At 39.9% G+C, this 265,026-nt stretch overlaps 2 protein-coding genes across 6 annotated transcripts; one reads left to right on the top strand and one right to left on the bottom strand.

Moving 5' to 3' along the window:
• The first annotated feature begins 33,427 nt into the window (after nt 1-33,427).
• PRKAA2 (protein kinase AMP-activated catalytic subunit alpha 2) lies at nt 33,428-107,140 on the top strand. Of its 2 annotated transcripts, XM_080800488.1 has the most exons (10): nt 33,463-33,642; nt 52,243-52,403; nt 65,248-65,389; nt 89,307-89,400; nt 90,469-90,613; nt 92,256-92,343; nt 93,734-93,958; nt 102,147-102,651; nt 104,266-104,392; nt 105,606-107,140. In XM_080800488.1, the coding sequence occupies exons 2-10, from the start codon at nt 52,394-52,396 to the stop codon at nt 105,842-105,844; spliced, it is 1,575 nt and encodes a 524-aa protein (XP_080656614.1). In that variant the 5' UTR covers nt 33,463-33,642; nt 52,243-52,393; the 3' UTR covers nt 105,845-107,140. The 2 variants fall into 2 exon arrangements, with proteins under 2 accessions (XP_080656613.1, XP_080656614.1); XM_080800487.1 differs by lacking the exon at nt 52,243-52,403 and having other exon boundaries at nt 33,428-33,642.
• A 9,337-nt stretch (nt 107,141-116,477) lies between these two features.
• FYB2 (FYN binding protein 2) lies at nt 116,478-243,220 on the bottom strand (the record flags this gene model as incomplete). Of its 4 annotated transcripts, XM_080800485.1 has the most annotated exons (21): nt 116,478-116,582; nt 123,941-123,995; nt 124,240-124,273; nt 124,394-124,550; nt 127,419-127,500; nt 130,159-130,245; nt 140,828-140,888; nt 143,014-143,042; nt 147,714-147,812; nt 148,859-148,922; nt 150,645-150,685; nt 150,774-150,888; nt 158,617-158,776; nt 161,425-161,533; nt 165,308-165,339; nt 167,888-167,922; nt 177,996-178,096; nt 206,297-206,330; nt 210,557-210,724; nt 214,031-214,772; nt 242,984-243,220. In XM_080800485.1, the coding sequence occupies 20 exons, from the start codon at nt 243,218-243,220 to the stop codon at nt 123,974-123,976; spliced, it is 2,409 nt and encodes an 802-aa protein (XP_080656611.1). In that variant the 3' UTR covers nt 116,478-116,582; nt 123,941-123,973. The 4 variants fall into 4 exon arrangements, 3 of the variants coding, with proteins under 3 accessions (XP_080656611.1, XP_080656610.1, XP_080656612.1); XM_080800484.1 differs by lacking the exon at nt 116,478-116,582 and having other exon boundaries at nt 123,328-123,995; XM_080800486.1 differs by lacking the exon at nt 116,478-116,582 and having other exon boundaries at nt 123,328-123,995; nt 206,297-206,327.
• Nucleotides 243,221-265,026: the final 21,806 nt, after the last annotated feature.

Genomic DNA, 265,026 nt, shown 5'->3' with positions numbered 1-265,026 from the left:
GGAAGGGAGAAGGGAGAAGGGAGAAATGGAAGAATTTCTTCAATTTTTCAGATTGTTATCACTGATTAAATTTATCTATTTGATGTTTGGCCAACAGACAATAACTGTTTTGAAAATTTAATTTACCTAGTCGTCCAAACAGATGCCAGCCCCACCTTGCCCTTGGATCTCATTAATGGCTGTGACCATACGGTCATCTCTCCTTCCTCTCATTCTTAGTCATCTCCCTCACTAAGTACTGCATAGGCCTTACCTTTCCAAAACACACACCTACAGGACAACATTTCAACCTGAAGAAAAAAAGATGGGGAATGTGAAGGAGTCCATAACGAGGGCAAAGTAGAACTAAGACTACTTTCCTGAGTAGAGTGGACCGAATGGTCCCCTCTCAAAAGATATGTTTATGTCCTAATTGTCAGAACCAGTGAATATGACCTTATTTGGAAGAAGGGTCTTGGCAGATGTAGTTAAGGATCTTCAAAATGTGCCTGGGTGCCTCAGTTGGTCTGCCTTGGGGTCAGGTCATGATCCCAGGATCCTGGGATGAGTTCCGTGTTGAGCTCCCTGCTCAGTGGTGAGCCTCCTTTCCCGGTCCCTCCGCCTGCTGCTCCCCCTGCTTGTGCTCTCTCTGACAAATAAATAAATAAAATCTTCAAAAAAAAAAAAAAAGGATCTTGAGATCATCTTGAATTATGCAGGTGGGACCCGAATCCAATGACAAGTGTCCTTATAAGACACCGAACAGGAGACGGGGCACACACACGAGAAGACCCCGTGACGGTGGAGGCAGAGACAGCAAGCAGAGTTGGCAAACACCATGGCATCCACCAGAAGCTGGGAGAAGCAATGAAGGGATTCCCTAGAGAAGCCCTCACAGGGAGCGCAGTCCTGCTGGGTCTTGGATTTCTGGCACCCAGAACTGTGAGGGAACACATTTTTGTCATTTCAAGCCACCTAGTTTGTAGTAATTTGTTGAAGTAACCCTTACAAATTCATATGGCGTTGGTCATGTACCATCGGGTGACATCTAGGTTGCTTCCGCTTCTGAGTTATTAGGTATAATGCTGCTTTAAATGTTTGAAGGGATTTTAGCCTTGACAAGAAGGAGAACGAAAGTCGATTTTAGAGCTGGGGTCACAGGAGTGGTGATCTGACCTAAGTTTAAAAGAATAATTCTGTCTGTTTTGAGAACAGCCTGGGCGTGGACACAGGGAGAAGCAGAGTTCGGGTTTGGAGGCCACTGCAGTATCTGGGAGAGGGACAGGGGTGGACTGATTTAAGGTGGTGTTGCTAGAGAACGTAGTGACAGACAGCAGATTCTGGAGATATTTTGAAAGTAGAACCAATCGGATTTGTTGACAAAATGAATATGTAGTGGGAGAAAGACATCAATAATGACTCTAAGTCATTAGCCTGAGTAACTGGACAGATAAAGGTGCTATCAATAGAAAGGGGAAGGGTGCCTGGTTGGCTCTGTGGGTTAAGCGCCTGCCTCCGGGTCAGGTCATGATCCCAGGGTCCTGGGATCAAGTCCAGCATAGGGCTCCTTACTCAGTGGGGAGCCTGCTACTCCCCCTGTTTGTGTGCTCTCTCTCTCCCTGACAAATAAATACATAAGATCTTAAAAGAAATTTTTTTTTTAAATTTTAAATAGAAAGGAGAAAGAGTGAAGCGTACCTGTGGAGGGAAGATCAGGTGCTCAGTTTTAACCACGTAAAATTCAAAATATCTATTAGTTATTGAGGATGCTAAGCAGCATAAACACATAACATAAACACATCTTCTAATTTTATTACATCAAATAGCATATTACTAATTTACTTTCTGTATTTATTCAATAAATAATTAGTGAATGTCTATTATATGTAAGGCACTGATAGCCTATGAAGATCATCTACCACCGTTTCTATTGCCAGTCATCAATCAAAGCAGTGTGGAGTCTGGAGACATGAATATTGCTTCTGTCTCTGTTCCAACTGGTTACCTGATCTTGGGCAAGTATCCTCACTTATCTGTGCCTCCGTTCCTTTGACTTTAAAACCGGGGGTTGTGCAAGAGGATGGTCAAGATGCCCCCACCCAGTCCTAAAAAATTGTTCAGTTTGCTCATCTGAACCGAAGCCTATTTTTCCTCAGGTGATATCATTTCCTTGGAACTTTGCTGGGGAAGGCAGCTCTTTTTCCTTCTTCCGGTAATTCACTGGACAAAGAAAAAGTTGGTTTAGACGCAGGCAGTCCCAACTTACAATGGTTCAACTTAACAATTTTCCATCTTCATCCTGGGGTGAGGGTGATATGCCTTCAGTGGAAGCCATAGTTCCAGTTCTGAATCTTGATCTTTTTCTGGGCTAGCTGTACAGGGTAGAGTGCACTCTCGTGATGCTGGGTAGGGGCGGCCAGCCACAGCTCCCAGCCAGCCCCAGGGTTCACAAGGATGAGTACCCAGTACTCTTACAACCATGCTCTTTTTCCTCTCTGTATGGTATTCAATAAATTACATGAGATATTCAACACTTTATTATGGACACTTTATTTATAAAATAGGATTTATGGTAAACGATTATGTCCAGATGTAGACTGGTGTAAGAGTCTGAACATGTTGAAGATAGGCAAAGCTAAGCTATGATGTTTGGTAGGTTAGGTGTATTAAAGGCCTTTTCTTAAAGAGATTTTATTTATTTATTTAAGAGAGAGAGAGCATGAGTGGGGTGAGGGGCAGAGGGAGAAGCAGTCTCCCCAATGAGCAGGGAGCCCAATATGGGACTCGATCCCAGGACTCTGGGATCATGACCCTAGGCTAAGGCAGACGTTTAACTGACTGAGCCACCCAAGTGCTCCTTAAATGCATTTTCAACTTGCAATTTTTCATTTTACCACAAGTGACCAAGATGTAATCCCATCGTAAATTGTGGAAGACCTGTATTTCTGACTTACCATGGCCACTTCCATACCTTTGTTATTTTTCCATAAATATAATTCTCTCTCTTCTTTAAATATTAAATGAAGCTTTTAAAATTATTATTGTAAGAGTAATACGTGTTTAGTGTAGATAAAAATGAAAATCATGTTGCCTCTGCTGATTTCTCATAACCCTGTACTCACGTGTCAGCTATGGCTTTTGAACATTCTGCCCATTGCAGTTATTTGTGTGCTTAGAGATGATATATTTTAGGTCAGTAATTGTATCATTTTTACCGTTCTCATAGTGTTCAGTTCAGTGTCTCATCAATAACAGATACCCCAGAAATCTAACCCGAATCAATGAGCAAGTCAATAAACCATCTATAATAAAATTTTAAAAACCTAATACACAAAAGAATAAAATGAAACGTCCTTTCTGGTGTCTGTGGGTGGTTTTTCTGCTCTTTTGAGCTTTTAATGTAATATTGTTTATGCATTGTTTATATAATACCCCCTTTTATTTTATACATACCTGTAAGGTCATTGAATTCTCTCTGGCACAGGTAAGATATTTCTGATTTTTTTAGAAAGTAGATAGTGGAAATATTGTAGCATTTAGAATCAGAGTTTTGAATCCCAAGCCTGTCACTAAGTGGCTGTGACTTTTGGTCAAGTTGCTTGGTCTCTCTAAACCTCAGTTCCAAATTTGGTACAGTAAGAATCATAGACTTTATAACCTGTGTTGGTTTGGGAATACAATAGGATAATGAATATGGAAATTCTTGGTAGACGTTAATGACTCTATTTTATTTTATTTTTTAAAAAGATTTTATTTATTTGAAAGACAGAGAGGAGAGCGCCCATGAGAGAAGGGGAAGGGTCAGAGGGAGAAGCAAACTCCCCACTGAGCAGGGAGCCTGATGCAGGGCTTGACCCTGAGCCTCCAGGATCATGACCTGAGCAGAAGGCAGACACTTAACCAACTGAGCCACTCAGACACCCCGAAATTATTTATTTATTTATTTATTTATTTGAGAGAGAAAGAGAGAACAGGGGAGGAGCAGAGGGAAAGGGAGAGAATCAAGTGGGCTCAGTGCTGAGCACGGAGCCAACATAGGGGTTGGGGCTCAGTCTCAGGACCCTGAGATCCTGACCTGAGATGAAATCAAGAGTTGGAGGCTCAACCAGCTGAGCCACCCAGGTGCCCCTGAAATGTCTCTATTAAAAAATTATCTTAAAAAAAATTTTGGGAGTTATGGGGTGCCTGACTAACTCAGTTGGTTATGCATCTGCCTTTGGCTCAGGTCATGATCTCTGGGTCCTGTGATCGACCCCCTTGTTGGGAGCCCATTTCTCCCTCCCTCTGCTGCTCTCCTGCTTGTGCTCTCTCCCTTTCTCTCAAATAAATAAATAAAATCTTTTTAAATATTTTTTTAAGATTTTATTTATTTATTTGAGATAGAGAGTGAGAGAGCATGAGAGGGGAGAAAGTCAGAGGGAGAAGCAGACTCCCCATGGAGCTGGGAGCCCAATGCAGGACTCAGATCCCAGGACTCGGGGATCATGACCTGAGCCGAAGGCAGTCGCCCAACCAACTGAGCTACCCAGGCACGCCAATAAATAAAATCTTTTTGAAAAATTGAGAATATATACTATTATTACATCATTTTTACTGTTAAAGTGATCAAAATTCTTCAGTGGAAGAGTTTGATAGGAATTTGACTTGAGAGGCAAGCTTTGTTGTTTCTGGAGACAGAGAAATATGCCATTGAAACTTTGGGAAATGCATGTAATCTCAGAACCACTATGTATGGCTACACAATTCCAGGATCCTCATTCATGTGGGTGACCCAGCCCCGTGGAGCATGGTCATGGTCCGCCATGCAGTTACAAAATGAATGGAAAGCCTAAATATGGAACACCTAATAAGTTCTGTGAGTGTTTTAGGAGATATATTTATAATGAATTCTTAAACTGTATATGTCACTCTTCATCATTACTAACAGTAAAAACATGAAGAAAGAGTGTTGAGACAAATATAAGACATTATGTTGAAAGGGTACAGCCAACTAGCGATAAAGAGTTATGGGTGTAGATACAGAAGCATCCTTCCTTGGCCTAAATGCTTCCCATCATTTTATTAATGTAAGTCTGGGTCTGATTCTTCAATAAGAAGTGTTTTAAAACAAAGCTACAGTTGTACTTTGTTAAAAATTATATTTTCTAGTGCTGTACTTTTCATCTCCAGGACTTACTTATTTTGTAACTGAAGGTTTGTATCTCTTAATCCCCTCTGTATCTATTTTAACCATCCCCCCATTCACCTCCGCTCTGGTAACCGCCAGTTTGTTCTCTGTATTTAAGTTCTCTCTCTTTTTTTTTTCTTTGTTTGTTCATTTGTTTTGTTTCTTAAATTCCATATATGAGTGAAATCATACTGTATTTGTCTTTTTCTATCTGACTTACTTCATTAGCATAATACCCTCTAGGTCCATCCATGTTGTTGCAAATGGCCAGATTTCACTAAGTTTGCAATAATGTTGTTTGGTGTCAGACGGTGACTACACTTACTATGGTGAGCACTGAGTAATGCATAGATTTGTTGAACCATTATGTTTATATATGAAACTAACCTAATGTTGTATATTAATTATACTTCAATAAAAATTACATGTCCCAATAAACAAATCATAATGTCTAAAAAATACATGTAAAGAGATTACATATGTATTTTTAAGTACAGAAATACTGCAGTACACTTCCCTGATGTAACTTAACTGTTATGCTTACCTAATAACTTTGTCTCACCAATGTGGCCATTTATGCAAATAAATATCAATTGAATGTTGATCCTTGTTAAGTTCTAAGAACAAAAAGTGTCCTCAAGATGCTCACCGATACTCACTGTGGGTCCCAAGAAAGCAAGAAGTAAACTCTAAATGTAATTATGTGGAATCTAGCCTGTGGGTGTTTAAGCCTCAAAAATGAAAGAGGGAAGGAAAAAAGGAAGGAAGGAAGGAAAGAGAAAGAGAAAGAAAGAAAGAAAGAAAAGGGAAGGAAAAGAGAAAGAGAGAAAGAAAGAAAGAAAAGAAAAGAAAAGAAGGAAGGGAGGAAGGGAAGGAAGGGAAGAAGAGAGAAGAAAGAAAGATCATCCCTAATTTCATGGCATAAAATCATCTTCAGGTAGGAAAGAATTAAGACACAGGAGACAATTTGGGGCTTAAGTCAATCTTTCCACAAGGGGAATTGTTTCAAGTAGGACTTTGACTCACTATCAAATGTGTTTCATTCCAGCCAACAGGGAAATTCATAAAACTCTTTGTGAGCCAAATACAAAGCTATGTATGATGTTGGAAGGAGACACCCTTTTCCATTCCCCGGCATGGCCAGTGATATCGGGAAGGGATGAAGCCCCAGTTTGGGAATGAGCCCAGCAAGTGCCAAAGCAGTGGGGTACACCTGGAGCCACAGTACCCCTGGGGAAAAAATTCATCCAGGAGCCAATGGAAACAGGTGTACGCTTGGGGGCTGAGATCCTAGTGACTTTACTAGGAAAGGATAATAATACTGAAAGTACTCCCATAGTAACAAGAAGTACGGATTACACAAAGGGACGTTGTTGTCCCTCAAGCTCTTATAAGAATGATAGATCTTTTTGCCTTAATAAAATAAAAGATCCTCTTTTTTAATATTATTTAAACTCAATTTTTCCATTTTTTAAAACCCAATTGGTATGACAATAATAAAGAAGGCATTATTTTGTAGTTGAATCTGGGCAAAGTATTTTGTCTGATGCCCTAAACTTCGGGTTGGAGTGGAGATGACTATCCCGAGGTAGTCACACATAAAAGCTTATGTATGCCCTTGAGCATTCTTTCCTGGTCATTCTCCTAGGATAATTAGTAGTTACGCAGATTCCAGGATTTGATGTAGAAACTCTGTCTTAAAATAGGAAAGGAAACACAGGACAAAGTATTCGGGCTAATATCTGAAGAAGTTTCTTAACCCTTAATAGGCATGTCTCTGAATTTTTCATTTTGGAGGAAAGGGGAAGTCTTCCTTGAATTACCTAAATGATTCCATTGGTTACATTTGATATTGTGAGTGTGGAGTCAGATAGGCTGTACTACTTGCTAGAATGTGTAATCATCGTCAGGTTACCTCAGCTCCCTGTCTTTGAGTGTCCTGTTCTGTAAAATAAGGAGAGCTGAGTCTGTTTTGTAGTGTTATGGCACAGAATAATAAAAGAATGTACGTTGAAATAAAATGCTCCATTCACGGTGACTGTTTCACAGTTCAGTAATAGAATGAGACTACTATAAACTACATTCTGTTAGGGAGGATTCATGTTCCATGTTTGGCAACTAACTGAAATGCTCAAATTTCTAAAATGTGTAGACAAATGAGGAAAGGAAGTGTATTATTCCGTATCAGGCGAACAGATTCTTCCAAACAAAAAGAGTGGAAGACAAAAACATGAGCCTGAGAACTCATGTAAGCCAATAAAAACCTTCCTCTGAGAAAGCTAGGGAGGCTGTCTAAATTCTTCTAGGCTTCGTCATCCCGCCTCTAGATCATTTGATTACATCTATAGGGGAGGAAGGGTGATAGAATCTAAACTCCTCCCCTTTGTAATGTACAAGTTGCAAAACTGGTCTGAGGCCTGGGATTGCAAAGCCATACACACAGGACAATGGAATTAGCCCTTTGCTATGAAGTTGAATCTTACAGTTCGTCTGTCTTACACAGGGATAAAGAAAAGCTGAGGGCGATTAACAATGGAAAATTAACTATGAAAGCCAGAGAGCTTCTTTGGCATCCTAGAGGCCCCTTTTCTCTTATAGTGAGAAAAAGAAAAGATTAAAACCAAACTCAGGATTGAATAGAGTCCCTAGCTTCAAAGAAAATTGAACACATAACCCAAGAAGAACTATTACGCCAATGTGAAGGCCCTGCGTGGGAAACCCAGGAATCCCAACACATGAGATAAGGATATCTGCATATTTCTTGAAGTTTTTGTTTCCAGACTTACTGAAAATCTTCAGAGCCTCCTCACTAAGATTAATACTGTCTTCATAGAGGAAGATACTTTAGAGACCTCTCCTCTACAGTGCAAATGGGACCTAACCACCAAGTTAATAGGCATGTGGAATGACAGCCAGGTTCATGTTGAGCCTGATAAGGGAGGACAGGGCTTGTACTCCACAGGAGCTGTGAGAGTTAGCTAGCATTTTCCATGAGGAACCGGGGGGTACCTGAGGGACTAGATCTTGAGAACATTTTATCAAAGGGGCTAAAACTGAAGACTAAGTAAGGTAGAATTTATTGACTTGGAGGAAGTCTCTCTCTCTCTTTTTAAGATTTGATCTATTTGACAGAGAGAGAGAGAGAGAGCACAAGCAGGCAGAGCAGCAGGCAGAGGGAGAGGGAGAAGCAGGCTCCCCGCTGAGCTGGGAGCCCGAGGTGCAGTTCTCTCCCAGGACCCTGGGATCATGACCTGAGCTAAAGGTAGACACTTAACTAATTGAGCCACCCACGTATCCTTTGGGGGAATTCTCTTGAGATACTGGGTATAGCACCCTTTCAAGAAACTCAGGGGACGATACAAACTCAATGCAAGCATGGCTGAAGAAAGAAATGGCTTATGTTGAGCTAAGTTTAAATGCTCAAATTTTTGTAGCATACAATGAACAGAAAGAATAAAAAGCTCAGACAATGAGCACACTTGAGTGGACATATCATGTGAGGCTGAAAAGCCTATCAGAGAATTGTGTTTCATAGACGTCCCATAGATCATGCAATTTACCAAGGCCATCAGGTGTATGACAGTGAGAAGCATCAGCATCACCAAGAAGTCTAGTGGTAGCTCTGGTCTTACAGTAGCAGAGTAGAACTTGACTCATTGATAGCAGAGCATGAAAACAAGTGGTAGTGCTTAACCACTGGAAGCCAGTGGTTCACAATGATCGCCATGATGGGCAAAGTTGATGTGGCATTCCAGAGGACTTGACCTATAGGGTTATAGAAATGGTTAGTAGAACACACAGTCCATAGGGGCAAGATATATGTGGGAAAAAAGAAAAAAAAAAGAGCTGGTTTATGTCTCTAATCAAAAGAAAGCACGAATGGATATGGGGTGCCTGGGTGGCTCAGTCAGTTAAGTGTCAAACTCTTGATTTCAATTCAAGTCAGATCTCAGGGTCCTGAGATCAAGCCCCGTGTCAGGCTCTTCACTCAGCACAGAATCTGCTTGAGATTCTCTCTCTCCCTCTCCCACTGCCCCTCCTCTTGCTTGCACACTCTCCTTCTATAAATAAATAAATAAATTAATTAATTAATTAAATCCTTTAAAAATAATAATTAAAAAAAGAAAGAAAGGATGCATAAACAGAGGGGTGCGGAAAGTTGTCTTAATAAAAATCCAGGATGCCTTACTCCATTTCTGGACCTGTGCCAGGTATTAAATTTGGAGTCCATTTTCATATAGATCCAGTCAGAAGATAAAAACTACACTGTGAGGGTGCCTGGGGTGGCTCAGTGGGTTAAGCCTCTGCCTTCGGCTCAGTTCATGATCTCAGGGTCCTGGGATCGAGTCCCACATTGGGCTCTCTGCTCAGCAGGGAGCCTGCTTCCTCCTCTCTCTCTGCCTGCCTCTCTGCCTGCTTGTGATCTGTCAAATAAATAAAAAAAATCTTAAAAAAAAAAAGCTACACTGTGATTTAAACAAAGGAAGTTCAATGTAAAAAATTATCAGGCTATGATAGAAGAGTAACTGTAAGATACGTATAGATCTTGGGGCTGAGGGAGAATGACCAAGGCAGGACAAACATGGACAGGGTTCAGACCTCACCGGAGATGGTGTAGTTGCAGTCCACTGGATGGCGAAAAAATTCTCTGACTTATCTGATCAGAGATGGTCTACTGTCACCAGGCAAGTAGGAAGCAGTCCTTTGGGACACAAGCAAGCCACAGTCAGCGGATGGGCACAGGGTACAGGAGAAAACTGCTTCCATAAAGGAGCTGAAAATGAATGGGCTTCAGTGTATCTTTTTTTTTCCCTCTGTAAGTGCCGAAGGAAGCGCTTTCAAAAAGATCCATCCCATACCACAGTCCTTATAGACAGCCATAATCGTCAAATACCATAGCCACTTAAATTTCTAAGGCTCTGGCTTCATCTGGCACTTCATCACAATCAACCATCAATCTTGATTCATTGTGATGCCATGCATGCAATGAGTTACTAGCCTCTTGCTTCCCATTAGCAACATGCTCAGCATTGCACTGAAGACCAGAGGATGACCAATCTAATTCCCAAATCTTAACTTTCTGGGGCCATTCCCATTCTGTTATCAGTCTGGGTCCAATCAAGAGACAGAAACCACACCACAATTTTAAAAAGGGTAAGTACAGTATTAAGAATAGTTAGGCTAAGGGCACAGCATGTTAAGTATCTGCCTTCAACTCATGTCATGATCCCAGCGTCCTGGGATCGAGCCCCATCTTGGGCTCGCTGCTCAGTGGGGAGCCTGCTTCTTTCTCTCCTGCTCCCTCTGTCAAATAAATAAATAAAATTTAAAAAAAAATAATAATTAGGTTATGATAAAAGAGTAAGTGTAAAATATAAAGGTACCCTAGGGCTGAGGGAAGATATCCAAGGAAGGACAAACTTCTATTGAGGGTTCCCCCAAAGGCTAGGGTTCAGACCTTGTTGAAGAAGGTATAGATACAATCCACTGAATGACAAAGAAGTGTGCTGGTTTTCCTAGGCCAAGGCTGCTCTAGTTTCTGGATAAGCAAGGAGACAATCATTGTACAGGAGGGTTGCCCACAGTGGCCAGTGCAGATGGGACACCTGGAGAGCACAGTGTCTATGTCTGGAAGGCCACACCACTACCACAGATGTAGAAGACAAACCTCTGGGGGAGAGAGACTGATCAGGAGAAGGAGATGAAGTTATAGGGTTTGGAGGTGAGAGGCTTGGGGGACAAAATATCTGTATTGAGAGGGCTATGGGAAGATTGTTGTGCTAGGCTGGGAGCACAGGCTAGGTCAGTACCACAGAGCACATCATTGACTGACAGCACAGCAGCCAGGAGTGGAAGGAGTGGAAGAAGCTTCTTCCTCCTGTAATATTCCTCTAGCACCTGCCATTGAGAAAGCTTAACATTTTCATCACTGTAAAGGATAAAGCGTGTGCATGTACTCTAAGAGGTAGACGATGCATCCTGTGATGGTTTGGGGACCTGCCACTTTAGTCACGTGTTTAAAGCTCCAGTGGTCAGGCACATCCCAGAACATCTCCTCCAAAGCAAAAGACAAATTGATGCATCTTGCATCCTTCCATTTTCAGTGCCTTCAGAGTTACTTTGGTTTAACCTAAAACTTACTCTTTCCAGGCAATCCCAAGCCAGTGACTAAGCACACTGGATGTGTGTTATGGATTGAATGTTTGTGTTCCCCTCCCACTGATTAATATATTGAAACCCTAACCCCTAAGGTGATGTTGCAACTGTCTGAGGATTGGTGTCCCCGCCAAATTCATCTGTTCAAATACTAATGCCCAGTGAGATGGTAGTAGGTAGGGCCTTTGGGAGGGGCTTATGTCGTGAAGGGGAGGTTCGTAGGTCATGAGGGTGGAACTCTCACAAATGGAATTTGTGTTCTTTTAAAAGAGAGCCCACAGAATTCCCTGCCCTTTCCACCATGTGAGGACTCAGCATGGTCTGTGACCCAGGAGATGGCTCTCATCCGACCATGCTGTCACCCTGATCTCAGGCTTCCAGCCTCCAGAACTGTGAGAAAAAGATACATTTTTATTGTTTATAAGTCTGTGGTATTTTGTGATAGCAGCCTGCACAGACTAAGATGGATGATGTTTGGAGATGGGGACTTTGACACTAAGTAGGGTTAGATCAGGTCATGATGACCAAGGGGCCCTGATGATGTGATTAGTGGCCTTCTTAGAAGAGGAAGAGAGAGAGATCTCTCTTTTTCTCCCTATAATCATAGAGGACACAAAGGACATGCGAGGACACAAAGAGAAGGCAGCCATCTGCAAGCCAGGAAGGAGTTCTTACCAGGAACTGGACACTCTCAAACTTGGATCTTGGACCTCCCAGACATCAGAACTGTGAGAAAAATAAATGTGTGTTGTTCAAGTCTCCCAGTCTATGACAGTGTGTTACCACCACCCGAGAAGATGAAATCAGTGTACTGGCCATTAATAGCCAACCAGGACTCTTAGCCTTTGCTCTAGAGCTCTTCATTAAGCTGATGAAGACTTAGTCAGATCTGCATTGCATTTTGATGCCCTCCCTTTATCGGTGACCACTCAACGTATCTGTGGTTTGTCATTTTGTTTTTTTAATATAAGCAAATACTAGTGAGCATAGATATTTTACTCCTCTCCTCCCTTTCTTAGATAAATGGTAACATACCATGTTATGCTTTTTACACTTAACAGTATATTCTAAAGATAAGTCCTTTGTAATATATAGAATACTTTATTCCTCTTTTCCATCTGTTTGGTATTCTATCATACGAAGTTGTACAGCAAGTTCCTCTAATCCCCTACCGATGACGTGGGGTTGTTTTCAGCATTTGGTCATCAGTTCACCTTGAGGATGGAGACTCAGAAGTGTAGCTGCCAAGTCAAAGAGCAAATACATATGTAATTTTGCTAGGTGTGAATTGGCATTCATGCTTTCATTGGCCATGAAGCCTATTTCTACTCTTAAATTTGCCATTTTCCTTCAAGGCATCTCTCTCCATCCAGTCCAACAAGTCAGACATTTGGAAATTCCCTCCAACCTTCCTTTTATTCCCTGCTTCCATCAAAGTAGGCATAAAATTTAAATAATTTTGCCTTCCTGGGATTGGGTTCTGACTTTAAGCCCTGAAGTCCATGGTTTTAATTCAAACTCTTGTAAACCCTTTGGACATGCTTTCTTACACACTATATTATTAGCGTCTTGGGGCACACACCCATTAGAGTGTATAATAGGAATTAGACTTGGCTGGAAGGTCAGGGAAGGCTTGCATTAAAAAATTGATTCTTGGATTTATACCTGATGACTGAACAGACATTGACTAGAGAAAGGGCTTTCTAGGCAGAGGGAAGTCATATCCTAAGGTACTGTGGTAGGAGGGTGCATAAAGACTGGGAGGAACTGAATGAAAGCTAATGAATTCAAAGCACGAAGTACAAGAAAGAAAACTGGAGAGATAGAGGCCAGAACATACAAGGTTCGTAGACTAGATGAAGGATTCCCTCGTTTATTCTAAAAATATATAGAAACCATTTTAAAAATTTAAGCAACAGGGTGACACAATCGGATGTGGGAATTGATATCATCATTCTGGTTACTGCGTGAACAAAAATTAGAGTAATCCAGGCAAAAGATACTGATAGAATATGATCAGACTCTGGACCCTATGCCCTGAGTTCTTTTCCCTCATTCCCTAACTGCTTAGACAAGTTATAAAATGTTCACGTTCTATTGTTTTATATTAGTAACCTCCCTTCAAGAGGCACTGGCTAAGAACCCAGATTCCTGAGACAGGTGGCTTGGGAATTCCATTTTGCCACTCATTAGCTGTGTGACTTGGGCCAAGTGGTCTAATCTTCCTGTGTTGTCCCTTCTTCACACAGAAGACAAGATGTGCATAATTCTTATCTCAGGTTACTGTGAAGAGTGAGTCCGTCCACGTACTAGTGCTTAGGACAATGCTTGGTATATATTAAATGTTACTCATTATGAGTCTAAATTTAATTTTCCAGAAGACGAGGACCACATTTGCTATTCCTCTATATTCTTAGCTCCAACTAAGCCTAGTACTTAGGAAATGCATCCTAACCATTTTATATCCCTAGGACGTAACATGTGGGGAACAGGTGAGATTTGAGTGGGGGCAGGAAAGAATAAAATGTCGAGCAGTTTGATCTGTTATGTTTGTAATCCACTCTGTCATTCTTCAAGGTAAACAGCAGATATGAAAGTTGAGGCTCGGAGAATTTAAACAGCTTGCCCAAGATTCCCCGCTGTTAAGTGCAAATTAAACCCATGTTTGTTTGACTCTGTTCATTGTACTATGTGTTGGAAATAAACGTGAATAAATGGATGAGTGAATTTGAGAAGGATCTGGAATTGTCTTTTGAGCTCCTCCTGTGTTTATTTATTTACCGCTGTATTCCCAGAACTTAGCACAGAGCCAACTTCGCAGGAAGAGCTCAATAAATATTTATTGTTAAGTGAATGAATAAATAAATGAAGAAAAGGACAAAGGAATGAATCAAGGAACGAATAGGCAAAACGTCCTCTCAACACATTATTTTCAACCTTAATATCTAGTCTCCTGCATTCATGACAGATTCGTGATAAATGCATCTATTCAGTACTTAGAGGACGTGGAGGAAATAATTCATTACCTATTTGCTACATGTACAAATTCAGACCAACTGGTACACAATCACCTGTGGTTTTATTTTTATGAAATGAAGCAGTAATAAGTCTCCAGCTGTGCTACCATCAGCTTTCCTTGTTTGGCTGTGGGTTCATGTGGAATAAACAAAGGGATTCAAATGAATTCATATAGTTCATCCCAAACATATTTTTTTCTTTCGGTTCAAGGAACTTTGGAAAAACGTTTTTGTTTATATTTTAAATTATTATATTTCCCCATTCTACAATCCCCCTCCACCACACACACCTCGAATCAGCCTCAAGCTGGCAAAGGTCTAGAGGGACTCCTGGAGGGACTATTACACATGCTTCTTTTGATTCATACTCGTCCCCCACTTCCTCTTAATATAAGCATGGGAGAAACACCGTCAGTTTAATGTAAAGTGGATTTATTTATAATAACATGTCAACGTGATAAAAACACATTAATATATCTGCAGGGTACAATGAAAAACTGCTACAAAAATCAGCTGTAAAAATAATTTTCAAGTAGATGAAAAATAGCAGATAGTTCAGGAATGAGCCAATATGTGTTTTTGTGAAGAAAGTTTTTATCCCACTGGTGCTTATAAAACATTTCTCAATTTATAAAAATATGCTTTCCTGCATGATTTTAGAGTTTATAAAAATACTCATGCTGGAACTAGCATAATGTCATTATGTTTTATATGCTTACATTCTCTCCACCCACACATACAAATCTTCAATATTAGAATTAATCTTGGAACAGGGAGGTTGCTTTGAGATAGCCAAATAACTATGATATGCAAATACCATAGAGCAGAAATATAAACAAGATGAGTGTTAGTCACAGATGATTTTAAAAATTTTGAGATCTACTATTAATGCACATTATTGAATAAGAAATCTTTCTCAGTGGCAGAACCAGAAGCTTGCTACAAATGAGGATATTACCAATGTTTGGTGTTATTATGTTTATTACTGTGTGTATCTGAGGGTAGAGTTATATATAACACCATTGTAGACCTATGACATGGTTTCTTTCCTTTATTTCATTTCATGTGGCCATTAGTGGGTAGTGAAAACTGTCTGAACACTTAATAAGCCCCAAATTCTATTTTATTAGAATAAAACTCTTTTTCTTCATGTCCATTTCTTCACTGAATTGGATTATGGGCAACTGATTTTATTGTAAAAGGAATCCTTTTAATTTTATAACATATGGGGAGTCATGACAAATACATAACTGTTAATTATTAATACAAACATGCAGACACATAGACATAGCTGTAGGTTATTGTCTGGCTCCTAAATATTTGGATCCTATGCACACATTTTGGTACAAAAAGATAGGCATTGTGTTAAGAGTGACAGAAATAGAGTATATCCCATTTTCCATGGATAACATTTACTTCTTTGTTTTGAAAGTCACTTCAAATTCCTGCTTTTTTTTTATTTTGTTCATGGTTTTTCACACAAGTGTGCTGATAAGGTTGACTCTTGTATTAGTCATTTTTTGCTGCAATAACAAGCAACCCCAATATTTGTCACATATGTCACATCAGCTCGCAATCCATTGGTTGAAGCAAGTCATGTGTACCAGCCCCTTGTCAGTGCGATATGGAAGTATATGCCTCCCCCTCTCCCCGCGGGTAGGATGGGGTGTAAATATAAGTTGAAAAGGAATAAAGTCGGTCTTGACTACAGATTAAAAAGCCAAATCATACCCATGCACTACAAAAAGAGTTAAATACTGAAATATCATTGCAGATTTAAGTAAAATTTTCCTATTTTTTGGAGATCTACTTACAAAGGGCATGATTATTTGGGAGCCAGAGTGGAAGTTTAGAGAAAGCAACCAGATATATTAATTAAGTCTAAGAAAGGACAAAACAAAACATCTTAATTTCTTTCTGGGGCTTCCTTAGCCCCTAAGCTTACGTCTGTCATTTTACTTATTACTGTGCTTTCTGATCATTCATTTCTGAGGACAGCAGTAGTGTCTATTATCTTTGCATATCCAGGGCCTAGTAAAATCCCTGGCAGGAAGTAAGCTCTCAATGAACCCATGCATACATAATCCAGAATATATTTTCATAGTTTCTTTCTTTCTTTTTTCTTTTTGAGAGAGAGAATGAGTGAGCCTGGGAGTCCTGGGGGGAGGTGCATACTCGGAGGGAGAAGGACCCTCTGACTCCATGCTGAGCATGGAACCCCTAGGAAGTTGGGCTCCGTCTTACCACCCTGAGATCATGACCTGAGTGGAAACCAAGAGTCGAATGCTTAATCCACTGAACCACCCTGGAGCTCCTTATTGTTTCTTCTCAATGCTAAAACTATGTATATTTATAACATGGGGGAACGAACACATTTGCTTTTCTCTTCCCCATTTTCTTTTTCTCCATGGGACTTTTCACTTTTCCTCCCCCCCAGTGAGGTGATTTTATTTTGAATAAAATAAGTTGAACACACTTGGTTTAATACACCTCAAGGATTTTCCTGCAGATAAGCTTTGTGCATGTGCACATATGCACCAGTGTGTGCATACGTGTGTGTGTGTGAGAGAGAGAGAGAGAGAGAGATCTGTACAAATAGTTTTTATACCTTTACCACGTGTCTTTAGGGTAGTCACTATTCATTTACTTACTAATGATAAAAATCAGTTCTTGAACTGGCTTCTTTCCACATTTATTTATTTTGTGATTTGCTTACTGGGAAAACCTTCAGAGAGTCACATTATGCGGTTCTGATCCTGTCAGGAGGACCATTACCATACTAGCACAGTTAAAAAGATTTCAAAATAGGTTGTATAATGCAGTCCCCTTACAGTAAATAACAGACAACAATGTAAAAGAATGAGAAAGTGATGATATTTCCCCCCCTCAAAAAATGGACACAGTAGAATGCAAACTGGTTTCTATTACTATTCAACACATATAATAAACCTTTCAATTCCTATAAAATTATTGTTAAACTCCCTTGGTTCAGTTGTGTATTTTTCATGATTTAAACTTCACACTGAAGTCATGAGATATTTTTAAATGGAGTTCATATGAAATCGCATCTTTGTGAGTCATCCAGAAAAAATATAGAGATATCATCTCTGCAATTCCCCCTGCTTCTCCAAACCATGACTTTCCAATTCTGTAGCTGATATTAGAGAGGTAAAGTATGTGACAAGAGTAGAAAATATTATTTTTATGCAGCTACACAAAAGGAACAAAATTTGCTCATGATTTTTACATATACATATCACCTTACTATAGGAAACTTGATTGTTCATGACAAAACTTTTGAAGATTCAGATGGATATGATTTCTGAGTGCAAGTGACCTTGGCTTTTGTTTTCCTTTTGGGTAAAAGAGTGATGACAATTTAGAGACCAAATGAATTATCCAAAAATCACAGCTTCATGAAATATCCGATTTATAATGAATATTCAGAAGATTTTAATTTAGAGGCCCACACATATCATGGCAGAAACAGTAAGGTGATTCAAAATAGTTAACATTTGAAATCTCAAGATTTCTGGGGCGCCTGGGTGGCTCAGTCCTTTAAGCCCCTGTCTTTGGCTCAGGTCATGATCCTGGAGTCTTGGAATTGAGCCCGGAGTCAGGCTCCCTGCTCAGCAGGAAGTCTGCTTCTCCTTCTCCCTCTGCTCCTCCTCCCTCTTGTGCTCTCTCCCTTACCCAACTCTCACGGAAAACAAACAAACAAACAAACAAACAAAAAACCAAGAAAACAAAACAAAACCAAAAACTTTTTAAAAAATCTCAAAATTCTTGGCTTAATGCTGAGAAATATTTGCAATACAGTAAGATCAAGCTGCTTTTAGCTGATGCTTGACTCTGTGCTGAGGATTCTATCGGATACAAACTCAGTTAGCTAAGACTTACGACATAAAGCTACGATATAGAGCCCCAGCAGCAAAGGAGTGAGAACACAAAATTCTTGTAGGGGTTTATTTTTTTAATTTATATTTGAAAAATGTTCCTAACAGATGAGAAAAAGTAAGGAGCTATTCATAAAACCTTTGGCTTATTTCCACAAAAATGTTCCATTTACTGAACAGGAAATAAGGTGTAGAATGTACCTTTAACCAAACTAAGAATTCATTCCTCCAATTTATAAAAGCTATTCATTCCTGCTACTACCAATCCAAACATTTCCTCATCTGTACTCCTCAAGAGACCTGACTCTAAATGAAACTCAAGAATAAGTGTTTATGGCACCCTCTTTTGTAAAGAGGAAAAAACTGTCCCTTTTCAACGTTGATAAATTCTGGTGGGTAAAAGTTGGGGGTTACTCGGAGTGATGAAAACTTGTTAGGAGGGGGGACACCCAGGTGGCTCAGATGGTTGGGCGTCTGCCTTCTGCTGCGGTCATGATCTGGAGCCCCAGGGATCAAGCCCCACGTTGGGCTCCCAGCTCAGCGGGGAGTCTGCTTATCTCTCTCTCTGCCTCTCCTCCTGTTTATGTTCTCTCTCTCTCTCTCAAATGAATAAATTAAAAAAAAAAAAAAAAAACTTGTCAGAGGAGCATGTTCCTGGTTTGATACCATGGCAACCTTTCTCCAGCGAAAGCTTGTACTTTGCCATCGTGCGTCCAGATTTTGTAGAATAAATTTCGCAGTGGTGGGGAGGAGCAGGATGTTGTTGAGACTTTCAGGCCCTGGATGGAGGAGTCATAGAAACCAGGTAAATATACAAATTCAGAACAGATTTAACCAGTAAACTAACTAGTTAAAGAGCAAAAATGGAAAAACTGGTGAGAGCTAACACCAGGCGTCCTTAGGACTAATGCAGAGAGCCTTTGCAGCAGGAATTCAGGGTGGAGGCTGAGTTTGGGATTCAAGAAATAGAGTCAATATTGGGACTTAGAAACATGGGATTTAGTAAAGACTAGTTTGAGTAATTCTCTCTCTCTTCTCAAAAAACCTAAAACCCAAAACCAGCCTTCAGGCTGTTTACTTTAAGCAATCACCACTTGATTCAGCTTTTTCCCTGTAGGCATCATAAAGATACATTAGATTTTCAAAGGAGGGAGTAAAGAAAAGGGCAGGAAGGGTGTATAATCAGACTTTTTTACAAGCCCATGTTTTTGAGAGTATTTGTCATAGGCAATGAAGATTGTTAACAAATATCAAGTAATTTCTTTCCTATAAGGCTAAAGAGAGTTTGGTGGTAAAAATAGGAGGTGCCGTTTTACTTTAGGAGTTAAGAAGGAATAAGTCAAAAAGTAATGACTTGTTTCTAATTGTTCCATGGGTACAAGTGCTCTTGAGAGACTAGAGGTATTGTTTGTGGGATATTTCTTTTGTACGTAGCATGGTAGGCACTAGAAAATTCTTTTTTTTTTAAGATTTTTTATTCATTTATTTGACAGACAGAGATCACAAGTAGGCAGAGAGGCAGGCAGAGAGAGGAAGGGAAGCAAGCTCTCTGCTGAGCAGAGAGCCTGATGTGGGGCTCGATCCCAGGACCCTGGGATCACGACCTGAGCCGAAGACAGAGGCCTTAACCCACTGAGCCACCCAGGCACCCCGGCACTAGAAAATTCTTGAGGCTTGAATGACATTCTGAAAAATTAGTGTTTAACTTACCAAAAGAATCCCTCTAATGATTCACCTTTACAGTAAACCTAATAATACTTACCTGAAAAAAAAATATTAAAAATGGTTGTAAATTTTATAAAAGAGAATCAGAATCAGATCTAAAATGAAAAAGGAATGCCTTCGAATTTATTTTTATTTTTATTTTTTTGTTATTCCAAATAATACTTGAAAAAGATTTTAAAAGACTGTAAATAATATTTTTAAAAATCAGGATGATGCTTAAGGTGATTTCTTTTTTGTCCTGAGGAAATTTGTAAAGCCCTATTTCTAAGAATATAACTGAAGGTTGCTTTGAATTCTTTTTTTTTTTTTCCTGGAAAAACTCATGAGAGATGTTATGATAAGTTTCTCGCTATACAGTATGATTTTTTAAAAAGAATTTATTTGTTTATTTTACAGAGTGAGAGAGAGCGTGAGCGAGACAGAGAGCACAAGCCAGGGGGAGAGGCAGAGGGAGAAGCAGACTCCCACTGAGCAGGGAGCCCAATGAGGGACTCTGGGATCATGACCTGAGCAAAAGGCAAATGTTTAACCACCATATACATGATGATTTGTAATCATGTATATGGTGGCAGGGAAATGAGCCACCCAGGAGTCCCATATACATGATGATTTGTAAGTATTTCCCTATTCTATATCTATAGCCAAGTATACCCAACATTCCATACACTGTATTACATAATCTATGAGATTATGTGGATCTCATAATCTATGAAATCCAAGTGGATCACATAATGGAAGTGTTTAAGAGCTTGGGGATGCCAAGCACATGCTCACTTTCTGAATATGGGCAAGGGAACCACAGTGTCGAAATTGCACACTATCTTCCTCCCTCCCTGCCTTCTCCCTTTGTCCCAGGACAGGAGAAGCCTTCTGGGGCACTAGGATGATCACACAAAGAGGAAAAACAAAGTGAGGGGAATAAAAGCTGCCTCCAGCAAAAATGGAAGTTGTTCCCAGAGAAGGTGAGGATTCCCCATGTGGTAGAAGTGGCAGAGAGAGAGGCACGCGGGAGCTGGGCTACTCAGCAAAGGCTTGCAGGCATAACCGCTTACGGCTGCCTGTGGATGCTACTTTCCACGGGGCACGCTCAGTCCATTGGTTTCAAGTTCTGCATTGTGAGGGGTTGTAAACTAAAAGAACCAAATCACCTTTTCCATTGTTAAAGAGTTGAAGTCACCAGGAGAGAGAACATTTTTTTAAAAAGCCCTCTTTTTCAGCTTTGAAGGTCATGAAGGCAGCAGCAGGCACCAGATGGAAAAGCCATGCTGCAGGACACGGGAAACGGGAATTGACGTAGGAAAGTCGTTAGGGTTCAAAGCCGATGGCCAAGAAAGAATTCTCAAGATGTCTTTGGTGCACAAAGGTGGTTTTTATTAAACCACAAAATAGGACCCCGGGGCAGAAATAGCTGCACCGGGGTCATAAGGAGTGGCCCATTATATACTTTCAAGTTGGGAGGGGGTTAAGGATAGCGTAAGACTCCAAGGTATTTTGGAAACAAGGTTTCCAGGATCTGGAGGGGGCTAGCTACTGTTGGGAAAGGTCATTTATTACTGTCTAATAACACCTGAGTCATGAGACCCTTTCAGATGTGTATCGGTGGGTCCTATGCTTGGGACTGATTGCCAATATGCATCTTAGGTGGCTTAGAGATAAAGGACGTTTCCAAAGGAATTTTTATATGTTGAAGTAAACTTATGGGATCCTGGGGGTTGGGCCCCAGGGCCTTCTGCTCTTAGCAAAGTATTCACATCCAGGCAGCTGAGTTCCTAGAGGAATGTCACTCTGCCTGTTTGAAGGACTTGTCAATGGGTTGCAGGTAGTAAGGAAATGTAATAATTTTTCTTCTGCCTTTGTTTCCCACAAAAGGAATGAACACTGGTTACTTGAGTTCCACAGAGAATAGAGAGGTCAGAACATACTAAAACCTCAGGGAGAACTTAGTTCCTGTAACATTTCTATTTGTTTCCAAGTCTAGCATAGCCTGGGAAAAGCAGCATAATTTTTTAAAGTAAAACTATTATTTTATTTCAAATTTAGTTTATAAGGGACTATACTATCTTCCTCTAGTCCATACAGATAAATGATTTCTGACTCTAAGCAGTAATAGATTAAATGAGAAGACTAATTTTGTATAAAAGGTAAACTCTGAATTGCCTCTGAACTTGGTAATGGAAATATTAGTCCTTCCTTCTTTTAGTCATTCATCAAACAATCAAAGAATGCCTTCAAAGTAAGGGCTCCAGGGGACAAGAGATTGTCATAAATAGTTACTGATCATAGTATAAATGCAGTAGTTTATAATTGTTTACTTGAACAAAATAAATCATATCATTCTGGAGTGTTGTTTTATAGCTCTCTCCCTTGGGAAAGGGTAGAATTATGCCTAACCTTGGTGTGGGGTGTGTACTACCCAAGGATAACTGTGCACAAAAAAGAAGAGTTGAGAATTACAAGTGTATGGGAATAAAAGGAAGAGTTTTTTGTTCTTAGGCTTTTGTAGTCACTCTATGCCAATTACTGTCCTAGCAAGTGATAATTACACAAAAGAGATACAGCTACAGGTTAATAGAATGCAGAGCAAAAGATGAATTCCAGCCAAGAGTGATTAGGAAATCCTTTGTGACAGTGGAAAAAGATGGGCATGATCCTGAGACATAAGACTTTAAAGGTAAGATAGCTCTTTAATTATTAAACAATACATTCTTAAAACATTTATTGAGAACCTAGGAGATTGGAATACAAAGATAAGCAGGATAAAATCCCTGCCCTTGAATATTTCAGGGAGGGACATATGCACCAAAAAAGGGGGAAAAAAAACAATGCAATAGAGCAAATATAATGTTAAAGCCCAACAGGGCGCTAGAGCAGGTATAGGATCTTGCAGGGAAGGAAGAACCTTTTAGTGTTGCGTGTGAGAGGATAGGTGAATCAAGATAATGTTATGTCTGAAATGAGGTTTCATCTGTTACTCATTCATTCAACTAACATGTATTAAATAAATGAATCAAGATATAGTAAGTACAATTAACATGTACTATACATGCAGCTTGCCCTTAAGGGGATTAATAGTCAAATGTTGAAACAGACTATAAATAGACAAGCACAGTGATGGATTTAATTAGGTATAAAGCACATGGCGTTATTAAAGACAGGGGGTCAGATGTATCTGGGAGGTTACGGAATGGCTGCAAAGAGGAGGTAAATTTTGAAACGTGGACATCTTTCTTAAGTAGATCGTGATTGGGAGTACCAAGGCCTAAAGCCACACAATGAAAACAATAAGAGTAAAGGAACAGTGTTCTGCTACAGTGTGGTGTGTATACAGAATGGAAAGAGCTTTGGGTAAGGAAGATGAAGCAAGAAATGGGGTTGGCAATGACCAGATTATAGAAGGCCTTGAATGCAGATTTAGAGACTTTGAATTCTACTCTGTAGACCAGTACTTTTCAAGCTGGATTCCAGTTCTTGAGTTCTAAGAAGTACGTAAGGAAGCATGTCAAAAAAGCAGATTTTAGGAGTCCATGAATTCCAGACTCTGGAGTTTTAGATATTATTCTTTAGGCAATGTAAAGTGAACATTTTTAAGGAAGGAAGTGATAGGCTAAGAACTCTTTTAGGAAGATTTGTCCATCTACAATACCATGCCAGAAGTCTGGAAGTCATCAAAATTGCCCCCTTTCTATCCTCATTCATAAATAAGCAGTCACTAAATCTGATTCATTCTTCCTCTTAAATATCACTCAAATCTACCCGTTCCCTTCCTTCCCTACTGGAACTGCCAGTGGTTCAAGTCTTACCCGTTTTTTTTCCCCTGGTCAAATACAAGAGTCTTCTAACTTACTCTTCAATACACTCTAGTCAATTCTATCCATAACTTTGGTTAACCATGCCACTTACTGCATGATTTTTGAAATTTATTAAAATGTATATGATTTCCATTAGAGAACAAGTCCCTTGAAAGCTGGTATGGGAGGTCCTGAGGAGTGTCAAATCAGGATTCACCGCTAAATGGTACCCAGTTAGTCATTCTGTCATACTCCGTCACCGCCCCCCCCACTTTTCTACTGGATCATTCCCATTAGCACACAAGCATATTATATTTTTCTTTCTCCTAAAAAATCTACTCTTGTCTCCACATTCTCTGGTTCCTAATGCCACCTTCACAGCAAACCTCATAAATTTCTCTGCTCCCTTTCATAGCAAAGAATCATATAGAATCATCTTTTCTATTTTCTCACTTTAATTTTCTCATCAACTCACTCCATTCTGACTTTTAGCTCCATTATTCCACTATAAAGTCATTAGTTAAGGTTATCAAATTCAATAGTCAACTCTTCATCCTCATCTCACTCCACACCTTGGTAGCACTGGAGATGGCTAATAATAGGGTCTTGAAAAAGTTGATAGTTTCTCAAATCTCCTCCTATCCTAGTAGGTATTCCTTATCTTTTGCAAACTCTTCTTCCTTTTCCAGTTCTCTAAATCTGAGATATCTCAGTGAAAGAATCTCTCCTTTTTGCTCTTTATATTTATCTCCTAAGGAATCTCTAGTTCTGTTGTATACATACTGATGGTTATGAAACTTACATTTTCAGTCTGGACCTATCCCCTGAAGTTCACACTCCTGTGGTCGACTACCTACTGGACAGGTCCTTTTGAATTTCTATTAAACATTTCACACTTACTGTGATCAAAACAGAATTTTGCTCCTTTCATCCTTCCCTTCTTTCCAACGTATTTCTCACGAAGACTTTTGGATTTCAATCCATCTAGCTGTCTGGGCCAAAAATATTTAAGTCTGTCACTCCTTTTTTTGTGATTCTCCTCACACCTCACATCCAACCATTTGCAAGTTCTCTTGAATTGCTAACATCAAAGTATATGCTCAGTATGAAGGGTTTTCCCCACCTTCACTGCCACCCTCCCTGGTGTAAGCTACTATTAGCCCTCATCTGGTCTACTACATTGGACTCTTAGTTTCTCTGCTTCCACCCTTGTCCCTTTAAACTTTTTCCACACAGTCATCCAGAGAGATCCTTTAAATTTATAATTTATATCATGCCACTCTCCTGTTCAAAAATCTTTCAAAAAAATGATCACACTTTTTAAGATGTCCAGAGTTTTTAATACAGTCTACCCAATATGGTCTGGCTCTAGAGATTCTGACTGCAAACCCTTCCATTCTCATTCTTGTAGTTACCAGTCTGGACACATTGACCTTCTTGCTACATCTCCTATATGCTATTTATCTTGTGTCTTTGCACTTGCTCTTCTCTCTGCCTGGAATCTCTAATCCCAGATATTTCAATGGCCCCTTCCTTCATACAATTCTCAGGTCTCTGCTCAAATGCTACATTCTCAGAGAGGCTTTCTCTGACAACTTATATAAAATGCCTATCCAACCCTCCCCACCTTTCATCTGTGCATCCATTTACTCTGCTCATTTTTCTTTATAGGACTTGTCACTTGTATATTATATTATATTATATTATATTATATTATTTATATTATATTATATATTTGATTGCTTGTTTATTATCTGCCTTTTTCACTAGAATGTGACAAAGACTCTCTCCTTGAACAGATTCTTGTCAGACTCCTCTGAGCCCAATTAGACCCCATCCTTGGGCATGTCCTCAAGAGCCCAGTTTTAGCAAGAATACTACTAAGTTAGTTCAGCCAGAGTAATCACCCTCACTACCCAACAAAATCCCTTGTCTTTACCATCACCTTGGCTTGTTAGTAATTATATGAAATTGGGATTGCTCCAATTTTTCAAAAAATAAATGACATTAAAAAAAAAAGAGGGGGAGGAAAAAATCATTATAAATGAAAAGAACCTTGTGTTTTTGGGGCACCTGGGTGGCTCAGTAGGTTAAAGCCTCTGCCGTCGGCTCGGGTCATGATCCCAGGATCCTGGGAGCCCTGCATTGGGCTCTCTGCTCAGCAGGGAGCCTGCTTCCCCTCCTCTCTCTACCTCTCTGCCTAGTTGTGATCTGTCTGTCAAATAAATAATGAAAATTAATTAATTAACTAATTAATTAAAAGAAACATAAGATCCATATCAACAAAATGACTTACCAGGAAATGCATAGAGATTACATGACTTGTTAGGTCAGTTTAGCAAAGAATTACTCTACCCTTTTCTTTTCTTTTCTTTTCTTTTTTTTCTTTTCTAAGTAATCTCTATGCCCAATGTGGGGCACAAAGTCAAGACTTAAAGAGTCACATGCTCTACTGATTGAGCCAGCCAGGCACCCTGAATTACCCTATCCTTTTAGTAACTTTCTACTCACTGACTCTCCCACCTTGTTCCTTGGCTATAAAACCCTACTTTTCATTACTGTATTCAGAATTGTGCCAAATCTCTCCCTACTATAAACTCCATTGCAGTAGTCCTTATCCTATAGGGATATATACACACATACAACAACAGTCCTTAATAAAACCTTACCTTCTTTAAAACTGTATCTTCAGTGCCTAGCTCTCAGTAGGCGTTCAAAACATCCTTGTTCAATAAATGACTATATTTAGAACAAGGAATGATACATTCAGAGAATTTGGGAATCCTTAATGGGTAAAGTCAATTTCATAACATTTCTAAAACATTTCAATATTTTAAAAAGAGAGGGTGAAAAGTTTATCAATAAATATTTTAAAAAGTATTAACACATTTAGGGGCGCCTGGGTGGCTCAGTGGGTTAAAGCCTCTGCCTTCAGCTCGGGTCGTGATCTCAGAGTCTTGGATCAAGCCCGGCATCTGGCTCTCTGTGATCTGTCTGTCCAATAAATAAATAAAATCTTTAAAAAAAAGTATTAATACATTTAATTTCATAAAATGAGAACCTTAGAGTTAAGAGTTCTTTAAGGGTACCTAGTGCAAGCCCATGTTCTAATTAAAAAAAGAAACTGAATTCCCTGTTTATTTTTTAAAGGTCTTTATTAGGAGGTGAATTATTTTATCATTTACAGAGCCTTTGGAAACTGAAATTACCTAATTGATCTTAAGTTTACACTAATTAATCTTGTCAATGCTTTGTAGTTAATGCTAACAGGATTGAGCCTACAAATCAAAGCATTAACACCCACTTGAGGTCATTAAAAGTGGGTTACAAAAGACTTCAAATAATATATATACTGTATTGTTTTGTCAAGGCTTGTTTTAATTCCAAAGCATAGCCATAACAAAGTGGATAATCAGTTCAAGGTGACATTGGTATCTCCTTATTCGACCTCACCAGTTTTAAAGTATTCAGTATAGATAGGAACTGAACCCATGCCAGGAGGGAAATAATTGATTTAACTGATCTGAAAGTGTGTTTGAGCTTTTTTCAGACAAGCTGTCAACACACACATGAAAGCAAATTTCTAAAAATGCTGTCAGATCCATAATGTTTATACAGCAAAACAAACAACCTTTGTTATTCCAATTAATGCATCTGCTCATGGAAGAAATTCCATCCAAATGTTTTATTTTTCTCAGCTACACTGAAAATTACAGTGTTGACCCATATTGAAGCAATTTAGAAATGTACTCAGCCACAAAATGGAAATGGATTACATTAAGTTTAATATGATACTAGGGTACCTCCTAAAAATTACACCTCAGAGTTATATAGTACATTTCCTTGAAAGGGTTTCAAATATTGTCATAGGAATTGCATCTACTTCTCTTTTTGAAGAAGGCTGGGTCCCATAAATGTCAAGAGGTAAAATGTGTGCAGGGAAAATAACATACCAAGATCAAATAGGTTATGGATACCTTGGACTATCGCCCATAGTACTTTATAGTAATCTTATCTTTTCCCTTTGCTCGTTTCATTCTAAAATGGGGAGTGGGATTGGGAGTTGAATTTCCTAATAGCTGAAAAGAACTTTCAACATAATCTATTTCAACACTACTAGTTTTGCCAGTGAGATATGAAATGATCTGTTTAAGGACACCCTGCTCCAGTGGTTAAGCTGGGGCATAACTCAGGATTTTTGTTTCTAAATACTGTGCTTCATCTAAATACCTTAGTACAGCTTATGATCAAGAATAATTATTGAACTAAATCCATCAGGGTTTGGGATAGTCAACGGGTAAAAGGACCCAATTTTTCAACAAATAAATGACATTTAAAAAAAAAGGGTGGGGGGAGGAAAAATCATTATGGATTAAAAGAAACATAAGATCCATTTCAACAAAATGCTAACTGTACACTTTAAAAATATTGATTAGAATAACCAAACATAAAAGTACATTCTTGGGGTGCCTGGGTGGCTCAGTGGGTTAAGCCTCTCCCTTCGGCTCAGGTCGTGATCCCAGCGTCCTGGGATTGAGCCCCATATTGGGCTCCCTGCTCAGCGGGAAGCCTGCTTCTCCCTCTCCCACTCCCCCTGCTTGTATTTCCTCTCTTGCTGTGTCTCTCTCTGTCAAATAAATAAATAAAATCTTTTAAAAAAAAGTAGTTTCTTAAGGCAATCAAGGGAAATTGAATACAGAATGGGAATTCCAGGATAGTAAGAAATTACTGTTAATTTTGTTACATGTGATAGTGGTAGTGTGGTGATGCTAAAAAGAAATCCTCCTTTGTCAGAGCTCCACACTAAAGGATTTGTCAGTGAACTATTCTATCTGGTTATTTGTTTTAAAACACCCCCGAAAACAAACAAATGAAAAAGTACAAAAATAGACTGGTTATTGTTAACAGTATTGATAATCATCAAGGGGTGGGAGTTATTTCTACTACTTTGGTGTATGTTTGACATTTTTCATAATAAAAATTAAAAAGGCAGTAATTATTGAACTTGTAATACATAAAATACCACCAACACAGTTCATTAATCACTGAATTTTTCTTATTTTAATTTCAATTTTTCTTATTTTAATTTGGAGAACAATAACAGAAACACATTAGCATGAATCTATAATGTCCTGTGTGTTCTGGCTTATGTCTATTTTCAATCTCACTAATGACTACTGCACCGAGATGGAAAATTATACTTTGTATTTAATATTCATTTGCATAAAACTGCTATTAATTTTGACTTCTTTTTTTATTTAAGGAGCCCCGGGGGGCTCAGTGGGTTAAAGCCTCTGCCTTCGGCTCAGGTCATGATCCCAGGGTTCTGGGATTGAGCTCCACATTGGGCTCTCTGCTTGGCAGGGAGCCCGCTTCCCTCTCTCTCTCTGCCTGCCTCTCTGCCTACTTGTGATCTCTGTCTGTCGAATAAATAAAATCTTTAAAAAAATTTTTTTTATTTAAGTGATCTCTACACCCAATGTGGGGCTCAAACTCATGACCCTGAGATCAAGAGTCACATGCTCTTCTGACTAAGCCAGGTGCCCCAACTTCTTTTTTATTTTAATTTTAATTAATTAATTAGTTAAAACCCAGGTGCCCCCCAAAGTGGACACTTAACCGACTGAGCTACCCAGGTGCCTCCACCCGACTTCTTTTTTGAAATGTTCTGCCCTGTATTCTTATTTCTTGATTCTTTAGTTTAGCGACATTTTGTTTATTTCAATTCAACACATATTTCAGCCTCAACATGTTAGGCTCAGGAACGGCTGAGAGGGTATGTGATTTTTATACATATCTATGAAATATTCATTTATATATAAGTATATATGAAAAATGTATGAGATATTAATATATGTTACAGAATTGATCGATGCTATATTAGCTGTATGAAAAAGGTCCTACAGGCACCCTGAAGAGAAACATGTAATCAAAAACTTGATCAATAGGACACCTAGGTGGCTCAGTCAGTTCAGCATCTGCCTTCTGCTTAGGTCATGATCCCAGGGTCCTGGGATCAAGCCCCACGTCCTGCTCCCTGCTCAACAAGGAGCTTGCTTCTCCCTTACCCTCTACCTGCTGCTCCCTCTGCTTGTTCTTTCTCTCTGTGTCAAATAAATAAATGAAATCATAAAAAAAAGTAAAACTTGATCAATAATGTCAGAGGAAGGACAGAATTACCTTTCTCTATTCTCTATAAAGAATATTAAAAAATACGAAGAGACAATCAAAGAATGTACAATCAAAACTGTAGAAAACAAGTATTATAAAGGCATATGGGATGTTAATTCATAAAAAATGTTATTTTTCTGGATTTCAGGATGTTTGTGTTATTTGTCAGCTTCAAAAAACTTACAGTTACGTCCTCTCACTTCAAATAAGTATTCACCCCCATACCCAATTTTGTATTTTTTTTTTCTTAAACAGGTCCTCCTCATTATATAAACCTCAGATGCCACATAGCCTGAATCCACTTGGGTGCCTATAATTTGCTAGGCATTGTTCTGGGGGCTAAGGATCCAACAGTGAACAAAATAGAGAAAAAAATCCTCTTCCTTATGAAGCTTATATTCAGAAAAAACAAAAACATAACAAACAACGGAATTCAATAGTACATTAGAAGGTAAGTGCTATGGAAAACAGCTGTGAAGGCTTAAGAGGTTGGAGTGTGCAGGGCAGGGAGCGTGGGTGAGCTGTAATGGCAGTGTCAAATAAGGTGGTCAGAGTGGGGAAGTCTTATGGAGACGGTGACTCTGAGCAAAGACTTGAAGGAACTGGTTATTGAGAATATCGGTGGAATCTAGTGTAGCCTATTAGTTTAGTGGCACTCCATTATTCTCTTATTCAGGTCTTGCTATCGAGAATTTGAAATAAAATAACTCCAAGGACCCTGTACTGGTGGGGAAAGCAGTAACAGTTGGATCGGGGTTAAGAACTGAATGGCCGCCTGGGGCACTGCTTATAGAGATTGGTACTAAAGAACACAGGGACAGTACAACATCACTGAAAAATAATGAAAAGGGGAATATGATATTTACCAGAACATCTCTGGTAGTGGAGGTGAGACCTCCAAGGGGCATGGCACTGAAGGAGACATGGTCTGAAGAACTAATGCTGAGTAGGGTGAAGCAATAGGGAATCACATCTGAAATGTTTGGGCAAGAGAAGTCTGCTTGCTGCCCCTGATAGTGACACTGGTACTTCCCCACCCTTCTCGCCCCTTTAGCATTCAATCGTGCTAACAGAAGTCAGAAAGACAACTAAAAATGTAAGCTTAAAGTATACATTGTTGGCTTGCCCTAGAAGTAACAGCTACGAGAATGAGACTATAATTGTGAAAATGTTAAATGTTCTTAGAGCACCATGTTTGTTTGTTTTTCTTTGGCAGCGGTGGTATAGTAGAAAAACAAAATGACAAGTCAGTACTGGAAATGAGTTCTGAGTCTACCACTTAGCTGATTAGCCTTGGGTAAGCCAGAAAGTGAAAAATTAAATTTTATCATCTATAAAATGGGGGCAACAATAAGTTTCTTTTATGGCAATCAAATGAGATAATTATGTTTACATGAACTTAAAAAAGGTTTTATTTATTTGAGAGCATGAGCTCATGAGCAGTGGGGAGGGGCAGAGAGAGGGAGAAGCAGACTCCCCCAGAGCAGGGAGCCCTAAGCAGGACTCTATCCCAGGACCCTGAGATCATCACCTGAGCTGAAGGCAGATATTTATTTTTAGCTGACTGAGCCACCCAGGCACCCTAAATGAACTTTTTAATCAACAAAGTGTCATATTTTTGTTGGCATAATATTAAAGCTACAAGGTTGTTCACAGTTGCTAGGTAAGGATCAGAGTTATGAAGTATATAATAACTTAAGTTGTAATTATCAGTGAATAGCTAAGATAGCATGTAAAATGGCTTAAAAATCTCTGTTTATAATCTGCCTTCAGGTCTATTCGAGGAAACAATCTAAGACTTTTCAATGTCTTTTAAAGGTATATTAGAAGAAGAAACAGACATGCTACTTTTTTTTTATTTAATATTTTATTTATTTGACAGAGTACAAGCAGCGGAAGCAGCAGGAAGAGGGAGAAGCAGGCTCCCACCAAACAGAGGCCCAATGTGGGGCTCAATCCCAGGATCCTGGGATCGAGACCTGAGCCCTGAGCTGAAGGCAGACGCTTAACCAACTGAGCCACCCAGGCGCCCCCAGACATATGTCTTATAACTCAAAATCAAAAATAGGTATTTTGTTTTCTTACTCATTTGAATGGATACTGAAGGAGAGACCCTTAACCAATGAAGGTTCATCATCAAAAATAACTGGCTATTTTCTCCAAATTGCCAGCTAGGCAGAGTGATTCTTAAATGATACTTCTTGTCAGCAAGAAAGATGATCCCAAGAATGAACAAAAATAGCCTCTGTTCAACAGCTGTGATATTTATAATTTATAAACTGTGATCATTTCTCATCAGATTGTCTCGGTGTCTAAACAAGAATGGATGTCTGTTTGTCATTTGTATATTTATCACTCCTCAGAAAACAAACTTTTATCATATCTTATTGTTTCTGATCAATGCATTCCTCTCTTCATATATAAACAGTATAAGAGGCTTCTTGTTCCAGGAACATAACCTTGAAACTCTAGGGTCATGTACAATGTTAAAAATGTTCAGCTAATCCTTAAACATTTATTTCCAATCAGCAAATACTTTTTAAGCCGTGAAAGGCAACATTGAAGACCAGAACAACATGGAAGGAAGAAAGGAAAGGAGAGTGGGAAGTGATAATTCATTACGAATTTCTGGTCGATTTTTAATATTCTGCCTGGGCGTCAAGCTTCTAGTTTCCTCTTACTGTTCTTCCCCCACTTCTACTTCTCTTAAACTGCGCCCTTCTATTGCCCTTGCTCTTTACCATTCTCCTTGTGCCCTATGTATATTTGCTTTGCTCACTACATTGTTTCCCTCGTTTCTTTCACTACCTCCCTCTCGCGCAGCTCTATGACAAGCTATTTCTACACTTTACACAAGCATGTGCTAAATTACAATTGAGCAAATTTCGTGACTGTACTTTATTGCAGAACTTAGCGCAAATTAGAATGGAGAGCTGGGGGGGCGGGGGCTCTTGCATTCACAGGACGGGAGAACCGAGAATTCTACGTGGAGGAGAACGGAGGAGAGCACAGGATTGTGTCCTCCATGTGCCACGACCTGCAGCAGAAATACCCCGCCCGTGACTCAAGAAACTTCCTCGCCGCGCTTCCCAGACTGACCTCCGTTCCAGGCCCTTCCCCACCGCCGCCTCCCCCTGATTTTCCCTTACACCCACATTTTAGTCTTTACGTCCCTCTCTCCTCACGCGGCAGGCCCGTTTCTCTTCAAATTCCACTCCCACCTCGCCGCACGCCGAGATTCCGGCCCTCTCGGCGCCCACGTTCGCTCGGCTCCGTTTCTCACAGCGGGCCCCGAAGCCCACCCCGCGCTCGGCGACCCCGCAGGTGGAGGGGCGGTCCCTTTGCCGCCCCTCCCCCGCACACCTGGCGGCCCCCGGCCCTCCCGGTTCCCTCCGCCGCCCTGCCCGGCCCACAGCCGCCGCGGCCGCCGTTCGCGCCCGGACGCCCCCACGCCGCCGCCCGCGCTGCGCGCCCGCCTCGCACCCCTCGGCGTCTCGAGCCTCCCCCGCCCGACCCCCCCGCGGGCCCGCTGCACTGTGGGTAGGCGGCGGCCGCACTGAAGAGCCCGCGGCGGCGGCGGCGGCGGTGGCGGCGGCTGCTGCACTCGCACTGAGGAGCCCGCGGCGGAGCGAGGCTGCGCGCGCCGAACATGGCTGAGAAGCAGAAGCACGACGGGCGCGTGAAGATCGGACACTACGTGCTGGGCGACACGCTGGGCGTCGGCACCTTCGGCAAAGTGAAGAGTTGAGTACGCGCCCGAGGCCGCCGAGCGGGGCTGTCCGCTCGCAGGAGGCCGGGCCGAGCGGCGGGAGCCCGGCTCCCAGGGCCGCGGGCGGGCGCGGGCCTGGCGGCAGGTGGAGCGGGCCCGGGAGCCCCGCGAGGGCGGCGGGCCGGGGAAGGGCGGCGGCGGCGGCGGGGACGACGGGAGTCCCGGGGTCTGTGGGGCGCTCGCGGACCTCAGAGCCCGGGTGCGTGAAACCGGAGGTCCGGCTGTTGGGCAGGGTGCCTTCCAGCTGAGACGGTGGGGGCAGCGCCGGGGTAATACCCGCCGCTGGTGATTGAGTTTCCAGCGCGCCAGGTGCCCTGCTGGGTGCTTCGCGTGGGATCTCATTTAATCCTCACAGCCACTCAGTGCAGGTGTTGTCCTCACCTTGACGGTGAGAAAACGCGGACCCCTAGAGGTTTGGGAACGTACCCAAGGTCACGCAGAAATTGGCAGAACCAGGATGAAGTGTAAAATGTCTTCCAGTTCTGGCCAGGCCGGGGACGGCTCTGCCGCCCGACTCGTTCTTGCTCCAGGACTCGGCGGGGTTGCTGGGGCCGACGCTTTGGGGCAGGTTCCGGGGGCCTGGAGGTGGGGGCGTGGACGCAGGAAGGCCTCTGTATGGGCTCAGGGCTTAATAGAGCTGTGGGTCTGAAGGGGGCTTGGCCTGTGGAAGGAAGCCTAGGAAGGCTTCTGGGATGGGGAGAGGTTCCTTGGGGTTGGACCTGGGAGCCCTCGGGACTGAGGCGGCCAGAACTGCTAAGACATACTTTGCTGAGGTCTCGGTGATGGGATCCCATTTTGGGTGTAGAAAAACAGGCTTCTTTAAAAAAAAAAAAAAATTTTTTTTTTAACTTGTTGCTAGTTAAGTATTGAACTTTCCCCTTTGGGCTGTTTATGAGTCACATGGGATTTAATTAATCTGCCCTGTCTTCTGAACTAGAGCCAGCTTATTAATATTTTACGTTTGATTGTTGTAAATTCAGAATCATAAGTCAAACGTTAGCTTTTTTTCTTTTTCTTTTTGCTGTAAAGATGTTAGGTAGGCATTCTGGAGATTTTACTCTCAGGCTTCTATTTCCTTGTAAAACTCGTATTTTAGCTTCAAGCCTTGCATGTTGAATAGGTAGAAGGGATTCGTTCATTTATATGGCAGAGATCAGCTTCTATTTACTTCCACATATCTGACGCTCTTTTATTTGGAAAACCCTTATTGAGCACCTACATTGTGCTAGATACTGTTTTAGGCAGTGGGTATACAGTAAGTAACATAAACCACATTAAAATCTCTCCTTCTGTGGAGCGTATATTCCAGTAGGAGAACACAAAAAATAATCAGTAAGATATGTTTAGTGCTACTGAGAAAAATGAATGGGGGAAGGGAGAATGAGTTTTGTGAGGTTAACAATTTTCAATAAAGTGGTCAGGCAAAGTCTCACAGACAAGGTGGTATTTGTGTAAAGACCTGAAAAGTTGGGGCGCCTGGATGGCTCAGCCATTAAGTGTCTGCCTTTGGCTCCGGTCATGATCCCAGGGTCCTGGGATTGAGCCTTGCACATGTCCCTGCTCAGCGGAAAGCCGGCTTCTCCTTCTCCCACTCCCCCTGCTTGTGTTCCCTCTCTCACAGTGTCTCTTTCTGTCAAATAAATAAAATCTTAAAAAAATGAAAATAAAAACTTAAAAAAAGACCTGAAAAGTTTATTAAAATCTTTGAAGTCCTATGTGGGTGATAAAGTCCTGGGGTGTTTATAAAAGACTTCATAAATTGAGTGGATAGCTAAGAGAATCTGTTCAGAACGAATATAGGAAGATCCAGGCATTAGGTTAATGCCTGGAAGGTTACCTGTCATTAAATATTGTTACTGAGGACTACTGTGTTACCATATTATACAGTAACAAGCAAACTGTGCCTTTGCCATCTGGGTATGTACACTCTCAAAATTACATAATTTTGCCTATATCCTTTCAAACGGTGTTAAAATGTTTGTCTTTTTGAATTCTTTTACTGTACTCTGTATGTAGACTAAAACACCCATCAGATCAATTGGCCCATTGTCAAAGGCCTATGTAAATTTCTTTTGTATATATTCTTGTGCTGCTTCCAGGCATTGGCTTCTTAAAATATAAACCAATGGAAGGCACATTGGTTTATGAGAAATCTTTTTCCTGGAGGACCCAGTCTAGCGAGCAACCAATCAGAAGGGTGTTTTTAACACTATGTTAGAGCCCCTCTAATTTATGCTGTAATTTCCTACCAGAATTAGAATTAGTACCGTTGTTCAATAAAAATGATGGAAGTTGCTACATTTCAGTTATTTAATTCTTCAGGGGACAAGAAATAAAAGAACATGTATTTTTAAAAATAAAAGTACACCTTTATTGAGGTGTATTTTACATATTATTCACCCATTCCAAATGTACAATTCAGTGATTTTTTTTTGTAACTTTACTAAACGATGCAACCATCACCATAGATGGAATGAACATCAATTTTGAAACAGTTTTATTGCCACAGTAAAGATCCTTTATGCTCATTTAAAGTTCATCTTTGTTCCTACCACCAGCTTCAGGAAACCCTTAATCTGTTTTCTGTGTGTATAAACTTGTTTTCTCTGGACACTTCTGATAAATGGAATCATTCAATATGGAGTCTTTCATATTTCCTTTAACAGTGTTTTTAGGTTTATGGATGAGATTGCATGTGTCAAGAGTTCATTCCTTTTTATTGCTGAATGATATTCCATTGTGTGGATATGCCACCTGTGTCTATACCTTTACCAGTTGTTTTCACTTATGGGCTGTTACAAATAATGCTACCACTAGTAATTGCATGCAAGTCTTTGGGCACATGTTTTTATGTATCTTGGTTAGGCACCTAGGAGAAGAATTGCTGGGTCATATATTAGTTTCCTGTTTAGCTTTCTGAGAAACTGCAAACTCTTTTCAAGAGTGGTCCTACCGTTTTACAATTCTGCCAACAGTGAATGAGGGTTCTCCTTTCTCCACATCCTCACCAACATTTTTTGTAGTCTGTTTTAAAGGCATTCTAATGGGTATAAAATTATATCCCATTGTGGCTTTAATTTGCATTTCCTTAATGAGTAATGATATTGAACATCTTCAGGTACTTATTAGCCATTCATATATCTTATTGGGTGAGATGTCTGTTTCTATCTTTTGCTTATCTCAGCTGAATTATAAAAATTCTTTGTAAATTCTGGATTCGAGTCCCTTATTAGATGAAATTTGTAAATATTTTCTCCTAATCTGACTTTTCATTTTCTTAATGGTGTCTTTTGAAGTATAAAAGTTTTGAATTTTCATAAGGTCCAATTTATTGATTTTTTTTTCTTTTTATGGACCTTGCTTTTGGTGTTACAGCCCAGAAATCTTTGTTTTAGGTTTCAAGGATTTTCTCTTAAGTTGTCTTCTAAAAGTCTTCTCATTTTTATTGTTTCAGCCCTTACATTTAGTATATGACCCATTTTGAGTTGATTTTTGAGTATGGTATAAGATGAGGTTCTAAGATCAGCTTTTTGAATGACTATCCAGTTGTCCCAGCACAGTATGTGTTGAAATGTATGTGTTGAAAACACTTGCACTTTTAATTATTACATAGATTTAGACTTTGTAAAGTTAGTTTTTACTAAAAAATGTAATAGGTGATTTAGTTGTGTGTGTGTGTGTGTGTGTGTATGTGTGTGTGTATATATATATACACACACATATATACACATACATATATATATATATATATTCAAGATTTCATTTATTTGTCAGCGCACAAGAATGCACAAGCAAGGGGGAGCTGCAGACGGAGAAGCAAACTCCCTGTTCAGCAAGGAGCCTGATGCAGGACTCTATCCCAGGACCCTGGGATCGTGACCTGAGCTGAAGGCAGACACTTAACCAATTGAGCCACCCAGGCATCCCATAGGTAATTTAGTTTTGTATGGCTGTAAAAACATGGAGATGGAGGAATGAATAGGGTTGGTTTTTTTTTTTGTTTTTTTGTTTTTTTTTTTTGCCTTTTCTCTTAACTGTTAGGCTAATTGTAGATTTTGAAAAATTTAACTTCCCTTGTAGATGTACCAGTTTATAGATTGAAGTTAGGTACAATAAGTGAAAATTCAGAGTGGCGTAATTTTCATTTGATTGCACTCGTTTCAAGTAATTTTTATTCTTTTTAAAGATTTTATTTATTTATTTGACACAGAGGGAGAGAGAGAGAGAGAAAGAGAGAGACAACGAGCCGGGGACAGTAGCAGAGGGAGAAGGTGAAGCAGGCTCCCCACTGAGCAAGGAGTCAGATACCAGGACTTGATCCCAGGACCCAGAAGGGTCATGCCTTTCATGACCAAAGACAGCCACTTAACCAACCGAGCCACCCAGGTGCCCCTCCAGTTATTTTTAAAAAGTATGTAGAAATCATACATAAAAAGTATGTAGAAATCCTCTATTTGGTGTTAAATAGTGGAAGGCTTATTTTAAATGTTCTAAACTGATTTTCTTCATTGTTCTGTTGTTAGATTTCCAGAGGAGTGCTTTCAAAACAAATTATGGGGGCTGCTAGGATTTAAAAGTAATGCTTTTTCTTTACTTAAATTTTTTCTCCACATTGATTTAGTTCATACTCTTTTTTTTTTTTTTTTTTTTTTAAAGTTCATACTCTTTTCAGGTCAGGGTAGAACTGCTATTTACGAGCTCTTGTAATTAGACTTGTTCAGTTCTTACCTAAATAGTAAAGGTGATAGAAATGCTGGAAGGATAGATTTGTTCTTTGTGTTATGAAAAGACTGGTTCAAGAAAAATATACGTAATATAATGCTAATTACTTATTTAAAAAGAAACCTGCTTTTTCAAGGTGAGTACTGATAGATTTGCTTTATGAAATATTTATTCTTCATCAGAATTGTACACCAAGAGATACTTTGCAATCACACTAGCCTCTTTCTAGCCAGTAAAGTCTCATCAAGGAATTACCTTCTCTGTTTTTCAGAGTTATTTGAATGACCCACAGAATTGGCTTTCAAGAAATTAAGTATTTATTTTACTAATTCCTCACTTATTTTTGAGATATAGTAGGAAAGATAAACAGATGGAATTTTTATTACATTTAAAAAAAAACAAGCTGTCTTACCTTCTTTGAAATGTAAATACCAAGTTCTAAATGATAAATTGAATTTTGGACAAATATCTGGTCAGTTGGTGGATCTGAATGTTGTATATTGGTGGTGGGACCTGAATGTGGCATATTGGGCCCTTGTTATGATTCTTTTTTGATTCCATGTAGTGTCACAGTCCTGAACAGACATTTAACCTCCCTGGGCCTTGTTTTCTTTTTCCTGAAAGAGAGCACTAGAACAGATAATATATTAGGTCCTTTATCATTAAACTGATTTTAAAAAAGATTTAATTCCCCCAAATGGATATTTTTAATTTTTCCTTTAGATTTTTTTTTTTAAAGATTTTATTTATTTATTTGACAGACAGAGATCACAAGTAGGCAGAGAGAGAGGAAGGGAAGCAAGCTCCCTGCCAAGCAGAGACCCGATGCGGGGCTCAACCCCAGGACCCTGTGATCATGACCTGAGCTGAAGACAGAGGCTTTAACCCACTGAGCCACCCAGGTGCCCCAATTTTTCCTTCTAGATTAATGGAAATTTTAGTTACTGAAGATCAGAGCTGAAATGTAGATGTAATGGAGAACAAAAGAAAAGGGAAACACATTTGTAACACTTTAATGATAGAAGCTACAACTTGACTCAGTTTTTGTATTTTAAATACTATGTAATGCACTTGATTTTATGTATTCCCCAGAGTAACTATGAGTTTGGTATTTTTGCAAATGAAGAAATTGAGAATCCTATACCTTAAGTGACTCATCCAAGGTCAGAGTACTAATTAAGTGGCAGAATTGGCAATCATAACCAGGATTTTCTGACTTCAGAATCTGTGCTATAAGCAATGTAAAGTTATGAATGTGTAGTATATTATCTTGAGTTTCAAATCTATAAGAATGTAATTTTACATGTCTGTAGATATTTATCAATAATTGAAAAAATGATTTAAAGGTCTTCTTTTTAGTCCACATTGAGATAGAATAAAAGTTTTTTTTTCCCCCTTGGAAAATCTGTCCTAAACATGTGTGATTAAAATTTATATTTTCATATTCCTAACTTTTACTCTTATGCCTCAGTTTATTTTCTTATGTGGTTGAATGTGCTGAATTCTGACAATTTTAACCCAAACTTCTTCAAAATACCAGGTAATTCTTTTTTTTTTCTTGTTATGAAAGTAACCCTGACTAAAGATTACCAGTAACCTCTAGTAACTAGAGTAAAGAGAATTTACAAAAACAATTTGATGTTCAAGAAGGAATATTTGGTGTAGGAAGGCATTAGCCCTGGATTTTAAGACCAATCAACTATGAGTTATATGGCTTTGGGAAAACTTATTAAGTTTTTCTAAGCCTCTGTTTCCTCCTTTGTAAAATGGCAAAACAATGCTTGGTCTACCTACCTTCTAGAATTTATGAGGATTAAATTAGTCGAGGTACATAAAATGGCTTTAAGAAAGATAAATTGCCATACAGGTGAGTGGCAGTGTTGTGGAGATGACTAGGTACGTGGCTCTTGTGAGTCAGTTCTGTACCGTGTGTTAAATGTTAACACATGTTTGCTGTGTTTAGAAATGCCTTCAGTTCTGATAGAGACATTGAGACAGAGCTGTAATAATCTGCCATTGTGTTTTGGATGTGTGCATTGAAGAAAGTTCTAAATGGCTAACTTATTTTTGTTATGTAATACTTATTAGTTTTTTATTAAAATCCACTAGTCCTTTTTGGATAAGTCATGTAATCCCCCCATCTTAAAAATGAATAAAATAAGAGTGAAAGGGAAATACTAATGAATATTCATTTGTTATTAGCTGAATTGATTTTACTTTTAAAATTATGCAAATTCTAAATGAGTGTTAAACAGTAGTTCCAAATAATAAAGTTATATTTCTTCTCAAGTATTAGAAGGTTAGTGTTGAATCAAAATCAGTTCAGTGATTCTCTCAAAAATTAGGTGAATATTCACTTATCTTGTCATCCATGTTATTTTTCCTTAAAATATTTGGTAGTATTTGTAATGGTGACACTGCCCCATTTATTCTTCTGAGATTCCTGTAGTTTCCTTGTTGACAGGGAAAGTATTTTGTAGAGAAAGTAGTTAATTTAAGTCAAGCTGATAATTTAATTTGACTTATAGAAGATCTAATCACAAATCAAAAGGCTCTTAATAAAGCCTTTTTTTTTTTGCTGACTTAAATATCATTAATATGATTTCAACGTAGGTAATTTGGTCCTTAATTTCTGAATGGATTTTGTTCATTTTGTGTAATCAATTCACTGACTCTGAAAAGATACTTTCCCATAAGAAACAATGCTATAAATGGGGGATAGGTTCAGGGTAAGTCCACAGAGACAACATGGTATATAGTACAAAGAACATTGAATTTGGAAGATGTGGATGTGATGTGGAACGTTTGCTGCGTTGTAAACCAGCTGTGTGGCCTTAAACCAAAGACTTGATCTGTAAAAAAGAAAATAATAACACATGTTCTCTTACATTGTTGTTAGAAGAACATGAAAAAATGTAGGTGAAAAGATACTCATAAGTACTTAACTCTTATGTAATCTTATGTAATTATGTACTTACTATGTACTTAAACTCACAATTAGCTGAATTCTGAGAATAACCTGTGATCTGGTTCTGAGACCAAAATTTATTTAATGAGGGGGAGGAAGAGTTTACTATCTTCTGCTTTTTGTTTTTCTCAGGTCTCCTTTTATATTTCATCCTTATATGGTCAGAAAACTCTCAGTCTCTAGATGCTGCTCACTGTCACCCTCTCCCATACACTGCTCCCAGTGCATGTGTGTGAACATGTAATTTCTATTCCAGATCCTGTGCTAGCAATCACAGATCTCCTGAAAGGAAGAGGCAAAAGTTAGAAGGAAGAGAATGTGAGCAGCAGCTGGCAGTTTTTATTTATCGGTCATTTTCAGCACCCTGTCTACTTAAAGCAGAACCACAGTTATACAGTTCATTTTTTTTTTTTAACTAGAGAAAATGTACTTTGAGCTAAAAATGTCTTTCTAATAAACTTCTCTTAATATATCTACGTAAGTTAGGATTTTTGAAGTTTGATCATATATCTCAATTACCTTAGTTTTTTGGATTTTGATCCATTTCCAGTGCTGGCACAGCGCTGCTTTATCTAGGTGGTTTTGTTTTTGTTGTTGTCTTTGTTGTTGTTGTTTGGTTTCGGTTTTGGTAAAAATATGCTAAAATATTCACTTATCTTGTCATCCATGTCAGTTTTCCTTAAAGTATTGGTAGTATTTGTAATAGTGACACTGCCCCATTTATTCTTCCAAGATTCCTATAGTTTCCTTGATGTAGGAAACGTATTTTGTAGAGAAAGTAGTTAATTTTTTTAAGTCAAGGTGATAATTTAATTTGATCTGGCAGAAGATCTAATCTCAAATCCTCTAAGAGGTAATGAGTAAGTGGGTGGCACAAGACTCCTTAAATATTGAATATGTTATAAATAGAGCAAATCTACCTGGTACGTCTTAGACACAAATATAAGAGCACCTTGAATCAGGTTGATTTTATGGATTTTATTAAATGACTGAACTGCATATATAAAGCAGTGTGTTTATTTTGAAATGTAGTGAACCATTTATTTTTAGTATAGTGTATTAAGGAAAGAATTTCAGGCAGCTCTTATCTCTGCTAATAATAGAAACGTTTTCACCCCTTCAAGGGAACAGTATTCTTGCTTAAGTGCTGTCTTATGTTTAACCATGTTTGCCTTGCCTCTGATAAATTTCACCATATTTCTTTAAGTGGTGGCTTTGTTTTTAGAGTGGTAATAATCCTTTTAATTCTGCCCTTAGATTTGTTTTTAAACAACCTTTTATATGGTTAAAGAAATTATCAAATCGTGCAATAAACATGTCTCATTGTGAATGCCAATGTATTAACTTATGAAAATGCTTTTTTTAGAGTTTTTTCTTCATATTATTCCTATAATTTTATGTAATATTAAAAACATGAGTCATGTGCTCTCATTTAACATCACTCAATTCCTAAATTACAAATTAGTTACAAGGTAATTATCTAGCTGTCATAATTGAAAATCTGGAATTAAAAATTTTAAATATACCATAATTTTTTTCCAAATTCTTGCTTTGCTTGATACATACCATAAATATTAGTTAACTTCATTTTCTTTTTAAATGTGTTTGAGTATGACTTGGCACTATAAATTATTCCATAATTCACTTCTTCCAGACTTAGTTAATTAACATTTACTGTGTTTAGTCATGTTGGATTTAAAGCAAAATATTTTTACCGGAGTTAAAAATGTGGCAGTGATACTACTATAGATGATTTACTAATTTAAAACAATGTGGGAGGTAATGATTGAGAATTTACCTAACTCAGTCTTGTCTCACATTTGAATTTGAAGCCAAATATATGATAAATCTACCTTTTACTCAGATTTATACCAGGCTGTCCTTAGTGCTTTACTAATTCACAGTTAGATGACATAACAGGTATACTGTATGCTGTAAACTTGATTTCAGCAAGAATTGGACTTTATGTCTTACAGTAGCTTTGTGGATAAGATGAAGAAATGTACTCTATGTGGCTTATTGCTGCTGAATAACTATTCCCAAGGAAAGTAGGTGTCATCCTAAAGGGAAATCTTGGACATTGACTTTAATAATGATAGTAATATTTCTTATTGGGGATGGTACAAAGCTAGATGAGGTAATTAATAGACAAATTACAGAAGCAGAATTTAAATTTATATTGACTCTTGGATTGCTAGGCGAAACCCAAGAAGGTGAAATTTAATAGGGACAGGTGTCAAATCTAGCACTTAAGTTAAAAACAAAAAAAAGGCACATAAAAGTAGAACAGTTGATAGTAGTTCCTGAGATGCTGGAGTTGTAACTTACCACAAGCTTAGGAAGTATATGTTTTAAATGCTTTAAATGTAAAAATTTTTATTGGAGTGGAAATAGATGTATATTAATTGGTAGTTTTAGAGGGATCATAGTTCTTGCTGTACGTTGGATTAAGCTACAGTTTGAATATCGAGTTCATTTCTTGATGCTACAATTTGAAAAACTTGGCCAATTATATTTCACTGAGAGAATGACCAATAAGGTGAGGCCCAAAAGAATGCCATATGAGATAGTGTAAAGCAAACATTTTTTTTGGTACTATTAGAGCATGTATTTTTAAGTGATAGCAGTTTTAAAATAGCTAAAGTACTATCATCTAGAAAAAGGAATCACCATATTCAGTGATGTTTTGAAGGATACAACTGTGACTATTGGGTAAATATTTTAGGGAGGCAAGTTATCCAGAATAATGAGGATGTTTCTGTCAAGGAACTTGTTTAAGAATGGTACTACTGGGGCACCTGGGTGGCTCAGTTGTTTAGTGTCTGCCTTCGGCTCAGGTCATGATCCCAGGGTCCTGGGATTGAGTCTCACATTGGTCTTTATGCTCAGCAGGGAGTCTGCTTCTCCCTCTTCCTCTGTATCCTCCCTCTCCGCTCTCTCTCTTTCTCTCTCTCTGTCTCTCAAATAAATAAAATCTTAAAAAAAAAAAGAGAGGCGCCTGGGTGGCTCAGTTGGTTAAGCAACTGCCTTTGGCTCAGGTCATGATCCTGGAGTCTCGGGATGGAGTCCCACATTGGGCTTCCTGCTCGGTGGGGAGTCTTCTCTCCCTCTGACCTCTCCATTCTCACAATCTCTCTCTCTCAAATAAATAAATAAAATTTTAAAAAAAGAAAGACGTAAGATTTCTGTCGTTGACATATTTACTTAGATTCTAGATGGTTATCAAGATTCTTATTACAAAATTTCAAACTTTATTTATATATTTTTTGAATTTCAGTTTTTAAAAAAATTTTATTTATTTGAGGGAGAGAGAGTGCATGCACTTGAACATGACTGGGTGGGGAGGACAGGGGCAGAGGGATAAGAAGACTTTCTACTGAGCAGGGAGCCTGATGTGGGGTTTGATCCCAGGACCTGGAGATTATGATCTGAGCTGAAGGTAAATGCCTAACTGACTGAGATACCCTGGTTCCCCACAAAATTCCAGTTTTGAATGGAAGGTTGGCATAAATAATTTATAAAGTCTTTTTAAACTTTAATATTCTAATATTACAAAAATAGTTTTTCTGATGTGATTAATTTCCACACCTGCTATGACTCCAGACTTGTATTAAATCAACCTTGTAGTCAAGAACAATTTAAAAAAATTATAAAACCTGGAGAATGTAAAAATCTGTTTGAAGTCAGCCAGGACTTGGGTGGTCAGTATCTTCCCAGTGAGAAGAAGAATGTGCTGGAGCAGGTCTGCTTTTTGTTTGGCTTCTCTGTTTGAGCCATTTGCTAATTTGTAATTATGGTACACATAAGAAGCCAAACAGCAGTTGCTGAAAGGCAGAGGAGATAAGCAGAAGTTGAGTCTTGGAGAGAAAGCTGTTGGAGTTCACAACTTATTAAGGATGTGAGCCACTGGTAAACAGTTGGGTTTCTGGTTGCAGCCCTCTGAGGACTGAAATTCTTTTTAGAATCAGCTTAATTACACACATTAAGATGATATGCCTCCTATTTTTATTCTTTGGAGGAAAATCATACCAGCTGGAGCTTTTAAAGCTTTTTCATGTACAATGTTAACATTCCAGGAGATACTAAGATAATAGGAATAAACTCATGGGTGAATCAGATGTTAAAGTTACCAGACATGCACTTTAACTGGATTACTATGTTGAAGATGGAGAGTTTTAGCAGAGATCTGGAATCTCTAAAAATAAATAAATAAAGGAATTTTGTGACTGGAACATATAATAATTGAGTTAGGACTCCATGGATGCTTTAACAGCAGATTAGATTCTGTGGAAGAGAGAGTTGGTGAACTAGAAGATAGGTCAGAAGAAATATCCAGACTGAAACATAGGGAGACAAAACAATAGGAAGTATAAGAGACCTATAGAAAAACAGTGAAAAGTCTAACATGTATTATTGGAACCTGTAGGTTAACAGTTCCTTGTAGGCTTAGGATCTTTTTCCCCATGGAAAGATGACATCAGGTTTACCTGCTTTTGATATAGTTTCCAAGATAAATGTGGTTTCTCAGTTCTGTTACCATAATACCAATATTTATTTTGAAAATAACCTGTGATTATTAAATTACAGCTGGACTGAGAGGTCTCTTAAGGGACATGTAATACTCCAAGGAACTGTATTACTACTTCATTATTCCACCATTATAAAACTTGTACGGAAAAAGATATTCCAGCTTCCCTTTATGATGTCTCTTCTAACTCAATGCACCCCCTTGTGGGAAGCTTAGAAGCTTCATGAATGGGCAGTTATTTGATGTGCTTACTGTTTGAGACATACAAATGCTGGAATAGATGGTATCCATTCATGTGAGTGTCATCTCCCACAACCTACTCTGTGTGTGTGATGTGGGGTCTGGAAGCAGGGATTAGATGTTTTAAGAACTGATAAAGATGAGTTTGATTCTGCCATACTAATATGCTGTGTTTCTAGTCCCAAATCTTTCTAAAAAACTAAGTAAAACTGGTGTTAGATCACTACCTATTGTGCCCCGTGATCACGAATGTTATTTTGAACCCAAGACCACTGATGATCATACAGATTTGGACACTATGCAGTTCCAGAGGGAGGAGAGAGGGAATGGGGAAGAAGCAGTATTTGAAGAGATAATGGCAGAAAGTTTTCCAAAACTGATAAGCGTGTCAAGCCACAGATTGAGAACTCTGTGAAGCCTAAGCAGAAAAAATAGAGGAAAATAATTCTTAGGTACATCATTGGAAAACTGCTAAAAACTGGTTCCCTTTGCTTGAGGCGTTTTTATACTGGAGTGGACTGAATCTGTCTATGCAGAAATGAGAGATGATGTTGAGATAATTTTTTTATTTTTTTTAAGATTTTATTTATTTATTTGACAGAAAGATCACAAGTAGGCAGAGAGGCAGGCTCTCTGCCAACCAGAGAGCCCGATGTGGGGCTCGATCCTAGGACCCTGTGATCATCACCTGAGCCGAAGGCAGAGGCTTAACCCACTGAGCCACCCAGGCACCCCTTAAGAGAGAATCTTAAAAGTAGCCAGGAGATACTATCTTCAAAGGAATAAGCCAATTTTTTCAACAAAGCAAGGAAACAGTGGAATGGTATCTTCAGGGAGGTGAAAGAAGTGAACGACCAGCCTATAATTTTGTACCCAACAAAAATATCCTTCAAAATTAAAGGCAAAATACATTTAAGATTAGCATAATTTGAGAGAACTTGTCACCTGCAGACCCACAGTAAAGGGAGCACCAAAAGGCATTCTTTCAGACAGAACGAAAACCATGCTTCCCCAGATGGAAGCAGGAGGAGATGAAGAACATCACGAGGGGCAAATACGTGGGTAACTAAGTAGATGCTGACAATACAAAATAATAATGTTTTGTGTGATATAAATATATATAGGAGTAAAATACAACAGAAAAAGTGGGAGATGAAACAGAGCCAAAGTGTTCTGAAGTCATTGATTGTCTAGGAAATGGTAAAGATACTAATTTATACTAGATTTCTGGTAAGCCAGAGATGCTTGTTGTAATCTCTAGGGTAACCACTGAAATGAAAATCTAAAGGCCCTAGGGATAAAAAAAAAAGTAGTTTGGTTCTCATTTTGTTTTGGAATGCTAAGTCATTCCACAGTTTTACCTTATTTTTTATATAAGCTCTATTAAGAAATACTTGAACACTTTTACAGTGTAAAGCCAGTATAAACATAAGTTTTAAAAATGAAGCTGAATACAACATATCACATAATCAGTTCTCAAAGAAGTTAGCTGAACAGCCTTTGCCAAAAATTCACACCTTCAGGCTTTCCTGATCTATTTAAATGAGCAGGTCTTTTACCACTTCCAGCCTGTCACTCATAGGGTACTTTATTTTCATTGTTCTCCATTATATTACCATTATGTTTGTTTATATTCTCCACCTGAATATAAGTTCCATTTATACCTGTTTTCTCAGCATTTGGAGGAATCCCTAGTACACATTAGGTACTCAGAAAATATTTGTCAAGTGAATGAATGAACAAATGGATGCTCAGAGGGTAAAAACAACTAGGAGAAAAAGATCTTCAAGTATATGAGTTTGTTCTCTTAATAAAAATATGAGTGAATGTTACATACTGTATTATGGGACTGTTTAGTCCATGTTTGATTTTCTTGACATTTGGAAGCTCTTGATGAATACCTTTAGCCTGTCTGATCCACAGCGAAGGGTACAGCCTTACCCCGGCCTGCATTTTGTCAGAACACAGCAGTTTTCCTTACTTGATTTTTCTCATCCTTTGTCCCTCCTTCCTTAGCCTATCACGACTAGGCTTCATTCCTTCAGTGCCCTAATTTCTCAACTCAGGTGCTGGAGTTAAAAGGATTAACATGGAGTAAACACTCTTGTTATGTTATAATCAAGAGAGGCTGGTGGTTGGGAGGTAAAAGAATGTGAATTTTGAGCTTGGGCACTGCAGGCAGGTATAGCATCTTGCCACTCACTGTTGTCTAATTCCTAATTTCTTCATCGTAAACTGGGTGTAATAATATTTGCATTATAGAGTTCTGGGAATTAAATAAGACACATATAAAGCACTTAACAGTTCCAGACTTCAAGCTCTATTACAAAGCTGTCATCATCAAGACAGTATGGTACTGGCACAAAAACAGACATATAGACCAATGGAACAGAATAGAGAGCCCAGAAATAGACCCTCAACTCTATGGTCAACTAATCTTCGACAAAGCAGGAAAGAATATCCAATGGAAAAAAGACAGCCTCTTCAACAAATGGTGCTGGGAAAATTGGACAGCCACATGCAGAAAAATGAAATTGGACTATTTCCTTACACCACACACGAAAATAGACTCAAAGTGGATGAAGGACCTCAGTGTGCGAAAGGAATCTATCAAAATCTTTGAGGACAATGCAGGCAGCAACCTCTTTGACCTCAACTGCAGCAACTTCTTCCTAGGAACATCGCCAAAGGCAACAGAAGCAAGGGCAAAAATGAACTATTGGGATTTCATCAAGATCAAAAGCTTTTGCACAGCAAAGGAAACAGTTAACAAAACCAAAAGACAACTGACAGAATGGGAGAAGATATTTGCAAATGACATATCAGATAAAGGGCTCGTATCCAAAATCTATAAAGAGCTTATCAAACTCAATACCCAAAGAACAAATAATCCAGTCAAGAAATGGGCAGAGGACATGAACAGACATTTCTGCAAGGAAGACATCCAGATGGCCAACAGACACATGAAAAAATGCTCCACATCACTCGGCATCAGGGAAATACAAATCAAAACCACAATGAGATACCACCTCACACCAGTCAGAATGGCTAAAATTAACAAGTCAAGAAATGACAGATGCTGGCGAGGATGCGGAGAGAGGGGAACCCTCCTACACTGTTGGTGGGAATGCAAGCTGGTGCAACCACTCTGGAAAACAGTGTGGAGGTTCCTCAAAAAACTGAAAATAGAGCTACCCTACGACCCAGCAATTGCACTCCTGGGTATATATCCTAAAGATACAAACGTGGTGCTCCGAAGGGGCACGTGCACCCGAATGTTTATAGCAGCAATGTCCACAATAGCCAAACTGTGGAAAGCGCCTAGATGTCCATCAACAGATGAATGGATAAAGAAGATGTGGTATATATACACAATGGAATACTATGCAGCCATCAAAAGACATGAAATCTTGCCATTTGCGATGACGTGGATGGAACTAGAGGGTATCATGCTTAGCAAAATAAGTCAATCGGAGAAATATAACTATCATATGATCTCTTTGATATGAGGAAGGGGAGATGCAAGGTGGGGGGGTTTGGGGGGAGGTAGGAAAAGAAAAAATGAAAAGATGGGATTGGGAGGGAGACAAACCATAAAAGACTCAATCTCAAGAAACAGACTGAGGGTTGCGGGGGGGAAGGGGGACAGGAGAGGGTGGTGGGGAAATGGACATTGGGGAGGGTATGGGCTATGATGAGTGCTGTGAAATGTGTAAACCAGACGATTCACAGACCTGTACCCCTGGGGATAAAAATACATTATATGTTTATTAAAATAAAAAAATTAAAAAAATAAAAAAAATAAAAAAATAAAGCACTTAACAGAACTTGTTTAATCAGTGGTGGATAAAAAGGAAAAAAGTCTTTTTGCTTCCTGTTCAGAACTATCCTTTAGAGAACTTTAAAGGGCTTTCAGGGAAAGGAAATTTGGAGAAAAGCAATGAGTCTGTGTTTTGTTTCACCATGGGTGAAGAAGAAAGGAGCCTTGTGTTATTTTGGCAGAAGTCTGGAGATGGTAGAGGTCAGAACATATGTGCCTCAGATGACTCTCCTGACTCCAGAGTGAAAGCTCTTGATACAATTGAATAAGGATGGCTGCTGCCTGTCAGGGCCCTGCTTGCTGACACATACAATGCCTCTCGGACTTGTCAGAGCCTAAGTATGGATAGAATGTTATCCAAACATTCTTTCTTAACCTTTTTATTAAGCTGTACCACATATACAAAGAGATGCATGCATTGTAAGTGATTTTTTTAAACCTATATTCTTAGTGAATATTCACAAACTAAACAAACACATAAAACCACTAAAGACACACAAAATGACCAGCATCCTACAAACCCCCTATTTGAGCCCCATTTTAGTTACTCTTTCCATCTTCCACCCCCACCAGGGGTAACTACTATCCGATTAGTTTCACCTGAAGTTTGTAGAGGGCCACCTGGGTGGCTCAGTCAGTTAAGTGTCTGCCTTCCGCTTGGGTCGTGATCCTGGAGCTCCGGGATCAAGTCCCACGTGGGGCTCCCTGTTCAGCAGGGAGCCTGCTTCTCCTGCCTGCTGCTCCCCCTTGCTTGTGATCGCTTTCTCTCTCTGACAACTAAATAAATAAAATATTAAAAAAAAAAAAACAAAAATTTTGTAGAAAGACTATTTGTGACTGGCTTCTTTCACTTCAACTTATGTCTGTTGCACATTGCAGCATTTAGTTGTAATTTGTTAATTCTCATTGCTGTATATTATTACATTAAGGCTATACCATTATTTATCCATTATTTTTTTTTGTTTTAAATTAGGCACCACGCCCAGTGTGGAGCCCACTGCGGGGGGGGGGGGGGTCAGGGGGCTTGAACTCACAACCCTGAGATCATGACCTGAGCTGAGGTCAAGAGTCACATGCTTTTAACCCACTGAGGCTACTCAGGTGCCCCTTTTTATCCATTCTGATACTGATAGGCCTGTGGGTAATTCTTACATTTTGCTTATGAATATTGCTGCTTTACACATTTTTTTGGTTAAGATTTTATTTATTTATTTTTGACAGAGAGAGATACAGCGAAAGAGGGAACACAAACAGGGGGTGTGGGAGAGGGAGAACAGTCTTCCTGTGGAGCAGGAAGCCCAGTGTGGGGCTCAATCTTAGAACCCTGGGATCATGACCTGAGCTGAAGGCAGACACTTAACGACTGAGCCTACGCTTTACACATTCCTATACATGTCTTTTTTTCCTATTCATAGTATATTGCTGTATGGGTAAGCATACATGTTCAAAATCATAGCCTATACATATTTTAGAAATACTGTTTTTTCCTACTTTTCAGATTTTTCTCATTACTAAGGCTATTTTTTTTTTTTTAAAGACCTTATTTATTGAATTGTCAGAGAGAGGGAGCACAAGCATGGGGAGTGGCCGGCAGAGGGAGAAGCAGGGTCCCTGCTGAACAAGAAGCGGGATGCGGGACTTGATCCCAGAATCCTGGCATCATGACCGGAGCTGAAGGCAGATGCTTAACAGACTGAGCTACCCAGGCACCCACAATGGCCACTTTTTGAATCATCAACCATAGTTTTCTAGAGTATCTATTCGTTTTTATTTAAGTTATTTTGAATCTGTGAACGATGCTGTAACAGGTATCCACTGACATAACATTAGAGCTTTGGGTTTTTTCATTTGTCTTACAGAGTTACACTTAATGAATTTCACAATGTTGTAAACACATAGTATACTGCTTTTTAAAAACTTTGATCTTTATAAGGCTTATTTTATTTAAGATGATATTCTACATTTTTAAGTATGAAATCACTGTTCAGGAATAATTGTCATATTATCATATCCTTGATAAATATCTTTTATGTTGTTTACTAATTTGGTCAAGTGATTTTTTTTCCAGCTAATGATTGATACATGTTTAGGCAAATGTGTCTTTTTTACATAGGTATTTGTTCAAAATAATTTAGAAATAACCTTTCTAAATATGAAAGGTTTATGAGACCTTGAGTTTGAGAGAAGAATCTCTTTTTTTCTGAAGTATAATTTTTGGTTTAAAAAATCAAGTTTTATTTGGAATACATGGTATGTTTTTGAGAAAAGGATTTTGTTGTATTGTTTTATTTTTTAGTCCACGTGGTGTTTCCAGTCATTTTGCCAGTGGCAACAGAACTCTTTAGGACTCTTGAAAAATGAGAAAGAAACAAACAAACTCTGCCCCCCGAGAATAGCTTTGGAGATAACAAGATACTTGAATCACAGCTCTAGCATTAATTTCTTATATGAATTTGGGTAAGTTTCTTAAGTTCTGTGATCCTGAGTTTTCCCCACAAGTCCTTGTAGTGTTTAAATAAGAAAATGTATACAAAGTGCTTGTAGACACACACGTATATATGAAGTGCCCAGTGTGCTATAACCACTCATTATTATTATCATATGCCTTTGAGAAATACCTTTCTTCCTATTGATATCATAGCCACTTTTCTCCAAATTCCTTTACTTCCTGAGCCCCAAACTTGTCTGCTCCTTTTGCCTTGCTTTTGGAGACTCCTCTGGTTCCTTTCCTCAGCAACCTATACTTTTCCTTCCATTTCTTGGATCTTTGGTACTGAAAGCATAAGTCCATGACCAGGACAATAGAGAGCTTTTCATAAAGATCTCAAAGCACTTGAGAACTCTGTATACATTTCTGCTGTATATACACAGCAGAAATTTAGGAGTGAATCACTGAGCCAGAGTATACATGTTTAGTTTTAGTAGTTACTGCATGTTCTGCACCAATTTACACTTTTCCCATGTGTTTGCAATAATTTGTATTCCCACCAGCAATAGAGAAGTTCATTACTCTGTATATTCACCAGGGCTTGGTATTGTTTGTTTTTTTAATTGTTGCTGAGTAGGCATATTGTGATATTGTATTATATTGTGGTTTTAATTTACAGTTCCTTGGTGACTAAACATATTGAGCACCTTTTTATGTGTTTATTAACTAGCTACGTCTCCTCTTTACCAAATTTATTTTCCTGGAAGACATTTGATTTCTTCTGAAATGCCTAGACTTTAAATAAATTGCAGTCCTGGTGCTGATGGTGATTTCTTCTGTTAATACTTTTCCACATTTAGGAGCTCCTGGAATGTAGTACCACAAGGGATTCCTTGGGACTTAGAATGTGTAGATGATACTTTTATACTTTTTCTCTGACAGATATTTCTTGGTTTTTCTCATATATGAGAGATTCGCACACCCAATTTGAAATCCCCTCTCAAATTCTAAAGCTGCAATACAAGTAGTATATGAAACCTAAATTATATGTTTAAACAACCATTAATGTCAGTCATGCATTCCATCCATACAGAAAATAGTTACTGAACGTCAATTGTGTGTTAGGCACTGTGCCAGATGCTGCAATACAAAGAAAAATGAGACACAGACCCTGCTCTGAAGGAGCTGATTGGTTTAAAGAGGGAGATCAATAGCAACAACTAGATAGGTAATTATAGCCCTTGATGTTAAGTGCTATCATGGAGAGGAGTGCAGTTGTGCATTGGAGGGTCATTTAATCCAGGCAGTTGATTGTTGGAATGATGGGGGAATGGGGGGTGGTGTTTCAGGAATGCTAACTGGAATGGTACTTGAGGTAAACTTCAAAAGACAAATGAAACTTGGATAAGTGAGACATTGGAGATTGATGATCCGGGACACAAATGGTTCACATGTTTAACTGAATTCATTTACTATACTCAACAAAATTCTACTTAAATTTACTGAATGCTTATCATGATCTAGATATATTGTTAGCCTTGGAAATTAGAGAAAGCACAGCCCTGATGGGGAATTCAAAATGGTTCTAAATGACTGAAGTATACCATTTAAGTTGAAGGAATGGTGAAAGATGATACTGGAAAGGTACACAGGTGCCTAACTCTGTATAACATAAATACTATTCATATCTATGAAACTAAATGAAGCCTCCACTATTAGTCATTCAAATCACCTCCTTGTTCTAGTTTTCCAACTATGTGCACAGAACATACTAGGATAGGTTCTAGCTTAGTAGTAGTATCAGTGGAAGCTTCATTTTGTGTGGTACCATAATTTGACCTATCTCAGAACTTCTGTCCATCACCATTATAAAAAGTTCTTGAATCTTCCCTTTGCTTTTTATTTCAGTCATCTTGCCTTATCTGCACCTGGTGTACAGAAGATTAATCTTTCTTGCTATTGAATATTTCATAATGTATCCCCAAATTTTCTCCCTTGCTTCTTAAACCTAGGGTCAGTTTCAAGGTCTCACCCTAAGATTGTTGGCCATGAAAGGAATCTTATAGCTAAGGCACTGAAAAATCCCACTCTAACTAGAAGAGCTATGTCCCTAGCATCTCAACTTGGAATTCTGAATCCCACTGCACCCAACCCCAAGTCATTATTATATATAGTGTTTAGATTCTATAGTACTTTTAACACAGTAGTATTATTTTAGACATGAGTGAAATCTGTTGGGTAATCATGGGATGCAATGTACTCTGTAATCAATATATAATCATTATGAACCTAGGTTTTAGAATCAGACAGACTTGGATTTAAATATGGATTTTTTAAAAAGATCTTATTTATTTGAGACACAGAGAGAGAGAGCACAGGTGGCAGGGGGAAGGGCAGAGGAAGAGGGAGAAGCAGGCGCCCAGCTGAGCAGAGAGCTTTTACAGGGGCTCAGTCCCAGGACCCCGAGATCATGATCTGAACCGAAGACAGCCGCATAACCAACTGAGCTACCCATACGCTTCTTAAATACTGATTTTGTTCATCACTAGTCATTTTTAATGTCTGTAAGCCTCAGTTTTCTGTAAAATTTCCTCATGGGGTTGTTATAAGGTTAAAATGAAGTAATGTATGTAAAAATGTTTAGCATGTGTGGATATATATAGACATACAGCTGTTAGTTGTCCTCAGATTAGTGGGAAAGAACCATTAGCTATCCTCAAATAATCCCCACTAAAAATCACACAGGAGCTTGCTATCTGAAGTTTGTACATGCTTTTGAGAAAGATCTGGTTTGCAGTTAGAAGTTGTAGTCATGTGACACCTGGATAGCTCAGTGGTTAAGCATTGGCCTTTGGCACAGGTCATGATCCTGGGGTCCTAGGATCAAGCCCTGCATCAGGGACCCTGCTCAGTGGAGAGCCTGTTTCTCCCTCTCCATCTATCGCTCCCCCTGCTTGTGTTCTCTTTCCGCCTGTCTGTCTCTCTCTGTCAAATAAATGAATGAAATCTTTAAGAAAAAAATCCTGTAGTCATGTTGAAGAATGATGCCCATCTCTTTTGTACTTGGTCATGTGCTTTCACTTAGAGACCCTCCTCAGGGATTTAGTGTATTTTTGTAGCCTAAATTTTAAGTCAGGTCATCCCAAATGAACCCTGAAAATTTTAGGAAACTTCTTTAGCTATACTGAGTAATATGGTGATAGACTTGATTTTATTTGTTTAGGCTAATAATTTTGTGGGAGCATAGCACTACACTTGTTATGTTCCAATGAGGTGATACTTTTCAAGGGTCAAAAAAACCTTACACATTTTGTACATAGGTCAGGGACCTTGTATAGGCATAGGAAATATCATATGAAGCTATCGGGCCTGTGAAGTATATAAAATTAAATAAATTTTTTGTGGACTGAAGCTTTGTCTTTGGTGACATAGTTCAAATTATTATATAATATGTACATGACTTTACAGCAGAAGGACATTTGACAACCCTTTGCTTTTGTTTGAGCCTAGCAGAGAAAAAGATCATAATTCAGGCCTAAAATAATACTTTTATTTTGTAATTGTTCCTTTTCTTTGTTTTACTGGATATAGTAATAATCTTATATGATATATTAAAATTGAATGGGGAAGTAGTTACTATGAATTAGTATGGAATAATGTATAGGAAGAGAGTGTTTCCCGTTATACTTGATAAAATCGTAGGGTCTGTGCTTGTAAAAAATGCTAGACTTTATTGTGGATAAGACTAGAAACTTGAAAAGTTTATTTCATCTTTCTACGAAACAGTCATGTATTTACAACTACATAACACAGTTATATGAAGTCCTGCATGTTGTGCATCCAGAAAAATGTAGAGCTGGAAAACATCCAGGAAATGGCAACTAACATCATCAGGAGAGTAGAGTGGCATAAAAGACTTAAATCCTTCAGTGTGGAATGACCCTTAGGGACATAATTAGAAAAATCTTAGAGCTAGAAGGGGAATTAGACTTGTTCTAGTCCAACCTGTGACTTAATGCAGGAGTCTATTGAATGGTAATCCTGACAAATGGGTGAGCTTCTTTTGTTTGAGTGTTGGTCAGTACATGCTGCTGGGTTGAAATTCTGGCCTTACCATTTCATAGCTGAACAATTGTGGGACAATTCTTAACCTCTCTGTGCTGCATTTTCCAGGCTTGCTGCTTATTGGTAGTAGCTTTGTCCCTTGCAGTGGGTGAAGACTACAGGGGATCTGACCTCCAGCCCCTCCTATCTGCCACTGAGAGATGAACTGAGAATCAAGTAAATGTTAGTGTTGCACAGCCTGCGAAAAAGGAACACTCAGTATATGATTTCACAATTATGTGGAATTTAAGAAACAAAACAAACAAGCAAAGGGAAAAAAAAACCAGAAAGGCAAACCAAGAAACAAACTCTTAACTACAGAGAACAAACTGATGGTTACTTTAGGGGAAGCAGTGGGGGGATGGAGATTAAGGAGGGCACTTGCTCTGAAGGGCATTGGGTGGTGTGTGGAAGTGTTGAATCACTATATTGTGCACCTGAAACTAATATTACACTGTATGTTAACTAACTGGAACACCCAGGCATCCCTGAACTAGAACTCTCATATACCACTGGTGAGAGTACAAAGCAGGGAAAGTTTAAATATAAACCTGTTTATAAGTTTATTTAAATATAAATATATTCATATTATATTTATATATTCTACATTTAAATATATGATACATATTTATATAATTAATATATATTTTATATTTATAAATTTATTATATTTATATTTATATTTAAATATAAACTTACCACACAACCCAGCAATCCAATAGTGGATAGAAATAGAAATCTACCCAAAAGAAGTGAAGACACACTGGCCTCACCTACCCACTCTCACCACAGACACAAATAGCAGACTTTTTCATAATCTCCGAAAACTGGAAATTACCCATATGTCCATCAACTGGTGAATGGATAAATAAATCGTAAGATACACATACAAGGGAACATTATTCAGCAATAAAATAGAATAAATTGATGTATACGAAAAGAAAAAATCCACAAAAGTGGACGAATCTCAGAAGCATTAACGCATAAGAAGCCAGACTTGAAAGGCTACATACTGTATGGTTTCGTTTATAGAATATTCAGAAAAAAACTACAGTAACAGAAAACAGATCAGTAGTTGGCAAGGATTGGGGTGGAGGAAAGGGACTAACTACGAAAGGATATGGTGGAATTTTTATGTGATGATGTAAGTGAGCTACAATTGATTTTAGTAGTAGTTATGTGACCATACATGTTTGCCAAAATTATGGTACTATATGAGGGGCAAATTTTAAACTTCAATAAAGTGACTTAAAAATGTATAGTCAGGCTACAGTGTTATGTTAAGTGGGAAATTTCTTTGGGTGGTGGTAATTTTCAGTATAGGTTGGAGTGGTGAAAAGGGAGGTGTGGAAAGGATTCCTAGAGCAGCTGACTTTTGAAAGAATTTCTATCAGTTTTTTTAAGATTTTATTTATTTGAGAGAGTCTGAGTGAGAGAGTACGAGCTGAGGGAGCAGCAGAGGGAGAAAGAAAAGTAGACTCCCCACTGAGCAGGGAGCCCAATGTGGGGCTCAATCTCAGGACCACGAGATCATGACCTGAGCCGAAGGTGGCGCTTAATGGACTGAATCACCCAGGTGCCCGAGTTAATCGCAGCTCTGCTTCTTGAACAATATAAATGAGTTTCATTCTTCTGTATGACAGCTCTTCATCTTATCAAATGTAAAAATCCTAAAAGGCATAGATAGTGTTGGTATGGATTTTTCCCCGTAAAATTCCATGGCTTTGGGGAGTATTTTGTGTAATTTGGCTATAATTTAGGAAAAGCAAAATGAAACACGAATGAGTGGTAAATTTGTAGAACTCTTTAATCCAAGAAATTGTGTGGGCTATAAATTTATTTCTGTTAGTTCAGGGATGGTAGTTCAGCAAAACTGAACATTTGAAGTAAGTTCAAACCTTTTGAATTTTAAAGTATGTTAAATAGTGAATTAATTCTATTCAGCTGAATGGCAGACAGCTTCAGAAAAGTGGCTTAAACAAGATAGTATTTTTCTCTCTTATAACAATCTTAGTAGGTGGTCAGAATCTTGTACCCAGTGACATCAAAAACATGGGTTTCTCTCTTCTGTTGCTTTCCACCTACCTCACCCTGTCCTCAGGGTTCAAGGTGGTGGCTTTGGCATTCCAGGCTTTAGGATGAAAGAAGGAATGAATAAGCTTATGAGGGGCATTTCTGCTTACATATTATTGGCCAGAATATAGTGATAGGGCCACATTTAGTTAAAAAAGATGCTAGGATGCAGTCTCTACCCTGGGTAGCCATGTGCTCTGGTGTAATTCAGGAGTCTTTATGTCTGGGAAGGAAGGATGGAATAAATACTGGGTATGACAGAACTACTTCATTTACTTCTCATGTGTTTAGTGCAGTGCTTACCATGGTAGGCATTCATTAAATAGTTGTTCCATGGATAGACATCCCTTACTGCTTATATTGATCTGGATATTTACTCTGAGTAATGATAAATCATGGCAAATTTGTCCACCCCTGCTATTTTTTTTTAAATGTTCTTTCTTATCTGTGTTCTCCCTTTACAAAAAAAGTATTCCTAATAGCCTGCAGACAGATTTAATACCAGCTAATTTATTTTAGCTCCTTTATTGCTGATATTTTTTCCCCTACTAAAATTTGGAGTCCTGTGAAACCTCTCTTTTCATGTGTATTCGATCAACATAGTCCTGGCATGTGGAAAGTATTCAGTAAATGTTTTTAGATTGAATAAATGAATGGAAATAAAACTGATGAATCCAAGTCTTTTTTTTTTTTTTTCCAATTACTTCCTTAGAAGAGTTTATGGCTGTAATACAGAAGAAATTCTTGGTCTTAAATCTGTTTTTCTTACAAGATTTTTAGGAACATTCATTTGGCTTTCATGTAGAATATGATGATGAGATAATTTGGATTTAATTATTAAAAGTACTAATTCAGGGGCACCTGGGTGGCTCAGTGGGTTAAAGCCTCTGCCTTCGGCTCAGGTCATGGTCCCCGGTCCTGGGATCGAGCCTGCATCAGGCTCTCTGCTCAGCAGGGAGCCTGCTTCCTCCTCTCTCTGCCTGCCTTTCTGCCTACTTGTGATCTCTGTCTGTCAAATAAATAAATAAAATCTTAAAAAAAAAGTACTAATTCACTTAGGCACTTATGTTATTAAGCAATAGGGGCAATATAGTTCAGCAAAAAGAAGAGGCATTCATAATATATTTGATTTTTTTTTTTTTAAGATTTTATTTTTAAGCAGTCTCCATACCCAACCTGGTGCTCAAACTCACAACCCCAAGATCAAGAGTCGGTAGGTTCCAGTGACTGAGCCAGCCAGGCTCCCCCAGTACATTTGACTCAATATCAGATATCCAATTCACATATTAGCATCCCTGTTTCAAGAGATAATGTCATTTCTTTTCCAGTGTTTCATGGAGAAAAATTTCTTCAGATAGAGAGATGAGTCAGTTATTTTCTCAGATGTCATAAAGTCATGCTTTAAAAAAAATTTACTTTTAGAAGTTTTTCTCAGCTTTATTGAGGTATGACTGATAAAATTGTAGATACTTAAAATGTACTTCATGATGATTTGATATATGTATATAGCAAAAAGATTTCTCCCATCTAGTTAATTAACACACCTGTCACCTCTTTTTTATTTATGCATGTAAAAGTACATACGAAAATAATATATATGTATATATATTCTATCTATTTAGATGAGTGTTTAAATTCTTTAGCAAATTTCAGTTATACAATACAATGTTTTCAACTGTAGAAACCAAGTTTACATTAGATCCTCAAATCTTATTCATCTTATAGATGAAAGTTTGTATATTTTTACGTAGCTCCACTTTTCTACAAGTTTGCTTTTTTAAAAAGATTCCACATATAAGCAATACCATGCAGTGTTTCTTTATCTGGCTTATAAGCCAGAAGCATAATGCCTCAAAGTCCATTCATGGTGTCGCAAACAGGACTTTCTTCTTTCTCATGATAATATTGCTCTGTGTGTGTGTGTATATCTTCATGCATTTGTTGACAGACACCTAGGTAGTTTCTATGTCTTGGCTGTTGTGAATAATGCTGCAGTGAACATGGAAGTGGGGGTATTTCTCTGATATCCTGTTTTCATTTTTTTAAATATATATTCAGAAATGGGATTGCTGGATCATATAGTAGTTCTCTTAAATTTTTAAGGAATTTCCATAGTGTTTTTTATAGTGGTTGCACCAATTTATATTCCCACCATCAATGCACAAGGGTTCCCTTTTTCCCCCCACATCCTTGGCAACAGTTACCTCTTGTCTTTTTGGTAACAGCTATTCTAGCAGATGTGAGGTGATAAACATTGTGCTTTTGATTTGCACTTCCTTGGTGATTATTGATGTTGAGCACCTTTCATGTATTTGTTGGCCATTTGTATGTCTTCTTTGGAAAAATGTTTATACAGCTTCTCTATTTTTTAATCAGTTTGTTTTTGTTTTTGTTTTGCTATTTAGTTGTGTGAGTTCTTTATATATTTTGGATATTAACCCCTTATCAGATAGATGATTTGCAAATATTTTCTCATTTCTGTAGATTGCCTTTTCATTTTGTTTCCTTTTCTGTGCAAAAATTTTTTAGTTTGATGTAGTCCCACTTGTTTATTTTTGCTTTTGTTGTCTTGGTTTTTGTTTTTTTGTTTGTTTGTTTGTTTTTGTCATATCCAAAAAAAAAATTGTCAAGACTTACGTCAAGGAGCTTACCATCTATGTTTTCTCCTAGAAGTTTTATAGTTTCTTAATTTGTTTTGAGTTGATGTGTGTGTAATGTGTAAGATAGGGTTCTAGTTTCATTCTTTGATATGTGGCTATCCAGTTTTCTCAGCAGCGTTTATTGAAGAGGTTATCCTTTACCTATTGTATGTTCTTGACTCCTTTGTTGTAAATTAATTGACCCATATATGCATAGGTTTATTTCTGGGTTCTCAATCCTATTCTGTTGACCCGTGTGTCTATTTTTAGGCCAGTATTAGACTATTTTGATTACTATAGCTTTGTAATATGGTTTGAAGTTTGGAAGTGTGATTCTTCTTACTTTGTTGTTCTTTCTCAAGATTGCCTTGACTTTTGGGGGTCTTTTGTGGTTCCATATAAACTTTAGGATTGTTTCTTCTGTTTCTGTGAAAAATGCCATTACAGTTTTGATGGGGATTGTGTAGAATCTATAGGTTGCTTTGTCTGTAGAGACATTTTAACATTACCAGTTCTTCTGTCTGTGAGCGTGATGTATCGTGTCTTCTTTTATCAGTGTCTTAAAATTTTCAGTGTACAGATCTTTTACCTTGGTTACATTTATCAATTATTTTTTTCTTTTGATACAATTGTAAGTGATAATTCATTTTTAGTGTATGGAAACACAACTGATTTTTGTATATTGACTTTGTATACTGCAGCTTTATTGAATTTGTTGACAAAGTAATACTTCATCTTTTTTTTTAAAGATTTTATTTATTTGGAGAGAGACAGCGAGCAAGATAGGGAACACAAGTTGCGGGGGGGAGGGATAGGGAGAAGCGGGCTTCCCGCTGAGCAGGCAGCCCAATGTGGGGCTTAATCCCAGGACCCTGGGATCATGACCTGAGCCAAAGGCAGATGCTTAACAACTGAGCCACCCAGGTGCCCCAGTAATACTTCATCTTTAAATTGTTTTTTTTTTTTTTAGTAATTTCATTCACTTTCTGGTTGCTTTGTTGTTTGATTTATGCATATAGCATTAAAAAACAAAACATCCATCTGTTTGACTGTTACAGTCTTTTCTCTTACACTCTTTGCTCTGGAAAGAGCATATATGTTCTCAGTAGTCAGTAGTTTCAATTATCAAATGGGGAAAGAGGAATTGAGCTCTTTTTTTTTTCTTTTTTTTAATTGACAAGAAGATGCAGCATTGGTTACTTTCATTGAGGTTGTCTGGGATTTGAGGAGAGAGACCTATATTTTAGGCCATGCAGGCAAGTGTTTGGGTTTTATGAAATTCCCAAAGGTGAGTACTAAACTACCCAGGGATCAAGAAACCATTTAGGTTATTTTAATTGAGTAGAAATTCCCTGAAATTGATTCAACCATAAAAAAGAATGAAATCTTGCCATTTGGATGGATCTAGAGCATACAATGCTAAGTGAAGTCAGTCAGAGAAAGATAAATGCCATATGATTTCACTCATATGTGGAATTTAATAAACAAATGAACAAAGAAAAAGAACAAAATAGACTGTTGAATATAAAGAACAAACTGGTTGTTACCAGAGGGGAAGAGAGTGGCGGGTTGGGTGAAATAGGTGAGGGGGATTAAGAGTACACTTATCTTGATGAACATTGAGTAATGTTTAGAATTGTTGAATTACTATATTTTACACCTGAAATTGATATAACACTGTATGTTAATTGCACTGGAATTTAAAAAATTAACTGAAAAAAGGAAGTCCCTGAAACTGATATTTTTCTAGAAACATATTTTGGAATGTTAGGATACATTGCTTGAACTTGATATGATGGCTACCAGTTTATTTTATATGTAAGTAAAATAACTCTTAAGCTTCACTAAAGTTTTTGAGATGATAATTTACTACTTGAGAAAGTTAAAAAGGTAAAAATAATCTCCAGTGACAAGAAACTCAGTTCTTCCTAGGTCAGCCCATTTCATGTTTGAATTGTTCTGACTGGGAGCATTATTATGTGTAGTTAACCATGCTTCCTATGAACTGAAGTGAGGAAACTTGGGATCACATGTTGTGCAAGCTTGTACTGCCTCACTTCTGTTGAATTACTTCTCTGTGCCTCAGATTTCTCATTACTACAGTGGAGGACAGTAACACTTGATAGAGTTGTGGGGTTGAGTGAGCAGAGTAGTTAGTACTTAGAATAATGCTTGGCACAGAATAAGCAATAAGTGTTGTTGTCACATCTATTATTGTTATTAATGTATTTATTTAATGATTTTGAAACTTGACTCCAAGAAATAGTAAGAGATATTGTCAACTGGCTCTTTGATTTCTAGCATATAGGCTATGTGTCATCAAGTGAAATAGAGGACATAGGTTTAGTAGAGGAAGGGAAAGAGGATGCTGAGTTTACTTCTGAACATGCTGAAATTGAGGTGTTTGTGGAACAATACTATACTGAGATACATGAATTTGAAGAAAAGGGCAGAGTCCTTGGCACATGGTTGATAATTACAACTATGAGAGACGGGCTAGATAACTTAAGGATCTACTTTGGTTATAGATTAGAAACCTGGGGACCCTAAACTTTAAAGAACAGGTGAAAGTCATAAAGCATACCATCTGAGAGTTAGTAGAAGAAACTGGAATGAGAAGTGCCACCAAAAAGGGGGAGTAATCAATGTTGTCTATTGCAACAGAGATTGCAGTGATCTGAGAACTGGAAGGTATACATGGCTTGATAATTAAAGGGTCTTTTGTGAACCTTTGGTTTCAGTAGGGGAGTGGAGGCAGAAGCCAGATAGCAGTGATGTTAGAAGGGTGAAAGAGGAGGAGGCACAGACAATAAATGTACACCACTGTTTTGAGAAATGTTGGTGAGACAAATGTTGAAAACTAAAGGAAGATGGACATGATATTGATGGGCTAAGGAAAAGGAGCTATTAGATAAGAAAATGGTTGAGTATCAGGAGAGTGTAGAAGAGTTCAAGGCCACAAGTTGGTAATACTGGCCTTGAACAGGAGAAGGGTGAAAACATCTAAGACTGGAGCGAAGAAAGATGTGGATATAATCAAGCCTTTAAGATAGAGGAAATCACTCCTATGGACTTGATTGCCCCCAAAGAAATGAAAGGGGAATTTGCTATAAGGAGTCAATGGTTGACTATGTGTTGTGAGGTGAATGGTCAATGTTTAGAATAGTAATTGAGGGAAATAGAAGGGGAGGCTGACAAATTTGTTTTCTGATAGAGGGATTTTTCATCTGAGCAGTATTTGGATATTACTAGTAGTGTGGATACTATGTGTTTCATGAAAGGGGAAGGACTGTTGTTTCATTTAATGCCATATAAATTTATTTAGCATATATTATGTACAAAATACTGTTCTTTGTACTTCTGGGAGAGTCAAATGAATATTGACTGCCTTACTCAAGGTGGGGATGGGTATGTGTTCATAGCTCATGTCTTATGATTTGTTAAAACCACAAATGTTTACCATAGCCTAAAAATGATAAATGATACATGAGCTTTGTAAACCTACTGTAAGGGTTCGAAAGAAGTTGAGACCCCATTAAATAGGAGGAAATAGGAAAGCTTTATGGAAAAGACAAAAAATACATAAAATAAGGGCTACATGTGTATTTTCTGATAAAGAAGTAATGAAACCAGTTAAAAGTTTTTAATTTATTATAGCATTCATTTATTCTTCTATAATACAATGACTAGCATTAACCAGAAATGAAGAAATAAAGAGATTAACAAAACATAGTGAATTCTGCTCTATCCAAAAGATGTTCCAAACTTGGTTATTTTTTTGTAGTGTTAAAGAATTCAGTAATCCTTTCAACAAATATTTAATGAACATCTCCTGTTAGGTAACTAGGATATAGAGAAGACCAAGATGCAGTTTCTTTCCTCAGGGAGTGCATACTCTAGTAGAAGAAACAGAAGTAAAAAGAACTTAAGTTCTATGCAGTAGATGATATGAGAATAGTGTATATGAGTAGAGAGATTTGGGGTTACAGTGGAAGGAAGAATGAATAAATGATTACGTTGCTATGACAGCAAGTTTTTTTCCTTTTCTTTTCTTTAGTTGGAGAACATCAATTGACAGGCCATAAAGTGGCAGTTAAAATCTTAAATAGACAGAAGATTCGCAGTTTAGATGTTGTTGGAAAAATAAAACGAGAAATTCAAAACCTAAAACTCTTTCGTCATCCTCATATTATCAAACTGTAAGTATTTATGTACCTGAAAATGCAAAAGAGAAACTGTCTTGAAATATTTCCTATGAATTTACAAAAAATTGTGTATCTTTAGTTAACTTGTTATGAAAGTATAAATCTTTTTTAGTATTTACATTCAGCAAATATTAATTCATTTAGCCTCCATCAATCCTTTCTTGCATACTTTTAGTTTATAAACAGAAGTCATTTTTCAAAATTGGTATTGTTTTCAAGTGATGAATGCAGCCTTGGAAGTTGACTCTACTCTAGTATTCACTTTGAAGGGCACTTAGGACTCTGATATTCCTAAATTCATTTTATAATTTTTTTTCTAGTCTTTTTTTCATTAGCATCACAGTGATTTCTTTTAGGAAAAGATAAAATGTAACTGCTTAAGATTATCCATCATCATATATTACTTCCAAAACTGCAGTAATAACAGTGATTACTGATAGCAAAGCTCTTAGGAAGGCAGGTGAATTTTTTTTTTTGATTTTTTGATTTTTTTGACAAGTTACAAACTTAAAAGGTAATATGAAGAGATTGATAAAGCTGATTAATGATATTGAAAGAAATAAAATTGATTAGACCTAGAAAAAGTAGATACTGAGTATGTAACAGTATTCTTTGAAATCATTTAAAGTTGTAGTATAATATTTAGTGAGAAAACGTAATATACTAAACACTGAAAATTGTCTTCTTTTTAATCTTAAAGCTTGGATAGAGTTTTGTAAAATAAATATTAATCTTGTTGAGTACCTGCTTGTGGCTAGGAACTGTGTTGAGCATTTTACAGATACAATTTCACTTTATTCTCATGATACCTATAGAGTAGGTATTATTGTTTTCAGTTTATAAATAAAGAAATTGCATATCTAAAGAGTATCAGAAATGTATCTAAGGTCAAAGAGCCAGTAAGTTGAGGAGCTGGTAGTTGAGTTCATATCTGACTCCAGATGCCATGCTATTAATGCTTTACTCCAGTACTCCAGTCTTTCTCAAAACAAAGTTATATGAATTCCTTTTAGGGAAAAAATAAATTTGTGGATCCCTGGTTTTGATTTATTTTTAGTATATCGTTACTTAAGTATATACTTAAATATATTAAGTATACTTAGTAAAAGTTAGGTGTAATAAGCTCCATATGCTTAGAGCTTTGACACAATTATGAAACCAAGATAAATTCACAATTTAAATATAAGACAATGAAGTCAATGAAATTTGAAGTAGTATCTATAATATAATGTGATAAATAATGTTGTTTTTCAAAAACCAAATAATTGTTATTTAAATAGTAGAAGGACATCCTTATTTATGTTTTGATTCAGATTCAAATAATATTGAAAGTAAAAAAAAAAATCATCATTAATGTCCCTGAGGCTTTGTTTGCTAGTTCATTATAATCAGACATTATATTTAGCCTAAACATTGTTAGTGAGCAGTCTTGGGATGTCAATGTTAATGAGGAACAGCTAGATAATCTGCAGAGGTACATTATTTGCCTTGGGACAAGGCTAGCATAGTAGCTGTGGTAGACTGAATCATGCCCCCCCCCCCCCCACCACAAGACATTCTAATCCCTAGAATCTTCGAATATGTTACATTACGTGGCAAAGGGGAATTAAAGTTATAGATGGATTTAAAGTAGCTAATCAGCTGATCTTAGAATAGGGAGATTTTCCTTGTTTTTCAGGGTGTGCCAGTAGAATCACAGTGGTCCTTAAAAGTGAAAGGGAGTCAAGACTCAGAAGGAGATTTGAGAGTGAAGTGAGGTCAGAGTGATAAAATGTGAGAAGGACTCAACTGGCTGTTGTTGACTTTGAAGATGGAGGAAAAGGGCCATGAGCCAAGAAATGCAGGCTCTCTAAAAGTTAGAAAATAAAAATGTTCTCTTTTAGAGGCTTGCTGCCAACCTTGATTTTAGCCCAGTGAGACATGTCAGACTTATATAAAACTACAAGATAATACATTTTTGTTGTTTTAAGCCACCAAATTTGAAGGATGGTAGCAGTAGGAAACTAATACAGGAGCATTCCTGAAATCCTTAGACGAGTGGCTTATCCAGTAATTATTGCTCGGATTGGGAGCATAGGTTTAGTCTTTATTCATACTAGCTACATTTATTGTTAGTGAAGTGTTGGAAATTGGTATGTTCAGTGCATCTTACCAACGATATGTATATGTGCCTAACTGTTTAAGAAGGCTTTTTCTGGAGGGGCTTGTTCTGCTGTTGGGTAGCTGGGATTCTAACAATTAGCTTGTGTCCTCTCATTTTCACATGAAGTTCACTTCATCGACATAAACAAGAAATGAGGTCTCTGATCATGGCAGTGCATGATTGATTACAAGCTTATCATCTAGGACCCATATTCCAGATGATCCAGAATATGTATATGCAGACTTTTTAAGATTAGTATAAGAATTATGCTGCTAGCTTGGTAACCCACCTCTCCTATTCTTTGTTTCCTTAATTTTAAAATGGGGATGTGTTTACAGTGGTATAATGCCTGGTATTTTATAAAAATGGGCTTAAAGTAGGAATAGGTAACCTACAAGCTGATTTCAGTCCACTTGCATGATTCTTAACTGTTTTTCCCCTACTCGAAGCAGTTCATATCTGACTTCGACTCCATGTTAATAATGACTTGATTCTGGTTACTGAGTGGCTTCTAAGCTAAATCTCTTTGCTCTTCCTTACTGAGCAGCCACTTCTATAAGAGGAGAAAGCTGGAAAGCCAGACTAAAAGTATTACATGCCAGAATGAGAGTGAAGGGAGAGATCTCTGTGTTTATCTTGTTCCTTGACCTCATCCTTTTTAGAATGCCAACCCTGAAAGACCCCAGAGAAATTTTGCCCACTTAGAGTATGAGTCCTAGTTCCTGTTTTGTTCCTATAAATGCAAATCAGATTTTGTAAGTACGCAGTTGAAACTGTCATGAGGATTTATTATTTTTTTTATTTTATTTTATTTTTTTTATTTTATTTTATTTTTTTTTATTTATTTTCAGCGTAACAGTATTCATTGTTTTTTCACCACACCCAGTGCTCCATGCAATCTGTGCCCTCCCTAATACCCACCACCTGGTTCCCCCACCCTCCCACCCCGCCCCTTCAAAACCCTCAGGTTGTTTTTCAGAGTCCATAGTCTCTCATGGTTCACCTCCCCTTCCAATTTCCCTCAACTCCCTTCTCCTCTCCATCTACCCTTGTCCTCTATATTATTTGTTATGCTCCACCAATAAGTGAAACCATATGATACTTGACTTTCTCTGTTTGACTTATTTCACTCAGCATAATCTCTTCCAGTCCTGTCCATGTTGCTACAAAAGTTGGGTATTCGTCCTTTCTGATGGAGGCATAATACTCCATAGTGTATATGGACCACATCTTCCTTATCCATTCATCCGTTGAAGGGCATCTTGGTTCTTTCCACAGTTTGGCGACCGTGGCCATTGCTGCTATAAACATTGGGGTACAGATGGCCCTTCTTTTCACTACATCTGTATCTTTGGGGTAAATACCCAGCAGTGCAATTGCAGGGTCATAGGGAAGATCTATTTTTAATTTCCTGAGGAATCTCCACACTGTTCTCCAAAGTGGCTGCACCAGTTTGCATTCCCACCAACAGTGTAAGAGGGTTCCCCTTTCTCCACATCCTCTCCAACACACGTTGTTTCCTGTCTTGCTAATTTTGGCCATTCTAACTGGTGTAAGGTGGTATCTCAATGTGGTTTTGATTTGAATCTCCCTGATGGCTAGTGATGATGAACATTTTTTCATGTGTCTGGTAGCCATTTGTATGTCTTCATTGGAGAAGTGTCTGTTCATATCTTCTGCCCATTTCTTAATATGATTATCTGTTTTGTGTGTGTTGAGTTTGAGGAGTTCTTTATAGATCCTGGATATCAACCTTTTATCTGTACTGTCATTTGCAAATATCTTCTCCCATTCCGTGGGTTGCCTCTTTGTTTTGATGACTGTTTCTTTTGCTGTGCAGAAGCTTTTTATAACTTGATGAAGTCCCAGAAGTTCATCTTTGCCTTTGTTTCCTTCGCCTTTGGAGACATATCTTGAAAGAAGTTGCTGTGGCTGATATCAAAGAGGTTACTCCCTATGTTCTCCTCGAGGATTCTGATGGATTCCTGTCTCACGTTGAGGTCTTTTATCCATTTCGAGTTTATCTTTGTGTACGGTGTAAGAGAATGGTCAAGTTTCATTCTTCTACATATAGCTGTCCAGTTTTCCCAGCACCATTTATTGAAGAGACTGTCTTTTTTCCACTGGATATTTTTTCCTGTTTTGTCAAAGATTATTTGACCATAGAGTTGAGGGTCCATATCTGGGCTCTCTACTCTGTTCCACTGGTCCATGTGTCTGTTTTTATGCCAGTACCATGCTGTCTTGGTGATCACAGCTTTGTAGTAAAGCTTGAAATCAGGTAACGTGATGCCACCAGTTTTATTTTTGTTTTTCAACATTTCCTTAGCAATTCGGGGTCTCTTCTGATTCCATACAAATTTTAGTATTATTTGCTCCAGCTCTTTGAAAAATACTGGTGGAATTTTGATTGGAATGGCATTAAAAGTATAGATTGCTCTGGGCAGTATAGATATTTTAACGATGTTTATTCTTCCCATCCAAGAGCATGGAATGGTCTTCCATCTTTTTGTGTCTTCTTCAATTTCTTTTAGGAGTGTTCTGTAGTTCCTCGAGTACAGATCTTTAACCTCTTTGGTTAGGTTTATTCCGAGGTATCTTATGGTTTTTGGTGCTATAGTAAATGGAATCGATTCTCTAATTTGCCTTTCTGTATTTTCATTGTTAGTGTATAAGAAAGCCACTGATTTCTGGACATTGACTTTGTATCCTGCTACATTACTGAATTGCTGTATGAGTTCTAGTAGTTTGGAGGTGGAGTCTTTCGGGTTTTCCATATAAAGAATCATGTCATCTGCGAAGAGAGAGAGTTTGACTTCTTCCTTGCCAATTTGGATACCTTTTATTTCTCTTTGTTGTCTGATTGCTGTTGCTAGGACTTCTAATACTATGTTGAACAAGAGTGGTGAGAGTGGGCATCCTTGTCGTGTTCCTGATCTCAATGGGAAGGCTGCAAGCTTTTTCCCATTGAGGATGATATTTGCTGTGGGTTTTTCATAGATAGATTTGATGAAGTTCAGGAATGTTCCCTCTATCCCTATACTTTGAAGCGTTTTAATCAGGAACGGATGCTGGATTTTGTCAAAAGCTTTTTCTGCATCAATGGAGAGGATCATGTGGTTCTTCTCTCTTCTCTTATTGATTTGTTCTATCACATTGATTGATTTGCGAATGTTGAACCATCCTTGTAACCCAGGGATGAATCCTACCTGGTCATGGTGGATAATCTTTTTAATGTGCTGTTGGATCCTGTTTGCTAGGATCTTGTTGAGAATCTTAGCATCCATATTCATCAGTGATATCGGTCTGAAATTCTCCTTTTTGGTAGGGTCTTTGCCTGGTTTGGGGATCAGGGTAATGCTGGCTTCATAAAAAGAGTCTGGAAGTTTTCCTTCTGCTTCAATTTTTTGAAACAGCTTCAGGAGAATAGGTATTATTTCTTCTTTGAAAGTTTGATAGAATTCCCCAGGGAATCCGTCAGGTCCTGGGCTCTTGTTTTTTGGGAGGTTTTTGATCACTGCTTCAATCTCGTTACTAGATATCGGTCTATTCAGGTTGTCAATTTCTTCCTGGTTCAATTTTGGGAGTTTATAGTTTTCCAGGAATGCATCCATTTCATCTAGGTTGCTTAGCTTATTGGCATATAACTGTTGATAATAGCTTCTGATGATTGTTTCTACTTCCTTGGTGTTAGTTGTGATCTCTCCCTTTTCATTCATAATTTTATTAATTTGGGCTTTCTCTCTTTTCTTTTGGATTAGTGTGGCCAATGGTTTATCGATCTTATTGATTCTTTCAAAAAACCAGCTTCTAGTTTCGTTGATACGTTCTACTGTATCTCTGGTTTCTACCTTGTTGATCTCTGCTCTAATCTTGATTATTTCCCTTCTTCCGTGTGGAGTTGGTTTGATTTGTTGTTGATTCTCCAGTTCTTTAAGGTGTAGAGACAGCTGGTGTATTCTGGATTTTTCAATTTTTTTGAGGGGGGCTTGGATGGCTATGAATTTCCCCCTTAGGACCGCCTTTGCTGTATCCCATAGGTTTTGGAGTGAAGTGTCTTCGTTCTCATTGGTTTCCATAAATTGTTTAAGTTCTTCTTTGATCTCCTGGTTGATCCAAGCATTCTTAAGCAAGGTGGTCTTTAGCTTCCAGGTATTTGAGTTCCTTCTGAACTTTTCCTTGTGATTGAGCTCCAGTTTCAAAGCATTGTGATCTGAGAATATGCAGGGAATAATCTCAGTCTTTTGGTATCGGTTGAGCCCTGATTTGTGACCCAGTATGTGGTCTATTCTGGAGAAGGTTCCATGTGCACTTGAGAAGAATGAGTATTCTGTTGTTTTAGGGTGGAATGTTCTGTATATATCTATGAGGTCCATCTGGTCCAATGTATCATTCAATGCTCTTATTTCTTTATTGATTTTCTGCTTCGATGATCTGTCTATTTCTGAGAGAGGCGTGTTAAGATCTCCTACTATTAATGTATTCATATCCATATGACTCTTTATCTTGATTAATAGTTTTCTTATGTAATTGGCTGCTCCCATATTGGGGGCATAGATATTTACAATTGTTAGATCATCTTGGTGGATAGTCCCTTTAAGAATGATGTAGTGTCCTTCTGTATCCCTGACTACCGTCTTTAGTTTAAAATCTAATTTATCTGATATGAGAATCGCTACCCCGGCCTTCTTTTGAGGCCCATTGGCGTGAAAGATGCTTCTCCATCCCTTCACTTTCAGTCTGGGTGTATCTTTAGGTTCAAAATGGGTCTCTTGTAGACAACATATGGATGGGTCCTGTCGTTTTATCCAATCTGCAACCCTGTGTCGTTTTATGGGTGCATTTAGGCCATTCACATTGAGAGTGATTATTGAGAGATACGTTTTTATTGACATTGTGTTATCTTTGAAGTCTTTCTTTCTGTCGATTGTCTCTATATTTCTGTTCAATGCTATTCTTAGGATTTTTCCTCTTTTATAGAACCCCCCTTAATATTTCCTGCAGTGTCGGCTTGGTGGTTGCATAGTCTTTCAAGCCTTGCCGGTCTTGGAAACTCTTTATCTCTCCATCCATTTTGAATGTCAGTCTTGCTGGATAAAGTATTCTTGGCTGCATGTTCTTCTCATTTAGTGCCCTGAATATATCTTGCCAGCCCTTTCTGGCTTGCCAGGTCTCTGTGGACAGGTCTGACGTTATTCTGATGGGCTTTCCTCTGTATGTAAGGAGCTTCTTTGTCCTAGCGGCTTTCAAGAGATTGTATCTACAATTATGATTCCTCAATTTTACTATGAGGTGCCTGGATGTTTTTTTTGAATTTATAATCTTGGGGGGGGACCTTTCTACTTCTAGTACATGAACACTTGTTCCATTCGCAAGATTGGGAAAATTTTCATGAAAAACTTGTTCCACTATATCTTCTAGACTTCTTTCTTTCTCCTCCCCTTCAGGGATTCCAATAATTCTGACGTTGGAACGTTTCATGGCATCATTTATTTCCCTGATTCTGTTTTCGTGGCTTCTAAGCTGTTTGTTCCAGGCTTCCTCCTGATCCTTTCTCTCTATTTGTTTGTCCTCCAGATCACTAATTCTATCTTCTGTCTCAGTTACCCTAGCTTTTAGAGAATTTAGATTAGATTGGAACTCATTGAGAGCGTTGTGAACCTCATCCCTGGTGGCCTTCAGCTCTGCCCTAACATTATGAACCTCCTCTCTGGTCGCTTTCAATTCTGCCCTAATCAATTCTGTTTGGTCATCCATGGCTTTCTCCAACCTAGCTATTGCCTGGATAATTGTTAGCCTGAATTCTCTTTCTGACATATTGTCTATGTTGATAGCCGTTAGCTCTGTTGCAGAAGGCCCATCCTCTGTATTTTTCTTCTGTTGGGGATTCCTCCTCCTAGTCATTTTGGTGAGAGATGACTGGACAGATGTAGCTGGGTGTATTGACCGTGGTGCAGTCAAGGTGCACCCTGGAACACTTCTGAGCACTCAGGATTCCCCACCCAAATGAGAGAAAAAAGAAAAGAAAAAGAAAAAAGAGGGAGAGAGAGAGACAGGAAAAAAAGGGAAGATAAAAGTGAAGGTTCAGCCCAAATGGGCCCCAGGGTAAGGTTTATGACGTATACAAACAAAAACAGACAAACAAAAAGACTGATAAAAGTATATGACGAGAGAAAATATATATATATATATATAAGCAAAAAAAAGGAGGAGCCTCGTCAAGAAGAACCCCAAGTATAAGATTTATATACTATCCGGACAAACATAAATACACAGAAACACTGGCAGAAGAAAAAGATGGGAGCATGGTTATAGATTCTCGGTATGGGCGAGGAAGGTTATTTTGATTCTTCCTGGATGTATCTTGATATCTTTGTTAAAGGACTCAACTTTCCTAAGAAAAAGGGGGATTAAAAATTGGTTCACCTATAGGGGTAGCATTGCTTGGAGAAAGGGGGTTACCTTGAAGTTTAACTCTATATGAATATTAGAAAATAAAAATAAAAAAGGAATAAACTGGACTAAACTAAATTAAAAATTTTTTTAAAAATTAAGAAAATAGAAAAGCAAAAGAAAAACACATGTGTATGTATCAAAAAATTCAGGTTAGAAGTTTATCATGGAATTTGATGTACTGGACATCTCACTGTGATGGTAAATAGGTTAAAAAATTATCTATATAAAAAAAGAAAAAAAAATGAACCAGAATAGTGGGAAAGAATTAAAAATAAAAGTTGTATCTATGAAGTAATGGTGGTTGTTCTCTTGTAGTCTTTTTTTTTTTTTTTTTCCTGATTTGTTTTCTGGGGGAGGGGGCTGCCACGTGGGTTTTCAGTCAATGATGTTCCCTGAGTTAAGTCCTCCCGACCCCCTCAAGGGGGTGGGCTCTGAGAAAAACGTTTTTTTTCAGGTTTTTGTTCTCTGGAGGTTTTTATGTTTGTTCACTTCTTTTCTCTCGCCTTGACAGCTTTTGATGGTTTTTGGAGGTTTAGAGGAAAGAAAACTGCACCCCAACCTCCCTCTCAGAGAGAAGCCTCAGTCTGCTCCCCTGCAGGTGCTGCAGCCGCTGGGCCGCTGGCAGAGCAGGTTCTGAGTCACGGTCCCTGGGGACGCAGGATCTCCTGCTTGTACGCAAAACCAAGGCAGCTGTGGCTGTCTGGGCAGCTCCAGACCGCCAGAGAGGTTCCAAGCAGCGATCGCACACTGAGATTTTCCTGCTGGCTGGGGCTAAGAGCTCAGGGCTTGCGCGCACCTCTCCCAGGGGAGGGTTTGGGGCGCGGCGCCTCCAGCTCTATCGGCTCTATCGCCGCGTGGGTCTATCGCCGCGTGGGTCCCAGGACACCAGGCTGGGCGTTCGTGCACCTCTCTCAGGGGAGGTTGAGGCACGCGCGCATCTCCATTAAGGTGCGCGTTCTGCCATCTGGTGTGGCTCCCAACCCCTCACGGGAGCCGGACTCCACCCGTTCTCGGGCGCACTGGCGGCTCCGGGACAAAGACCAGGTTTCTCCGCTGCACTCTCTCTGGCTCAGCGCCAGGGGAGGCTGCCCTGGGTCTGGGGACTTAAGCCCCTATCCCTATCCGCCCCGATTCCCACAATTTCCCCGCTAGAGTCTTTGCTCTTTTGAGTGCTTTCAACAAGACTCCAAGTTAATGCTGGTCCCCAGATGCCGGGCACTCTCGTATTGGGGTATTATTTTCCAGTCGGTCGCCTCTGGTGGCTCCCTCCCCCTTTTGTTTATCTTCCGATATCAGTCCGACGTTCCCACTCCACTTTACCTGCCCACTGGCGTCTTCTGGCCCCCGTAGAGATCCAGACGTGTATAATTCTGATCTCAGGCTGATTTCATGGGTGATCGGAGTTCTTTGGTAGGTAATCAGCTCACTTTAGGGTGCAGGTTGAAAAGGCGCCTCCTCCTACTTCCCCGCCATCTTGTCTCCCCTGTCATGAGGATTTAAAAGCTTATTTTTGATGTCAAATCTACCAGTGTTTTCTTGCCTTCATTTCTGTAATTATAATTTCAAATTTTGGTTTAGCTAATTATCTTACTCTGGTTTAGAATTATTTAATTATTTGCTATTTTGTTTTGTGAGGGAGATGTAGAACATTCTCAGGATTGATCAGAAAGTAATTAGCAGAGGTGAATTTAATGTTTAAAGCTTCTGGCTTCCAGCCTTGGGCTTAATCCATTCAGCCAGATTGCCTCTTTAATTGTGGACTGAATTAAAAGAAAAAGTACTCATGTATCCTTGCTATAGAACAAGCTTATTGACATAGCCTCTAATAGTGTTAGTGATTTAAACAGGGAGAGAGACCTGATCCTTTTAGTGGTTTTGTTTGTTTTGTGCAGTCTTGGACTAACTGCCAAGAATAGTCCCTTATTACAGAATGGGCCTCTAGTTTCTCTAGCAAGAAAGCTTGAAAACCCAAAACCAAGAATGTAGGATATTTATTGCACGATTTCTCTATTAACTCAAATTGTACAATCCCACTGGGAGAAAACTAAAAAGAGTAAACAGGAATCAAAGGAAACTCCAAACTTTCCCATGAACTAGAATTTGTTGATTTGATTTTTGTCTTTGTTTTCTTTTCTTCCCTGTAGTTCTTAACGAACTTCACTTTTTTTTTAAATTAACATATAACGTATTATTTGTTTCAGGGGTACAGGTCTGTAATTCATCAGTTTTGCACAATTCACAGCACTCACCATAGCACATACCCTACCCAATGTCCATCACCCAGCTACCCTATCCCTCCCACCCACCCTCTCCTCCAGCAACTCTGTTTGTTTCCTGAGATTAAGCATCTCTTATGGTTTGTCTCCCTCTCTGGTTTCATCTTGTTTCATTTTTTCCTCTCTTCCCCTATGATCCTCTCTCTTGTTTCTCAAATTCCACATATCAGTGAGATCATATGATAATTGTCTTTCTCTGATTGACTTATTTCGTTTAACATAATACCAGCTAGTTCCATCCATGCTGTTGCAAATGGCAAGATTTCATTTTTGAATTCTGCATAATATTTCAGTGTGTGTGTGTGTGTTTATCCATTCATCTCTCGATGGACATCTAGGCTCTTTCCATGGTTTGGATATTATGGACATTGCTGCTGTAAACATTGGGGTGAACCTTCCCTTTTGGATCTCTACATTTGTATCTTTGGGGTAAATACCCAGTAGTGCAGTTGCTGGGTCATAGGGTAGCTCTATTTTCAACTTTTTGAGGAAACTCCATACTGTTTTCCAGAGTGGCTATACCAGTTTGCATTCCCACCAACAGTGTAGGAGGGTTCCCCTTTCACCACATCCTCACCAACATATGTCATTTCCTGACTTGTTAATTTTAATTTGTTAATTTTAGCCATTCTGATTGGTGTGAAGTGGTATCTCACTGTGGTTTTGATTTGTATTTCCCTGATGCTGAGTGATATTGAGCTCATTTTCATGTGTCTGTTGGCCATTTGGATGTCTTCTTTGCATAAATGTCTGTTCATGTCTTCTGCCCATTTCTTGATTGGATTATTTGTTCTATGGGTGCTGAGTTTGACAAGTTCTTTATAGATTTTTTGTACCAGCACTTTTTCTGGTAAGTCATTTGTAAATATCTCCTCCCATTCTGTCGGTTGTCTTTTGGTTTTGTTGACTGTTTCCTCTGCTGTGCAGAAGCTTTTGATCTTGATGAAGTCCCAATAGTTCATTTTTGCCCTTGTAAACACCTTGCCTCTGGCGATGCGTCTCGGAAGAAGTTGCTATGGCTGTGGTCAAAAGGTTGTTGCCTGTGTTCTCCTCAAGGATTTTGATGGATTCCTGTCTCACATATAGGTCTTTCATCCATTCTAAGTCTGCTTTTGTGTGTGGTGTGAGGAAATGGTCTAGTTTCATTCTTCTGCATGTGGTTTTTCAGTTTTTCCAACACCAGTTGTTTAAGAAACTGTCTTTCTCCATTGGACATACTTTCCTGCTTTGTCGAAGATTAGTTGACCATAGAGTTGGGGGTCCATTTCTAGGCTCTCTATTCTGTTCATTGATTTATGTGTCTGTTTTTGTGCCAGTACTATACTGTCTTGATGATTATTGCTTTGTGATAGAACTTGAAGTCCAGAATTGTGATGCCACTGGCTTTGCTTTTCTTTTTCAACATTCCTCTGGCTATTCGGGGACTTTTCTGGTTCCATACAAATTTTAGGATTATTTGTTCCATTTCTTTGAAAAAAGTTGATGGTATTTTGATAGGGATTACATTAAATGTGTAGATTGCTCTAGGTAGCATAAACATTTTCACAATATTTGTTCTTCCAGTCCATGAACATGGAACGTTTTTCCATTTCTTTGTGTCTTCCTCAATTTCTTTCATGAGTACTTTATAGTTTTCTGAGTACAGATTCTTTGCCTCTTTGGTTAGGTTTATTCCTAGGTATCTTATGGTTTTGGGTACAACTGTAAATGGGATCAACTCCTTAATTTCTCTTTCTTCTGTCTTATTGTTGGTGTATAGAAATGCAACTGATTTCTGTGCATTGATTTTATATCCTGACACTTTACTGAATTCCTGTATGAGTTCTAGCAGTTTTGGGGTAGAGCCTTTTGGGTTTTCCTTATAAAGTGTCATAAAATTTGCAGAGAGTGAGAGTTTGACTCCTTCTTTGCTAATTCAGATGCCTTTTATGTCTTTCTGTTGTCTGCTGACGCTAGGTCTTCTGGTATTATGTTGAATAGCAGTGGTGATAGTGGACATCCCTGCTGTGTTCCTGACCTTAGGGGAAGAGCTCTCAGTTTTCCTCCATTGAGAATGATATTTGCTGTGAGTTTTTCATAGATGGCTTTTATGATATTGAGGTATGTACCCTCTATCCGTACAGCGTGAAGAGTTTTGATCAAGAAAGGATGCTGTATTTTGTCAAATGCTTTTTCTGCATCTACTGAGAATATCATATGGTTCTTGTTCTTTCTTGTATTGTATCACATTGATTGATTTGCGGATGTTGAACCAACCTTACAGCCCAGAATAAATCCCACTTGGTCGTGGTGAGTAATCCTTTTAATGTATTGTTGGATCCTATTGTCTAGTATTTTGGTGAGAGTTTTTGCGTCCATGTTCATCAGGGATATTGGTCTGTAATTCTCCTTATCTGGTTTTGGGATCGAGGTCATGCTAGCCTCATAAAATGAGTTTGGAGTTTTCCTTCCATTTCTATTTTTTTGGAACAGTTTCAAAAGAATAGGTATTAATTCTTTTTAAAATGTTTTGTAAAATTCCCCTGGGAAGCCATCTGGCCCTGGGCTCTTGTTTATTGGGGGATCTTTGATGACTGCTTCAATTTCCTTGCTGGTTATGGGTCTGTTCAGGTTTTCTGTTTCTTTCTGGTTCAGTTTTGGTAGTTTAATATGTCTCTAGGAATGCATCCATTTCTTCCAGATTGTCTAATTTGCTGGCATATAGTTGCCCATAATATGTTCTTATAATTGTATTTCTTTGGTGTTGGTTGGGATCACTCCTCTTTCATTCATGATTTTATTAATTTGGGTCCTTTCTCTTTTCTTTTTGATAATTCTGGCCAGGGGTTTATCAGTCCTATTAAATATTTCAAAGAACCAGCTCCTAGTTTTGTTGATGTTCTACTGTTCTTTTGCTTTCTATTTCATTGATTTCTACTCTGATTTTTATCATTTCTCTTCTGCTGGGTTTAGGTTTTATTTGCTGTTCTTTTCCAGCTTTAGGGAACTTCACTTCAACGAATCAGAAGATCAGTACTTACTTTTTTGGTAGACCTAGTTTTGTCTGTTCACTTTTTAAAGTTTTATCTTACTCAACCTGTAGACAGCTCTTTAACATTGTTCACCATCACCACCTTAAAATGTTGTATTCTCTGGGTTTCTATAACATCACAGTGTTCTGATTTTCTTTTTTCATTCTCTCCTCCTCTTAAGACTCTCTTTTATGGGCCTCTTTATCTTCGTGGCCATTAAATATTGATGCATGTCAGCATTGTGAGCTAGGGTAATGTTAGTGAACCACCTTTGGTTGACCCCATCTATTATGATGGTTGTCATTTGTCATCTTTGTGCTAAAGATTTCCAAAACTATATTTCTGAGCCAGCTATTTCTCCTGAATCCTGAACACACTTATTGAACTCTTTATTGGATGTTCCCATTCTTAAGTCATAGAATCATCTGACACTAAGTTGAACTTTTTTTTCTTTCCCAGTCTTTTTCTGTTCTGTTTTGTTTTGTTTTTAAAGATTTTATTTATTTATTTGACAGAGTAGTGAGAGAGGGTACCCAAACGGGGAGTGGAGAGGGAGAAACAGGCTTCCCACTGATTAGGGAGCCCGAGGCGGAGCTCAATCCCAGACCCTGGGATCATGACCTGAGCTGCAGTCAGATGCTTAACAATTGAGCCACCCAGGCACCCCAACGTTTTGTTTTGTTTTGGGCGACAATACCATTCATGCAATTTTCTAGCCTAAAACTTGGGGATCATCTTTAATTCTGTTACTCTCATCTGTACATATAATTAATCATTGAGTTCTGTAGCCCCTTTCCCTAAATATCTTCTTAGTCTATTTCTTTTTGCTTTTATTGTCACCACTGTCTTTTGCTTATTGTCCTTCAGCTATTGTTTCTGCCTAGAAAGCTTTCCCACACCTCCCTTTCCCTAAGTGTCCAATTCCAATTTGCCATTTAGGTCTTAGCCTTTACAGGTGACTCTGTAAGTCTGTGTTAGGCATCATTGTTTGTGTACCACAGTAGTCAGCCTTTCTAAAGCCCTTGACATTACTTTGCGCTTGCTCATTTGTTTTTTCTTGTTTTTGTTTTTAAGATTTTATTTATTAATTTGACAGACAAAGATCACAAGTAGGCAGAGAAGCAGGCAGAGAGAGAGGAGGAAGCAGGCCCCCCGCTTAGTAGAGAGCCCGATGTGGGGCTCGATTCCCAGGACCCTGGGATCATGACCTGAGTTGAAGGCAGAGGCTTTAACCCACTGAGCCACCCAGGTGCCCCCTCATTAGTTTTTGTTAGTATCCCCCACAAGAGCAAGTTCTTTAGAAGCAGGAATTATGTTTGTTTTTTCTTTTATTTAACATACTTTTACTGAGTACCTAATGTCTAACAGGAACTGTTCTAGGCATTGGGCATATGATAGTGAAAGACAAGGTTTCTGCCTTTATGGAGCCTCTGTTCTAGACCTATCTAACAGTTCTAGGTAGTGAGTAAGCAAGTTAACAGGATTACTTTAGGCAGTGATAAGTGCTTTGAGGAGAATGAAAGGTAGTACTGTTCTAGGGTGTGACTAGCAAGCAGTAAGTGCTAATTCAGATTAAGTTGTGGGAAGGCCTCACTGAGGAGGTAGAGTTTGAGCTAAGACCTGAGAGATTATTAAGATCTAGCCATATAGTGAAATGATGTGACTATAGTATAGAATGGCTATGGGGGCAGAAGTGGAAGCAGACCAGTTAGGAATCTGTTGTTGTGTAGTCCAACTAAGAGATTATAATTATGGTGGCTTTAACCAAAGTGATAGTCTATAGATTTGTGCTGTCCAGTGCAGTGGCCACTGGCTACATATAGAATAAATTTAAATCAATTAAAATATTTTATTCTCTAGTCAAACAAACCATATTTCAAGTGTTTAATAGTAATGTGTGGCTAATGACTATTGTAAGGCTATATAAAATATTTCTATCATTGCAGAAAGTTCTATTTGATACCACTGGTCTAGGTGGAGAGAAATCTATGGATTCAATATATATATATTTATAGGTTAAGTTAATGAGTTACTGAGGTTAATAAAGTAACTGAGGTTTTCGGGGCTTTTTTTGTCTTTTGGGAGGGAGGCTAAGCAATGGGATTTTTTATTTTGGCTTGAGCAGCTAAGTGCTGATAATGAAGCTATTTTTTGAGGTAGGAAGAATGGTAGACAGTCATGTTGAGGTACAGGTGGATATTAAGGATACTTGTTTTGGCCATGTTAAGTTGAGAATCCCATTAGACGTCTAAATGGAGATATTAGATATCATCTTTATGTCCCTAGCACCTAGTACAGTAATAGGTATTTACTAATTACTTACAGCATGTATAAGTAAAGAGGTGCCAATTGAACAAAGCCCTGATGGTTCTATGAGGACAATAAGAGCAAAATAATGAAAATGTAAAGAACATTCTATGTTGGGAGCAGCTGTCTTGTTTGGCTGGCAAATAGAATATGTGTAGGGAAATGGAGGAAAGCGAGGCAGAAATTTAGCTTGTTCATCCCTTCATTTAGCAGATGACACCACTGAGTCACTCAGGATATACTGGCAAACAAAAAGATGACAACAAAATCTCTGCTGCTATGGAGCTTCTGTTCACGTGTATGGGTATAGTGGGGCGGTGGGGGGCGGGCAGTGAGTAGCTAGACAATGAAACTTAAGTTAGTAAAATAAATTGTATGTTAGACCATGAAAAGGTGAGGGAATCTGCCATGCAGATTATCTGGAGGAGGAAAATAACAAATAGAGGGAACATAAAGGCCCTGAGGTAGAAATACAGGCCAGAGATCAAGGGAGCAAAGTGATCTAGGGTGAATTGTACTAAGAGGTGAGGACAGAGACATAAAGGGGAACCAGATTTTGTAGGGTATTATAGACCATTGTAAGGACTTAGGCTTTTACTCTGAGCCAAATGGGAAGCCATTAGAAGGTTTTGGTCAGAGGTCTGATATGACCTGACTTATATTGAAGCAGGGAAACCAATTAGGAGTCAGTTGCAGTATTGTGGGTAAAAGAGTTGTTGGTTTAGAATAGAGCAAAGTCTGGAGGATGTTGAGAAGTAACTATCTTCTCTATATACTTTTGAGGTTGAGTAACAGTATTTGCTTAGAGATTAGATGAGGGTTGTGAAAAAAGAGAAGGCAGTGATTGACTCCATGGTTATCTGGCTTGGGGAAAAAAAATAGAGTTGCTATTAAGTGAAATGGAGAAGATTATAGGGGAAACAAGTTCGAGGTGTGGGGTATTGGAGGATGGTATCAAGAATTTGATTTTGATTTTGTGATGTTGGGATGCTTATTAGGCATCTAAGTAGAGCTATAAATAGGTTATTGAATATATGACTCCAAAGTTAAGGGGACAGGTTTAAGATAGAGATAAATTTGAAAGTCATCAGCATGTAGATGGTACTTAAGATATTTAGAGTCGGAAGACTGGATAAGATCACCAAGGATGTGAGTATAGATAAACAAGAAGTCTATGGATTGATCTCTAGGGCATAATGATATTAAGATGTCCAAGATGAAGAGGAACCAGCAAAGGAGAATGAAAATGAACAGTTAGGAGGTTGGAGGAAAACCAGGAGAATATGGTATCTTAAAGCCAAGTGAAGAATATGTTTGAAGAAAGAAAGATTATTAGCTGTTCCTTATACTGCTGAGTATTGAGTAAGATGAGATTGAGAATTGACCCATTAGATTTGGCAAGGTGGAGGTTGCTAGTGTTTTTCCAAAGGGCCAATTTATTGTAATGAGGAAGGCAAAATCCTGTTTTGAGGGTGTTAGGAGAGAAGTTGAGCTGAAGAAGGGGCCTTAGTAATAATATGCAATTCAGGAATTTTATTAAAAGGTGAGGAGAGAAATAGTGGTAATGAGAGGAAATGGGGGGTCTAAACAGGGCTTGTTGTCTTTTTTTTTTTTTTTAAAGATGAAAGATGTTATAGAATGCTTGTACACCAAAGGGGATAATTTGGTCAAGATGGAGAGACTGATACAGGAGAAAGAAGAGCTAATTGTAGAAACCAAGTAAGTCCTTTAGTAGGTGGGAAGAATAATTGGAAGAGTTAGTGTTTGATAGTATATGACCATGGTGTGAGTGCCTGGGTATGGTGGAGGATGAAGCGGTCAAGAAAATTAGAGGCCATATATTGTACAGGTCATCCATGTGTATATCATGTACAACAGTAGCAATGGGGGAAGAAGACCTTAAGTCAGAATGAAAGGGAGTGGGGAGAGTTAGGTTGATGACTATAACAAAAAAAAGGTATTGGGTGTGTAATCCGATGGCCTGTACTTCAGAGACAGTGGAGTTTTTGAGGAAGATTTTGAGTGAGGATTTCCTTTAGATCATAATATATTATCAGACTATGCAAATTGGCCAGCATTTAAAATTTCCTTGTGAATTAATAAATTGAGGATCTGATCAGCAATGGCTGCTAATTCCTCAAAAAAGAGAGACAGACATTATATGCCTTTACTTGGAGGTGCCCAGCACCATCTAGTCTTTCAAAGGAAAATAAAAATCAAAATGAAATTTGATCTAGTCTCTAGATCTAAGAGGGTGCTATAAACTGTACATTATGTTGCCATAGAGGATGGATCAGTCAAATGAGACCATGGAATCCTCTGCAGGACAAGCCAACTGGCTTCTTCAACAAATGAATGCATGAGGAAAAAGAAACAAAACAGGTGGAGTAGCAGCCTATAAATTAAAAGAAACATGAGATATGTCAATCAATTACAATGTATAGATTATAGTTGAATCCTAATTCAATCAAAACATTAAAACAAATACCAGAAAAGCATTATAAAAGCTGATCAGGAAACCTGATGGGACATATGATGACATTCATGATTTGTTAAATTTATGCATGACAGTAGTATTGCACAGGTATATACATATACATTTTTTAAGGTGATTTTTTTTTTAAGATTTTATTTATTTATTTGACAGAGATCACAATCAGGCAGAGAAGCAGGCAGAGTGAGAGGGGGAAGCAGGCTCCCCGCCGAGCAGAGAGCCTGATGTGGGGCTCTATCCCAGGATCCTGGGACCATGACCTGAGCGGAAGGTAGAGGCTTTAACCCACTGAGCCACCCAGGTGCCCCTAAGGCGATTATTTTTTAGAGATATATACAGATCTCCTTACAGAGTGTCTGAAAGCTACATTCAGTGTGAATTGATTGGAAACATACTTTTTATGAAGTTAATAATCAAGGCATATTAATAATCTTATACTCAAGAGTGTTAGAAAAGATACTAATTTATTCTGTATATCCATGCATAAATAATGCATGATCAACTTAATAAAAATGGACAGGACGCCGGAGTGAGCATTTAATAAGAAATGTGTATGGTATTTTGCAGGAGTTGGAGAAAATATAAATCCACAAACTTTGTAAGGATTTTAGCATTACTAAAATCTTTTGGAAAATAGTTGGCATTACCTCTTATAATTGGACATTCACGTGAACTATGACTCAGCAATTCCACTCATAGGTATATATCAAAGAGAAAATTTGCTATATACAAGAATGTTTACAGCAGCACTATTATAATAGCAAAATGTGGCAACAATTTACCCTCTAGTGGTAGAGTGGGTGAATAAATAGCCCTAGATTGGCTGAATAAATAGCCCTAGATTGGAAGAATAAATAGCTTCTCGGTTAACAGGAGAGTAGATAAATAAATACAATGAAATTTTATACATTGGTCACATCAGATAACTAGCAAACACAACAATGTGGATGAATCTCAATAAAACAGGTCCCAAATACTACATATATCCTGATACTCTTGGGAGGAGCAGAGGAGAGGGAGAGAGAGAATCCTTAAGGAGACTCCCTGCTGGGGTGGTTGTGGGGCCCAACACTTCCTCTATCCCAGGACCCTGAAATCATGACCTGACCTGAAATCAAGAGTCCTATGCTTAATTAACTGAGCCAGCCAGGGGGCCCACATCATACCCTTTTTTAAAGCTAAGGGCAATTAAAATAAAAATATACATAAGAATATGAATTTTACATATATATGAAGACAGGGGGATACACACACATATACATATATAAATAAACTGTATAAAAGAGAAAGCAAGGGAAGCAGGAAGGGGATTCAGGATGATGGGTAACTTGGTTGAGGAGAAGCAGTGGGAGGGGGAAGATTACTCCACTGTATGGTTAGATGGAAGGTATTGTTGAGGTCCTAGGTTTTTTGTTTGGGTGATGGGTTTGTAGGTGCTTATTATAATATTAAAAATAGTAATTAACTAAATAAAAGTATGCCATTCAAGGACCAGTAAAGACAGGTGCCATGAACCAAGGATAATGATTACTACATTTCTTTAATAACTGATTTCTAAATAAAGAAACATATTATTCTGTATATGTAGCTATAGAAATAATATTTTGAAATCTCTATGGATATAACCATCAAAAAGGCATACTCATGAATACTGACTTTTGCCTAACTTTGGAAAGATTTTTCCTGAGTTCTATATGCTGTATAAATGGATATTGCCTAAAAATGCATATAACCTGGTCAGCTGGAGAATGCTTGAGGTTTTTGTGGATACTTGAATTTTATTTTATTAATTAGAAATACTTGTTTCTGAAAAAATTTTTTAAAGCATGTTAGTTTACTTTATTATTGTATTAAATATATGAATTTCATGATTGAATTTCTTATAATGCTTCAATGTGATTATTATTTTGGAGGGCACAAAAATTTGGCTTACCTGGCTAGATTTAAGAACATAATCCTGGAATTGGCCTTTTTTCCCTAAGTCCTAATATGAAGCTGGATTTGGATTTCTTTATTTTAAAAATCATGTTTCCTTTTGTCTCGGCCTCATTCTGGTTAATTGACATTTTATTCATTGAATTTTTGTTGTATTGTTGCAGTAATTTCTGTTTCAGATTATTCTGATTTTCCTCCAAGCTGCTCACATTATTTAAAAGTGCTACTCTATATGTTTACTTAAATGCCTACTTGGTTACAGATACTTTGCTAGGTCCACACCCAGTCATTGTCTAATCACAAACTGAGACACATGTTCTGAAGCTAATGGAATGCTTTTGTGAAAGCACAAAGGGCTGACCTGAACTTAAAGAAGTGACCTTTAAGCGAAGCTAGAAAGGATGACTGGCAGACTGTTAAAGGGCGGAGTACAGGTCAGGTACGGGATTCAGTTTAGGAGAAACTGCTTATACAAAGATGCTGTGGCAGAAGGAAATGCAGTACAATTAAGGAGTGAAAGAAAGAAATACGCATGGCAACGGTGGGACATCAAAGAGGAAACAGTACAGACTCAGGCAGGGGCCTGATTCACTCAGGACCTGAGAGCAATGGGAACCCCCTGAAGATTTTTGATTAGGAGACTACTAAAGAACAGATTCATATTTTGAATAGAATTATTGTCTAATATGTGTCTTCCTGAATAGGCTGTAGGCTCTACAAGTAGAAAGAGGAGCTGTTGATCTCATGAAGTACAATACAAGTAGGTTTCAACAAAGAGTAGATAACACTATTTAATGGCTCAGTGTCTGGCACATGGCAAGTACTCAGTAATGCTGGCTGTGGTTTTCTTGCTCTAGATTGGCATTTGACATGGACAGTGGCTACTGTGGAGTTAGAGGTTTCGTGAAATAGTTCAGTCCAACAGTATCCACTGAAGACCTGTGATATACTTAGAAGAATCAGCAGCTAAATTATTAAAATTTCATCACTTTTTTCTCATAAGCCCCAAAGATGTAACAGGGTAGAAAAGTGATGGAGAATTCTGTTAATAAATCAGATTAGCCTACAGTAAGGTGACTAGGTACTCCTGCTTCGCACAATTCATTTTTTTCAATTAGAGTTTGGTGCCTGGTGAGATTGCTTTTATAGAACCATTTCTTCTGGAGTTCTCAGGTAAAATTCCCTTTTCATAGTTCATCTGAAGTAATTTCAACCTTATTCCTCAGTTATGTTAGTTTATTTTATATAAAGTGAGTTACCTGTCATTTTTCATCCCAAAGACTAAAGATTGCTATTAAAAATATTTCTTCTGAAACTCTATAATCATTTTCATACTATACCTTTAATATTTTACTTTTTTTAAGCATTTATACATTATGTGTCTTTTCTTAAAATGTGCAGTATGTAGTTATATCACCAATGACCTGGCCCTTTTTTCTTTCCTCTTTAATAGTAACCAGAACCACCATGTAGCACATAATTGCTGTTGTGCATATTAATTAAAGGTACTCAATCTGGGTGGACTAATTTACCAGAAAGGTCCCCTGCTTCTGAGACCTTCTGAAGGGTGACATCAGGGTCACTTTTCAGCTCCTTTTCTGCCTTCGCTGGGTGCCTGTAAGCCATGCAAAAACTATGTACTTCATGTCCCTAAATAGTAACTCAGTATAAGTTAGATATTGCTTATAATCAACCAGATTATAGATAATCCTTTATAAACAAAGCAAACTATTTAAAAAGTCAGTCAGTTGTTCATTTATGTGTGTTAAATGTAACCTTCAGTTAAAACATTAATTGTATTTAATTTGTTTTTAAAACTTTGGTAAAATTGGATATATGGGGGGGAAGTTGTCTTTTAAGAAATTTTTTTCAAATATAGCTAAGAGTCTCTTTTTTTTTTTCTTTAAGAGTCTTACTTTTTAATGGTCTCAGCTTTAAATGCCTAGAAGTAAATTAAAAAAAAAAAGACATTCATCTATCTACTTAATTTCCTACTATGGAACTTTTTTTTTTTTTTAAAGATTTATTAATTTGAGAGAGAAAGTGAGCGGGAGCATGGGGGAGGGGCAAAGGCAGAGGGAGAGAGAGAAGCTGAAGCAGACTCCATGCTGAGCCTGGAGCCTAATGCCGGGCTTGATCTCAGGATCCTAAGGTCATGACCAAAGCTGAAACCAAGAGTTGGTTGCTTAACTGACTGTGCCACCCATATGCCCCACCCATTATGGAATGTTTTTAATATATACAAAAGCAAAGTGATGAAGCCTCATGTATCTGTCATTTGGCTTCAGCAGTTGCCAGTGTATTGTTTTATCTGCTTCTTCCCACTTCTCCTATCACAAATTATTTTGAAGCAAATCCCAAATATTACTATTTTAATCTGCAAACTCATCAGTTTCTACTCTGAAACATACCCTTCTTTAAATTTTAGTAATACAAGCACAGTTCATTATCACACCTTAAAAAATTAATTAATAATATCAACCATCCACTCAGTATTCAGACTTTGTTTCATATGTGGTTTAAAGCTGGTTTGTTGGAGTCAGAATCAAAATAAGTCTTGGGGCACCTGGGTGGCTCAGTTGTTATATATCTAACTCTTGGCTCAGGTTGTGATCTCAGGGTCTTGGGATCCAGCTCATGGTTGGGCTTTCACTCAGGGTGGAGTCAGCTTGAGATTCTCTCTCTCTCTCTGTCCCTTTGCCCCTCCCCCTGGCACATGGGCCTGTGTGCACATGCATGCTCTCTTTCTCTAGAATAAATAAATCTTTAAAAAAATCAAAACAAGTCTCTGCAGTGTAATAGGTCAGTATGTCTCTTGATTTACTATAAATCTATAGCTTCCCTTCCCCCTTTCCTTTTCTCACATTTTATTTGTTGGAGAAAGTGTCATTTGACCACTTTCTGCATTTCACTGATTAAATCTCTTATGGTATCATTTAGGCTTAGCAAGAATATTTTTAAATTATGTTTAAATATGATACCTGATCTCTATGGACTATAAAAAATTTTTTGTTTAGATGGAGAAATGAATGCTTAGTTGTTGAAGAATGAAGGATTTCAAAGATTTTGTAAACATGAAAGGGAGGATCTGAAGAAAAGTCCATAAGCCTCAGAAAGCAGAGAATTTTGTAAGGCTATGTTTATATCTCTGTGATTGTTTTGATAACATAATTTGTTGCTGTCTTAAAATATTATAAAACACTGGAATACAAAATTGTAGCAATAATGTACCAGCTTAATTTTTAAAAAATTAACATTTCTTTAATCATTTTTTTCATTTACAAAAAAGATACCAGGTGATCAGCACTCCAACAGATTTTTTTATGGTAATGGAATATGTGTCTGGTGGTGAATTATTTGACTACATCTGTAAACATGGACGGGTGAGTAATTTACTGTCTAGTACAATAAGCCCCTAAGCTAAGAAGAGGATAGTAGGAAATAGCAAACCACAAAGATATCTTCAAAGTCAAGGTTGCTTCTGTAATAAAGACCAACTAAAGATACAGAATATTAGACATTTTTTCTTTCTTAAAAAATACACCTTTCAGGGGTGCCTGGCAGGCTCAATTGGTAGAGCATGGACTCTTGAACTTGGGGTTGTAAGTTCAAGCCCCACATTGGGTATAGAGATTGCTTAAAAATAAAATCTTAAAATAATATACACCTTTTGGGGCACCTGGTGCCTCATTTGGTTAAGCATCTGCCTTTGGTTCAGGTCATGATCCCGGGGTCTTGGGATGGAGACCTGTGTCGGTTTCCTGCTCAGAGGGGAGACTGCTTCTCCCTCTGCCCCTCCCCCTGCTCTCTTGCTCTCTCAAATAAATAAATAAAATCTTAAAAATATACATATATACCTTTCAAAATACTGATTTTGGGACCCTAGGTGGCTCAGTCATTAAGCGTCTGCCTTGGCTCTGGTCATGATCCCAGGCCACATGGGGTTGCCTGCCCAGGGGAAGCCTGCTTCTGCCTCTCCCCCACACCTCTGTGCTTGTATTCCCTCTCTTGCCATCATTTTGTCAAGTAAATAAATCTTTAAAAAAAAATAGTAATTTTAGGGAACATATTCCACTTAATTGCCAACATGATGTCAGTGAAAAATCTGTTCCATAACGTTATGTTGAAGTTTCAAGGATTTCCTTTTCTTAGCACTTTCATATAAGTTCTGTTTTACATCATGTTTTACTTGTTAATTTCCTAAAACATTGTACAAATTTAGTAATATTAATTGAAAATTAAATCTTCCTAGCCTAGCAGCAAAAAAAGAACCTTATTGATTGACATGTTGAACTCTAATGCAAGTTTCTGGTTCATTTGTCTGATTTGTTGAGAATTCTAGCCTGATTTAATTAGCTTGCTCAGTTACATTTGGGCTGATTATGAAACTAAAACTCTTGCTATGTACATATCTCAAATATTCTTAGTGCAGCTTCTTTTATACTTGCTAGGTTGAAGAGGTGGAAGCAAGGCGGCTCTTTCAGCAGATTCTATCAGCTGTGGATTACTGCCATAGGCATATGGTGGTTCATCGAGACCTGAAACCAGAGAATGTGCTGTTGGATGCTCACATGAATGCCAAGATAGCCGATTTTGGTATGTAACTCCACGGTTGTTCAGAAATGTACTAGTTGCCTTTTAAAGTGTGTCAATAGTAACTATTAAAGAACTATGAACTTGCAGTTTCAATTTTATAAATCTGATAATGCACAGTCTCCATGTTGGTTTGTTAGGTTCATTTAAACACAATTTTTAAAATGCACATGCTTCTAGAGAAGTTTAGAGGGCTAGTTTCAAGGTATATCCATTTAATCTGCATTTTCTCCTAAAGGAAAACCTGTCTTCTTTTGGGGGAGGGGTCACAAACTCTTTTGAAAATCTAATGAAAATATGGGCACTTCCTTTGATGAATGCACTTAAAGAGAAATACCTGAAAATTTGCATGCAGTTTTGAAGACTTACAGCCTTTCTCATTTGATCAAGGGTTGACTTCAGGGTAAAATCTAACTACTTGCTAAAAAGAATAGGAGTTTTTGTCAGGAGTAAAACAAAAATCAAAATGTAAATTTAAATGCACCAAATACTTTCTGGGGCAAACATTCCTGGAAAGAGTACCATAGTAGGGTGTTTGGCAAAAGGATTAGGAAGTAAGAGGTTATAGAAAGAGAGATGGAAATGTGCTAGAGTTCAGTGTTGCTTATGTAAATTTTTTGTCTGTACCTTGTCTTTAATCTAAAAACCAGGAAACTAGTTTTCCTATTTCTCTTCCTTCTCTAAATCGCAAAACTCCTTAGTATGATACTTCAGCTAGATTTTTGGTTCCATAAATTATTTTTTCTATGTTGAATTAAAGCTTTCCAAACTAAAAGCTTTTAGAATGTAGGGGCACCTGGGTGGCTCAGTGGGTTAAGGCCTCTGCCTTCGGCTTAGGTCATGATCCCAGGGTCCTGGGATCGAGCCCCGCGTTGGGCTTTCTGCTCAGCGGGGAGCCTGCTTCCCTTCCTCTCTCTCTGCCTGCCTCTCTGCCTGCTTGTGATCTCTGTCAAATAAATAAATTTTAAAAATAAGTAAATAAAAAATAAAAGCTTTTGGAATGTAATCTTTATAAATCGGAGCTTGTCTGATTTCTATTTAGAGATTGTTTTAAAAGGCTTTGAAAGTACAGTATAAAAAGTAATGGTCTCTATTTCTTTCTTTCAACTGTAGAAATGGATAAATAATATTTTGATACTTTTATGTTTGGAAAAGTTCATGTAATTTAGAATAACCTCATTTGTGAAGTGAATCAACGTTTTTTAAAAAAGGTTAATTTATTTGGAAAGAGTACGAGTTGGGGGAAAGGCCTCCGAAGTGGGGAGAGAAAGAATCCCAAGCAGATTCTCCGTGAGTATGGAGCCCAATATGGGGCTTGATCCCACAACCCTGAGATCATGACCTGAGCCGAAACCAAGAGTTGGACGCTCAACCAACAGCCACCCAGGTGACCCAAGTGAATCAACATTTTTAGTTAGAAAAGGAATTTAATTCCAATCATATATGATGTGCGTTATCTTTTTTGTCAGAGTGTAAGCACTCTGAAATAGTCTTCTTCTAGTCTCTCAAGTGTTTGCCACTGTTTTAAAATAATTATAAAATATGATATACAAAACATTGAAGACTTGACATTTTTCTTCATGCATTTATCTATGTCTACCTATAAAAATATCTAGCACAAAGTAAATATTACTCTTATTTTCAGGGTTGTCTAATATGATGTCAGATGGTGAATTTCTGCGAACTAGTTGTGGGTCTCCAAATTATGCAGCACCTGAAGTCATCTCAGGCAGGTAATAATAGATCAGTGGAGAGAGTAAGCTCTTTATAATCTTTTGTTCATTCTAATAACATTTAATTAAAATATGTTCTGTTCAGAGGATGAGATTGTTAACATAATAGGAACAAATTGTCTCTTTAATTTTTCCACTGTTGAAGAGAGAACAGTTATGTTAAACAATTTTTTTAAACATTTGGTTTAGATTTTGTTATATTTAAGGAGTTCTTCCATTAAAAAAAAATGACAAAGAAATCTTGATTTTCTTCATTTTGGAAAAGTACAGATAAAAGAAAGCATTTGTTAAATTAAATTTAATGTCATCATTTACTTACCAGACACTGTCCTTAAATAATAATTTATATATTCTTTTATCAGGTACTACATAGAGTATTATTTTATGTTTTGTCTTTAGAAGAATGAGATTTTTCAGGGACAGTATTGTCATTCCTGAAATTAAACTGTATAAGTAGGGATTGAAACTTACTCATTGGTATATTCAAAAAATGTTTATACAGATTGCAGTGGTAAACAGAAGACTTTTTACAGTAACCAATGTCTGATTTAAAAAGTTAACAGAATTCACTGAGAGAAAATAAAGAAAAGGTATTATCGCAAGGAGCAGGTATAGGAGTTTTGGACAAGTACCATAAATGATATAAATGGTGGACAGCAATTTTTTGAAATGGCTTATATTCTTTTAATTGGAATTGTAGAGTTACTTTGTTACCTCAGACCCAGGTTTGAATTTGTCAGTGGGGTATCAGAGGCATTATAATACTGCAGAAAGGTGAGAGAAAAAAGGAATAATATTCCAGACATAGGTTATGTGGAGCAAAACTAATCTTAGTCCCATGAGTTAATCTAACAAGTGATTAGAATGAAAGTCATACTCAGGATAACATGATACAGGACAAATACTGTCGAAGAGATTGCTGCAGAACTAGTTCAGCACTTTAATTCTTCAGAAACTCTTTAAAATAGGCATGTCAGGGAGGAAAATTCTATTTTATATGCATTTTCTTTCTTATAGTTTTGTGGTAAAAGGATTTAGCCTAAACACTATAGTAGTATTTTTTCAAGTTTACAGTCATTTACTTTGATGTTTCCTTTAAAAAAAAACCCAACCATAGTAAGTTTTATATTTTTTAATTAGTTAATTAGTAAGTTGTGAGTTTGTGACAAATAAAGTAACACTTTCTTTTGGAAAGCTTGAATAGTAACTGCTGAGACCAATTCTCTATGGCGAACAAGCATTGAGTGTTGAGGTGTGGCCATGGACTTCATTAAAGGCTTGCAAATGAATATACACTGAGTCTACACCATGTGTATACAGAAGCAGGTATACTTGGATGAGAACAAATGGCACTTGCATTTCAGGTTGGCGTTGTCATCTTTTCTCTTAGATTGTATGCAGGTCCTGAAGTTGATATCTGGAGCTGTGGTGTTATTTTGTATGCCCTTCTTTGTGGCACCCTCCCATTTGATGATGAGCATGTACCTACGTTATTTAAGAAGATCCGAGGGGGTGTTTTTTATATCCCAGAATATCTCAATCGTTCTGTTGCCACTCTTTTGATGCATATGCTGCAGGTTGATCCCCTGAAACGAGCAACCATCAAAGATATAAGGTGATTCTTCTTTTTGTTACTGTTATGTACATTTTATAATATTAATAATTGTATCACTAATTGAGTGCCTGCTTTATGTTAGACTCTCTAATACTTATTGTATAGGAATTCTGCTTTTCTTTTTACACAGACCTGATCATGTCACTTACCCTTTAAATATTTCAGATTGTTTCCCATACTTTTTCCTGGAGGTAGCAAATCCTCTAAGGCCCTTCCTAAGGAGGCTCCTTTTCCTACTCTGAGGTTTCACTCGTGCACTCACCACCACACCTGCTTCAGCTATACTCAGCTTTTCCTTCTTCATCAAACATAACATGTATTTTATGCCTTCATGTTCTAATTTATATTACTGCCTCTGATGCCATTTCTGTTTCTTTTGACCTGACAGACTTCCATTCATCCTTTAAAATTCTGCTTACATATGACCTCCTTTGTGAGGAGGCAAAGTTAATTGCTTCCACTTCCATGATTTTCACATTTTGTTTACGTTTTTTTTTTCATTATCATTTCAAATGTCAGTACGTGTTTTTCCAGTCCTAAATTGTAACTCCATAAGGGTAGAGAGAGTGTCTTACTCATCTTAGTACACACGATGCTAGATGGCCCATGAATGTTGTATATGCTGAGAAACTGAATAAATCTTATGCGTAATAAGACTGACTTTTATGTATTTTACGTATGGTCGATGAAATGAAACATTAAAAGTTTTGTTAAGATTTTGAATCCAAAAATAGCTGCTAGCACTGTGAAGGATTTCTTGTTATGTGAGAAACTTTGGAACTTGCAGTGGCTGGTGTTATTATGAATATGACCTTTATATAGCACACACAAGCCATGATAATGCATTGCCTTTTGCTCTTTACTTACAAGGTTATGTTTCTTAGAGTTTTTTTTTTTTTTATTCTTACCTAACATTTCATCGTTTATTCATTTATAAACACATTCTTTTGCCATCTTTCCAGAATCTCTCCTCTTATCTTCATAAGCCAGAATGGCTGTTTAGAGACTATGACTCCTGGAATGTTTAAATGATGACATGGTTTTTTTATGTGATTGCTGCGTATCTCTTAGACTGCAAGAAAGCGCTTATTTTTCTTAAGTGCTCCAGGCCTCCTACATAAAAGAAATGTGTAATTGTATATAGCATCAATTTTAGTTATAGAAATGTACTTAGCAGGAAAAAAATCTTTTGTGTTCACAGTTCTTTTTTTCTTTTCTTTTCTTTCTTTCTTTTTTTTAAAAAATAAGTTCTACACCCAACATGGGGCTTGAACTCACAAACCTGAGTTCAAGTGTCACATGTTCTACTGACCAAACTAGCTAGGTGCCTCAGTCACTTAATTGGCTTTTCCTTAGAAAGAAAATTAGATATGCTTCCTGTGAGTTACTCATTCTATAAGTGGAAGCCTGCATCTCTCTCTCCCCTTCACCCATTTTGCCTATTCCCCCCAAGCCCCCCTTCTGGCAGCCATTTGTTCTCTATTGATAGGTCTGATGCTGCTTTTTGTTTATTTGTTTTTTCATATCTTTTTTTAAGATTCCACCTATAAGTGAAATCATATGGTATTTATTTTCTCAGATTTATTTTACTTAGCACAGTACCCTCTAAGTCCATTCATTTTGTTGCAAATAGCACAATCTCATCTTTTCTTTCTTTTTTTTTTTTTTAAGATTATTTATTTATTTATTTATTTGACGGATATCACAAGTAGGCAGAGAGGCAGGCAGAGAGAGAGAGAGAGAGAGAGAGGAGGAAACAGGCTCCCTGCCGAGCAGAGAGCCCGATGTGGGGTTCAATCCCAGCCGAAGGCAGAGGCTTTAACCCACGGAGCCACCCAGGCACCCCAATCTCATCTTTTCTTAAGGCTGCACAGTACTCCATTGTATATGTACACTACATGTTCCTTACCATTTGTCTGTTGATAGACACTTATGTTGCTTCCATATCTTAGCTATTTTAAGTAATGCTGCGATAAACATATGAGTGCTTATATTTTTTTGAATTAGTGCTTTTGTTTTCTCTGGGTAAATACCCAGTAGTGGAATTATTGGGTCATATGGTATTTCTATTTTAAATTTTTCGAGGAACTTCTATACTATTTTTCACAGTGACTATACCAATTTACATTCCCACTAGCAGTGTGGAATTCCTTTTTCTCTGCATCCTTGTCAACACTTATTTTTTCTTGTCTTTTTTATTTTAGTCCTTGGCAATGTTAATTGTGTAATGTGATATCTCATTGTGGTTTTGATTTGCATGTCCCTGATTACAGGAGTTGAGCATATTTTCATGTGTCTATTGGTTATCTGCATGTCTTCTTTGGAAAAATGTCTGTTTAGGTCCTCTGCTTGTTTTTAATCGATTGGATTTTTTAATTTTGCTTTGTTTTGTTTTGGTGTTGAGTTGTATTCTTTATGTATTTTGGACTTAACTCCTTACTGCATATATAATTTGCAAGTATATTCTCCCATTTAGTAGGATGTCTTTTTGCTTTGTTGATGGTTTCCTTCACTGTGCAAAAGCTTTTTATTTGATGTAGTCCTGATAGTTTATTTTTGCTTTTCTTCCTCTTGCCTTAGGAGACATATTTAGAAAAGTGTTATGGCTGGTGTCAGAGATATTATTGTCTGTGTTTTTCTTAGGAATTTTATGGTTTCAGATCCCACATTTAAGTCTTTAATCATTGTGAGTTTATTTTTTGCATATGATGTTAGAAAGTGGTCCCAATTCATTCTTTTACATGTAGCTCTCCAGTTTTCCCAACACCATTTATTGAAGAGGTTGTCTTTTCTTCATTGCATGTTCTTGCCTCCTTTGTCTTAGATTAATTGACCATATAAGCATAGGTTTATTTCTGGGCTCTCTATTCTGTTCTTTTTATGTGTCTTTTTTGTGCCAATACCATTGTTTTAATTATTGTAGCTTTATAGTGTATCTTGAAATCTGGGATTGTGATACTTCCAGCTTTATTTTTCTTTCTCAAAATTGCTTTGACTATTTGAGGTCTTTTATAGTTCCATACAAATTTTAGGATTGTTTGTTCTAGTTCTGTGAAAAATGCTTTTGGTATTTTGATAGGTATTGCTGGAAATCTGCAGATAGGTTTGGGTACTGTAGACATTTTAACAATACTAATTCTGCCAATCCATAAGTATAGTCTTTAACCTCCTTGGTTATATTTTAGTATTTCTGGTGCAGTTGTAAATGGAATTATGTTCTTAATTTCTCTTTCTAGTACTTTGTTATTAGCATATAGAAATGCTACTGATTTCTAGGTATCCTGCAGTTTCACTGAATTTATTCTAGTAGTTTTTTGGTGGAGTCTTTAGGATTTTTTATGTAGAATGTCATATCATCTGCGAAGGCACCCATACTGGATAGATATTAGACTGTCACAGTTTAACAACTTCTTTACCAGTAGGGATGCCTTCTATTTCTTTTACTTGTCTGATTACTGTAGTTAGGGCTTCCAGGACCATATTGAATAAAAGTGGTGCTCTCAATTTTAATGATCTTTTATTTTTTATTTAAATTTATTTGTTTATTTATTTAAGTAATCTCTACATCCCATGTGAGGCTTGATTTCAACACCCCATGACTGAGTCACATGCTCTTCTTATTGGGCAAGCTAGGTGCCTCTTACTGATTTTTTTTCTATTGTTTTTTAATTTTTATGTCATTTATTTCTGCTTTGATCTTTATTATTTTCTTCAACTCACCTTGGACTTTGTTCTTCTTTTTTAAATTCCTTTATGTGCAAGTTTAGGTTGTTTATTTGAGCTTTTTCTTATTTCTTGAGGTAGGGGTGTATTGCTATATATTGCCCTCTTTGAACTGCTTTTGCTGCATCTCAAAGATGTTGGATTGTTGTGTTCTCATTTTCATGTGTTTCCATAACTCATTTAAGTCATTTTGTCTTAAGTACCAAAATAGAGTATCAGGTAATAGTGATAGAAAGACTTAATTTCTGATGGGGAAATGAACTGATATTGTCTCAGGCCAACTCTCATAAACATTCTGGTTACTGCTTATCTTGATAGAGTTAATTCAGAAACTGACTCCTGAAAACAAAAGCTGAGTATGACTTTTTAATTGGCAGTTTTCTTATGGTAAAGAATTATGGTCCTTTGTGTAAATGAATGAATTAGAAATAAAAATTTAGATTGTTTCCCTATTTATCATTTTTTAAACATTTATATCATTGATATAATTCACATACTGTACATTTGTCCCTTCAAATTGTATAATTCAGTGGTTCTTAGTATATTTACAAAGTTGTATAGTCATCACCATTTTCTAATTCCCTTAAAGAAACTTTGTACCCATTAGCAGTCATTACCCATTTCCCCCTCCTTTTATCTCTTGGAAGCCAGTAATCTACTTTCTGCCTTTATGGGTTTGCCTGTCCTGGAAACTTCATATGAATGGAATCCTGTAGCATGTAGCCTTTGGAGTCTGGTTACTTTCACACAGCATAATGTTTTCAGGGTTCATTCATGGTATAGCATGTATAGTATTTCATTCCTTTGTTCTTTAAAAATACTCCATTGTACAGAAACACTACATTTTGTTTATCTGTCCATCAGTTGATGGAAACTTGAGTTGTTTCTGCTTTGGGGCTCTTAAGAATAATGTTGCTATGCACATTCATGTACAAGTTTTTTATGGTCACATGTTTCCATTTCTTTTGGATGTATGCCTTTAGTTTGTAATTCTTGTTGCTGTTCCTTTTGTTAGTGATTTTACTGAATTAATTCCCCAGATTTTGTACTTTTTGTCATGGTTGGCCACTGAAATCTCTGATTAGTTAGCTTTATGGTCATCTTACTGTTAGAGATTTCCTTAAATGCTTTGATCTAATAAGTCTCAGCCTTTGCTAAGTGATTGTGTGTACATGTTGGAGTATGTCTTCATTGCTCCAAAGAGAAGCTTATAACTCTGATTTAGTCTTTATTCCACATTAGCAGAGAGCCTCAAAGTCAGTCACTGATTAGAAATGAGGGTCTTTCTTGGGTAAGCACACAGCCCTGCATAATATATGCATGGCCTGCTTGAGTCCCAGGAATATATCAGAGTATTTCAAAGACCTCAGTAGAATTCTTATTCCTGAACTTTTCATTCTAAGGTTTATGGTTAGGTTCTTGTTTGCCCCAAATCTTACTGCCTCTTCAGTCAGTTGGGATGTCACAGTTACCATTGGTTGGTTTTTGTTTATTTTTTTGTTTTTTTAAAAAAAGATTTTATTTATTTCTTTGACAGACAGAGATCACAAGTAGGCAGAGGCAGGCAGAGAGAGAGAGGGGGAAGCCTTCCTGCGGAGCAGAGAGCCCGATGCAGGGCTCGATCCCAGGACCCTGAGATTATGACCTGAGCCGAAGGCAGAGGCTTAACCCACTGAGCCACCCAGGTGCCCGACATTGGTTGTTTTTGACAAATGTCCTGGGGAGAAGGCTGTTTGCAGTGAGGGAACTCTGTATCAGGTCAGAAAAAGACAAGGCCTGCAAAATGGAGATTTCCAGGTAACTTCCAGACATGTCAAATAATTACAGTTTTCTGAGACGAGGACTTTGGGAGAATTCTAAACCTATTCTGCTCTAATTCTAAACCTATCTTCCCCTTAGTGGTTGTTAGGCCGTTATCAGGTTGTTAGGTGCTCTGGGCTACCATGATTGTGAGACTGCTGGTTTTCAAGGCTACCATAGAAGTGGGAAAAGGAAGATGGGTATAGGGCAACTTAAAATGTTTCAGATCTCACTGTTTTTACTGAAATCAGCTATTTTCTTGAGTAAACACTTCTCAGATTGTTGCAGGCTTTTGGTAAATTTCCATGGTTTTAGAAAAGTTGATTTTGATGATTTTTGCTAGTACTCTGAATGATTTCATGGAAGAGTGAGTTTTTGGAGTTCATTTGGAAATGCTCATCTTCCCTATTTGTCACTATTTTTAAAATGTTAGATATATAATGTCTCCTGTTTCTATGGGAGAAATTAATATATCACATCTTTATTACCAAGCCTTTGGTGCTTAGTATGATATAGGAAATAAACACATTAATGGATTAATTTTGGTTTTCATATTTTATGTATTTGTCACTTATTTATTATGCATTTATTGAATATTTACATTGTTTTGGGTAGTTGAATACAACTATATAAGGCATGGTTCCTGTTTCAAGGAGCTCTGAGTTTGGTGAGTAAGATTAAGAAAAAAATCAACACCTATAAGAAACTGTGAGTGTTACAAAAGAAAGATCTACTAGAAGCTGTAGAAGATTCATCCTCAAGGGCTGGCACACCATCATTTCTTACTTGGACTATTTCATCAGCATCATCAACATCATCATTTTTGTCTTTTCAGTTTCTGTATCACAAGCAAGACTATCTTTACAGAATGCAAATTAGATTATGTCACCCCTGTCTCTGTAAAATCTTTCAGTGATTTTCATCAAGCATAGGTTCTAGTCCCAGAATCTTTCTTCTAGCCTATAGCTGTCAGAAATATTTGATAGCTTTTGCCTCTCCAACCTATAACTCCTGTTTTCATGATAGTGGCCTCAGTCCTGTTCAACATGGCACAACTCTTTGTCTCAGTCTTCACCTGCATTGTTTTTTGTGCTGGGAATACCTGTTTCCCAGCTCTTTGCTCCCAGCTGACTTCTAATCATTCTGATATCTGCTTAAATATTACTCCATAGCTTCCCTAATTACATGGCTCCCATTCTGATTTATATATTTTTATTTTACCCTGTGTTTTCCTCTTATAATCTTTATCACAGGATTTTCATATTTGTATATTTGAAACTATGTATTTATTTTTGTGAATACTTGTTTTATCTGTATTCTGCTAGAATATAATCTGAGAGGAGGGATGTCTTTTTGCTATACTATACTCTTAGTTAAAATTCATAAATGAAACAATCAGTCAATAGAAAGCATTGAAGCAAAATATAGATTGATCTGAATTTAGTTTAGAGGGTGGCCAGTTCTATCATGTAGCAATGCTTGTATAGTCTTGAAGGAATAGTACATAGTTAGTCAGATGAAAAGAGGTGGGATGTTCTTGGATGTGGAAAAGCCCAGAAGTGTGAGAAAATAAGATTTAGGAGACTGATTGTCATACTTTTTGGTTTTAGTACTCCTTTATAGTCTTAAAATTGAGGCTTCCAAAGAGTTGTGTTGTTTAATGCAGGTTATATCAGTATTTATCATATAAGAAATTGAAACTGAGAAACAAAAAAAAAACTTAATTCGCTTAAAAATAACAGTAAAGCTACTACATGTTAATCTAAATAACACATCTTTTATGAAAAGTTTTAAAAAAGGTAATAAAAGTAGAATTATTTTACATTTTCAGAGTCTCTTATGTGTTGGGCTTACTAAGAGACACCAGCTAGGTTCTTAGGTCTACTTCTTCATTCAGTCTGTTGCAATATGCTGTATTGGTTGCAGTCTATAAAGAAAATCTGATACCACTCAAATAAGTGGTTGGAAAAGGAGGAATATTTTAACAGTCTTTCAGATAGTTGTGGATATTCTTCTTTGATCTTAAGCCAAAGCTTAACTTGTTAGTTACAGTATCAAGTGAGAAAACATCTCAGTGTATATTTGTACTTTATTACATTAAAATTCACTGGTCTTTTTTTGTGTGTGTGTTTTGTGGACATTTTACCTTGGTCATTCTGAAAATACTGGGTTGTAGATATTTTACCTTGGTCATTCTGAAAATACCTTGGTCATTCTGAAAATACCGGGTTATTGAGTTAAAAAGATTTTCCAAATGGTGACATGTTCATTATAAAGTATTAGAAACCATGTTCATTGTTACCATTATAAAGTTATTAGAAAAGTCTTAAAGTCGTAGGAAGCTGTCAAACTCATGGAGGCAGATACAAATTATATAAAATTCTAAAATTTTGCTTGAAAGGTTGAACTTTATCATTGGCAAAAAATACTGCTAGTTGTTTCCTTTGAAGTGACAGGCTCATTTTACTAAATTTTCAGAAATGTCAGCCAAATACCCAAGTCTGAATAATCATAGTTATTCAAGGGAGGGGGTTAATTAGCTTACTCAGGATCATATAGAGAACAGGTCTTTCTGATTCTGTTATATTTTATTGCCTCATGTCTAAATTATTTGGGACTTGCAAAAGCATGTTCTTACAATAGTGTATTGTGGTATTTTTCCTAGAGAGCATGAATGGTTTAAACAAGATTTGCCCAGTTACTTATTTCCTGAAGACCCCTCCTATGATGCTAACGTCATTGATGATGAGGCTGTGAAAGAAGTGTGTGAAAAATTTGAGTGTACAGAATCAGAAGTAATGAACAGTTTATATAGTGGTGACCCTCAAGACCAGCTTGCAGTGGCTTATCATCTTATCATTGACAATCGGAGAATAATGAACCAAGCCAGTGAGTTCTACCTCGCCTCTAGTCCCCCATCTGGTTCTTTTATGGATGATAGTACCATGCATATTCCCCCAGGCCTGAAACCTCATCCAGAAAGGATGCCACCTCTTATAGCAGACAGTCCTAAAGCGAGATGTCCATTGGATGCACTGAATACAACTAAGCCCAAATCTTTAGCTGTGAAAAAAGCCAAGTGGCATCTTGGAATCAGAAGTCAAAGCAAACCGTATGACATCATGGCTGAAGTCTACCGAGCTATGAAGCAGCTGGATTTTGAATGGAAGGTAGGAAATTGTAATATCTTAAGATCATTTGTAAAAATTTGCTTTTTTTTTTTTTTTTTGTATAGTAAGCTGCTCTGATCTACTGAGTTGAGTACTTAGGTCTCTAAAAAAGTTGTTTTTGATTTAGATACAAATTTAGTGGTCTTGGTGTTTCTGGATGATAAACCCCATTTTTTCCATTAATATACCAAGTGCATTCCAAACTAAACACAGTTCTGAAAGCATGAAGAGTTGTTGATGCTGGGGACCTACAATATTTTTAGAGACTAGCATTCTTGGCCAAGAAACAGAAAGTAATCAACCTGAAATCACCTGAGAAAATAGTCCATCTATTTCTGTCTGCATCATAGCAATAAAAAGTCATGTGTCTTTGAAGATGCTGTGTTTTTACTTTTTTATTTTTCCCACTAGCTATAACAGCTAGGGGTCAACACAAGTGATACAATCAGGACATATTTATTCAGTCAACAAATACTTTTCTCTAGGTTAAGAAAATCTCTTTTATTTGGCTAGTGCTTTTAATCCTTGGTTATGGTGTATTTTTCTTACTCTTAGCTCCCAATTTTCTTTTTTTAAAATTAGTGCTCAAATTCATTGCAATTCTGTTTGAGTATATGTGGGAGGGAAAACATTTTTTTTTTCATTTCAGATATCTTTTACTCTTCTTCCTTTCTTGAGGACTATGAATGTATTTTTAAAGGCAGAATAAAAATATTCAAATATACCTTGTGTATATTCATTTGACATGTTTGAAACATCTATCATTTTCATTTTAGTTGTACAAGAAATGAATAAACAAGATAATAGTTCCTTAAAACCGTTTAAAAATAGATACGCTTTTTCTTAAGCAATTTAGTTAAAAGAAAGACATTAATTTCTTTAAAATTCCATACTGAAAAAAATTTGGAACTCATTTTTCTTTTAAAGATTTTATTTATTTGACAGTGAGAGACACAACAAGAGAGGGAACACAAGAAGGGGGAGTGGGAGAGGGAGAAGCAGGCTTCATGCTAATAAGCGGGGGAGCTCGATGTGGGGCTTGATCCCAGGATTCTGGGATCATGACCTGAGCTGAAGGCAGACGCTTAACGACTGAGCCACCCAGGCGCCCTGGAACTCCTTTGATAGATGTTTTGAAAATCATCTTTATCTGAGCTGCAGTTTTCTTCTGTTCAAAGGGCAGATGATACTTCTTTACAGAATTATTGGAATACATAAATTTTGTGACAGTACCTGTTTATACTGCCTAATGCAAACTATTAACATGTTAGTTCTGTTTTATTCCTCCTACTCCATATTAATAGGTAAAGGTATTCAAGTTGAGGCTGGGTGACCAGAATTGTTGACATTTTAGAGCAAAGGCATAGCTAGAATGAAGGCTAGACTCTATATAATCTCTGAGTTCCCTTTAAATTTCTGATGATCTGCACAGACAGTCCTGTTAGTGGAGATTAAATAAATACTAAAGTGTCATGTAATGTTAGATGAAGATCCAGGAATTCCTTCTCTACCCCACCTGTCAGCTATTTCAATATTCTTTGCAATAAGAATAAGGGAGATACTGTAGCTTGTTATTTTTAACATTTTTCCTTAAAAAAATGTTTCTCACTTTAGGTAGTGAACGCATACCATCTTCGTGTAAGAAGAAAAAATCCAGTGACTGGCAATTATGTGAAAATGAGCTTACAACTTTATCTGGTTGACAATCGAAGCTATCTTTTGGACTTTAAAAGCATTGATGGTAAGGAAGCTATGCAGGCATGAGCTCTGAGAAGATAAAACTTGGCACTAGTTGACAAGATGTTAAAATCATCTCAAAGACTTGGTGGGTAGGTCTTCTATGCTAGTTTTTAAGTAATCTAGAGTTAACTAAAAATTCAAGTGAAATGAAAAGGATTGAAGACGTGGAATATCTCTAACCCAGCACTTCTCCAAAAGATGTGCCTTGGGCATAAAAAACTCACTTGCAGTGTTGGTTGTGGAGCTAAAGTAAGGAATAACAGGGAGGCAGTTTTTACCTAATATTGAGTGATGCTGTCCGGTTCTTTGTCATATTTCTTCATTCATATTTTCTTATTGTTAGGATTATAATATCTAAACTTCTCTGTTCATCAACTTTCCTCATCCTGGTTGGCCAAATCAGTCTCTCCTTGTATTCAGGTTGGATTTTGATGTCCCAATCATTCAGGAGATGAAGGAGTCAGGAAGGTGGTTGTGGTTTGTGTCTAAGTGTTTAGTGGGTGCCAGAAGTCAAAACCTCATGAACCAGATGTTCAGTCCAGAGGCCCAAGTGGGATAAAAACAGTAAACCAGGGATCAGGTGCAGGACACAACCAGAGGAGAACTGAGTTCAGAGTTAGTGAAGTTGTTTTCAACAGAACAGTTAAATTTTATTCTGAGCTATCACTGCCTGTCATCAGAATTAACCAGAGTTCATAGTAAAATGCAGATTGTTGGGAACTACCCCCAGATCTACCAAATCAGAATTTATTTCTAGAGGTGAGTCCTGGGAAACTGGAAATCTTTATTTTTAACAAGATTTCCTCACCCCATCCCCAGGCGTTGTGTACTGAAGGTTCAGAACCACTGTATAATGGTAACTTTTATTTTAATGTGTTTTTTTTTGATATGCTGCAAGAAAATAATCATTCAGGGATATTCTTTCTTCAAATGGAATATCAGTTTAATTTCAAGGCTAATGCCAAATACTATCCTGAGAAGGATTTAGGGGTGACATTTTGACTGTTAGTGTTGTAGTTGATGAGTGATGTCTGTTATAATTGTGAGAGGAAAGGGGTATTGCTACCCCTGCTCTTAAAACTCTGAAACATGCCATCCATGAAGTTTCCCTTGTTCAGATATGTTTACTCAGTTTTCTGAATATAGCATCTTCATAGGAAGGGCTTGGGCAAATATACCTTTCATATAAATTGCTCTTCTTTCATCTATTTCAGATGAGGTGGTGGAGCAGAGGTCTGGTTCTTCAACACCTCAGCGTTCCTGTTCTGCTGCTGGCTTACATAGACCAAGATCAAGTTTTGATTCTGTAACTGCGGAGAGCCATTCACTTTCTGGCTCTCTCACTGGCTCTTTGACTGGAAGCACATTGTCTTCAGTTCCACCCCGTCTAGGCAGTCACACCATGGATTTTTTTGAAATGTGTGCCAGTCTTATCACTACTTTAGCCCGTTGATGGTGTTTCTTTAGTTTCTGTCTTTCTGTTACAGCACTGTGAAAATCAGATAGATTCTTAAAATTATTATTTTACTTATGGATATAATACACTCTGGAATACTGATGGAGAGTCGTATTTCCAGGGGACACTAATGCCATTGAAATTATTGAAAACAAAAAAGTCCAACATTTTATTTACCTATAGACATCTGTACTTCTGTTTTGCCTATGATAAATTCATAGAGGCAGTATCTTTAATTGGCGAACATTGATGAAGAGTATTGTTACTTTAAAATTGTAAGTTCACTACAGATGATTAATACATCTTCACTGGTGAGTCACCTGAAAGGGTGGTTTGGCAATACCTCTTTGCTTTACTATTTAATGTAGGTAAATCCAGTTTATTTCCTAAAGTTCAGCAGGCTTTAAGCTGTGTTATGAACCCAGTCTTCTTGCACAAGATTAAAAAAAAGATTAACACAGCCATTAGTAAGATGGTATTTAAATGTTGAAACCTTAAAGGCTGGCCCCTAGAATTTCAGAAGCCAAGTTCTTCTAGTAGTTTTAGGTTTTGTAAATACTGCCTAGTGTTTAACAGAAGGGTTGTGGTCCTGAAACAGGTAACTGGTTTCCAGGTTCCTTAAAAACAGCTTATAACCAGCTAGAGATTTTATTCGAGATTTCCTTGGATAATATATTTACTTAAGAGTCTTCAGTGTTCTACTCAGTATTAGAACATCTGAAATTACAATTTTTGGTTTTTCATAAAAAACTTTTTTTTAAACTTAACATCATTTTAAAACATGCCTTCGAAACTACCTTTCTCAAATTCTTTTTGCCTCTATTTATTTTTGTATTTCACCAAGCATGATAAAATAGTTAAATGAAACAAAGCAAAATACCAACAGTCCCTTAAAATAGAACTTTTACCTTTGATTTAATGTATGTGGTGGTGGGGAGTGTGTGCATATGTACCCCTGCATCCCACAATGCTTAAACTTCATCTAAAGTTGAAGTTTGTTATCACAGCCACCCCCCCACCCCCCACCCCCCGCACCCCCCACCCCCTTACCCCCTCCACCCCGCCCCCAGCCCCATCTTCCCACCACCAGTTTCTTTGTTGTCTGATCCTTAGTGGCTGATTTACTTAGCTTTTAAATCTTTTCTGGTTCCCTTTCTTTGTTCTGTATCTTGGTTGCTAGCCATCCAGTTTGAAAACACTGTTCTGGCCCTAAGGGCTTTTGTGTACCTCCAAAGCTTATTAGGCTGTGACCTTACCTGTTGAGGCTGTTAGGCTAGGGAAGCCTTAAACATTAAAAAAAAAAAAAAAAAAACTCTCTTGAATAAATGTATGTGTTGTTTACATATATACATATATGTATTCACACACCAGTGCTTTTAAAGGAAAAACCAAACAGTTTCTTTGTTTTGCTTTGTGCAGGTTTTTTTTTTTTTAAGTTTAAAAAGAAACCTATATACAGCAGATTAGATAATAGCTCATTGCTTATATTGTTTTAGTCAAAGTATTTAATTTTTAAATTATGTGTAATTTATCTAATTTGTATTTATTCATTTGTTTAATGTGTTATAATTAACACTCTCATTCACCTGACTTACCCTAGATAAGATTAAGCTCTTGAAAACAGGTTTCTGTTTGCCAAAAATAATGTTTTCTACCAAGAAGCAAATGAAAATCTTTGGCCAAGTTTCTCTTATGTTTTTGGAAGATAAGCATGTCTGTCTTTAAGTAGTTTCGAGTCAGGAGTTTGCAGTGTGTCACATCATATTGGTTTATAGAACTTTTTAAAAATGGTGTTAAGTAACTTTTAAGTCTGACTTCATAATATCTAAAGGAATCTTTGCTCGCCAATTTGGGAAAAAGGGTGGGTTTGCATTAAACTCTTTAAGTTTAAACCTTTGAAAGATTGCCATCTAGTGGCATCAAAGGGTACTTTTTGTGATTGTTTTTAGAGGGATACGCGTCCTGCTGTGAATTATAGAGAGGGCATAATTTTAACCTCTTCAAATGTGTAAATACCTCTTTTGGGAAGAACAGGTCCACCTCATACGATTTGCTTGACTATGATTGATCTTAGAAATAGGAATTGTGATGATTCCTTATCCCTAATGACAAAATCCTTAACAATTTTGAAAGTGGAAAAACAGCAAGGAATACAGTGGCATTTTAGCTTTGTTAGTCGAATAAATCAGATATTAAGAACTTATTCATATAAAAATACTTTATATTGGTGATTATCATGATTATTGAGAATTAAAAATATTATATACTATTTTCTCTTTCTTGCCAGTATTTGTGAATATCTACATTTTTGATGGTTATCTGTTGAATTTTAGGAGAACCAGGGTTGCAGTTTCAGTTCTCTTATGCTTACATTTTTAAAGCACAGCTACTCTGAATCTAGAAGGCACAGTAAATTGCTTTATATTGAGGAGATTTCAGGAGGCTCAGTACGGCATAATAGGGGCTGGAACAATGTCATAGGAGGCTTTTGTTGCTAATGGGCAGGAAAATGGAAAGAATCAGTTGCTAAATTCCCACATTTCAATCTTGTAATCAGGGGTGTGGTATGTGGTTGTTAGATCTGCGGTGGGAAGAATTTCTTCAAGTTAAGATTTTGGAGGAGAGCTTCTATTATTAGGTTTTAAAGAGTTAGCTACATCATGGAAATGAACTCCATATGGTTCTACAATAGCATTTCCCACACTATATCCTTGAGGTGCTGTGCTGAAAAACGAGTCCATTGAGCAAGTTTGGAAAGTGTTATATGCCACACTCTTGCTTGAGGATGGCAGTGGATATAAGAATTAAAGACTTTGAAAAGTCCTTCAGTGAAAAAAAGAAAACTTTAACCCTGCTTTCCCCAAATTAATTTAACTACTTTTAATCTTAATATTCCATGGGAAAAGGCAAATTTGGAAAATACTATTTTAGGAAACTTATTGTTCCAGGTTGCTATAATTAGTTAACTATAATATATATGTAATATATGTATTACATATATAATAATATATGTAATTATATAATGATAATTAATATAGGAAAGAATAGAATTAGGGTATCTTTTCTTCTTACCAGTTGCTGGAGAGAATATGGTTCAGAATCAGAAAAATTTCATTTTAACCTGTGGACATACTCATTTGAGCAAATGCTGGCCTAAACAAAATTTTGTATGTCTGTGATGTGTTTCATAGCGCCTTGATTTTCTTAATCAGGTTGTGGTATTTTGGGGAGCAAAATTTATTATTTGTTGTGTTGAAAGGATAGCTGAGAAAACTTAAAGGAGATTACTTGTAAAAAAAAAAAAAAGCCTAAGAAACTAGTAATGCTTATTATGGCTCTATGGCTTTGTAGGCAATGAGTCTATGACATTGATTCTCACTTTCAAACTGTATAGTCCCTGAACATTTTCTAAATATAGGACACCATATTTAGATCTAATTCCTGTAATCTGTAATGTAGGATCAGATAAATTGAATGGGGAGGTAGGCAAACCTATTTCAAGTTGGATTTTGTTTTGATCAACAAACTTTTGGTACACTTTTGTAACCTCAAGTGTTTTGTTCCTTGATATTAGTCTGCTATAACAAGAATCTAGGAGCCTAAATTAATCGGAAGTACCAGTATTTCTCTGTCAGAGAATTGGCTGTATGTTTTACAGACAATTCTCCATTTTCTGCAAATAGGGTTCCCGTGAGAGCTGCATAATTGTGGGCTGCTTTTTCTTATTCTCTAGTCAGTTTGTACTCAGGGAACATAAACTTTTTTTTTTATATATTGGAAGAGACATAATTAAGAAAATCATAGACAACTGTTACAGGTTTTCTGACTGTTTGAATTTATCTATAGCTTCTATTAATGTGCAGTATACTGAGTTAATATAAGCACTGCACCTTCCACTTATAAAATAGAAAAGCTTAGAATATGCTTCCCACAGACATGGTATCTTTGTCTATTCACTGGTTAATAATTTAAATCCTGTTAATGGCTGTGAGATCTCAACCATGTTCATGGTTTTGTCTGCTTTTGTTTTTAAAGAACTCCACCTTTTCAGTCTGGCATATTTTTACCTGGTCATTCTGTCATTCTGTGACTTTTTAAATAGGGAAGGTAATTTATTTTAATAATCGTTCTCAGAGGCTCTATTAGAAATTCTGGATGAGGGATATGTGCAATCTGTTAGTAAGTCACACCTATGTTGGACCTCAGTTTGTAACCTCTAAAGTGGGAGGATAGGCTAAAAGGCCTCCAAGGTACATTTGAGCTTTAAAGTTCTGTCTTTGCCTTTTTCGTGTGATTGTGTTAGTGTTCACTTTTTATATATTTAGAGATTTTATACTAGTGTCAATGTTCTGTATTTGTTTGGTGAGGCATTTTAAAGGTTTGTACTTGAAAAAAAATTTAAATACAGCTGTCCTCTAGAATACAAATGGCAAAAGTCATCTAGAAAACTGAACATGTTAAAACATCATGTGCACTTGACATAAGCAAAATATTACTAATTTGAAGTATTAGAAGTGTTCCATACTTTTTTATAGTGATTTTTAGATCCAGAGACCATGTCTATTAACATAGTTAATACACTACAATAACCTTGTGAGGTATAACCATTTTCTAGTCGAGGAGGCAGGACCACAAAGCTCTTCATAAAGCTTTAATGCCATACAAGTATTCAGCGTTGATCACTGCTCTTTCTATCCCACTTCCTCAAGGGGAGAACAGTCTGGATCACTGAAACATCTGAGTAGTTGAGTAATAAAGATAAACCCAGATGTATTGCTTTCAAGTCTTTGAGTGACATAAAGTAGTCTTGACTGAATATTTCTTAATTATTGGAACCGGTTCATTATACTAACTGAAATTAGCATATTGATATTTTAAGTACTTTTGAATTATTGAGGGTGCTTACAAAATACTGAAGGTGTTTTAAGCATGATTCTTACTTTAATTTTATTTACTTGATCCTTGTAGCACAGTCTTTTATAAAAAGTAAAACTAGCCGCAGCCCCTGTCTTAAATTATCATAGTTTTTGACTGTTATCTGAATTAGGTTTATCTAAATTTCATGTACAGATTGATAATTTTTCATTTTGTATGGGTATTTAGATGATAAACACTGTTTTCATAGAGTATATCTCTGTTCACAAACTACTTAATTATTATTGGCTTGGTATTCTCCCAGATCTTATAGAACTTTGAAATGTAATTTGTTTGATGAGCTTTAAAAAAATGATACATTACTTGAACAAGTTCCTGGCTTCCTTACTAGTCTTTCCACATATAATCTTGATGGATTTGATACCACTGAACAGTAATAGCATAAAGTAAACAGTAAGAGCATAAAGAACCGGACTCACAGTCGAGACTGGACTGAGTTTTAATTAAACTTTTTCAGCCAGAACCTGTTAAGAGTCAGCCTGGGTCTAGAAGTTACCAGACTGTGGGCCGGTATTAACGTAGTGAGCTAGTGTTCGTGTTTCCTGCCCCGCTTGCAGAGCTGCCATTTTGCAGCCATGACTGTGATGGGACTTTGGGTAACTACTGTTTCTATCCAAAGCAGTTTAGGTTTTGCGGAGGTAGCTCATGATTATTTGGACAAGCAAGGTAGGTAAATTTCAGTTACATTTAAAGTGCAATTAAGGAAACCCCAGAGTAGTGTGTTCTTTCCAGGAAAAAAAGCTGAAGTATTTGTGGAGTATCTTAGCATGAAAGCTTTTGTGAACATACACAGAATTTTGACAAGGTTTATCTGTGTAATTTTGCAAGGTTAACTTCTTTGTGTTGATTTAAAATTTCAAGGAGGCACAGGAATGGTCTAACCCCAGAGAACCACATAGTTAATTTTTTGCTGCTTGTAAGAGTTTATTTCTCACAGCTAAAAATCCCTTTTAAGTTAATTTTGTTACAAAGAAATGCCATTCTCCTAGATGGATAACATTTTCCTGAATGGAAAAAAAAAATAGATTAATTGCTCTAAATAAAACACCTTAATTGTGCCTTCTCAAATTATAGTAATAGTAATAATTAGTCAGAAATTTGTCTGAAGTTGTTTTTTCTAATTGCTCTCATTTTCCCTCAGTTCTGCCCTCCACAGATGGTTACATTGTTTGCTTCTGCCTGTTTGGTTTTCAGGCTCCTTTGACTATACCTCACCCTATCACTGTCAGAAGCTGTTCACTGGATGTATTTTTCTGTTGCCTTTATGTTGTTTCACTTTTTAAGTCACTTTGGTGAAACTTTGGCTGCTTTCTCATGTTTTTAAAATGAATGCAGTGATTAACAATCTTTACAGTTCAACCCTTTAAAATGTTTGTAAAGGCAAGAAGTAATGCAGAGCAAAGAACAAAAATCTAATTTGGAATGTGATTCTCAGTTTGGTTGGATTTTGTCATCTACAAAATGTGGACGATAACCTACCTCACAGACGTGTGTGAGAAACTGTTTGAGGGTCCCTACTTAAATACAGGGTTTATCATCATATTTAAGGTAAATCCCTTCCTTTCTTCTTTTTAATAGAAATCTTTGATACTGATAGGATGACTATCTTGATTTTAGAAGTCTAATGTGGTAAGAATATAGTGGTAAAAACGTTTAAGACCACAGTTTCACGAATTATGGTATTCTTATTTTAAGTGACTTAAAATTTCTTGAAAACATCAAATATTCAAATTTTGAACTTGTCTTTTGTGGCAACAAATATTCAGAACTTCTTAAGTTGTTGGCTGAAGCTGCCTTAATGTACCAAAATACAGCTTTCTCTCAAGGCTGTTCACAAATCTCTCTGGTTGTACAATGTTTTGCGTGTTTAATGTAAAATTGTTAGAGAACTGTGAACTCTAAGCAGAGTAATATAAATATTGTTTTAAGAAGAATGCCTGTCATGTATGCTTAAATATCATACAGTGAATTTTGAGTGCAACAAATAAAACTGAAAGTTGATAGCCATTAGGTTATGACCATGACAATCATAAGAAAATGCAAGATTGGGTATTAGTCAAAACATTTTCAAGAATATCCTATGTTCATTCTTTCTTAGCCTATTTTTGAAAAAGAAAAAAAATACCCCATAGGCTGAGTCACCTGTTGAAGTACTTGACATATATCTATTAAAATCTTTTTTTAAACCTTTGAAATTGGGATCACTTTTTATAATTTATTTCAGGAAAAAGGAAAAAAGCCCCGACTTCAAATGCTTTTGTGTCTTAATAATTCAAATTTCAATTTTCAGTTTTGATTCAAATTTCAGTTTTGTTTGTTATGTATTTTTTGTGGGTGTTAAATGATCAGTGGGAAGGCTCTGTCTTCCAGTAACCACATGGTAAAGATGTCGTCTTGAACAACATAGCATTTCATGGTTACAGGTTCTCCCTGATTAATATTTGCACTGTGCGTACTTATAGGTAACAAACACAAAAGAGAAAAGCAGCTTGATTGCTTATAAGCTTTTTTCACAAAATCAAATTAAAGTCTCTGGTTAATGTAAAAGCTATTTTTGTTTCTGCTGAGTCATTAAGCTAATATTCTACCTGTCAGTTAATAGTTACAGAGAAAGCTTTTGTAGAAAAATATTGCCTAGGTTTCCTTGAAGAATTCACTTTTGTCATACATTGTAGTTTCTAACTTTAGCTGTTATATTTTCTATTGATACTATAACAAATTACAAAAACTTAGTGACTTAACACAAATTTATTATCTTACAGTTCTATAAGTCAGAGCTTAGGTGTTGCTTCTTCAGGTCACACAAGGCTTGAAAACCAAAGCACTGGTAGGGTTGGGCTCTGGGGAGTAGTCTGTCTCAAGGCTCTTTCAGGTTATGGGCAGAATTTAGTTCCACACTGCTGTAGGATAGAAGTCCCATTTCTTCTGTGACTGTTGGCTAGGGCTCATTTGCAGCTTCTAGAGGGCACCATCGTTCCCAGGCCTGTGGCTCCCTTCATCCTTAAGGTCAGCAAAGGGGACTTATGTTTTGAATCTCTCCTGCCTCTTCTGTCACTATATTTCTCTGACTGGGGAGCTGACTCTTCTGCTTTACTCTTAGGATTTGAAGGGCCCCTGTGATTAAATTGGGCTCACCCAGATCATCTTTCGGTTTTAAGGTCAACTGGCTAGCAACCTTAATTTCATCTGTAAAGTCCCATTTGCTAAGTCACATGTTTACAGGAGTAACACAAGGACCACAGAGGGAAAAAAATCTGTCTACCATAGCCAGAGAATAGGAAGGAAAAGTACCTCAGACTAAAAGTAGAACTTCACACTGAGGGGTGCCTGCGCTAGAGAATGGACAATGTAGATGTGAGTCTATGTACTTATAATGGTACACCATTCATACCTATCTAAATGAAACTAAAAAACATTGTACTCTAACCCTCATTAAAAACATATATAAGTAAAGATTTCAATTTGCTTAATGCAGATTTTAAAGATATTTGTTTTGATTAGTTAAAATGTTTTTCCTTTATTTCCTAAATTGCATGGGTATGGATGCTTATTATAGGAAGTTTGAAAAGAAAACGGATGTTGGAAGAAACTGAAGAAAATATCGTTCCTACCCTTTAACAAGCACTTTCTAGGAATGCCATTATATGGTCATTGTTTTCTCTTCCTTTTCTCTCCCTTAGAATCTGTTTTATTTATTTATTTATTTTAAGCTTTTATTTATTTGACAGAGTGTGCATGCACAAGCAGGGGGAGCAACTGAGGGGGACAGCCAGGCTCCCTGCTAAGCAGAGAGCCTCATGTGGGCCTCAATCCCAGGGTCCTGGGGTCATGACGTGAGCTGAAGGCAGATGCTTAACTGACTGAGCCACGCAGGTGCCCCAGAATCTGTGTTTAAATGTTCTTAAGATGTGCAGGAGAGGGCCTTGTCAAGAGAATGCTATGTCATCTTGGAAAAGCCAAGTGTTTCACAGAGATACTTAAAAGGGGAAGGTAGGGTGCCTGGGTGGCTTAGTTGTTAAGCATCTGCCTTCAGGCTCAGGTCATGATTCAGCGGTCCTGGAATCGACTTCTGTGTCGGACTCCCTGCTCCGCAGGAAGCCTGCTTCTCCCTCTCCAGCTCCCTCTGCTTGTGTTTCCTCTCTCACTGTGTCTCTCTCTGACAAATAAATAAGTAAAATCTTTTTTAAAAAAGGAGGAGAAGGGAAGGTTTTGTTGGTACATGTTTACAGGGAGGCCTGGCCCTATAAATGAATTGGAGTGTTCCAGTGTTAGCCTCTGTTAGGATCAAGTTCCTTTGAATGTTGTTATCTATTTATCTTTGTATATCATACAATTATTGTATATAATATATACAAAAATATATTTTATACAAAATTAAAAAGTCCATCCTTAAGTATTATGCTAGGTTACGGTTTCTAGGAGACAGATGGCATCTGCTTGGGCAGCAGTGACATTACAGTGTTTACATTTAAAAACCTGGTACATTAGTGAGAAGTTTAGTTTGAATGCTATGATTTAAAGAATGGAAGAAATGTGGCTGACATCAGTGAAATAGACATATAACCACATTGATTATAGATAGAATCGATAGAAGCAGTTATTCTTCCTAAAAACCTATTCATATCAGTAAATAGTAATTAGGTACTAGCTTCTATTAGACCAAATAATTCATACTTTAAAAACACAGAAAATATTTGATTTACCTCTAATATCCAAACCCTTCTTTTAAGTCTTAAGATTTGAATGTCAAAACCATATTTTTTGTTTCTAACATCTTCCAACTACAGAAAGACCAGGTATTAAATAATAATTATACGGTATTACATATTAAGGATTTTAGAACATTTTTGTTTATATTTTGTTTATATATTATAGCCTGATAACAACACTGTGAAGTAGACAAGTTGAGTGCTACTAGCCCTGTTTTACTGAGGAAATTGAGGCTTAGAGCTGAGCTATTAAATTAGAACAAGAGACCATGTGATGAGGTGGCAAGAGTGATTCATGGTTTCTTACTCTGTTGGACAGGATTGTTGCAAGAAAGGTCTCAGCTTAGCCTCTCACTTACCACCTTGCCCACAGGCCATACTTAGCCTAATCTTCTACAGTGCACACTGTAACAGGTCTTTTCTTGCAGTATGGGAGAGGGCTACACTTGTACTGAGTAGCAGATTTAATTCAGAGGGGGTCCAAGCAGAAATATATTCCCAGTCTTTGGTACCAGCCCTATCTCATCTCTCAAAAAAGAAATCTGAGTCATTCCCTAATTCTCTCTTCCACTTGTACTTCTAAAGATTTTATTTATTTTTGAGAGTGAGAGCAGGAGCAGAGGGGGAGGGGACAGAGGGAGAAGCAGGCTCCCTGCTGAGCAGGGAACCCGATGCAGGACTTGATCCCAGGACCCTGGGATCATGACCTGAGCTGAAGGCAGATGCTTAACTGACTGACCGATCCAGGTGCCCTGACATTCTGTCTCTTTACCACTTCTATTGGGGCTCCTATTCTAGATAGTTCTATTGCTGCTGTCTTAAATTAAGGCTTTTTGTCTAGAATATTGGAAAAATAACTAGTCTCTTCAGTCTATCACCTGTGTTGCTGTGATAGTTTTTCTTCCTTCCTCTCTAAACATCGGACACTGCTTTCCTGCTTAAGATCTTTGGCTCCTCACTCTAAGGAAAAAGCCCAAATGAATTCTGTCATATTCTAGTTGCAACTTTTACCCCATTGCAGCTCTTGCCATCTCCCACCAGACACAGCATGGATTTTCCATCTGGGGGTGCCCCTTGTCCAGTGAACATACCTGCATATAAAGACTAAATTTCAGTGTCATTTTATCTGTAAAACATATCTTAATCTTGTAGGCATTTCATTCATATCTTGTCTGTTATCACTATTATTTATAATTTTGCCTATTTTCCTCTCTGAACTTTATGAATACTTTTTTTTTTAAGTTCTTAATCACCGTGTACTCATCATGGCAAGTACACTCCTTAATCCCCATCACCTTTTTCACACATCCCCCCACCCACTTCCCTGCTGGTAACCATGAGTTTGTTCTCTAGTTGAAAGTCTGTTTCTTGATTTGTCTCTTTTTTCCCCCTTCACTCATTTGTTTTGTTTCTCAAATTTGAGTGAATTTGAGTGAAATCATATGGTATTTGTCTTTCTTGGTTTTAGTTCACTTGGCATTATACTCCCTAGCATTATATGCATCATTGCAGATGGCAAGATTTTTTTTTTTTTTTTGGCTGAGTAATATTACACACACACACACACACACACACACACACACACAACTTCCTTATTCATTCATCAGTTGATGGACATTGATGGACATTTGGGCTCCTTCCATAATTTCCTTCCATAATTTGGCTATTGGGTGCATGTATCCTTTGATTTAATGTTTTTGTTTTCTTTGAGTAAATATCCAGTAGTGTGATTGCTGGGTAATATGGTAATTCTATTTTGAACTTTTTGTGGAACTTTCATACGATTTTCCGCAAGGGCTGCACCAGTTTGCATTCCCACCAACAGTGCATGAGGCTTCCTTTCCCCTACGTCCTTACCAACACCTGTTGTTTCTTGTGTTGTTGATTTTAGCTATTCTGACAGGTGTGAAGTGATATCTCATTGTAGTTCTGATTTGCATTTCCCTGATGATGAGTAATGTTGAACATGCTGTCTTGAGTCTGTTGGCTATCTGTATGTCTTCTTTGGAGAAATGTCTGTTCATGTCTTCTGCCCATTTTTTAACTGGATTATTTGTTTTTTGTTTTTGGCGGGGTGAGTTTTATTAGTTCTTTATGTATTCTAGATATCAGCTTTTTTTTTTAAGATTTTATTTATTCGACAGAGAGAGAGAGATCACAAGTAGGTAGAGAGGCGGGGGGTGGGTGGAGGGGGGAAGCAGGCTCCCCACTGAGCAGAGAGCCCAATATGGGACTCTATCCCAGGACCCTGAGATCATGACCTGAGCCGAAAGCAGAGGCTTCACCCACTGGGCCACCCAGGTGCCCCTGGGTATCAACTCTTCATCAGGTATGTCATTTGTAAATATCTTCTCCCATTCTGTAGGTTGCCTTTTAGTTTTGTTGAGTGTTTCCTTCACTGTGGAGAAGCTTTTTATTTTGATGTAGTCCTAATGTTTAAGTTTTGCCTTTGTTTCCCGTGCCCCAGTAACATATCTAGAAAAAAGTTGCTATGGCCAGTGTCAGAGAAAGTATGACCTGTGCTCTCTTCTGGCATTTTTATGGTTTCAGGTATCACATTTAGGTCTTTAACCCATTTTGAGTTTATTTTTATGTATAGTATAAGAAGATGGTCCAGTTTCTTTCTTTTGCACATTGCTGTCCCAACACCATTTATTGAAGAGACAGTCTTTTTCCTGTTGGATGTTTTTTTCCTGCTTTGTGGAAGATTAATTGACTGTCTAATTGTTGGGTTTATTTCTGGATTTTCTTTTCTGTTCCACTGATCTATGTGTCTGTTTCTTTATTCTTTATTAAAATTCAATTTATTTAACATATATCGTATTATTAGTTTTAGGGGTAGAATTCAGTGACTCATCAGTTGCATACAACAACTTCAGTTGCATACAACATACTGAGTGCCCTCCTTAATGCTTGTCTCTCAATTATCCCTTTCCCCGTGCACCACCCCTCCCTTCCAACAACCCTCAGTTTGTTTCCTATAGTTCAGTATCTCTTATGGTTTGCCTCCCTTTCTATTTTCATCTTATTTTATTTTTCCTTCCCTTCCCCTGTGTTCATCTGTTTTGTTTTGTTTTTAATTCCACCTGAATGAAGTCATCTGGCATTTGTCTTTCTCTGCCTGACTTATTTCACTTAGCATAATATCCTCTGGTTCCATCCACATTGTTGCAAATGGAAAGATTTCATTCTTTGATGAAATTTCATTCTTGATGGCTGAGTAATGTTCCATTGTATATATAGACCATATGTTTATCCATTCATCCATCAATGGACGTCTGGGCTCTTTCCATAGGTTAGCTATTGTGGATTTTGCTGCTACAAAGGTTGAGTTATATGTGCCCTATCAAATCACTATGTTTGTATCCTTTGGTTAAATACCTGGTAGTGCAATTGCTAGGTCATAGGGTAGTTCTATTTTTAACTTTTTGAGGAACCTCCATAATGGCTGTACCAGTTTGCATTCCTATCAACAGTATAAGAGGGTTCCCCTTTCTCCACAGCCTTGCTGACATCTGTCACTTCCTGAGTTAGTCATTTTTAGCCATTCTGACTGATGTGAGGGGGTAGCTCATTGTGTGTGTGTATGTGGGTTTTTTTTCCTATAGTGGTTTTGATTTTGTTTCCCTGATGCTGGGTAATATGGAGCATTTTTTCATTTGTCTGTTGGCCATTTGTATGTCTTATTTGGAGAAATGTCTGTTTAGGCCTTCTGCTCATATCTTGACTGGATTTTTTGGTTTTTGGGTGTTGGCAATAAGTTGTTAATAAGTTCTTTATAGATTTCTGGATACTAGCCCTTTATCTGATAAGACATTTGCATATATCTTTTCCCATTCTGTAGGTTGCCTTTTAGTTCTGTTGACTATTTTCTTTGCATTGAATGTGTGTAGCTTTTTTATCTTGATGGAGTCCCAATTGTTCATTTTTGCTTTTGTTTCTCTTGCGTTTGGAGACATGTCTACCAAGAAGTTGCTGTGGCTGAGGTCAAAGAGGTAGCTGCCTGTGTTCTCCTCTAGGATTTTGATGGATTCCTTTCTCACATTTAGGTCTTTTGTCCATTTTGAGTTTATTTTTGTGTATGGTGTAGGAAAGTGGTCCAATTTCATTCTTCGCATTTGGCTGTCCAGTTGTCCCAGCACTATTTGTTGAAGAGACTTTTTTCCATTGGACATTCTTTCCTGCTTTGTCAAGATTAGTTGACCATATAGTTGAGGGTCCATTTCTGGGCTCAATTTTCTGTTCCATTGATCTATGTGTCTGTTTTTGTGCCAGTACAATACTGTCCTGATGATGACAACTTTGTAATACAGCTTGAAGTACAGAATTATGATGCCTCCGCTTTGGTTTTCAACATTCCTTTGGCTATTCAGGGTCTTTTCCGGTTCCATACAAATTTTAGGATTGTTTGTTACAGCTTTGTGAAAAAAAGGTGATGGTATTTTGATAAGGATTGCATTGAATGTGTAGATTGCTGTGGGTAGCATAGACATTTTAACAATATTTGTTCTTCCAATTCATGAACATGGAATGTTTTTCCATTTCTTTGTGTCTTCCTCAATGTCATTCATAAGTGTTCTATAGTTTTCAGAGTTCCTTTACCTCTTTGGTTTTTTGGTGCAGTTGTTAAATAGGATGGATTCCTTGGATTTCTCTTTTTTTGCATCATTGGTAGTGTATAGAAATAAAACTGGCCTCTGTGTATAGATTTTATATCCTGTGACTTTGCTGAATTCCTGTAGCAGTACTAGCAAACTTTTGCTGGAGTCTTTTGTGTTGTCTATTTATGTATCTGTTTTGGTGTCAGTTTTTGTTACTGTTTTGTTATACTACAGATTTGTAATATAACTTGAAGTATGGTGATATATTTGTATTTCTTTTATTTTTTGCATATTATTAGTTGTTTTTGATTTGTGGTAACCATTAGTTTTGTATGTAATATCTGCAAAGGGGGTCTACATTAAGTTGATGGTCATTTAAAGTTTGAACCCATTCTTTACTCCTTTCCTCCCCATGTTTTAGGTATTTGGTGTCCTGTTGTACATCCTTCTATTTTGTGAATTTCTTGACCAGTTTTTCACAAAAATATTCATTTTTGCCTTTTTTGTGTTTCCTACCTTCATACTGTTATTTTAGTCTTTCTGCTCAAAGAGTCCCCTTTAATATTTCTTGCAGGGCTGATTTAGTGGTCATGAACTCCTTTAGTGTTTGGGAAACTCCTCTATTCTGAATGATAGCCTTGCTGGTTAGAGTATTGTTGGCTGCAGATTTTTCCCATTCAGCATTTTGCAAACCAGAAGAGAATGGCATGATATATTGAAAGTTTTGTGAAAAAAATCCACTGATAGCCTCATGGGGTTTCCATTGTATGTAAGTCTTTTGTCTTGCTGCTTTTAAGAGTTTTAATTACATTATGTCTTGATATAGATCTGCCTTTGTTGGTGGTTCTCTGTGCCTATTTCCTTCCCCAGATTAAGGAAGTTTTCAGCTATTTCGTCAAATTCTCTACCTCCTTTTCTCTTTCTTCTGTGACTCCTATAATATGACTGTTACTATGTTTGATAGAATCATTAAATTCCCTAAGTCTGTTCTTGTTTTGTATATTTTTTCTTGTAGTCCGCTTGATTACTTTCCCTGACTCTGTCTTCTAGGTCATTAATACGTTCCTCGGCTTCCTCCAGCCTGCTGCGCACTCCACCACGCCTATTTCTCATTTCATTTATTGAATCCTTTATCCCTTCGGTGTTATTCCTTATCTCTGTGTTAAGGATCTCACTGATGTCCTCCACTCTTTTCTCAAGTCCTGTATCCTGATGATTTTTGCTTTAAATTCTCTATCAGGCATGTTACTTGTATCTCTTCTGCTTAGATTTCCAACCATGGCTTGTCCTTTTATTTGGGACAAATTCTTCTAATCATTTTGTCTAAGTCTCTATGCCTGTTTCTGTATTAAGAAAGTCAGTTACATCTCCTGTTCTTGAGGGTAATAGCTTTAGGAAGAAGTTCTGTAGTGTCCTGCAGTGTAGTATCCCCTGTTCCCCAGGCCTGGCACTTCTGGGAGTGTCTCCAGAACTCTGGCTGGTTTATCTTCAGGCCAGTTGTCTGCAGAGGTTCTCTTTGCCTGTATGTGGGCTGTGGCCCTGGGCTGAAATGAGACCTGTCACTGTTGCCACTGGAACTGAGGTCTCACAAAACTCCCAGGTTGGGAGATGGGGTGTTGCCAGGGGATTGGGCTGGTCTTCTGGGGGATGAGGCTTGCCACCCTACTGAGGCCAGCAGACTAGGAAAAGTAGTTCTTCCAAGCTTTGGTAGGTGGGGAGGACTTGGTGTAAGCAAGTTAGGTAGTGAGTATGGAGCTGTGCTGGTTCCTGCAGGTGGCTCTGTGCTTATGCTGAGGGGTGGGGGAGGGAAATGGCCCTGTCAGTTCCTTTGTTCCTGGAGGGGTCTTGCCCTGAATGCTCTCCTGAGACAAGCTTAGAGCTAAGCAACTAACCTCCCTCCTGTGTGCCCCAGGTGCTCTTCAGATGGCTGTTTCCACACTGTTCCTGAGCTATCTGTCTTGCCCTTTCTCCAAGAGCAGCCCCAGTGTCCTCCATGCTCTCTCAGAGCCAAGCACACTGACCTTTAAAACTCCAGGCTTTAAGCCCTGCTGGAATTTGGCCCCACTCCCATTCCAAGCCACTTGCTCTGGGAATTCATCTTGCATTTTTTGACAACAGACAACTGTGACTCCCTTCCCACCAGAGGCCATGATCCATTTCTCTCCCAAACTGTGTTTCCATACTTTCTACCTTCTTTGATGTGGCCTCTTCTCTACCTTTAGTTGTGGAATTTGTCCACTGGTCTTCAGATGGATTTCTGGGGTATTTAGGTTGATGTATTCATGGGATGAAACGAGCCTAGAGTTCTTGTATTCTGCCATATTCCCCTTTCCTCTATGAATACTTCTGTTGCTTGGCTTTTATTGGTGAGTACCATTTGGAACATGAAAAAGATAAAATTACCTAGAAACTTAAAAAATAGTCTCATAGCAAACCCTAAGAGACTGTTTACAGAAAACAAACTGAGGCTTGCTGGAGGGGAGGTGGGTGGAATGATAGCATTAAGGAGGGCATGTGCTGTAATGAGCACTGAGTATTATATACAGCCGATGAATCACTAAACTCTGCCTCTGAAACTAATACACTGTATGTTAATGGAATTTAAGAAAAATTTTTTAAAAGTCTCACAGTATAAAGAATGAAGTCATGGGACTGATTCCATCCCTTGAAGGCTAAAGAACAGAGCAAAGGGGTGCCTGTATGGCTCGTTGGTTAAGCATCTGACTCGGTTTCAGCTCAGATTGTGATCTCAGGGTTGTGAGATAGAACTCTGCGTCAGGCTCCATGCTGAGCGTGGAGTCTGTTGGAGATTTTTCTCCCTCTCCCACTTGTGCTCTCTCTCTAAAATATACAAATCTTAAAAAAAAAAACAAAAAACAAAACACAACGGAGCAAAATTGTTCAGTTTTTCAGTGTTGAAAATGCCAACATTTTTTAAAACGGCCGTATGCCCCCGTAGAATGTATCTCCTGACTAGGCAGTTATTTACAGCTCCATCTCATTTTTTCTTAGGTGTTCAGGCATAGCATTATTTTTCTTACTTTGGACAATAGGATGTTTTAAATTGACAGCGTATGTATATTATTTAAATTGTGTTAAATATATTTAGGCTCTTCGTTTAGGAATAAATTACTTTTTAGCATGCTGTTCCCAAAAGGAGCCAATATTGAACAGCATTGATATTTTTGATTAAGGAGAAGGATACTTATAGACTGAGCCATAATTACATTTTTTTAAAGATTTTATTTATTTATTTGACAGACAGAGATCACAAGTAGGCAGAGAGAGAGGGGGAAGCAGGCTCCCCGCTAAGCAGAGAGCACGATGTGGGGCTCGATCCTAGGACCCTGAGATCATGACCCGAGCTGAAGGCAGCGGCTTAACCCACTGAGCCACCCAGATGCCCCCATAATTACATTTTAAGATTATACCTTAAATCTGAGTATTTTAAAGACCTTGGTTACACTATTTACTTCTCAGAAGTAAATTGCACCCAATTTAAATGCACAATATCTTCTGGAAATTATAAACATTCATGTGCTAATATTAGAAGCAAACTAACCATCTGCACAGCTGCCTAGGGGCTATAAGGCATGATTTCCAACTTGGGCTATGGCTCATTAAATAGATGCTCAAATGCTAACACACGGTGTTTCACACTCTCTTGAGTCAGCAGTGAAACAAGGGACTGACATAGACATTGAAAGATAACCATTTAGGAGTAAAACCAACATCTGAATGTGGAGGGTTTGTTTTTCTCTTCTCCATTTCCACAGATCCCCCATCCCATTTGACATGCCAACTGAACCTGAGGTGAGGCAGGTCTGAGCTCTCAGACTAGTCCTTACTAGTGCAGCCTCTGCCACTGGAGCTTGATCTTCCTAAGGTGACCAGCCTTGATGCCTGAGAAGACAGAAAAGTAGAGGCCAGTGGAGTAGTGAGTGGCAGATTTCTTACCCAGTTTGATTATACTCTGTAGAGAAGTCATAATGTACTCAGGAGACAAGAATAAAGTCTCTTTCAAAGTAATCCTTAAAACTTGCTAAATTAAAGTAAATTCAGTAGTCTTTCTTTGATACTAATGTACACAACAGTGTATTAAGTTTTTTAGAATTCATGATTTGTAGTATAAAAGCAAACCACTTACTTGAAATCTAGATGTTCAATCAGTACATATCCATCTGTAGAAACAAAAATCACCATTACTAATCTGAAAGTTATAGCCAGAATGCTGCAAGAATGCTTTGAGATTTTTCTTTTAAACAGTGACAGATTTTATGGGTGATAAGCCAGCAACTTACATTTGCCTTTGGAATTGCGACAAATCACTAGATTTTCTTCAGTGGTATCAATGACTTGTAGTTCTTCTCCAGGGGTTATTGCCAAATCGAATATTCCATTCCTTGAATTACTGGAACATGCCACTGCTGTGTTGATGACAGTAATCTCTTTGTCATACTGAAAGAAGAAATTACTAATCAGACTGTGTGCAGTTTTTATTCTAACAAAATTAATGGAGGATGTAAGATAGTAACCTCAAACTCAAAATACTAAATATTAAATAACCTCTAAAGGATTAGGAAAATAGTAAAATGCTACAATCTTACATTTAATTTGGCACAGTCATATTTTCAAAGTGTTTTCATACTTCCTATCTAGTTGTACTAGAATGAATTCCAGTGGATGAGATATTTATAACATGGTTATAAGTTAATTTTCATGGATGTTAAGTGTTCCAGTAATAAGGATACCACCCCACTCAGGAATGGGGAAGTTTAAAAAAGAGGGAAAGAAAAAAACCTCCTTGTGTATAGCGCTTTAGAGTTTATAATGTCCTTACATACTTAGCATTTCTAAGTGGCCCTCTTTCTACTCTTCCTCTCTGGGTGGGCTTATATATAAAGTAGTAGGTATAGGGGGCAATTCCCACTCTCCTGGCGTCAGAGACAGGCATGAAAAAACTGATGAGAAATTCAATTTATGACCTTAAAGGAGGTTTTCTTCTGTATGATAAACTAGCCAGCCTATACAACTCTAGGTATATCACCTTCTAATGGACTGATATCTTTTGACTCAGAAAAAGTTCCACAATACAAAGCTTATATTTACAGATGTATACTTAACCAAATTAGGGTGGCCAGACATCTCCCTCTGCTCAGGACAGTCTGCTTATATCTAGTGTCTCTACACATACTTAGGATTAGGTATGCCTTCTTCCACTCTCAGAAGTGTGCGGAGTTTGAATGATAAAATACATCATTCTATACCAAATGGGATCTGATCCACAAGATAGATTTTTCCTTTGTCTAACAAAGTGATAGCTTCCTCACTGGTTGATTTCTTACCCTTTTCCAGGCCATTGTTCATTATGAATACAGTGATTTCTTAAAATGAAAATTAATCAGGTCATTTTGCTTTTTGTCAAATTCTAAAGATTCTTCATTGCTTTCATGATAAGATCCACATTTCTCAGCTTGACATTCAGGTTCTTTGGCATATGGTCATTTCCCATGCTCCCATTTCTGTTCCATTATGAAGTCACATCAAGCTACATGATGGTCCTGAATATACCAGCTACCTTTTATACGTACCGGCCAATGCTCATGTGGTTTTCTCTGCCCAAAACACTTTTTTCCTCTTAAACCACTTCTCATGAAGGCTTAAACAACAGCAATGTATAATTTTCTGTTTAACTACACTTTATATATACTCCTATTACAATATTTAATAAACATATTATCTTAAAATGAAAATGGAAGACAGTTTTATTCAACCTTGTACTCTTAATACCTAGCACAAACGAGGCACTAAACTTTTGTGATTTGAGCTGAATAAAATTACTAATGTGGCATAGTTTTTCTAATGATATATAAGGAAAAGTCACCACAGGTAATAAGGAAGAATGGAATCATACACATGAGATATGAGACAATCACAAAATGAGAAAAGCACTAAATGGAATGTAAGGTCAATTCAGCAAGTAATTGTTACACTAATGTTTTTCGGTTAATAACATCACAGTTGCAGTAAATAATTTTATATCATGGTTTCTAGATATAACAGCTCTAATCAGCTTTGGTCCAAAGCAAGAGTTATTAATGATTATGAGGGATTTGTGTATATTCTTTTTTAGTTCAGTCCAAAAACATTTTTGGACATTTACAAAGGTAATTTTATTCTGCTCTGCACATGGATATAAAGATAAGATAACCCTGTCCTCCAAGAGCTCATAGTTTAATTGGTGAACACATAATTGCCATAATGTTAATGCTTGTGATAAGCTCAGATATAGAGGTATATAGAGGAAGAGGAATTTCCTTAATGAGCAAGTGTGGGTCAGTCTTCCTGGAGGAGAGGAGATGCCTTGATGGGTGTTGATAAGTGAATGAAAGCTAGTCAGATGGGGAAAAGTAGTCAGAGTATCACCAGATAGTTGGAGCAGACCAAGTAAATGCTTGGAGGAAGGGAGTAGCAGGACAGGGACTGAAGTGGATGTTCATAGAAGGGACAGAACTGAAGAGTTTGTTGCCAAAGCCTGAAGTGCAAGGTGAAGAACAGCAGGAAATGAAACCTGAAAGACAAGAAGTTATGAAATGAAGAGCTTTTTATGTCATATTAAGAAGCCTAATCTTGACCCATTTCGTAATGGGGAGTAGTAGTGACGTGGAGAAATTCTGTGAGCAGGATGTCCACATTCTCTCTCTCAATCCAGTGTCTGGGATCTGGGAGCTATTCAATATGTTTCTTAATTCTCATGGTGACAGTATATAAAATTATAAGGAAGGACTGTTTGAACCTTGGAATTGAGGAAATACTCCATGGATTCATAATAAGAAGTCAAGAAGCTTCAGATACTGCTTCCTTCATTCACTTGTTTCATTTGTTTATCTCGTCGTTCAGTCACTACTGAACTCTATGTGTCCAGATATGTCGGGAGGTAGGGAGCAAACTTGAATGAGACAAAATCTTTACTCAGACAGTACTTGAGTTTAGCTCAGAATACACACACATACACAGGCTGTGTTATAACAGACCAGTGTTAGAACAGATACATGTATAACAGATAAAATGTGCTTAATTACTTTCCCAAGAAGAGTGGGTGACAGTTGAACAGAGCCTTAAGAATAACTTAGTTTTTCCAGGCAGAGGGGATAGCAGGTATAAAGGCATGATAATATAAGAATGCATCAGGAAAAAACGTTATCAGCTGTTTAGTTATGGGTCCTATCTATCCCAGAGGCAGAGGTGCAACACTTGTAGGATCTTTAGTAATATTAAAAGCTAGGAATTTCTGTTTATAACTTTTACCTTCAGAGGAGAACATACCTCAAATTGTTCTCTAAAATGTTTTTCTTCTTTTTCCATTCTCATCTTTTCTAAGTTTTGCTTCTTGGTTCGGAAGAAATTTCTAGAAGATAGAGTGGCAAGAAATATGCAGGTCAGGTTAAATGTACCATCATAAAACTCTTAAGTTCCCAAATCTGTAAACTCATGCTACTTCAGGATAAATTCAGGTATAATTTTGTATGTACATACTTTTATATAAAAACACATATATATACACATATACATATGTGTGTGTGTGTGTGTGTATGTATTTGTAGATGATTATGTACATAACATATATTTCCAGTAGAGTGTCAGAACAGTTGAACGGGGTAAGTAATAATTAAAGAGGCTGTGCGGGCACCTGGGTGGCTCAGTTAATCATCTGCCTTCAGCTCAGGTCATGATTCCAGTGTCCCGGGATCAAGCCCCACATCTGGCCCCCTGTGGAGCAGGGAGTCTGCTTCTCCTCTACCTCTCCACCCACCCTGCTCGTGCTTTCTTTCTCAAATAAATAAATGAAATCTTAAAGTAAAAATGTGGGGTTTTTTTTATACCAAGATAATAATAATTAGGGATAAAATAAAATTGGTTAAGCAATTTAAGTTAAACAAAAAACTCCTCTGAATCAGGATTCAAAGTATAATTAGCTTGTTCAAAAAATCATAAATCTTTGTATTTCAATCAGAGAACTGTTCTGTTTGCTGAATGGTTCTGGAGAAGATTCAGATTAAGAAAGTAAAGTAAGATATCACAAAATAAGTGCAAAATTGTCAGCACTTAAAAGTTGATAGATAACCCTACAGCAGAGGCTGATTACACTCTTAATCCTCCCTTTTCCTCCCTCCTATTCTTCACATGGGGGTTAGTGCTTTTGTAGCAGTTCAATATATTGACAGAAGGGAAAAAACAAGTCCTGTTAGTTTTATTCAGAAGTGTCTCCTACATCTTTTTCGTTCTGTCCCAAGATTATAGCCACTGCCACATTTTCACTTCTTACCTGAGATACCATTTTCCTCTTGCCTCTCCTTCCTCAAATCCATCTGCATACTTGCCTCCAGAGTCATCTTTCTAAAATGTAATTGATGTCACGCTTTTGCTTAAAACTTTGTCTCTAGTGCCCACGAGATAAAGTCAAATTCCTTAGCGTGGTACACACTGCATTTTTAAAAGCTAGCCCCAATCTACTTTTCAAGCTTCTCTCTCTCTCTCTCTCTCTCTCACACACACACACAGACACGTCTATGTTAGAACATCTTAGAAAGTGGGCTGTTGTTTCTATGCCTTTGTACCTGGGATATCCTTCTCCAACTTCTCTGAAAATTTGTCATTTTTGTTTCATAAAAGGATTATAAAAGGGTTGAACTAACATAGAATGCATTTCTTACTGGTGGAACAAGTTATGGCAGAAACCATTTTAAGGGGCACCTGGGTAGCTTAGTGGGTTAAAGCCTCTGCCTTTGGCTCAGGTCATGATCCCAGGTCCTAGGATTGAGCCCCACGTCAGGCTCTCTGCTTTGTGGGGAGCCTGTTTCCCCCCCTTCTCTGCCTGCCTCTCTGCCTACTTGTGATCTCTGTCAAATAAATAAATAAAATCTTAAAAAAAAAAAACATTTTAAAAGGAACAAAAAGCACTCAAAATTGATATAACAATCTACAGGAATATGATAATGCCAATATCACATTTTAAAATTTACCATATTTTAAAATTTATCCAGTTGAAAGTAAAAGCAAACTATATCAGTTTGTTGTAAGAAAAAAAGCACTAGAAAATTGTTTCCTGAAAGACGTAGGTGTAATTGAAATACTAAATTTTTTTTTTTTTGTGGAGAAGTGTCAAAAATTTCACGGATATTTTCTCTCTTGAAATTCTGTTTTGGTATGCTATATAAAATTATGAAGTTTAAGGTGGAGAGATGCTTTTGTAGTCTACATCTTTTGAACTTGGGGAAAGTAAATTACATGAAGTCTAAGCCCAAAGAAAATAAGGTTATGGGAAAGGCCATCCTGTGCCACCCTCTGTGTTTAAATATGTTATAGACAGATGTCTGCTTTCTTTTGGGCTTCCCCTTTACAACTTTTCTAAACAGGTTTCCCAGAGCAGACGGACCACACAGTGTTCCCAGTTCAATGGCTATTTAAACAAGGATTTCCCCAAGACAACTGTTAAAAGTATCTCAGATCCTGTGCCCTGTGCTCCAGAGCACAGATCACATAGTAACCACCTGAGACAGTAAAAACAGCACCTCCCACAACAGCCAGCTGGGAACTTGAATCACAAGAATGAAGGTTCGATCATGAGTTGATAAAACATTCTTTTTTAAATTCTAACACTAATATAGTCATAACTAAAATCGTGTTTTAGGGAAATTAGTCTTGTTATATGATCGTATTTCTCAAAGTTTAAGTTCCAATTGGTGTATTATTTAAGTTCCATCTATAGGGGAAAAGTTCATACAGCCTAAAAGAAGACAAAGTTTTTTCATCATTTGATAATGGCTGGCTTGAAATCTTTCCTTACTCCCTATCTACCAAAGTCTGGATGATGACAAGAGAAATGTGTGTGGCACTTTACATTTTCATTTTTTTTCTTTTAATCCTCTCAACTATAGTGATGTAGGTGTATTTTATAGATGAGGAACTTGACAATCAAATTTAATGACTTGCCTAAAGTCACACAGCTCTAAGAGGTATAAATTTCAGCAGATTAGCAGTAATCTAAGTATACCTGTGCTCCTACCTTTCAGATTCTTCAGCACCTTTTCTCTCTTTCTTTTCCTTTGCCATCAAAAACTTGGATTTCCAAGTTTTTAGTTTATTTTCATCTCTAAGGAGGAAAACATTTTGAGCAAGTAAATATTTAACTGAAACTTTTATGGAAACATCAGTACTTTTTGGACAATAAGGTTTTAAAAAAAAAAAAAGTTAAAACATCACCTAGAAGTATATTTGGATAATCCATGTCAAGATCAGGTTGTAAATATCTTAAGCTTTGCAATGTATCATCTTTGTGGTAACTACTAAACTCTCCTATTGTGACTGTATTTATGAAAACAAGTGGCCAGCTGTTTTGGCCCATAGACCATAGTTTGTGTGGTGATCCAAATTTGAAACCAGAAGCAAGAGATCAACCTGCTTATAATCACATTTCCCCTCCTGAACCTCAGTGTCTTTGCCTCTAAAACATGAATAATATTAACCATTACCTTGAAATCAGACAAATCTAGTGTTTAGCACTAGCAGAAAAGGATAGAGGGAGGAGCTGGGGAAGATGGCAGAGTAGGAAGACCCTAAGCTCACCTTGTCCCATGGATACAACTTAGATAACATCTACATCATTGTAAATAACCCAGAACCTGATTTGAAGACTGGCAGAACAGACTTCACAGCTAAACGTAAAAAAAAAGCCATACTGAAGAGTGTAGGAAGGTCAGAGTCACTGTAGGGAGCTAAACAGACCCTTAGGACTGTACACAGGAGGGAGGGATGCTGTAGGCATGGAGAAAAGAAAGAGACACTCCAGGCATAGGGAAGGTGAACCCACACCCCAATATTTGGCTTTAAAAACCAGAGGGGCTAAATTTCATGAGTTCTTAAAATCAGTGGGGCTTAACACCTGGAACTTCAAAAATCAGCAGGCTCAATCTGGGAGAACCAAAAGGACTAGAGTAAGTGGAGTCCTTGCCCTTAAAAAGAAAGCAAAACAAACAGCTCCAAGGAGATACAGGCTAGAAGCAGCAGTTTGAAAAATGCCTGGGGCAAGCAGGAGGGAGAGTTGTTTATCAATATCTGAACAGGCACTGGAGGGATAAGAATCTTCTCCAGAAACAAAGGAGCAGGCAGGCATCATTTCCTCCCCTGCCCCTAGCCTTGACACCACTGGGAACCAGTGCTGTGAACACTCTCCACCTAGCTTGCTAACACCACTCATCTGCCCCCATGCACTTCTGGGGATCCACCCCCTCCAACCTCACCCTAGAGGTTGCAGGTCCCCTCCCATAGTACATGGTGGGAGACCTTGCTGGCACTGCACCTACCCTTGTCTTCTCCTATGAACATGCCCCTCCCATATGCACTTGGCTGAAGCCTGGCAGTGTGCAAGCAGCCCCGGCAGGGTCCAGCACCACTGCAGGGCGATTCCTGTTCCAGGAGAGGGAAAGATAGTCATACACGTGGGTCGGACTGTGGCTCCAGCAGTGGCCTGGGGGCAGACATCTGGTCTGGCTGCTGGCCCCATCCACCAATGAAAGCTTCTTAGGGAACAACACAGGGAAACTGCCCTGCAGTTCAGTGCTACTACACCTCTGGCAAATACCTGGTCTGAGTCATCTCAAGCCCAAGGCAGTTCCAGACTGGCCCACTAGTAACACAGGGACCAAACCCTGCCTGCAACAGGTTAGAGAGCCATTGCAGATGACTGAAGGCCAATGTGGCTCAGCCGCAACAGCAAGAGCCACACAACACACATAGGAGAGATTCCAGAAGCACCAGGTTCTGGTGAACAGGGGACACTACACTGCAGGACACTATAGGACTTCTTCATAAAGCTCCTACTTTCAAAAACAGGAGATGTAGGTGACTTTTGTAACACATAAACACACAAAGAGTTAGACAATGTAGGAGACAGAGGAATTGTCCAAAATGAAAGAACTGGACAAAATCATAGCAACAGACCTAAGCAAAATGGAGATAAGTAATATGCATGGTAGGGAATTTAAAGTAATGGTCATAAAGATACTAGACTAGAGAAAAGAGTGGAAGACCTCAGTGAGACCCTTTACAAAGAGATAGAAAACAAGACAAAAAAAAATCAGAGATGAAGAACTCAATAACTGAAGTTAAAAATACACTAGATGGGGGGGCACCTGGGTGGCTCAGTTGGTTAAGCGTCATACTCTTGGTTTTGGCTCAAGTCATGATCTCGTAGGTGGTGAGAGCCAGCCCCACTTCAAGCTCTCTGCTCAGTGTAGAGTCTACTTGAGATTCTGTCTCTGTTCCTCCCCTGGCTCATGCTCTCTCTCTCAAATAAATAAATAAAATATTTTTAAAAATACATTAGATGGAATAAAGGGTTAACTAGAGTAAGTGGAATAACTGATTAGAGACCTGGAGGACAAAGTAATGCAAAGGAATTAACCTGAATAGGAGAGAGACCACCACCACCAACAACAACAACAAAAATGGAAAGAGACTTAAGGAATTCAGTGACACCATCAGATTCATTAACATTCAATTTATAGGGATCCCAGAAGGAGAAGAGAAAGAAAAGGGGGCTGAAAATTTATTTGAAGAAATGATAGCTGAAAAATTTCAGAATCCAGAGAAGGCTGAAAATTTATTTGAAGAAATGATAGCTGAAAAATTCCAGAATCCGGAGAAGGAGAAGGAAACACATTCAGAGCCAGGAGGTACAGCAAGTTCCCAACAAAATCACCCTAGGAGGTCCACACCAAGACACATACTGATTAAAATGGCAAAAAGTAGTGATGAGAGAATTTTAAAAGCAGCAAGAGAAAAGAAAACAGTTACATACAAGTGAAACTCCATAAGACTATCAGCTGATTTTTCAGCAGAAATTTTGCAGGCCAGAGAAGTGCTGGAAGAAAACAACAACAACAACAACAACAAAACAAAACCCCCTGGAACCCTGCCATCAAGAATACTCTATCCAGCAAGGCTATCATCCAGAATAGAAGGAGAGATGAAGAGTTTCCCAGACAAAAGTTAAAGAAATTCATGACCACAAAATCAATTTTACAAGAAAGATTAAAGAAGATTCTTTGAGTGGAAAGGAAAGATTTTATATAGGAGTAAGAAAAATAGGAAGCATAAAAGCAGTAAAAATATCTATAAAAATCAGTCAAGGGATTCACAAAATAAGAGGATATAAGGTATGACATCATATACCTAAAATGTGGGGAGAAGGGGAGTAAAGAATGGGTTCAAACTTAAGCAAACATTAACTTATAATAGACATCTATATGCAGAAGATGTTATATATAAATCTAATGGTAACCATATATAAAAAACCAATAATAGATAATGCAAAGAATAAAGAGAAAGGAATCTAAATCTATCATTAAATAAACCAGCAAACTGTGAGACGAGAGAGCAAGAGAAGAACAGAGAAAAACTACCAAAACAACCACAGAACAAGTAACAAAATGCTAATAAATATATACCTATCAGAAATTACTTTTAATGTAAATGGACTAAACACTCCAATCAAAAGACACAGGGTGACAGAATAGATAAAAAAGCAAGACCCATTTATATGCTGCCAACAAGAGATACTTTAAACTTCAAGACACCTGCAGATTGATCATAAAGGGATGGAAAGGCATTTTTTATGCAAATGGAAGTGAAAAGAAAGTCATGCTAGCAATGCTTTTATCACAAAAAATAAACTTTAAAACAAAAACTGTAACAAGAGACAAAAAAAGATAATATATACTCAAGGGAATGATTCAACAAGAAGATATAACAACTGTAAATATTTATACATCCAACATGGGAGCACTCACATACATGAAAAAGGTAATAACAAATGTAAAAAAAGTAACTGACAGTAATATAATGGTAGGGGACTTTAACATCCCACTTACATCAATGGACAGATCATCTAAACAGAATCAACAAGGACACTGTGGCTTTGAATGATACATTGGATCAGATGGATCTAAGAACATTCCATCCTAAAACAGCAGAATATAATTCTTTTCAAGTGCACAAGGAACATTCTCTGGAATAGGTCACATATTAGGTCACAAAACAAGCCTCAATAAATTAAAAAAAAAAATCAGTCATACCATGTGTCTTCTGATCATGACACTATGAAACTAGAAATCAACTATAAGAAAAAAATCTAAAAAGAACACGCATACATAAAGGTTAAGTAACATACTACTAAACAATGAATGGGTCGACCAAGAAACCAAAGAGGAAATCAAGAGCTATATGGAGAGAAATGAAAATGAAAACACAAGGGTTTCAAATCTTTGGGATGCAGCAAAAACTATTCTAAGAGGGAAGTCTATAGCCACACAGGTCTACTTTAAGAAGCAAAAATCTCAAATGACCCAACCTTACACCTGAAGAAGCTAGAAAAAGGACAAAGAAAACCCAAACCAGTAGAAAGAAATAAGATCAGAGCAGAAATAACATAGAAATTAAAAATAATAAAACAGATCGATGAAACCAGGAGCTGCTTCTTTGAAAAGATCAATGAAATTGATAAGAACTTCTAGCTAGACTCACATAAAAGAGAAGACTCAAACAAAATCAGAAAAAAAAAAGAGGCAAAATAACAACAGACACCACAGAAATGGAAAGGATTATAAGAGAATATTATGAAAACATATAACCTACCAAAACTGAATCAGGAATAAATAGAAAATTTGAACAGACTGATTACCAGCAATGAAATTGAATCAATAATCAAAAAATTCCCAAGAAACAAAGCCCAGGAACAGAAAACTTCACAGGTAAATTTTATCAAACTTTCAAAGAAGATTTAATACCCATTCTTCTCAAGTTATTCCAAAAAATAGAAGAGGAAGGAAAGCTTCTAAATTCATTCTATGAGGTCAGCATTATCCTTACTCCAAAACCAGATAAAGACACATCGAAAAAAGAGAACTACAGGCCAGTATCTCTGATGAACATAGATACAAAAATCCTCAGCAAAACAGTATCAAACCAAATCCAACAATACATTTAAAAAATCACTCACCATGATCAAGTGGGATTTGTTCCTGGGATACAAATGTGGTTCAATATTCACAAATCAATCAACATGATATATCACATCAACAAGAGAAAGGATAAGAACCATATGATAATTTTAATAGATGCAGAAAAAAAAATCTGACAAACTACAACATCTGTGCATGATAAAAACTCTCAACAAATTTGGTTTAGAGGGAACATACCTCAACATAATAAAGGCCATAACTGAAAAAAACCCACAACTAACATCATCCTCACTAGTGAAAACAGAGCTTTCCTCCTAGGATCAGAAATAAGGCATATATGTCCATTCTCATCACTTTTATTCAACATAGTACTGGCAATCCTAGCCATGGCAATCAGAGAAGAAAAAAGGAATAAAAAGCATCCAAATTGGTAAATAGCAAAACTTTCACTATTTGCAGGTGATCTGATTCTCTATACAGAAAACCCAAAGACTCCACCAAAAAAAACTACTAGAACAGATAAATGAATTCAGTAAGGTTGCAGAACATAAAATAAATATAAAGAAATCTGTTACATCTCTATACACTAATAATGAACCAGCAGAATGAGAAATTAAGAAAGCAATCCCATTTATAATCGCACAAAAAATAATCTAGGAATAAACTTAACCAAGGAGATGAAAGACCTATAATTTGAGATCACAAAATACTGATGAAAGAAATTGAAGATGACACAAATGAATGGAAGGGTATCCCATGCTCATGTATTGGCATAACCAATATAGTTAAAGCATCCAAGCCACCCAAAGAAATTTAGAAATTTAATGCAGTTCCTATCAAAATATCAATATCGTTTTTCACAGAATTAGAACAGACAATCCTTAACTTTGTATGGAACCACAAAGGACCCTGAATAGGCAAAGAAATCTTTAAAAAGATGAACAAACTGGAGTCATCACAATCTCAGATTTCAAGATATACTACAAAGCTATAGAAAGCAAAACAGTATGGTAGTGGCACAAACTAGACATAGATCAATTAAAAAAAATCCAGAAATAAATCTAGAAAATAAATAAATCTAAAAAATCCAGAAATAAACTAATAATTATATGGTCAATTAATCTTTGACAAGGAAGCAAAAATATGCAAGGGGGAAAGTGTATTTAACAAATGGTATTGAGAAAACCAGATAACTACATGCAAAAGAATGAAACTGGACCACTTATACTACACACAGAAATAAACTCAAAATAGTATGAGGACATCGGCCACAGCAACATCTTTAAAGACATGTCTCCAAAGGCAAAAGAAACAAAAGCAAAAATGAACTTTTGGGACTTCATCAAGATCAAAAGCTTCTGCACAGCAAAGGAAACAGTCAACAAAACAAAGAGGCAACCCATGGAATGGAAGAAGATATTCGCAAATGACACTACAGACAAAGGGCTGATATCCAAGATCTATAAAGAACTCCTCAAACTCAACACACACAAAACAGATAATCACGTCAAAAAACGGGCAGAAGACACGAACAGACACTTTTCCAAAGAAGACATACAAATGACTAACAGACACATGAAAAAATGTTCATCATCATTAGCCATCAGGCAGATTCAAATCAAAACCACATGGAGATACAAGCTTACACCAGTTAGAATGGCCAAAATTAACAAGATAGTAAACAACAAGTGTTGAAGAGGTTATGGAGAAAGGGGAACTCTCTTACATTGTTGGTGAGAATGCAAGTTAGTGCAGCCACTTGGAAAAGTGTGGAGATTCCTTAAGCAATTAAAAATACAGCTACCCAAGACCCTGCAATTGCACTATTGGGTATTTACCCCAAAGATACAGATGTAGAGAAAAGAAGGGCCATCTGTACCCCAATATTCATAGCAGCAGTGGCCACAGTCGCTGAACTGTGGAAAGAGCCAAGATGCCCTTCAACAGACGAATAGATTAAGAAGATATGGTCCATATATACAATGGAATATTATGTCTCCATCAGAAAAAACAAATGCCCAACTTTTGTATCAACATGGACGGGACTAGAGGAGATTATGCTGAGTGAAATAAGTCAAGCAGAGAGAGTCAATTATCGTATGGTTTCACTTACTTGTGGGGCATAAGGAATAACACAGAGGACATTGGGAGAAGGAGGGGAGAAGTGAGTTGGGGGAAATTGGAGAGGGAGATGAACCATGAGAGACTGTGGACTCTGAGAAACAAACTGAGGGCTATGGAGGGGAGGGGGGATGGTGGGTTGGGTGAGCCTGGTGGTGGGTATTAAGGAGGGCACGTATTGCATGGAGCACTGGGTGTGGTGCATAAACAATGAATCTTGGAACACTGAAAAAATAAAGTTAAAGACATAAACTTGAGACTTGAAACAGTAAAAACTCTGGAAGAAAGAACAGGTAGCAATTTCTCTGACATTGGCTCTAGCAACATTTTTCTAGTTATGTCTCCTGAGGCAAGGGAAATAAAAGCAAAAATAAACTATTGGGACTACATCAAAATTAAAAGCTTCTGCATAACAAAGGAAACAACAAAACCAAAATGCAGCCTATTGAATGGGATAAAATATTTGTAAATGACATAACTGATAAAGGGTTAGTATCCAAAATATATAAAGAACTCACAAAGGTCAACACCAAAAAAAAAAAAAAAATCTAAATAATCCAATTAAAAAATGGGCAGAAGAATGAACAGTTCTCCTAAGAAGACATACTGACACATGAAAAGATTCTCAACATCTTTCATCATTAGGGAAATGCAAACCAAAACCACACTGAAATGCCACCTCACACCCATCAGAATCCAGAGAGAAGGTTGGTGGGGGGAATGGGTGAAATGGTGAAGGGGAATAAGAGTACATGAAAATGATGTAATATACAAAATTGTTGAATCCCTGTATTGTACTAATCCCTATACTGAAACTAGTAAAATACTTTATGTTAATTTAAAAAATACTGGAGATGGGGAGGTAGGTGACAGTGTAAACAAGGTTCGTCACAAACTAGTAATTTTTAAAGCTGGGTATTGGGTATATATATGAGTTCATTATAAGATTCTATGGAATTTTCTGTTTGGAATTCTCAGTAACAAAAAACATTTTAACAAGATCATTAAAAAATGATGCAGAGAGGGGAGAGGGTAGTATAGAAGGAAGTAATACTTTTTGAGCACCTACATGTCAAGTTTTATGCTGGCATTTTTTTTAATAGTGTAATTTTTTTTCAGTGTTCCAAGTTCATTGTTTATGCACCACACCCAGTGCTCCATGCAATACGTGCCCTCCTTAATACCCACCACCAGGCTCACCCAACCCACCATCCCCCCTCCCCTCCAAAACCTTCAGTTTGTTTCTCAGAGTCCACAGTCTCTCATGGTTCATCTCCCCCTTCGATTTCCCCCAACTCACTTCTCCCCTCCTTCTCCCAATGTCCTCTGTGTTATTCCTTATGCCCCACAAGTAAGTGAAACCATACGATAATTGACTCTCTCTGCTTGACTTATTTCACTCAGCATAATCTCCTCCAGTCCCGTCCATGTTGATACAAAAGTTGGGTATTTGTTCTTTCTGATGGAGACATAATATTCCATTGTATATATGGACCATATCTTCTTAATCTATTCGTCTGTTGAAGGGCATCTTGGCTCTTTCCACAGTTCGGCAACTATGGCCATTGCTGCTATGAACATTGGGGTACAAATGGTCCTTCTTTTCACTACCTGAGGATTTTTATTACCAAATCATAGGTTAGGAAACTAAGGTTCAGAGAATTAAGAGGATATACTACAAGTCCCATGGATGCCATGGTTGTAGAAATTGTACCAGTGTCCTTTTCAAGATCCCATCTTCTTCCTTCCCTTGCTAACTCTCTAGGAGACATTCTAATGAACAAAAGGAAATGAAAGCAGAGGTCTGGAATATCTAGTGGCCATCATCTACAGCTGGTTAGGTTTCTCAATCTAATATCTACCTACCAAGGTGTGACATGCAAAGTAGCCACATTTGTGGAGAAACTGACCCATCTACCATGTTTATTTAAGATTTCAACCCATTTCTTTCAAATACTGATGGGTAAAGCATCTTAAAATGCACAAATAAATAGATTTTTAACAAGAGAATGATTTAAAGAACATCAGTTGATCATTGTACCAATTAGAGATGTTTTTCTAAAATGTTCAAAGAATGTTTATAAAAATTGACCACACACTAGGCATAAATTACATCTTAGAACATGTCAGAGCACTAATATCAACTACTCTCTCAGTGTACTAGTATCTTATCCATACTTCTATATCTTATTACTTTAGTACTTATTATTTAGTACTTACTAATATCTTATTATGTTTTAGAGCACCATGCAATTAAGATGGAAAGGACAATAGAACAGGGAGTGTGGACACAGACCTTCAGACATATGGAAACTTAGTATGACAAAGATCGCATTGTACCTCCATGGGGAAAGGTGGGACTAGTCAATTAATCATGCAGGACATTTATCCATATGGTAGAAAATTTTAATTGGATTGCTAGCTAGTATGAAAACACAAAAATCAATTCCAGATAGGTCTAAGGTTTAAATATAAAAGGCAAAAACTTTAGCAGTTTTAGAAGAAAATACAGGAGGATATCATATGATCTTAGGATGAAGATTTCTTTAAAAGATTTTAAAAGCAACACTCAATTGATAAATTCAAATACATTAAACTTAAGAATTTCTATTCATTAGAAGACTAGGAAGAACATTGCAAAGTCAAGTTACAATGTACAAGAAGGTGTCTGCAACATATGTAACTGGCAAAGGAATGGTATCTAGAATACATTAAAAAAAAAATCTACAAATAAATAAGAAGACCATCAGCCCAATAGGAAAATAGGAAAAAAGTGTCAACAGGCCTACAGAAGGAAAGATATGAATGGTGAATAAACATACTAAAAGGGGATCAACACTTAGTATTTTATACCTACTAAATTGATGAAAATTAAGAATTTCCTCTGTGCTAAGTATTGGTGAGAAGGAGGATCAATACTCCCCTTAGAAATGGTTGGGAAGGGTGTAAATTGGTATAACAACCTGGAAAATCCATTTGGCATTTTTCTTATAAATTTGCCTTCTCTACATAATTTGCATTTCCCTTCCCTTAAGTATCTCCTAGACAAATTCTTAGACATAGTCATAGAAGAGATTAGTAAAAATATTTATAGCAATAGTGTTTATAAGTGCAAAAAATTTAGAACCCTATATGAATAAAAAATGTGCACAAGGGACCTTTATTTTTAGTCATTTAGTTGAGATAGAAAGCACAGATAACAAATAGCTAGAGAGAGGGCATCGAGTTTCAGGACAGTTTCTCGGTATGTTATAGTTATTTCATATTTGAGACCAGAGGATCTGTCAGACAGGGCTTGCTATCCTCCAGGCTGCTTTGTATGTAAGAGGCTACTAAATAACGGTGTTTTACATTGAAATGAGTTCCAAGCCTCTAGATTCGAAGATATGAAACAGATTGAAAAGCTCCAGTAACTTCTGAATCACCTACAAATGTTAGGTGATTCAGACTACTAACTGTCTATGTTGTATCACAAGCTGACTTTTCATCCAGTCTCTAAGTCTCTGAAAAGGTGGCCCTCTGACCATATTTAACAAAGCATTGGAAAATGCGTTGCATATCAGTAGGGATGACCAATGAGGTAAAATGACTTACCTTGACTCTTTTTCATTTATGTCCACATTATCATAGATGATAGCTTCCTGAGACCTAAGTTCTGGGTTCAAGACAGGACCAAAATAGTCATTAGGTGTGGTTTATACAATCCCTCACTTTACAAATTATCCACAAAACCCAATTATCCAGGTGTATCCCCACAACTGCTTTATCAAAATCTTATCATAGAATGCAGATAGACTGGAAGGATCAAAGAACAAAAACAATCTCCATTTGAGAAGAAATTTAAATGAGAGATTAAAAAATAGTGGCATGCCCTAATATCTCAAACACAGACATATATTTATATCAACTTAATTTCATGCAGATTTTCAGAAAATATGCATTGCTGAAAGGACCATTTTTAGAGTAGGTTCCCATCATCCTGGAGCTGGACAAAGATATTCTACTTCTAGAATAGTAAGAGGGCTTTTCCTAATTCCTGGGAAAAAGACAGTTTAAGTAGAATATTCATGTAGATTTTTCTTCCATTTTTTTTTTCTTTCAAACCATAGGCAACTGCTCTTCTATAATAATCTTGCATAAAATTGAATTTTAGTGCATAATCACAATTAGACATTTTCAGTTTAGGATATTCACATTCCTGGGGCTCGACAGAGAATTCCATAATTTTTTTTAAACAGGTGGGGGTGGGGCAGAGGGTGAGGGAGAGAGAGAGAGGTTAAGCAGGATCCATGTCCAATTGTGGAGCCCAAAACAAGGCTCTATCTCACAACCCTGAGATCATGATCTGAGCTGAAACCAAGAGTCAGACATTTAACTAAGCTACCCAGTGCCCCAGAATCCATAATGTTTATTTAAGTGATTCACCACTTGAGTCTGAGAAACTTCTTGCATAATAATTCATAATTCATATTTGATTATTCATAAATTTGGGTGGCAGTACAATGCACACCTGTTTTTTTTTATTATTAACACAAATGTATTATTAGCCCCAGGGGTACAGGTCTGTGAATCGCCAGGTTTACACACTTCACAGCACTCACCATAGCACATACCTTCCCCAATGTCCATAACCACACCATCCTCTCCCTACCCCTCCTCCCCCCAGCAACCCTCGTTTGTTTCGTGAGATTAAGAGTCCCTTATGGTTTGTCTCCCTCCCGATCCCATCTTGTTTCATTTTTCTTTTCCTACCCCCCAAGCCCCCCACGATGCCTCTCAACTTCCTCATATCAGGGAGATCATATGATGATTGTCTTTCTCTGATTGACTTATTTTTCTAAGCATAGTACCCTCTAGTTCCATCCATGTTGTTGCAAATGGCAAGATTTCATTTCTTTTGATGGCTGCATAGTATTCCATTGTATATATATACCATATCTTCTTTATCCATTCATCAGTTGATGGACATCTAGGTTCTTTCCATAGTTTGGCTATTGTGGACATTAATGCATACCTAAGTTGGCTTTTTAGATTTTTATTTGGACCAAGGGAATTTGGGGAGACCTGTGATTTTACCAGGTTTATTTATATAACCTTCATTTGTTTAGTACAGCCAACTCATATTTCTGAAATATAATATACATTTGAATTGCCTAATCAGAGAGAACTCAAAGTACCATCACGGCTAGAGCTCAAAAACAAAAACCGAGAAACAACTCAGCCCTCTTTTATTGACAGATTCAACTAACTGAACATGTATTGAGATCATACTGTATATCAGGCAATATGCTAATTTGTGAACTACTGTTTTCATATTGAAGCAAAGAATATTCCAATGACCCATCCTTGATGCAATTAGTATGTGTACTGCAACATGATCCTGCCCAGCTTATTATGTCTTAATTAGGGTGATTTGGCTGTCAATTCCTTCAAAAGGCTATGTGGTATACTGTAAAATGCACAAACTTTGTAATCAGAGAGATTTGGGTACAAATCTCAGATCACTAAAGTATGGATGTGGGTCTAAGCCTCCCTGAAAAGATTATACCTATTTTTCTGGGATTTTAAGAGGCCTGGTATACAGTAGTTATTTAAGAAACGTTACTTGTTATTCATCTTCTTCAAAGTAAGTAATAAGGTTGTGTAAAACATCTTTGATTTTTATGTATCAATTTTTCATTAAATGTAGAATGAAGGAAGAATGGCTCCTTCTCTCTCCTTGCCCCTGAATATGCCAATGCTGAGTAGTTTTGTACCAGCAATTAGTGGATGTCACTTACCTAAATCAGGCAGCGAAATTGAAAATGCACTGTAGATTGACAAAAGACACAAAAGGGTTACAGAAAAAAACCAGGTTCAGAGAGATTAGTTGATCCATCTCAAGTAACCTATTGATGACTAGGTTTCTTGATGCAGGTGTGTCTAGGCAAAGATGTGAAGTAAAACTTCCCTACAGCTTTGTTCTGATTAACCTTCCCCTCAATTCCAAACCACCATTTAAAAATGAGCTTATGTATCCCCAGGACCACCCATTATCTGCTTCCCTTTCCTAACTAGACAACCTCAGGCTCTGCCTTTGTCCATCCACAAGATCCTGTTTCTGCCTTCTAGCCTTTCCAGATGCCTACCAAATACAGTCATGCCTCGTTTTATTATACTTGGTTGTACCGCATTTCATACATAAACTGTGGTTTGTATAAATGGAAGGGTTATGACAACCCTACATCAAGCAAATCTATCAGCACTATTTTTCCAACAGCATTTTCTTACTTTGTGTCTCTGTTATGTTTTGGTAATTCTCACAATATTTCAAACATTTTCACTTTTATTATATTTGTTGTGGTGATCTGTGATCAGTGATTATGACTCACTAGATTACTTTTTTAATTAAGGTATGTACATTTTTTAGACATTGTTCTCACTTAATAGACCACACTATAGTGTAAATACAACTTTTCTATGAATTGGGAAATTAAAAAATCTGATTCAGTTGATTGTAACATCTGCTTTGCTGTAGTGGTCTAGAACCCAACCCACGATATCTTGAGGTGCATCTGGATATCCCCTGTGGGATAAATATGGTGAAAGAGAACTACCCTCTGCAGACACAGGACCCTGTCTTTGTATATGGTTAAGCCAAAAGAATATCTTGAGAGCAGAGTTCCAAGACAGGGAGAAATGGAAGATAGCAGATTGCTAAGTGGGAGAGGACATTTGGCCCAAGTAGACTGGTTACACAGTTAAGGAGATGGAAGGAAGTATGGTGTGGTAGAAAAAAATTCGTGTATTTTAAGCAATTAATTTAAGTTTAGCACTACAGGTATTAAGGGGACATTGACCATGGTCCAGGCCCATGTGTTGTGTATACAAAATGATCAGACCAAGTTTCTACCCTGAAGTAGCTTAGTGTTTAATAAGGGAGACCTAAAGTAAATTAGTACAACACTGTGATAAGAACACAATACGGGATTGTCCAAAGAAACAGCACTTTTGGGAAAAACCAGCTAACCTTTATGCAAGCCTTGGTTTCTTCATTTTTAAAGTGCATACCAGCTCTATCTCACAGGGTGAATATTAGAGCTGGGTGAGGTGTACATAAGTGGATATGCCTGGCCAAGGAGCTGAGGGTGCTCACTGGTCCTGATGTCGGTAACTATATGACCAGACTGGGTGCTGTCAGAATAGAGGAGAAGCAGCACCTGGTCCCTGGAGTTAGAGAGCTGAATCCGACTCTCAGTTCTGCCACTTACCCTGTGCAAGTCACATAACTTTTCAAAGCCTTCATTTTTCATCTGTGAAATGGAGAGAAGAGTTTCTATCTCATGGGGTCATTGTGAAGATTGGACAGAGAACCCATGTGAAGCACTTCACCCTCCTTGTTCTCAAGGCCTAGTTAGCACATATCCTTGGCCTCTCCACTCAAGGGCTCCTTGATCAATGGAGCCTTTCTTAACACTGTTTCAGTTGGGCCAGGGTGGTTGTAGCTCCTATTTAAACCTAGAAATTCAGGCTACAAAAAATCTAGAATATTTCCTTCCTTTAGGTCATTTGTTCATTCAATAGCCATTTATTGAGTACCTATCATGTCCCAGGCATGGTTCTTCATGTTGGAGATCTAGCAATGGACCAAACAGTCAATATCCCTGCCCTTATGGATTCCGGTAGGGTGAAGCAGACAAAACAAGGAAATTTACGTTGGGTCATGCGAGGAGATAAATACAATTGAAAAAAGTAGAACAAGATAAGGGGGCAGGAGAGCTGCAGTTGGAGGTTGGTTTGCCATTTTTCAGAATATGGTCAGGGAAGGCTTTACTGGTAAGTTGACTTGAGCAGAATCCTGAAGGGAGTAGGGGAGTGAGCCACATGGTTATCTGAGTAAGAGTGTTCTGGGAAAGCAAAGGCAGAGACCTTAAGGCAGAGGTGTGCTTGGTCCTTAAAAGAAAAGCAAGGAAGTCAGTGCATCTGGAGGACAGGGAGTGAGATCAGGTTTAACAACTAACTCCTGTGTAAAATTTGTAGCGTAGCTAAGGCTGGTGGCATTTAATTCTTGACTTATTTATCCTAAATCAAGCCATTTAATGACTATCCTAATAGGCAGTGTGTGTGTCTGAGACAAAGAGAGGGTAGAGAGCCTTACTCTTTTTTTGTTTTGTTTCATTTTGGTTTTGGAAGAACCTTACTCTTTTTAAATGTCACATTCCCATGGTTACAACTTCCCTCTGAAGGCAAAGTAATCAACAGGAGTTGGTGTTCAAAAGAGGAGCCCTCAATCAAAAGGCTCAACAGAAGATAATGAAATTTCTTTCCTGTCTTGTTATAGCTACATGTTATTAAATGAAACAATTAAGGCAGAGAGGCAGAGTTTGCTAAAATTTATGGGAAAAAAATCTTAATAGACCTTCCTAAAGATGAAACATCTTTTTCTGCAGGTGGTAACTTGTCTTTTATAGAGGTGTGCAGGCACAGGTACTTGGTTTTTTAGGAAGTTTGCAGAGAAGCTTGTGTACTGGGTTGGACTAGATAATATGGATTTCTCTTGTTACCCTGAGGCTCTCTGACTTTCAGAAAAAGAGTTTCTCAGAGTATTAATAGATATTGTAAGACATGCTCTAGATGTTAGGGAGATACACAGGAGAAACAGGAGATCCAGGTTTGGGTAGGGAGGTTCAGGGAAGGTGTCCCAGAAGGGATACTATTTGGCCATATTTTAAGGGAAGACTACAACTTTCTAGTCTAATCAAAGGAGGTTGGAGGAGGGCAGGTGCATTTAAGACCAAAGGAATGTCCTGGTGGAAGGCAAGAGGCATACAATATGATGGCAGGTAGAGCGTGGAAATCTGAGTGAGAGATAAAACTGCACAGATAAGAAGGGAGCTGCCAAAAAGTATTTACTTGCCATGGGAAGGTACTGGATATTTGTCCTAAGGTTTTAAGGATTCACTGAATAGTTCTAAGAAAAAGGAAATCAGATTTGCATTTAAAAATATTAGCATTCTCACCTAGATCAATTTTTTAAAGATTTATTTATTTATTTCAGAGAGAGTGTGAGTGGGTGGAGGCAGAGGGAGAGAGAGTCCCTTTGGGGGACTCCATGCAGACTCCATGGTAAGTGCAGAACCCAATGTGGGCCTTGATTCCATGACCCCAAGATCATGATCTGAGCTGATACCAAGAGCCGGACACTTAACTGACTACACCATCCAGGTGCTCCTCACTTGGATCAAATTTCTAAGGGACCACAGACATCATAATTTTTTGTCAGAAGCATCTAACCTGTTAGGCCCAGAGAATGCCTTTGTGCATAGTTCTTATTGACCACTGCAGCTCTATTTCCATGGTCAGGACTATAATTTATGAACCTCATGTTCTTTTGGCTCTCTTGGTAGATCTAGATCCAGCAGACAGTTGGACTTAAAATCATGTAACTTTGAGGTTTTATAATTGACAAGAACTTCAGGGTAGAGTAACAGTCCCATGCCAGTATGCCTGATGACACTGGGGAAATTATTTTATCATCCCCTGCCTCATAAAACAGATCTATCCATTTCTACATATTAGAGAAGTACCTCTGAGTCTCCCTTGTATGCAAGAGGAAATGTGGGCTGGATCATGATTTGCCCCTGACTGCACAATGAAAAATGGCAGAGCTGAAACTAGAACCCAGAATTCAGGCTTCCCATCTCTACTGCTAGTAAATCTGCAGCCTTCTCAAATGTTGGTAATTAGCTGGGGAGATCTGGGAGGGTCCTCTCCAGGTCTAAGACCTTGAGATACATGAACCACTTGGCTGGAAAGTTCATCTCCCCTCTATACACACTGCCTCACTCCAGAGAGGCCAATTAGAATACAAAGTGTAGACAATGAAAACCACTGGAAGGGATGCCTGGGTGGCTCAGTTGGTTAAGCGGCTGCCTTCGGCTCAGGTCATGATCCCAGCATCCTGCGATCGAGTCCCACATCGGCTCCTTGCTCCGCAGGGAGCCGCTTCTCCCTCTGCCTCTGTCTGCCTGTGCTCACTCTCTCTCTCTCTCTCTCTCTCTCTCTCCTTCTCTCTCTCTCTGACAAATAAATAAATAAAATCTTTAAAAAAAAAAAAAAGAAAAGAAAACCACTGGAACTTGTTGGGCTAAGAAGGCATAAAAGGATACAATTAATAATAGTTAGTGCTACCAGGAATATATGCCAAAGGTGATAGGAAAAATTTACTGTCTAGACTTTGCCTAAGACTTTCCTTCTATCCTTGTTTACAACCACTTATTAATCAATTTTTTTTTTTTTTTTTTTTTTTGTGAAAGGATGTGGTCACTGTCTTATTAGTATGGTTCACTCACAAATAGGAAAGAAGGAGGCAGGTGTTAACTAGGGCCTTTGGTTTTAGTTTCAGATACCCTCTGCTCTGTTTCTGAGAACAGGATATAAAACTACCAGGTTAGCACAGCTAGGTCTCCCCTGGAAAAAAAAAGTCAAAAGGACTTTTTACCTTACGTTTTCTTTCAACTTGTTTTTCTTCATTTTAAATCTATCCTTTTCCTTCTTGAAGAATTTCCGCAGTCTTTTCAGTGCTTCTTTTCCATCTAAACTAAGAGGAATCAGAGGATATAAATAACATGACATTTCAGAGAGTCCTGGAGATGGAAGAAGCTCATCCCAGAACACACCTCACTCCAGGAAGAGACAGGAAATGCCTTATCAACATCCAGGCTCTTCTTCTTTGTTTAGGTACCAATATGAAATGACACATACCAGCCAGCTTTGAAGGGAATTATACTTCAGTACAAACTTTCATCTACCCCAAATGGTCTCTATTTTGAGGATACAAAGCAAGGTCTTCCCTTTAGAGAAGATGAGTTAGGGAAGCATAGTTTATAAACTATACTGGAAATATGTTTTGAAATTCCTAGCTCCTGAAATCTACGTCATTGACCTTTAATTTATTGAATGATGTCACAACAATGGTGGTATATTTACTGCCCAGTTAAGTATTAAAATTCTTCCAGATATGCTCTCAGGGTTTTTCAAGGGTAGGGAGAGGGAATGATACACCCACAGCATCCCACCCAGTATGGATCCCTACTCTTCCCTTTAACCCTCATCTTTCTTGCTTTTGACCATTGCTCTCTCATTTTCCACAAAGTGCCCCCACTAACTAAAATTGATGAATAATGCCCATTTGAACAAGTATTCCTGATAACATGGAATTCCTAGATATTAAATTAAGCCCAAATCCTGGAGACAGTCTTATTGACTTGCAAAGACACAAGTTAAGTCATAACCATTAATTTCTTCCTAGAACTGCTATGATAGAACTGAAGCAAGTTTTACTGATGTTTACTTCACCTTTCTCACTCATGTCCTAACACTATATGAAAGCCTTGTACTTTGAGAAGTGGACATTTTCTCAAAAGAGGAAGCAATATAATTAAAAATTATAGCATATGATTATATATAATCACAAGTCTCTTATTCATCACAATATAGTATTAAAATATCTTATCTTTCCTCTTGATGCAAATCCTCCCTAAGGATGATAGGGTCAAGGAAGGGGGTTTGTTTCTTCAACTCTGGTTTTCTTACACAAACAGGGAAATACCATTAGCTACAAAGCTGAGAAAGACAGAAACTCACTCTATTTTTGGGTAGTTGCTCTTTGTTTTATAGACCTCTTCATACATTTCTTCATTATTTTCTTCTGAAATTAAAAAAATGATTTTCATTTATTATAATGACAATAGTTCAGATTCATATTTCATAAGAAATTACTGGATACCTACCAGGTGCTAGGTATGATGTCAAGCACATGTTTTTTGTTTTTTGTTTTTAATAAGCATATGGTAAGAAATAATTAAACCTCTATAAAAGTATGTACAAAATGAAAATTCATATTTGCTTCCACCTGATTCCAAGTCTGATCTGATGTAGTAAAAGAAAGTGGGTTTATTAACACATTTTATCCTTCTACTCTCGTCCTTTGCATATTTCATATAGAACATTCAGAGTCTATTAAACATCACACACTGTGTTGAAGGTTGGGGCAATAATGGAGAAAAAGAAGGCATCTTGAATAATCTGTCCCCTAGCCCAACGCATGAGCTTAAAGTATATAGATACACTTTGAGGCTACCCGGCAATGGAGGATTTTCAAGTTTACAATGTGACTCACACATAGTGAGCTGAGGAGAGTCACTTAACTTCTCCATGCCTTAATTCCTTTCTAAAATGACGTACTGGATTTCATGATCTCTGAGGTTGTTTTACCATCTAAAATTCTGACATTCTAAGGAAGACAAAAGCAACCAGAGCGGCATTTGATTATCCCTCCTTTATTATTTCTTTATCCATTCACATTCAGTAGGTAGTTTTGGTGTGTCTCAGATGTGCCTAGCATTATGCTAAGGGCTAGAAAGTAGTAAGCATGAAGAAAGTAACAATCCAGGAGGGAAGATAGTTATTAATGGAAGAATCCCATACATACAAAATTATAACTGTAAAGTACTAAGAGGGAGGGCCTAGGTACTAGGAGACTGATGAGACTGTATACAAGGGCAGTATTCCCTGGGGCAATAACGAAGGAGTTGGGATCAGAGGAAACATTAAGAGTCACGTAGGCAAAGGGGCCCAGGGGAGGGAAGAAGGAGGAGCGCATGAGAACACCCTGTGGTGGAGCTTGGCAAGTCAGAGAAGCAAAAAGGAAGAAGGCATGAATGGATCTCGAGGGTGAAGACTGAGTATGGTGTGAAGAGTGCTCAATGGCAAGTAGAGGCAAACCACTCAAGGCTCTAGACCATGCAAAAGTTGATCTTAAAAGTATTGGGAAACCATGATTCTGTGTTAAGTAAGCAACGTTCCTGGAATTTAAGAAAGAAAACAGATGAACATATGGGAAGGGGAAAAGAAACAAAGGAGAGAGGGAAACAACCCATAAGTGACTCTTCATAATAGAGAACAAACTGAGGGTTGATTGAGGGAAGTGGGTATGGGAGGGGCTAGAAGGGTAATGGGGATTAAGGAGGGCATTTATTATAATGAGCACTGGGTGTTGGATGTAAGTGATGAACCACTGAATCATACCTCTGAAACCAATATTACACTCTATATTAGCTAACCAAATTTAAATTAAAAAAATAAACATTCCTATAATCAGACCTGCACTGTGAAGCAGTCAGGAAGGAGGACATTTCACAGTGAAGTTGATTTATTGCCACAAGAGCCCCATTATTAGCGTCTTCACCTTCATGATTCTAAGTGCATTTGTTAACACATACCTTGGACCACTTCTCCTACCCAGCTTATCATCGCCCCGCCCGACTGGCATTATTGAAAGTATATATAGATAAGAGACACCTTACACTAATCAGCCGCAGAAGCACTCAGCAATTCCTACTGACAGTTCCAAATGTCTTCTTATACTTACCATTATCAGAAGCAAATGAGTTAGAAAGGTCTGACTGTGGTCTGCAAGGAGAAAGAATGCAAAGACCATTAACCTGTTGTGTCCTACCTTCAGTCTTGCCACAGTCATCTCTAGTCTCACCACACTTACCCTGCTCTCCCGGGGTACTCAACGTCATCATATGTCTCCTCTGAGTTGGAGTGAGGCTTACAGGCCCCCTCACCTGGCATTTCTGTAGTGACTCCCAAGGCCTCCACATAGCCACCTGTAAAGAAAATAGAGAAAGTCCCGAAGAGTAGCTCAACAACTGCTACCATAAATGCATTCGCATATGCCATGGCGGTGGAGGCGAGAATAGGAAAAGCAGATTTCATACGCTGAAACTGGGTTATGATCTTGGTATGTACGCTTCTTTGGTACACCGCTTCACCTTGCAGAGACTCAGTTATGGTTCTCTGAAGTTGGGACAATAATAACACCAACTCTTACAGGACTGTGGCAAGGATGAATATGTATTTATGAAGAGTGCTAGCCTAGTGACCAGTAATTTTTTAAAATTATTTTTATTAACATATAATGTATTATTTGCCCCAGAGGTACAGGTCTGTAAATCATCAGGCTTACACATTTCACAGCATTCACCATAGCACATACCCTTGCCAATGTCCATAACCCAGCTACCCTCCCCCTCCCCCTTCCCCACCAGTAAATTTTTTGGATGGCTCTTCTCTAATCTCTGACCTCAGACAGTGAGATCCTCCAGGGTACAGCCCTGGATTTTCTACTTTTTTCTACAGTTATTTATTTATTTGAGAGAGACAGAGCACATCTGCATGCATTGTGGGGAGGGGCAGAGGAAGAGGGAGAGAGAATCTCAAGCAGATTCCCCACTGAGGGCAAAGTCCAATGATGTAGGGCTCATTCCCATGACACTGAGATCAGAACTTGAGTCAAAACCGAGAGTCAGATGCCCAACTGATAGAGCCACCCAGGTGCCTCTTCTCTCTCTTTAAATCTAGATGAACTCATCCAGTTTTGTGGCATTTTTTTCTTCAAATTTCTTAGAGGAGTTGATTGAACATGTTAACATTTCCTGTTTCTTAGTGAGGGAATTAGCCAGAAGATGGTGTGCCAGGTTGAAAAATGTACAGGGATTGTTGGCCCAAGTAGCTAGTTGCAGGTGCTGGTTTATTTCACAGAGCTGTAAACTTGTCATAACCATAAAACTGCCACACTTTTATCAATTGGCATGGGTTAATATTTTGAATATTGATTCAGAACCATTTTCACACATGAACTATTAATCAGAAAGAAGGGATATATCTGAGAAATAAGCAATAAGCAAATTGCCTTGTGTCAATTAAATGAACCAAGCAACAAGGTTTTATCCCCTGATTAGAAGTCAGTTAGCATGTAGACCCTGAACCGTCTCAAGCATGTCACCTCCTTATTACCCCATAAAGTGCTCCTTTTCCTTAAGGAGTTACCAGTAAATTTCTTCAGCACAAAGCAGAGATGCTAAACACCCAGGTGTTTCATTCCTAGTTCAAGACATTTTTTTTTTCTTTCTTAATCCTTCCTTTTGGCTGCAGCATATGTAAAAGTTTATGGCATCTTTTTAAAAACACAGACAACTCCCAAATTTAAATCTCTAACTTAGACATCTTTCACGAATTCTAGATACTCCATCAGCCTTCACACCACTCCCATTTGGTTGTCTAAACACATTATGCTCCAAACCAAACTGACAGTTTCTCTCTGCAAATCTGCTTTTCCTGAAGTCAACTGCATCTCAATAAAAAGTGGCAACCTGTCCTTTCAGTTGTTCGGGTCCCAAACACAGAGACATCTCTGAGTCCCTTCTCTACTTCCAAATGCTATCCTGAATCCAAACGCATCTCAAGTCTACCACGTGTGTTCCTCCAGGCTCCCATCATCTCTCTCACGTTACTGCAATGAGCTCCTAACGGGTCCCTGATTTATCCCTCCGCACTTCTTCTTTCATGACTTCAGCCAGGATGATTCTTTAAATACAATCCGATCATTCTATTCTTGTGCTCAAAACCTCTCATTCATTCTTAAAAATCTGTCAGAGGAAATGCCAGAGCTCTTGGGACGGTCTACAGGAGCCCCCGAGCTATTTGGCCCGCCCCTTGTCATGTCTCTGACCTCATCTCCTACTACACCCTGCTCCAGCTGCACAGTCTTCCTGCTCTTCTGTCCCCACATCTGGGAGGTTCCTGCCTCAGGTATTTGCATGCCTTCTCCCCTCTCCCCACAACATTCTTACGCTAGACACACTTGGCTCTCATCTACTTGACATCTTTGGAGTCACCTGTGAACACTTTAAAATTGCAACTGCTACTGCCTCCACTTGCTTGATTCTCTTTCCTCATGTTATATTTTTCCATAACATTTACTACCATACCATTCCACAGAGTGGGTATTTCATTATTTACATATTTACCATCTGTCTCCTCTGATCAGAGTGCAACCTTCATAAGCATAGGTATATTGGTCAGTTTTGTCTACCGTTATAACCCCAGCACCTAGAACAGGGCCCGGCACATAAAAGGCACTCCCATATTTTTTAATACTGGATGATTTGAATGCGTCCATCTTCTAACTAGAGTGTTTCATGTATTGAGTTAATAATGTTTACTGATATATTAAATTTTACACCTGCTATTTCATTACATACTTTTTGTATGTTCTATTTTTCCCCCTCATCTTCCTCTTTCTTCTTTGTTTTCTGTTTGTTTGGAAGGAATATGTGCTATCTTTTAATAGTTATCCTAGTATGTTTTGTTTTATTTTATTTTATTTTATTTTATTTTATTTTATTTTATTTGACAGAGATCACAGGAAGGCAGAGAGGCAGGCAGAGAGAGAGGAAGGGAAGCAGGCTCCCTGCTGAGCAGAGAGCCCAGTATCTTACTGTGTTTCAAATTTTAATGGTAACATACAGGAAAAAGCACAAATCTTAAGGGTCAAGCTCAATGGATTTTCCCAAATCTAACATATTCATCTAAAAACCTAACACTGCCAGTGCCCCTGAGCCCTTCCCATGCTCTGTTCTAGTCCTTGTTCCCTCCCACAAGGGGAGCCACCATTGTACCGCCCAATATCAGAGGTCAGTTCTGCTCATTTCTGAACTTCATGTTAATAGAATGATTCAGAATGTTCTCTTGGTGTTGCCTACTTCTCTTCAAAACTATGTGACATTCATCCGTGCTGTTGCGTATGGCTGTAATTTGTTCATTCCCGTAACGATTCCATTGTGTGAACATGCTACATTTATCCTTTCTACTTTAGATGGACATGTGGATGGTTTCCAGTTTGAGGTTATTATAAAAAGTTCTGCTGTGAACATCTTGTATATGTCTTGGTAAATTGAAGTATGCATTTCTATTGGGTATAAGAATAGGCATGGGGTTGCTAGTCATAGGATATGCATATGCTGGGCTTTAATAGATACTGCCAGACAGTTTTCCAAAGCGATTACCCCAGTTACAGTCCCAGCCATGTAGGAGAGTTCTAGTTCTTCCATAACTTCACAAAGACTTGATATTTTTAGTGGTTTTTATTTTAGCCATTTGGGTGGGCGGGTAGTGATATCACATTGTAGGTTTCATTTGCATTTCCCAGAGACTTAATGAAGGTGAACAGCTCCTCCATAATGTATTTACCTTTTGAATCTCTTCTTGAATGAAGTACCTCTTCTTTTCCCAATGTCTCTCAATTTCTATTTCTGATTTCTACTTTGTGTTTTCTGGATACAGTGATGTTTATAGAAGATTTATATATTCCATATTGGAGTCCTTCGTCAAATATATGTATAAATCAAGTAACTCCTCCCACTCTGTGCCTTGCTTTTCACTCTGGTATCTTTGGATGAATATATTCTAGCTACTCTTCTAAAGCTAGCATAAATCACTATTGTTACTCACAATTAAAGACCTTAGAATGCTTTGAGTTACCTTCCCAAAGTATGTGCTATTAATGCTCAATATTTTTTCCCCTCTCCACAGTTTGATGTTATTGTTTTATTCGGTTGACACTTTTGCTATTCTTTCTTGTATCCAAAATTCTCCATCTGGGATCATCTTCTTTCTGCCTGAACTAAACGCTTTAGAATCTCCATCAGAAGGTTTTATTTTGTGATTAAAATCTCTTTTTATTTGTTTGCAAATACCACATTTTTTCCTCTATTCCTGACATGCATTTTCACTAGTTATACAAATCTGGGTAGACATTCAATATCTTTCAGCAGCATTGTATTCAAGTTATACACTCTTGTTTTTGAGAACTCAGCAATCAGCCTGCTTGTTTCTTTCTGGGTGACTGGCCTTTTCCTTTGTCTGCTCTTAAGATATTTTAAGATATTTTCTTATTCTTCAATATCCTTCTATTTCCTTAAGGTATAACTAGGTGTGGAGTTCTTTTATTTATGCTGCTTGAGAACTTAAGGGCTTCTGGATGTACAAATTGATATTTTTCAACAATTCTAAAAAATTATCAGGCATTATCTCTTTATTTTTTTTCCTCCTTTCCACTCTTTCTAGGATCCTTTTGTAGAACTCTGATTTGGTGCTATTTTAAGTCTTCTCCTTTTATCCTTGAGGATTCTTTTTTTTTTAAATTTTTTATTTCTTTTCAGCGTAACAGTATTCATTGTTTTTGCACCACACCCAGTGCTCCATGCAATCCGTGCCCTCCCTAATACCCACCATCTAGTTCCCCCAACCTCCCATTCCCTGCCCCTTCAAAACCCTCAGGTTGTTTTTCAGAGTCCATAGTCTCTCATGGTTCACCTCCCCTTCCAATTTCCCTCAACTCCCTTCTCCTCTCCATCTCCCCTTGTCTTCCATGTTATTTGTTATGTTCCACAAATAAGTGAAACCATATGATAATTGACTCTCTCTGCTTGACTTATTTCACTCAGCATAATCTCTTCCTGTCCCGTCCATGTTGCTACAAAAGTTGGGTATTCATCCTTTCTGATGGAGGCATAATACTCTATAGTGACAGTGTATATGGACCACATCTTCCTTATCCATTCATCTGTTGAAGGGCATCTTGGTTCTTTCCACAGTTTGGCAACTGTGGCCATGGCTGCTATAAACATTGGGGTACAGATGGCCCTTCTTTTCACTACATCTGTATCTTTGGGGTAAATACCCAGTAGTGCAATTGCAGGGTCATAGGGAAGCTCTATTTTTAATTTCTTGAGGAGTCTCCACACTGTTCTCCAAAGTGGCTGCACCAACTTGCATTCCCACCAACAGCGTAAGAGGGTTATCCTTGAGGATTCTTATCCTCTCTTTCATTCTTTCCTATCGTTTCCTCTGTGGAATATATTTTGGATAATTTCTCTAGATTTATCTTCTCATTCCTTAATTTCTTCACCTGTGCCTAATCTGATGTATAATTAATTCACTTCTTTCTATATCAATTTATCAAATTATTTATCTTTTTCAAATCTGTTTATTCCTTCATATTTTTTAATTTTTGAAATATATTAAATACTATGCTTTGTGTTTAATAATTCTAATATCTGTACCATCTTGCAGGTTGGCTCCTAGAGTCTGTTGTTCCACTGGTTTTCAGTCACTGTGACTTGTTTGCTTGTGTGTTTAGTAATTTTTGTCTATGAACTGTTAATTTTTAGAAGTATATATTGTGGAATTATTTAAACCTGGGATAGAAGTTTGTTCCATCAAAGAGGATTTTTTTTGCTTCTACCAGTTGTCTGGGAGTGCTACCAAGAGCTACCAAGATACCATGTTAGATTACATTAGCCTTCTTTTGGACCACACACATAGTGGTAGGGATTTGAATTGCTGGTGGACATGAGGATCAGCTTATGGTAATCATTCTTTTTTCTTCGCCTAGCACCAAGTTTCCTTTGACTACAAGGGTTTATGTTGTGTTAATTTTTTTCAACCAGAAGTGATACTTTTATTTCATTCATTTTTCCAAGAGGCCTATTTGCATAGAAGAAGTATAGAAAGACACTCTATTGTATTTTTTTCTTCTCAAAACTTTCTGATTTTATGCCCATTCTCCTTGACTAAACATTTTGTGCTACTCAAACAAGTACTGCAAAGAACTATTAATGAACTCAGCAACTCCCATTGTGCTTTAGCAGCATGTACAGATTACTCAGAATAATCCTTTTTGGACTATTTTCCTCATGGTATAATCTTTAAATCTATAGTGACTCCTCATGGACAGTAAATAATTGCATGAAAATAGCTTTCAGCCCCATATTCAAGGCTCTCCTGTAACTCTTCAGTTCACTTCAGCTGGTCTTCTTCTCACTTCTGGTTTGTTTGTTTGTTTGTTTCCCTGTATTCCAGATTAAGTCTACCTACTTCTCAATTTAAGGCATGGTTTTTTATTTTATGCCACTTTTGTGCTTTCTCATGTGTCATTAGTATCAAAATGTCTTTTTCTCCCTTTTCCATTTATTTTTGAAGAAATTTGTATTGTGTTCAGAACACTTGAAATCTTTTTGTAACGAATTTATAAGTACACAATATAGTATTTTTTACTATAGGCACAGTCTTATTCATTCTCTGTAGACATAATCCTGTGAGGTCCTGACTTCATACAGGAGTTCCCAATTATAAACTCACTTGGGGCAGACCCTGGGATATAGCTCCTGTCCTCTGCATATCACACAGTCAAAACAGGAGCTCAAGAGATTCAGATCTCAGTAAAAACCCCTAGGGCAAGAGTAGCTCTGGCACTCACCTTCCAGGGTTCCTGGTTCCTGTGAGTATATGGATGCTTTCTTTTTACATCTGTTCTGTGATGCTTTAATACATTTTCCAAAAATTTATTCTTTACTTTTCTTAGTCAAGAGAATAATTCATGTTGTCAAATCTACCGTAGTTTCACTGAAGTTGGATTTATTCTTTTACTTCTTTCTTTAACTAAGTTTCATTGGGGGATCTCCAGTGTGCCAGACACTGGGCCAGGTTGCAGAAATACAGAGAAAAATACCAAATGGTCTCTGATCACATGGTGCCCACCATGTACCATGGGAGACAAACACATACCCCATGTATTATAATGTAAGGTATGCTATACTTTTTTTAGAGAAGGAAATAAATAACTAAATAAATAAATAACTAACAGTTATTTATTTTTAGAGAAGGAAATAAATAACTAAATAAATAAATAACTAACAGTTAGTGATCACATGAAATATACACTTTACAAACATTGACAAATAGCCCTGGAAAATAATATCAACCCCATTTGTACATGAAACCCTGTAAGTTTCCTAAGATGATGGGCTTAGTATATAGGGGGCCTTGGTCCCAGAAATGCTTAACTGTAAAGCCTAATATGGAGATGCGGTCACTTGGTTGCTGTTTTAGTGCCACAGAAACAGAAAGAGTGGGGAATTGTGGTCCCTGGGGAGCAGGGAAGAGGAGGATGGACAGAGGTAAGGGAGACCTCAGAAGAAGTGTCTTCTGAGATAGAACTTAAAGGATGCCTAGGACATCAGCAGGTAGAGAATTCCAGACAGAGATCAGGCGAAATAACAGGGACATATAAACACTTAAAACAGGATATGCAGAATACAGCAGAGTATACAGGGAAGGACCTGTGAGGCAAGGATGTGGCCATTTAGCCCAGAAGCATATTTTAAGGGACCTGGAGTTCATCTTATGATCACTGCATGTTTATTCTTCTTATAACTGGTTTGTAACACACGAAATGTCAGTGGTCTGCCATGGTTTATTGGGCTGGAGTGGATATCTCTTTTCTTTGTGTACCCAATACCTATTCCTCTCTGGTCTTCTACTTCTAAATCCAGTGCTCTTTCCATGACTGCACAACTGCCCCATGAGGGTAAGTTTCCTAGCACATAATAAATGTTCAATAAATATTTATAAAAGAAAGTAACATCTTAGACACCCACAACTTGTAAATCATGTGATGACGGTGAACAGAACCAGGAAGAAAGGCAACTTACAGTGGCCTAGGGAGTGCCTGGCCAGCTTCGGGTCTTGGAGGCAAACCTTTGTCTGGGTGGCATCGCTCACAGGGCCCTGCTTCCTGGGCAGCATGCTCCTGCGGCCTCCGAGGACTTTCATCACCTGCTTTCTTCCCAGCATCCCTCCACGCATGGCCCCCTAAATACATGCAATAGGGAGAGTGCTATAGAGCTCTGACTTACCTGCTCCATTTCCCACTTACTTGTGCTTTTCTTCCGTCATTCATGCTTCACAGATAGCAAGGATTTATTGTGGTACTGAATGCAGTCCCCCTAGACAAAGTTTCACAAGGATGCACACCAAGTCTTTGGCTCACCTCTGAATGGCCATGGAATGCCCAGGGGAGGCAGCCCCACAGGAGGCCACAGCATGTAACAGAGAAGGTTCTTCAAATATCTTATCTCACCTCATCGCCAGGACCCCCCACTGGGAAAATATCACTAGTCCACATGATAAAGAGTTTTGAAAGGTTAAATAACAGGTCTCCAAACCCTCTGGTCTCCTAGCCAGTGGTCTACTAAGGCAGAATTTGAGCCCTGTGCTCTTGACCACCAAGGGATGCTGTGTTCCTTTTGCCTGATATTTCTTCTGGCCCCCTGCCGTTCTGTTCCTCTGTACTTCCTTTCCCTTTCCCTCCCTGCAGTGTTGGTAAGACATGAATGCTGAGTTCCGGAGATAGAGAGACACCATGGGCATGGTGGCCTACACACTGATCATGGAGACAAGACACACAAACATTAAGGTACCACGTGGCAAGGGCCATTTGCAGCTGTGTTGTTCACTGAGACAGAAACGGAGGAGGGGAGGTCCACAGGGTGGAGGAAGACTTCCAAAGCAGATCTTATTAAAGAGTACTTTAAAATGAAAGGAAGAGATTGACAAAGGGGATAAAGGGACAAATCAGCACGAGCAAACACATGGGTATCTGGAGAAGTTAGGGTCCTCAGACAGGTGTACGGAAGCTGATGCTGAAGGAAGACTGGAAGGGACAGGTTGAAAAGACGAGGTGAGAAAGATGTGACAGAATGAGGCTGAGTAATGCAGGGTCTCGTGTGCAAGGTTCAATGGGGGCCTCACTGAGCCCCAGGCAGCGATCTGAGCAGATGTGCATTTCAGAAAGCTCTGGATGGATTTCCAGGAATAGACACCAGAAACCAAGGAGAATTACCCCCTTTCTGGCTATTTATCAGATGGTGGATAGGAGAGGAGATTATTGTCCTTCTGATGGCAAGTTGGACAGGTGCATTGACTATGACAATACATCTGAAAGCAGTCAGAAGAAGCCGAAGTACTTAACAGTTATAAAGTATGGGATTTCCTGAGCTCTTGGTGTGGTCTGGACAAACTAAAAGGAGGGGCGTTTTTTCAAGTCACACAGCCAAGAATGAATTTTTTAACGGGGAAAAATGACAAAGTAATAAGTCAGAGTTTCACACAAATGCAGTGACTGCCTTCCTTCACTGTGGCCCCTAATAAGGCCGTGTGTGGGTTCCCCTTGGCCTGTCCTTGGGAATGCTTCCTAGGGTCAGTTTGAATTTGTATCTACTGATGTACCATTTACACCTGACCCCAAAAAGCACTGCCCAGCTACACCACCCACTCCTTTTACCTAACATAATCCAAATCACCTACAACAATTTCCAAAACTCAAATCCACATCACAAAAGCAGGAATATGTCCCTTTGGTGGCAGCCTGACCCCATACCTGGCTCTTGTCAAATGGCCAGCACTGATAAAGAACATATCCCTGCTTTTGCTCTTTCATGGTCAATGTCCATAACCGTGACTTCCCCATTGTCTTTCTCATGCTCCTGATAACCCCTTTCTGATCTCTGGCCCCATCACCCACTTATGGCCTTGTCCTCTCTCTGGCCTCAGGATGCAATGCCCCTTCCCTAACTCTGGTCCCCTTCTTCCACAATTACTGACTTAATTCTTCCTTGAATTATGCTGTTTTGTGGAACTCTATAAACACACAGCCTTGGCCCTGAACCCTGTGGGCCTACCCACCAGTTCAGGCCCACACCACCACCAAGCTGCTTAATTTTTCCAAGCCCTGCAGCTGGGACTGGAGCAATCTGATATTCTACGATAGGCATATCTCAAATAGGTTTTCGGAATGTTCTGAGCATTAGTAGCAGCACTGGTGATATCGATAATTTAAGCCTCTGACCACCCTAGCTGTTTTGAGGGGGACAATGCCAATTGGATAGGAGTATACACATGCATACAGTATTTACTAATAAGTAATAATTAAGAATACCTTACATTTTTATGGTATGTCATGGTCTACAAAGCGCTTTCACATACATTATCTTATCAACATAAACCAGACAGAATCTGGGTGGGACTGGGGATGGTAATTGAGTAGGGATGATTTGTTCTTCTATTACAGATGAAATGACTGAGCTCAAAGGTAAGTTGTTCTTCTAAGTAGGGCCCTCCAGCACACACCTTAAGGAGGCCCTCCTTCTGGGGTTGTTCAATTGGAGGATGCAACACCCGAATGAGTGTCTATGTTTTGCCCTCTGGATGCCTTGCTGAACTCATACTAGACCCAGCCCCACCCCTAAGGCCTGCTTTATGGCTAATAAATGGACACCTGAGGCTAGAGCTCAGGGTTACTGTCAAGTTCATTTCTTTGAGAAAACACCCAACACCCCAGGGTCTTCTGACGCTGTCTATAGAGAGCTGCTGCCTCAGGCTCTAAAAAGTCACTCCATGAACTACTCCCATGACATCCCTGAACTTTTACTGTTTGGCCCTGAACCCTAGAACACTGATACCTTGAAAAGATGACTTGAAGGTAGATCTTTTTCTGGTTTTTGAGGTTCTACTTCACATGGATCTTTTTCCTTCTCCTTTTTATCTTCATCTTCATCTTCATGTTTAGGGCTTAGATGTGAGGAGATAACAAGGGAAAAGTGAGGTTTAGAGTGTTTAGATCATAGTGTACTACCCAATCCTAAAAGAAATGAATGGAAAAAGTGAATGTAAACAACTGAATAATTCCTCTTCTCTCCCTACCTTCTTCTAAGATGAGGATCAGGTCACCCATTAGATTATTTCACCGAGTTTCTACCCACTCCAATCAATGCCAGAAGGAATCCCTGCTTAAAATCTCCTAGGAACTCCCCATTGCCTGTAGGCTAAAATATAAACTCACGGTGATGTGGTCGCAACCTTTCTTTCCAACCCCACCTCCTTCTGCTCCTTCCCTCCACTTTTGCTCTAGACTCACATTGCCCAAACCAACCATCCTGGTTCGAGCAACTCTCCCTTTTTAGTTGCATTTCTCTTGACAGACATGCCTTCTGCATCTTGCTGGAGAACATCAAACCCTTCTCAATTTGTCTGAATCATCTTACTTCTGAGAATCCTTCCCTGATTCTCCCAGTCATACCTTCTTATCGGCTGCCCCAACACTTTGTCATTCTATTTGTATTATAAAGCACTGTTTATGGATCGGCCTCCAGTTCTTCCACTTTGCCTTGTAAATGAACAATCAAGTTATAAAGCGGCGGAGCTCCGCTATTTCTATATGTATTCCCAGCACCAATGCTGTGTGATCTAGAGCAGCAATAGCATGGGGCCTGGCACAGGGTGGTACTCAGATAGTCTTCCCTAAGGAAATGAAGGACCACCACGCACCACCATATAGACATCAGCTGCATTGGACGGAGTATGAGAGAGAGACAAGGTGGACAGTGTCTTGAGAAACCTGAGGTCCAAGGAGAGAATGCTGAGGAGTCATCAACCCCCAGATGAGGACTTCTGTTCTGGCACAGAACGGAAAGTCATTCATACAGAAGGCAGAAAAAAAGGAGCCCTCAAAGAAACTCAGAAGAGGAGGTCAACAAGGGAGGAAAAGCACCAGAGACAGTACTGTTCTGAAAGACAATGGAAAGAGTTGTCAGGAGTTTCATTCATTCACGTAATTACTGAGCACTGTGCCCACCAGTAAGGCCATCTGCTTGTTCCATGATGATCAGGGGCGGTGAGGGAGGGCTGGCTTCTAATCTCCACTATAGATCCCTCTTTCTGAAAGTCCACGATTAACCTTTCATAAAAAAAAATAAATCGTATTTTCTCATTCATAAATGAAAGGTCACAATGCCAATGTCCATGGTTGCCAGGAGAATGAAATGTGAGAAAAATGTGGAAAGCCTAGCATTGTTCAGAGCACATAATGGACCTGCAATAATTGTTGGGATCCTTGTCTTCATGGAAACATTTGCTGTGTTAGAATTACCCAGTTCTTATTCCTCATTGCACATTGTTGGTATTTCTCCTACAACATTAGCTGCTTGTTGATGTACATGCCCTTGGTAATCCATCTTAACTTGTCAGGTCTTGTCCAGTAACTTATAACTGGATCTCCATAAGTAATTACCAAATTAAATTCAATATGGTGACTTCTAGGGATACTATGAGGGGATGGAGTACGTTATCTCTGCTTTGAAACTCTTTGTGGCTCCCTCTGACCTAGAATATAAAGTCTAAATCTGTGCTCTCCACCTGCGGCCACTGTCCATGTATGGATATCGTGCATTTGTAATGTATCCGGTCCAGACTGAGCTATAACATATATTTGGGTCTTGAAGAATTAGAGAAAAAAGGCTATAAAATACCTCAGTAATAGTTATTATATTGTTTACATGTCAAAATGACAATATTTTGGTTATACGGGGATTAATAAAACATATAATTTCACCTGTTTCTTTTCACATTTTTAAATTTAATTTAATGTTATGTTAGTCACCATATAGTATGTCATTAGTTTTTGATGTAGTGTTCCACGATTCACTGTGTGCATATAACCCCCAGTGCTCCATGCAATCCGTGCCCTCCTTAATACCCATCACAGGCTCACCCATCCCCCCCCAAAACCCTCAGTTTGTTTCTCAGAGTCCACAGTCTCTCATGGTTTGTCTCCCTCTCTGTTCCCCCTCATTTTTCTCTTCTGTCTCCTAATGTCCTGCATGCTATTCCTTGTGTTCCACAAATAAGTGAAACCATACGATAACTGACTTTCTTTGCTTGATTTATTTCATTTAGCATAATCTCCTCCAGTCCCGTCCAAGTTGATGGAAAAGCTGGGTTTCCTTTTTACTTTTTAACATTTGGCTACCAGAAAAATTTTAAATGACATCTGTGCTTTGCCTTACAGTTCCATTGGATGGGGATGGTCTAAATGGTAAATTAGGGGGTGCAGGCCCCCCTGGACCCAGCTCTGCATACTCCCCATGGCTTTGTTCCTTCTGCTTCCACACTGCACTTCATGCTCATGCATGAGCCCTGTTTGGGGAGTCCTTGACCGACCTCATGTCTTTGCTCATACTTTTCCTTATGCCTGGAACAATCATTACGACATTTTCACCTGGCCAATTCCTATAGGTCTTTCAAGATTGAATTCAGCTGTCAACTCTTCGAGACAGTATGCCCAGAGTCTCATCTCTGTGTTCCTACAACTACTTAGCAGTGATTATATTGTAACTTCCTACTTAGATGGTCATTTCCCCTCCTCCAAATACTCCCTTTCCCCCATCCATTCTAGCCTCCATGCCCATCTGGAACCAAGGGCAGAGAATATATTCTATTCATTTTTGTATCTCAGAATCTAGCAGCATCTGAAGAGAGTAAAAGCTCAATAAACACTGAATTAACCATGTGACGTGTACCTCCCAAGCGCCCAGCACCATGCTAGATGCTAGAGGGTAGCTATGGGGGGCAAGAATCGAGGCAGACCAGAACTCAAGGACAGACATGAAACATGGTTTCCCCCTTGATCCACTGCTTAGGTGTTTAACCTCAGCCAGGGAATTCTGATACTCGTTTCTCTAGACTTCACCAACCATGTTTCCTCTAATGCATTAAAAGTAACTCCAGGGGAAGAATGATAGACACAGACCCTGAAGAGGGGGGTCAGAGCACAACCTTGCCAAGGCCCTGCTTTGGACCCAGAAGTATGAGAGGTGTCAGGAACACCAAGAACGAGAAACACAGGCCCTTCTCACAAGGAGCTCACATACAAGAAGCAGGGAAGGGAAGGAGAGTCAGGATGAACTGGCACCTTAGCAAACAAATGACATGCAGTGAGGTTAGTGCAAACTTGTGTACCTTGGTGGGGGTGGGTGGGAGGGTCTGGCTACTTCTCTTTGAAGGAGGGGAATTAGGAAGGCTTCTTACAGGTGGGAATGTTTGATGGTCATTAGATATTTACCGGATCATTAAGTTGGAGTGAATTAATGAATTAAGGCAGCAAAGGCACAGAGATTTGAAACAGCATGGTGCATTTTGGAAACTAAGTTCTTTGGCAGTCACATGATGGTTATATGCCTATTTGACTGTATGATTCCCATAGGCCAGGAGCCCCTGAGGGTAGCGGCCGGGTCGCCATCACTGCTACTCCCCCCAGTGGTTAGCAAGTGGCTGGCCCATGCTGGAGACTCAGTAAGTGTTTACCCATGATGGTGGTGTAGGCTAGAACAAGGGAGGAGGGAAAGGCCAGGCAGGACCCTTGAGTACCTTCTCTGTACCAGGCACTTTACCAGGCACTGGGGAAACTGAACCAGCTCAGTCTCTGCAAGCATAGCTGACCCATCTAAGAAAACTGGTTCAGTCAACAGAGGTTGGATTAATGCTTTTCCATTTGAAGATAAAACTCACCTAAGTTCTTGATGGAGACCATTCTTCCAGGGCTGAAAGTAAAGAGGGAAATGGTCATTTTCATAAATCAATCCAAACCATGCCTTTGATGTGTGATTACAGATCATTAGAGACTTGACCAGAAGACCAGGCAGATGAGGTCTCAGGACAGAGCAAAGGTAGACACTGACAACAGAAATTTCCAGAAACCCTGGCCGGTGGAACTGAAGGTAGGTGGAAAAGGAAAAGCAGCATGCCGGAGGGAACGTATAATCTAACTTAGAAGAATGAATTGTTTTCTGCGTGCTTTTCCAGGAATGTGTTTGCAGAATAAAGCTTTCCATCATTTGGGGAAATACACACTTGGGCTATCAGAGCAATGTTTCAGTGGGCAGAAGTGGTAAGACAAATGTGTAAGTCATGCTGGGAATTCTCCCTGGCTGGTCACACACCCCCTGATCCCAAATTCACTGCCAGATGATCTAGATTTGGCCCCGTTAAGATTATGTCCCAGTGACCACAACATAGCTCATTGATTCAGTCATCACACAGATCTGATTCATTATTTTGAAACTAGACAACAACGTTGAAGAAAACAGAAAATAGCTAAGCCTTGAACATGCTGTGACCGAGAACAGCCTAAAAGCTCATTTGTCCTTTGAGGAGGGCCCCGAAGGCCTTCATTCAGGGACGACTGGTTCTTATCTCCCGTATAATTCTAACAACGTGGATGGTAGAGTGACAGGTCAGATGGACCCCTGCTACATTACTGACAGGTTGCTGAACCTCTCTGAGCCTCCAGTCCTCACCTGTAAGAGGCAAGTTGTGATACTAGCTCACCGGGAACATGGAGGATGAAGTGCCGCATTTTTGCATGAGTGCCTGACATACAACAAGGTCTTGGTACAGAATTTTCCATGTGAAAGACTCCCTGCTCAACACAAAGATAATGACAGAGAAATCGAAACTGTCAGAGAACAGGAAACAATGACAGCAGACAGACTTGGGGTTTGGTGGGAAGACAGCTAACTCTGAACACCTAACAAAAGCCTAACATCATCTTTGTTTATCTTTTTTTAAGATTTAGCACAAGTAGGCTGAGAGGCAGGCAGAGGGAGAGGGAGAAGCAGGCTCTCCGCTGAGCAGAGAGCCCGATGCGGGGCTCGATCCCAGGACCCTGAGATCATGACCTGAGCCGAAGTCAGACACTTAACCGAATGAACCACCCAGGCACCCTAAGGGACTAGGAGCGTCTTATAAAGAAGACCGTGAACTGTAGCCATTCAATCCCTTATGTTCCAGAGGATTCCTTGTCATGAAGACAGGGTAAGATCAGATCTCATTTGCTGAGACAAGAATACTGAGATGAAGGCAATACATGTCTGAAAGTTAAGATTTAAAATTTAAAAACATATTTCTAAATTTTAAAGGAGTCTGCTGGAGATTCTCTCTCCCCCCACCATCTCTCTCTCTCTCAAATAAATAAATGTTTTTAAAACAAGTTAAAAATACTTTTATGTTTTTTTTTCTTTTGAATGGGATAAACTCTAGTTATTTACAGAGTTTACTTGTGCAGAAAAGTTTATTATTTTGGAGATATTGCCAGATAATTGAAGCATTTTAATAGAATGTTTCCACTTTCATTAATAAGAATAATAATTTATAGTTTTCTAGCTAGAAAGTGTACCACAAATGAACAGGCCTTTCCAGTAGGTGTAAGAAAACAAGCAGAAAGATGAAAGATCTGGACTAAATGAACATTGTGAGAAACAAGTGAACCTTCATGGACCCAGTTACAACACGAGGTGAGGTCCTACTGTGTGCCAGGCTCTGTACTGGGAGCTTAGCTACTTTGAGTTCTCTCAGCAACTCAGTGAAACAAGTACAAACTCCCTTATTTATTGAGCATCTACTACAGCAAATGTGGTCACCACAGGGCATCTGCTTCCTGCCCTCATGGAGAAGACGCCATTTTCCAGAAGACCCAGCAGGAGCCCAGAGAGGCAAAATGCCTGGGAGAGGTGCGGGCATTTACCTTCGCACGGGTTCCCTGAATTTACCTCACTCTCATTTCCACAATGACCCAGATGTGGATACTTCTACTATTCTATCTTACAGGTGAGGAAATGGAGGTTCGAGATCACAGGGTCAGGTGCTGGGACTGGGGCCAGTAGGGACTCTGCTTGGGCTCTAATCAAGTGGCTCCAGGGGGGCACCTTGCACTGTGCCCACCAGGAGCCAGAAAATGTGCCTTCAGAGGGCGGGCCGTCCTCCCGAAAGCGCAGGAGGTACAAATTTGGCTTGGGCCACAGCACTCCTCTCTCTGAAGGGACCGTTATTAAAGTCCAGCTGATGCTGTTCGCCACAGATAACGGGCCGGGAATGGATTAGGGCCAGCTTCTCCCTCCCCCCCACACCACGTTTTCTATCTCTGTTATTACAGGCGACAGAATCTTAGCAGCTGGAGTCTTGGAAAAGCCTCAGGAATCGGGAGAAAACCGAAAACAAAGACCTCCCTCCTGGTTCCTAAAAGAAACAACTCTACCGTCAGTTCTGCATACCTGTTATAGTTATGAAGTTGGTAAAAAGAGGGAACAATACCTTTCGGGGTTCTTCAATTTCGACTTCATAAGTTGCTAAAATAAACATGAAAAAAATGATGTCAGAGGCTGTTTATTCACCCATTTCTTACAGCACCCAGGATTCAAGCAATTATGCAGGACGGCAGAGTTCAGTTTTCTCAGCCTCCGGAACACGGAGTGGTGTGAGGCTTTGTCTGCGTGGGGAGTTCTCGGGTCACTGACCATGGCTTTTATCTCTGTGGGGATTTCCAGGATGGAATGTATGGTCAGTGAAAACATGTGAAACAATTTTCAGTTTCCTGTTTCAGTAAATAGATATACATACTCCATGCTGAAGAGACAGCACTGAAATTTAGTGGTTTGCAATCAGAAAGGGAACATGAGAGGGAAAGGAGAGGAAAAAAGCCCCCCTCCAAAAAAAAAAAAAAAAAGAAAGAAAGAAAAGAAAAGGAAAAAGGGGAAAAAAAAAGCCTAGTTCCCACTTCAACAAAATGAACTCCACAGCACACTCATAAGTGTTTTTGTTCCTTGACTGTTTTGTTTCCCGAGCACAGCTTGAAAAGAGGAGACTGGCCACCAACTGAGGTTTGAATTCCTTTTGGATTTTTTCCTGATCATTCTGTGGATTTTATTGAATGATGTGACACTAACCTTCATTAATAACAAACACAAGTAGTGGCAAGAACGTGGGTTCAGAGCCCAGTCCTGCCACTTCCTACCTGAGGGATTGCAGACAAATTACTTCATTTCCTAGAGTCTCAGTTTGCTCACTTGAGAAATGCAGTCAATTAGTACCTGCCTTACACAGTTAATGGGGAGATTAAAGGAGATGATGTAAAAAAATGGGACATGCCTAGCAGAGCACCGGATATTGTCTAGAAAGTGATGGGTTTTTGATAAAATTACTTATTTGATTTTTTTTTGCTGAAATGTCATCTCTGAAAGTTTCCCCCTACGGTTAATGAATATGCATGCATAATAAGTAGGACTCCCCCTGTTTTTCTTCTCTTTCTTGCTGCTAGGTTCCTGAAGCTTTAGTTTAGAAAAGTGACCAAGAAACATGTTGCATTTTTTTTAAGTAGGCTCCAAGCCCACTGTGGGGCCCGAAGAAGAGCCCAATCTCATGACCCTGAGATCAACACCTGAGCTGAGACCAAGAGTCAGATGCTTAACTAAGTGAACCAGCCACGTTGCATTTCAAGGTCATTATTATTCTACACATAAAATCCATTGATAAAACAAATGAAATCCTAGGTTTTCTTTAGGCACTGCCTGTACGTGATTGCTTGACACAAAGACCTAAAATTCTCTGTGGATGATTCATACTATGCACTTCAACTGGAGCCATTGTATACTTTTATTTTTACTGATTTTTGAATCAAAATATTATTTTGCCATTTTACTTTAAAACCTTTGTTTAGCTACTAACACACAATGAATATTTGCTTATGATGCAGTTTGCTCCATGTCCATTCCAAATATGGATTTCTTTTCCAATTTTAAGAATGATAATCTCCCTCCCTCAATTGATGTATCATTCTTTGTGTTACAAAGAAATAACACATCATGATCTTTTTGCTTCTCACTGTCACCTGGAGAGAGGGGAAATATTATTCTTAGAAATGGGGAAACCAAGGCTCAGAGGAAGCTTACTTGTCAAGGCTACTACACAAAAATACACACTGAATTAATAATGCATTCATAACTTGATTATGATGTTTTAACAAACCAGACGTTCTCCAAAGTTTTGCCATCACAACTTGCTCCCATGGAAGAAATATAAAAGACAAAGGACTCTACCCCATGGGGTCAGGAAAGGACAGGGAATCATATCTGGAGGATATGACCCACAGCACTGGAGCCCATTCTCTCCACTGACGAGCTTTGTTCCCGCTGGGGGAAAAGGACACTCATCGCAAGATGGTCCTCAGTACCCTCCAACTGCTGGCCCCATAACATGACCACAGCTTGCAGACTTTTTCTCCAAGTACTAACTCGTTGTGTGACCTTGGAAAACTAGGAGGTGAGAGCACTGTTACTAATAATATAAAAACAATAATAAAAAGCAACAAACATTTTTTATACTTATAAATACTAGGAACTGTGCTAAGTGTTTAAATGTATGACCTCACTTAATTCACTCAGTGATCACTACTGACACTGGTATTTCACCGATGAGGAGGCAGATGCCCAAAGAGTGAAGTAACTTGCCCAAAGTCACTCCATTAACAAATGGCTTTCAAACTTCCTCCCAGCTACGGAATCATTCATTTGAGTGGAATATTGCCCATGGGCACACACAGAACTTCTCTGGTTGATGTCATGCTCAAAGTCTCCAGTACCCCTCAGGACCATCCTAGGGCCTAGGAAGCACAGTCTGAATGGGTGGTCTAGATGACCTCTGAGGACAATTCTGCAGAACTTCCAGAACAGCCTAAATCCTGCTTACTCACATTCTATATAAAAGGGCAATGCCTCAGAAAGGCACCCATGCTGAACTATGCACTCCTAAAGGGACGGTCTTTGTTTTCCTGGCATTGTTTAAGGGACAATCTCGTGTACAACGGTGACAATGAAAGCCAACCACTTCATCTTTCCCCTTGTTTTCCTCCCTCCCTCTCCCCCTCTCCTCCAGAAAGGTAGTACTTAGATTCCTCACCCTTGGTGGGTGAGGAACGATTCCCTTTGAGTTAATCTTTGTAGAAGATGTGAGACTTACCTTAAGGTTGATTGATGGATTGAATGATTTTTATTTATGGATATCCAACTGCTCCAACATCATGAAAGTCAATGTTTCCTCCATTAAATTCCCTTTTGCAATTTTGTAAGGGAGAATATATTTTTTTTTTTTGCAATTTTCCAATCCATAAACATGGTATATCTCCCCTATTTATGGAGGTTTCCTTTGAATTATTTCATCAGCAATTTGTAGTTTTCAAATTTAAGTCTTACATTTTGTTAATTTAAGTCTTGCAACAATTTCTCTTTCTTTAGCTTTTGTGAATGTTACAGTATTTTCTGATTTTAGTGTGTTCATTGCTAGCATATAGAAATAGGATTTTAAAATTCTATTTTGTATCCTGTGACCTTGTTGAACTCATTTGTTAGTTCTAAGATTTTTTTTTTTTTTTTTGTAAATTCCCTGGGATTTTCTACCTAGACAATCCTGTCATCTGCAAATAAGGACAGTTTAATTCTTTGATTTGTATTCATTTGATTTCCTTTTCTTAACTTACTACACTGGCTAGAAGTTCCAGCACTATGTTGAATAGGAGTGGTAAGAGTGGACATCCTTGGGGCACCTGGGTGGCTCGATCATTAAGTGTCTGCTTTCTGCTCAGGTCACGATCCCAGGGTCCTGGGATTGAGCCCCCTGTCAGGCTCCCTGCTCAGCACGAAGCCTGCTTCTTCCTCTCCCACTCCTCCTGCTTGTATTCCCTTTATTGCTGTTTCTCTCTGTCAAATAAATAAATGAAATCTTAAAAAAAACAAAAAACAAAAAACAAAAAAACAAGTGACCATCCCACCTAGTTCCCAGTCTCCAGGGAAAGTATTCAATATTTCTCCATTAAGCATATTAGCTATTAGTTTTTATTTGTTTGTTTGCAAATGCTCTTTTTTTCAAGTGAGAAAGTTGCCCTCTATTCCTATTTTTCTGAGGGTTTTTTTTTAAATCATAAATGGGTATTAAATTTGTCAAATGCTTTTCCTGCATGGATTGATATGATTGTGTGATTTTTCTTCTTTAGCCTTTCAATAAAGAGTTCATTGACTGATTTTTTTGAGTGATCTTTGAATATTGAACTAGCTCTGCATCCCTGGAATAAACAGCATTCTGTTGTGGTATAATTCCATTTTATGTCTTGCTGAATTCTATTTGCTAATATTTTGCAAAGGATTTTTGTGACTTTGCTCCTGAAGGGTGTTAATCTGCACTGTCTCTGTCTGGTTTGCTATCAGGGTAATACCAGCTTCTTGAATCAGTAAGGGTTTCCTACTCTTCCATTTTTCTTGGAAAGATTGTACAGAATTAGTGTTAATTCATTTTTAAACATTTGGCAGAATTCTCCAGTGAAATCTCCCAGGACTTTGAGATGGTCTTTTTCAGAGTTCTATTTTCTGTTAATTAATTTATTTATAAATTTTAATTCCAGTATAGTTAACATACAGTGTTTTAGGGTTTTTGTTGTTGTTGTTTGTTTGCTTTAGTTTTAAAATTATAGATTCAGTGTCCTTAACAGTTACAGGGCTATCCAAATGATTTATATTGAGTGATTTGAGGTAATCTGAGTTTTTGAGGAATTGTTCCATCTTTAAGTTGTCAAATTAAGACGTGTAGATTTATTCATAATATCCTCTTATTGTCCTTTTGAAGTGTGCAAAGTTTGTAATGATATCTTTGTTTCATTCTTGATATTGTTCATTTGTGTCTTCTTTCTGTTTCTTTGTTAGTCTTGCTAGAGGTTTGTCAATTTTATTGATCTTTTCAAAGAACAAGCTTTTGCTTTCATTGATTTTCTCTACACTTTTCTGTTTTTAATTTTATTTATTTTCTTAATCTTTATTCTTTCCTCCCTTCCACTTGCTTTAGATTTATTTTTCTATTCTATTCTATTCTGTAATTTTCTATTCTTATGTTCTTGAGGTAGGATCTTAGATTTAAAGATTTTCCTCTTTAATGTAAGCATTTAGTGCTATTAATTTATCTTCTGCATTCCTTAGGCTCTGTCCCAAGGATTTTTATATGTTTTCATTTTTGTTCAGTTCAATATGTATTTTGATTTCCTTTTAGAAGCGTGTGCTTTTGTTTCTAAGTGTTTAGAGAGTTTTCTGTTATCCTTTGGTTACTGATTTCTAGCCTGATTACATTGTGGTAAAAAACACACTATGATTTCAGTTTTTCAAAATGCACTGTTGTAAGGCCTAGAATAAGGTCAATCTTGTATATGTTTATGGATGCTCGAAAGTATATGTATTCTGCTCCTGGTGCACCTTCTATAGATATCAATTAGATCCTGTTACTGATGGTGTTGCTGAATTCTTCTGTATCCTTGCTGATTTTCTGAGTAGGTGTTCTGTCAATGTGGACAGAGGGGTGTTAAAGTCTCAAACTATGAGTCCATTTGTCTATTTTTTTCTTTCAGTTTGTGCTTCACATATATTACAGCTCTGGAGCTTGGTGCACACACACTTAAGATTGTTTTGTCTTCTTGATGGATTGACCCTATTATCATTACATAATGTCCCTCTGCATCTCTTGTAATTTTCTTTGCTCTGAAATTTACTTTATCAGTTATTAATATAGTCACACCAATATTCTTTAGATTAAATTTACATCTTCCAATCTCTCTCTTTTAATTGGCATATTTAGGCAATTTACATGTAATTTAATTAATGTAATTACTGATATATTAGAGCTTAAGTCTGCCCTTTATTTTTTATTTTCTGTTTGGGTTTTTTTGGCTTCTCTGTTATATATTTCCTGCCTTCTTGTGGGTTACTTGAACATTTTTTAGAATTATTTTATATTTACCTATAGTTTTTGTTTTATATTTTTTAAAGATCTCACTGTATAGCTGTTTCAGTGGTTCCTCTAGGGATTACACTACATATACATGTACCATCACAGTCTACTGGTATGGACATTTTATCAGTTCATGTGAAGTATAGAAACCTTATTTCCCTCTATGTCCCTTAACACTTTCCTTATAATGGTCTTGTGTATTTCTCTTATACACATTTAGAACTATATCAGATAATGTTAAGAATTTTTGCTTCAACTATCAAACATAATTTTAAAAAATCAAAGGAAAGAAAATATGTCACACTCATATTTGTATTCTTTCCATTTTTTCTTTCTCCTGAAGTGAAGGTCCAAGGTACTTCCTTTTATCATTTATTTTCTGTCTAGAAATCTTCCTTTAGCCATTCTTTTAGGATTGGTCTGCTAGAACAAATTTTCTTAGTTTTCCTTCATCTTAGAATATCTTGATTTCCCCTTCAATCTTGAAGGATATTTTCACTGGTAATAGGATTCTGGATTGATAGTTCTTTTCTTCTTGTACTTGAAAAATGTTGTGCCACTTTCTTCTGGCTTTCATGGTTTCCAATGAGAAATTCAGTCATTTAAATTGTTTTTCACCTATAGGTAATATATCATTTCTTTTGCTGCTTTCAAGATTTTACTTTTTATTTTTATTTTTAGAAGTTTGATTATGTTTTTGTGTGGATTGGGTTATCCTGTTTGGGATTTTCTTGGCTTCTTCAATTTTTTGTTTAATGTCTTTTACCAAATTAAGAAAGTTTTCAATTTCTTCAAGTACTTTCAGTAGCATCCTCTTTCCCCTTTCTTTCCAGTACTACAATTTAAGACTTTCATTATAGTCCCACAGGTCCTTGAAGCTCTGTTCATTGTTTTCCCCTGACCAGTTTTCTCCTTATTGTTCAGATTGGGTAATTTCTATCATTTCTTTCAAGTTTATGAATTCTTCTATTCTCCCCATTTTGCTGTTGAGTCCATCCAGTGAGCTTTTAATTTTTCTTATTGTGTTCTTCACTTTTAAGTTTCTATTTCTTTTTCTTTACATCTTCCATTTCTTTGCAGAGGTATCCCATTTCTTCTAAAAATAGAGTGAAACTATTCTTTGTGTGTTTCAATCATGTTCATAATTGTTCACTGAAGTCTTAACAGCTGCTTTAAATTGTCTCTCAGAACATGCTAATATTTCAGTTGTCTCAATGTTGTCATCTATTGATTATCTCTTTTCATTCAAGTTTAGACTTTCTTGATTTGTGGTATGATGAGTAATTTTCTGTTGAAACCTGGGCATTTTAAGTATTATGTTATGAGACTGGATATTATTTAAACGTCTGTTTTAGTTGGCTTTTCTGGTGATAGAAATGGGATGACTTTTTTCTGTCAGCTGAGGGTACACATCTAGGTTCTCCACTTCTTGGCCTTCCAATATCCAACTGAGGGCAAGGCTCCTCACTGCTCCTGGTCAAGGGTGGGCACTCCAGTTCCCCACTCAGCTTTTGCTGATAATATCCTAGTGGTAGGAGTGCTTGTTTTTGCTCCTCATTTACCCTACTTACTGCTGGGTAGTTGTGAAAGTCCTGACTCTCCAATGGGTCTTCTCTAATAACAGCCCAACAGAGAGGAGAAGGGTACTTTTGTTGGATGGGAGACAGGAATACTAGCTCCTCATGAGGTCTTCATTATAGGTGGAGTTTTGTTACTCCTGGAAGGGTTGAAAGTCCAAGCTTCTGACATAGCTTTCTCTGCACCACCTCAGCCAAGGGTTGGGGTGCATAACTGCAGCCTGATAAGGGTGGGTGTCTAGGATCCTCACTCATCACTGGCTGGTGGGGTAGAGCCATAGTTTTTACTGTGATGTTTGGCTAGAGCAAAACAGTTATTGTCTAAGGCTTTTTGTTTTTCTAGACTGCCCCCTTTCTGGTTCTTAGACTAGAGAGAACAGTCTTTCACTGGAGATGTTTCTGTTTGTACCCACTGGTGTTTCTGGATTGCCGGCTTCTTTGGCTCCAAGTCTGGGATAGATGAGGCAAGAAGAAAACCCAAGGAACTCACCTATTCTTACTTGGGTTCCTAGGTCTCTAGCTGCTATACCTTCTTATTTCTAACTTTTCAGAGTCTCCCAGTTTTCTTATGTTTGTTTCACATATGATATCTGACAGTTCTAGTTGTACTTAGCAGAGGGAATAAGGGACAGTATACATGTTCCATCCTTCCAGAAGCAGAATTCCACTTGAATTTAAAGGTATTGTTTTATCAAACTCTCAGAACAATGCCATGAAGGTGATATTATACCCATTTTTCAGATGAAGACACTGAGGTTCAGATGTTATTCATCTACTAAGTGGTATAAAGATAATTGGAAGATAAATGAAGAAAGAGTCAAGTGAATAAATACAAGTGGGGGGAAAAATAGCTCAACCCCTTCTTGTTTGTTCGTTGTTTTTGTTTTTTCTAACTGCATCTTGGTCCTTTAAAGAGGAAGAAGGAAAGGGGTGGGGACATGTAGCAGGATCCTTTTGATGCCAGGCTGTAGTACTTCAGTTTCTTTAGCCCTGGTACATCTATTTCTATCTCCCACCAAAATGTTCTCTCTGGCAAGGGACACCCTCACCACCCTCACCTGTCTCCCACCTTCCTCCCTTTCCGCTACTCCATACTCTGTTATTCTCAGTTGCATCAATGGCTTATTTTCTGAGCTCTTTCTCTTTCAGCCAAAGACACTTGCCTCTTTATGAAGTACACAAAGAATCCCTCAGTGAAAGACTGAAGAGAGGCTTGAGTTAGTAGCTCCTTCTTTGGGTACCTTAGGTGATTTCCCCTGGCAGGCCACTTTGAGCATTTATGGCCTGGGAAGAACAAATACAGGCCTCTGGTCCAGCTTCCCACTTTTAATCCTCAGCTTCATCCTACATGAAAAGGGGCCTTGCATAGGTCCAAATCCCATGCACACCACCCCCCATAAACTACTCTCTCTGCAGCCCAGTCTGTCCTGGGACTTAGGGAAGAGACCCAAGCATGACTTGGGAGGGAGCGTTCTGGGGGTCTCCTATATCCAGAGAGGGAAGGTATAGGCTCCAACAAGGGCATCTATATAGCCCTATGAACCCTTTGCAGAAAGGCATGCAGTTGGAATTTAGTCCAAATAGGGCCCATGGCCTTTCTAGTCAAAGGCTGGTTTATAAACCAGCGACATCAGCACCACCAGGGAAGTTGTTAGAAATTGAGACTCTCAGGCCCAACCACACAGCTACTGAACCAGAATATGTTAAACAAGATCCCCAGATGATTTGTATTTTAAGTGTTAGAATTTGAGAAACCATATTCTGATGCAGGTGCCTAGATGCTCCAAGAATGGAACAATATTGCCTTATGGGGGTAAGAAGGGAAAGGAGTTGCTTGTCTTATGACTAGAATTTTATAAGCCATATGGGAGAATCTAGACTTTGCCTAGCCTAAGAGAAAGAGAGAGGGAGATTTTCCAGTAGTTCTTCAACCCTTTATTGCCTTGGGGAGGGGAGGGAAATTTCAATGGATCCTAACTCCTACCTCATAAACCTTTTATGTATGTATTCCGAGGCAAATGACTTCTCCCAGACTCTCGGGCTTTTTCTCCATACAATAAAGAAGCTAAATCAGATGATCTCTCTCTAACCCTCCCTCCAGGGAAGCAAAATATCCTTGAATGGGAAGCAGCATAAAACTGTGAAAACAGTATGCATCTTAGAGGCAGTCTGAGCCTATTTCATATTATGTCTCTACCATATATTCCTTGTGTGACCTTGTACAACTCAACATCTCTGGCCCTCAGTTTCTTGTCTCAAAAAGTGGGCTAATAAAACTGCTGTATCAGCAGGGATGCACACAGAGAACCTACTACAGAACTGTGACCCATAGTATATGTTCACAAAATACTAATGTTTATTCCAGCACAAATGTTCATGCCTTTCGCAGAGAACCAGCTGATCCTACAGGCACAACGAGGACACAGAAACTGTAGAAATGTTATGAGTCCCTGCTTCTTCATTTTCTTACCTGACAGGGTTTCTTTTCTTCATAGAAAGGTCTGAGCTTTGTCGGCAATACTAGAGGTGGGAAGATTTAGCTCTGAACCAGTGGTCAGATCCATTAAATGAATTCTCTGCTCCTATTCAGACTAAACAGAGGGACCTAATTCTCATAGTCTGTTATCTCCCTCTCCACACATGGAGTTACCAGGGGAGTTCAAGAAAGACACCACAAGAAGAGAGATGAAGTTTCTATAGGAGAAGGAAGAAAAATGGATTATCGTATCTTGATTTTCCCTCCCACATATCTACAGAAGGCAAGGCATCTAAGTAGATTGGTGAAGGAGAGAATAGAAGAGGTAGAGAGAAGGCAGCACTAGGAGTTGTGAGATAGCATTGATGCCCAACTGGATTTATTTATATTTTTAAGAAACCAGGCAGGGGGAAAAAAAAAAAAGAAATGAGATGGTAGAGCCGCATGGCTTTGAATTTTTAAACTTATAGTTAGCTAGAGGGAAAATACCATTTTTGCCACATTTTCATTCCACACAGGGTTACAATATTAATTGGCTTAGCAGACTTACAATCAGCAATTTCTTTTGCGGTGCACAGGTTAATGGAGTTGCCAGAGTGTTTCAGATATGAAATTGTTGCCTCATAATTATGTGGCTCTTCAAATTCAGCACTGAGAAGCATGGAGAAAAAGGTTACTTAAAATAAAACATTGCTTTAAACATATTTTAAAACTTTTTGTATTTTTTTCTTCATTAGAGAAGCAGTATGTCTGACAAATGTGGTGATTTAAACAGATATGGAAGACATTGCCCCTACTCTAAACATATAGAAATTCTGAAAAATACAACAACACAAAGAATTATATGAAAAATACATAACTCATCTAGAAATCAATAAAGTCTCCAGGTGCCAGATATAGGGAGGAAAGCACAACTAAACATGTAAGTGAGAATTACATGCAAAGGAAAAGTGAGACAGATAAAGAAAAATCTTAATGACTGGATGGCTGAGGATTTACTTTGAGTCAGGAGTTAATTCTGAGCCACAGGCCTTATCTGAATGGGAAGCTAGAACCAAGCTATCAGCATAAAGTTCAGTCACAAAATGCCATTTCATCTGTAAAACAAATTGTAAAAGATATGTGTACACTTTCCCAGGGAATAACAGGGAAGCTTAATATACAGCTATGACTGCTGGAGCTAAAAGAATCGCCCATGAGAAATCAGGAACTTGAAAGCCAAGTACAGGTGGGGCTCTAAATGTATACTATGTATTTCAGAGACACAGAGACAAAATGGTGCTTGTAATCTAACCACTGTAAAGTAAATCCGAAATCATTCTGTAAAGCTGCTTCTACAACTCAAGACATGTACGGTAGGCAAAAGAAACAATTTCCACTTAAAACAAGCTTATAGTAAAAGAAGAAAAGCAAACCACATAGAGATGAGCTACCACACATAGTCAGATGATATAACAAAATGACAGGACTCAGTAACAGAATGACATGAAAATGACTTTAAAATAACTATTTTTTAAATGTTAAAAGAAAAAAATGAAATCCATTAGGTAAAAAACAAAACAAACAAACAAACAAAAAACACTTTCAAGAGTGTGGAAGAAGAACATAGATTTAGGGACAAGAGAAAAGAGTACAGAAATCATTAGTTCTTATAATAAAAAAATTAATATAGAGGTTGAAAAATAGATTAGACAGCAGAAGAGAGAATTGGGGAATTACTTAGATCTAAGGAAGACACCCAGAATGTAGCATGGAGAAATGAAGAGATGCAAAATATTAAAAGAGAAGTTAACAGTGGGGAAGACAGACAGGGCTCTCAACAGCTCAGTGACCAAACCTTGAGGGTGTGCTCACAATAGGGAAAGTGGGTCATTGCAACCAGCTGGTCTGAAGGCAATCACAGCTCAGATACAACAGTGAGGCCCACACAGCCCATAAGGGGGACACCCCTGGAATGCCTGGTTCTCGTGGCCCAGAGGGATTGTGCTATAGGATATGATAGGACCTCTTGTACACAAGGCCACTACTTTTAAGACCAGGAGATGTAGCTGACCTCCTTAATATACAGAAACAAACATAGGGAGTTAGATAAAATGAGACAGAGAAATATGTCCCAGATATAAGAATAAGACAAAAATCACAGCAAAAGAGCTAAATGAAACTGAGATAAACAGTATGTCTGATAAAGAATTCAAAGTAATGGTCATAAAGACATTCACTGGACTTGAGAAAAGAGTGGATGGTTTCAGTGAGAACTTCAATAAAGAGGTAAAATATATATAAAAAAGAACCAGTCAAAGATGAAGAATTCAATAACCGAACTACATGAGAAATACATGAGAGGAGGGACAGGGTGTTTCAGTTGCTTAAATGTCTGACTCTTGATTTCAGCTCAGGTCTTGATCTCAGGATTGTGAGATTGAGCCCCACGGTGGGCTTCAGACTGGGCACAGAGCCTGCTTAGGATTCCCTTTCTCCCTCTCCTTCTGTCCTTCACCTCCTTAAAAAATACATGAGAGGAAATCCACAACAGATTAGAGGACATAAAAGAAAAGATCAGCAACCTGTAAGAGAGGGTGAAAGAAAGCACCCAAGCTGCATGGCAAAAAGAAAAAAAAATTAAAAATGGGAAGTAGATTAAGGAAACTCAGTGCCATAATCCAGTGCAAAAACATTCACGTTATAGGGGTCCCAGAAGGAGTAGGGAAGAGAAAAGTAGACGCAAAAACTTATTTGAAGAAATAATAGCTACAAACTTCCTGAATCTGGGGAAGTATACAGAAATCCAGATCCAGAAGGCAAAGAGACACTCCAGCAAAATTAACCCAAGGAGGTCTACACCAAGACACATAATAATTAAAGTGGCAAAAAGTGATAATAAGGAGAGAATTTTAAAGGCAACAAGAGAAAAGATTTACATACAAGGGAAACCCCATAAGACTATTAGCTGATTTTCCAGCAGGTATTTTATAGGTCAAAAAGAATGGGATGATATATCAAACTACTGAAGAAAAGAAAAATCCTGCAACCAAAAATAACATACCCATCAAGGTTCTCATTCAGAATAGGAGAGGCAAAAAATTTCTCAAACAAAAGTTAAAGGAGTTCATCATCACTAAACCAGATTTACAAGAAATATACCCATGTATATACTGTCTATAAGAGATTCATTTTAGTTCTAAAGACACATACAGACTGAAAGTGAAGGTCTAGAAAACATAAACCATTTAAATGAAAGTGGGGAAAAAAGAAAAAAGAAGCCAGGGCCGCAATACCTATATGAGACAAAATAAACTTTAAAACAAAGACTAGCAAAAGACAAAGAAAGGCACTACATAATGATAAGAGGATCAACCCAACAAGAGGATATAACAATTATAGATATCTATGCACCCAACATTGGAGCACCTAAATAAATAAAACAAATATTAACAGACTTAAATGTAGAAATTGACAGTAATACAATAATAGGGGACTTCAGCACCCACTTGCATCAATGGATAAATCCTACAGACAGAAAATTAACAAGGAAATAGTAGTTTTGAAGCACACATTAGACCCAATGGACCTAAAATATATATACAGAATATTCATCCAACAACAGGAGAATACAACTCTTTTCGAGTACACATGGAACATTCTCTAGGACAGATCACAGTAGGCCACAAAAGAAGTCTCAATAAATTTAAGAAAACTGAAATCATACCAAGGATCTTTTTGAACCACAACCATATAAAACTACAAATCAATTTTAAGAAAAAATCTGGAAGGAACACTATAGGAGGCTATGTAGTATGCTCCTAAACATTGAATGAGTCAAACAAGAAATAAAGGGGGGAAAAAAATACACAGAGATAAATGGAAATGAAACACAATGGTCCAAAATCTTTAGGATGCAGCAATAGAAGCCTACTTCAAGAAACAAGAAAAATCTCAAATAAATGACCTAAATTTACACCTAGAAAATTTAGGAAAACAACAAACAAAGCACAAAGCTAGTAGAAGGAAGGAAATAATAAAGATTAGAGCAGAAATAAATGAACTTGAGACAAACAAACAAACACAATAAAAAAGACTGATGATGGGGCACCTGGGTGGCTCAGTGGGTTAAAGCCTCTGCCTTTGGCTCAGGTCATGATCTCAGAGTCCTGGGATCAAGCCCGGCGTCGGGCTCTCTGCTCGGCGGGGAGCCTGCTTCCCCCTCTCTCTCTGCCTGCCTCTCTGCCTACTTGTGATCTGTCTGTCAAATCAATAAATAAAATCTTTAAAAAAAAAAACAAACTGATGAACCAAGAAGCCAGTTCTTCAAAATGATAAACAAAATTGATAAGCCTTTAGCCAAGTTTCTCAAGAAAACTGGAGGAGTTAAGTAAATATAATCAGAAATGGAGGAGTAAGATCTGACAGTACAGAAATACAATGGATGATAAGAGACCATTATGAACAATTTTATGACAAAAAAATTGGACAACTAGAAGGAATGGATAAGGTCCTAGATATATGTCATCTTCAGAAACTAAATTAGGATGAATTACAAAAGTTGAACAGGCTGATTACTAGTAGTCAGTAATCAATATTGAATCAGTAATCAAAAAACTCCCAAAAAACAGAAGTCTAAGATCAGATAGTTTCAGGGTAAATTCTACCAAATATTTAAAGAAGAGTTAATATCTATTTTTTCTCAAACTATAACAAAAAAATAGAAGAGAAAGTAAACTTCCAATTTCATTCTATGAGGTCAGCTTGACTCTGATACCAAAACCAAACAAAGACACTACAAAAAAAGAAAACTATAGGCCCATATCTCTGATATACCAAAAATACTCAACAAAATACTAACAAACCAAATTCAACAATACACTTTAAAAAAAATCAAGATCAAGTAAGATTTATTCCAGGATGCAAGTGTGGTTCAATATTTGCAAATCAATCAGTGTGATACCTCACCTTAATAAGAGAAAGGATAAAGACCTTATGATCATTTCAAAAGAAGCAAAATAAAAGAGCATTTGAAAAAATACATCCAAAAAATAAGAAAAGAAAACATACATCTATTTATGACAAAAAAAAATCTCAACAAAGTGGGTTTAGAGGGTAACAGACCCGAACATATAAAGGCCACATATGAAAAATAGCTAACATTATATTCAAAAGTGAAAAGCTGAAACTTTTCCTCTAAGATCAGGAAGAAGACAAGAATGTCTTCTTTAACTACGTTTATTCAACACAATAGTGGAAATCCTAACCACAGCAATCAGGTAAGAAAAAGAAATAAAAGGCAATCTAAATTGGTAACAAAGGACTAAAACTATAATTATTTGCAGAGGACATGATACTATATATAGAAAACCCCAAAGATTCCACCAAGAAACTATTCAAACTGATAAATGGTTCAGTGAAGTTGCAGGATACAAAATAAGTATACAGATATCTGTTGCATTTCTAGATGCTAATAATGACACAGCAGAAAGAGAAATTAATAATTCCATTTACAATTGTACCAAAAAGAATAAGCCTAGGAATAAATTCAACCAAGGAAATGAAGACCTGTACCTGAAAACTATAAAACACTGATGAAAAAGATAGAAGATAAGACAAATGGAAAGATACACTATGCTCATAGGTTGGCAGAATTCATATTGTTAAAATGTTCATACTACACAAAGCAATCTAGTTTCAACACAATCTCTATCAAAAGACCAATAGTGTTTTCTATAGAATTAGAATAATTGTTTATAAATTAACATAATGCATGTAAAATATTTATAGCATATAAAATATGTAAATGATAAAATTTATATGGAATCATAACAGACCTCAAATATCCAAAGCAATCTTAACAAGACTAAAGCTAAAGGTATCACAATCCCCAATTTCAAGATATACAATAAAGCTATAATAATCAAGAAAATGTGGTGCTGGCACAAAATTAGACACCTAGATCAATAGAACAAGATAGAAAGGCCAGAAATAAACCCATGCTTACATAGTTAATCAAGGACAAAGGAGGCAAGAATATACAATGGGGAAAAGACAATCTATTCAACAAATGGTGCTAGGAAAACTGGACAGCTGCATACAAAAGAATGAAACTGGACAACTTGCTCACAACATACACAAAAATAAACTCAAATGGATTAAAGACCTAAATGTGAGACCCGAAACCATAAAACTCCTAGAAGAAAACATGGACAGTATCCCTTTGATATTGGCCTTAGCAATATATTTATGGATAGGTCTCCTCAGGCAAGAGAAAAGCAAAAATAAACTATGTTGCTGCATCAAAATTAAATGCTTTTGCACAACAAAGGAAACCATCAACAAAACAAAAAGGCCGGGAGAAGATATATGCAAATGACATATCTGATAAGGGTTAATATCCAAAATACCTCAACACTGGAAAAATAATCCAATTTAAAATTGGGCAGAGAGGGGTGCCTGGGTGGCTCAGTTGGTTAAGCATTTCTCCTCAGAATAGGTCATGATCTCAGGGTCCTGGGATAGAGTACTGCTGCTGGTCCCCCTGCTTCTGCTCTCTCATTTGTGCTCTCTCTCTCAAACAAATAAATAAAGTCTTAAAAAAAAATAGGCCAAGGACCTGAATAGACATTTTTTCAGAGAAGACATACAGATGGCCAACAGACATGTGAAAAGATGTTCCACATCACTCATCATCAGGGAAATGCAAATTAAAACCATGATGATATATTACTTTATACCTGTCAGAATGGCTAGAACCAAAAAGCCAAGAAATAATAAGTGTTTGCAAGGATGTAGAGAAAAAGGAACCCTCATGTACTGTTGGTGGAAATGTAAATTGGTATGATCAGTGTGGAAAACGGTATAGGGGTCCCTCAAAAAATTAAAAATAGAATTCCAAGACAATCCATTAATTCCACCACTAGGTATTTACTCAAGGAAAATGAAAACACTAATTTGAAAAGGTATACACACCCTTATGTTTATTGCAGCATTATTTAAAATAACCAAGTCATGAAAGCAGCTCAAGTGTCATCAGTAGATGAATGGATAAAGAACAAGTGGTATATATACACAATGGAACATTACTTACCTATAAAAAAGGAATGCAATCTTGCCATTTGTGGCAACATGGATGGACCCAGAGGGTATAATGCTAAGTGAAATAAGTCAAAGACAAAGACAAATACCATATGATTTCACTTAAGTGTGGCATCTAAAAAACAACAAATGTACAAACAAAGAGGAAACAGACTCATAAATACAGAGAACAAACTGGTGGTTACCAGAGGGATGGTTAGCAGGAGAATGGGTAAAACAGGTGAAAGGGATTAAGGGTGAAAGGGATTAAGAAGTACAAACTTCCAGTTATAAATAAATAGGTCATGGAGATGAAAAGTACAGCATAGGAAATATAGTTAATAATATTGTAATAACAGTATGGTGAGAGATGGTGACTACACTTATTGTGGTGAGCACTCAATAACATAGAATTGTTGAATCAGTATATTGTGTACCTGAAACTAATAAGACTCTGTGTGTTAATTATATTTTAATTAAAAAAAGAAATGGTGATCAAATAAATTAATAAAGCTATTGGTAAATATAAGCACATATCAACTGTAAAAATGACTAACTTGCAGAAGTTTAAAAATAAGATGGAATTAAAAATATTAAATAATGATATGAAAAATAGTGGGAGAGGGCTATAAGCGTTATTCTCACAGCTTTGTATCATTTAAGAGCAAGAGAAGGATTTTGATTAACATTAAACTTAGTTAATTGGATGTCAAAATTTAACTGTAACCGCTAAAAAGAATAGAAATAGAGTGTTTAACTTCTCAGCTGGTAGAAGGAAACTATGGAATGAGAAAACTTAAAGAAGGCAGAAAAGGAAAAAATATACATGTAAAAAAATTTGTAATATATTTAAAACATAAAGTATGACAAAAATTCAAATAGATCAAGAATCACAATAAATGCAGATAGATTACTTTAATAAAGTAGTATCTGCATGTTATTAAAATCTAGTTAATGCTGCCAAAAAGCACCAATCAAACCAAAGCTCCTTTATAAATGAATGGAAAAAGAGATGCAAACGAAATACTAAACAAAAGAAATCTTAGGTCAGTTTATTAATATTAGACCATATTTCAGCATGACTGATCAAGAAAATGAGAGGAGGTACACACATGTGTGCATATACACACATACACACAAATTATAGATAAGGAAGACAACAAAACTGGACATAGATTTAGGTTTTCAGAAACCTAAGAAAATGTTACGATGAGCTTTCTGCTAATAAATTTGAAAATTTGGAATGTCCCTCAGTAAAGGAATACATGAAATGTGTTATGTTCATATAAAACTGGCAAACTTATAAATATAAAATTACTCCAATTAAAGAACTACATACAAAGGCTGATAGGCCAATAAAACATTAATGAGCCTGAATCAATAGTATACACATCTACTCTACCTCCCACTTACCTTCACTCTCAATCTATCCCTCTTTCTCCTCCACCAAATAGTTTAATGGGCAAGTTTGAATAAGTAGTTTCAGAGAAGAGAAAAAGAGAAAAGCTACCCTACTATTTTAAGAGGGCAGTATGATTTTGATATGAAAACCACAACATGACCGAAAAGAAAAAAATATAGCCCAATCTCACTTAAAACATTTAGCCCAAACCCACTAAATGCTAAAAAAAAATGAGTTAATCAGTAATAAAATTAACCCAAGAAAAACTAAAATTTATTCCAAGATATCAATGATGGCATCAGAAAATCTACCATTGCAATTACTTACTTACAATTAATTACTTACACTTACACATAAGAGAAAACCAGATTATTTTAATAAATACAAAAAAAAATTCCACACTAACTCTCTTAACTAGATTAATCTCCAACAAATATCATACTTAATTGTGAACTCTAACAAAGAGTTAATATCTCAACTCCACTGGAAACTTCTGCAATAGGAAAAAAAGAAACTCATAGAAAATTGGACAAATGGATATTACAGACATCATAGGAGAGAAATTTTGAATAGCTCATAAAAATAAATTCACACCAAAAAAATTAAAAATAAATTCACAACCATGTAGTAAGCAGGGAAATGGAATGAAGACAATGAGAATTAGTTCACACCTGCCAATTTAAGAATCCCAAAGTTTGAAAATAATATCTCATTTGGCAAGAATACTGAGAAACTGGAACTTCACACTAGCTGGAGAACATAAACTGACACAACCATTTTGGAAAATAGTTTTTCAATATAGAGTAAAACTGAAGTTGTTTACTATTGTTTGGGAGATTTATTTCTAAGAAAATAACCTAGGGAAACCTGGTTACACATATATGAGCTGATTATTATAGCATCATTTGAAAGGGTGAACATTCAAAACAACTGGAATGTCCCTCGGTAAAGGAACACATGAAATGTGTTATGTTCATATGATGGAATGTCTACAATATGCAATTATATGGAATAAACTAGACTCATGCATCAATGTAGATAGAATATGAAAACACAACTCTGAGAAAAATCATATAATAGGTTAATAAGATGCCATTTATTAAAAAATGTAAAATACTGTATCATTAATACGAATTTGTAGTTAAAGTATAAGATATACACTAAACGGATACATTCTTATATCCATATTACAATTTGCTGTTCGGAGGGAGGAGAATGAGATTAGGGAGTGAAACGAAGGGGACTTCATTTGTATTTGTAGCAAATGGAAAATCACTATTTCACTAAATGTGGAGCATAGGAGAGAAAAGAAAAGAATCACCTGTGATCTTCCTACCTTAACAAAAGTGAGGTCTTAGTATTTTGGTATTCTTCCTGATTTTTTCCATTTATTGGCATATTTGTCTACTTGCAGTTACAGACAATGAAGAGTCTGGAGTTCTCTCTTTTCTTGTCCCCCCCCCCTTCCCCATTTATTATTACAAGCACATTCTATCCAATTGTTTTCCCTCATTTGACCAACTTGGGTATTTTCAGATTTTTTTAAAATCATATTCTCTAAAGATGTATGAATAGTTCATTTTGCTGAAAAGGAAAAATTATGAACTCTAATGCATCAGTAATTTCTCCTCTATTTTGTTTCCCTCCCCTATCATAAAGTAATCGAGAGAAACTTTCTTAAATTATAGACTATGCCATGTATCTCATGCTCCAATGACCTAACAATCTCATCAGGTCTATGGTAAATTAACTTTATTAATAAGAAACAATTTGTGGAAAAATTGAAAGAATATGTCTAATCAATTTCTTGGACTACTTTTGTCAGAAATGAATAAGTATCTGACTTTAGATGATCAAAAAGAATTTCAACTGAATATAAAAGCATCTTTCAGATCAATTGTCTTTACAGAGGGGTAGTCCCAGGATTAACGTTAAAAATGAAAAAAGATATTGTGGATGTATTTAAACCTCCTTTTTTATACCTGAGAATATCTTTTATCCTCTTCCTGGTCCATTAAAACCAGATCTGAAATCTGCTATGATTTAATACAGCCTGGGTCAATATAAAGAACTTGGATTGTAGAGAAGAAATAACTATGATTTAAATAAATCTTTCTGTCAATTTTTTTGTTTCCACATTTATTAAAATTTCTGTCTATAGTCTGTTTCCAGGACTATACACATTATTGGGAGGCAGCACAGAATTATAGACAAACTTGGAACTTGGGGTCAGACAGATATAAACTTGAATCTTAGCTCTTTTACTTTCTAATTATAAAGTACTGAATAAATACCTTAATCTCAGTTTCCTACTCTATAAAACAGTAATAATAAAATCTAATTTAAAGTGTATTGTGGATATTGAATGAAATATTTGCTCTCTGCACATAAGCATTCCAATAAAGTGTGCTAGCAATATTATTATATTGGAAGACAGAAATTATAATATTTAAAAAAATGTTTTGACACACATCTAATGGGTGACTGTGATCCCTTCCAAACACCTTGGAGGGTGGGTACTATCTTCTCAGTCTTGCTCTGCTGTGCTCCAGGCATGCGAGTATCTCTCAGAGGGGAACTATTACACATACCTGATGCCCTGGTTTTTAGTCTAGTGCCATGGTTTTTGTGGATGTTATCCAGAAAATACTCCTTGATCACTTGATTCTGGTAGCCAGAGGGGCTTAGTACCTGTGTCCCACAGAACTGAACAATTGGAGAGACAGTTCTTGGCAGACTGTCACCCCTAGAGTATTATATAAACATCCGACTGAAACACAAACCCAGTCATTCTCTAAAAGAGGCCCATTTGCTTATACTGGAGTTTCACCCTGAGGGACAGGATTTAGGTGTGCCACGTATCTAGAGGCCTATTGAGGGGCTCTCAGGGAACATAGGCCAGTGGCCACCATCTTTGTACTCTCCCTCTGCCTTGCTACTACTCACAGGCGTCTTCCAGAAAGGAGCTTATACACTCATCTGGAGCCCAGATTGTTCTGACTGTCACCCAGGGACCACATCCAGATTGCCTAGCTCTGGTAGTCAGTGGGGCTTATGTATGTAGCCATACAAGACTGTAGATATTTGCATACTCTGAAAGCTTCTGCCAGAGGGTCTGGCTCCTAATCAGCCTGAATCTGGGTGCTGACTGAAGCTCTCTCCTTTGGGACACTGACAGTTCTTGGCATAGCCTCACTACTGGGAGCTATTAAAAATATAAAAATATAATAGGCTGCTTGGAAGATCAGAAAAGTTTGAGAATACCAAGAGCTAGGGCCGTGAATGATAAGGTTTATTTCCTACACAAGGCCACTCCTTCAAGACTGGGTGAGGTGGCTGTTTCATCTACTATACAGAAACCAACACAGAGAGTCAAGCAAAATGAAGGAACAGAGGAATATGTTCCAAAAAAAACCACAAAAAACAAAAAACAAAAAACCTCACAAGATAAAGTCATGGGAAAAAACCTTCATGGAATAGAGATAAACAATCTAACTAATAAAAAGTTCAAAGTAATGGTCATAAAGATGTTTACTGAACTTAGGAGAAGAATGGATGAACTCAGGAAGAACTTCAACAAGGAGAAATATAAATAGTACCAATGGAAGTCACAAAGCTGAAGAATACAATAACTGAGCTGAAAAGTACAGTAAAGGGGTTCAAGAGTAGAGCGGAAGAAGCAAGACAAAGGATCAGTGACCTCAAAAACAAGACACTGGAACTCAATCAGAGAAGTAAAAAATAAAAAGAATGAAGAAAAGTGAAGAAAGCTTAAAGGACTAATAGGACAACATCAAGCTGACTAATGTTCACATTATAGGGTTCCCAGGAGAAAAGAGAGAAAGGGTCAGAAAGAAATAATTACTGAAACTTTCTCTAACCTGGAGAAAACACACACACACACACACACACACACACACACTCAGGAAGACTAGAGAGCTCCAAATGAAATAAGCCCAAGGAGACTCACACAAAGACATGTTATAATTAACATGTTGAAAATTAAGGAAAAAGAGAATGCTGTAAGCAGGAAGAAAAAAGCAATTTGTTACATACAAGGAAACACATATAAAACTATGAGATTTCTTCAGTAGAAACTTTGTAGGCCAGAACAGAATGGCATGATTTATTCAAAGTGCTGGAAGAAAAAAACTTCAACCAGGAATATTCCACCTGGCAAAGTTAATGTTAAGAACTGAAGGGAAGATAGAATTTTCCAAACCAGCAAAACGTAAAAGAGTTCATCACCACCTAACCAACTTTACCAAAAATGTTAAAGGAACTTCTTCATGTGAAAAGAAAGGGCACTAATTAGTAATAAGAAAATACATAAAAATATAGGTAAAGGTAACTATATGGTAAAGGTAAATATATAATAAGGTAATGGATTAATCACATAAAACCAATGTTAAAAACAATCTAAAACAATTTATAAATCTAAATTGTTATATGTAAGCCCTTTGGTAACCACAAAGCAAAAACCTATTGTATATACAAAAAAAAAGGGGGGGATCTAAGCATACCTCTAAAGAAAGTCATTAAACCATAAAGGGAAAGAGAAAGAAGGGGAATAAAGGAAAAGGGGAAACTATAGAACACTGAAAAAACAATTAACAAAATGGCAAGAAAAACTTATCGATAATTACTTAAATGTAAATGGGTGAAATTCTCTTATCAAAAGACAAAGAGTGACTGAATGAGTGAGAAAAGAAGACCCACCTATATGCTACCTATAAGAGACTAAGATTCTGATTTAAGGACACACAGACTGAAAGTGAGGGTTGGAAAAAGATATTCCATGCAAATGAAAACCAAAAGAAAGTTGGGGTAGCTATACTTACATTAGACAAAATAGACTTTAAAACAAAGACTGTAATAAGAGACAAAGCATTACATAGTGATAAAGAGGCCGATCCAATAAGAAGATACAACATTTGTAAATATTTATGTACCCAACACAGGAGCACCTTAATATACATAGTATATATTAACAGACCTAAAGGAAGAAACAGACAGTAATACAATACTAGTAAGGGAATTTAATAGCCCAATTCCACCAATGGATAGATCATTCAAACAGAAAATCAATAAGGAATCATCAGCCTTAAATGACACATTAGACCAGATGGACTTAACTGATACATAAGAACATTCCACTCAAAAGCAGCAGAATATACGTTTTTCTCAAGTGTGAATAGAACATTCTCCAGGATAGATCACATGTTAAGCCACAAAACAAGTCTTAACAAATTGAAGAATATTGAAATCATATCAAGGATCTTTTCGGACCACAATGGTATAAAACCAGAAACTGCAAAAAGAAAACCAGAAAATTCATAAATATATTTTTATAGAGATTAAACAACATGTTACTTGTCAAAGATGAAAAGAGAAATCAAAAAATACCTTGAAGGACATGAAAATGGAACTACAACATACTTAAACTTATGGGATGCAGCAAAAGCAGTTTTTTTTTTTTTTAAGATTTTATTTATTTATTTGACAGAGAAAGAGACAGAGAGCACAAGCAGGCAGAGAGGCAAACAGAGGCAGAGAGAGAAGCAGGCTCCCCACTGAGCAAGGAGCCCAATGCGGGGCTCAATCCCAGGACCCTGAGACCACGACCCGAGCCGAAGGCAGCGGCTTAACCCACTGAGCCACCCAGGCGCCCCAGCAAAAGCAGTTCTAAGAGGAAAGTTCATAGAGATAAATGACTACCTCAAGAAACAAGAAAAGTCTCAGATGAACAACCCAGCACTACCCCTCAAGAAACTAGAAAAAGAAGAGCAAATGAAACTCAAACTCAATAGAAGGAAGGAAATTACAAAGATCAAAGAAGAAATAAATGAAATGAAAAGACAACAGACAAGACCAATAAATGTAAGATCTGATTCTCTGAAAAGATAATCTTGCACAGTGAAGAAAACCATCAACAAAATAAAAAAGCAACCTACTAATGGGAGAGAATATTTACAAATCAGATCTGTGATAAGTGGTCATTATCCAAAATATATAAAGAACTTCTACAACTCAATAAACCGCAAAAACACCCAATTAAGAAATGGGCATACTATCTGAATAGACTTTTTTTTCCCAGAGAAGACATAGAGATGGCCAATAGGTACTTTAAAAGATGCTTAACATCACTAATCAGGAAAATGCAAATCAAAACCACAAAGAGATATCACCTTATACCAGTTAGAATAACTATTACCAAAAAGACAAGAAATAAAAAATGTTAATGCAATGTGGAGAAAAGGGAACACTTGTGAGCTGTTACATGAGAATGTAAATTGATGTAGTTGTTACAGAAAACAAAATGGAGGTTCCACAATAAGTTAAAAATAGAACAACCATATGATCCAGCAATTTCACTTCTGAGTTCTTATCTGAAGGACCAGAAAGCACCAACTCAAAAAGATATACGAGCACCCTCATGCTCATTGTACCATTATTTAAAACTGCAAAGATAGAGAAGCAACCTAAATGTCCACTGATGGATGGTTAAGGAAATGTGGTACATACATACAATGAATACACACATACACACCCATTCAGCCATAAAAAAAAAGGAACTTTGCCATTTGTAACAACATGGATGGGCCTTGAGAGCATTATGCTAGGTAAAATAAGCAGATATAGAAAGGCAAACACCATCTGACTCACTTATATGTGTCATCTAAAAAAAAAAAAAGAAAGAAAGAAAAGAAAAGAAAAGAAAGCAAGCACCCAACTCATTGATACGGAGAGCAAAAGAATGACGGTTGACAAAGGTGTGGGGTGGAGTTTGGAGAAATGGGTAAAGGGTGATGGTCAAAGGTACATACTTCCAGTTATAAATAAATCATGGGGATATAATGTATACCATATTGATTACAGTTAATACTATATTACATCTCTGAAAGTTGCTAAGATAGTAGAGCTTAGAAGATCTCATCACAAAAAGGAAATTTTAACTATGTACAGTAACAAACATTAATAGACTTATTGTGACCATTTTATAACATATATACAAATAATCATTATGATGCACGCCTAAAAATGATATAACATTACATGTCAATTATACCAAACTGAAAAAGTTTTTTTTAAAATATGCATTTTGGAAAGTTATTTTTATTACAGACATAGCATCAACTTTCTCTCTTTTCTGACTTTCTCACAGAAAACCTTTAATAACTTAAGTAGTACATTGTCTCTTAACAATATCTTTAATGTTATGTATGTTTGAGAAGAAACAGCAGCTCTGTAAATGTGGGCTTAGTGTCACAGATGATTTACAAAAGAAATTTTCTAATTGTGTTTGAGTTCTTGGAATCCTATCTTCAAAATCAGTTTTTGAACAGTGGGGTCTCTGGTTGAATCATGGGCTTGTGACCTCCTCTGATAGTTGTTTCTACTTGCCATGTCAATCCCTAGACCACAGCCTTCTTTTGGAAAATAATCTAGTCAACCTCCGTGAGGCCGTAAGTTCTCGAGGAGCGGCTCACACAGCTCATTCCAACACCTGTTCACTCGGTGGAATGGTGAAACGATCCACCACGCTATTAGCTACAATTGTGGAAGGTTTGCCATGTGTTAGGGGCCGTACTTAGACTCGTCACATCCATCTCTTACTGGCTGTGTGGGTCTCAGGCAGTCATTTAAGATTTCAGAGCCTTAATTTCTTCATTGGCTCACTGTGGTTTAGCGAAGGAATAACTCCATTAACATGTGGTCAATGCCTGACAACAATCTCAGTGAGACATATTCCATCTCATCTTCTCCTGCGCCACATGACAATAGGGTAAGATGAAAATTTCTAGGGCAAGAAGGCTTTGGAAGATCTAAAGAAGAGCTTCTATTAGGTGGAAAAACTGAGACCTGAACAGCAAAACCTGTTAGGTACACTTTTGTATTTATTTTACTAGGGAGGTAAAGCAAAATTGAAAGCCCAGCTTCTTTCACTTCCCCTTTCAGTGGGCCATCCATTTTGCAGATAAGAACAGGAGTAGCTTAGCCAGGCGTGGCTCTCTGTGACATTCCACTGGTGCCAGGTGACAAGGAAGTAGAAGACCATCTGATTTGTCAATTATTCAACATCCCAAACTGGGCAAGTTCCATCTCCAGTAAATAACTTTTGGTAAGACCACTCTGCCCACAGGGCTTCACCTTAAGAACTCCTCCTCTTGAGTTAAGTGACTGCTGATGAGACTTTTTAAAAAAGACTATGACTAGATGCTACAATGGATCTTGGAATGTGTTTATGCCAGGTTCACAAAAATACACGATACATTTTTAAGGACACTCTTCTTTCACAAGCTGTTGAAACCCTGTCCTCTACATTTCTTCTTCTACTACTTCTGCTACTCCACACTCCTACCACTGGTGCTCAACTGTCCCTACCTCAACCACTTCCTCCATTTCAACAGAACACACACAAGCACGTTTGTGCATACATAGCTCTGTATATGATGCATGTGTGTTTTTTTTTTAAAGATTTATTTATTTATTCGACAGAAAGGAAAAGAGAGCACAAGCAGGCAGAGAGGCAGGCAGAGAGAGGGGGAAGCAGGCTCCACACTGAGCAGAGAGCCCGATGTGGGGCTTGATCCCAGGACCCTGGGATCATGACCTGAGCCCAAGGCAGAGGCTTAACCCACTGAGCCACCCAGGCACCCTGATACATGTGGTTTAAATGTCTATATATACATATGTGTGTCTGTAGAGTTACATATATATGCACATGCATGTGTGTGTGTAAGCTCAACCTTACTAGTACATGTTTGATGACCTTCCTAATTCTCCTTTGGTTTCAACAACAGCTGCAACAAACAACAAATTCAATGCCCCCAACATCACTCTAAAGACAAGGTATTTGTTTTTAATCTATGAATATAGAACCCCATTCTTCCTATAAAGGGCCACAAAACTATGATGCCTGTGATAATTTTATGTGTTAACCTGACTGGCCACAAGGTGTGCAAATTAAATGTTATTTCTTTCCGTTTTTTAAAAAAAATTATTTGAGAGAATGAGTGAGCACACACGAGCAGGGGAGGGGCAGATGGAGAGGAAGAGAGAGAGAATCCTGAAGCTGCCTCCCTACTGAGCACAGAGCCCAATGCCAGGCTCGATCTCATGACCCTGAGCTGAATCAAGAGTTGGCTGCCTACCCAGCTGAGCCACCCAGGAGCCCCTTAGGCATGCATGACTTTCTTAAAGCACTCTGACTTCTGTAATGCCACCGCTAAAGCAGAGTCTTAACTACTGGCCACTTCTGTAGCCTGAAAAAAAAATAACCTTAAGCCCTCATTTTCAGTAGTAAGGTCAGCTTGTAACATATCAGCATGTCAAATTTCAGGGTGTCTCTTTGAGGTGGCCACAACATCCAACCCCACCCGTTTCACTGAGAGGGAGAGCAGGTCATCCTCGGAGCTAGCGGCAGACTTCAAGTCGGAGGCCTGTCTGCGGACTCCAGCCCTTTTGTGCACTAGACCTTGTTACAGACAAACCCGCTCCTCCCAACAAACAACGAAGAGCAGCCATTTATCAAGTGTTGACAACACTGCCGGGCACCCCGTGGAGTTAAAGATATTCATCTCAACCCTCGAAGCAACCCTAGGAGGTAGGATTTATTGATGGCACCATCCCCCATGTGAGGAAATGGGAGGCCCAGAGATATTAAATTACTTTCCTAAGATCACACAGCTCATGTGCAGAGCTCAAAATGGGAATCTGAGGTCATCTGACCCAAAGTCTATGCTCTTAACCCTTTACAACATACTCCCCAGATCTTCTAATTCTCAAGGGTTGCAAAAGCATTCCATTTAAGCAAACTTCAGTTATGCAGCTGGTAAGAGGTGGCAGATCCTCTCCCTGCTTTCAAAGAATGTCTAATTTAGACAGGAAGGTGGGGGAGGGGGACACCCGAGAAGCTGGGAAGTAACAAAAACAGATTGTACATAATCATACACAGTTAGGTACACAAAGTGCCATCTAATTCAGCCAACACTTAATGAACTATTCCATGCTGCACTGCCCCACACCCACCCCGCCACCATCCATTCTAAACATGTCAGATGATGGTTCCTGAACACACCAGGATGCCTCCCGCCCCTCAGTTTCCATATATGTGACTCTTCTGCTTGTCAGATCCTTACCACCAATGGCCTCTTCACCAACTTTGACTTTTTCTTTAAAATACAAAGTAAGTGTCATTCTCTTTGTTCCTTCTATATTCTATTATCTACATCTCTACAAAGTGGTCAGCATGATCTTTTAAAAAGAGGATCTGAACCTTGTCACAATCCTGCTTAAGACTCTTCTGAGGCTTCCTAGGATTCTTTTTTTTTAAGCAGGCTTCATGCCCAGCATGGAGCCCAGCACAGGACTCCATCTCACAACCCTGAGATCAAGATCTGAGCTGAGATCAAGAGTCAGATGCCTAACTGACCGAGCCACCCAGGCACGCCCTTCCTATGACTCTTAATGAAAAACAGCAACAAAACCATCAAGTGTCTCCCCTTCATTATCTTACTTCAAGCAACCTCTCCAAACTCCTGTCCAACCATTCTTCTCCTCCCCCATGACACTCTGACCACACTGGCCTCCCATCTGTCTTGCAAGGATGCCATACTCTCTCCTACCTCGAGGACTTTGCAAAGGCTCTTCCTGCCACCTGGAATGACTCTGTATGCCCAGCTCTTTTTCAACCATGAGGTCTCCCCTTATAGGTTGCCTTCAAGAAAGTCCTTCTACTTCCTTTTCCAAATAGCCCTCTTCCCCACCATCTGTAACTATATAACCTTTTGCTTTATATTATACTTAGTAGTTGTCCTCATCTTTAAATCATTTCATTACTTTTTATTACTTTAATTTTCTTTTTTAAAAAGGTGTTATTTATCTGAGAGAGAGAGAACAAGCAGGGGGAACGGCAGGCAGAGGGAGAGGGAGAAGCCGGCTCCTGCTGAGCAAGGAACCTGATGCGGGGCTTGATCCCAGGACCCCGGGATCATGACCTTGGCTGAAGGCGGCCACTTAACCGACTGAGTCACCCAGGTGCCCCTAATTTTTTTTCTTTTGCTCTGCGATCTTATAGATCATTCAATGTTGGGCCCCTGTTGACAAATACAATGCCTGGCACACTATAGGCTCCCGATTGTCTAGAACCCCCTCTGACACTCACGTTGACACTAAAAACTCCTACACAGACAGATGATATCGTATCATGAACATTTTCACTGAGCTCCTCCTCAGTGCCAAACACGGTTCCACAATATAAAAGCAAATAATAGACAAGGTCCTTGAACTCAAGACTCTCATGGTGTAGAATAACCAAGAAAATAAGCCAGAATAATTATTACTCGAAGCATTAGTAAGTGCTAACAGAAGAGCTAAGCAGGCCTCTGCATGGAACAGATGTTGCCTTGGGACAGGAGACACGGGTGTGGTTGAGGAAGTAGACATGTAAGCATTTACCATTGCCTTACATTTTATCATTATTTGCTTCTCTGTCCTTCTTCCCAACTAAAAGGTATATTCACGAGGGCAGAGACTTCGCTTTCTGTTGCTTTATCAGCATCTAGAACCATGTCTGGCACATAGCTGGGCTCAATAAACGTTCACTGACTAGCTCACAGACTGAACGAATCCTGCACGATGAGAAGGAGCCATCAGCTAAAGATTTGGGAGGAGATCACTCTCTTTCCTTCCCAGGAAGCAGCCAACATGGGTGCTTGGTACGAACGTGCTTGCTGTGTTTGAGGAGAGGCCAAAAGGCCAGCCAGGGGGCTGAAGGCAGTGAACCGGGGAGAGAGCACAGAGTAACCAGAACCTGTAGGCCCTCTTGGCCCTGGTAAGGAGTTTGGGGTTTCTGAATTTTATTCTAAATGTAAAATGGAGGTGAAGTGCTCAATGATTAGTTTGAGTAAATAACTACAGAATGGGGCACGAGAGGGGAGTGCCTTACGGGGCGGCTAGAATAATAAGGATGAGCTTCGTGGTAGGGTCACTCGGAGTTGACCCAGACTGAGGAGGAGCAGAGGACAGAGAAGCTCTCACGGGAGTCCACATCTTCACAAGACAAGAGCCCTTCCGTGACACACAAGGGCAAATGAAGAGCTCAGATTGTCCTGATTATTTGTCGTTGTTTCATATTAAAGGACATGATACTGGACATGCAGGTCAATGCAACATACACAGATGACAGAGCCTAGAAATGCTTTATTTATATAAAAGTTCATGGAAGGTGGTATCATTTTATTTGTCTATCCTTCTCCCTCAATCTGCCACTCAATTGGTCCATTACTTACTTCATCATTAAATAATTACTATTTGCACATCTACTTTCTGGTAAGTGAGAAAGGTGAGAGAGACAGACAATCATGGAATTTAGAATCTAACAGATAACCTCCAAAAATCTCCCATGTTGGGAAAATTCTGAGACAGGACAGTGCAGTTGAAAATTCTTACAAACTCCCAGTCCTGAGTTCACATCCTCGATTAGCTCTGTACTATCATATACTTTAAGGCAAGTCATGAAACCTCTCTGAGCCCCTGCTTTCTCCTCTACAAAATGGGAATATTATTTTTGCCCTCCACAGATGATCATGGGGCTAAAATGAGTCTAACAGACGGAAAGGGCCAAGCAATGCCTAGCCCATGCCCATAGTCAAAGATTAGTTTCCAGTCAACCTTTCTGACTAAACCTATGTACCAAAAGAGGCTCCAAGTCTGCAACATTACTGCCTGGTTTCTTCCTAACTCATGAGTCTTTCCAGCTTGTCATGTGAATGCAACAGAAGAGAAAAGCTGAGAATTGGCTCCAAATGCTTTGATGCTTTAGCTCTAACCTGGCCAGGCTCCCTCACACAGATGTCTCTGCAGACAGAAAAGGAAATCCTAAGGCAGGAGAGGTATTCAAGAATGTCTCGGCTCAACTTGTAGAGCAGACCAGGAGTCTGGTAAACCCTGCCCACCTTTGTTGTAGGCAAAGCCCCAATGTGAATCCTCAGGAAGGCAGTTTGCAGTGGGGGGCGAGAAGTGAAGCTCTAGAGCCACACTGACCAGGTCAGACTCCTCAAGGGTGATGGCCCAGAGGCATCAGGTTGGGTTCCTTAACCCGACTCTATGGTCAGAGCGTCCACTAGCCTTCATGGGGTGGTTGTGGTTGGGAGTTTGAAAATGAGAGAGTGGACATTAAGTATAGAGAACAAGGCTTTGTCTATGGTAAGTGTTCAATACACAGAATCTAGGTGAACTTTTTAAAGGAAGGTAACTTTTTAAAGGAAGAATCCTCGAAAATATGAAAGAAAACCCCCAAATAAATGTACCATTCTGGCCGCCACCGCCCTTGGAAAGACAGGCCAAACAGTAGCCTTGTTGTGTTTCTGGAAGCCGATTCAAAAGGGGTAATAAGAATTTACTCAAGTGGCTTGAGCTGAAGCCACCTGAATATTCTGGGTCTAAAACTTCATAAGGCACAGGCTTTAAAAATCCCTGGTCTTCCTTCTTGCCCCGTAGTGATTGAGTTTGGCACACTGGGATGTGATGGCCCACCTCCACCTCCCAGATACCATCATGAGGAACCTGTTTTGCTGTTGGTCAGTCAGAGCTGGTGTATACCAGTCTTGACTACCTGAAATGCAGCCATTTACGAAAGAACGCTGTTGGCCCAAACAAATTAAAAACTAGTCCTAAGAGCTTCTGGTCCTACACGCACATGTAAGACATGCTTGTTTTAAGTAAAAAGCAATCCCAAATAGTTTTCAGGGAGGGTCAGTCTTATACTGAGCACTGACCATGTACCAAACATTCCACACGTGCTGAAGCCAACAATGATGGCAACAGCAAAGCACCTGGAAAGGGTCTTACAGTCCTCTCTTGCCCACCTGTCTCATTCTCCACAGCTGATCCCACAATCACTGCATGTCCTCCAAAATACAACTTGAGTCCCTTCTTTTTCTAAACAACAACAACAACAACAAAACCCCCTCTATTTCTACCACCTTGTCCAAATTAAGAGATTAAACCTCTTTGTGACTCAGTTTCCTCATCTATAAAATTAGAATATCCCCTACCTCTTAGGATTGCCATGAATGGAGCCCTATATTTTTTTTTTTTAAAGATTTTATTTATTTATTTGACAGACAGAGATCACAAGTATGCAGAGAGGCAGGCAGAGAGAGAGGAGGAAGCAGGCTCCCCGCCGAGCAGAGAGCCCGATGCGGGGCTCGATCCCAGGACCTGGGATCATGACCCGAGCCGAAGGCAGAGGCTTTAACCCACTGAGCCACCCAGGTGCCCCTGGAGCCCTATATTTAAAGTGCTTAGAAGATCATCAATATGAGTGCGGATCACTATATTTATTGTTACCGTTTTGTTGTTGCAATGGCTTCTAAAGCTGTTTCTACCTGTTTCCACACTCATTTTTTTTGTGCAGCCTCCAAAGTGATCTTTACAAAATAAATGTCAGCTCACGTTACTCCCTGGCTTAAAACTCCTGTAGTTTCCCAACATATTTAGAGAACAGCCTCCAGATTCCACGGCTCTCAGTACAACCACCATTCCATCAGTGCACTGTGCTTAGCTATTGTCCCCCTCCTTTCTAGTTACCTCAATGTGCTGACACTGTTCTCCCCTGAGACACTGCTCCAGCTGGTCCCTCTCCTGGAATGTCCATCTCCTAGACCTTTCATGATTGGGGCCTCATCACGCAGGTCTCAACTCACAGGTCACCACCTCAGGCCTTTCCTGATCATCCTACACTTCCTTTATCCCGCTCCCTGTCCCCAGTTTCTATCTGAAGGCTCTTTAAAACACTCTCTTTATAGCACTTACCACTATTCAAGTGAAGATAAGAAATGCATTTTGTTTTACCACAGTGTAGCTGTTCTGCTATTATCATTATTTTTTTTTTTAGATTTTTAAAAAATTTATTTGACAGACAGAGATCACAAGTAGGCAGAGAGGCAGGCAGAAAGAGAGGGGGAAGCAGGCTACCTGCTGAGCAGAGAGCCCGATGCGGGGCTCGATCCCAGGACCCTGGGACCATGACCTGAGCCGAAGGCAGAGGCTTTAACCCACTGAGCCACCCAGGCACCCCTATTATCAATATTTTAATTGAATGCCTTAGGTAAGGCATTTCTTCCCATTTCCACAGGATCTCTCCTTCCCATTGTCTAATGTGGGTTCTAGACAGAGTCACATAATCCACCCAGCCCGGGGAGGCATCTGTGTTTTTCACTCTGCAGGGAGTAGAAATATCAAAAACACAAATACAAAAGCGTGTTCCAAAATATTAGGTCGAAAGAGATCATCTGAAAGACTCAAAATAAACTTATATTATCTTTTAAAGACTATCATAAAGATGAGACCCAAAATTAAAAAGTTCAGGAGAGAAAATGGTGGACTCCTGGGACCCACCCAAGGATCCTCGTCTGAGAATCTGTAGGAGTCTTCTCTTCTGAAATAAGGAGGCTCTTCCCTCCTTAGTGTCTGAGTCAGAGATTTCCTGAGTCAGGACTAGCCTCTGACACTGCTTAATGGGAGAAAAGCCATATTTATAGCTAATGAATAAAATATTAGCCGACTCTGCTAAGTACTGACAGAGACCCAGCGCTAATTGCCGCCCTGGGACTAACCTGCTTTGCTCACATAAGTAGGGGCTGCTTATTCAAGAGGGATGCCAGCCAGCATGGTTTGCATGAAAGAGTGATGACAAAGAAGAATCTCCAAAGAGTCATTGCACTGTTGGGAACTAACGAGATATTTATTCCAGAGACAACAAGGGATGGAGAGGTCAAGGGTTGAGGACACCAAGACTCACCGAGCATCTTCCGTACACTCCATGCTTTATGCAATTTATCTCATTTCGTCTTCATGACAATCAAGGAAGAACTATTGTGTCCACTTCACAGATGTGTATATCAAAGCTCTGAGCTGTCATAGGCATAGAGGAGGGGTCTGGCTCTATGGGAGTCTGACTCTAGACCTGTACTTGTTGCAGGACACAGTGCTGCTTCTCATATTTAATACAGGATGTGAAGAGGTTCAAAGGTGAAAGTGGCTACTGTAAATGCACTGAGTTTCTGACAAGATGATTATAAACATATATCCATAAAAATGTGGCAAAAACATAAAACATATTTGGGGAATAGTGGTTGAAAATGATGACAGTTTTACTTAACAGAATGCAGTCCCTAGATGTTTTAAGAACCGCCAGGTAAGGAAGGGTAAAGACCCTGTCTACTCAACCAATGAGCAGATCTTGGACAGATGGGAGTCTAGGGTAGGGATGCCAGTTTTGGGTCCCAGTTCAATTGGGACGTTTGAATAGATAAAACAAATGCATGTGTGCCCGTAAGTGTGCATGTGTGCCCTGCTATATTCTCAGTGTACATAAGAGGCCTTGACATATAGTACATTGTCAGTAAATACACGTTGAATGCATATCTGATGAATTGTTGAACACTGCCTCTGAAACTAATGATACACTGTGTTGGCTAATTGAATTTTTAAAAAAATATATGTTGAACGAATAAAATGTGCCTCAACAGGACAAATACATTACTAGTTTAAGCTAACTCATCATTACAAGCTACAGGCCCAACTCCTCAGCGTGGTACCTAATTAACTTTAGGATCCAACCTCATATCTCTTATTGTTCAAGGAATGAGCTCCTCCTCCAAGGATTTTAGAAGAGATTAAGGTTCTGAGCATGGATTCCTGCCTTTAGAGGGGTTATAGGAAACTAAGCAAGCTTTATGGAACACTTTCCACATGCTCAGTTGTGCACTCGACCCTTTATAATCATTGTTGCATTTAGTATCACCACAACTGTATGACTTAGGTCCTATCAGCCTCCCATTTTACATAAGTGGAAACTAAGGTTTGCAGAGGTTAAGGCATTTGTTCAAGGTTACATAGGTGTGAAGTGGTAGGGCTCAGATGAAAAACCCCAGACTTGTTAATACTTGCCAGGTCCCCCTCCAGTAACGAGACCCGATGTATTCTGTTTCTAATCTGGTATCTGTACTGAAGATTAATACCATGAACACGGGCGATGTTCTTTCCAAACAAGCACTGGTTTCCATGGAAGTTGTTTCTAAGGCTGCTCAGCATCGTGGCATTTACTCGTTTAAACTACCTCATGCAAGCTCGTGGTCCTAACTATTCAGCATGGTACCTAATTAACATTAGGATCCAACCTTCTCTCTTATTCTTCCACATCAGAATACTTCGTGTCTGTTTGTCCTCCACTTTTTACTACCACCTTGCTTTCAGTCATGGTCTATCTCTGCACTAAACATCCATTGGTCCATCCATCATCCATTAACCAATGATAAGTCAGGAATGTAATTCTTTACGGGAACCATGTCCTGCCCTCACCTACCGCACAGTCTCACAAAAGGGAATAAGTAAAACTACTAATTCAGACCCATCACACAAAAGACATCTGAAGATCTTTCATCTCCATGAAGCCACCCCTAAGTATCCCGGCTCCCTCTTGGTCTGTTTTGCTTTGTACTCTGACAACACTACGGCCCGTATCATATCAGAGGTACAACGAACCTCATTTCCGATGATGGTTAGGTTCTAGAGCCAGTGTGAAAGGACACAACAGTCCAACTGCCCTTCCACAACCCTTAGGAAGAAGCTGTCATATTGGAGACTCGTCACTGTTTCCCAATACTTGCCTGTCAAGCGAGTTTGTCCTCCATGTGGAGACAGACAGCTGTCTTTGAGTAAAGGGCCGGAGAAGAAGTCAGCTTAGTTGAGCCAAACGGTAAGAAGAGTACCGATCTAGTCATACACTACAATCGCAGCACACAAGTAGTCATGCTGAGAGGCCCACAGAATGTGTGTCCTGAGGGAACCGAGACTGGCTCAGAGCACAGCAGAATTACATTGTCCACTCAAACTGTCACCCTGGGGGGCCCATGTTCATTGAGTGAACAGTGCAAATCATTGCCTTAGCTGTCTAAATTTTCTCTTTCACGTAATTGCACATAGCATGTGGCTTCAGTGACCCACGCTGTGCTGTCATTTTATTCTTCTGAATGGGCGACTAAACTAGGAGATCCTGGGACACATGAACCATGCCCAACACCACTCGGTCAGTCCCTTGGGGAACAAGATTATTGTATCTAGTCCTTGGTGGACAAGAACCTCCAATATTTGGTTCCTGTCTTCCTCTGTGATAGCTTTTCTCTCCATTCATATCACCCTTTCCACACCAAGTCTACTTAGCTATTTCTGATTTTCCCTGTGGGGACCTGCTTCCTTACACCTCCCGCCTCTGCCTACAGCGCCCCTCCCTATGTCACCCAGCACATGTCTATCCTTGGTACTCCCTGCAAATGTTTCCTTCCTGGATCCCTGCCCCCGTATAGGTAAAGGTTTGGCATCCTTCCACTCCAAAACTGGGCCGTGTGACTTGCTTTAACCAATAGGATGTTAGCAAATGTGACATGGCAGAGTTGAAAAAGTATTTGTGCAATGGGGATTGTCTTGCTTGTCAGCTGTGGCTGTAGATCATTCCTCAGGTAACTTGCTGGAGGGTGAGACAGCTGTTGCTAAGTCATGTTGCCCCCCTTGTGCCAGCCAAGGCAATCCTAGATCAGCTGGCTACAGGCTGATCCTCCTACACATGAGAAACCCTGGTCCATATCAGCAAAACTGCCTGGGTAGTCTGCAACATTCTAGCAATACCAGCAGAGCTCAGCCTCCGCAGACCCCACACTCCTGCTGTGTGCTATTGATATTTTGTTGCTTATTATGTGGTATGATTGGAGCAAAAGATAACAGATACATTTTCTATCAACACTTCACTGGCCTGTCCAAGGACAGGCGATCACTCCCCTATTTGTGCAACCTCTAAATCTTACACTTTCCTCTATTAGAAAACTAAACACACTCTACTATTATAATAATTTAGTAAATAATAGGATTATTTGTTTTTATGCTTACTTCTTTGAAGGCTGACCTTCTTGAGAAAAGGAACATCTTTGTGAGGGAGGGGACATGATACAATCAAAACAATTTGGGCATACCTGTTAGTACAGTCACTACAGAAAAGAGTAGAGAGGTTCCATTAAGAGTTGAACTGTTGCATGACCCAGCACTCCTGGGTATGTATCTGAAGAAAATGAAATCAGCATCTCAAAGAGAGACCACTACACTCATGTTAATATGGCAGCATTTATTCACAAGAGCCAAGATATGGAAACAACCTAAGCGCCCATCAACAGATGAATGGATAAAGAAGATGTGAAGAATATATACAACAGAAAGTTATTTAGCCACGAGAAAGAAGAAAATCCTACCATCTGTGACAACATGGGTGGACCTTGGTGACATTACACTAAGTGAGATAAGTCAGACACAGAAAAACAATTACTGTATGGTATCACTTACACACAAAATCTAAAAAAAAAAAACAAACCTTATAAAAACAGAGTAAATCATAGTTACCAGAGGCTGAGGGGTGGGTGAACTGGAGAGATATTGTTTAAGTAGTAGTAGATAAGTAAGTTCTGGAGATCTAATGTACAAAGAGTGATTATGGCAAAAAAATATAATGTATTATAAATTTTAAGTTTGCTGAGAGATTAGATCTTAACTGTTCTCAACACAAAAAAGAAATGAGAATTATGTGAGGTGATCAAGGGGTTAGCTAACACTACCGTAGTAATCATACTGTGATTTGTAAATGCAGTAAACTAACACCTTGTATACCTCAAACTTACACAATCTTAAGTTTCCCTTATAGTCAATAGAAAAAAATAGTTTAGGGATACTTGGATTGGAATCATGGTTCTGCAAGTGGCCAAACTTTCTGAGCCCATGTGTCTGTAGTTACAAAATAAGGACAGCAGCAGCAACTTTCCAGCCTTGAGAAAAGGAAGTGAGAAATGTGTAAAAAGTAGCCAGTTTAATGCATGACACATCAAAGGGCTCAAGAGATAGTATTTGGTTGAGTGAATTAACGACCTGATGGTTCCATGGCAAAATTCTCAGAACAAGTACAGCAAAAACAGAAGGTCCTTTGTCCCATTATCAGGTTCTAATGTCGCACCAGCTGCCCACGGCATTCTGTGGCCTCTAATTCGATTTATTACTATGGAAGCTGATGTTTCAATTTACCAAACCCGGCTGTATAATAAATAAAAGTACCTCAGAGGACCATCTTTGCAACTTAATGTCAGCACAGCAGTTAAAAGGAGTTTATTTAATCTCGCCTCTAAAACAAAAGTTGCAGTTTGTTGCTTATAAATCTGTTCTTCCTGCAACCCTTCTGAGATAGGCAGACACCTGGCTTGGGCTTTTTGCCTGCTCTCAGGCTGGCTAAGCAGCCTGTCAATGCTCCACACGCTGTGCTCCCCCACAACAAATAAACAGGTACTCACCTCTCTGGAGGCAGGCAGTCCTCTTCCACAGCTGCTGTAAGAGCAAGAGGTAGAGTGAAAAGGGGTGTAGGCGGCAGCCTGATGAAAGCAGCCTTTGTTTGTGCAATGCCCTGACCCCAGAGACAAAATGAGGAGTGGTGACTCACTGGTGCCCCCCCACCCCCCGGCACCTAGGGGACCCTCCTTCCATCCCGCAGTGCAGTGCTCACCCACACCATATGGTGCTTCTTTATGAAGACGATCTTGAGCTTTCGGATTAGACTTTGACCTTCTGGAGCACCAGAACTGGTGTGGGGTTTCTCTCTTTAACTCTTGTGTCTATCACAGGGTCCAGGGCAAGGAAGGAGAGCATAGCTGCTCAACACAAGCTTCCCATAATGATAACCGATAACCGTGCATTTACTGAGCGCTTCCTGGTGTGCCCAGCACTGTTTAAACCCTTTCCGTGATTCATCTCATTTATCCTCACAAAAATCCTGAGAGAGGAGTGTTACTCTCATCCCCATTTTACAGATAAGGACAATGAGGCTCAGTAAGTAACATGTGCAAACTTAAGTAGCTAGTGGTGGGGGAGGGCTGGGATTTACAAAGGCCATTTTATTACAGAAGACTTGGTGCTTTGTTCTATGTTCTCTGACAACCTTCTTTGCTTTCAGAAAGAGGGTTTGAGGTCTGAATTATTTAATGTTTATAAAAATCATACTTAGTCTTCTCCGTTAGGGAGGTATCCAAACTATTATTAAAGTATACTTATAAGAGAGCTCTTTCATTTTCTTTTCTTTTTCTTCTCTTCTTCTTCTTCTTTTTCAACCAGGTAAAGAACTTCATGAACCTTGTTTCAAACTTCCCAGGCTTCTTCAGTTTAATGAGCCTCAAAGAATGAATAGTGTTTAAGCAAAAACTGGAAAGTGCTGCTGTGTCCAAGGGGCTGAGCTTAAAAATACTAGAGATCTAGAGGCCATCAGATCCATGAACAAAATTTTAAAAAGCAGTCATCATATAAAACAGCAGCTCCAGTCACCTCTTCAAGTTCCATCTTCTTCAGAAATTGACTTAATTCCGTTTGCTTCACTCTTGGAAGCTTTGTCAAAATTCTCCACAAGATCTGGAACTTCTTCCTCTTCCTCCTCGTCCCCCTCCTCCTCTCCGGTAGCAAGTGGTGCGGTCCCATCCATGCATTGTGTGGCCAGAGCTTCAGCCGGTCTTCTTTGACTAGTCGGACCCTCTGCACTAAGCTGGTTTAAGACACTGGGTAGCAGCCCTGTCAGCTGCTTCCTCTCAGCGTGGCCTGTGATGGTGAAAGCGTTCGCTGCTCCCATGCCTGGACTTTCGGGTTGTGGGAAGGGATCATGGTTCCTTGGTTGTGAACTTACTCACTTCTTCAATACCAGAGATATTGTTTACCCCTAACTTCTATAAGGAGAACTAAGGTTTGGGTCCCTGGGCGGCTCAGTCGGTTAAGCCTCTGCCTTCAGCTCAGATCATGATTCCAGGGTCCTGGGATTGAGTCTCTCATCGGGCTCCCTGTCCAGTGGGGAGTCTGCTTCTCCTTCTGCCCCTGCCCCACCCCACTCATGCTCTCTCATGCTCTCTCTCTCAAATATATAAATAAAATCTTTAAACAAAAGAAAGAGAGAGAGAACTAAGGTTTTATCATCTGCTGTCGCCATTCTATGAGCCATCTTCTTCCAGCCAGCTGTTCCTTTTCTACCAATGCGCACCTGGGCTTGCAGTCTGGTGCGTTTCTCCTGGTTCATGATAGTTTATCTTATCTTGGTGGAGCGGAAATGGGACTAGAGTTGGCACTCAGGGGTCTCAGTCAAACCAACTGAGATTAGGTGCATGCATAAGTGGACGCAAGGTGGCAGCCAGAACTCTATTTCTTTATATAGAATTTCTTTTAGGATAACACTTTAGATGTTTTGCAGCAGTGGTTCTTCATGTGTGGTTCCTGGACCAGAGAGCATCAGCATCCCCCTGGGGAAATTGTTAAAAAGGCAAATTCTTAGGCAGCCAATCCAGACCAAATAAATCAGAAACTCTGGGAATGGGGTCCTGGGATCTGTGTTTTGACAAATCCTCTAGGTGATTCTGGTGCAGGCTGAAGTGTGAGAACCACCGAGTGAGTTCAAGGAATTTAACAACCATGAGGTTGTTTGAAGCGGTCAAAAGAACAATGCACTCTTAATAGAGTTCTCCTGTGGAATGAGGAGAAGCGAATTGTCTCCAAATTTGAAGAAAATAGAAAGCGTCATTGTATAGTGGAAAGGCCAATAACTTTGGATCCAAGCATTTTGGGGTTCTAGTTCTAAGTCTGGCACTTATTGTGTAAATGTGGGCAAGACAATTAAATGGGGATTCTGTGAGGTTCTATTTTACTTACAAATTCTGCAATTCATGGTGTGAAATTAATTTATAGAAAATGTTGACTTTAGACTTCTCCCTCTCTTCTTTTTCTTTTAAATTATTTTTTTCCTTATTATGTTCAGTTAGCCAACATATTCTCACTCTCTTCTTTTTTTTTTTTTTAATTTTCAGCATAACAGTATTCATTGTTTTTGCACCACACCCAGTGCTCCATGCAATCTGTGCCCTCCCTAATACCCACCACCTGGTTCCCCCAACCTCCCACCCCCTGCCCCTTAAAAACCCTCAGGTTGTTTTTCAGAGTCCGTAGTCTCTCATGGTTCACCTCCCCTTCCAATTTCCCTTGACTCCCTTCTCCTCTCCATCTCCCCTTGTCCTCCATGTTATTTGTTATGCTCCACAAATAAGTGAAACCATATGATACTTGACTCTCTCTGTTTGACTTATTTCACTCAGCATAATCTCTTCCAGTGTGAGTGAAGCTCCAGGCCCTCCTATAATCAGCACCTGATCTACTAAGTCAACCTAATCTTTTGCCAAACCACTTCTCTAAAACTGAGGAAAGAGCACAAACAAAGGAAAAGGTAGATGAAATGCAAGCTTTTTCTTGGTGGAAAGACAGTGTAGTGTGTGAGAAAATATTCAGACTTAGAATAAAAGGTCTGGGCTTGAATCCTGGTTGGGCCATGTAATGTGAGTCAGCTTAGGGTATTACGGGAATTCTGAGTTTAGGATGAAGATTTGAGGATTATGTGACCTGCTTTACCTTCTGCACAGGCTGTTGTGAGAATCCAAATATGCATGTATTAAAACTTGAGCATAGTTCAACTCTTTGGCATTTGATTCAATAACCACTTAGAATAATGGCCAGAATGAGGTAAATGCTCAATAAATGTTAGTAGTTTTATTAATTATTTCAAAAAAAAAAAAAAAAGAACAATGCAGGGGCACCTCGGTTGCTCAGTGGGTTAAACCTCTGCCTTCAGCTCAGGTCATGATCTCAGGGTCCTGGGATTGAGCCCCACATTGGGCTCTCTGCTCAGCAGGGATCCTGCTTCCCCCGCACCTGCCTGCCTCTCTATTTGTGATCTCTGTCTGTCAAATAAATAAATAAAATCTTAAAAAAATAAAAAAAGAACAATGCAAGACGGCCTTAGCTCTCTGAGCATACCATCTGCAGGCACTCGTGGCCCCAGTAAGATCAATGTTAGCACTTACAGAGGACCCCAAAGTGTGTGCTCCCCTCATGTTTCATTAGAGCAAACAAGCAAAGGCATTTGAAGTGTCCACAAGATCAGAGCACAGTGCTGGTGGAGAGGGAAGGAGAAGGTGTTCCTTTAAGTTGCAGAGGAGGACACAAAAAGAGCACAGAAAAAGGACTTGCAAGGAAGCTTCAGTTTCTGGAAAGGGCCAGTGGGGGCGGGAGTGGGGGCCCTTCAACTAATTACTAAAGGCCAATCAGAGACCTGAGGGACCCCCATTAAGATCACAGGTCAAGTTCACACTGCCTTTCCTCCCTTCCCACTCCCTCCCCTCTTCTACTGCACCAATTGTGTTGACAACACAGGCTTTGTAGGAAACACAAAAGCTGCCTGCTCCCTGCTCGACTACTTTTCTTTTTCTTCCTCTTGGACAGATTCCCAGTGATCAAATGCAATGCTCTCAGGGGAAGCAGGCTGGCCCGGGAGCGATAAGGGGCCAATTCCCTCAGATTTGTCATTTCACGGGCAAGCTGCCACAGCCTCTACATGAAATAACCAGTGATGGATGTCCGGTCCCGTGGAAAAGCAGTTGGGCATTATCACCTGGGAGTTGACACGGAGAGGGAGGTAATAGTGGGGACACGGGCATTGGGGCTGTGACTCGCACTCGCTGGCTGGTGCATTTCCTTACCTTCTGTGTGGGTCTTAGAAATTGCAGCTGCCTGCCTCTGGAAGGCCTGGAGATTCACAACTGGGGGTTTCGGAGGCTTTGGGGGAGGAGGCCCCAGGGACTCGATGGAAGGCAGTGGTTTCGTTTTGAGAAGTTGTTGATGCTTATCAACAGACTGTTTCTCTGAGCCTGGATAAGAAAAGAAAAGCAGGTTATTACTATTTCCATTTTGTGGTTTCTCAGATGAAACTGACCAGTCCCTGCCTCAGTCTCTCTCCCCTCTAATCTATTCTCCTCCTACTGGCCAAAGTGCCCTGATAAAAACACAAGGCTGATCATGTCACCAGTCTGCTGCCCAGAGGCTGAAGCCTGTCTTCCTTGGCATGACGTCCATGTATGTACTCCAGCCTCTGGCATGTAAATACTATGTGACCCCAATCCACATTTCCAGATCCTTCTCTTACCACACTTTACCATCTTACTTTCCCAACCTTAAGCCCCAATATCTTTCACTCACACCAATGGCTTCTCAGTTCTCCAAACTGGATTTTAAAAGCCATCATATATCTAAGACTTTGTTCATGCCCTTCTTGGTTCTGGAATGTTCCCTCGCTTCTGTCTTAGAAAGCTCTGACTCATTCTTTAAGACCCTGCTCCAATGACACCTCCTCTGGGAAGCTTTCATTCATTTCAAACTCAAGATGAGAATTAATCACTTTCTGTTAGGTACCTCCATGACGACATATCATTAACACCTCTCTATCAGGGTTGTGGCATATTAGAGGGGCGAGTCCATCCTCCATCGAGTGATGGCTGCCAGCATCAAGCACGGTGCCCACTTCCGAGGAAAGGGATGGTGACTATTCCCCGAAAGGATGCTTCAAGCATTGAGGACATACAAATTACATGGGGGATCTGAAGAGGAGGATGAGTTGATCTCTGGTTTCCAGGACTCATAGCCTGGGACAAGCTTCGAGGCTAACTTTGAGGTACGTGGCACATGTGGATTTTGTGGTTTTGTGTCCTGGAATTTTCCAGGACAGTCTCAATTTCATACATTTCATCCTTCTGTACTCAGAAGCCAAACTCCAACAGAAATTCCAATATTATATACGAACATCATATCTTCCTCTTACACTGAAAATAGCACAAAACCTTATATGATCCAAACACCTTGATTTGGGGTTCATGTAATACTGCATGGACCATCTGGGCCAAAAATAAAGACATTGGCCAGTGTTTTACAAGTTCCTCAGTTCAAATTCCTCAGAGCCCTGCTGCCCTCCGGGAGCCAGGAGTGGGGAGAGGCAGGGAGGGAAGCTTCCTTCTTGCCCATCCAGCAGGGGTTACAGTAGTCAGGACCAAGCTCCTCTCTTCTTAGGTTTTAATTAGAAGTTATGGTGTCAGAAATTCCAGTCTTTATCAAATTAAGGAGACGATGTAGTGAAACTGAATGAATGATCCCTTACTAATTTGGTTTCTAATTTTTTACCAGGTGCTGTGCTAGGAGATGGACATGGGTCATCTCATTTAATCCCCTCAACAGCTCTGTCAGGCAGGCAACCCATCCTTCTTTCCCTCCTCCCATTCATCCTTCTCTCCTATCCCTTCATCAGTAACAATTTATCTACTAAAGTCCAGGCATTGTTCTAGAAGCTGGGTATAGAGTTAAGAACAAGAACAAACAAACAAAAGAATGGACAGAGCCTTGCCCTCGGGAATGTTCATTCTAATAGGAGGAGACTGATGAGAAACACACACACAAACCAGGTCATTACAGAGACCTGTCAGTTCCCTGAAAGAAAGAAAACTGGCTGATAGGAAACACTGTCAACTGCAGACGGTGAAGCAGTGGTGTTCAGATAAAGAGGTTAGAGAAGGATTATCTGAGAAAGTGTCATGTGAACTTAGACCTCAACATAGCTACAGAAAGCTCCTCTTCTGGGAAGAGGAACAGCAAATGGAAATGTTCTGAGCATCACAAAGTCTCTTCACGGAATATCAAGAGACCAAGTGTGTCCCCTCGTGAGCAAGGAGACAGGAAGCAGTAAGTGAGATGCCTAAGCAGGGCCCAGAAGGTGCAGAGCCGTGAAATCAGTAGTCAGTAGTTTAGATTCTGTTCCAAATATGGAGAGAAGCCATACATGGTTGTAAGCAGGAGATCCCTCCTCCCACCCATCTGTCCACCCATTCATTCAGGTATTCTTAATAAATAGTTTTTGAGGACCTATTGAACCTGGCCTTGGTCTTTTAGGTGCTGGGGATATGGTGATAAAGAAGGCAGTTTTGTGTGTTTTTTTTTTAAGATTTTATTTTTTTATTTGACAGACAGAGATCACAAGTAGGCAGAGAGACAGGCAGAAAGAGAGAGGTAAGCAGGCTCCCTACTGAGCAGGGAGCCCGATGTGGGGCTCGATCCCAGGACCCTGAGACCATGACCCGAGCTGAAGGCAGAGGCTTAACCCAATGAGCCACCCAGGCGCCCCAAGAAGGCAGTTTTTATCCTTATATAACTTACATTTCACCAAGGTAAACAAACAGATATGAAACAATATACTGGGTAAGGATGGGCTATAAAGAAAAAAACTGAAGCAACATAAAGAGACAGAGACTCAGGGGGGTGGGGTGGTTATTTTAGCTGGCAACTTACAACTTCCACTCATGACAGGTGATCCTCAGTAGAGGTCACGATGAAGTGAGGGAGAGAGATATCAAACACCTGGGGAAAACATGTGCCAGGCAGAGTGATCAGCAAGTGCAAAGGCCCTGGGGTGGAACTAGCTTGGTTTATCTAGGGAAAAGCAAGAAGGCCAATGTGATAGAGAAGGTAAGAGAGGTAGGAAGGGCCAGATGGCATCAGCTGGTGTAAGATGGCTTGATTTGAATTTGAGCAGGGGAGTGGTGTGACCTTATTTGTGCTTTAGAGGATCATTGTGACTGCTAGGAGGAGAATAGGGTAGGAAGGGGCAAGAGGCTGGAAGCAAATAAACCAGCTGCACCACTGTGGTCCGGGTGAGAGAGGACAGCGGTATAGATAGGACAGAGGGCAGAAATGGACCAAAGTGGAGGGATACAGAACACATTTTGGTAGTAGAACAAGGAGCTTGCTGATGGAGTGGATGCAAAAAATGAGGGGGGGAGAGGAATAGAGCATGGCTCCAGGTGTTTGGCCTGAGCAACTAGGAGGATGGTTGTGCTGTTTACCGTAAGCTGGGGCAGATTGGTGATACATCCAATTTACAGGACAGCAGAACAGGCTGTAAGAAATAAAGTAGACTGCCCAAGTTCACTCATGTTGTGAGAATCGGAGCTAGGATTCGAACCCAAGCTTGCCCAAACTGCCTTTCAATAGAATTCCAGGAGAGTAAGCACTTTACCCAAGCCTGCTCTGGCATTTGGAGCAAAATTCACCCAGATCATACACGACCATCAGCAGGCTCTAAATTAGAAAAATGCAGTGGCCCCTCCCCTGGGGCCACAGGGATTACATCTCACCTGGGGCCTGACTGGCAAGTTCACTCTCAGAGACAAGCTGGCAGGAGCCCTTCACTGGGCTCTTCTCAGGAAAAGGGTTTTCTAGGCTCTTCCTGCCACGTTGAAAAAGTAGAAAATTGGGATCTTCAGGAAAGGTAAGTGATTCTCTTTGAGCCACCAAGTGCCTCTGGGAAGGCAAGGTCTGTGTTCCTTTTATTTCCAGCATTATCTTGGGTTCCTTTGGAGGAAGCCCTCTGCTTTTCTGCTCCTCTGCATGGCAGATCCTGCAAGCGCACCTGGCAAGGAGAGAGGCTGAAGACGACTCACTTTTCTGAGATGAAAACTTCTCCCAATTCCAGAGCTTATCTTTGAAGCTATCATTCACTGTGACTCTCCTCTTGTTGGTTATCTCAGCATTTGACGGGTTCCTGTCTAACAGTGGAGAACTTTTCTGGGAATTTACTGCAGGACCAGGAGACCTTTCCAGAGGTCCTGGGGAATTTGAACATTTCTGAATCTCACTCCTCTGGGCCAGCTTTGTTTCCTGGTCTTTAAGAAGCTGGGATTCAGCACTAGAACGTAGTGGGAGTGAACTGTGGTTGGATGAGAGGGGTTTCCCATTGGCCAAAATTCTTGTTGACTGTGTGTTTCCAATGTCACCCTTTTGAGAAACACCCGCTGAGAATTTAATAGGTCCTGGAGGCAATGGCATATCAAACTTCTGAAATTTGGCTCGAAGTTCCTTGAAGTTTCTTAACCCTTCCTAAATCATCAGAGAAAAAAAAAAAAGTCTTAATATTCTAGGGAAAAAACGGTGTGGTTAGCTGACATCATCGTGCACCTAAGGGGTTCTCGGCGCAGGTGCAACACCATCCATCACTCACCTGGTAGGTGCTGTTGGCTGGTGATGCAATGGCCTATGTAAGATACAACAAAAATAAACACTTCCGATATGTTTAACTTCTTCACAACATGTAACAAATACTTATAAAGGAGACAATATTGATCATTGCAGATAAATCCCTTGATAAAAATTTTTGATGGTGACTTATTGCCTACACAAGTAAGTTCTACACAAGGAACAGCATGGAGGACATTAGGAGAAGGAAAGGAAAAGTGAAGTGAGGGAAATCAGAGGGGGAGACAAACCATGAGAGACTGTGGACTCCAAGAAACACACTGAGGGTTTTAGAGGGGAGGGGGGTGGGGGGATGGGTGAGCCCGGTGATGGGCATTAAGGAGGGCACGGATTGCATGGAGCACTGGGTGTTATACGCAAACAATGAATCACAGAACACTACATCAAAAACTAATGATGTATTGTATGGTGACTAACATACATTAATACACAATATTACACTATACACATATATATTACAATAATATACAATAATACACTAATACATTTTTTAAAAATTTTGTTGTAACATAACAACAAAATTTAAAAAAAAATAAATGTATTAGTATCTTTTAAAAAAGTAAGTTCTAGGGGCTCCTGGGTGGCTCAGTGAGTTAAAGCCTCTGCCTTCAGCTCAGGTCATGATCCCGGGGTCCTGGGATCGAGCCCCGCATCTGGCTCTCTGCTCAGCGGGGGGCCTGCTTCCTCCTCTATCTGTCTGCCTCTCTGCCTACTTGTGATCTCTCTCTGTCAAATAAATAAATAAAATCTTTAAAAAAAAAAAAAGTAAGTTCTAACCCTCTTAGTACAGCATTCAAAGTTCTTCATCATCTTGTGGAGTTCCTGTCTCCAATCACAGCCCAACACAACTACCCTTAAACCAAACAGGATTATTTACCATTTTCTAGAAATCTGTATTCTCCACCAACCTGACTTTGCTTAAGTGTTCTTACTTCACAAAATGCACCCTCTGTCTCCTTGTCGATTGGTTTCTTGCAACTTTGGTGCCCACCTTTCTCCATGCAGATTTTCCCGGGGGGTTGACAGGTAGAGCTAACTTCTTCCCTGTCTCCTCATGCTTCCATAGCTCTATATAACTTGGCTGTTGAATTTAACTTTGGAACTAGACAAATACTGACTCTGTTCTTTATCATCTAGGCAAATTCTCTGGGAGATATGATAATACCTCTCAGTGCAGTCTCATGATAAACAGTTTTCAAGTAGTAGAAGGGTTAGGGCTAATATATGCGAAGGGTCAATCACAATGCCAGTAAGCCCGTGATGAACTAGAGCTATTTTGAAGAGGCTAGCTGATCCTTTTTGTATTTTTGACTCCCCTTGGGAGAGTGTGCTCTACCTTCTAAATTTAGTATGAATTCAGTAATGGAAAATGGTGGTAGGAATAGCAGCCCAACCCTTGGGGCTGAGGACAGATGTGCCCGGACTTACACAGGGAGTTGGTGGTCTGGGCAAGTAGGATTGTGCCTGACTCCTGCTCAGAGCTGTTCCTGCTGCTCCCCTTTTCTCTTACTAAGTCTGATTTAGTTTCGTAAGCACATTTTGTCATCCTTCGTCTCCCCAGGAGCTAGGAAGGGGTGGAGGTAGAGTGTGAGGACAGCTAATAGAGCCATTTCGAAGAGAGCGACTGTCTTCTCCTGGTCGTCTTACAGGGCTGAGTTTCATGTAGACAGACAATCCACACCAGTCACTTCTCATTTTGTCATCTGAGGGAATGCCGGGTGACCTTTTCTCACCGTGTTTACAGTTGACTCACACCTGTGCTCTGAAGATCCAGGGAGGGAGGGAAATTGAAGAAGCATGAAGCAGGTGTCTGGGAGCTTTCTTATATGCTCTCTCTCCCAGTCCGCCTGCCCGCCCTTCCCCACCTCTTGCTCAAACACACACACACACACACACACACACACACACACACACACACACACACTTATAGTATTTTTCCCTCCATGAATAGCTAAGTCTAGATTTCTTGCATGTATTTCAACCAGAGGTCAAATTAATTCAACTATCCTTTCTCTCCCCTGATGTGAGGGAAGCCAGCATTGGGCATGGAAGCAGGAGATCCAAGCATGAGGCTCTGCTTCCCCATTTTCTAGTTATGCACCTTGGGCAATTCACTTTACTTCCCTGAGCCTTCTTTTCCTCACTATAAAATGGAACCATTCTAACCATTCAAGGTTATTATAAGGATCAAGGCAAAGAGCTATGCATACCTCAGTGGTCCATACTTTTAAAACTGTGGTTAAGATATGCCTAATCTAAAATTCACCATCTTAACCATTTTATGCATACAATTCAGTGGTGTTAAGGGCACTCACATTGTTGCAAATATCCAGAAAACTTTTTGTCTTGCAAAAAAAACCTCCACAGCCATTACACAATAATTCTCCACTCTCCCTACTGTCTACCCCCAGCAACCACCATTCTACTTTCTGTCTCTATGATTTTTTTTTAAAGATTCTATTTATTTATTTGACAGAGAGAGAGAGAGAGAGAGAGAGAGCAAGAAAGGAAATACAAGCAGGGGGAGTAGGAGAGGAGAAGCAGACTCCCCACTGAGTAGGGAGCCCGATGTGGAGCTCAATCCTTGGACCCTGAGATCATGACCTGAACCGAAGGCAGCAGCTTAAAAACTGAGCCACCCAGGCACCCCTCTGTCTCTATGATTTTGACTACTCCAAGTACCTCATATAAATGGAATCATATAATAATTGTCTTTTTGTGTCTGGCTTATTTCTCTTAGAATACTGTCCTCAAGGTTCATTCATGTTGTGGCATGTGGCAAAATTTTCTCCTTTTTAAGGCTGAATAATAGTATTTTTATATATTTTCCTACATTTGTATGTATCTACCTATTAGATCTATCTATCTAATCTACCACAATTTGCTTATCCATTCATCTATTGGTGGAGGCTTGTCTTGCTTCCACCTTTTAGGTATTTTAAATAACACTCTTATGAAGATGGATATGCAAATCTTTCTTTGAAACTCTGCTTCCAATGCTTTTGGGTGTTTGCCCAGAAGTAGAATTACTGAGTCATATGGTAATTCCATGTTCATTTATTTTTGAGCAACCACCATACTGTTTCCCATAACAGCTGTACCATCTCACATTACTCCTAACAGTACATAGTATTCCAACTGCTCTACCTTCTCGTAACATAGTATTTTTACAGCAGCCATCACATAGGTGTGATGTGCTCAGCAGTTAATATTTTTAAGGGAATGTAAGGATGATTGAAAGGAATATAATGATGATAAGGTCACTTAGCCAAATGAACCATTCAGGCGCCCCACTGATGTCAACTCTTAAGGAGCCCGCTAGCCTGTCACTTCTTCATGCCATGGTCCCTGCCTCTGAGTCCTCCTCATGCATTGCAATGACCCGTGGTCTCCTCGTTGTCTGTCTGCTTCTACTCTGGGTCCCTCCAATCCACCACTTACCCAGCTATTAGACAAAGTGGATTAAAAAACACACATCTGATCAGGTCTGTCCCTTGTTTGAAGTTCTTCAATGTGGCTTCCCCAAAGCTTTCACATCAATGTAAACTCTTTTGCTTACACATAATGCCCTTCCAAATCCCAACTCTGTTCATTTCGGCCATGATAGCTGGCCCTTCCCCAACATGCTTTCTTCCTTCTGGCCTCATTGAATTAGCCATGTTCTCCCACCTATTCTGCTTTTTCATGCCTGGGCCTTTGAGTGTACTATTTCTTCTGCCTGGAAAGCCCATCTCTCTCCCAAATTCTGAAATTAGCACTTTCCTGCTTATTCACAGTTTAACTCACGTCACCTCAAATTGTTCATTGGTTTCCTGCTATGTCCAGGTATGAGGGTTACCATGATGCTTAAGTGTTCCTGAACTTCCAGAGCTAGTGGAACGAAGGAGAAGACACAACCTGATCACTTTCCTATAGGAGAGACAGTTATCAGATACACAGTGTGACATCTGTGAGAACATGGAGAATGGGTCATGAGGCCAGTGGGGGTGCAGAGAAGGCTCCCTAAAGATGACTCAGCTGGAAGAGGCAGGTAAGTGAAGGTGGCAGGAAAGGTGACCCCGACATCAAGAAGAGCAGAAACAGAGAAGGCTTGGCAGTGTGAAGCAGCATGGTGTAGACCGGAATAAGCAAGCCCATGTTGCTGAAGCCCCAGTGTTCAGAATGGAAGGCTGGAGAAGAAAGTCAAGGGCAAGTCTCCATAAAGTAATTGGGCTTAATCTTCAGAGTTGATGTAGAGCTACTGATGAGTTTGACACAGGGCTAGGACAGACTTTGACTTAAACTTCATGCATATTAGAGACCAGGAACAAATTAGGAGACAACTCGAAGGGCCAAGTACAAATGATGAAAGATGGGACTTGGCAGTGTTGGTAGGAATGGAGAAGAGAAATGTGCAGGGGGTGGTATGAGCCAGACCCAGAGAGGGGAGGGAGGACTCCAGGATGATCCCGGGTTTCTAAATTGGGAGAGAAGATGGATGTTGGTCCCTGAAACTAAGACTAAGGACAGAAAGAAGATAAAAGTACTGGGGAAAGATGATCAGCCCAGTTCTGAATGTGGTTTACCTTCTTAGGGAAGCCATCTAACAGGTAGTTAGTTATGTATGGGAATCTTTGGGGGGTTAGAAATTTAAATTGGTAGTTATTTATTTCTTGGTGAGCACAAAGCTTAAAAATATGAACCTTGGAGTCCAGCTGCCTAAGTTTAAGTTCCTGTCCTGCCGTTAATTGTCTTTAGGACACTGAGCAAGTGACCTAATATCTCTGCATTTGTTGCCTTCTCTGGGTTAGTGACGATACCCTACTTCATAGGGTTGTTGTGGTCGGTAGAGTGATGGCCCCTTAAAGAAGGCCACATCCTAACTCCTGAAATCTGTTAATGTCACCTTGCAAGCCAGAAGGGACTCTGTGGGCATAATTAAGTTAAGAATCTTCAGATGGGAAGATGATCCTCGACTATCTGGGTGGGCCCAATGTAATCAGAAGGGCCCTTACAAGTGGGATGCAAGAGACAAGGAGGTGGGTCAATGAAACAAAGATGAGGGAATGGGGGTTGAAGATGCTGTGTGCTGGTTTGGAAGACGGAGGAAGGGTCCAGAAGCCATAATGCAGGTAACCTCCAGGAGCTGGAAAAGGCAAGGAAACAGGTTCTTCCCTAGAGTCTCCAGAAGGAATACTGTCCTGCCAATGCCTTGATTTTAGACAACAGTAAGATGATAATCTTGTTCTGTTTTAAACTACTCAATTTGTGGTCACTTGGTACAGCAGAACTATGCTGGAAATGAATACAACTGTTAGGAGGATTCAATTATTAAGTACTCATAAAGCAATCAGAAGGCAATAATAGGTGCCCACTAAATTTTAACTCTGGCTATTCTGTGTGGTTGTCGAGACCACAGGGCTAGATGGGATCACTTAGGAGAATCTGTCCTGGCATCAGAGCCAAGGGACAACGGCAGAGGGCAAGAAAAAAGTCTGAGCAGACACAAAGAGGTTGGAGTTAATCAAGAGAGTAAGAGAAGGGGTGGACAGTATTAATGAGAAATGAGTGCCTAGCAGTGGTGTAGCAGAGAGGTTCTAAGAAGATAAAGATGGGGGGTGGGTGCCTGGGTGACTCAGATAGTTAGGCACCTGCCTTCGGCTCAGGTCATGATCCCAGGGTCCTAGGATCAAGCCCCGCATTGGGTTCCCAGCTCAGTCCACTTCTCTGTCTCTCTCCCCACTGTTTGCCCTGCTTGTGCTCTCTCACTCTCTCTGTCAAATAAATAAATAAAATCTTAAAAAAAAAAAAAAAAAAGAAGAAGATAAAGATGGAAAGATGTCTGGTGGACTCGGTCAAGTTGGAAACCATTACAGGGACATCGCCAAAGAATGTCACTGCAGCAGCCAAAGTGCAGGGGGCCCCCAGAGTGAAGGGAGGGGAGGGAAAAATAAATGACTAACTTTTTTGCTTTTAGGAAGCTGGCATGACCAAAGAAGGAGAGGGGATAATTAGAATGGGATTTGGGGTCAACGGAAGGTTTTGATTAATTTTTCTTTCTAGCGAATCTTCCCCTAAGCCAGATCCTGGAATGCTAAGAACTACACTTCCCAGGAGCTCTTTCGGCTAGAACTCTGTCAAGCAGAGGCATTCAGGGAGGAGTGGGGGATGAGCGGGGGAGGGGATTGCAGCTCACAGGAGAGCAGATCTCTGGAGAGCAGCTAGAGATGCTCCTATGTTGGGCAGAGGGAAGCATCCCAAATGTGTTCCTACTGGAATAATCCCATATAGATGTGGGACTTCTCCCTTACCCACAGCATATAAGCTCCTCCCCAGCCCCTCTGGAAATTCCTAAAATAACCTATCATAAACCCCTTTCTGCTCAAACTGGTAACACCATATTTGGTTGTATCCAACAAAAAACACTGAGCAATACATTCTGGTTTTTCCTCATAGCACCTATCAGCACCCGACCTACGGCTTATCTCCCTCCATCAGGTTGTAAGCTCCCTGAGGACAGGAGCCTTGTCAGGACCGTTCAGTGCCTTAACACCAGTGCCTGGAAGCATATTTGGCCCATAGCAGGTGCTCAGTAAAAATTTGGTGAATGAATGAATCCTTGATGGACAAATCCTTCAACAACCCTTCAAGATGGGGACAGTGGCTTATTTATCTTTGTACCCCCATTACTAGCGCTGGGCCTCACAAAATGTTTGGTGAATTAATTGGTGAATGAACACTTAGAAAAATTAGCAGGTTCATGTAATTCATGAGCTGTAACTATACAGAATTTTTTTGGTTTTTTTTTTTTTTTTTTTGCTAAGGGCAGCTTAGAAGGCTCACAGAAACAAATTCTCTAGTTGCTGTAACAGCAGAAGATGACCCTGAAAACAGCCCTGAAGACAGCCTGGGCACTTGAGATCTAGACTGGGAGCACTTCAAATACCTCATCAGGGAGGCAAAGGCCAAAACAATCTCAGAGATGTTGTGGGAACAACCTGAGATAAAAGATAGGGGTGTCCTCTAAACACAAAGGGTTTATCTCTTTGATATGGAAATTGACCAAGGAGGTAGCAACCAGCCAAGATACAAAGATATTGCTATTTTAGACACATGGGGAGGCCAGTGTGAAAGTTACAAGCCTGAATGTTGGTTCTTTAAATGCAGTATTATTATATTTACATGAATATATTTAGCCCAACTAGGGGACAAGACTCCATCAGACACATGTCTCTCATTCAATATTTATTTTATACAAATCTAAGAAACGATAACAAAAGTAGGCATTTATGCCTAGTTCTCACACACATGCGTGCACACACACACACACACACACTTAATATGACGTTACCATGTGCCAGGCTCTATTCTAAGCACTTAACTCATTTAAGCCTTATGTCTAGCCCAATGTTTTCCTAAGATACAGACCAGAATATTGAGGCACTGAAAGCCCACAAAACCTGTCCAAGTTCACAGCAAGGAATGGTCAAAGCTGGGATTCAAACTCACACAATCTGGGTCCAGAACCCATGCTATATCCTGGACTCCTTAAAGCCAAGAATTTGTTGGTGTCTTCAGAATTTTTTTTTTTTGCAAAAAAATTTTTTTTAGAAACAAACTAATATTTGATCAAAAGAATATACATACTGTACTATTAGCTTCCTGGGAAGTCTTTTTCTACTTTGCCAGTTTCAGAGAATTGATAACTATACTTTTTCTCCTATCCCTATCATCCTTATTAACGACTCTTATGTATAATCTCTACAGTAACCCTACAGAGCTATTGTTATTGCCCCATTTTACAGATGGGTGGATAGGTACACAGAAATTGAGAAACTTGCCCTAGTTTACAGAGTTAGAAGTTAGGAATCTGAATCCAAGTCTGTTTGGTTGTAGAACTGTTCTTCCCTCTTCTGCTAATATGCTTTATAAATTAACCTCTAATTTACAATTCTTCTGTTATCTCAGAGACATTTCATAATCAGTTTTGCCTATGTCACACTTACTTTAGAAATGATATAACAAATGTACCTCTAATCATATTTCTTAAAAAACAAATAATAATTCCAGGAACCAATCTGCGTTTGCCTTTAAAACACTCTCTCCATAAATAAATAAATAAGTAAATCCAAAAAGTGATACACTTTCTCAAGGCATTTTGTTATTTATACAGAGATGAGCAAAACATTGGATCTAATGCAAAGCTCTAATGGGATTTTAAAAATTTCTTAATGTTCTAGGATGTCGTGACTGTGTGTCTTGCATTTTCAAGGTAGTTCTGACTTAACATAATTTAAAGGTGATACGAAGATGTAGAACCAGGCAACAAAATACAATTCCGTGCTACACCCTTTCAAAATAGATCTGCAAATGAGAATCCCACGTTCTGACTCCCGGGTTAGAAAAGAGTACAGAAAGCTGCTACACCCTCCCTGGAGTTTCCTGTCTTGGCAGTCTCTGTCATAAAATATACACAAAATAAGTTCCACAGAGAGGAGACACTGTTTCGATGCATTTTTCTTGATTTAAGGACAAAAAAGTGACTCATTTCTGAATGTCTGCAAATTGCTGAATATTGTCTTCCTGGAGGGCTGGACAATGGCAGCATCCATGGCCAGTGTTTACCATACACTGCACATTCTTCCCCTGATAAGCAAATGAAAGAGCCTTAAGGAAAAATGCAGACTCAAAATCCAAAGCCCAGAGAAAGGCAGCAGAAGCTAAGAAATTATGAGCGCAGAAAAAGAGGCAGTAATAGCTATCAAACCTTTCCTAAGATGGAAAGAAAGAAAAGTCGATTAAGAATAGCATCTGAGTCATCCTTCATGAATAAAAGAGCTTCGATCCAACCTTCACTACTACAAGAGCTATAATGATGGCAAAACGGCCTATGTTCCTGGTACCAGTGATTAATTCCAAAGCCCCCAAGGAAGGGGTGGGAACAAGAGAGCAGAGAAGGACTGTCTGAATCCTCCCACCCGCCCTCTGAACAGACACAGGATAGAAACGTTATAATCTTCCCTCGTAAAGGTGTAAGAATCAATAATTTCCTACCCCATTTCCTATCAGGCCAAATTAGTACTTTTCATTCTTCCGTTTATATATGGGCAGGAGTCCCAGCTCTGCTAGATGTGTGACTCTGAGCAAACTACTGAATCTCTCTGCATCTGTAGAATGGGGCTAATGATGCCCACCACCTATCAGGTTTCAGTTCCCAGGCCTCTCAAAGCCTCATGAGCGTCTGGCCCCTGACAGGTGTTCTTGGTAAGCCTGCTTCTCCTCTAGTGGTGACCTCCACCCTGCATGTCAGGAAGGAAAGATCTAGAGCTCCCCAGGCTACCCGTAAAATCCCTCCTTGTCCAACTGTGACGATGCCCACTGCTGACTTTCTGAGCAGCCCCCTATGTCCTGCGTGGTCCTAATAAAACCACCAAGCCCCCCTCCCCACAACACCCCCTGAATCACTGTTAGAGCTGCCTGAAGCCCCCACTTCTTACTAGTGGGCACTGGTAAACCAAGGACTCCTGCTTCCCTAAAGCAACAGCCACCATGCCTCCCACCTCTGTTACCCTGGTCATCACCAGAAAGCCAAGTTAGTCCATTAACAAAGAGCCCCATCTCCCATATGCCTCTTTAATGCCCCCAATGGAGCCCATTTCTCACCCTTCCCTCCCCTCCCAACACTTCCATGTAACTGTGTGAAACTCAGTCAGTGGTTAGCAAAATCGCTAATGTTCTCCACCTCTTTGCTCTAACTCAAACTCACACCTCCCCTCCAGACCCAGCTTCCCCTGATGCTCTCCCAAGCATGGTTTTAGTTTTCTACACCCTCTACCCCTGAGCCAGGGTGTTGGGGGAGGAGGGGTGATGAAGTGTTCTCTTAGCTCCTCGCTGTGGCTTCTGCATCATTTCTTCTTCACAGACACCAACTCCTACTAATGGTATACCCACCAAACCCACTGCTCCCTACTGGAGAGGTCTCTAATATTCCTGGCCACTATCCTTCATTTACTGAAGTTTTTAGCGCCCATCACACTCCTTTCCCGCTAGTACCACTCCCAGGACAGTGAACAGATTTAGAATCCATATAGATAACCTTCCCAACAGGATGGTTTCATTCCTAATGATCTTGTCTCTCCCCCGTCTCAGCCGCCATTCAGCATGCATCCATCTTAGTCTTTGTCATTATCAATAAGTGGACCATCTCCAGTACATCAATTTCAAGGACCCAACTCTTGGATCACCATCCCGTCTCTCACCCACTTGCCTCTTCCGGTACCCCGGCTCTAGAAGATCGCTGGTTCCACCAAATGAATCCCTGGGCCTCAATACTTCTTCCCTGGCTAGTCTCTCCTGTAGCCTAAAATGTCACCCTTCTCAGACCTCATTTGGTAATATTCTTGGGTCTGGCTGTGCCTTGGAATGTCCTGGGAATTTCTGAACCTGCCCCCTTGAAAGAGAATCCCCGGGGAGTCCCTATTTCCTGAATCACCTGGAGGGCCTACTGTATGGTTAGCTCAGCACCCGGTCCAAGGAATGGACTGGGAAACGTGTCTTACAGCGCCTCAGCGGCATATCTCTTACAGCCGCATGCCTCTCACCACTTCCCAGGTCCCACTGCAATTACTCAAGTAGATGCCCCCATCTTCCCCCAACAGTCCGTGAACTCTTTGAAGGCAGGTAGAAAAACACACTTATCTTTGCAGAGCTCATGGGCCCCAGAATGAACATTTACTCTTAGTAAGTACTCAATATTTGCCAAACTAGCACTGAATAAAACAAATGAATGGATTTCTGGGAGTAATGCCCTAGAGGGAATGTTCTTTCAAAGGTTATGGAGGGGTGGGGAGTGCGGGGGCATGGGTGAGACTGGAGGTGGGTATTAAGGAGGGCACATATTGCACGGGGCACTGGGTGTGGTGCATAAACAATGTATCTTGGAACACTGAAAAAATAAAATTAAATTAAAAAAAGAAAAACAAACAAACAACAATGAAAACAAACAAAGGGCTATCTGAAGAAACCTACAGATGAAATCCATGCGAAGGATGTATCTAAAAGGCTGATTGGAGCCCATCCTCCTCTGTTAAAACCTTTGGATGGGCCCCCATCATCTTGATGGCAAATTAGTCTGTTGCCATACACATAAGGCCCCTTGATCTTTTCCTGCCTCCATCTCCAGCTTCAGCTCCCACCGCTTCCCGCCTCTAGCTCACCCCTTCAGTAAAACTGACTGGCCCCTGTGCATTTGCTCCTGCTGTTCCCTCTTCCTGAAATGCCTTTTCCATACCTAGTTGCCTGGCTAAACTTATTCATCTTCAGAGATTCGGCTGAGCTATCAACCCCTCCCAGGAGCTTTTTCCAGTACTCAGGCTGGGCTAACAATACCTGCTCCCTTCTCTATAGAGCTCTTCATTTAATCATCCATGGTCTGCCTTCCCCAAACCCCACTTATATGGCTATCCCCCGGGTGTGGACCAGACTGCATTCTTTCCCACTCACGTTTCTGTCACTACACCTAGGTCCACGGCATGTAGATGACAATATTTTTGAATTGAACTGAGTTGATGAGAAAGCACTGGATGCATTTATGGGCAGAGGGAATGGTGGAGAAATTAGAAGAAGTGCTTGATAAAAGAATATGAAAAGTGCGCTGAACCCGGAGTGTGCTACATCTTATTATGTTAGCATCTTTCCAAACCTCGTGCACAGCAATGTGCAGACTCCATCTCGATTACTGCCTGTCCTTACCATGGGCTTCAGAGCTGCGCCCCCACAGAGCAGGACGAAACCCAAGATCCGGTTTGCTTAGGTCTGATAAAGGAAAGGATATTTTCAACTTTTCATGTTTATGGGCCTCGCTCCTGAGCCCCTAGGGTGGCTATACTTGAACATTTACCAAGGTTAAAATGACTCCGCAAAACCTCAAAGCATGGGCTCTATTTCTGCCCTGACTCACGCTGTACATCTGCTTCGTTAAAAAAATAACCAAAAAGGAACATTCCAAACATAAAGATAAGAGAAAAGCTCCCTGATTCCCAGAGGATTAAAGTCATATAGCCTTGCACATGCTGAAAGCATGAAGTCTGTAACTTTCTGGAATATCTTTGGTCAGGATGATTTGTAACTCTTTATGTAAAAACAAACAAAAACAAGACACATCAATAACCTTGCACCAAGTGTTCCTTCCTTGGCGCTTCCTCTTCTTTGTTAAGATTGAGTATCCTGGGCTATCCTAACTTGGGCTCAAATGCACCTTTTTTCCTTTTGCTTTAAAATTTTTAACAAGGTTGGTTCCTTTTGCATCAACATTCTATATGGTTAATGAGTGTCTGAGCTAAGGTTAGAGAACTCAGCCCTGATGCCCAAAGCCTGAGTGGTTCTGTTTTGTTATTTTTTATTGTCATTGTTGTTTTGAATAAACCTCTTTCTTTGCAGTAACTTTAGGTTTAAAGAGAAGCTGCAGAGAGGATCCCCTGCAGCCTCATCCAGGTGGCTAGTATGACGCCCAAGCGGTTTCGTGTGGCACCGAGGACAGGGGTCAGGGACATTAAAATGAACTCTGCTATGGCACACCTTTTCTCCTGGGACAAGTCTTCATTCACTCACTCCCAAATGGATCCAGCAATCATTTGCTCTGTGCCTACAACGAGTCATGCAAATGAGTGAGACACATAGGCCTTGGCATGATGGGGTCCACAGTCTTACGGAAAAGCCAGACAAGGAAACAGACAATAACGGCTGTGACAGGACAGCACTGGGTGCAGGCAGTGGGGGAAACCGAACTGGGCTTGGGGGGGCACAGAGACCTTCCCAGAGAAAGCCAGATGTGGAAAACAGGTGGGGGCGCACGACAGGTAGGAGACATTTGTGAGACCTGAGGCCGGAGAGAGGGTGGCAAGTATGGGCTTCCCAAGTGGGCCTGTGGCTAGACGGTGAGATGGGGAAGGAGAGAATCGGGCTCCACCTGAAAGGCCCCACAAGCCATTAAAAAAAGACTTTTCAACACACATTCACATTTTCTGGTTCAAAACACCGTCACAGAATGTACAGGGAGAGGGTGAATTAGTAATCGGTATTCTACAGCTTCCAAATTCCCTCAATCAAGACACTAAACCCTCAAGCACAGTGGAAACAAAAGGGAAGGGGGTATTTAGAAAATCCTCAATATCTCAAAAACAAACAAAAAACCACAGTGGGTTCCATATTGCTTTAAGATTTGAAAATGTTGCTGACCAATGGCATTTTATGGTGGGGGTAAGGGTCTCCGAGGAAAGCTGGGTTATACATTCTCAGATGCTAAGTTCAAAATGCAGCTCTCAGCAAAAGGGCTCCCGTTGGACCTGGTTAGCAGACAGAGGATAAGGTCCTCAGGTCAGAATGGACGATCTCTGCACACCGGCCCCTCTTCGAGCTACCCCATTACTGGCCTCCCATCACATTCCCTTCTGCTCGGTTTGGCGCTGCCACTTGGGGCAAGAACCAGGAGGCTTCCCTTGAAACCTGCTGCCAGCAAGTTGGAATAAGTTGAATACAGTGTCATTTGAAGGGGCTTCCTGCCCTCTGCATTTCCCTCTCGGGCTCCAGACGGAATGGCCACTCGGTGTCCTCGGGGTTCATGACAGTTTTATTTAAAGTGCAATTTACTGAAAGCTGAAAAGTGAAGGGCTGGAGAACTTTGTTGAGCTACTTTACTGCCTTCACCCCACTCCAGCTTATGATGGAAACCCCTTAGCCAGCAGGGCCATTTTAATTTCTTAGGTTTGTTTTTCATGTTAAAGTCCCAGTTGCATGAAGCAACAATCAAAGAATTCAAAGACACCATCCCAAAGGCAAGTGGGACAGTTTTACAGGTGTTAGATGTTTTTCTTTCCTTTACGTAGGTTCCACATCCAGCCTGGAACCCAGTGCAGGGCTTGGACTCAGGACCCTGGGATCAAGACCTAAGCTGAGATCAAGAACTGGATGCTTAAACGACTGAGCCCCCCAGATGCCCCTCATTTTGGTTTTTTAAATAAGAGAAAGCAGCTTCTGTCTGGTCTCCTGTCTGTTCAGCAACTTCCTTGTCCAATACCAGTAATGGGCGTCATCTCTGAATGTGGGGGGCCCTTGTCATCATTGTTACGGATCATTAGCGTCCCCCTACCACACCCACCACCCCATTCACTGAGCTTGTACTGCTGTAATCTGTGCTTTCTGGACAGAAGCTCAGATTCTCCTAACAGCCTGGTCGGCAGGTGTTACTAGCCCCATTTTATAGGTAAGAAAACGGAGGCCTGGAGAGCAAGCAGTTTAGCTTAGAGCTTAATAAGCCATGGTGTAGACTTCAGAGTCAGTGTTCAGATCCTGGCCTTTTCACCTTCAACCTGAGCCTTACTTGCCTTACCTCAGCTCTTGTCAATAACATGGCAACAGTAACAGTATTTATACTATTGTTGCCTGTGTATTTGGGTAAACCATGTTAAGCTTTATTTAGCACAGTGCTTGGTACATAGTATATTTTCTACAAATGCTAGCTAACTACCATTACCCTCATTATTATTGTTGTTATTGTTTCTAGTTGAAATTGCATCGTTACTAATTGGTAAATTTGGATTTTAAAATGAGGTCTGAGTCCAAAATTCAAGCTCTATATTACCACATTGGGTTAGTCCCTTTTCATGCACCATTTTGTCTACTCTTTTTCCTCCGGCAATGGAGAAGTGAGTGGCTTCCTTTCACAGATGAAGACACTAAAGCTGGGGGGACTCAGTTGCTTGCCTACAGCTAGAGAGCTAATAACTGGCCAACTAGACCTTCTGACCTCACTCCCCTAGCTCCTACGAATACACCAACACAGCCCCAGTTGTTGCCTGCCAGCAGTCAAAAAAAATGTAGCCGAAGAGCGTTTGGGAGGCAAGGCCTTTTTATCTGTGACAAAATTTATTCAGCCAAAATTGAGGCTCAAAAGTCTTTGTGCTTTCTGAATATGTATTAGGCTAATCCACTCACTAAACCTCAGAATCTTCTTTACTCAAAGAACGAGAGAAGCCAGAGCCACTTGCAAGAGAGTTTTACAGCACCAATCAGTCCCATGCTGTCCCTGAGGGTCCGGAACCAGCTCACCGTCGCTGTCACCGTAGTCTTGGGAGACTGCCAGCTGTGTGGGGCCAAGGCCACCCTCTTGCAGTCCAGCTGTTTCCCAGAAAAGCAGCCCCCTCGGCCTCTTGGAGGGAACTACAAACTGATGGAAGTCCCAGAGAAACTTTGTGCTGTGGTAGAAAAGCACTGACCAGGAGAGCTCCGGGGTCCCCTTTGGCTCCTGCCCTCACTAGCTGGGGGTGTTGAGGCAGGCACTGTGGGTCTCTTTTCCACCCAGTGGGGAAAAGATACTGATTCACAGCAGAGTTAACTGGTAACAGCGATCTCTGTCTCGCCGTCCTTCCTGCCGGCTTCATTCAGTGGCTTATTCAGTCCACAAATGTTAATCTTCTAAACCAGATCTGACCCTGCTCCCCCATGCTGTACATCTGTAGGGACACTAGTCACACTGTGGTCACATGGACGACCATGTCACCTGCTTCCCCTGGAGTTGTGGGACTCAGGAGCCCCACTGCAGATTCAAGTGGGGTTGGGATGAGTGAGTGTTCTCTGTCCTCATGGAATTACAAGCAAATCCATTGTTTTTTGTTTTGTTTTTTAAGATTTTTATTTATTTATTTGACAGAGATCACAAGTAGGCAGAGAAGCAGGCAGAGAGAGAGGAGAAAGCAGGCTCCCCGCTGAGCAGAGAGCCCAACATGGGGCTCGATCCCAGGACCCTGAGACCATGACCTGAGCCGAAGGCAGAGGCTTTAACCCACTGAGCCACCCAGGCGCCCCGCAAATCCATTGTTTTAAAGGTCAACAGAGATTATTCATTCAGTAACTAATTGAGTGCCTACTATGTAATAGGTCACGATCTAGGCAAGTAAAGGTGCATCGTAAAGCATCATACAAGAATATTATTAATAGCTTTTTTTCCTCCCATCATCCCTCTAGATACTGATGGTTCTTGAAGCTTCCATTTTATCCCCCCTAGTTCATGCCCCACACTGGATGCACTCTTCTGTTTTCTGTTCATCCTTGGGTTTCCTAACATGGTACCCGGAGCAGAGGAAACAGGAAGTATTTGTTGGAGGACTGCATGCCCCCGTGCCTTTGCACACATTTCGCCCACTGCCTTGAGAGCTCTTCTCCCTTTCCATTGTATGAAAAATGTTTGTCTTGCTTTACTGGGCTCGGTTGCAACTCCTTGAGGAAGCCATCCATCAGATATGCAGCAAGAGGTGGTGATTCCCCTGTGCTCCAAGATGTCCTGCATTTCTCCTGTATTTTATACATCCCCTTCCTCCCTAGACAAAGAGCTACTTCAAGAGTGGCAATGGGATTAAGAACATTGGTTCTGAGGTTGAAAAGTCTTAGATCGGAATCCTAGCTCTATGAATTCAGGCTCTGTCTCCTTGACAAAGCTATTTCAGTTCACTGTCTGCTATTTCCTGATGAAGAAAATGGGCACACAACTCTTCACATCCTAGGACTGCCATGACATCTGTGCCGGCCGGGTGCCTGGCATGAAGGAGGCCCACAGGAATGGAATTTTGATGAAGACCATTGGGATATGGATAAGGAGACAAAGGAAGAGGAGGAAGAGGAGGAGAGAGACAAGGATAAGGATGATGATCACAATTATCATGGTGATTCTGACAATGATGAAATGCTTATCTGTGACAGGGGGACACACTTAGGAAATATGCACAGAATTAATTGGCCTGGTGGGTTCAGATGGGAAACAACAGATAAAACAGATTGTATCTGTTCTGGTAGGTGGTCATTTTAGTCTCCAATAATAGAAATACTTCCGTTTTGACCTTCCTCTTCTTCCGACACACAATATCTATAGGTTTTCTTGGAGCTTACACTCCAATCTACTGCTTGGTCCTACTCATTTTGTGAAATGATCCTATGAAATTGCCCTCTCTCCCTTATTACCCACCCCATTTTCCCACCTTGTACTCAGCCAAGTCAACAATACTAGTTCAGAACAATGGACAGCAACACAAGGCCCATCCTTTCATGCATTTAGTTCTGCTGTCCTTTAACTCATGCACCCAATTTTGCACTCATTCCTGGAGGCTTCTCTTAGCTTATTGTCAGCTAAATCTGGAAAATACCAAAGGGGACCCCAGCAAGGAAAAAAAATGACAAAGGCAACTAGATGTATATGGTCTTGATTTGATCTTATGGGTGTCGGGTCAGACTTTGTTACTTAGCTTGTTACTAGCTTGCTGCAAACAGCCAAAATACTTGAAGGGCAGACTGAGTCAGGCTCTGCTGATGAGAATGCATGGCTTCATGGAACATTAAATGAGATTCCTCTGTGTGAATTGACAAGAAGAAATAATAAGGCTTTAACATCAGGATGCTGGCAAAAAGAAAAAAAAAAAACATGGGCAATTACTTAGCTTTGAGAGAAGAAAGAAAAATGAAGAGGAACTCTAGCTTTCTTATTTGTAAGATGTGTAACCTTCGGTCCTCAAGAAGAGTATATAAGCCTTTGGCTCACTGAGGCTAAAATGAAAATATAAATAATACTGGAATCAACTCAGGGTCTGAATATCTGCTCTATCACTCTGTGATCTTGGAGAGCCCATCTCAGCTTCTCAGAGCCTCAATTTGCTCATTTATAGAATGGGATACCTTCTGGTTTTGAAAACTTGTGGTAAGGATTAGAAATCACTGAGTTTAGCTTGTCAGAGGAAACAATTTTACATAATTACATAATTTACATAAGCAATTTTACATAAACATGCATATGTGAAATTCATTAGCCTCAATCTTATACAACTGTACAGAAATTATTTCTTGCAGAACTTATCATGACCTGAGAACATTAGTGAAAATCTTTGTTGATGAATTGAAGATATAAAATCCAATTATTTTTTGGTAATATTTCAAATATAAATAATTGTATTTGTACTGTCTACCTCACAAGGCTCTTACGGATATCAAATATGACAAAACTTTGAACAGAAAAAAAAAACAATGAGAAAAACAAAAACAGAATCCAACACAGATTGAAGACATTATCTTAAATATGTATAAATGCCGGACAACATAAGAATTTTCCAGATGGGAAGCTTGATTAACCCTCGGAACTGGTTTACCAAAGTGAAGGAGTTTGGATTTCAGTGTCTCATGCAGCACCTACCACATGGAGAGTACTTAAAGGATACATAATTCATGAATGGATGAGTAAATCTCATGGGAGCTGGGATTTGGTGGGGGGAAGGGAGGAAGAGGGGAGTGGTTTAAAGCAGGGCTCAATATAATGATTCTATGTAATTATCTCAAACTTTGAAACTAAGCAATTCTCTAACCACATACCCACTGGCTCATGAGCCACGTGAGGAAAAGAAGGGCTTAGTGAACTTGGCCCCAAGTGTATCCTTTCTGCCAGCCACTCTGCACCCCTGTACTTGTCCAGTGCTGTGTGGAGCATGAAGTCCTCAGCAGAGGCATGGGACTCTCCACGTCTCTCTTCTGCCCCATCCCTGTGGCCCCGGACATGCCCTGCTGTTTCCGTGCTTAGGTTTCTTCACATATACTATTCTCTGTACCTGGAATGCCTTGCCCTCTCCATCGTCTCTTGCTTGGTGAACTCTTTTCATCTTTTATTTTTATTTTTTAAGATTTTATTTATTTGTCAGACAGAGACACAGCGAGAGAGGGAACACAAGCAAGGAGAGGGGTTGGGGGAGAAGCAGGCTTCCCTCAGAGTAGGGAGCCCAATGCAGGGCTCGATCCCAGGATCCTGGGATCATAACCTGAGCTGAAGGCAGATGCTTAATGGCTAAGTCACCCAGGTGCCACACTTTTCATCTTTTAAAACTGGGAGAGAAAATGATCTCCCTTATGAAAGCCTTCTCTGACTGAAAGCTGAGTGAAAACATTCTTATAACATTCTTTCTCTCAGCTCTGTCAGTTACTTAAACATACGGACATTACTGTTCATATTACATTAAAGTTATCACACCATATTATTTTTGTACATTTTTCCTTTTAAACTCTGAGCCATCTGAGGGAGGTCTAAATCATGTTTTACTTCCTAGGCCTCAAGTACGTTACCTGTTAAAAGAAAGCTCTCTGGGGTCAGAGGTTTGGGTTCAGCTACTGGACTGACCACTTCGTAGTTGTGTGGCCTTGGGGGCTGGTTCCTTAAACCTACTTAGGCTTAGTCTCTCCAACTGAAAACAGGAACAATAATGTTCCATCTCCTTGCCAGACTGCTGTGCAGATTAAAATTTTTTTAAAAGATTTATATATTTGAGAGTGAGGGAGAGAGCACAGAGGCAGAGGGAGAAGTAGACTCCCCACTGAGCAGGGAGCCCAATGTGGGGTTTGATCCCAGGACCCTGAGATCATGGCCTGAGCCAAAGTCAGATGCTTAACCTACTGAGCCACCCAGGCACCCCTGTGCAGATTAAATTAAATTATTCATAGGAAGAGCTAAGCACAGGGCCTAGCCTCTACAGTGCTATCCATTGTCATCATTGTTATTAACGATTTAAACCATCACCAGAGAGAACAGTGACTAATAAGCATGGTCTCTTCCTATGGAATTTATGATCTGGAATGGGAGAAATTAAATAGCTATTTATGTACTTTTTTTTTTTTAAACAAATGTGGCACATGCTCTGAAAAATAAAAGCATATGCCACATGCTTTGGGGTGAATGATGGTCATGATAGTCTATAAATGTGGGAGGCTAAATAATGCCTCCTCCAGAAGATGTCCTTGCCCTAATCCCCAGAACTCGGGTTAGATTACCTTATATGGTAAAGGAGATCTGGAAATGTGATGGTGTTAAAGCTTTCAACGGGGGAGACTCTCCTGGAGCACCTAGTGGGGACAGTGTAATTATAAGGAAGGGGGGGGCAGATCAGAGTCTTAGAAGATGTAAGGATGGAAGCAGAAGTCAGAGAGAAGAGATGGTGCTCTGCTGCTGGGGAAGGGGTCACAGACCCATGAATGTGAGTGACTTCTGAACTGAAAAAGACAAGGAAAACGATTCCTTCCAACAGCCTCCAAGAGCGCAGCGCTACGGACCTTTTGGAGTCTCCTAACCTCCCGAACTGTAAGAGAATGAATTTATGGTGCTTTAAGTTATCAACTTTGTGGTCATTTTTCACAGCAGCGATAGGAAACTAACATACTTGCTCTGTAAACAATACTTCGCGGCATACAGTGGTTAGGTTAGGTTTTGTTGTAACCTAGCAACCTCTAATCTCCGTGATTTAACCTAAAGGTTGCCCTCGTGCATGCACACATTCGTGTACACACACACACACACACACACACACATACACACACACACACACTTTAACAGCCCAGCGGGAGCTGGAGGGTGTTCTGCTTCTTTATGCTTACTCAGGGCTCTCCATTCAGTGACTCAATACATGGCTTGAAAGTCACGGAGCTAGAATTTGAACGAATGTTTGACTTGGGGCTCTTAGACCCTCAGGACCATCAGACTACATTTTGATCTCACTAGCCAGGGAAGCATAAACAAACATGGAGATAATTAAGCCAAAAGTTGTCTCAAATTCTACCTGGAGTAAAACCTTGGGTTTACCAGCAAATAAAACAAGCATCGCTCATCTTCTTGACCTCCCCATGAGCCACACATCTCCTGTGACAGCAGGTATAAAATCTTTCAACGTCAGCGCTCAGAGTGGTGCTTGATGACCCTCTGATTCAACCCATCATCTTACAGATGAAGATTCTGGAGACTTGCCCCAAGTCACAGGGACATGCTGCCAGGACCAAGATTGGTTCCTGAAACAGGACTTTTCTTACCTGTCTGGTGTGAGAACTGTATGAGATAAAGGCATTTCCTGTAAACCTTTGAATGATCTTAATAAGATATACCCATGTATTGGCGCTCTAACATTTCAGACAGGAAATCATATGGTTCATGTCCCAAGAAGTGGAGCCTAAACTTGGAATTGTGGAAGCCCTGTCCATGCACCTAACCTGTACTACACAGCTTCCTCTGCGAGGATAGGACCCTCTCTCACCCAGTGCTGCGGGTATGGAAGGGCAAGAAGTGAGATTCCTTCTAGCAATGTGTGGGATTCCTCACAGCCCCCCCGGGGCCACACTGCGTTCCTGGGTTGGGGCAGAACACAGAGTTTTATGGCAAACGTTCCCAACAGGGAGTCTAAAATTTGAATATGTTTTCCCACATTAGCCTTGTGAAGCTAAAAGTCAGTTAAGTACTTCCTCAGCAGCAGTAAAGCTATGGGAGGTTTATAGCCCCTGAGGTGAAGAACACCTTCACCTGTTGGTAGCTTACAGTGTTGACTGGGAAGGTTCTCATAGGTTTTCATTGTGAATGCATGGCATGAAGGGAGGGCGCTTTTTCTGAAAAAGAGTCTTAAGGGACAGCAAGAACAGTTTGACTAGGTCATTCTACCTGTGGGTTGTTTTATCCTCCCAAGCGGACACTCAGAGGCAAATTGTGTTCTTGGGTTTCATGGCTTTGGTGCCTTAGGTGCCTCTCCATTTTTAGCTAGCTCTGTACTTTTGGCAGCACAATACCACTATCCAGGAGGTTCTGGGGGAAGAGGAACTCTTGCAGAAAGTGTCCTTGAAACCTCCAGCACTGGGCTGGAATCCCAGGGTCATCACTGACTGGCTGTGTGTCCTTCAGCAAGTTACACATCCTCTCTGGGTCTCCCAACAGCAGTGCTTACTCTAGTGCTGCTGTGAGTTAATACATATAAAGCTCTTAGAATTATGCCTAACATATAGAAACAATCAGGGTCAGCTGCTACCATTAATAATGATGATGAAATCATGCAACCCTAAAGAACTTGTTTCTTCCTCTAAAATGAGGATCATCTCTAGCTCATGTGTCCTGTGAGGTTTAAATGAAATAACGCACCAATAATTAGGTAAAGAATTGGGTCTCTGGAGTCAAGTAGGAGTTTAATTCCTGATTCTGTCTCAACTAGGAAATGGAGATGGAAACAGTAGTATTCATAGCAATAGGGAAGAACAATAAGTAAAACTTGGGAGTTTTTCCAGTATTAGGATCCAAAAATTGCTTATTGTTTCTGGAGCACAGTATTTGTAACTTTTTTGTATTTGGTACTTCCTCAGAGAAGCTTAGGGTTAATCTTTAAAAACCGTCCCCAGAGTCTGCTTCTTGAGATTTTTACAGATGGGAAAAAACCAAATCCACGAGTCAGTGATCAGGGAGGAATCGTGACCATGGTCCCCAGAACCCTTCCATCCCTCTCCCACGCCGAGTGGTAATAAATACTTCTCAGATTTCTTCTCCACAGAGCTAAGCACAGCTGCTGTTTTCAGAGCGGTCAAAATAACAACATGGTACAAAACACCTCCCGGATTGGTAAGGGGAGGCTACAGAGTATCCCCATTACCTCTTATTTAATTAGCTGAGAAGCTCCATGTAGGAGTGTGGTGGGCCTGCCCTAACAAGGTACAGCAGACTATGAGGCTGGAGAGACAGAAGTTGACTGCCTCACAGTTTTGGAGACTAGAAGGTGGCCCAGACCCTGCTGTGGGCAGGGTTGGTTCCTTCTGAGGGCTTCGAGGGAAGGCCTGCCAGGCCCTTCTCCATGGCTTGTATGGATTCCTCCTCGTCTTCCCTCTGGGTCTTTCTCTGTGTCCATACTCATCCTATTCATAAGGACAGCAGCCGTGTTGGAGGAGACCTGCCCTAATAACCTCAATTTAACTTACCTCTGCACAGACACAATCTCCAAATAAGCTCACTTCTGAAGTGAGCTTATTTCAAGGTATGGATTTTGGAGGATGGGACACAATTCAAGACATAGCAGTTCATTATGACGATAACTTACTGTTATTTTAGTGTGTGGAATTACTTGCCTTTTGGAGCTGTTCAAGCTCTTGATATGTATTAACTTATTTAAACCCAGTTGACAGCTAAGAAGTCAATACCATTATGTCCCTCTACAAGTGAGGTAATGGGGCCACAGAGCAATTCAGTAACTTGCTCGAGGCCAAACAGCTAGTAAATGGCAGAGCCAGAAACAGAGACCAGTCGGGCTGCTCAGGGTCCATGCCTTGCTGCCTCTGTGAGCAAAACCTAGTCCCTGCTCTCTGGGAGCTCCAGACCTGGCTTGGGGTCTGCTCCAAGGGCTGAGCTCTTGCAAGGTGAGGAGAGACCATTTGTGACCAAGGGGCTGGGGCAGGTTTCTCAGGGAGGTGACAGTGGTGTAGAGTCTTAGAGGGGAAATCAGCATTCTGGAGAGAAACGTGTACAAGGGAGACGCCAGACTGGGGCACAAGGGACCGGTGGAGGGGCAGGAGGATGGAGTGGGAGCATCTTGGTGAGGTCAGGCAGGCTACCGGGCTTGGACTGTACCCCCCAGACAGAGGGGAAGTACCAAAGGGGATCCAGCAAGGGAGCAGCAGGATCGATTCACCTGTTAGAACCATCTCTAGCAGACAGATGAGGGCACATGATTTGGAGCAGGGGGGACTGGACTCAGTGGGAAGGTCACTCAGTTCTGGGGTCTGTGCTGTTGAGTAACACCAGCCCTGCACTTGTGTGCGTCCCTTAACACCTCACTGTCAAGGACTCAACAACAGAGTTCAAGGGGACCGGGTGGTAGTTCTTTGCACAGACAGGAGTGATGGGGCCAGTTTTTCAGAACTGTGACTAACTGAGTGAGCTTCCCTATTCCCCTTTGCAGAGATTCTTCTGGAACTCACAAGAAACCTCATCCTGGCAATCTGATCTTAATCCCCAGTGCACGCTGCTCTCCCCAGAACAAGCTCTTAACAGGAGACAGCCCTTTCCAGTACTATCCCTCTCCATGGGCTGCGCCACTTTTCTTTTCATTTCTTTTCTTCTCTTAACACATACCCTGTCTTGTGACTTACTCATTAAAAATCAGATTATTCAGGAAAAAAACAAAAAACAAAAACAAAATAAAAACCCTCTGAAGTTGCGCTTGAGGGCTTGCTAAGGAGTTCTACAGGCATTCAGAACCGGGTTCTAGACTCAGCTCTGTCAAAAATAAGCCACTGTGACTCTGAGACAGCCCTGTGGTGCCAGAATGTCAGAGTGCAAGGAAACTTCGAGGGTGACATTTAGTTCACTCTTCCCACCTTGGAGGTGAAGTCCCTCCAGGGCGCTCTTGGCTTAGAGGATACAGAGAATATGCTATTCAGTCTTGGAATATCTGGCCCTCTGGGAATTTGGTTCTGGCTCTGTTCTCTTTGTCTCTGTCTCTCCCTGTCTTTGTGTCTTCCTGTCTCTGTCTCCCTCCCTCTCCCCATCTACCCTCCCTCATCTCCCCTTCCCTCCTCCTCCCCATCTCTCGTCCCCCCATCTCTCACCAATTTTTCTAATGAGCCTGGGATGAACCCCACTTTGGGTTAGGCATCCATTTTGGGTGCTTCCTGTCAAAACTTAGATTTCTTCATCACTCTGCTTTTCACTTAATACCCAAATTGTCTGTGTTCTTGACATTCTTCCTTGCAAGACTAGAGTGACTAGATGGCTTCTGTGACCGACCCCTCAAAACCAAGGAGAACGGTCACGGAGCATTCACTGTATGTGTGGCACAGTGAGGAAGTGGTCACCATGGGTGTGACCACGTTTCCCCGTGGGCCCCAAGCTTCCCCATCTCTGAAATGGGAGTTGTTAGTCTGCTTGGGCTTTGAGAAATCTCCCAGCTCCTACCTTTTATTATTCAAGGACTTGCTTGAAATCACTTGACTAATAAGAGGCAGAGGTAAACATCGATACAAGTCTTTCAACTACAACTCCAATGCTCATTCATCAAAACTCAAGTGCCATTTGGTAAGCATCCTGACTGAAAAGCATTCCCAGTTCAAAATGCTGTGGTAGGGGCGCCTGGGTGGCTCAGTGGGTTAAAGCCTCTGCCTTTGGCTCAGGTCATGATCCCAGGGTCCTGGGATCGAGCCCCGAATCGGGCTCTGTGCTCAGCAGGGAGCCTGCTTCTCTGCATACTTGTTGACTTTGCCAAATAAATAAATAATAAATAAATAAATAAAATCTTAAAAAACAAAAAAACACACTGTGGTTCTCTCTTGCCAAGAACCAGTGCATAAGTACAAATCTTTGTGGCGGGGTTGATCACAGAGGCATCCCTTCATGACAGCTCTGGAAGAAGACTCCTTAACCTTTCTGGGTGCTTAAATTATATATATAAATTTATATATAAATTATATAATATATATAAAATTATATATAAATTATAAATTATATATAAATATATATTTATATATATAATATATATACTTATATATAATATATAATTATATATTTATATATATTATATATAAATATATATTTTTTATTTACTGATAAATTTACAGTAAATCCTTCTGACCCTACTTTGGTGCTGTACCCCTGATATGAGCATTTCTGGCCACCTTTATTGTGAAGACCCTGGCTTGCATCACCACGCCCTCTTGCTTGGAGGAGGGCAATCACCTCCTCACACAGCTCAGCCAGAGCCTGCTCTTCTCCCTCTCATCTATCTTCAAAACAACAGCCAGGTGGTTCTTTTAAAATCCAAGCTGGACCATTCCATTACAGCACTCACAACATTGAGATGGAGCTCCCGCTCTCAGAGGAAAATCGGAAGTTCCAGGGCCCTGCATGATCTGACCACTCTCTGCTTCCTCCAGGCCAGCCATTCAGGACATTTTGCTACCCCTGAACACACTGACAAGCTGCTTCTTCCTCAGGGCCTTTGCATTTACTGTTCTCTCTCTGTAGAATATTTTCCCCTAAGACACTCACATGGCCAACTCCCTACCTTCAGTTTCTGCTCAAATGTCACCTGTGGATGCCTTTCTCAAAACGATCCCATTTAAAATGGCCTTACCCTGGGTGAACCTGGGGGGCTTAGTTGGTTAAGCATCTGACTCTTGATTTCACCTCAGGTCATGATCTCAGGATGGGGAGATCGAGCCCCACATTGGGATCTGTACTCAGTTGGGGGTTAGGGGTTCTGCTGAAGATTCTCTCTCCCTATTCCTCTCCCCCTCCCCCTACTCATGTACACTCTCTCTCTAAAACAAATAAATCTTTAAAACAAATAAAATAGCCTTACCTACTGTCTCAACATCCTTAAACCCTTCCCTGTTTTGCATTTCTACATTGCAGTCATGGCCATTTGACCTAATATATGTGCATAATGTGTATTTTATGTATAATGTATGTATATTGTATAATATATATTATATATTACATAATGTATGTTGTATATAACATATATTTATGTATATTTAAATATATATTTCATATATATGTGTAGGATTTAAAAATATATATATAAAAATTGTTGTTTCCTCTGCTAGGTTTTATAAAGGCAGCATTTTTGGTTGGCTCATGGCTTCATCTGCAACACCTGAATCAGGCCCTGACAGTGCAGGGGCTTGGTACACACAGGTGGCACTGATGAATATTTTGTCAACTTCTTAAAAACAAAACAAAATCCTCCAAGATGAGAAATGACCCATATTGCTCTGATATTTTTTTCCTTTGCATGAGCAGAAAAAGTTGCATCACTACATTAGCTAACATGCCCTTTTGTATTTTTTTTTTCTCAATTGCCTAACATTCTGCTTGTTGGCCTGTTGGAATCCCGGCCTGCGATCCCTGGCTTACAGCTGGCGCTTGTATTTGTTGCTGACCAACCCCCTCCTGTTCCAGGGCTGCTACGGACTGGCTGTGGGATGCGGGGCAAGTGACATTCTGACCATCATCAGTTTCCTCCCCTGGCAAAAACCAAACAGCAACAACCACCAAAATGGGGCAAATGGCACTGACCTCACTGTGCTGACATGTAGATAGACTCTAATGGATGCCAGTGCACACCTCGGTAGATCAGAGAGGGCAAAATATGTCACTTTCTCTTTCTTACAACCACACTAACTCCATCCAGCCTGACATTTCTGCATCAAGGAGGAGTTTCTCAGCCGTTGCTGAACCACAAGTTAGGGGGAGAGAGAATCAGAAGGGAGATGGAATACCAGCCTGCCCTTGCTCCCTCTTCTCCAAACTCAGCTGATTGGACTGATCAGCCAGGGAGACGGGTCTTCTGCCCTGGGCGGGACAAAAGGGAGCTGTTTTCTGATGGCTGACAGAGGAGATGTGTCCCCTCCCCCCACTTCAAACCAAACCTTGGGGAGGGAAGCCGGATGATTCACTGGAGAAAACGACTTGACTCCAAATGTCTAGCAAAGAACATATGAAAGCAAAACACCTTCCCTGCCCCCCACCTTGGAAAGAAATGGACTTTGAAGAAGGGAAAAGAGGGGAGTAGAGACTTGGAGAAGGAAAGAGAGGAGGGCATTCCGCTGAGGAATTCTGCAACCATGCCAACGGTGCACTGCCGTGCAGGAACGCAGGTCCACCTGGCTTGGCACTGGGCACCGGCCCACGATCATCTCTATTTTTACAAGCACTTCCATAATCTCACCAACTAGTTACTCTAATAGTCATCCTATTTTATGAGCAAGGAACGCAGGGGACGCAGGAGGATGAACTCACTTGCCCCAGACCGCACAGCTAATGAGGAACAGAGCTCTCAATAAAGCCACAGCCACTGAAGAGCACCAGGGAGCCCGGCCCTCTGACCGGGAAAGCCGCTGATCACCAGGGGGACCAACAGGGCCCACAAGGGCAAACAAACAGAGAAAAGCCAATAGGCACATAGCCCCAGGCTGGGGGGATAGGTTTGAAACCCAGCGGGGGAAGGACAGAGTTAGGACCCCTCATGCCACCACTCCCCAGAGCCTCTAGCTCCCTCACCCCCGGAGGTGGCAGGGGGCACACCGTTCACAGCCACCCCCCCCAAGTCCCCTCACCCTGGAGCAAGGCCAGGGTGAACCACCTTGCACCGCACAAGCAGCACCTGTGTATGCTCCCCTCCAGGAAGCAGAGGGAACCCTTTCCTACAGCTGTGGGCAGGCACTAGCAAGGACACAGAGAAAGCCGAGATCGAACTGACTGGCCTTACCCCTTCCATGGCCTTCCTCCGAGGCAGAGTCTGTGAAACAAACGCAGTTTCCCAGAGCTGTATCCTGGGGCCAAGAGTCCACTTTGGTTTGCCGGCACCCGCCTGGAAGCAATCACCTCCCAGAGCCACAGACACACCTGAGCTCAGGTGCCCTACCTGCCCCACCTGGGGAGCGGCTCCTCCCTCTCTGGGGGCTGGAGCTTTCCCAGCACTGGCTGGGCGCCGTCCAGACTCCATCTGCCAAACTTTGCAGGACAGCTGCAGCAGGGAAGGGGTCCTCTCTTGCCTAGGACCCACCAAACCCGCCCTTTGCAGCAAGCGGCTCTACCCCAGGCCGGTCCAACAGTCACTCTCTGGAGGAGTTTACTTTGTGCCCGAGGCACGGGGGAGCTGCTGAAGAAGGGGGTGGCAGGACTCCTGTTAGAACAAAATGCTCAGGCTGGACAATGTAATCTCGTGAACAACAGCCTTGGCCCCGCCCCGCCCCTCAGATGGCTACTTAACTTCACCTAAGGCTCCCACAGGGGACAGAGCGTCCCTAAGCTTGCAGGACAGTACAGTGGGGGCCAGAAAGGGAGCTGCTATAACACAGCACCTATCTGGGGGCTGACCCTATCTAAGCCTGTGGACATGTTCTTATATTAAATCCTGCCACACCCTTGGGAGAAGCTATTATTCTCGTTTAAATGGTGAGGATACTGGGGCTCAGAGAAATCCTATAACTGGCCTGTGGTCCCCAGAATCAGGGCCTGAACCTAGGTCTGGCTGACTATAAAGTGGTTTTGTTTTTCTGGTGCATGTGTTGGGGGTGGGGGTTGTCAGGGAAGGGTTTTTGGTTTTGTTTTTGGTTTTGTTTTGTTTTGTTTTGTTTTTTGCTTTTGTGTTTTGGACAGTTGGTGCTGGAAACCCAAGTCTCATTTCCCAGTTCTTAAGAGCTCAGGGCTGTCCTGGGGTTGGAAGCCAGCAGGGCACCAGCCTGAGCTACTCCAAGCCAGGTCTCTGTGACTTCTCCTACCTTGTTAGGGCTCAGCTCGAGTGGGAAGCTGTCTGGGAAGAGGAGGTAGAAGGCAGGTGAGGAAAGCCCACTCGTGGGCCACGACCTCTCCCAGGTGTTTCTCGTGGCTGGCTGATCACCACCGGGACCTGGGGATCTAGGAAAAACACAGGTTCCAAGCTCCCAGGGCAGATAAGAATCAGTTCTAGTCTAGGGCCTGGGAATATGGATTTTAAGTAAGCTTTGCAGATTTGTTTTAATAATTAATGACTTGTAAGAAGACAAATCTTCTGTGTCATGACCCCATGCACAGACACATGCATACCCAGATCCTAAAATACAAATTTCTCAAAATGAGAATCACTTTTACTATGGGTGTGATCGCACTGCTCCTTTCCATTCTTTTCTGAGCCATGATGTGACACTAAATTAAAAAAATCAACGGTCAGCACACCTCACCGTATTGACTGCGTGACTCTCTTTGATCCACGCTGCTGCTCCCCTCACAATCAGACTGGAGGCCCCACTCCTCCACGCAGCACAGGCCAAAGACTCTAGCTTTGCCTCTCACTGCAGTTCAAGGCAACGAGGTCTTGCATACATTTGTAACTGCTATCAATGATGGAGGGAGCTCTCAAGAGAATAAGGCACCTCCTCCCCAGAGCAGCTGACCTTGGGGGCTGTCAAATTCCCTTTGCTCCTACTCAGAGGATCCCCCAATGGCTTCAGACAGGCCTACAAAAGTGGAGGTTGAAGGGGGGAAGGGGAGCACGGGGTAGGGGTGGAGAGTGGGTTGGGAGGGTTCTCACCTCCTTGCACCTGGAAGGACGGCGAGCTCTGTGCTGTTTGGGTTTGGTTCAGGACAAGCTCCAATGGTAGGGGATAGGATGTAGGAGACACCAGATAATGGTAGTTGTTTGGAATGTTTTGCAAGCAGGCCTAAGAACCATGACTCATGGAACCTCACAGGATCTCCTGTTAGTGACTCATGATCCTCCACGTGCTAGACTCTGTTTCCCCCTCACTATTGGCCTTGGGGATGTTAACAGCCATCTCTGAGATGTACAGTCCTTATCTGCAAAACCAGGTAAGAGGGCTGGCAGTGTTGGCCCGAGGGTTCATGGGCTACATGAGTATCTCCACCTTGCCGAGCATGAAATAGGCACCAACAATGCCTGTTCCCCTCCCTCTGTCCTCAGTTCATGGTGGCTGTGTCACTGTCACCATGCACATGCAATGCATGGGGGTACAGATGTCGCCTTGTTTTATTGCCCTCTAAGGATCCCATTCTGCTCATGGTCCCCATCCCTTGGTGGCAGGTCCTTGCCTCCAGCTCGACGCAGGAGCTTGTACACATGTCGTGGGAGGATGGGGGCAGGAAAGGCAGTGACAAGGTACAGATGTGGTCGGGGGGGCTCTGGCTGTGAAATCAGGGGTTCGGTCTGAGTTTAGACAGACCGAACACCATAGGAATTACACCATAGGAATTACACCATAGGAATAAAGAATTAAATTGAATAAAGAAGAGAAAGATCTTACTATAGACACAAGGGGCTTTGGTGGCCTGCCTCTGGCTTCAGACCAGGAGGACTCTCCCCGTGCCCCTCACTTCATCATGGATAGGAAATAACCGACTGACTTGTCTACGGCCCGCCGAGGACCGTGCCCCAGCCTCCTCTCGAAGTCCTTCTCATGACACCCGTTGTCCAGCTGAGGCAATAGAGGCACATTGGAGTTCATCCCCGATTTTGGGAAATGCAGTTAGCAAGTGGAAGGACAAACATTCCAGCCCAGGTGGTCTGACTCCGGAGCCCATCCCCACCCCATTTACATGTTTGAGAAATACAGAATAATAAACACACAAATCTAGAAGCCTGAAGGGTTCTTCCAGTCATTTTCCCCAAACTCAATTTGAAAGAAGTCAGCAGAAAGCTCAGCAGATCCTTGGGCTGAAACTTAGCAGACACTTCTAGACATTTCTGTCTTTCAAGGGCCTGGTTTCGGTTTGCTTCTCCTGGGAATGGTGATGGTGTGCCATCCTCTCCAATGAGGTCCGTTTGCTTAGTCTGCTGAGCCACAGATCTCCGTGTTTCCAGCACATTCTTGATGCTTCCCAACTTTATGTTGGGTCTCAGGTGCTGCTTGTGGCTTTGCAGTATTTCCATCACATGTGTCATTCATTTCTTGGCAAAAACATTGCCTACACTTTGCCCCACAAGTAGTGGTTTGTAGCAGAATACTCTGATGTAGAAAAGGAGGATTTAAAAGATATCTGGAAATGGGAAATTATGGGCACTCAGCTCTTTCTAGGGTAAACTGCGGCCACTATGTGTTATTATGACGGCAGAGCTGGAGCACGTAGATTGATGGTCAGAATTAGGGCAGCACTGCCGAAGTAACCTATTATTAATATTAAAATTATTATTGGTTACATTGATCATTTCTGAGCATTTCCAGTGTAAAACGTGTAATTTATTTACGTACAATTTATCTCCTGACTATTTTCAAAAGGAGAAGGAAGGAGGAGAGGAACTTAAATTTATGGAGAGTCTGTTGTGTGACAAGGTACACGGTCTGCATGTATTTTCCTGTACTCCTCATGCCCACGGGGTGAGATCACCGATGTCAGCCCCAGCTGATGAGTGGAAATGAGGGAGCTCAGGACGGTCAAGGCGGATGGCCAAGGCAGACACCCTGGCCACGCAGAGTACGGGTCTGATTCTCTGCTCCGATCTGTCCTGCCCTCATCTACTGCTCCTTCCTCCACTCCGTGCTGCCCCCGGAAGGACTTGAGGGAGTGGGAAACACAAGGTCAAGTACAGTAGGATTGTTGAAACTGAAAGGGATAGCCGCACACAGGACAGAGCGGATAGGAAGTCTAGGAAGGGGTAGAAAAACAGCACAAAGACAAGGGATGATTACTGCAAGGTATACAGTTACTGGAAGGCAAATTATTTAAGGATAAAATCCCTAAAATTATCTCGGGAGGTATGTGAGCTCAAGAAAAGGTCTCTTTCCTTTTTACCAGTTTATGAAAACTATAGTCCAGCTGGTTTTTCTTTCACCTTGAAGGAAGCTCCCATCTCAATTCTGTGCTTGTCTAAGTAATCGTATTAATCGAATATTGTGATTTAGTAAGAGCTCTCTTAAAGGATGCTAAGCAAACATGACCAAGGCAAGCTGCTTTCCTTTTAACAGCCTTTGAACCAAGGATCTGAGCACCTACTCTGTGCCAGGTCCTGTGTCTGGAGCTGGGGATGTAGCAACACTTTAGTTTCTTGTAAGGGAACCGGCTTTTCCACTAATGCCATTACATTATGTATGCGTCACCCAGATGAATTATTAAGATGCTTTCTGATATGCTTATTTTGTTGAGATCGAAGGAAGGCTGCTCCCCTGTGGGAAGGAGACGGGGCTCGCCTGGAAGTATGGGATCATCCCCAAGAGCAACCACTTTCATGTCCCATCATTCAGAAAAGTGGGTCCTCAGATGGGAAGTTCAAGCAGGGAACTCTCTCTCTCTCTGTCTTTGGCTCTTGTTTGCTTGGGTCTAGATTTGAAGGCACAGAAATACTATATGACTGCAGTGCCTGGAGGCTCAGAGTACTAGGACAGAGGACAGGTAGGTCTCCCCAGGAAATCTCCAGGCCAACTGGAATGTGACTTATGAATCCTGATTTGGGGAGCTGATTTCCTATGTGTCTGAAAGCTCTATTTAAGTAGAAGAGTTAGAACCACTTTCCTTGCAGGGAGTAAGGGAGGCATAGCTTCTTTCCTGCACCCATGGGTATATCCCCTTCTCTAACTGCTCCCTTGTAAATATCATGCCTATGCTTTTTAGGCTTAAGACATGTGTGCGGGCATTCCTGTGTAGTCGGGGTCAGGGGTCTCTCAGCTGGGGCTGCAGGACAGGAGTGTGGCAGGTAGGAGGTCTTACAGAAGATTCAAGCTGAGGATGCATAAACTCTATTAAAAAAAATAAGCAAATTAGTGGGGGTGCCTGGGTGGCTCAGTCGGTTAAGCATCTACCTTTGGTTCGGGTTATGATTCCGGGGTCTTGGGATCGAGCCCTAGGTCCAGCTCCTTGCTTAATGGGGAGTCTGCTTCTCCCTCTCCCCCTGCCCCCTGATCCCTGCTTGTGCAGGCTCTCTCTCTCAAATAAATAAATAAAATCTTTAAAAAAAATCCTAAAATAATAAGCAAATTAGCAACTGTAGCTTACTCTGTCTGTTCCTCATGTATCATTAGCTGATCTTTGGTAAAATCTAATATAATGAGACATTTAACCTCAGCTCTGGCAGAGTGAAAAAGGAAGTAGCTTGGCCCACCTTTAAGATGGACTTTTAGATAAAGACGGAAGGAGAACAGCAGCCTCTGAGGTCAGCCTGGCCACAGCACGGGTTCCTGAGAGACTCCACGGGGCTGACAAGATGGAGGAGAGCTTATGGGAGCCTCAGGCTCACCGAGGCACAGCTACCTCTCCTCACCAGGCTTCTGGAGGCTATTTTATCAAGGGAGGTAAGATGGGGAGAGAAAAATGTTTTGCGCTCACCAAGTCCCAGTTCTTAGGTATATGATAAGACTATTTTCCAACCTCCCTTGTGACTGGACTTGGCTCTGTGACCACGTTCTTGTCCATGGGCTGTGGAAGAAGGAATGAATGTTCCCTCAAGACCTGCTCAATTGTCTACTTCTCCTCTTCCCCTTTGGCAGGAACCTCAGAAGAGGATATTTGCCCTGAGACCCTCACTAAACCACACAAGTAGCGCGCAATTAGAAATACGGAGAAAGAGTGTCGACACTGCGTATCTATGATTTTTGACCAATCCTGGCTCCACCATTCACTAGATATATATTTGACCAAGCAACATGTGTCTTCGACCCTCAGCTTTCCAATCTGTAAAATGGGGCCAGCAAACTCCACCTTGCCGATGGTTCTGTGTATGAAACGGGTAGAAGGTACATGAAGAATCACACAGAGTCATCAACACCTAACTGACACTCGGTAAACCCTGGATGGGTCCCCTCTTTCCTGTCCATAGAAGAGGAGGTGTCTGTGTCTGCCCAGATGGTAAAGACAGGCTTCATCATGGGAACAAGGCTGGATATTCGTCCTGAAGTCCTCGGGGGTAAGGTAGTCCAGAGGGAGAGAATAGCTTGTACAAAGAGCTGCCATCAACAATAAAGTCTAAGTGGGCCCTTCAAGGAGATAAAAATTTTAAGAAGCATGGTCTCTGTTTGCAGGAGTCGCTGTCCCTGACCCTTCATTGTCCCAATAGCAGGCATTGGTGCTGTGCATCCTTTTGGGCTTTTAGGGTCTACTTTCTGTGCTTGAGAGCCCCATTGCCAGAGTGGACAGCAGCTCAGGCTGCAAGCTGCCAGGAGCTGGGGCAACAGCTTGCAAGGAGGCAGGATGTAGTCAGGACCCACTAGCACAGCCCAGGTGGGACAGATCTCGGTCAGCTCTGAACGCAGTGCTGGACGGAACAGGCCATTTGGCCCTTGTTCCGGCTGCAGGATGAGTGAGGGTCTTTCGTATTGAAATGAAGGGCTTCCCGGGAAGGGAGGTGATGAGTGTCAAAGAGATCTTCTTTCCCACTGCCTCCCAGAGCAGAGGATGCTGTTCCAAGCCAAGTGGGATGGAGTGTGGAGGTCAAGGACTTTATTCTAAGGTATTTATCACTGTGGCATTTAACCACCTACGTAAACATTTGTTGAACGGAATGAGCTCATTAATGCTCCCAGCCGTCTAGTAAAGCGGGGAAGGGTACGCAATAAATCCCCCTTTCACGGATGACAGAACAGCCACTCAGAGAGGGACTCGAGAGAATTGTCTCCAGGTTGGACTCTGGGGATGCGGCACATGGAGGAGGCGGACGGGGGACGTGACATTTGAAGACGACTGTAACAAACACGTCACTTGGAACATGGAAGCCCCACGCCTGATCCCGTCACCAGCTTGTTGTGCCCTATTGATTCTCTTGGCTTCTATCTCCATCCTGCCCATGCACACGTCCACGTGCCTAGCCCTTCACTGATTCAACAACTGTTTACCTAATCTCTATCATGGGCTCGGTTAGGCCAAGACGTAGCTAACGAGTACAGTTAGGGAAACAGTTAGGGAGTCAGGCATTACACCGGTGAGCCCTTATATGATCACTCACACCTGTGAGTACCACAAAGGAAAACGGCAGGGAATAGTAGGACAAGGGTCCCTGCTTTGTAGAAGGTGTTCAAGGAGTCTAGGTCCTTCCTGAACTCCAGACCCATTCACTCATTCGCTGAGCCAATGAATATTTATCGAGTACCTACTCAGTGTGTTGAGCTAGGATGTGTTCTCTGTGGTGAGGACTCACAGCGTGTGTCCACAGAACTACCGCTGGACTGCTCACGTGTGGTTTCCAGAGATGCTTCAGACTCGAGCACAACCAAAACTGAACCAACGACTTGATCTCCTAAACCAAGCTCATCTATTTCCCCAAACGAACCTTGGACTTTCCCAACACCCATCAATCCTTCAACTTCACTTCCCAAATGCAGCCGGCTGTGTTTCATCCTGGGATCTTCAGCAAGTCTTTACTCCGCGCCCGTTCTGTGAGGCACCTGACCTTCTCTGGCACAGAAGAGGTATAGTTCTTGCCATCAACGCAATTCTAGTCTAGCTTCACCTCAGGAGATGGCCAGACTACTCCGAAACCTCTGTTCGATCACTTTGCTTCCCTGTTGCCTCTAGGAGCGGGTGGTCCGTTGAGGGTTGTGGTGCCCCTGCCTCCAATCTCCCACCTGACACCAAATCAGCCTTCTTAATGTTACCCGAGAGATCCTTCCCAAGACAAATCTGACCATGTTCTCTACCACTAAAAACCTCCTCTGACTCTCTCATGCTGCAGGGAAAAGCCCAGACTCTGTCCCAGGACTCACAAGGCTCTTCAGACTTGGTTAGCCCCGGGGAGCTTCTCCAGCCTTAGCTTCTGTCACTTGACTCCCTACACACCTGCCATACTGAATTTCTTCATTCTTGGGCTCGCACTGCCATTTCTTGCCTCTGGACACTTGCCTCTCCCATTTCCTCGGCCTGGAATGCTGTGCCCTGGCATGCCTGCCATCCACCCATGCGTTCCCCCTAACCTTTCAGAACTAGTGCAGGTGATCGTTGGCCTTGAGCCTTTCCTGACAATTGCAGGCCAGGGGATTTACTCAAGCCTCTGTTCTCATAATTCCTGCATCATTGATCTCGTAACCCGACCGTGACCACACAACTAGTCCTGCTTAGGTCCGTGTGATAATATCTCTGAATGCTTTATAAACTCCTCATGCTCCCAGGAGTTCTGAGCATGTTCAAAGGGGGTTCCCTAGGTGCCCACCAAGCAGGCTGTCAGCCACAGTCACCACTTGATACCCCCATGGTCTTCCTTTCCAGCCCTGGTTCCTCCTTGCAATGTCCAGAGCCCATGAAGCAATTGGCGGAGTCTCACTACCGCCATCATGGAGGGGGCCTCCCATGACGACATCAGTGTCCTTGGGTTCACATTGCATCAGACAAGGTATGAAGAACTTTCTTTGCTTAAGCTCACTCACAACAATCTATGTGGCAGGCACCAAATTGTTGTGACACTCACAACAATCTATGAGGCAGGCACCAAATCCCCCTTTAGAGATGAGAAAGCTGAGACTCAGAGATGTTAAAGTCATGCAGAACATCTGGGTTTTGGCTCAGCCCATCAACCTGCCTTTGTCCCTCCGTCTGTGTTTGTCTCTCAGCAGTAGACAGCAGAGCAAGAGTTGGTTCGTACTCATTCTAATCCTCTGCATCCAACTCAGTGCAAAACACAATAAATGTGTTACCTCTCAGGTGAGATTTCGAGAAATTGTATTTTCCTTTTCCTGCATTAGTACTAAGGGTCTTCTCGATAGCTGCTCAACCTCATTTATGGCCAAGCCCAGGAGGGGTCAAGGTGAGCCGAGAGATGTGTGGGGCGGGAGGCGGCAGAAAGGTGGGCAGACCATCCTCTTCAGTGAAGACCATCTTCTTCACTGGAGCAGAAACTTTAACCCCCAGCCATTCCTAGATCGTTGAAAATGCTATTTTGTATTCACCTAGCTTCCAGATTGTGGAAATAAAGTAATGCTCTGGGCAGCAATGTGGAGACCATCAGGCTGTGGGCTGGTCTCACACACTGGGGAGCATTTTAGCACCCGGTCCAATACCCACATCTTCCACTTTGGCCACAAATGTGCATCCTCCTTTTATCTGCAAATTGCACTGGGCTCTGGGAATAATTGTAAATTGGCCTGGCTCTGGCTTAAGTCATATATCAGACCTGAAGAGTGGAAAGATAATGAATCCTTCACCGTTGTCCTGTGTGTAGCGGCCAACAACCTCGGCTTTTGGATTCTGCAACTGTTCTAATCTTGATGATTTCACTCTGGACCCAATGTCTTCACCATCTGTCAGTAATGCAGATGCCATGTAGGACCTGAGTATGGGGAAACTTGGACCAGGACTCTGAGGTTGGGAAATCCAGCTAGGAAAAGTGGATAGAGCTTGGAAAAAGATAGTTTTGGCCATGGGAGGAAAAAGAGATAGACAGGAAGAGCCATGAAAATATCTCAGAAAGCAGACATATAAAAAAACTGTGTATGACATGTAAACATGGCTCTCTCTCCATTCATGGGTTATACCTGAAATCAACCATCCTCAACTGTTACGTGGGGGAGAAGAGCTGATGTGTTAGTCAGGGTCCAGTTAGGACCACAGAAATCACTCTGAACATTTGAAACAGAGGGGGTTTCGTGCAGAGGCTTGGTTACATCAGGGTTGGAGGAGTGCGGAACCAAGATGGTGACTCTGAGGAAACAGTCGCCACAACAATTGGAGGATTAGAAACAACTGGAAGCCACTAGGTTGGAGGGACAAAGCAGAGGTGCTATCACCAGGGCCCAGAAGCTGGGACCACCCAGAGGAGATTAGAACCACTGGAGGAGAGAACAGGCCACGAGCACGTATAGCTCCTGGGGCTTCTAGAGAAGGGACGAAATATGCAGGCTTCTTCCTTCCTCCTGTCCTTCAGTCTCCTGTCAGTATCTCCCACTGGCCAAATCCAGGCACAGCCCGCTGACCCAGGAGCCTGAGCCATGCAGCCTGCAGGGGTCAGGACATTCTGCCACACAGCAAAAAGCTGGGCTGGGGTGAACACTGGATCTGTGGGGAATCTGTCCTAGGCCAAGCAGATGTGATAAATGAAAATAGTATAAGAGGAAAAAGTAGGTGTTATAATGGACTTTTTTTTTTAAACAACAAGATCAGAAAAGAAAGAGCAACAAAGCCCTTTTATTGTGGCAGCAAAGGATTAAGAACAATTTTGGAAATGAGAGATGAGCTGGGTCTTGAATGAGACAGAAATCTGACACAAAAGCCGGGAGGAGGTCAGGGTAGGCGCTGGCATGAGCAGAACCACCAAGTAAATCTCACGCACTCTCCTTAGTATTCACTCTTTACTGTTTATTCAGAATATGTGTGCAATCCTCCAGTAACAATTATCTTCTGATCCCAAGCTATGTCATTTGAAAAGACAAATCTTTGCTTGGAAGATAGATTCATTTTGTTGAAGGTCTTATAAGGGACTGAGAACTGAATTGGATACATAGCATGGGTCGATCAAGTCGCTGCACTTTTTTGGTTAAAATTGAGGTGTAATCAATACTATTTGAGCTACAGCTGCATCACTGAAATTTGAAAAGTGTATCTTTAGGTGACTGCTCAGAAAAGCAGCACACATTCAAACAGCTACGTAGTCAGTTCTGAAATCTGTCTCATTATTTTATGATTATGTATCATATGATTTACTTTAGGCATGAAGAGCCAACGAAAAGAATAATTCCTCCCAATTGTATAGAGTCTTATGCTTCCTAAAATGCTTGCAAGAAATCAAAGGAATTCACAAAGAAACAAAGAGGGGGAAAAGAAAGAAGAGTGAGAAAGTAAATTATCCTTACGAGACTTATTTTTTTTAACACTGCACTGTCAAGAAAGACAGGAAGTCAATATCTGAGCATATTTCAAGAAGTCAATATCTGAGGATATTTTAGGGAACTCATCGTCAGACGTTAGGAAGTCGAAAACCATAATGTCCAGTTAACTTACAGATTTCTGAAAGGTTCGATCGCTGAAAGTAACACTTACCATGCACGCGTACAACTTGTTTTTTGCCTTAAGGGAAATAAACATCACCGTTGCGACCACAGTTTTGGAAGCTTACCTAACATTCATGACCCCCTGCTCCTCCTTTCCTCTGCTTAAAAAATCCTTTAAAAAAAAAAAAAAAAGCGTGCTCTCATTCTTTCCCCAGCAGATTATGTGATTCGAGGAAAGCCGATCCCAGCTTCGGCTCTAGGCGTGGGTCCTGATAGGCAGGTTATCAGCATGTTTTCCACCCAACAAAGTAATTGATTCCAGGGTGAGCATGTGATGCAAACCAGCGGAATCAGAGAAGTCGGAAGATGCTTCGTTAGAGTAGTGGGAAGAGATTTCTTCTTGCTCCCAGAGTAAGCTAGGAATGGACAGTGGTAGTAGCAGGGGCGACTGACCACCATCTTGGACCATTAGCAGAGTCAGGTTTGGAATGAAACGTACCAGGCAGAAGAAGAAGGAGTTGAGTCATCCTCAAGCGGCTGGCTGGATTCAACCAGCCCTACGCTTTAACCTACCCTTGAAGTTTCCAGCTCTGGGAGCCTGTAAAATCTCCACTTGGCTGGCCTGTTGGAGTCCGGCCTTCTTTCTCCTGCATCAGGAACCTGCGGGATACCAAGAAAAGTATTTTTTTCAGAATGAAAATGTTGCTTATGTGAGACACAATTGCTTTTTTTTTTTTTTTAAGATTTTATTTATTTATTTGACAGACAGAGAGCACAAGTAGGCAGAGAGACAGGCAGAGAGCACAAGTAGGCAGAGAGACAGGCAGAGAGAGAAGAGGAAGCAGGCTCCCCCCTGAGCAGAGAGCCCGATATGGGGCTTGATTCTAGGACCCTGGGATCATGACCTGAGCCGAAGGCAGAGGCTTTAGCCCACTGAGCCACCCAGGCGCCCCAAGACACAATTGCTTTTAACCCGCATTTATTGATCCCACGTTAGCCAAAGGTTTTCACATACATTGTTTCACCGAATCTTCTGCACGTCCCTGTTTTTGGGTGAGGAAACTGTGGCTAAGACTTGCTTTAATAGGGTGATTAACACTGGTTGCTGTAACAAATGGCCCTCCCATCTCAGTGGCTTGGCAGATATAAGTGTATTCTTGCTCACATCCTAGTTTGAAGAGAAGCGGGTGACTCTCCTGGACAAGTGTCCTTTATGTGATGAGTCATGGATTTGGCTCACTTCTCTGGTGTGACTCTGACATCCTGGATTACTATGTTTCCCGTGGTGTGGACACAGAGATGGGAAGTGTATGAAAAATGACTACAGTTGCTTTAGGGGCAAGGCCCATCCCTTCCCATAGAACTCAGTCAAACAGCTCCTAGCTGCAAGAGGGGCTGGGAGGTAGCCTTCCTGCGTGCCCAGGGGAAGAGGGAGGGTGTCCGTACCCCCACGGAGGGCCATGTTAGGATGCTGCCTGCCACAGCTTGTAAGTAGAGCCAGGATTCTAAGCTAAGCATGGCATTTCCATGGGCTTCTCTTTCTTCTGCTCCCCCTTCCCCCGCCGTACCCCCGTCCTACACACATTCGTGTTTCTTTAATACCCTTAGTAAGTAGCTACCCTGCTTATGCAAAGATCAATTTGTATTTTTTTTCTCAGTTTCTTCTTAAGGGAAAAAGAAACCCCCAGCCTCCCTGACATTTGGTAGAACCACAGAAGCTGTTACTAACTCACAGAAATGTTCACTGCATGATAATGTATATGAGGGATTGATCATTTACTTATCCTCAAAGCAGATGGACTTTATAAGGAGAAGTGCTCTGTAATGCAGACATGACTGTGAAGAATAAATCAAATTTCTCTGTGTACTTAGGGGAGAGAGAATTATTCAAACGCTGGGCCTGCAACTTCAGGTCCCGTTACCGAGCCCGCAATGCCACACAATGGCCACCAGGCGGAGCGCTAGGCCCACCCCCGCACAAACAGCTATTTTTAGAGGTTGCTTCTAGCCTCAAGGAAGAAGCCAAAGAAATAAAAGACCAAGATATATATATTTTTTTTTCAAACTGGACCAACTTATAAATTATTTGTGAGTCCAATAAAAGGCAATTATCAACATTTCCTACTATTTCAAGAGTAATATATTCTATGTTAGAAAAAGATTCAATTTATTCCATGGCTATGATTCAGACAATGGAAATTGGAAGCAACCACAACCCCCCCCCCCAAAAAAAAAAAAAAAAAAAAGACTGTAATCCTGTGTAAATCTCTGTCTTTAAAACTCAAATCAGAGAATGTGAATTCTGGCCCTGGTGGGCAGGAGATATTTGCCTGGAGGCAGTGGAATTTGATGGGCGCGGGGGAGGTGGCTGGAGAAGGGGGTGTGTGTGTGCATGTGCACATGTGTGTGTGTGTGTGCGTGCCTGGGTGTGCGTGCTATCACAGTAAATGTGAATCCTTATCCTTTCCCCAGCACAAGGTAGGTGAGTCAGAATGATCTTGTCCAAACAACTGAATGATGAACATTATAAAATTATTTTAGGAAGTATAGTTTTTTTAAAAAAAAAAGATTTTATTTATTTATTTGACAGACAGAGACCACAAGTAGGCAGAGAGGTAGGCAGAGAGAGAGAGGGGAGGAAGCAGGCTCCCTGCTAAAAAGAGAGAGCCCGATGCAGGGGCTCGATCCTAGGACCTTGGGATCATGACCTGAGCCGAAGGCAGAGGCTTTAACCCACTGAGCCACCCAGGGACCCCTAGGAAGTATAGTTTTATGATTTTCAGCTCCACAGACATACGATACGATGGAGCTTTCATAAGCCAGGTTGCTGTGTGAGAAAGAGCCTTTGGGCCCTCCCCAACCAGTCCAACGATCAGCACTTTTTTTTTTTTTTTTTTGCCAAACAGCAGTATGATATAATGGGACGAGTGAGGGGCTTGGAGGGGTTTGGCTCCAGAGAGCCCAAGCCTGAATCTTGCCTCTGTGGAGCATTAAATGTGAGAGTTTGGGCCAATTAACCTCTCTGGTATTCTATTTCTACAGTACTCATCTCACAGAATGAACATCAAGATGAAATGAAATGGTGCACACGAGCACCTAGCCTATCATGGCCGGTCAATAAATAGCTTTATCCTCTTATCTGTTCTCCTTTGCCTAAAGACTGCAACAAATAAATTCAAACTGAGTCTGAGTCCACATCTTCAGAAATTCTGCATCCGTGGGCCTGGATTCCTGAGGATTTACTCTGTGGCAGCCACAGCAGGAATGAGGAGTGGGGGACAGAAGGGTCCCCCTGTATGGGGACGTTGTGTCGCTGAACCCCTTAGCACGGAAACAGGCAGGCCCTTGGAGGAGGCGTGTGTTCTCCAGAGAACTGGGCACTTCACCGAGCTGAGAAGTGTTTTCTCAAGGACGGGGAACAAAGCAGCGGAGAGCGGGAAGGAGAACACACAAACCCTGAGCTCTCCACCAGCTGCAGTGACCACTTAGTCACCTTTCCCCCAGTAGTGTGGAAAGCAGAACAACGGGAGCTGATCAAGTCCAGAGGCTCAGCTAGTATCTGGAGATGTTGAAGCACGAGGGCTTGGGCCCAGGATGAACGACGGCATCTCGGGGAGCGCCAGACCGCTGGGGGTCAAGTTAGCACTCCGCCGTGGGGACAAAACCGACGGCCCTAGAAGGAAAGCCCCCCAGGCTCCAGTCTTTATCTTTCCTCACCCATTCCTCCAACCATCTGGACAATAATGGCGTCCTGCTCTTGCTAATCTCTGGGCGCCTCACCATCCATCCCTTGGTCATTCCATCCACCTCATCCAGACCTCCATGAAAGGACCCATGTTCAAGACTCTCCTTTTGAGTCACCTGAGGGGAATTCTGTTTTCCACCAGGGCTCTGACTTTTCATGTTTTAGAAAGGAGCTTATCAGGAGATATCAAATGTGAAAGCACCAAAAGTAAAAGTAGAATTAAAAAAAACAGGAACAAACGCATACGTTGGAAGCCAAGACGAAACCAAGAAAACTACCGAACACCATCTCCTCGCCACTTGACTACTGGCAGACCACACCTGTAGCCCCCTATGTTCCTCCAAATGCCTGTGGATACAGTGTAGCATCCATGAAGGTCAGAGTCCATAAAATACAAATAAGCCCATTCCCCCACACAACTACAAGTGTGTGGAGATGGAAGTCTTAGTAACACCCTCTTAGCAGTAATGAAAAGAGACTTATATAGACAGCACTGGAAGGAAGAAGGAGGGACAGGTGTCACCATAAGGATGCCCTTGGCAATGAGTGAGAAGGAGCTATACAGAGAGTCCAAGAGCAGGAACCAGAGTGTGACCAGGACTCCCAGTCGAGGCACCTGGATCCAGGGCAGAAAGGCTCAGCGGCTCTCCATCCCAGCGCTTAGCTCTATGCAAGTGCTACCTTCTCTCTGCTTCTCTTCCCACCAACAACTGGTTTCCTCACATGCCTTGGTCCTCCTCAGAGCCTCTGCTTACTTGTGTTTTCATACTGTCATAATTTTTATCTCTACATCATATTAATTTATTCAGGGTCTCTATTCTACCTGATAGCTTTTTTCTGGGCAGCCAACCAGCCTTGGTTTCTGCTACAAATAACTATATTTTCCTTACATCTTTCCATTCAGTTTCCCTGAATAGAAATCTGTTTGGCTGGCTCACCCCTCTCTGGACAGAGCTTTTCATATTGACCACATTATAGCTGGCCCTGGGTCACGTGTCCTCACTTAGCACAGCTGAGAGCTACCAAGGAGTCAAATGCTGAACATGGCAGCTCAGGGGTCATGCTGTGTGCGGGCAGGGCCACTGCCTTTAGAAGAGGACAGTGGACAAGGAAGACACTGGAAATCATGTATGCTCTTCGTAAGACATTGTGAATGATTTGTGTCTGTGGATTCTGGTCCCTTGAAACTCCTGGGAGTCTCTATCATGGGTCAATCCTCTCAGAAATTCTTCTGATCCACCTATAGTCTTGCGAGCAGGACCTAGAAAGCCGGGGGAATGCAGCCGGGGCCAAAGTAGTAGGCATTTGGGTTTGGTGAGGTCCTTGGTCCCCAAGCACACCAGAAAGTGAGCTGGGGGTTACAAGACAGATGATGAATACCATCTGCTGGTGAGGACAGAGCCTGCTCTGAACCGTCTCAGGACATGGAGAAAGTGAGCCATGGTTGGAGATCTTTCTGCTGAGCGTGGCTGGGGAAGGCTCAACCAGTCTGGATAGCATGTTCTAGTTCTTCTAGAGTGTGGATAGCCATCAGAAAACTTTCCCCAGACAGTTAGCAATGGTCAACGATGGAAGACCTGAAATTCTGACTCTGTCTTTGCCAGAGAAGACATCCAGATGGTCAACAGATGCATGAAAAGATGCTCAACATCGCAACCCATCAGGGAAATGCAAATTAAAACCGCAATGAGAAATCACCTCACCTCTGTTCAAAACCACAAGAAATAACAATGCTGGAGAGGATGTGGCGAAAAAGGAACCTTTGTACACTGGGGTAGCCACTGTGGAAAACAGTATGGCAGTTCCTCAAAAAATAAAAACAACAGAATCACCATATGAGCAAGCAATTCTACTTCTAAGTATTTTTCCAAAGAACACGAAAACATGAACTCAAAAAGTCATATGCACCCCTCTGGTCACTGTAGCGTTATTTACAAGAGCCAAGATATGGAAGCAATGCAAGGATTCACTGACAGATGAATGGATAAAGAAGATGGAGAATATATACACAATGGAACATTACTTAGCCATAAATAAGAGCAAAATCTTGCCATTTGTTTCAATATAGATGGACCTAGAGGGTATTCTGCTAAGTGAAATAAGGCAGACAGAGAAAGACAAAAATCATATGATTTCACTTCTATGTGATATCTAAAAAAACAAGTAAACAAACAAACAAAACCAGAAACAGACTCATAGATACGGAGAACAGGTTGGTGGTTACCGGAGAGGAGGAGGATGGGAAGGATGGGTGAAATAGGTGAATGAGATTAAGAGGCACAGACTTACAGTTATGAGATAAGTAAGTCGCGGGGACATACTGTACAGCATCAAAGATACAGTCAATAATATTGTAACAACTGTGCATTGTGGTGATCATCACATAATGTATATGAATATTGAACTACCATGTTGTACACTTAAAACTAATACAACGTTGTATGTCAATTATCCTTCAGTAAAAACATTCTAACTCTGCCACATATTAGCTGTGTGGCCTTAGACAAATAACTTGGTTATTGAACCTCTTTCTGCATACATGAAATACAGACAATAAGACCTACCTTTTGGAGCCGAAGCAACAAACACATGACATGGTGGTTATTAAGCCCTTGGAGATGAAGCTCTCAAAAACAGATAGTGATTTTTATGACGATGATTATGATTACGGGTGGAGCTGCTGACCTGTTTTCTAATATTTGCAGTGGGATTTGGGCCACTGGAAGGACAGTCGTCTTGCAAACCAGCCTGAGGAATTGTGCTGTCTGTGACCACACAGCCATGGCATCTTGGGATAGACAGGGCTGGGTGTGTACTACGTGCAACTCCATTGGCTGTGGGTGGAATGATCTATTGCAAGGCCTACATTTGAAAATAAAATTTTTTTTAAAAGGCAAGGGTACAAGAAAAGAGCACAGTTCTCCCCAGAGGCACAGCAGATTGGAAAGCATTTTCCCACGTGGGGACGTGGGGATAGCTGAATCATAGCAGTACCCTGCCTCTGAAATCCAGGAGGTTGTCAGGGAAAGCGCAGGCAACCTTGACCTCATACTGCAGATGCCATCTCTCAAGATGGCCCTCCCCACCCCTGCCCGTATCCAAGATCCTTTGTTCAAGTGAGAGTGTGAGCTAGTGATGAGTCTCTGAATTCCACCTGTGCCATCTGGAGAGGGCTTCAGGGGGGGATGGGGGGGAGGTTTAAGATCTCCCTCCTCTGCCTCCCTAAGGAAGAAACTGTTCCCCTTCAGTCCAGGGGAGAAGGGACAGAGCCCCTGCGTGGTCTTGCTGCCAGACGCAGGCTGAATTATCTTGCAAGAGCAATTGGAGTCTACCTTGGCTGAAGTCAGTGAGGTTGTAAAATCACTTCCCCGAGGCACTCCAGCACCCAATTTGGAGATGAGTGGGGATTTACATGATTCAACAGAATGTTTCTTTCCAGTATCGGGGCTCAGTCAGTCGTGAAGGAGGAATTTGTGAGCAAAGCTTACGGGCTGTGGTTTGAGCTTTTTTCTTGGCCGGAGGGGCTGCGGGAGTGGAGGCACAAGGGCTAAGTCTTCGAGGAGGTTAAAATAAATGAGGCTCAGGGGTGGGATGCATCTGTCTCATCACGACCCTACGGAGCATTCTCTTTAGGGTCAGGAGGAATGCGTGAAGAAAAGCCTTCTCTCTGAGTCCTCAATATTAGGAATATGGGATGTCTTGAGTATCTACTTGGGGCAAGGTACTGTGTTGAGTCATTTACCAATATTTCCTCATTCGATCCTTGCAACAACCCAATGAGGCTGATGGTGTTTGTGTCCTTATCTTACAGACGGAGAAGCTGAGGATGAGGGAAGTTAAGTGATGAGCCCAGCCGGACAGTTGCTTAACTGATCCCCTACCCTGGCGGGGGTAGGGGGGACACTGCTTGGAACTGTGCCACGAATTCAAACCTGGATGCATTTACTATTCCCAAATAAGCATCATGCAGCCTAAAAACAGAATGGGTTGTACACTTCTTGTATACTTAGGTCCTTGAAGGATCCTCATAGAAAAAGGCTAACAGGTGACCAGGAGCTGGAGGGCGGTTGTCTCTACCTTGCTGCCCCACGGTTCAGGGGATTGGAGAATTTATCCAGATTGAATTCAGATCCATGTTGATCCACTCACTAGACACGGCGTCTCAAGCGAGCCTTGTATCCCTCCTGATCCTTGGTTTCTTCATCTGTTTAAGTGCATTGCTGTGAGAATGCAAAGTGATGGGGCGCCTGGGTGGCTCAGTGGGTTAAAGCCTCTGCCTTCGGCTCAGGTCATGATCCCAGAGTCCTGGGATCGAGCCCCGCATTGGGCTCTCTGCTCAGCGGGGAGCCTGCTTCCTCCTCTCTCTCTGCCTCTCTGCCTACTTGTGATCTCTGTCTGTCAAATAAATAAAAATCTTTAAAAAAAAAAAAGAATGCAAAGTGATTGTCAACGGTATGGCCTTGGCATATAGTAGAGACTCCACAGATAATCAGGCTCATCTCTCTTCCAATTGTCCATTGCTATGTATCTAAGCATCCCAAAACACAGTGGTGTAGAACTATAACAATAATTTATTTTGTTTATGAATCTGCAGTTTGGTCAGGGATCAGCCAAGACCCCCGTTCCATGCTGTGCCAGCCGAGCTGGCTCATCTGGGGACCTCTTCCCAGACAGCTCACTTCCAGCACTAGCAAAGCTGCCTGTCCGCTCCCCTCCATGTGGGTCTCCCTACAGTGTGGCTTGGGTTTCCTCACCGTGTGGTGGCTAAGTTCAAGGGTAAGTGACCCAAAAGACAGGAAGTGAAAACTGTCCATTCATTAAATCCTAGCCCTGTGGAGCACCTGGGTGGCTCAGTGGGCACCTGGATGGCTCAGGTCATGATCTCAGGGTCCTGGGATCAAACCCCGCATCGAGCTCTCTGCTCAGCAGGGAGCCTGCCTCCCCCTCTCTCCCTCTGCCTGCCTCTCTGCCTGCTTGTGATCTTAAAATAAATAAAATCTTAAAAAAAAAATCTTAGCCCTGAAACTAACACAGCCCCCCTTCATTGTAGTCCATTGGTCAAGCAGTCTCAGAGTCCAGAATTGGTGGGAGGGGACAGAGACTTCTACTCCTAAGGGAAGACTATCAACAAGTTGGAGTCAGGTTTAAAAACAGCCATGGCACAGTTCTGCCCACTGGCAGCAAATTATTTACATTTTTTACGTAATTCTTTACTAATTTCACCCAGCACCTCCCAATATCCCCCCAAGGTCTCACCCCATTATGGTGTTAGGTTCGGGCTCAATGTTCAGGGCCTCGCCACCTAATCTGGCTGAGGTGTCATGGGGCTCCTTGGATCCAGTTCCTCACATATATCTCTCTCTTGCTCAGAAGTCCTGTCAACTACAGACAAGTCATCCACTTCCACATACAACAGTGAGACAGACAGACTCAAGCCATCAGCACAGCAGAGCTCAGTGGAAGCCAGGCTGCCGGTCAGAGCCTGCCGGCCATGTCCTCGTGCTGTGGACTGAGCACAGGTCTGATGAATGATGGCCTGGGCTCAAACACACTGATTGTAAGGGCAGCGGTGAATGTGTCACATCATCACCCAAATCCGTAATTTCCTTTCCTTCAAGATGAGAATAATAACCTCTACTTCATAGGTGCTTGGTGAGATTTAAATGAGGTCTTATACTAGAAAATGCCCAGAAAGTTCCCTGGCATATTCTTGGTCTCTAATAAAGGAGAGCTGAATTTGAAATCTGAGCTATGCCAATAGTTTGGGCATAATGAAGTTTATTTCACAGAATGGCTGCAAGACTATATACAAGGACATATACAGTGAATGCAAAATATATACGAGGTACTTGTAAACTCTAAATTTTGTGAATGAAAGAATAATGTCCGTGTTTCTTTGGCTAACACCCCTTGGCTGCTCCCCAAAGGCCCACCATCAGCAGGGTAGGGTCCCCTCTGCCTGGAGGCTGTGGCGGTCTTGTCTCCCAGGGAGAAGCTAAGTGAGGGAGCTGCTAGTTAGACATTAGCTAAAAGTCATTGGACTTTTCCTTTCTTTTTGTGCTTCCCTTTGCCCTGTGGTCACCAGATTTCATCTACCTGGGATGCCACTCAAATCTTGCCTTCCAACTTTTTGGTGCTAGAAAAGATTTGTGGAGTAGACACACAAGCCGGTCTCAACTGGGGACAAAAGGTCGGTGTAGCAGGAATAGCAACATGGCTTCTGCTTCTGGGAGACAATCATGAAGCAGAAGGAACAGGGGTTTAGAAACTGGCAGACCAGTTCAGATCCTGACACTATGACTTCTTGACTGGGTGGTGTGAGAAAGCCCCTTCACCCACTAGATCAACCTTCTCTTCTAACAAATGGGAAAATTACCATTCCAGTGGACGGGGTTGTGGGAAGGCACCGAGACAAGGCATGCAAAGGGCTCCATTCAATATCCAATGCAGAGGCAGAGCCAAACAGATGTTGCTGTATTATTACTGGAAGAACATGGGGCAATCATACCCACCTAATCGAAGGGTATGAGACTGGATAAATGGCACACAGAGCACCTCTATAGACCTAGGCTTGTAGAAAGTGCTCAGGACATGGTAGCTTCTACCTCTGCCTTGAATCATTTTAATTTTAGCAGTAACAGTGTTGATCACACTTGAATAAATTCATAATATTCCTTGAAAGTTTCTATAAGACAAGGTTGAAATTATGTATAGAGTCAAACATCCTTTGAAAGATTTCTCTTGCAAAAGCGAGGTATATGAGCAACAGACTGATACAAAACAAGGAAATACAATGGAAACAAAAAGGGAGCCATATTGAGACCAAGGTCCATAATTTTAGATATGGTCTAGAGGAAAGAGCATAGACTGGCATTGCCCTGTTAAAGGCAACACTGATTTTTAAAGGGAGAGAATTTCTAAGTGGAGCAGAATTACTGAACAATTGGGATGAAGGGTATAAACCAGATATAGAGTTTTACCTATTTTCCTGTCACTGCCTTCGGCTAAGCTGTTTAGATAGAGTTTCTTACATCTTATTGGTGGATTTGTAGCTTTTCGGCCAGTTTCAGCAATTAGGGTAGACTCAATCCAGTATTTTAACTTCCTGGTCCCAACCACACCACTCTATGGCTCTTACTCAACCTTGCTTGCATGGGCTGCTCTGGTTCC

The sequence above is a fragment of the Martes martes genome, assembly GCF_963455335.1.
Source record: "Martes martes genome assembly, chromosome: 4".
Taxonomy (NCBI): Eukaryota; Metazoa; Chordata; class Mammalia; order Carnivora; family Mustelidae; genus Martes; species Martes martes.
The sequence above is the reverse complement of the archived record's forward strand: the minus strand, read 5'-3'. Positions and strand labels throughout refer to the sequence as shown.

Coding starts and splice junctions, on each gene's coding strand:
- PRKAA2 (XM_080800487.1), top strand. CDS start 33,549: ATGGCTGAGAAGCAGAAGCACGACGGGCGCGTGAAGATCGGACACTAC. Junction 33,643..65,247: donor CACCTTCGGCAAAGTGAAGA/GTTGAGTACGCG, acceptor TCTTTTCTTTAG/TTGGAGAACATCAATTGACA. Junction 92,344..93,733: donor CCTGAAGTCATCTCAGGCAG/GTAATAATAGAT, acceptor CTTTTCTCTTAG/ATTGTATGCAGGTCCTGAAG.